The 258617-nt window shown below is 38.4% G+C and overlaps 5 protein-coding genes and 1 pseudogene across 15 annotated transcripts; 2 read left to right on the top strand and 4 right to left on the bottom strand.

Moving 5' to 3' along the window:
* Positions 1 to 47042: 47042 nt before the first annotated feature.
* Positions 47043 to 70967, bottom strand: fign (fidgetin). Of its 2 annotated transcripts, XM_026145040.1 has the most exons (3): positions 70805 to 70967; positions 69923 to 69957; positions 47043 to 49734 (listed from the first exon to the last, which is right to left on the bottom strand). In XM_026145040.1, exons 2-3 carry the CDS (start codon positions 69945 to 69947, stop codon positions 47501 to 47503), a joined length of 2259 nt encoding a protein of 752 aa, XP_026000825.1. In that variant the 5' UTR covers positions 69948 to 69957; positions 70805 to 70967; the 3' UTR covers positions 47043 to 47500. The 2 variants fall into 2 exon arrangements, with proteins under 2 accessions (XP_026000825.1, XP_026000826.1); XM_026145041.1 differs by lacking the exon at positions 69923 to 69957.
* Positions 70968 to 107132: 36165 nt separating this feature from the next.
* LOC113007819 (growth factor receptor-bound protein 14) lies at positions 107133 to 122023 on the bottom strand. 3 transcript variants are annotated; one of them, XM_026144776.1, is made up of 14 exons: positions 121848 to 122023; positions 121581 to 121668; positions 117664 to 117820; positions 116212 to 116333; positions 116011 to 116085; positions 115750 to 115887; positions 112293 to 112403; positions 112074 to 112169; positions 111649 to 111711; positions 109813 to 109929; positions 109436 to 109505; positions 109274 to 109361; positions 108933 to 109026; positions 107133 to 108383 (listed from the first exon to the last, which is right to left on the bottom strand). In XM_026144776.1, exons 2-14 carry the CDS (start codon positions 121641 to 121643, stop codon positions 108237 to 108239), a joined length of 1341 nt encoding a protein of 446 aa, XP_026000561.1. In that variant the 5' UTR covers positions 121644 to 121668; positions 121848 to 122023; the 3' UTR covers positions 107133 to 108236. The 3 variants fall into 3 exon arrangements, with proteins under 3 accessions (XP_026000561.1, XP_026000560.1, XP_026000559.1); XM_026144775.1 differs by lacking the exon at positions 121848 to 122023 and having other exon boundaries at positions 121581 to 121835; XM_026144774.1 differs by lacking the exons at positions 121581 to 121668; positions 121848 to 122023 and adding an exon at positions 118129 to 121568.
* A 9968-nt stretch (positions 122024 to 131991) lies between these two features.
* On the bottom strand, positions 131992 to 157272 carry cobll1b (cordon-bleu WH2 repeat protein-like 1b). 7 transcript variants are annotated; one of them, XM_026145857.1, is made up of 16 exons: positions 157179 to 157272; positions 155059 to 155219; positions 153470 to 154934; positions 153155 to 153235; positions 141020 to 141208; positions 138868 to 139072; positions 138557 to 138782; positions 138360 to 138404; positions 138165 to 138259; positions 137748 to 137984; positions 137489 to 137618; positions 135867 to 136077; positions 135697 to 135782; positions 134169 to 135568; positions 132555 to 132698; positions 131992 to 132473 (listed from the first exon to the last, which is right to left on the bottom strand). In XM_026145857.1, exons 3-15 carry the CDS (start codon positions 153508 to 153510, stop codon positions 132591 to 132593), a joined length of 3054 nt encoding a protein of 1017 aa, XP_026001642.1. In that variant the 5' UTR covers positions 153511 to 154934; positions 155059 to 155219; positions 157179 to 157272; the 3' UTR covers positions 131992 to 132473; positions 132555 to 132590. The 7 variants fall into 7 exon arrangements, with proteins under 7 accessions (XP_026001642.1, XP_026001640.1, XP_026001643.1 ...); XM_026145855.1 differs by having other exon boundaries at positions 153470 to 154815; XM_026145858.1 differs by lacking the exon at positions 157179 to 157272 and adding an exon at positions 156937 to 157076 and having other exon boundaries at positions 153470 to 154815.
* Positions 157273 to 157310: 38 nt separating this feature from the next.
* On the top strand, positions 157311 to 211606 carry LOC113008443 (sodium channel protein type 2 subunit alpha-like; annotated as a pseudogene).
* A 6872-nt stretch (positions 211607 to 218478) lies between these two features.
* On the bottom strand, positions 218479 to 222954 carry slc38a11 (solute carrier family 38 member 11). The gene is made up of 12 exons (XM_026144994.1): positions 222897 to 222954; positions 222670 to 222790; positions 222175 to 222249; positions 221918 to 222052; positions 221701 to 221766; positions 221501 to 221607; positions 221341 to 221420; positions 221105 to 221175; positions 220173 to 220334; positions 219969 to 220081; positions 219570 to 219701; positions 218479 to 219481 (listed from the first exon to the last, which is right to left on the bottom strand). Exons 1-12 carry the CDS (start codon positions 222906 to 222908, stop codon positions 219242 to 219244), a joined length of 1314 nt encoding a protein of 437 aa, XP_026000779.1. The 5' UTR covers positions 222909 to 222954; the 3' UTR covers positions 218479 to 219241.
* A 1243-nt stretch (positions 222955 to 224197) lies between these two features.
* On the top strand, positions 224198 to 251392 carry LOC113007619 (sodium channel protein type 2 subunit alpha-like). 2 transcript variants are annotated; one of them, XM_026144333.1, is made up of 27 exons: positions 224198 to 224343; positions 230397 to 230715; positions 231101 to 231219; positions 231380 to 231469; positions 231549 to 231677; positions 232084 to 232175; positions 232617 to 232820; positions 233086 to 233152; positions 233432 to 233573; positions 235315 to 235521; positions 236465 to 236734; positions 238220 to 238591; positions 239214 to 239346; positions 239448 to 239686; positions 239821 to 239994; positions 240793 to 241149; positions 241306 to 241761; positions 245113 to 245251; positions 245340 to 245494; positions 245672 to 245845; positions 245981 to 246103; positions 247428 to 247694; positions 247801 to 247857; positions 248365 to 248502; positions 248595 to 248699; positions 248805 to 249075; positions 249172 to 251392. In XM_026144333.1, exons 2-27 carry the CDS (start codon positions 230452 to 230454, stop codon positions 250368 to 250370), a joined length of 5943 nt encoding a protein of 1980 aa, XP_026000118.1. In that variant the 5' UTR covers positions 224198 to 224343; positions 230397 to 230451; the 3' UTR covers positions 250371 to 251392. The 2 variants fall into 2 exon arrangements, with proteins under 2 accessions (XP_026000118.1, XP_026000119.1); XM_026144334.1 differs by lacking the exon at positions 238220 to 238591.
* The last annotated feature ends 7225 nt before the right edge of the window (positions 251393 to 258617 follow it).

Genomic DNA, 258617 nt, shown 5'->3' with positions numbered 1-258617 from the left:
TACATTGCATTGCATTATAGAATGGCATTCTTAAATAAATCATAAGGTGTTTTTTAACAACATCAAATGGCATGCATTTCTAGATATTGTATGGTAATTTTGAAAATCACACGCCTTTTCATTCATTCATTCATTCAGTCGTTGCACATAATCTCTGAGATTTTAGAGCAATCTGAGCCACCAGAGCAGCATGCACTGTCCAGAGCCTAATCCAGGTCTCACGGCAGTAGTGCGCTTTCTGTCTCTCAGTCTCCCTTTATCTTTTTTTTCCCTCTCTCCTTTTCCTCTCTGTGGTACAGTGACACATACGTACACTTGCACCGATGGTGCACACTTGCAGGGCTTACTCAACGTTCATATAAACCATTACGGCCCTATCTCTGAGAATAATCCACTACTGCAAAACATCAGAGTGCTATTGCCGCACCCACTGCTGTGCCTTACCCCATAAATGGCAGCACACGTTCTGCACCATCTGCCCCCAATGAGAAAAAAAGGGCCACCCTGCACTTTTGGCTTAGTGTGTCACTTCACAATATCATTTAATCCGCCAGAGGTCAGTGCTTTGTCCCTTAGGCACTAGTGAAAATGTTAGACCTATTACATGGGCTGAAAAAAATGTGCTTTCATAAATGGTTTCTCCAAATTACATGAAAAATATACTAAGCTAAAGCTTCGGCAGCTATGCTCTCTCGCTACCACGTGCACAAAGATTGTTTTGAGCATCCTGTATCACGTTTCCATTAATTTGCAGGGTCAGAAGTACTGCAGCATCTGTTCCCAGTGTTAGGCCCTGTGTGAATACAGATGCAGTCTCTTGGCACAAGCACCATATGTTGCCACCAGCAAACAGGCAACGAAGTCATTTGATAGTGAATCCATGTGGCTTGCTTTGCCGTTTGCCTTTGTCCAAGCTGTGACTGCTGATTCAACACAAAGCCAGACATCTTGTATAGGTCAGCCATCCATTGTTGTTTATCAGAGTAGCAGTGGAAGGAGAATTAGTCGTGATGCATAAAGCTTACACAAGTCATGCCAGGGGACAAATTATATTTATGGATGGATCTCACATACTTGTAGGCTCTGTGTAAAAGAAAAGAAAAGATTTTCCTCAGATTACCAAACAAAACAACAACAACAGATCATTAAGATCATAAGTGACATTAACTTCAGTCATCACTCACGCTGCGAAGTAATTGGGATGTATGTAAAACAACCTGAAGTGACATTAAAAGCCTTTCATCCTTTCCTAATGGTAGAAGTTCCCCACTGAGGTCACCAGCTTCAGCAGAATGACACTTTTTTGTGAGAGAAAATGGCTCTCCAAGGCTACAGCAAAATATGATTATAGATCGTTTATTTGGATCACTAATGCCAGATGACATGCAAAGGCCACCATCAGTGAACCTTTTCCCACTAAGAAACAATTTACCTTTATGAATAATTAAAATGATGCCAATTAAAATCCAGTGCTGACAACCCCCCCACCACCACCACCACCACCACCATTTGGAATCACTTTGATGACCTTCAGATCTGACTGCAGATTAATCACTTAATAGGAAATAATCAGCAACTGTTTTACGACTCCTGCTACTGCTGGCGCAAAAAAAAGTGCAGAAGGGAGAGGGAAGTAACAATTGTTTCTAAAGAGCTAATTCATTAGCTGGAAACACTCTCTGATATTAAAGTGCTTGTTTTTTGCAGCTCATGATAATGACTCACAGTCAAGTTGGGAAAAGACACGTTATAAAGATGCGATTACTCCAGACATTCATGCTTTGTTTCCTGCTGTGTGAAATCACTCCAATCACATGTTAAATACTGAATATGATATCACTGACAGCATTGTATTCCTATAGGAAAGCGTGACAGTGAATCTCACTGAATCTCACAAGAAGAAACTTGTAAATGTCATCAAGGTGTGCAGAAATTTCTAGCTGTTGCAGTGCTCTTGCCAAGTTTGAGGAGGAGCAGTTCGTTCTCACTGTTGTCAAACTGCTGGCAGGATTCAATGGAGTGATTACCTCATTTCAGTTATCCCCTCTGTGATCAAAGGTTACCATGGAAACTGGTGTGTCCCAGCAGATGTGCTGCTGCCCCCTCCCCCTTTGCAATGTAGACTTCTCAGTATGAAATTATTCTATAGCGCTGTCTTTCTCATATTTTTCCTATTTTTTGTCATAGCTCACTATTGCTTGTGTATTATTTTACAATTAAAAAATAAGCTACTTATTTTAAGCAACAGGGTGTATTGGTTAACACAAACGCTGTATAGATATGATTGATGGAGAGTTAGATCTGTCAGTATTGCAAAATGTCACCAATTGAGTCTCTATCATGCTTAACAAAAATGCCATCTCTTCATGAGCTGTCTGGTTGGCACAGCACACACAAGGGACTCTTACTGCGAGTAGTCTGGCTTCACAGCTCGGTTTCTGGAGGACAGCCAATATAAGGAGTCCGTCTCCGCATCTGAACTAACTAATGCATGCGTAGACAGCCTGTGTAAACCATGCACAGGCTATCTTTGAGTAATTTTTCTCATGGATGAGCCAAAAATATTGGAAAATGATGACTCTAAAAATAAAAGCTTAGATCTTTGTCCATATGATTATGAAGATAGACAGCTACATTCATAGCTTTCCCTACAGAGATATACACCCACCAGAAGTGTGAATGCTGGTTTAACAGGTAACAGAATCATTGGGAATGAATAAGAAATTGCTCAAGGCTTCGTCTCTTCCTTATTTGCTTCAAAGAGAAAAAAATACTAACACCAACCACTAAAATAATTTTTAATTAATGCTCCCTTGTGAGGTACTGTACTTCTCTCAGATCTTCAATATTTTCCTGTGTAATATTCTTCTTCTTCTTTTGGCTACTCTCTTTAGGGATTGCCACAGGGGATCATCTGCCTCAATCTCTCTCTATCCCTACCATTCTCCTCTGTCACACCAACGCTCTGCATGTCCTCCTTCTTTACATCCAGAATACATCTTCCTCTTCTCTTCCTGCAATATATCCACTATCCCTCCTCAGCGTTGCCTCCCTAACTTTGTTTCCAAACCACTCGACCTGCCCTGCCCTGTCTGATATACTCACACTCATCCTGGCTGCTCCCCATAAAAATCTTTCAGCTTTGATGCCTCCACCTCTTGTCTTTTTGTTAGTGTTTTTGTTTTCATGTTTCCAAACCAGATATCATAGCAGTGCTGTCTCCCTCACAATAACATACAGGTATTCTGACTTTATTCAATACACTTTCATTCCTCTTCTTTTCAGTACATACCTCCACCTCTGCAGGCTCTCTTTTACCTGCCCCCTATCTTTAGTAGAGATCACAATGTCATCATTATGGTGCCTGGAGACTCCTGCCTGAATTCATTTGTCAGCCTGTCCATCAACATTGCAAACCCATCTGCCAGTTGTGATTACTACCACACACCTAAACACTGTCTTGCTGTCCTTGCAGTTCTGCACCACCCTCACATATTTCCCTGCCACTCCTAATTTTCACAGAACCACGGTTCCTCTCTTGGAACCCTGCCGTCTGCCTCTCTAGATCCAAAATGATACAGTACAGCTCCTTCTGACTTTCTGTATACTTGTCCATCAGTGCTCTCAAGACATGTTATGTGTAACTCTTTCTTGGCATAAAGTCGTACTGCTGCTTGCTAATTGTCACCTCTCTTTCTAACCTAGCTTCAAAAACTCTTTACTTTGGGACTCCCGCATGACTCATCAACCTTTTCCCTCCCCTCTGTAGTTACTACTACGCTGCATTTCACCATGGTTCTTGGTTCTGTACTAATACACTAGTCAGTTCCTCATTCATCCTTTCAGGATTAGACAAACTGGTTAAAAAGTCTGCTTTCCTCTCACCTGGACTTAGTGCTATTCCACCCTTCATAACTGTCCTCACTTACTAAACCTCTTCACTCCCTGATTTACCATCTTTCTTTCATCTGTCCTCCCCTTTCTCTTTTCCTTCATTCCTCAGCTTCCCAAAGTACTCCTTCAACCTTCTCAGTGCTTCACCCAGTATATTTCCAGTAACTCAGTATTAGTTGTTTCCTTTGCCTTTGCTAGTTCTCCCTGTACAGGCTCTTGGTAAATGCATTGAGGAAATCAATGACTGGTTGTGCCACAATTTTCTCCAGCTAAACAAAAACAAAACTGAGGTAATAGTCTTTGGCGCCAAAGAAAAACGATTACAGGTCACCAGAGAACTTCAATCTATACATCTAAAAACCACAAACCAGGCGAGAAATTTGGGTGTAGTGATGGATGCAGACCTAAACTTAGAAAAACACATTAAGACAATAACAAAGTCAGCTTACTATCACCTCAAGAATATATCAAGGATAAAAGATCTGATGTCTCAACAGGACCTGGAAAAACTAGTCCATGCATTCATCTTTAGTAGGCTTGATTACTGTAACAGCATCTTTACAGGTCTACCTAAAAAATCAGTCAGACAACTACAGCTCATTCAGAACTCTGCTGCTCGAGTCCTCACTAAGACCAAAAAAGTGGACCACATCAGTCCAGCTCTGAGGTCCTTACACTGGCTGCCTGTCCGTCAGAGGATAGACTTTAAAGTTCTGATGCTGGTCTATAAAGCTCTGAATGGTTTAGGACCAAAATACATCAATGACCTCCTGACCCAGTATGAACCATCCAGATCCCTCAGGTCATCTGGATCCGGTCTTTTATCAGTTCCCAGAGTCAGAACCAGACACGGAGAAGCTGCATTCAGCTTTTATGCTCCTTATATCTGGAACAAACTCCCAGAAAGCCTCAGATCAGCTGAAACACTCAGTTTATTTAAATCCAGGTTGAAGACTCACCTGTTCTCAGCTGCATTTGAATAAAGCACCAAATCCACACTTTAAGCTTAAATTTCAAAACTTACATTTAACTACTGATTTTATCTACTGTTCTGATTTTATCTGTTTTGATTTTATATACTGTTGTTTGTTTGTTTGTTTGTTTGTTAATTAGTTAGTTAGTTTATTTGCTTGTTTTATTCAATTTTAAATCATGCTTTTTATTTGTTCTTGTTTCTAATGTCTCTGTAAAGCACTTTGAATCACCTTGTTGTTGAATTGTGCTATACAAATAAACTTGCCTTGCCTTGCCTTGCCTTTCTTCATCTCCTAGAGATGAACATTTTTATTTGCTTTATTTTGCTATTCCAGCAACTATCACCTTGTTTTCTTTCCTCTGTCCAGAGCATAACTAAACACATTCTTGGCAGTTTCCCTCAACACTTCGGCTGTACTGTCACAGTCTGGCAGAGGCAGACTGTATGTATTATGAAGAGGACCCAAAATGCAGACACCATGAAACAAAACTTAAATGTTAACAGAAAGCGAGCCGTTTATTAAGGCTGGTGAAAACATTACAAAACAAAATGCAGAGGAGAAGCTAAATAATAACCTAAACTGGGAGAGCTAAGATAACATAGAAACCCAAAACATGAACCCTAACATGGACACAAAAATACCTAGAGCACAGAACCTGGAAATATGACACAAAGGACAACAGACGACCTGACAGTGAATGAACAGAAACACACAGACTAAATACACACAGGGGTGATTAGGGGGAAGTGGAAACACATGGGGAAACAGCTGACACTAGTCTGACATAACGAGACAAAGGAACCAACGCTGACTACACTGACATAGGACACAGACCTTCAAAATAAAACAGGAAACATGAGATGTAGACAAGACAATATAAACTTGACAACATAAGATACGCAGCATGAAACAGGGAGAGGGAAACTTAAATACAGGGGTAGAAAAACACAAAGAGAAACTAATAAACAAATGAACTTAGCTATCCTAAAGAACTTAAAACATCCAAATAAACTAAAACTCAAAACGCTGGGTCAATAGACCCAGGAATGTGACATATACTTTCTCATGACATCTGGTAACTCTTCCCAACCACCCAGAGACACTCTCAGCTCCTCCCTAAACTCTGCGTTCACTTCCTTCACTCACTTAGCTCTGGTATTTGAAGTCATGCTACTAACTATCTGTGCTGCCCAGCTGCATATGCCCCTGTTACCACCTTAGCATCTCTTTCAGATTTCATCTTCTGCATAAGATGTAGTCCACCATCTGTCCACCTTCTTCCCCTCTTATACATCACCCTGGGTTCCTCCCTCTTCTTGAAATATATGTTGAACACAGCAATTCTTTTTGCAAAATCCAATACCATGTATCCTTCTGCATTCCTCTCTGCAAGACCATACCCACCCAACCCCTGTTCACCACTTTTATTCCTTTCACCTATGTCCATAGAAGTCTGCTTCAGTTACCACTCGCTCACCCCCCAGAGATACTCTCTATTTCACACTTCATCCAGCTTACTCCAGAATTCCTCTTTTTCTTCTGACATCCAACTTGTAGGAGATATGCACTGACAACATTCAGCATCAGTTCTCAATTTCCAGCTTCAAACTTATGATCCTGTCTGTAAACATTCTTACCTCCACAACACTATTTACATTCTTTTCTTTCAAGATTATCCCTATCTTTTTCTCTTCCTGTCAGTACCATGGCAGAACCGTTTGACTCTACCTCCAATGTTCCCAGCCATGCTTGCTTTCCACCTTGTCCCCTGCACACACAATATATGTGCCTTCCCTCTTTCAATTATATCATCAACTCCCTCCTTTTACCTTTACTCCCTTCATTTAAAGTCTCTCTCATTTCCACACTCTGCCTTTTCTTCTCTCACACTGCCTTTGAGCATGCCTCCCCCCTCTCCTTTTCCTTTGTCTTTGGCCAACAATAGCACAGTTTCCACCCGCACCATGTTGGCCGACAGCACTCGAGGCGGTTGTTGTTAACCCGGACTCCAACTGATATGGAAATCTTATTCTTGATGTTTGATTTGGCAAAGCTTTTAAATTGCCCTTCATGACACTACCCTTCCCATTTATTCGCGTTTGGGATGAGTACGGTGGCTTGTGGCCCCCCTGTGGCAGGGTTATCTTACTGTGATATAAGTGGTGAAAATGCAATTCATTATATTTAGGTCCAAGGTATGAAGCACACAAGGGTGAACTCAGGCTACATGCCTTAGAAGGCAGCGGGAACAGAATATATCACTCTCAGCTTTGAATGATTATAGTTTTATAAAGTACAGTATTATAGCTTCAAATGTAATCAAAGTAACACATATTCTGAACATTTACATAACTGTGTTCTTTAATGCCCAAAATAATTGTGTAGTCTCTGCTGAATAGTTTAATGACACTTGCACAGTCTAAACGGTCTAAAGCATGTGTGTGAATGTTATTCCACTCTGTGTAATTAAAGTTGTGCACTGAAACATGACAGTAGTGCTCCAGGCAATGTTGTGCACTGAAACATGTCACTAGTGGCAACAATAAACCTTAAAACTTAAATAGTTTGAGGAAACAAATCTATGTCTGCAGAATAAAATAAATATAAGCTAAGGTTCACAAGTTTAATTATGACAATAAGTGGATTTAAATTGAGCAGGTTACTGAGTAGGGCGACTTAGAAGATGCACCTCCTGATATGTATAAAGCCACTGAGACCTGGCTGTTTGGCAACTTCTTCCAATTTCCATGGTGAATATCAATATCAATATCAATGCCACTTTTATTCTTTGTCTTACTATTAACTTTTGTTTTTGATAAAGCTTATAGTTAAGGCTGGATCAGGTGACCTTGAACCACCCAGTCTTGCTGCTTTAGGCTTATAACTTGCTGGGGAACCACTCAATTTGCTTTGAGCACTTCCACATACCCATCTTTTTACTTCCTATGTCTTTTTTTTCTGTTGCATCAACTGTAGTCTTTTGTCGATGTTTGAGAACGCTCTGTGTGCATCTGTCTTCCTGTTTTTCCTTCACCTTCATCCTTCGCCCTCCCTGACCCTTATGATGCCAGAAGTCTCTTCCTGTTAAAAGAGGGTTCTTTCTCCCCACCATTGCAAAGTGCTTGCTCACTGGGGATCATCTGATCTCTCTCTAAAACTGTAGGGTCATTACATTACAGTGTAAAGTAAATTTAGATAACGTTGTGAACTGGTGCAATATTAATAAAATAGACTTTTAGGGTAAATATATTTTCAAGGTTGCAGAATGACTGCACGTAGCACTGTGGTGTAAGTGGGAAAGAATGACTCTCTGCTGACATCATGTGGCCACCACAACAAATTACATATAAGATTTTATAAGTGACATCGCTAAACTTCATGCTGTTGCTCTATTAGAAAACCCAGGACACTTGACATAAGCATGTCACCTCACCCAGCAGATATGAATGCACATCGTGGTCCTTTTTTTAAAACAATGAAAAAAAAGTAAAAATGTATCTCTTAAATTTTTGCTCATTTGACCCTTTACTGCATATAACTCAGTGCAGTGAACATTAGTGTATTATTTGTACAATCTGTCTCCACTATGAAAATACAAAATAGATCTTGCATTAAAACCTGTTCAGACCAAAGAATGATTTTAAATGATTTTACACACAGACTCCCCTGCCAGTGGATAATTTGTAGAATTCATGATTAGTCTGTCTGCTTTTCGTCTATGTATGGCAAAGAGTTTTTAACAGGATATTATGAATCTATAAGATTTATGGTGCAATTAATATTTAAGCTTTCTACATAAACATACTGTGTTCTGGTATATCTACAAAACTTATCTACACATTTTTGCAATGTAGGCACAGACACTGCACAGTACTCCATTGACTCTTTTAAAAAGCAGCTGAAGACATTTCTCTACAAATGAACTTGTAATTAATTTTTTCCATTGTTTTATATTATTTTATTGATATTTCTGTTTCTGTTTTTTCGTGATTTTTATCTATCAAAAGCGCTATATAAATACATTTTACATACTTACTTAATTAGATTGTATTAAATTGTTGGCAAGTCACTCATTTTTAGTAAAATTCTTCTTCTTAGCTGTGCTCTGACCAAAATCTGGCTCTAAGGAAATTCAGTTGGGTATTAGTATAAAAAATGCCTGCAGAAACAGTTTGATGATCCTGCCTAAGATCCTTAAGACAAAGATGCACATAATAGTCTCATATCCACGTGCAACAGCCTATGGAGTGTTCAAGGTTTCTTCTTGTGTTATAGAAACAGCAATGTAAATGATGCTTATTCATTTTTAAACATTGACAGTGAAGCTAGTTGACAGACTGTGTTTAGTGAACTGGAATTGAAATCAGTCATAATTGTATAATAAACTACAGGTAGGCTCTGCTTATATTACCACACTTTGCATTTTAGTGTAAACTTTAACTTTTCTGCTGAATAAATTTAACAGACTTATCTGTAGTTAAAATCTGAAACATTTCTTTTCAGTTACACAATGCCTACAGAGGCAGTTTAAGTTTTTTAATTTACAGGATCTGTAAGCCCTGTTAACAGGTTGTGCTTCTTTCTTTCTTTCTTTCTTTCTTTCTTTCTTTCTTTCTGTCACGGCGGGGTGCGCCGATGTGTGTGGAAACAGGACCCAAAAGCAGATGATGACGAGTAGTTGAAAGTTTGAGCAGAAAAGTGATCCTTTATTAGATGACGGCAGGAGTAAACCAGGAAACCAAAGTAAACTGACAAAACACTAAGAAACAAAACACTAAACGGTACTGAGACCAAAACCTAAACTATGACTGTGATGGAAAATAACCAGCAAATACTATGACTAAGACTAATGATGAATAACAGATGAAAACCATAACTAAGACCGAGGTCAAAATAAACAGAACCAGGCTAGAACTAGGGCAGAATAAACAGACGACCCGACAATGGCATGAAGAAAACAAAAGGCTTAAATACAGACATGAGGTGATCAGGGGAAGTGGAAACATATGGGGAAACAGCTGACAGCCATAAACCTAATGACAGGACCAGGAGAGAAAAGCTAAATACAATTAACAGAGAACACATGACATTGTCAGAATAAAACAGGAAATACTAAAACTAAACATGACAGCACAACTTAACAGACCTAATACGTGATGAATAAATACCAAACCCCAAAACATAGAAAACCCAGGAACAATAACCAATAACTGCCTAAACTAAAGGCAAAATAGGAAATAACACAAAAACTAATAACATATCAAAAAATACAAAGAAAACTCAGAGTGCTGGGTCGGAGACCCAGCCTGTGACACTTTCTTTCTTTCTTTCTTTCTTTCTTTCTTTCTTTCTTTCTTTCTTTCTTTCTTTCTTTCTTTCTTTCTTTCTTTCTTTCTTTCTTTCTTTTTTTTTTAGCAGTTTTCCTGCCATGTAGGTGCAAATGTACATATTAATGAAAAAAAAAAACATGTTAATGAAAAGGCTCTCTTTTTTTATAGTTTGCTTTGGTGCAGTTCTCACATCAGGAACGTCATTCTCACCACTCTTAATCCAGTTCTCAAAACAGTTAAGGCATTTTTTAATAACACAGACTCATGTGTGCAAAACACTAAAACAATTTTGCTTTAAGACTCATGAGATGTTACTGATGTGAGAATTGTGACCAAAGCTGTTGACAAAAATTGTAAGTGACTCTGAATGTGGCATCATTGTTGAAGGTAGTCTAAGTATTTCAGACTGCTGATCTACTGGGATTTCTCCACACAACCAATGGCTTTACAGAGAATGGTCTAAAAAGAGAAACTTTCTAGTGAGCTGCAGTTTTCTGGAAGAAAATGCCTGGTTGATGCCAGAGGTCAGAGGAAATGGACAGACTGCTTCAAGCTAAAAAGTAGGGAACAGTAGCTCAAATAACGACTCATTATAGCCAAGGTATCCAGAAGAGCATCTCTGAAAACACAGCATGATGAACCTTGAAGCAGGTAGGCTATAGCAGCAGACTCCTTTCACTTAATAACAAACTAATTTGCGTGGGCTTACCAAAACTGGAAAATAGGAGATTGGAAAAATGCTGCCTGGTCTGTAAACCATGAATTTCAGCTTTGACATTTGAAGAATAAGGTCAAAATGTGGCATAAACAACATAAAAACATTGGTCCTTTCTACGCAGAAAGTCCCCGATGCTGTCATATCAGGATGGAGACAAAAAAGGAATTATTTTTCTGCTTTCCACAACCAGACTTAAGAAGCCTTTGGTTTAACGCCCTCACGGCCAGCATCTATTGCTTCATTTAGAGATTGTTGATTATGAGGCTTTCAGTCATGCAGCTTCTACCTCCAAGTAGAGAAGAATTCCACAATAGGGTTGAGGAATGGTGAATACAATGGCAGGAACACCATTATCACCTTTGGTGGCCTCAGAACCTCATCTCTGATTTTTGCGGATGATGTGGTTCTGTTGGCTTCATCGGGTGAGGGCCTCCAGCTCGCACTGGAATGAGGATCAGCACCTCCAAATCTGACGCCATGGTTCTCAGCCGGAAAAGGGTGGAGTGCCCACTTCGGGTCGGGGATGAGTTCCTGCCCCAAGTGGAGGAGTTCAAGTATCTCGGGGTCTTGTTCGCGAGTGATGGGAGAAGGGAGCCGGAAATCGACAGACGGATTGGGGCTGCAGCTGCAGTAATGCAGACGCTGCACCGGTCCTTCGTGGTGAAGAGGGAGCTGAGTGTAAAAGCGAAGCTCTCAATTTACCGGTCGATCTACGTCCCTACCCTCACCTATGGCCACGAGCTGTGGGTAGTGACCGAAAGAACGAGATCGCGGATACAAGCGGCAGAAATGAGCTTCCTCCGAGGGGTGGCTGGCCTCTCCCTTAGAGATCGGGTGAGAAGTTCGGCCATCCGGGAGGGGCTCAGAGTAGAGCCGCTGCTCCTCCACATCGAAAGGAGCCAGCTGAGGTGGTTCGGGCATCTGACAAGGATGCCCCCTGGGCGCCTCCTAGGTGAGGTGTTCCAGGCATGTCCCACCGGGAGGAGGCCCCGGGGCAGACCCAGGACACGCTGGAGAGATTATATCTCTCGGCTGGCCTGGGAACGCCTTGGTATTCCCCCGGATAAGCTGGAGGAGGTGGCTGGGGAGAGGGAGGTCTGGGCCTCTTTGCTTAGGCTGCTGCCCCCGCGACCCGGCCTCGGATAAAGCGGATGACGATGGATGGACCATTATCACCTGCTGGTGAAAAGTTACATAGTCCCAAATCACCACATGAAGTAGCATGTTGGCTCTCACAATCACCACTTTCATTTTCAGGAATGAGGGCATTTTAGTTCCACATGAATTACCACATGTTCAGCAATAGCAGCACGCTGGCCTGGCATATGTGGTCCTTCCATGGATGATGTTCATGTAATATCTCTCTATTTTATTCAGGTCAAATCCTTCCTCAACCATGTACACAAAATTGTGAAGCATCTCATTGGCCTCCAACTCAAGCCATCTCTTAGCTGTGAACATTAGAAATATTAGCTTAGAAAATAGAGAAAATATGTCTATTCTTACCTGTACAGAGAGGCTGAGCTCTCTCATTGTTCCTGTTTGCAGAAGGACCAGTCTACCGGAAATGGTGAGGTGGTGGTACTATTCTAACAATACAACAGTTATCAATTTATCAGTTATTATGCAAAGCTGACTTGAGAAACAATTAAAGAAACTTCAAGTAAAGTGAAAACACTAATGCAATGCTGGAAAAACAGTTCTGAGGAGTTGTCAGTCAGATGAAGAAGAAATGCTAATGTGGCTGGTGAGAACGACGTTCCTGATGAGAGAATTGCATCAGACCAGTTGAGGAGTAGAATTGTAAAATGGCCTTTGGACATCAGTGTTTCTGCTATAAATAATGGAGGTGGCATCAAAAAACCACAAACTAAGCACAAAAGTCTCCGTTGGATGCCTTCACCATTAAATACTGTTTTCCTTGATTTAAGTGATTTGGCAAAAAGTTCTCCTGCTGCATATACAGATATTTATGAAGACATGTAAAACAGAAGAGGGCAGTGTTGAACAAGAAATAAAACTAGACCAGTCAACCGGTTTTATTTATCTTACAGTTGCTTCAAATTCTTGACTGTGAGGCATTGCCCATAAATTCCCCTATGATATGAAAAACACAAACAGTTTTTTAACATTTAAAATTACAGTTGTTAACACACAACAGGACACACTTGTGATCTATAGTTCCAGAACATAGGAAACAATCGTGCTGTAATGCTAATATGTTGCTGCTCACAGTCTACTGTTTGACTGATGAAATCATATTAACTAAAAAAACAGAGAAAAAAAAGATCCAGTGAATTACTCCTTTTACTGGATTGCAAAGTATGCATTGCAAAAATTGTGTAACAATGAGCTTAATTAGTTTGTTTTAAACATACTTTTGCAACAAGTGTTAAAATGAAACTAAAATAAATCTAGAAATTCTATACAAAACATTATCTATATCTATCCTATATTCTTTTCTTATTTAATACACCTGGGGAAAATACTGTTTGCCTGCCTGAACCATCCCTTACTATATTCTGCAGATATATCTAGACACCTAGCATTTCCTGCATCCAGGAGAGACATCTGATCTTGTGGCTGGTGAAAACAATGCCTATGCGGAGTTGAGTAATGTAGAGTACGGTAGGAAAAGTAACACCATCCATGGAACAGAATGTAGACTATGGTGTAAATGAAAGGTAGCTGTGAGCAATGGAAAATTATCTGCATTTTTGGTTTGTTAACTGCATGTAGAGTTTTGAAAAATGAACTCAATGTGAAAAAGGGCCTTGTATCATGATGCATCCAAACATACATTGTGAGGTGACATGATAATTATGTCAAGCTTGAGGATCGTAATGGTAATGCTGTCAGAGCGATCTGACTGGAAGGACTAAACTGATGGCACGGTGTCTGCTGGATTGCTACACTGAAAATTAAGAGATAAGAGTTATAAATCTATCAAGGCTTGAGGCCGGCTGAGAACTACAGAGACACTAGATAGAGAGACAGATAGGTAGACAGATATCTTTCTTAGGGAACAGACTAAGTATACTTTGAAGACTCTAAAATAAAATAAAAAATACAGAAAGACGGAAGGTGTTAAAAGTCATTCTTAAGTGTGGCACTGATGATAGAAAGTTGTTCTTGTGAGGGGGGAAATGGTGCCATACCTATGTAACATTCATATCATTTGAATTATGAATCAGAGCAGGAAGAACTCTATGTTCTTAAATGATGAATATTTAAAGGATTGAGTATACACATCATCATATTGACAAAGGAAGAATACTAATGTCCTCTTCTCTGAGTCTGATTAGAGGTTAAGCAGAATGCAGACTGCATAATTCATTTTCATTCTTGCATTTTTCTGCCTTTTGATTTGGCTCTTCTTGGGTTTGATAACTTCTTTGTGCCAAAGTCCGGCCCTTTCAAAACTGAAAATGTGGAAAGGTGCGGAATGCTAATGAGGGATAATTGGTGCTATTTGTGTTTAGCGTGTCAAAGTTAAAGATGAATTTCAACTTTCATTGTGCATAATATTTAATGTGCAGGACCTGCTTGTTAATGAGTCTTTTCAAGGCCCAGTAGCAGTTGATGTACATAGACTAGCTGCCGTCCCCACTGACACAGACATTGTCCACAGTTTATTAAATTGAATGTTGTATTTAACTGGTTTGGAGCCAGGGCAAAGCTACATGCTTTTGTACCATTCAAACTCCTCTTTCTGGAGGAATGTGCTTATTTCAGGGGGAGAGAGAGAGAGGCTGAGAGAGAAAGTGGGAGTTAGAGTCCATGCAGGTGAGAGTGTCTAACAGTGAGGAAATCAATATGATGTAAATTATTAAGAGCTCAGGAATGCGTCTGACCCCTACTGTCTTGCAGCAGACTGGGCTCTGAAGGCTGGCAGGTGGACGCGAGCTTGGACTCTCCCTCTAACACTCATTAGTGGCTGGAAGCCGGGGCTCCTTGTGAGTGGGAAGGCAGGGATCACAGCGGGGAAGTGATGGCCCAGGCCTCTCACATCCCGGCTCAGCCTTCGCTCTGGCTTTGCCAGCCTCTCCCTGGAAGCTCATTAGTAAGTGCACTGATGCATAAGAGCTAGTCATTAGCTGGGCTTTTTTCCGTCTTCATCTCTCTTTCCCCCGACACCATGTCTGATCCTGAAGACCGGTGGCAGTGCTGGTTTAAAAGACAAGAGAAGTCCACATTACCGCAGGTGCTCTAGACATATGGATATGAGACAGTAGTAGCCATCTGAGTTTATACTTTTTTTTCCTCTTTTATTTCATGGAGGGTGTTGGGTGGGGGTTGCAAGGTGCGGTGGGGTGGAGAGTCAGGGTGGGGGAGGCAATTTGGAGTTTTTCAAATGGAGTCCATCCACAGCCCTTCAAACCAAAGAGTAAACATTAGCACTTGACCAAGGCTTTGGCTGGGCTCCCCTTTCTTCCTCCATGGTTGGTTTTGATCTGGGGTATTTGCTTTTGCTGCTGGCCAGATCCCCTCAGCACCTGATGGTTGCCCAGGCTTTGAGTAAATAAGATCCGGGGCCCAGGCCTCTTCGGGGCTGATGGGTAAATAAGGTCTCTGGTGTGTGTAGCGTGCCTGGCAGCAGGGTGAGCACTGGTGTGGAGGCCTCTAGAGACACACCATCCCCCCTTTCCTATATCTCGCTGTTTAATTCTGTTATCCTCTCTCTCTTTAACTTACTCCACCAGCACACACACACACACACACACACACACACACACACACACACACACACACACACACACACACACACACACACACACACACACACACACACACACACACACACACAGACTGAAGGGGGGAATGAAACCACTGAGGTTATTCAAGTGTCATATACATAAAGTTATTCACATGTTTTCTCCGTATATTCCTGTTATGCTTCAAGTTTGCAGATTGCCACTATTAGAATTTAAAGACCCTGTAATTAAAAGTGTTTGAACATCATGTAGGATCAAGCGCTTGTCTCTGAGGAGCAGTTTGGCATTTAGTACGTCTTTAAATGTCAGAAAGATAAATGATGATAATAGCACCTGAAATAATGTAATTACTTTTTCAATGGTAATCTTCCTAGCCCACAAACAAATGGGTTTCATATACTACTGAAAGATTAAGCAATTTAACACCTGTTGTCTCGGTGATTTATTAAAACAACAACTACAATGAAAAAAGGTCCAAACAGCAGGGGACCTTTCGAATACAGCAGCCTTCATATTGCTCAACCTACATATTGTTTACCTTGTTGCTTTCAGTTCCTCTAAAGCTAACGGTCGTCTTTTATAAAGACATAGCTGTTGTGTCCTAGTTTTCCCAGTGGATGTATATTACTCAGCTGCTGATATAGTTTTACACAAAGTTTTCTTTCTTTTTTGTCTTTCACTGAGCATTAGATAGGTAGTTAAATTTACATGCTATAGTATCATCCAGTCACTGTAACAAGGGATTTGCCTTTGTGGAAGTTTACTGAGTCAAATCTCACCAGCTTAATGTGATCTGGCACTAACCATGTTGGATGCCCTTATGCCAATTAATGCAGGTTGTAACTCACAGACTCCTGCTGACCAATTCACATCCATTGTTGATAGTTTTTGGCTGCAGGAGCCTCAAACCTCCTTGTTAGAGCCAAAAACCACAAGAAACCCACCACCTCTTTCAGCCCCATCATATTGTCTGTTGATTGCCAGCAATTAGTAAAGCCAGGCAGGCTGAGAAATGACAAGATGGGGCATGGCTATTGCAATGCATGGGCGTTGTTGGCTCACACGCCAGCTGAAAGCCTCAACAATGTTTGTTAACCCTAGGGGTCACAACTGATTCACTAACTCAGACAGAAAACAAGATTTACGTAGCACAAATCAATACACATTCAGACTTTTACCATTGTGCAGTGCCAATCCAGACACTTTGCTCTATCAGTTTAACATGACACTAATGTGTTTTTATTCCTGTTTAACCCAGCCAGAGATGAATCTGTTGGCAGGCCAAGAAGGAGATGGCGAGAAGCAGACTGCCCTTGATTAGCTGGGGAACACATGTCAACATGCAGAGGCTGATGCAGTGGCGTGTCATGAAGGCAATGACCTATCAGTTTTCAAGTTTCCTGCTGGGGATTGTTTATCCACTGTTTATTAATTCCGAGAGAAATCGGCAAATTTAATCGCAGTGCCTGATATTGTATCAAATGAAATAATGGCAGTGTACTTGAGTGTGTATCCCACTCATTGCTGTCTTAAGCAAATTAGAATGAATTCAGGTTTCTCCAGTTGGGCCCGTGGAGAGTGTTCACTAGCCAGCCTAAGCGGTCCGCTTTATTCTTGATGCCATCAGCTCTGATTTCATTAATGTTGCTTGTCAACCATACGCAAAAAAAGGACACACACCTGGCAGAACACTCACTGCAAACAATTCCAGAGTAAATTGTTGTACAGTAGGAATCCTCTTACAAGCTGGCAGGCCAATAATGTAAAATTTGTTTAATGTCTTCCCCGCTTTCCATGTTAAAGGGGGAAATTGGAAAGTGACATGAGTGACGGGTGGTATTCTCTGAGCATTGACCAGCAGGCACAATAGAGGAGTTGAGTCTGGTGCCAAGTTCTATTTCAGGGGCTGCATTCCAATTGATTAGGAGGCTTGTGAAACAAACGGTGGTGACAGAAACAAGAGTATGGCCTTGGCAACTGTTGGGCAGAATGCCAGGGGTGCAGTCTTTCCTTGCAGCAACTCTCTTACTCGCTCTGTCTCTCATACACACATTAACAGCACATTAACGACACCCACAATGTGACCATTGGGATAACTTAGCGGCATTATCTCTCTGCATGTCATTATGCATTGGGCCAGCTTTTGCTTATTTTCTCTCACCGGCACAAAATGCGATTGCTAGGACTCTTCAAATGAACAACCTCTATTTTAAGAGAAAAAACTATTTTGCAGGACTCATGAAATGCACAAATATTTCCAGAATTGCATAAAACTTGGTCCTTCACAGTGAGTACTGAATTATGCTTCAGTCAAGTATAGTTCTGAAGTACTTTGAGTACTTTTGCACTAAACTTCAAACTATATAAATTTTTGTATGTGTATGAGTGTGTGAATATGTGTGTGCGAGGGCAAGTGGGTGCATTTGTCCGTGCATATGCCTGGTCTTAGCGGCAGCACCCTGTAAACCCCAGCTTGTCTTTATAGTGAAGTTGATGATTGGATAAACAGTCTGAGTCTGGATTATTGTACTGGAAAATGAAAGCATATGCACAATTTGCATTTTAATGAGCAAGTAAGCATTATAAAACAAATTGTCCTGGCAACAGCAACTCTTACAATAAAGCTGTGGCTTAGTATAGCAATGAAATATTTTATTAACCCATTTATAGATAAGTTATCATCATAATTCTATTTTAAAGTGCTTTTAGAGTTTATTTAAAATTAATTTGAGTGCGCAAAAGCTTTTTTCTTTTTGATTTCTGTTTTGGCTCATCATATGCTCAACCTACACCCAGTCACGTGTTGCGTCTTGCTCTTTGTAAATCTGCTTTGATTGGGACACGTATGAGGAAGCCATGCATAAAATTTATGCATGACTGATGCAAAGTTCAGTAGGCCTGTGCCAAACAAAACACTGTTCAATTAAAAGGGAAGTAATGGCATCCTATATAATAAAGGATATCTGAGCATACACAAACTGACAGAAAAGCATGATGGCTTATTCATGTCATGCTATGTAATTTAGTTAATGCATTTCCCCTTGCTCTTTAAAACACTTGCACATTCAAATTTGCCATCATAATCTCTATGACAGAGGACATTAATTATGTTCGTCGGCTGATCTCTGTTTCTTCACAACATCTCTGATTAAAATTTCACACATTGTAATGATGTGCTTCAGAGCTAGAAGCTGTGAAATTTACAAAGCAGTCAGTGGGCTCGCGTTCCTATTCTTGGGAGGTTCATTCAGCGCACAAAATTTACACATGTACACACACATTCACACAAAGTATTTAAAAAAAAAGAAGCAGTGCAAAAAACAATGCATATAATCCAAATCAAAGCTGTTAAGTGCTTGAGGAAAAGCTTTATTTACATGCAAATGGCAATATATCTTAGCAACTTGTTCATTAAAATATTGTGCAAATGAGGGAACAACAAAGCAGTAACTTCTCTCCAGATATGTGGGTTCAAATTTCATATTTGGGAAGTTTAATTAAGCAATAGATTATATTTTGAAAGGAGTGTTCACTTTAATGAATCCCTAGGGGCTGTAGATAAACACTGCAATGGTATCAAAGCATCCATCTATTTAATGGATGTGAAAATTAGGAATGTAAATGGCTTTGAGCCTTTATTCTCATTGCTCGTGGGAATATTTACCAGGTAAAGACGACAGTTATATAACCCACATTATACATATACTTTCATTTTTGGAAACCATATGAATACTGCTGAACCATTTTCAAGGACAAGCAGCAAACACTTATTTAAAGCATTCTTTTAACAGCCGCACCTGACAAAAAAAATGAAGCTGGCAGTTATTTTTTTTCTTTTACCATTAAAAACAAAACAAAACCCAGTTCCATGTAGATTATATTACGCATACTTATCTTTAACATCACGGTACAACAACACTACTGCTACAGTATCTGATTTTCACTCTTCTGTTTGGGTGAACTCTTGTCTGAGCGAAGAGCATATCTTCACAGAACCACTGGTCATTTCAGCTTTCTCAATAAGATGTTTGCCTGAGTGTGGCTCTCTATTCTGCAATCCCGAAACAGTGCAGAGTCAGTGAACCCTGGTACATTGTGTGATGGAGGAGTGCTACGTGCCCAACATTCACCTCTGTGAGGCCGGCTGTTGTTTATCCCTGTAATGTCCATTTTATTGGGAATCTCAGCGAGCCTTCACACTACCTGCTGTGCTCAGCAGTGTGGAGAAGCCAGGGCCAGTAGAGTGGTGGTCAGTGTCTGTCAATCACAATCACAAGGATCAGTTAGCAGCCATCATTCTGAGAAGCCGTACCCAGATGTTGCCTGTCTTCCATCTCCTCATGCTCTACCTCCACATACTATCCATTTTCCATTATTTGCAGTTTGAGTTTTCTGCCTTTACAGATCATAAACTAATGTGGTCTGACACTTTTGATCATTTTATTATGTGTTTGCGTTGGGTTATTTATTATTTAGAAATATAGAATGAAAGATATACCTGCTCCTAAAACGGCTGCAGACAATGTGTTATTTTCGACCTCATGGGAGGCTGTTTGTTTCTATATTTGTGTTGGAGTCTATAAAAGGGAGGGCTGATGTTGGGGAAGAGAGCAGTCAGAGGTGATAAGACGGGAACACCACAATATACTCCAGCTGTTAGAAAACAAACACAAAACATTGATTTTATCATCTTTACAGACACCCGAAGCTCACAGTGGTTGATGTTTACGTGACACGAAGTAAACAGCATATTGGACTGTAGACTTCTACTCTGCATTTCATTTGCTGCCTTGCCCTCAGTATATGTATGCCTTTGACCTGTTCCCGCCCCTAATTTTCCCCATCACATTCAGAACAGACCTGCCAACGGTCAGCTTCATTACAGCCAATATCTTAAATCACCTCTCATGTGTTACCCACCAGTTTGGAGCTTGGTCTCCTCTGAATCGCAGTCATTTAAATGTTCCTGTGCTGATTGTGGGTGCAGGTGGTAATACATTAAGGGACTGAGACAGCCAGCGGCACAGTGCTGAAAGACCTTTATCCATTTGCACTAAGTTTTCCCTCACATTCGGAGGCATGTCGGTCTAATTAGGCCAATGGTTTTGACTGTGGCCATATTCATATGGGACAGCTCACTTTAAGTTGTACAACAAGGTGATTCTACATCATATATACTCCACCAGGCCAATAGATTATGCCATAGTCTTGGGAATTTTAAGAAGAAATTGAACATTAATGAAAGCAGAGAATGGCTGTGGAGAAGCATTGTGACAGAGTTATTGCTCTTTTCCTCAACATCCTTTTAGTAGACGAGTCTCAGATCTCACGAGAGGTGAAGATGTCTGTGGTACAAAACATTAGTTTTCTATTTGTGTAGATGAAAAAATGAAAATTGCTTCAAACTACTTCAGCAGAAGGTCAATTTAAAGTATATAAAATTAAATTTCTGCACCTTAATAAAAAGAGAGATGAATGTTTTACAGTGCTGAGTGTCAAGCCAATGGCGCTGGTTCAGTTTTATAAAAACAACTTGTCTCTGTGTTTGAAGCACATTGAGTTCTCAGTATGTCTCTGTCTCTCAATGATGAGCTCTTCAAGCAGGTAAAAGCTTCAGAAAGCCCTCGGTCCATTTCCATTCTTGCTTCCAGCAGTGTGAGTGGTGTGACAGCCTCTTGGGGCAAAGGGATTATTGAGATCAGGCTTCCCCCAGCTCTATGCCTCTGGCCCAGCCAGCCAAGCCAACCCAGTCAGTTCCTTGAGCCCCCCGGTGCCTTACGGAGCAGCCCACCAGGCGCACAGAGAGCAAAGAGGCACCAGGGACCCCTCTAATTGTCCATGCTTTGGGCAGCTCTCCGGCAAGCCAGCATGAAGAAGGCCCCCAGTCCCAAGGCTGTTCCACTGCTCCCCACTCAACCCTCACTCAGAGATTCTGTGGACGATATAGCGTCTGCTTTGAGGCTTTACGTTTCTGTGGCTGTCTTATAGTACAGCTGGCAATTTAAAATGTCTTTGAAAGTCTGCTTTCAACATGACCAGTGCTAGTATTACTATATAGCCCCATATAAACATATATATATTGTAGCTAAGAGGAACACTAAACCTGGTACTTAACTGATTATTAATTTTGTAAATTGATACTTGTTTACCCAACTTATTTTTTAATAAGAAGCACAAATATATTGTGGAACACTACCAGCAGAAAAAGCAGAACCCTAATAATTGAGAAATCAGTAGAAGTTGTCTCGTGGTATAGTTATGTATTTCTTTTTTTCATCAGTCTTTGAATATTGCATATAAATTTGTGCTTTATGTAAGTGGAGCGCTAAAGCCTTGAGAAGCTCATATAATTAAACCACATATCCATACTCTATAAGGAAAAAAATGTTTATTTAATATATCTCTTTGTATTGTATCTTGGAAAACACGTTTTCAAGAGAAGCGGCTGTTAACCTACTGGAGGAATAGTAGAGGCCATGGCTGCTGGAAACTGGATGACAAGGCCACCCAGACAAAGAAAGGGGCAGCGTGTAGTCAGTCGGTGGGGGGATGGGCTGGAAAATGAACGTGTACAGAACACAGTAAACAGAAAATTACTTTGATACCCACTGAGTGGTTCATTTATGACTGTGGTTCTTTATCAGTCTCAATGGGTGTGAAACTATTGTCTTTATTTAATAGCATCAGAATATTAGAAAATTATGTTTCTAATAACTTCTGTTAACAGTTTAGAGGTTATAATTATTTAATAATTTTCTGTATTCAGGAAGTACTGGACAGTACTCTAAAAAGAGATTGGTGAAATATATATACATATATATATATATATATATATTTTATAGGTGCAGATTAAAAATATCGAGTCATATGCTAACAGTGACACAAAATACACAAACACAGTGATAAACACTTAAGCACTTTGTTATGCTTAAGAAATTATTGTGTATGCTCTAGCAGCTCATTAGCAACACAACACCAGTCAGTTAAAATTATTGCAGCATTTACACTGTTGAATTTATAAATAGAAAAACCTTGCACCTGACACGACACGCAGCATGTTTCAGATGTTGTTTCACTTCTGTCATTTCCTTTCCAAACCCTTCATTGGGTATTGCACACACACAGTATTAAAAGGTGTTTGGGCAGGGCTTTTTTTTTTTTTTGCCTTTATCTTTCGTTCTTTCTCTACATAATGTCTACATAATAGCAAATGCGCCTGTGCTTTGAATATTGTGCAACTATTGAAAAAGTTATGAGCTCACTAAATAGGTAGTTAAGCATGCTGGTCATGCCAGTAAGAGCTACGCAAAGGATAGCTAGACAATAGCCCCTAACTGGACTGTGACAGGGTAATTACCGAGCTCACATAATAAAATTCTCTTTACATAGGTCACTCGGAAAGTGTAATTTAAAAAGCGTTATAGATTATTTTTATTGAAGCAATTAAATCAAAAAGCAAAAAAAGTAATTAAGTGTGGAGGTAATAATAGTGTTGGTCAACAGCATTTGTTTTGAAAGAGGGATTTGTCAGCCTCACCTCTCTAATGCAGTACAGACATCCTTTAATTTGCAATCTAGCATTTTATTATATTAAACCCTTTTTTTTTATTGCAATTACAAGTATGTTATAATGCCAAAAACTAAGCAGGATTTAATGAAATCATTATCATGGGTGATAATTGTGAGTAAATGCTAGATATGAATTTTCTTCCTCTAAATTAATGAATCGTTACTATTCATACTACTGGTTTATAATTATGTTAAATTGGCTGTCTTATCAGCAGTCAAAGACTTAGGATTATCAGCGTCTTGACTATGTGGACTGTGCCAAATTCCTTGTGGATATACGCCTGTTCCCTGCACAAAGAAAAAAGGAGAGATAATATTGGGAGGTTAAACTCCACAATTTTCTTTTAAAAGATGTAAGGAGAGCTATTGCACAAATGCTCTCCTGCGTTATGAGGGAAATCAGACTGACGGGTCTGTGGGGCATTAACATCCACTTGACTTTCAGTGCAGCCTATTTTACGTACCAACACATACATGTAGCTGACACATCAACAGTGTTGATCTCTGCAATTGTGTCAGGTAACCGAATTCAGATTATATGTTAATGTGAAGGGGAAATATTTTGCCCTCGTTAGCATATGGGCCACTTGCATTTCAGGAACATATTATCATTCAGCCTGCACATTTGTGAAATAACAGTAATAATCTAGTTGTCATAGAAAAAAATATTTAATGGACTAGGGGCAAAGATAAATTGGTAGAAAAAAAAAGTCTTTGTTAATCAAACTCAAAGAATTTTTGCTTGGTGGAATATTATTTTACATGTTTCATTTCTGTTATAAAGGACATAGCTTTTCTGAAATGCATTAAAAATGTGACTGTTTAACACTGGGAAGCTCTATATGTATACAACACTAATATCAGATCTTCTGATGCTTGAAAATAGCAGGAAAGCTTTACCAGCTGTGTAGTTTCCACTTTATGCTTATATTACCCACCTCTTCAACCTCAGTGTTGCCAATCACATGAAGAAAAACAGGTGTAAAGTGTCACGTGCCTTTTGATTGCTCTACATTCAAGTAACTGTGACACACAGTAATAGGAGCTTAACATAGCTCAATGCAATATTTTTTAAAAATTGTGAATCAAGCTAAGGAACAGGAAAGAAAGCTGAAGACTGCTAAATATTTCACATGTCAGACTTTGGACATAATAGTTGTGATTTCATGCAAAACTTTGTGATATCCCTTTGTTCCATCTGCTGTCATTGGTAATGCGAACAGCAGAGGGCAGCTTGAATACATAAATACAAACTAGAAGGGCGCATCTCCCAGTTATCAAAGGCATGCTCTCTTTTACATCGCTGGTTTCCCAGCACACAGATCAGCTCCTGTCTGACAGCTGGCTGGTCCGCAGAGAGCCAGGGACTCTGATCAGCATCAGCCCTATCACAATACCACACTGGGGACACAGTGGAGGAAGTGGAGAATAAAAGAATTGAGAAATGTCAGGTAATTGACCAACACCGTCCAAGTAGCAGGTAATATTTTGAAAGCCCCGTGTCAATTTGGAAGGCATATCAAATCTCGAGCTCTCTCTGTTGTGTTCGCGCTCTCTCTCTCTTCCTCTCACTCCACCTCACTCTTTCCTGCAGGTTGCAGAGAGTTACAGCACCTGCTGCTGAAGAACAAACCTCAAAGACAACACTCTATGCTGCTTTTTTTGTTAAACCTGTGTTCAGCCATTGTCTACTCCCCTCCTCCCCCTTCCTGAGCTTCAGCTCTCCTCCTCCTCCCTCTCTCTCAGTCCCTCTCTTTCTCTCAAACACACACACCACCTCTCTCTAACCCTCTCTCCCTCTCTCACTGTGGCTCAAGATGAATCTGCCAGCATGTGCCCATGCTCTTCATCACTGTCAGGTGCCCCATGGTGGTCCTCCTCCTCTTTCTCAAACTGGGCACCAACCGCTGGCTAGAATTATTCCTCACCTCCAAAACTCTCCCCACTGTTTCTAAATAAATGTGGCTGTAGTAACCGAGGAGTGTTGCTCATCCATCTTTACCATGTTGTGTGTGGAGTGTGCAGTGTTTACTGAACTAGACAGAGACCCTAATAAGCCACACAGTAAGTGTAAAGACCTAAAGTAAAGAACGCAGCACAAAGTATCAGATTTTTGGCATTGGCTTAGAGTACTCATTTGTTCCACATGACAATTTCAAGAAATTAGATTTATTTATTAGTGCCAGCAGCCGAATTTGCATTGCGATCCTTTAAAAAAAATGATACAGAGACATCCACAGTGGCTATCAGGTTCGTAGCAGCTCATTAGCAGATATTTGACCAGTTATATTAGACTCATCGAAAGGGTTTATTGATAGATAAGAGACTGTTTTTGTTACATTTGACACGAGAATAACTGCTAATGTTAAATTTGTAATTAAGGCACAAAACATAGCTGCACCTGCATCTGTTGTCAGAATTTGTAAGTGTCAGAATGCCCGATAAAGATGCAACACTGTGCCCCAGCTTAATGTTTAAGTAGAAGACACCTACACATGATGTATCATGGTGCATGCAGCTGTTGAACAAGGTGTGCAGCGATTCCTTTCTTCTGTGCCGATGATCAGCAGACAATTAAAGCGGAAGCATTAATTTGTTTTTCTTTGAGGTAATTAAGCTCTTCCACTTGAGTGGTATTGTCTTTATTGTCTCCAGCTTCATGCAAATGTGCTTTCCTTTCAATCTTTTGTTGCATTTACTGTAACGTCTTTCATGCAGCCAACATTAAATAATGAGGGAATGCAGACAACACAAACGATTTTGTATTTTGCCGAAAAAATAAAAAGAACAGGGGTTCCGAGTCGCTTAAATGAGCAAAGCACCTGGAATGCAACTTAACTTGCAGTTAAGTCAAATGACCTGCAGTACCAGACCTTTAGTTGATCTCTGGTGGAGCACATTAGCTGGGATTCTTTCCTTTTCAGAGTGAATCTCATTCCTCAACACAAATGCACATACTAAGTTCCTAAAGTTCAATTTTAAATGGCTTCGTAATTAACAAGTAAGCCAAGCTTTAAAATGTCACATTTATTGTATTTTCATATCTCTGAAATTCAGTCCTGAAACAGAATGATGTGTGTTTTATAGTGGTTATGATAAGAGGCTTACACAGTCAAAATCTCAATATAGATCATTTTGACAAACGTCTTTGGTGGCCACTCGTTAAATTGGTTTCACCCGCATATTTGGGCCTTATTTAAAAGATATCTTTGAATAATGGTAAGCAGTTTAGCTCCTCTGAAAAGAGGAGGGTGAAGCAAATGAACTCCATTTCACTCTGTTTTGTTTAATCTATAATGTTGTAGGTTTTCTGCAGTCTTTTCTCACTGAGTTTATAGCTTCCATATTCTAGTACAGATTAATACGGCTTAGGCATACCTATCTCGAATTTAAGGCAGTCAAATACTCCTTGTTGCATATCAAGGACGCAAGAACATATTATCTGATCACTCCTTGCATTCATTATATTAATGAATCAAACATGAATAAGTGTTGCTCTTCAAAAAAAAAAAAAAAAAGCGCATTACCATAAACATTAATATTAATGCCATTATGTGGTGATGCTGAGCTAAAATATCTAATGACATGTTTCAATATGCCAGTGTTTGCAAAAATAGAAAGAAATTCAAATAAATGTAATTGCTTCTTCAGTATTTATGACAATGATGTCTTTTTGTGAACGCAAACATGTTTTACTCGTCTTTAAAAAGATGCTACAATGTGTTGTTTGTCAGGCAGGTAAGATCTACAATATATTCTCCACCTTCAGTGTTTTTGCTTCTCACAGGCATAGCTGTTTAGAATAACAATGTACATCTGCTAGAACTTAACAGATTTTAAAATGCTGCATTTTGGTTGTACACGGGAGCAAAAAAAAAAAAAGGACCAAACAAAAAAAAACTCCATTAAATATTCTGTGAAAATATATCATGACATTTCTAGAGGGCGAATAAAAAAGTATATCATATATTTCAGCAACATGGAGCCACACGTTGATATCGACACACAGTGACTGCGTTATATATCTTTAGCTTTTCCTCTGGAGAGAACAAGAAAGACTCTGTGCAGTTAATCATAAAGAAAACAACAAACTGTGGCATACATCTGAAGAATGTGTCCCAAATATTTTGAAAAGCTGTTGCATGGTCACTTTTTTGGTACCAACAGGCTGGTTGTATTTTACTCCTGCTGCAACGTTGGCTGTCAACAGAGCTCCCATCAAAAGCAGCAGTACCATCCAGCGCCTAGAGCGTCTGGCTCTGTCCTCTTTTTCAGCCAGACCGGTCTCTGGCAGCTGCACGCATGCACACTGGCCGAGGTCAAAGCTGTCACTTCAGAGGGCACTGTCAAATCTCAGCCAACGCTGGATGATGTGGGAGTGCTCCCTACAATCACCCAGATGTTTCCAATCAGCTGGACTTCTCCAATACTCCTCCACCACTTTCTGTACTGAGTGTGGAGTGTCACCCTCTACCACTGGAAACATTTTATGAAAGTGTGTGAATGAGAAAATCAGATTAATTGAAAGCTCTGGTGACATTTCAAATAATAATTTACATTTTCCCCCCAACTCATCACCTGATCTCTTGGCACATTCCACTCCTTTAAAAGAATCAAAAGCCACAGTTAATACAAAGAGTTTTATGAGCAAGTTTTCACTGTAATGTTTCAGTGTAAGATTTTTAACCAATAACAGTGATGGGAATGTAATAACTCACTGACAGGTGCCTTATATTGCTTTAACTCTTCTTAACCCTATTATTTAACTGAACTATATTTGTTTTCTGTCCATTTTAATAAATGGTAAGACAAAATATGTTACATCCTTCAAGGCTATTTTCAGAAGGGCTGATAATTAATTGGCTTAATTAATATAACTGTTGTGCTGCAGTATGTATGGCTGCACAGTAAAAAAAAAAGCCACATGTTTTTACAGCTTGTAATATCTAAAACATAAAATATGATAACAGAAAATCTGTTAGTTTACAACTTCGCAGTTAAGTAGGAAAACTGACATATTCTGCTTTGTCACCTTGTCTCCATGTCAGACAAAAATAGCACATGTACTTATAAATTATAATAGCAGGATAAAAGGAACCAGGACAGATGTAGAGGACTTTGGTGTTAACCAGTTTTCACAATAAACTGGAAGAGACAAATTGTAGCTATATAGGCAAATGAGTGTTGGATTGTAAAGTGTTTAGAGAACTGTAAGGTCCTTTGTGTCCAAAAGTAATAAAAAATAATGAGCACTGAGAAGAAAAGACACAAAGTAAATCTTTGATTAGGCACAAATTGGGAAACTTTTAGGATTAAAAAGAAGAAGAAGAATTTTTGTAATTAAAAGCCCATTTTTTTATGTCAAAAATTGACTGGTCTTAATTTTAGTTGCACTGTATTGCATTACCTTTAAAGGCATTGCATTTAGTCTAACTCATGCCAAACCAAAGTTACATAAAAAAAAAACGTATTTTAATATAAACCCCAGACCATTATTTGGCATAGGTAAAGTTTAAAATGTAAAGTAAGTCAGTAGCTCAGATATATAGTGCGCTCTGTCCAGTGTGCTTCAGAGTGGACCAAGTGAGGGGATTTAGGATGTGAGAAGCAGGTTTCCCCCTACGGGCTTTAACAGGGTATTCTAGTTATTCAAAAAAAAACAAACAAACCCCAAAACAAAACAAAAAACACACAAGCTTGCCTATTACAGTTTGTCAGTGTCTCTGAAACTCAAAATGAATCTACAAGTCTTTTATTTATTTCAACTGTAGGAATTACACCCCCTGCAAAAGCAAATGTGTTAAACGTGCCGAATGGCATTATTTAATTCTAGATGTTTGTACCTCGAGGAGCAAAAATGAATGATCCTTGACTTCGCAACAGCACAACAGCGAGACAAGGCGTGCCTCAACCATCCAATGCAAATTACCGCAATTTAGAGTGTTATATTCAGCGGGAGACCATTGCTAAATGGTCAGACAAGCTAGTCACAGATATTAAAATAAATTATGTCTAATTTGAATTTTAGTCACGCTACATTAACTAATAGAAAGTTATTAACATTTCAAAAGACAGAAAAAAAGCTTTTGCCTGCAAAATTAACAGTGGCTGGGCTGACCTGTAAGCCATGCTGTCTGATCACTGTAATGACAGTGTAATGGCATATTTACATTAAAATCTGGTCTGCTAATATGGGATTCAAAATGGGAGGCTCAGTCAAGGATTATTTAGTCTGCCCTGTTGGCCTCTCGCTGAATGTTTCTTCCTTAACTTCAATACAAAGCAAAAAGTTCTCATTTCATGACTATTTATGTGGCTGGTCTCTGTGCTTTGCCTTCCCTCTCACCGCCCTAATGTTCTCTTTAGTTCCAACCTTTTATCTTTCATCTCCTCTCTCTTTCCTCTCCTTGGTCTTTAAAGGCAATAATTATTTCACTTCAGAAATGTCAAAATACTATACTTCAGTTGTATCTTAAGGAGCCTTGTTGGGATGAATGGAATTCTTCACCGACACAGATGAGTAGCCCTCTCCCACCATCCCTGAACCGTCTGATATTGCAGTCTTTGAAACAAGAGAATTTCTTTGCATTTTAAATATTCCCAATTCATTTCCCTCTACTTTGATATTCTCCAAGAAACCGCTGCGCTATTTCAAGATAGAGGATGTGAGCAAAGCAGTGATAGGATCACAGTGGCGGAGAGGCTTTAGGTTTAAGGTTTAATTGGTGTGAAAGCAGTGATGGAACGAATTTCTTGTAATGTTGACTATATTTTAGCTTTGAATTAGCCCGGCTCTGCACGAGTGCAAGGCTGAATATGAACGGAAACAACTTGGGCTGCAATTAATGATTAACCTGCAGATTTCTTTTGTTAATTGATCAAATCTTTAGATGAAAAAGAGTCAGAAAAAGCTGTGAAAAATACTGAAGACAGGTTCGAACAACACACCATGACCTTTTCAGATGTTTAACGCTCATGATTTAACAATAAGAAAGAGACTGAAAATGACATTTATGGAGGAGTTCCAGGGCAAAAACTGCTGCTCACCAATAAGAACACAAAGCTCATTTTACATTTTTTTTACATTTTATGCTAAAAATTGTAACTCTATTGCCATCTACGTATACAGAAATTCATATTAGACAGACACACTGCTTACAATCAGAAATTATGAAGTTTTTCCATGAATAGTCCCACAAATAGTTGCTGCAGGATATTTAAGAGCAAAACCATGCACTTGGCAATCCTGCTTTTATATGGGAATAGAACCAGAATAAAACCAGATGCCAACCAGCTGACATGAGTCTCTTATTGCAAAGAGACAGATGGGTTGAGCTCATCAGTGCAGACTGAGTCAGACTGATTGCAATGTGTTGCCAATCTGTTTTTGTTTATTAGTATGATGACAGTTATTTGCAGATCTTTGCCAGTCTATCTGAGAGCGATTGTTTGGGGATAGGTTTCCCACCAGGTGACGTGTGTGATCACTTTGTAATTGAGAGTTGGAACGCAGAGTTTGAGGGTGTTACACGCTTAACTTCTGAGCAACCGGTTGCTCTACTACTTACAGTCGGTTATTTCTAGTTGCAAGGAGGTTGCTGACTTATTTTTAATCCAGAACCATTGAGTATTAAAATACTGCAGTAAGATATGATTACAGCATGAAAAATAATCAAATAAAAAGCTACTCAAGTCAAGTTTACTTTGTAACAGTAAGGAAAATATAAACGAATTACTAGCCCATACAACAGAGTATTGGAGACTGAAAACAAATGCAGAATACATTCATTTAAAAGCATCCATCAAAGCCAGAATCAATGGTATTTAACACTCCACAAGTAAAAAAAATCGATATGTCAATCAAAATAGCAACGTTAAGTAAATTTAACTAAAAGCATTAAATAGATCTTAAATCTTATAATCATTTGAATTCCTATTAGAGGCAAAAAAATTGCCTTTGTTTTATTTGTGCAAGAGGTTTTACATTCAATAAATGCTTTATAAAAACCTTCATCTACATCATATCATATTCTTGTGTACATAATTTCCACAGCTTTGTTATGTGTACTTAACTACAAATAGGTAAGCTTGGGTTCTTTTTAAAAAAATCTTTGTTATTTTATTAACTTTTTAGGATTTAGAATTTATTTTCTGCTTTATTTATACTGGATACTTCAACTGAACACTAGCAGGAGGTGTTAAAATAAAATGTTACTCAAAAGACTTTAATGGTGCTTTGACTTTGCTGTCCTTGCTTTACTTTGTTGCCTTTTAGAAACAAATCCATTATTGCCACATGGACTCCACATGACTGTTGGCTGTGAATGTTGGACTCTTCCTTCCTGCAGGTGGGAGGAGGTGATATGTATTTAAAAAAGCAAAATGACATCTAATATTTAGCATTAGTGCTTGTTTCCCAGACCCAGAGTGGACCTGACCATCTGCTCCCCTGGTCAGATGGAGCTATGATTTTTGGCAGTACTCAGAGCTATTCCATTGGCCTCCATCTCAAAGGACACCAAGTATTATCAGATTTCTCTTTCCTAGAAAAACTGAGACAGTGGCACTATAAGAATAACAATATGCTTAGAGGAGGAAGGGGTGGAGGATAAAATGGGTAGAACGGAGGGAGTGGGACAACAATAACAACAAGTTGTCTTGGTAGCAGCCAGATACAGTCACATTACGGATGGATTCACTTCAGAAACGTGGAGAATTAATATCCTAATGAAGCTTCGAGTGGCTATTAGGTGTGTGTAATGTGGCTCCAGGGGGCTGGGATAGATGTCCAGCAGCTTTAGGCCCTTATTTGCGCGCGGTCACCTCAGCGGTTGCTTTTATTAGGGTAACATTAGAGGAAAAGGGAGAATGCCACAGAAAGATAACGTTTTATTACTCTGGTTCCCAGGGAGCCATGCTCTACCTGTCAGAGGCACACAAAGCATGCTGTTTTAGTTCATTTTTACAGCTAAATATCTCTGTTACAAATGTTTCTGTCTGTGGAACAACATTTGGGCTATTATCACCAAAGTGGTCCAGCGTTGCAGAAATGAGTTATTTGGTGTAATGTTTCAAACTGTGCGAAAGGATTTCGGTGCCGACAGCTGTGAATAAAAATTTCATTCACATTTTTCATTCGCATTAATATACTCACTTTCTCTCTTTTCTCCACCTCTCTCTCCCTCTCTTTCTCCTTCTTTTGACAGGCCAATTGCATGCCTCTGCTTTTTATCTCTTTACATTTTCGGGGAACGAATTGCTCTCCACTGTCACTGGGCTCTGGCCAAGAATTCATTTTTAGCGGGTCAAATGTTTCAGAATGTCATTTTTGACAGGAACCAACCAGCACAATGAATACAAGGGAAGACACGGCCTGCTGAGTTTTTTTTTCTTTCTCGATCACTGCATACACTTACAGCATGGCAACCATGTACTACACAAAGCACAGGCACAAATTGTCTATGTAGAAATCAATATTGAATTAAAACACTCCCCACTCATGAATAAAAAAATGAATAATGGTAAGTGGCTATTGGAACAGCAGGACTCTACAGTCAGCTAATGAAGGTTATGTTGCATGGCAGAATTCAGTAATTGCGAAGCACAAGTGAGGTATTAGACAGGATGTAGCTAATGGAAAACAATCACATTTAACATGGCTCCTTGGTTCTAGCTGTTCAATAAGTGAGCAGCAGGCTGGCTCACAGCAAACAGTAGGCAGGGGGAGGGTGTGTGTGTGGGGGGGTGTTCTCAGACAGCACAGGGTTTTAATGTGATCGGACTATAACAGACAATCTATTTACAGTGTGCTCTGGGGAGCTAATAAACAAATGTTGAGTAATTTCAGCCAGCAGTAATTACCCTTGCAGCTGACAAGGAGAGTGTGATACTCTCTCCTTCACCTCCGGCTCAGTCCACGAGGTGTGGGCTCTTTGGAGCGGTCCTCCTCACCTCATAGATGTGGCTGCTGGCCAACAGTTAAACATACAGGATCATTTACAGTACACTTCTCTCTGAGCAGTGGAGTGTCACATCTTACGCCTCAGTTCTTGGTAATTGCAATGCAGAAAGGAACAGTATGTACAGCAAGGTAGAGATTCACAAATTACAGAAAATTTACGAGCATGTGTTTCCATATAATCCAAATAGCCACAGAGTTGCGGAGAAGGTTGCGAGATAATTAATACTGGTCCGTGTTTTCATTGAGACTCCTCAGTTTAGCCACATGCTAATGCACTCTAACCTCATTTATAAATCAGCCATGGAAGAAAACAAATATTAAGTTTAGAAAGCAAATAAATTACTTTGCAGGTTAGAATGGAGCGAAGGCCAAAGGCATCTTTATCCAGAGAGCACGGACTTGACACTAACAGTTAGGTGAAATAGATTTTTATGCAAATATGTCTATTGATCTCTCTGCCTATCTTTGACAGAAAGGGATGGAGAGACTGCTTGTAGTTGGATCGAGACAATCATTATGGAATAAACATTAATGTGCCATGTTTACATCGCCATATAAAGGTAGCTGTGTTTCATATAGATTCCCAAAAGTTTGAACACTCTTGACAATTATTACCCGTTTGAGCACATTTGAACACAGATTAAACATACAACAAATTTCCTCTTCAGTTATATACTGTGTGTGTTGTGAGCAACTTGTATCAAACACTGATGTTTCCTGTTGCAGATACTGCCTACAGTGCATTAGCCTTAGCCCCCTCTGTCTTTCTGACCAGACTGCCACAAACAATGCCGCATATCAGATCCCTGCGTTCTCTCCAGAATAACAAGGAGGGAGTGGAGCAGTGACGTGAGGGGTCCAGTCTGAGGGGCTGACAGACGGATAGTGAGCCAGCCTGTCCCTTATCCTCAGACAGGCAGATGTCCCCTCTCCCCGCGTGGCCGGCTGCTGACCAGGGGAGAGCCAGGCGGCTGCTGAAATGAAGAAACTTGAGAGCTCCTCAGGGGGTGAGCTGGTCATTTGATGTCCAGCACAAGGGCAGAGTGTGATGCTGAATGAGCTGAGAGAGAGAGACGCAGCCTCTGCAGTCTGTTACAAAGGCCGGTCTGATAGGTTGGGAAGGAGGGAAAAAATACTGTGCACAGACAGACCATTACTACATTTCATCCATTTTGTCAGAGAAAATGGTCACAGAGAACTTGTGAGAATTTGGTGTGAGGAAAACATAGATAAACATTACAAAAAATGATTTCACAAAATCAATTAAGAAACATTTCTAACTCTGTATGTTTCACAACTGTTTTATCTATTAGCCTTTGTAAAACTTTACCAATTATCAGCTTTGTTATGGCTCATGATAACTCACTGGGCAGGGGGGAGTGATACTAACACAATCTACAACTGAAGTCCCATTGAAATATGTGAAGTACAGTCACTGAGGAACCATGGCATCTTTCTTACCTGGCCTAGGTTCAGTCTTGCAGGCAGTAGAGAGTCCTTTGAAAGCTACAGAGGGGAGATGAGAGGAAGCCCTGCCTGTAGAGGGATCAGCTCTGCCTAAGTGCCAGCACCACAGTGCTGTAATTAATCGCCAGCAATGGTAGTCTCAGTCTTGCAGCCTCGCTCAACTTTTCCCTCACGACAAAACCTGCGGTCAGGAGATGTTAGGCAACATTAACTGCCTGTACCATTTCCATTTTCTGAGACAGGGCGGGGGTATGTAGCGGGGGCGTCTGGTGTTGTGGGGTAGGTCTGTAGATATAGGACTACTGTGGGGGCTCAGGTGAGAAGAGCGACGGTGCATAAGCCATGGCTATGTACCTTTCATCTTGGAGGAGATTTGGAGAGGTTTCAGACCACAGAGACTTCTTAATTCTCACTAATTCATTTGCGTTCCAGATTCACTGGGCCTGGGATAACCTGAGAATGATAATGAACTCGCAAGGGGAGTGCATGGTCCCTTGCCTTTGAATGTGCTCAGAATAGATTCAGATAATCTTTCCTTTTGAATCTTTCTCGAGGAGAAGAATCCTATTAAGAGTGATTGCTTGTCATGAGATGTTCTCTTAAGTTGGGGAGGTTTGGCCACAGATACACCCTGCTCTCTGAAGATATAACCTTAACTTTGTGCTTCTTTTAAATCACAGAAATACAATATATCTGTGCTAAGTTTTCGATTTCAAAATCATACTTTATAATGAATATTTACTTGCAAGCTGCACAATCCTCAATCAATACATTCTACCCACCAGCTCATAGAAAAAGTCTGGCTGTTTTTTTCCTCCCTGGAAATCAAGCCTCAACCAAACACTATATTATCATTACAAATGAGGTAGCTATCTATTTACAATTATGGATTAAAAATGCCACATTTTCAATACTGTACACAAACAACTAGGCTTGTCTGTTTAATGGCAAGAAAAGTTTGCTCTTCAGAAATTACTTGCGCCATTTCTTCCCTGCGTTTCTGCTGCATTTACCATTGAAATACAGAATGTTTACAGTTACAGTTTGTTCAATAGAAAAAAAAATCCTTTACAAATAAAACTCTTTTTTTTTTTTTGCAACTGCACTCCTGACATTCACAAGCAAACAGTGTTTGTCCTTTGCTGTCAGATCATGACTGATATTTGGATTGAAAGAATTTTTTATATGCTTCTTTATAGCAGGCTGACAATGAATAGAGAGATTTTCAAGAGATTTATAGGTCTGTGGAGTTCTGAGGGATAGATCGCAAACTCTTGTGAAAAAAGGGAGGGAAAGCTGCCTTACTTCAGGGCTGGTCTCATCTTTGGTCAAACAGAAGTGAGCTTAATTTGTGGGTCTGCCTGGGGAATTTCAAAGGAAAAAGGCTTTGAGTGACGCCAAGCTTGAGCTCCCTGATGTTAGTGAGATGAATGAAAGCAGGGTCTAGAGGCTACGGGCCTTCTCACACTCTCACATTAACAAAGGTCTTTTAAATTCTCATCAGGGTAATTGTATAGGATGCAGTAATATGCAAACCAATGCTTTTGAGGAGACAGGGAGCACTTGTCTTATGTGTGATAATACTGACACATTAGAAAGTAACCAGCGACAACACACAGTATATTGTAATAGATTACTGGTTTAAAATAACTAGTGGTTATAAACAGCCAAAACATGTCACCGCACCAGTCGCACATAAACTCACATTGTGTCACATAACTTTTGAAGCTATGCACATTAACTATAAATTAAAATGCAGTTTAACTGGATATCTGATCATGCACAACACAACAGTCTTCCTAATTTTGTCCTTTATGCACATTTGGCCGAGAAATGACCTGATCTAAAATATAGCAGACTTTTATGATTTACTCACAATAAAGCTATAATATCTAGTTGTCAAAATAAAACAACTCTTATTTCCTAGCTGGTTCGTATTGCTGAAAATACAAAAAATTCATTCTTTGGCTCTTGGTGTTTTTCAACAGAAGACTTACTGTGCTATTGTATAGAACTGACTGGCCTTGATAGAATGACCTAACATTTTGACAGGACAAAATATAAAGCTGCTCTTTATTCTGTGGACAATTCACCAGATGCAGGCATGTGAATAGTTTTAATCAATAGAAATGTGGGTGTACTCTATGATTTATTCCAGGCTTTGCTTTATGTACAAAGAAACCGCGGACATTGCTAAGAGTGCAAGCTGTAATGGGACCCACTCAATTTTCCCTGAAAGCTCGTGTTGTGATGGTTGTTGCCGTGAAGTATTTACAAGTGCTATCTGATCAGCCTCAGAAGGTTGCCAACGTGACAGATGATTAGGTATGGCAAACGAGCCTCATCACCAGCTAAATTGATGACTCAATGCTCGATGACAGACAACTCTATTTGTATCTAGATAAGGCCCTGGCAGCCCTGTACCAATCAAAATGGAGTTATTATTGAGCATAAAGAAAAGCATTTGTAATATCATTAAATCCAGATATGCCTCTCTTCACATCTGGCAGGCAGCCATGCATGTGAAGAAAGGATGGAGGGAGAGGGGGGTTTAAGGGACAGAAAGAGAAAAGCAAGGCAAGAAAAAAACACTCGGGGCAATCATTCCTGGCAGTGTGCTGGCAGCTGCAGTGTTTTTTTGTAATTTCAATATGTTTCTCTGCACCTCAAGCGTGGGTGCAATAACTGCTTACAGATTGCTTATGTCATCAAATTTTGACAAACTTCTCAATTGCTTTTGGCCTTCGTCTGTAGCCATCTGCTTTCTCCTCTTCCTCCTTAGCTCCCCCTGACCTCCATAGTCTATTTCACCTGAAAGCAACTATACTTGAAATGGGAAATGGTTGAAAACAAGCCATTTTTGAAAGCAACAATTAGTTGTTATTTATCTTAGACTTGCAATGACTGGTGCAGGCGCAACAGAGAAAAGCTAACACAACAACTGACAACTGATCCATGTGCTCAACCTTTAAGCACAGTTGAATTAGACTTGATTTGACACAACACCCTTGCAGTCGTTTTGTGATCAAAATAAATTATAGTTGAGCATAAAAATGGGTGAACTCATCAAATCCAATTAAACCAAAATCAAATCCTAGGTTACTGTTTTACAGATATACAGAAAGCATTGATATGGAGAAAATTTGGTTTTGGGAAATTGTCTTATGCACCAAACAGCTGAAAAATGCGGTTTGCTTAATCTTCAGCATCGTCTGTGGGCAACAAGTTAAATTGTAGCCAATTCCAGGTAGCTGCTTGTTACCTCCAGTAATGAAATATGAACTATAAAAGCAGCAAGGCTAAAGTTGTGGGTTAAAATCCAAAAAAATAAGCTTTAATACCCTAAAAATCCCTGTAGGGTTGAGTGGAATTGCAGGTCAGTTGATTGCTGGCTCGCGCAAATTATTATGGCTGCTTTAGTATGATTATATATATGTAAGAGCCCTTTACCTTACTCGTCTATATTCCTGTTAATCAAGTCAGTCAGTTTATTCCAATGTCGGAGATTTCCTCTACTTGCACAGACTCAAAGCATAATAGAGACCTCTTAAATTGTAAACTCACCATGCGGCATTAAGATGTATCTTGTTCCATGAGCCGGTGATCAGAGTAAACAACACGCTCCGTATAATATAGTCAATCCACAGTTTGACATTTCTCTCTGCTTTTCATATCTTTGCTTGAAATGACAGTCTGTGTAACATGTGGAGGCTTTAAAAATGCCATGGCTGATATGAAATCAATTTGCATTTCCCCAGTGCCTGGATAACATGGCCCTGTCAGAGGACCCTGCAGATCTGCTGGAGATAATGACGTTATAGAGGGCAGCTTGCACTGTGAAGAGGATGAAATTGAAAGAGTGACGCTCTGTGTTTCCCATGATTGCCTTGACAGGGGGATGTGTGGCTATTGGACATGTACTCTTCTGTCTTTGCTCCCCATTAGGTCCACTTGTTCCCAGTCAGGGGTTAAGACAGACTAAAGAGATCCACCAATCTGACCAGTCAAAGGCTCTGTGTGTCAGTGATGGTATTTCAACAACATGAACTTTTATCCAAAGGAATGGTAAAAAACTGTCAACCTTATTAATGTTACAGTGCTGATTGTCGCTCAACAAATATCACAAATAATTCTTTAAAATCAGAATTTAGACAGCTTTCAGCATTATATACTATGGATGTAACTTAATACACTGACTAGTGAGCACTGAAAAAGAAAAGATCTCAGGAGCTAAGGCCAGTTTAAAGGTATTACTGTTTAATGGTTAAAAGAGAAGAGAAAAATAAAAAGGGTCTCTCCCTTCTGCTCACTGTTATCCCACTGATTTTAGACAGCTTTATAGCTAGCCTGGTATTCCAGGAGTAATTTGTGAGCCCATCATTATATTTTTCAAAAGAACTCCTCTAATGGCAATACCAGTTTGGCTACTTTATGAAAATGTGTAAAGAAATTATCCACATACAGAGGTATACAACAGTATGCAACCTAGAATTTGTTTTGGAAACTGGAAGCAGAGAGCTGATGATGCTGACCTGAGGACATGTAAACTTGATGACACCTGTGGAGGGGGTCTGCTTGTTATCGAGCCCAGTGTATGGTAAAACAGAGGGACATCTCTCCCACTGTTGCAACACTAATTTAAGTTGATATAAACTATAGGTAATTCCAGCTGAGTTTTTCCTCACTTTGCCCATTTCAGGCCACCGAATCTGAAAAACTCTGACCTCAACTGTGGAGTCAGTCTCGCTCTCTCTCTGCTGAAAAAGAAAATGTTATGATCGCTTCAGCTGCTATCTAATAATTTATTGTCGGCATCGATTAATGCGCTTTAGCAAAGGCTCAAATTCTATTACCACCGTTAATAATCATAACCATCATCAACAAGTAAATTCATGAAAATCACAAATGTTTGACCAACTGGTAAATGCAGAGCCTTCAAAATCATCCAATGGGATGATGTTACAGCGTTTATTTATTCTTATTTTTTTCTTTATTTATATTGCTTCCTCGGTTCCACTAAAGTCACGACTGTCCTTTGCAATCAGTTTTTTTTTCCAAATGCAAAACATGAGAGAACTGATAAACCAAAGCAAAACAGTTAAAAGTCATTTCTTGATAATTAGAACTGACAGTCTGAAAAGCTTCTAAAGTAAATATTAGGAGTTCAAAATGTTTGGAAAAAAAAAAGAAGAAGAAATCACATGGAAGACATACACATGCTAATTATATTTGTGCATTGCAGACCAACTTATTTTCTGGGTTTCCATATGCCCAATTATTATTGCTATTATTTTTTTTTTTCAAATCGAGACAGAGATGCTTTGAATGCCTGGGGATTAAAAGGGTCATAGTATAAGTATCTAAGAGTGTATGGTGGGTGTGATGCAGCAGTGGGATCAGTGAAGTAGAAAATGTGATGCGCTATTACAATAAATACAAAAAGTCGACAATGTATGCACAAGTGGTCCGCTGGGCCTTATGTCTACCTTTGGCAAGCTGTCATCTATATTTAAAATACACTGCAGTACACTGGGATGCCAGCGTATAATAAGGAGTATACTTACAATATATGAGGGAGACAGGCTTATAATGAGACATCCTGGCTCTAATCAACCTTATAAAAGTCTGAAGAGGAACAGAGCTGCATCTGCCACACCAACAGTTTTCACACCCAGTTTTCAATTAATGAAAACATAATTTTGTTCAGTCCTCCAGGACGGGGATAACTTGAGGGCCTTCTATGTGGTGTGAACAAACCTTTGCGCTCTGTAGCTCTGTTGGTGTGTGCGAGACACATACACAGTCCAATTGTACTCAAAGACACACACATGCGCGTACACACAAAGCAAGAATTTATACTTGTCTGTATGGTTTGTTAGCACTCAAGAGATAAAACTTTACATGTTGCTCCCAATTAGCACAGCAGTGACCGTGCACTGTCTCCTGTGCTCAGCTTCCCTTCTGAAGAGGGTCTATTTATGTGAAGACTCATGAGAATGTGAGAATTGAGGCGAGAGAGAGGAGATATGGACTGTGTGAGATAGAGGGTGTGTGTGTGTGTGTGTGCGTGTTATGAAGGAAACAGGGTGAGAGAGAGGGAGTGAAAGAACGAGATAGAGAGAAAGGGAGAATTGAAATGGCTTAAGCATTCATTTTGAGTGGAGAGACAGGTCCTATTAACATTTAACAGCATTTGTGCAACTTGGTGCCGAGGTTATGATGCAAATGAGGAGGAATTAAAACTGGCCAGAGGTTTGTCATTGATGGATTGCAGTCTGGCAGTGTTCACACTTCCTCGTGTCCATCAGAAGCGATTACTGTGTAATTAAACCTTATTTCTGGACTTTCTAGTGCATAATTACTTTGTGAATGTAACCATCATCTAAAAGCTACAAAAATGCTTTACCATTTACTCTAGCAGTCAGTTTCATGGGCTTGTGTCAGATATAGCCATCAGACAGAGCAAAAGAACTGTCACTTTTAATAAGAGGAAAAAAATTAAATGAAACAGTATGCTTATTACAGAAAAATTAGGCTTTCAAGAGTCCTTTCTGTTATTTGCATAATTTATCCCCCACCCCACCTACCACACATACACACACTGCAAGCTTTAGGCAATTTCCCTCACATTTAAATAGATTGCACATTTAAGGCTACTTAAGGAAAATTATCACTTTGCATATTTTAATTGTTATGAAGGAAGTGATTTGAGAGAGGTCTGTGGCTCATCCTCTTGAGCCATGCGGTTGTGAAGCTGTCTGATTCGGCTGCTCAGCGCTGCAGCTCCACAGATAACCTCCGAGTTCACACACATCCACTCCAGTTTCATCAGAATGCAAATGAAGCACAGAACACTGGGACAAGTGGATCTTTGATATTTACAAAATAGCCACTAATAACTTGAGTGTAATTTGTTTGACTCAACTTTATTTTTCTCTTATCTGTCCTGCTTTTTTTTTTCCTGGTCAAATGCCTCTTGTTTAAAAATTCAGAGGGAAGAAACAAAGGGCATGTTTGGTGCTAGAATTTCAGAGCTCACAACACTCTATCTATCTATCTATCTATCTATCTATCTATCTATCTATCTATCTATCTATCTATCTATCTATCTATCTATCTATCTATCTATCTATCTATCTATCCATCCATCTATCTATCCATCTATCCATCCATCCATCCATCCATCCATCCATCCATCCATCCATCCATTCAATTAAACAAAGAGGGCACAATAAATGAGGCAAAGGAAATAAATCTGAAGAGTATTTTTGTCATTCAGCCATAAATTAGATAAAATTATCTTGACTAAATTACTAAAGAATTATTTCCAGGTAATGTGCTAAAGCATAAGACCCATGCTAATTAATGCCTGAAAACAATTCCGTCCTCCAAGGACAGTTCTCCATGGGAGACTGCAGTGTTTTAAGTGTTAGTATTCTTGCCTTGACAAGCTTATCAGTCCTTATGAAGTCAGATAGTGACAGGCACTGATAATACGAAATTCAATTTTTAAAAAAAAAAACCCCATCTTTTTGTTGGGTAATTTTACTAATTTAAATAATGCAAATCTCAAATCTTCATTTAGAACAGCTATATGGAAATTTACAAAATGTATGTTTCTCCAAATAATAAGGAATGAAGGACATAATACAAGCAGAATGTTTTTCATCCTGTCAAACCAGTGTCACTATCTTTATGTTTATAGTAATGAGAAAGACACATGTTAGATTTCATGATAAACTCACACACAAATAATATTAACATGCATACACAATTTTAAAAAAAGAGAAAATAACCAGTACTAATAAAGTGTCTTTCCTCATTCATGTTAATTGCACAGAACCTTCCCACACATGTACCACCTACATCTTAATGACACCATAAAGTGGAACTTTAGCATACCTGTTTGCTTTCTACTAAAAAAACATCCATCCATCCATCCATCCTCATCCGCTTTTTCCGGGGCCGGGTCGCGGGGGCAGCAGCCTAAGCAAAGAGGCCCAGACCTCCCTCTCCCCAGCCACCTCCTCCAGCTTATCCGGGGGAATATCAAGGCGTTCCCAGGCCAGCCGAGAGATATAATCTCTCCAGCGTGTACTAAAAAAACATCAATTATGAATTTATAAATGTTCATGGATCACGAAAGGTGTCATTGATGGGCGGTGCGTAGTAAAAAAGTATGTTTCGAACTGCTGCTAACTGATTTATTTTACTCTAAAACACCAGTTAACTTAAAAAAAAAAATTATCACGCTGTAATTGATTTAACATTGTCTTTCAAAATGAATAACTCGAAAAAGAAATAGCACAGTCTATCACACCGTTGCAAATTTAATCAAGTAAGTTTAAGTACAAAATGCATTCAGAGTTCAGGAAAAAAAGAAAACACCTTTATTCAGTATTCAATAACCTTTATGTACCTTGAAATTAAAATACATTTAAATCGACTGTACTGTAAGTATGGCAATACATACACACATATAAACATGTATGTGGTGCACTTCCGTATGTACGCTGTATATCATTAGCAAATGTACAATACATACAGCTATGTGCAAGTTTGTTTTCTGTACAGGTATATGAAAAGTAAAAATTCAGAACTTTCATATTTTAATGTTATCCCTCACACTTGCATGTAGAATTGCAAGTGCACAGATATACACAATAACATGCGCACTACAACAATTCACAAAAGATTAAAGCAAGTCGTTATTTTTTAGGAAAAGAATTTGCATTGGGGACCTTGCAAGAGACAAGGTTAATGGAAACATGATATTGTGAATATACTGAACGTCAGTACTGTATGTGCAGGTTAACGTCATCTTTGTTTTCAAGGTGCCTTTTTTTTTTCTGTGACTAGTTCTTGACAGCGTAAAGACAGTCTCTGTGAGGTAGACTGCTCAAATTCAAGGGCAAGCTTTTATTTTATGCATTTTTTTGTTTGTTTTAAATTTTTATCCACAAATGCATGACATTCAAAATGACAGGACATGAGTACTACATGTAAAATATGTAGCAATGAGGTAGAAAAGGTTATAAAGAATGCCAGACTGAAAAAACTCATGATGGAAACACCATTTTAAGCAGTTCGGCAAAATCAAATCACAGAAAAACTGAAAGATATTGAAAAAGATGATACAAGTGACTGAGAGTCAATGTGCTTATCAAAGGTTCTGCTGACATGTTGTGACTGTATACCCACATCACCTTCAATACTGAATGATTTATAATAACATCTACAACATCTGAACTTTACAATGTATTTTGATAAATGTGTCTAAGTTTTCCTCATATCAGATATTTGTCAAAAAAAATGTTTACCGTTTAGCTGTCATGACAAATAAAATCATAGAAATGTAACATTTTATGTGCCTTGTGTTACATTGTGCTCTATTACACATTGTTTGGGAGACAGCTTTCTCTAAAATGCACGAAAGATTACTTACATACAACTTAATTTGAGTGGACTATTCCCCCTTTCAATGTACATCTCTGCTGCTTGTGAACAGTTGATCTTTTGTACTTGTGAAATCTGTGCTTGTAAATCGTGCTCAAGGCTTCTTAGTACCTACTTGTTAAAAAAACACAAAAACAACAACAACAACAAGAAAAAAACTTCTATATTCAGTCTCATATTCCAGTGTGTCATTTTCTACCAAACTCTGTAATAAACAAGTTAACCATATGTGTATTTGTCTTCCATGCAGATATGCTATGTCCATTCACTTTGATGGGGTGAGACTTGAAACTTATTATTTCACAAGCTCATGTATCTCTTAAACATTTAACATACTTTGATTCTGTAACTTAACAATGCCCAGTGAGATGGCAAGAGATTTTCCAATTATACATAAATACATCCGGCAATAAAGGTAAATTCGCAGCTTCCTTAAAACTGTTTTCATCTTATATAGGAGAGAAAATAAAAAATAAAAAACCCAAAACAAACAGACGCATAAAAGGCAGTAAATACTTGATGTGTAAGGGCTTTTACAAGTAGCATCAACTTTTTCCAATTTCATGTGTTTGCCCTGAGCAGTGGCCAAATTTCATGTAACAATGTTACAATGTTTTAGGATAATTTCATTTGAGAAAAATTGCATGTGACTGGTGAGTATGACTGTTACAATTGACATAATGCGACAATTATTACTACTAATGAACTTACAATGAATGTATGTTTATTTTTTTTATAACTTCCCGGTAATTCCAGTCCCTTCAAAGAACTGGTGTTGGAAATTACCATTGGTATTACATGTACAGAACATGATCGATCCTGACTGTAGTCGTGCGTTACAAACAAACTACTGAATATAATAAATAAGTGAAGAGGGCATGAATATTCTTCATTACTGTTTCTCCAAATATGTGTAGGTCTACAATTTTCAAACTTAACAAATACAATGATTCTGTCCCTAAGCTGATCAAAATGTGTCGGGTTTAGTTACCGTTTTACCAGTTACAATTACTTGTATGGATTTAATTAAACTGCTTAGATTACTCTTCTGTAAAGTGTTACATAGATTATATGAAACTAGAAACAGACTTTTGGTGCAGCTGGTAGATTTCTTGCTCTGTAATTGTTCTAAATGCTTTGAAAACATCCTGATGTGGATCTTCGAAAATTAATGATATCATACCAGGTAGCAGTGATCATTGTGAATGTTGTCTAATAAAAGATAAAAGATAAAATATGTGCAATAGACAACAACAAAAAAAATACGGTCCTTAAGTGCCTCTACCCATCTACATCTGCATCTACTTCAGTGGCATTTTTCAATGTGCGAGTGCTTTGCTTTCCTTACTACTATGAGTACATAATACATTCAATACTTTTACTTGCCAATTCAGCTATCAGATAGGCTCTTTTATTGTTGGAAATGTTGCATGGGCATGTACTGATAAATGGCAGCAAATAGTGATTGAAAACATTGTACGAGTTTAAGTGTGAAAATTATAATAAAATAAAATTTACCAGACAATGCAAGACTAGCCTTTGGAAATGTCCCTAAAAGGGAATGCCACTCAATTCATGGATGTTACACTTATAGCCTAAGAAGGAAAAGTAAACTTCAACATAATGGAATCATTTTTAAGACAAAACATGTGCAGGCTTACACACGTCTATGTTAGACAAAGATTCAGGGGTCTAGCAAGGTACAGCAACAAGATCACTGGTGAATCTTGGCTAACACAGAGCAAATTATCCTTAAGGCAAAGGCATAGTGTATCACAAACCTGACATTCAGTGGCATTCCCCTTTACGTATATCATATGGTGAGTAACAAGGTTCTTGGCAGTTATCAAAATGTAAAGCTAATAGATTTTTTTTTCCAGAAATTGTTTTGTTCGTTTTCAAAGGATTTTCTAATCGAACAAGCAGAAGAGATGCTGACATTTTGCTGTCCCTATGAATTTGTCTTTCAGAGATAACAAAGAAACTGAGGTAGAAAGAAACTTGGGCTATACATAATCCTTAGGTTTCATTAATGATAAAACAGCAGCAAGATGGAATGAAATCGCTTGGGGCAGTCGTCATTCTCAACCCCAAGATGTTTGTCTACACCCTTTGTATTTCTTTCAGTTCTGCATAACCACAAGCTAGGAATTTATGTCTGCAAACTGGGAACTAAACAACAGGATCATTTTATTTGATGTAAATGAAGATTTTTTTTTCTTTTGACAGCCAAAAGGGGAAAAAATGCTCCAAACAGAAATTTCTTTAAGGCTATAAGTCAAGATACACAATGATTCCATTATTTTTAAAGGCAATTGTCTGATCATAGAACAAGTTTCCATTTCAAACTAATTTCAAAGTTAAAGAATCCTAGACAAATAAATGAGAATTACTCTCAAACATTCATTGCAGGAAACTTCTCATTTTGAGGTATTAAATAGCCTTTCATGGTTAGATGATGCGATTTTAAATGCAAGTCAGATGCTTGTGTATTGTGTAGTGCTTTGATACAAGCTCATGAGGTACTAGACATATCATCAACATCATCATCACTTTCCTGAGTTGTCAAATAGAGAACATCAAAAGAAAAAATGGTAGAATTTTACATTGTGACTATTCTGATATTTTAACAAGAATTACATAGTAATTTAATGTTGAAATTGAATTCACTGTGTCAGCTTTTTTTCAAAAAATGTAACTGTCACTTTTATTTATAGCACATCAACCAAATTTAAGTTGAGTGAAAAACAAACAAACATATTTTCATATTCTCCACCTAAAAATAATGGATATACCAAAGTTATGGTAAGTAAATGACTTACACATGCATAAAATCTGTGTAAGGTAATGAACCCCAACTAAAATTATGCCAGTAAATTTAATTCAGCTCAAATTAACCACGGGTGTTCACAGAGAGCACAAAACAGACACAGCTGAAGAACACTGTTCAATAATAAAGAGAAAGCAAGGTTTTGTCACATTGTAAAGCTTTTTTTTTTGTATTAGCACATTTCACCAATGAAGATTGTGAGGCAAAAAAATACAACAAAAAACTTAAACAGCACCACCTCAGGCACTTGATAGCAACTAAATCTCAAGATCAGCAGAATAGTATATATATATTTAAATATATATATATATGTATATACAAAAATGTGGGGCATCTTCTCCAAGCTGTTTGAGTTGTAGTTAACACATGGATTTAGCCATATAAAGTTTCTTTTCTGATTTTAACCAAAGTCTGACGTCCAGACTGATAACTTCTGTCAGAAGCCAAAAAAGGAAATTTCCTTTACTCTATATAGCATGTTCATGTCATCACTGTTTGTTTTTTTTTCTTCCTCACTGAAGGCTAAACACTTATTTGTACTTAACAACTGGTTTTAAAGAAACTGTGTTTGATAGGTCCCATTTCATTGACTACAACCAAACATTTTATTCCACTCAGTGTACACATCAAGTTCTTTTTGTGATATGCTGGGCTGGAATTTGCAAAACACATTGTCAAAGTCTTGGTAAGAGATTGGCCTCATCTGACTGGGGTGGATGTTTGACAGGTCAGTACCAGGCATGCCATGGAGCGGACCTACGACAGCCTCTTGACAGAGTTGGACCACATCCAGTCCTGAAAAGCCTTCTGTCCTCTGAACAAGTAGTGACATCTCTTTGTCACTAAGACAGTAGTTATGCTGTGAGAGCAACTGACTGATTATCTGATGGCGTGCAGTCCCATCAGGCAAGGGAATTAACAATCTCTTGGTAAAGTACCTCCGCAGGGACTCTGGGATCTCTTCAGGCTTACTTGTGGAGCAGACCACAAGAACATGGTCCTCAGTAGAGGTCAAAATACTGTCAAGCTGTATGAGAAGCTCAGCCTTCAGGTGATTCACAGGACTCTCCTCACTGAGCTGGGCTGACAGCAGTAGGTCCACCTCACTGATGAAGACTACTGCTGGTTGGCGACAACGTGCCATGAGGAAAGAAGCCTGGATGATCTTGTCCCCTTCTCCCAACCACTTGGTCACCAGTGCTGAACTGCTTAATCGCAAGAAGGCAGCCCCCAGTTGGTTGGCCATGCAGCGTGCCAGAAGTGTCCTACCAGTTCCCTGAGGTCCAAATAAAAGGAGGCTCCGAGGTAACGTGGCCAGTCCGCTGAACATATCTGGCCTTAAAATGGGCCATAGTATCTCCTCTTTTATGGCTGCTTTGGCCATATCCAGACCTGCAATGTCACTCCAGTCCACTGGGGAGCCTTGCTGAAGGATTTCTGTGGTTACCAGCTCTACAAGGTTGGAATCACTATTCTTCAGCTGTTCCTCTGCAGCATGGATGGAGGAGGTAGCTGTACCTATATCAGACCCCGTTAGGGAGTGAGAGAGGTGCTGTCTGTGCTCTTCGGTTTGCTCGCTCATCATGGGAGATTCAAACTTGCTGTAGGGCTCAGTAGTTCTAAGATCACCTGCAGAGCTTTTTGTTGAGCCGTATGATGGAGGAGTTAGTGCTCTGCCAGAGTGCAAGTTAAATTTTCTTTGCTGATCAGAAGATATTGGCTGCTTCGTTGGTTTAAAAGCTAAAGATGTCGCTTCAGCATTTCTTTCAAAGCCACTGCCCCTGTTTGAGTCTGAGATGCTGCCATCTACTATTCTGTACATGGGGCTCTGTGCAGAGCGCTGTTGGTTGTAGCTGAAATTACCATAGCTTGAGTCCATATCTCCATGTCCACTCATGTAGAAAGCTTTTCGTTTTAATGAGTTGGATGTGCTGCCATTCAAAGGTGTTGGTGCAATTGGGGTATGATTATTGGACTGGTAGGTGTAGCCAGGCAATGTGGAGGGAGGGATTGGTGTAGGAGCTGCAATACCAGACGGCAGATAAGCAGAAGGAGGGGGTGCTCCCCCAGGGCTATAACCAGGGCCAACTGCAGCCTGCGAAGCATACCCTGTTGGAGGATAATTGTAGTTGGGAAGGTTTGGAGACCCAGTGTTGTAGCTCGGCACTAAACTAGGAGGAGGCGGGGGAGGGGGTTGTAATAGCCCAGCGCTGTGCAAAGGAGAAGGATGTGGGGATGGGAGGGCGGGGGTACTCTGGCCGCTGTAGCTAGAATGCAGGTAGGAACCGTTGTAGCTGGCAGTATATTCCTGAGAGGGGAGGCCCGAGTGGAGAGTAGTGGCTGTGTGACTTCCACAGTTACTACTGGAATAGCTAGGCTCAGACAAACTGCTGGCCACCCCTGGAGAGCTGCCTATGCTAGCTGACACATCTGTAGGGGGTAGGGCAGCTGCCATTCCAGCTTTGCTCACAGATATAACATCTGGAGCACAGTTCATTGGGTAAATCCCCTCCTGCCAGGACTCATTCTCTGACTTTCGTCCATTCATGAGTCCAGTAGTGCTATCAGAGTAGGAGCACAGCAGGGTTCTTTCATTTGGGCCTTCTAGGATCCCAGAGTACTTCTCTGCATATTTCTTAAGCAGATTGGAGGCAGTCAGCGCAGAGATGTCATCATTTGCCCACGCATACTGGTATGTTCGCTGTAAGTGCCCCCGGTAGGCCTCTACTTTGTGTGCTGGCGAGCGAGTAGTGGATGAGATGTCAAAGTGTTGCTCTGCCCATTGTGTGTGCTCTGGGGTCCACTGCATCTTTAGACCTGGATATTTCACATAGGGAAGAAATATATCAATGTAAGCATTGAATTGTGGTTTACCATCATTTAAATGCAATAATATTCTACAGTCAAATTATAAAAATTCAAACACACTGAAGTCCATAGGTGTTTTTATGACCGTTTTGTAAGAGGAGTAAAAAAAACATACAAAGTAAAAAAAAGAAGAAGATATATTTGTTTAACCTATGTACTAAGTACATTTTATACAATATCAGAAATATAATGTTTAATACTATTTGCTTCATAATCTCTACATGTCTCTTATGACAGAAAACACTATCTGAATACACATCACAGACACGATGAGGATGTGGGACCCATCACTTGGTAACGGTGGTATAATCCACCCAACACAGAGCAGAGTGACACAGACATTGCAGGTCAGTCTATAATCCAACTCTCATCTGAGGCATTCTGAGACAGTTTCAAATCTGCTTGGAGGACAGCAGCAAAGCAATCTTCCTTGGCAGCGCTCTGTTGCTTTCATCACACAAACCCCTCAGCCCAGCATGAATTACATCCACATCGAGTCTGCCTACTGCTCCCTCATCGGCAGAGTGAGGATGAGGGAAAAAAAACAAAAAAAACCCCCCATGCTTCACTTGTCTTTTTCTCCCCAGCCTCTCTATGTAGCTTTAAAGGTTTGAATGACAGAAATAATCAAGTTAAATACTAAAATAAATCTGCAAATAAAACTTTTTACTCACGCTGTCATCTATTACTCTGAGATTATCAGAGGGTGTACTATATCCCCAAAGAATTTAGATTACTAGAGATTACAGCTCAAGGCAATCTGATTGTGTACACAGTCTCACATCTCTCATGAACACTAATCTGACCAAATGCCACAAGAAGATATGAGAGAGGATGCATTCAACTCAACTGTTTCTGCCCATTAGAATGTCTGTCTTTGTTAAAGAGGCAGTGTAGTGTTATACTGTATATTTCAGTAGGTTAAGTCCATACCACAGCAACAATCAGCTAATGTCCAGATTACAAATGCTGTCGATTCCCTTCTGACTCCCTCCCAGCTATTTGCCCACCAGCAATTCTAGACACCAGCAGCTAATTAGCGGGATGATGCTGCACTAATTGTGTTAATTTACAAGGTTTTAGTCAAAGAGATCCATGCTATAGCTCACATGGTTGTCAACCATCCAAGCTAATCATAAAGGAAAGAAAACCTGAGGCAAAAAGCCAATACATAAAAATAGCATAGCTATACTGTAGTTGAATAGAAATGTTTACCAATATGTAGAAAATGACATGTAAAAACAAATCCTGTTACTATGGAGAACAGTGATAAACTTTAAAATCTGAAACAATAAAATAAAAAAAGTCATACATGTCATACCACAAAATCTTGCAAAAAGTGTATTTAATCTAATATTTCTAATATTAATGAACTTAAAATGAAGCGTCTACACGCTTGAGAATTCCAAAAGTAGTTACTGACTAACATTACTGTGTTAGTCACTCATTATATTCCAGATCAACTGTTTTACTAGGTATGTAGGTGGGTCAAATGCAAATTAAAGAGTCTGCAGAGGAAAAAATATTTTTCCATTACAGTCTGACACCCCCTTTCTTTATTCCTCTCTGCTAATGTGTTTTCTACTGTATATATATATATATATATCTGTAAAATCTCTGTAAAATCATTCAATAGACTTCTTTAACACTCAAGGCACATTTTGTCAATAACAAAATTGCACGCAGCTTATTGAGTAAGCTTTTTCTATTACAGCTAATCCTCTCTGAACAATGTGCCACTTTGGACAAGCAAAGAAGTGCTTCTAGCGAAGCATACTTGAGATCACTGAACATCAAGTATTTTATAAAAAGGAGACCATTCAAGATGATCAAAATTCAACGCACTGCTAAAATAAAGTACATTTGCACTTACAAAAAAAAAAAGAAAAAGAAAAACTTACACCTAAACCTGGCCTAAATAAATGGGTATTACATACACCAGCAATAACACAACACATTCCAGTCTTAATTGGTATCACTGGGTGTTGAAATTGTTTGAATGCATCAACCAGTTTAATTATACTGAAACATTTATAAACAGTAGTATTTTAACGAAAATCAGAGAATGGCTTGATAAAGAACAAATGTTATAGAATGGATGATCAATGCATACCAAAAGAAAGCATATGAATAAATACTATACATAAATAAAAGGCAAATAATTACACATATAGACACTAATCCATCAAGAGACATAAATTCATGTGTACACACACATAGCAAATTAATATAATAAGCACCTACTTTGGTTTTACATGACAACGTTGTTCTTTATTGTACCCTCAGAGAAATTCAAATACAACATCCACAAGATCCTTTGTCCTTCTTTGAAATGGTATAATTACAGAGAACTCTATTAGAGGAATGTTTTCAGATAGCCTCAGGGCTTGAGCTCAAATTCCACTCATCAGCGACTCACAAATAAGGCCTTTGTTAGACTTTTCTCTGTTTGTTAATTCATTGGTCTCAATAATCCTCTATGGCATATTTAAGATGATCATTGTAAGTAAACATTTGTATTGAAAATGTGTCCAATTCTAGAGTTATTTAGTTCATAAGACATCTGACTGACCCCATGATAAAGGCAAGAATTATCTGATAAAACACATAATTGTCCTGCACAGAATAATATAGAACAATTTCAGTTATACATTATAAATAAAATATCATCAGAGAAGATCAGAAAATACATTCGGCATGTTATGCCATGCTGTGTTATGGTGTTTAATTTCAAGTTGAGTGATCATCATCGATGAAACAGAGATGCTGACCTTTTTGGGAACTATTAATCTGGTAGCCTAGGCCGTTTTTAAGCAAACAAGAGTGGGCCTCCACTCTGTCCATCCAATTTCCTAGTGCGTAAATTGGACCACCGCTTGCACAATTCTCTATTCATTACTGTGCTGCTGAAAGGAAGCACAGAGGTGGCAGAGTGGTTTTCTTTTCCTTTTTCTGTCTATGTGTGTGAGTGTGAGCGAGAGAGAGAAAGCAAAATGCCTTCCAGGAGGGTTCCCAAGCATAAAGAGCTGGACTTTCCTTCCTCTTTTTGGTTTTGGGGGAGGGGAAATCAGGGGGTTGGGGAGGTGGGGGGTGAAAGCTGTCGTAATTGAAACGCAGCCTAATCAGACTCATTACCATTTTTACCAATTTGCACCACCAAAGATGCTTATTAGGTAACTGTGTTTAATAAGCCGCTCTTTAGAAAACTAACTGTAATGAGCTCTTTAAAGTCAAACTTGAGTGTGATTATGCACTGGAAGTGTTTTGCAGAGCTAAAGCAGACTGGTACATTTAGTCATGTACAATGTCATAATTAAGCTGCACAAACTCTGCACTTCACACCACACAATAGTCCCAGCTGAGGCAGTAGACATGCTGAAAAGTATTTATAATTACTGATCATTACAACCCTGGGGTTTTCATCGCTGGACGTAAACATAATTATGGGAGCTTTTGCTTTTATTCTGCACACAGAGCTCTCTACTTGACAAGCGTGAAAATATTGCAGACAGACAGTAATTATGTTTATAAATAAAAACAAGCTGATATTCATATTCAAATTCACTGGAGATATTCTAAGTAGGGGTGGGGCAAAACATTCTAATACAATGTGAAATGGTAATCGGTATAGCTACAGTCATTCATCTCACATATCAAGTTAAGACTATTTAAACTCAATTTAGAGCTCCATGTAGCAGTAGCTCCAATCTTTGGATGGCAGAGTGCCATTTAACCCCTCATTTAGAAACGATATGCCTTCCTCAGTTACGGTCTTTTCCGCAGCTACTGCCTATACATTTCAGTCTGTCTATCCATAGTAGCAAATTCCTACAGGTCTCCAGACTATCAAAGTCAAATGATGCCATATGATTCTATTCTACTCCAAACTTAAAAGGAGGAAATGACTGTACAATGTGCTTATAGTATGTTTATGGCATCTTTTGAAAGTGTTTTTATAATGCCAATAATACAGGAAGATATGAGCTTGAAACCCATTGGAACAGAGGAAGCACCATTTCAAAGTAGCAAACAGGAAAACGTGTCTGACTTTAGCCTGAGCACATGTATTAACATTATCTATCTAAAACTACCCAATGCTGAGCCATTTGCACAGTTCAGATAACTAGAAACAATGTAATTTATCAATGAACCCGCTGATTTGATAGATTAACAATGAATGAGATAATTTATGTATATTACAATATTACATATTATATCTCCTGTCAAAATAAAATAAATAATGGAAAAAAACAGGTTTAAAGGAGGATTTTTAAAATTCACATTTTATTATTTATTATACTACTTTTTATCCATTTATTATTGTACTTAACTGGGTTGTTTCTGGAATATCAAAAAAAGACATTGACACCAAAAATTTAAAGAAAATGTACTGAATCGTGTTAAGAATCAAATTTTAAAAGGCAATAAAAATGTAGAAACATCTTCCACACAAAAAGTTTTGCAAATTAAGTTTATTATTAAGTACTGAAATTAATTTGATATTTATTAAAAAATGTTGTAATTGAAATTACTTGGGCTAGTTGTCAGTAATTCAAACAGCTACCCTAACTTCACATGAAATAGTCTTTATTAACAAGAATTAAGAATTAATGTAATGTGGATAACACACACACACACACACACACACACACACACACACACACACACAAAACAAGTTGCCATAATTGCAAGTTTCTTTAAATAGGAGTAGTAGCATTTAAGAAATTTAAACTTGTGTGATTTAATTTCAGTCACGTATTATTCAGATAAATTAAGTACAAAGATATAAAACACTTCAGTTTGCTTAGAGAAAAACATTTAATGCATCCAGGACATTTAACTTGAAATACTTTATAAAGGCCGGCAATGAGAACTCAAAGAAATTAAAACTTTAATATAATCCCACTAATCAGGATCCAGTTGGTGAAGTAATATATAAATATGGCATCAAGAATACATTTCATATATAAATTAATTATGCCATTGTTATAACTTATGGGACAACAAGTTACAATTCTACAATTCTTTCTCGTATGTGTCCATAGACATCTAATATCAAATTTAGAGGTACAAGATTAGTTAACATTTTCTTAGTTTCGAAATTGCACAAAGACTTCTCTAGGCTTTTTTTTTTTCATAATTTAGTTTTCTATTGACCTTGTCACTGCTAGTTCCTCCTGGGAAGGGCAGCAAACAGACAGCTTACCTCCTTCACACATAACTACAAAGTCATCTTTTTCTTTGCACCGGCAAAAAGGGCACTTCACCAAAGGCTTAACACACACACAAAATTCATTTTACTCCGTAAGATCTCAGTCCACTCTGTTCAGGCATCCTCACCTACCACAAAGAGTTTGTTGCGCATCATCATCATCATCCCTCACTGGTGTCCCACATGTAATCACTGCCTATCGTGAAAACACATAACCAAACTGCATGTACTATTCCCCCCACCGAGTGACATTGTCTGTGGTGGGCAAAATAACATGTGGCCTTGAATAGGAATTCACCCAAAACAATAAAATCCATCCATTTTCTTGATCGCTTATACAGCTTAGGTTTGTGGGAAGCCTGGAGCCTGTCCTTGCTGTCACAGGCGGGGTACACCCTAGACAGGTCATCGGTCCATTAGAGGCCTAACATAGAGAGACAGACAGCCACACATCTACACACCAACTCACTTGTATTAGCTAGTGTAGAGATGGCTGTCTGCTAAGATTACTTGGAATTAAGACTGTCATTACCAGTAGATTTGAATTAATAAAACTTTCAAATCTAGAATTTTTGTAACTTATCAAAACTATTTTATGTCGGACAATTTCTAAATTGCAAAGTCATGTGGTGCACCAAAGCAAACCCTCTTTCGGACTATTGCTAGGTCCAAGTCTGCATGTTTTGCACCCCTAATCTAATGCACTGGTTGCTTATTAGGTTTTTACATAAGATTATAGGATTACCATTATGAGCCAGGCATGTTAGCTAAATTATCTCAAAAACTGGTGTGGTCTATTTTGCAGAGATATAAACTAGCTGAACAAATGTGAGGCAAACTACTTGTCTTTAAAGTCATACATAATATTTTATTTAAAAAACGGTATTAATGCCAGGCATAAAATTACCATTACAATACTAGTAGACCACCTATTAATAGTCATCACTACAGTAATAGCTTAACCAAAGTGGCCCTAGTAGTTGCAATCACCATTACTGAGGTAGCACTCATTGTATGTTACTAACACTAAAGCAGACATTTAAAAACTACATCTTTCTCTATTGCTGTTATAATTGACAGTAAATTTATCGCTTACAACCAGAGATGGGTAATCTGATTACTTTTTTCAAGTAATGAGTAAAGTAAGGGATTACTATTGCAAAAACGGTAATTAGATTACAGTTACTTTCCCGTAGGAATGCTGCGTTACTGCGTTACTAAAACCGTGATTTTTTGCGAGAATGTCTCACGACAGCTGTGTTGGTGACAACAGCTGTGTGCAGATTAACAATGGATCACATATCGATTGTGGGAGAGAGTATGAGCGTGCAGCGTTTAAAGCGTGGAAGTACTGACCTTACTTTGAGTTTGATTCCATAAAAAGTGACAAAAACATTAGCGTCCATCGTGCGTGGGAAAAAAATTCTTTTTACAGCGAAAAAAAAAAACCGCTAAACTTCCAAGCAAGCACCGAGTGCGCAACAACATAATGGGAAATTCACAGAGAAACTCGCGGATTCTTCAACTGACTGCGGCACACCTGCACCAGGGTAAACCTCCGCCTACCCTAGTCCTGCTTTACAGGTGAAAATAGAGCAACAGGACCGCTGAGTCTTTGACTTTATTTATTTCCTGCTGTGTTTTACTTGCATCTATTTGAAAGAGTGAGTGTAAACACAAAAAATATTTTATTTTATGTGCTGGAATGTGTAGAAAATAGGTTTAAATGTTAAACTAATTTATTCAAGTCAGAGAATGTTGCATATAATAAATTTTTTTCTTGATGCATAAAGTTAAAAGATTAAAACTGATAAAACAAGTTAAAAAAAGAGACTTTTCCATTTGATTACATTTTGTATGATGGATTATGTAGAAAAAGTAGAATTGGGCTGAAAGATCTATCGCTTTATCACCTCTTCAGGTTGTAAATCGTGTTTTTAAAAAGTAACTAACTAACTAAGTAACTAAGTAATTAATTACTTCTGAAAATAAGTAATCAGTAAAGTAACGGGATTACTTTTTTGCGGAAGTAATCAGTAATTAGTTACTGATTACTTTTTTTAAGTAACTTGACCAACACTGCTTACAACAAAATCACCGGTGTTGTGATTTGGCACTATATAAATAAAACTGAACTGAACTGAACCGAGCTAAGTCTAGACCTTCAAATTTGTCCATTCCATTACTCATTTGGGATCATAACATGGAACAGCGGTTTCTTAATCATGTAACTAGTGGTCTTGTGAGGGCTTTTAACATGAAGCCAGTCAGGATTGTCAAATATTTTGTCTTTACAGCTACATTTCAAACAATCAGTGGTCACTTGATTTCTGCATTACTAAGGCATGTAGAAGAACAAATGGAAGAACACCTTGTACCATCTTTACTTCCATGAAATATTGAAAATCCCAGCAAAACCAGGATTTCAAATTACAGAACCATTTTATATAAGTGCATATGTATCACTTTAACAGCATCAGACAAAGCAACTATTAAAAGGAGCAGGAGTTTGTACTTGATGAGATCTGAGTAAATGGATGGATCAACAAAACGATTAAAGTAGACTGTTGGTTTTTTTCTGCTTTGAACCAGAATTCGAAGCTCCTTTTGAATACATGTTTATTAACGTAACCATAGAAAAGGTCAATAATGTCATCTGATCTGTATTCCCTGCTTACATGGCATGATGACATAATCGTCACATGTTTATCTTTATTCAGTGTAAATCTCTATAATTTTGAAATTCAAATCTAAAAGCGTAATGCATTTTTACTATGTACTCCAAATATTCACTCTAGGGTAACATGTATTCCACATATTTCTTTGCAATTCAGTAAATCATAGGTTGAGAAAATCTCTGAGCTATCATTTTTTCGTCTAAATGATGCTCATTAAACCATAAGTCTTCAGGCCAAGAAGCCCCTGAGGCTACATCTTCCATTACTACCCTAAGTATAGCTAAATCCACACATATGCTAAACTAACAGCCCTCCATGCACAAGTAAAACTTGTACAGTGAATATAACTAAGACAATTACAGGAGAGAGCCTTCATAGTGTTCTGTAGTGCATAATACTGATGAATACTCAAATGGCTTGTTAGTCAAAAGAACACAGTCATTGAACTCAAGCACTGGGTGAAGCTTGTTTAACCATAGAGCACACATACAGTAGAAGCAGTGATCTTGCAAGCCTATATGAACTTTGCTACTCCACTCCTCAAGGGATCACTTACACACTTCAAAAGAGAAGAGAGGCAGATTGTGACCTTGATACACGAAGGCTCATTGACCAAAAGCTATTCAGTAACATTTTCATTCCCAAACGTCCTGTTACCCCAAGGAACTCCCCAGTCCAAGAGGAACAAGAGTATGGAAAAAAGCAAACAGTAAGGTGTAAATTTGGGTTATTTATTTATTAGCTTGTTTTCTTGTTTCTGTGATTTTTATCACTTGTACTTTAATGTAAGGTATTGAACTGGTCTCGCCGAAAACCTGCTACTTGAATTAGAAAACAACAAGCTAAGCCCCTTTGGAAATTAACAGATTATCTTGTTCACTGGTCCAGTCACAACTGTGATTGCTTTCCACTTCCAAATATTAGGCTTTTAGCCATATTAACCTGGTTAAGACATCAATGCAATGACATTATTAAAAAAAGGTAATTGTTCCCAATGCTGAGGCACAAATCAGAATTGTTTTTTATTTTCCTTTTGATCAAATTCCAAATGACACAATCAGTTGGGGTATTTGAACCATTCATTGGATGGCCGCTGTTTTAAATCGCTAGACTGCCAATGGGGAGCCATCCATTGTTATATATTACTGGTCAAAAAAACCCAAAAAACAAACTAAAAATCAAAACCCTAAAACAAATCAAAAAAGTAGCGACAAAACGTATTTAAATTTGCCCCAAGTCATTCCCTACAGAATTCAGTCTAAAAGCACTTATGGAAAAGGAAATGGCCGTTATTTTTGCATACACTAGAAATCCAAGGCCATCTGTTGTTCTATTTACTATTTCTTACACATTGAAGTGATTAAAAGTTCAAATTGAACTCTAATTGAAAATAGCCAAGTGAACAGAAAAAGGATGTTTGCCTGTAACTGCTGTCAGCCTTTCGCTGAAGCATTCTGAAGCATTCTGTGATATCGACTGCAAGTCTCAAAGAAGGTCACTTCTCCAACACAGGCCAGACAAAAGGTGAAATGAGACAACTGAAGCAATCTTAGGTCAATATGAAATAGAAATCTCTCAGCTATACTGTAATAAAGTTACTGAAGTGAAGTAGTGAAGGGGAACTTTTACAAGGAAAGAGCTGTCCAGGAGATTGGTTCGCCCACTGGCAAACAATGGCTTCTACTGTAAGAGGTGGCATGGTGAGCACAATACCCTGGAAATGCAATAGGACATTTGTTTTTAAAAGTGTGTTTAAATTCAAATGTAATTTGGAAGTTTTATGCAAGTGATGAAAGCAATGCTCTGGAAAAAAAAGGGTGTAAATCTTTTAATATTCCACTGTAGTGGTTTTAAAGTGACAAACCAAGAATACCTGCTTAGATCAGTTCTTATTGCAGCTGGACCGTAAAAACAAATCCAATGACAGTATAGGAGACGTTTTGTTCAGTGTTTTATACAAATAACTTTAATATGACTGTTATATTTAAATATTAGTAATATTTACAGTGATGTGAGGGAGGATACCAACATCTTTCACTTAACAGCAAACAAATATTGGAACAAGTAAAACATAAAGACACTGACAACTTTATGAAGTATCCATTCCTCCTTATAGAGTTCAGAACTTGAATTGTGAAAAATAAAAGACAGCACAACTATTTTTATCTTCAAGCATATTCAGTTTAGATTATATACACAAACACCTGTTGAGTAAAATGCAGAGACACTGAGTGAACGTGATTTTCAACCTGCCCTTTGATGCACAGTGTTCTCCAACATACTTCCAGAATAAAATTCTATGGCTTGTTCATAACCAGAGTTTTGTAATTTTTCAAGCTGGCCTTGACACGACCTCTTTAAGTAATCCAATGTGAAACAAATGAAAAAGGAAGAACTTTTTTAAAAAAGCAAGTGAAAAAAATAGTTATTTTTTAAAAATCTGATAATAATTTAGAAAACACCTAAAATCCTTTTGCTGCCAGATCTCTGGATTGTTTCTTATGTGTTAGGGTTTCTCCATAAAGCAGGATCATATTTTGTCAAATCACAATTTTAAATCTTCTTGCTTTATTATAAAAATCAATTTAGAAAAAAAACATTTTGATATAAATTTTGCATGTGACAATAGCAGGATAATATAACCTTTCAACATAAGGTAACGTTATGGAAAACGCATTATGGATTATTGAAAAAGTCCATATTAGCATTCATTTTGTATCTCTGTACAGTACATATCATCATTTAAAATTCCCATTACAATGGTTCTACGGAAATTTCATGACATCAAATGAAGTTCAGCCCTGTAAAACTCAAAATCATGAAATTATTTTATAGGGCTTAGACGTTTGTAATAGGGTTTAAATTCCAGATATCTGTGGTTGGAATAAATGCTTATCTTCTGTATAGATGACTGTTGCAACTATATCCATGCTTAAGAAGGGTAATAGTGTAGTGTACTTTAGTGTAATTCTAATACTTTAATTTTTCCAAAAGCAGAAATGAGTGAGGCAGTATAGTGCAATTGTAAACCAGTGTGAGGAAAGTGGGAGATGGGGAGCCTTCAGAGTGTTTTGACATAAATGAGACATGAATGCAGAAAGGGATGTGAAATGAGAATTATTCCAGAGCATTCCTTAATAGATTATGAAATGAAGGAAAGAAAAAAGGTCAATCTGTGTCACAAAGCAACTGTGAAAAATAAATGAGGTAATTAATAGAAATTGAGAGGTGCGCATTAAAACTATTTCTACATTTTCTTTGTTCGACTAACACTTTTCAAGGGTTATAAATCCATTCCTTGAGAAAGTTCAGAGATGTGAATTATACACTACAATGCGTTAAGTATCACAAACAGGATAAACAGGCACAAAGATCTCCAGCATTTCATTATGTCGACTTAATACGCGGTTCTTTATACCGTTTAAAATAATGATTGTTCCGCATTGTGCTGTATTCGCATGTTCAGAGTTCAAGCAATTTAAAGCTAATTAATTAGACACAATTCTATTAAGAAACAAATCCCACTCATCAATATACACAACCTAGGGTCACCCATTGCCCAAATGTGAATTGGGTCTTGGACCACATGGACTAGAGAATAGCACAATAGCACTATTAGACCTCACAATAAACAGTTTGGCATGGATATATTCGATGGAGCACGAACTCATCAGTGCTGATGGATTTTACTTCCCTTGACAGAAAGCAGGACCGTTGCTTGGAAATATAGCTTTCTCTTCAATGGTCACTGTAAGAAAATTGGTGAGGAGTTTGATATCCAAGCTAACAAATGGTCGTGTCTTACTATATACATAACACAGCAGCACTGTGCTTTATGTTATTCATCATCAAATATTGAAAGACAACTGTTCGTCCCTCTGCGATTGTAAACATGTGCTAAGATTCTTCCTGCAATGTGCCAAACTACACAAAGCGTATTAAATTTAAAAAGAAAGAAATGAATTAATTCATTGAATTAATGTTAATTAATGTTAATTAATTTACACATATTGTTATAATGTGTCTGAATTTAGTAAAGATGGGTGACTAAAAGGCTTTTCAAAAAATACTGAGGATATATTCAATAATCTGCGTGATGTTGTGTCTTACATGGGGCGATCGTGGCTCAAAGAGTTCCCGGTTCGTCTTGTAACCGGAAGGTTGCCGGTTCGAGCCCTGGCTCGGACAGTCTCGGTCGTTGTGTCCTTGGGTAAGACACTTCACCTACCGCCTACTGGTGATGGCCAGAGGAGCCGATGGCGCGATATGGCAGCCTCGCTTCTGTCAGTCTGCCCCAGGGCAGCTGTGGCTACAACTGTAGTTTGCCTCCACCAGTGTGTGAATGTGAGAGTGAATGAATAGTGGAATTGTACAGCGCTTTGAGGGCCCCGAAAAGTGCTATATAAAATGCAATCCATTATTATTACGTCTTCTGTTCTTAAGTTTTTCTTAACAACTATTGTGCCCTAAATTTTAATTAATCTGATTTATGTTGATACAGCCAAAAAAAAAACCCTGAACAAACAAGCAAACACCAAAAAAACAGCTTTGATTGTTAAATGTTCTCTGCTTTTGCCCATCGCCCATGTGCTGCTTGTTCTATTACAATGAATGTTTGAAAGAGGAAAGTAGGCACAAGTCCTTCTGGCAGAAATGTGCAATAAAAAAACATTTACTCCTCTGTTTATTTGTTTTATTTTTGTTTTATTTTTTTTCCTTTTTTCCAGGTTTATGTGTGGATAGTTAAATAAATCTGCCTCTGGCTAGTATGAGCTCCCATGATGAATGGTGCACAGAGTGAACATACAGTAAAGTATACCGGTCCACTTTGTAGAAGGCAGATTGTACAGCCGTGCTCATTTGGGTATGCATGAAATAACAATACTCTACTGGGAGCATTCTAACTTTCAAACACTTGGGGTCAACTACACGAGCAGATTCCACATGTGCAGCCTGTGGCCACTGAGGTCTGGAATCTACCTCCCTCCTGGCTGGGTGACGTTGCATGTTCTATTTCAAGACCGAGGGTTGAAGTGAGGCTGCAGGGAGTGTAACACTGACCCATATGACCTGTGGCCTAGAAAAGCTGCCTGAAGCTCTGCACACTAAAAACTCCTCACTCCTTTGCTACAGCTTTTCAAAGGCAAACAAAACCTTTGCACATAGCATGTGTCTTTTCATGCCAAATGATTTGCATCCTTTTTATTCACATCTTTGAACTGTTGTCACTGTATTCCGCGCTGTTGTGGAGCCTGATGCTCACTCTCTGAGGTCTCAAGTGGGAAGAAAGAAAGGAAGCCAAAGCAAAACTGCTTTACTTTCAGGCTCAGTGTCTACAGGCCACATGTCTCCAGTCATCTGTCACTAGTTTACATACATACTATGACACTTCCTCTCTCTGTGGGAACCCGTTGTCACCACTTGGCCGCCAGCAGAGGCTGACTGGGTGCTAGATGGGTCTCCCCCAGGTACCTCTAGGGAGCCACATTAGACCTAACTGACAGACTGACAGGCGCGTGCGCACACATACACACACACATGCACACACACACACGCATACACACACACACAGTCCATCCCTTGCCCAAAACACTCCCTCCTCCTACAGTACACCAGCTCGCATGCTCCCAAGGCATGGCACACTTTGCATGAAGCAGTGACTTTGCTTTACATCAATTTTTTCAGACATAAAATTATTTTTTCACCCCTCTAGCCTCTCCATGCTACATGGAAGTTTTGAAATGAATAATGGAAACAACAGAGCTGAAGACTCATGGGATCCATTTAAAGATGTGGGAGAGGCGATGCAGTCAGGGGCTTGTGCTGCAGAAACATCACGCTCCAAGTAAATGAATTTACTATTGTTCCGTACCATATAGAAATGCTGCGTGCAGGTCGAATAAAGCCAACAATGATATAATAATATATTTTCCTTCCAAAGGACAACATTAGAGTAAATATATATCAATAAAAACACTTCAAACTTATATTTCAACCAAGTAAAAAGATAATCTGTGACTTGGATACAGTGCAGCAAACGTCGTCTAAAAGTATGAAACCATTCTGCTGTCTACAGTTACAAGACTATACTACAAGCAGGTATCACAAACAGAACACAAGGTTTTCTTTACTGACAGCAACATCCTAGACAGACAAATGGACAAATGGCTTGATTTCCGTTGCGAAAGTGGGAGTTTCAACTATGTTTAGCTATTCTCAGCGAAACCTTCGTTTGCCATTTCCACCTTGCCTCCCCAGATACTTGCGGTGGATGTGAGCAAGCGAGTGTGGGGCAGTCCACTATAACAGCTATTTTAGAGCATGCAAAGTCAACACGACTCCCTGAGGTGATTTCCTGATAATGAACACAAAAGAGGTGTCAGCCCTCATAAAGCTCAGTGATGATGCTGAACTCTCGAACGTTCATTTCTTGCGCTCCTTCGTCTCCTGATTTAAATTAATCTAATACCAGGCGGACTCTAAGAGGGACTGTCAAATAGGCCATATGCAAGACAACAAGGCTTTCCGGGACTATTCACTTAAGAGTTAGAAACAGCTTTATGAATTTAACTTATCTACATTTATTATTAAACAATAGTCACACAACGAGTATTTTTTTTTCTTTCTTTCCCCACGTATCCAGTCTTCCCGATTTACTTCTGCGCAGACTGCTGTGGTCACACTACAGTGTCACTGCAGACACCTGCTGCCTTTGCCGCAGCCTGACACCTTAAACCTTCATGGCAGCATATACTCAACCTTCTATCCCCCCTTCCCCTTCCCTCCACTCATCCTCATCTCCCTCCTCTCCACATCATCAGGCAAACTTCAACGCACGCTCTCGACCCTGGCACTCAAGGCTCCCTCTGCTAGCTCCTGGCACAATGCCAGCCCGGCAGTCACCGGACTCCACGGAGGATGAATGAGTCGCTAAGAACTTTAAGGAAACCACTGATAGCTCACATCTCATCTGATCATCGTTTTAGCTAAATGCCTCAAATTGATATCTGAGACAATTAGCCTCAGGTGTGATGAAAAGGGGATGAAAAAAAAACCAGTAAAAAAGATGAACTCTTATATTCAGAGCTAATGTGTGCATGCTCTTGAATATAATTTTTGAAGTTTATACAAGGATGTGTTCCAGTCTATGAATTATAACACTATTATATTGTCATTATGACGATTGCAAAGTAAAATGGTTTTGACACATTGTTAGTCTGTGAGAGAAATTTATTTAAAATGACTTAAAAAAAAAAGAAATCCAAATTAAATTTAGAGCAAGCTACATTTAGAATCACAGTAGCAGGATCAAAGCCAGTCAGCTGTTATCACAATTAAATATTGATTAGGACAAGCCAACACCAAGACAAATGTGACAATTTACATAAAAGAAGTAGGGTATTTACCACTAGGAATAACCTATAATGAGTCTGACAAACGTGGTGAAATGAAATAGTATTTAAGGTTGTCTAGTTGCATGGGCTTTCAGTGAAATCAGTAGAATGATGGCCTCGATTACCAGTTTAATCAGACACTGGTTTGTGAGAACACAAGTGGAATTTCAATACAGCAAAAATATTGAGTTTTTTTCTTATCCTCTAGTGAAAGGCTTGCTCCTCTTTCACAATAAAAAAACCTCCCCAAAAGCAAGCACAAAAAAGAAAACACCTTGGAAGAAGGACAGGAACAAACACCACTCTTCACCAAGGTTATTCAGTGATAAGCAACAGTACTCAGGCATACAATGACAGCTCAGAGTGCCAGCTATTTTCAAAAGTCATAGAATTGTAGATTTTGTTAATCATACTCCTTAAGTGTTGGGTATTCACTGCCTCTGAGTAGCAGTAAATTATCTGGCTAAAGAAATAAATTAAAGTTATGGAAGCAGATTCAGTCATAAGGACATAATGTTGTTATTTCTCAGAGAGGAATAACATCCTCGAACTGTCATCTAGAGTTGTCTGCTGCCTCTTCATTCAGACCTTGCTCATAAAGCACCTGAATGACATTCTCAGTCAATCAATTATATTTTGTATTATAAATGTAATTATAAAACGCTTGAGAGATGTAAAGAAAGCTACATTAACAGATGAAAAACACGGGAAAGCAACAGTTCTCTTTGCAAGACGCAGACACTATTCAGAAAGAGCCACAAAACAGTCTGGGCAGAAACCAAATCTTTTTGGTCGGTTAGAAATAAAGAATTTTGCATGACTAATTAAAATGTAAACAGTGTAATGAGGACATCAGTGATTTAGGCAAACGTCTCTGTGGCTGCCACTGGGGGTATGATAATTACAGAGGCAAATCTATGAATGCACATGAATCTCCTACAAGTCCAGATTAAAAGCCTTAGTGCTAAACCTAGTTTAGTACACCTGGGAATTGTCTATTCTAGCCAATCCCCAACAGGCGCTGAACTGCCTTCTCTTCTTATGAGTGTAGAGACACCTCATGTGAAGGAGATGAAACAAAGCCCTTGTTTCAGTGTGCTGGAAATGAGAAGAACAAGGACTTTAAGGCAACAAATGCTATACTGTGTAAATAAGATGCCTGGCAATGAGGGCCTAGACAAACCTGCCCCTGCAACGTACCCTATGAAAGTGTTGCCATTATAATTAGCCATTTGCTGAATCCTAAGCTCTGTAATCATATTATGCTTTATGGTATGGATCGTAATGATATTATAGCATGTTTATGCAAGGACCAGTGTCTTTAAAGATAGAACAGGGCACCGTGTCCATCCTCAAACTGGTCCTCAACATACACAAAGAAAAACAGGCTGGCTGACCTGCAAGCACACAGACACACAAAAGCGCCACTGCACATTTTTTTTTGACTGAAAAAATAAAACAAACTGCAATAAACAAAGGAACTCTAAAGGGCCGTTTAAATTACAGACAGTAGTAAAGCAGACTCTGAATATCTGTTCGCTTCTTTAATATAAAGCCAGCATTGTTTTATCAATTACTACCTGTTAAACTAAATTAATGTCAGAGTATTTTGTTAGAATTAGAAAAAAATGTGACAGGCCCGCAGCTAAGAGACATATGAAGGGTAAGTACAAGCAGCCAATAGTAGGCACATGCATTTTAGAAAATGTCTATGCCATATGCTGTCACTCAGAGGGAAAAAAAACAAGTCTGAGCAGACAGTCACTGTGTCTAAATGAGATGGTAGGAGGAGGAGGAGGGAAGAGAGAGGGAGGATGTCAAGGATTCACGGTCCTTCATCTTTGCAGTAGAGCAAACACGTCCCTCAGTATAGCAACAGACAGCTGCCTCCACCTTCTAATGCAGTCCAACTTAAATCACTGCAAGAATTGTCAGTGCAGAGTGAAACACACACAGATAACATAGCAAGCTGCCATAAGGGAAACGACAGAGATGTGGATACAAGTGAGGAGACGAACAGAGAAAGAAACAAAGAGAGAGGAGGGGGAACATGTTAAAGATTGGAGGGTTTTTTTTCTGTCCCTTTGGCTTGAGTCTTACTCCGTTGGGGGACTCCCTTGCTTTTTATATGAAAAACAGGAAAGACACCACTTAACATATTTTCTGAAAGATGACAATCCTGCACTGATCTGGTACAACACACTGTAGTCAAGGGGCTGAATGGGATTTCATCTAGTTACCGACAAATAGATCAGTCTGTAAAGATGAGCATTTCATCTATTTACAAAAGCCCTGCAGACATCCCACGGGGTGTTTACAGAGAGTCAGCTCAAGGTATTCAGGGGCTGGCTTTAATTGTTGTGATTAGTACATATATAAAGTGTCAGTTCCACCACACACCACTTCCCTAAGGTAATAGTTTAAACCGTGCTGTCAATTTTAGTGATCACTAGTAATGTTACACACTTTAGATTATAGACAGAACATTTAGAGATTTAGAGAAGCTAAATTGATTCACAAGGACAAGATGCATTCACAAGATGCACAGTCATAATTATTTTTTGCTTCATGTTTGTGTACTTATATTACTTAATTATAGATGTACTCAACAAGAAATCAAGAAATCACCTGTTGTTTTAATTTGTTTACACTGTGTTTCAGGAAACCTGTTTAGATTTATGTGACGCTATTAGCACATATAAAGAAGCAGCAGTAAAATAAGCAAGAAAAAAAAGTGAAATATCCAAATTGTTTTTAAAGTATGATTAAAAAACCCAAACATTTTATTACATTGCACTGCAGTGTGGAAAAGAAATGGATTTCTTTGACCACCATTAGCAAGGAATCCCTTTGTCAATATTTCTATATCCTTCTGCCATAAAGTACATGCAGTTTTTTTTAGTTTACTTCATGCAACTTCTTGTTATTCTTTGCACTCACTCTTAAAAGTGTGAACATGTGTGACATAAGGCAAAGTAGGTGATGAAAACAGGAGTCAAAACTGAGACTTGTGTCAAATAGCAGCTTAGGTTGTTATCATAAGTGCTATCCTATCAGAAATAAACAGAGCTGTCAGCTTCTTTTCCATGCACAACAGAGGTGTCTGGGGTTAAGTAAGGATCTGCAAGAATCGGCTAACACGCTGCAGGAGCTCATACATGGAACCCTTCCAGGGTTTGAATCCTGATAAGTATGCTCAGGGTGAGTAAGAAGGCTATTTAGTGTGTACAAATACTGTAAATTTATCAAGATAAAACCATAAACCCACCTCTGAAGTCATAATAGCCACAAAAATTATACTGTAGGTGTAAACCTCCAGGAAAATGCATGCGTTGCGATATATATATATATATATATATATATATATATATATATATATTTAAATTGTCAGTTAAATTACACAAGTCTATCATTTGAAATCATACATTTAAAGATCGTATACACTGTACATGACATTTAGATTACAAGCTCTGGCTACAGATTAAATAAAATATATTTTTTAATGTTTAAAACTAAGTGTAGTCTCAGCCAGTGTGCATGTCAGAGAAGCTCAGACCAAAAGTCTGCAATAAAAATACCTACTACACATGGGGTATAAATATGAAAAACATTTTTTTTTTAAAATCAAACCGACAAAATTAATACCCACTTAAAAAAAAAAAACACATTACAACCAAACACTCAAACATAATGAACGTGGCGGTAATGTACATTTTTTCCACTGAGTGACGGATGCTGGAATGCTGTTATTTTTGAAGAGGAATGAAAACATACTTCAGCTCACTGCTGATGATGTTAATTTCCTCTCAAAGCAAAACATGCAAATGAAATGTGCGAACACAATTAAGTAAATTGTTCTATGGAGGTGGAAAAGGTTCACTTAGGACAAAGTGTTTGCAAAAGAGAGAAAGCACACAACTTGTTACTTCACTGACTTTGCGTTCATTTACTGGCTTTTCACGAATCATTTCCACTTTATCATAAATGACAGCATTTTTTTATACGTTGCTTGTGAACTAATTTGTGAGGAAATACGATATTGTTTCACCTGTAGGTCTTTCTGGATTGTGACAGCTAAAGATAAAAGCAGTGTGTGTTTTCCTTAAACTTGGGTTACTTGGGTTATCTCATCAGGTATTTTGTAATGTTGAAACAAGACAGCAAGCTTGTATTACCAGTAGTTTTGTTGTATAAATTATTTTAGATCATGCTTCATAACTATAGTATATTTGTGATGCAACCTGATTACTGTGGAACCATGACAATATATTTATGTTCTAACAACTCTGAAGACACCCATTAATTCAAAGCCATGTCATAAATCTGAAAATAAACTATGTTTAAAAAAATGCAATTTTCTAGATGGGCAAATATTTCTATTTATGGTTAAACTATACTATAAAATCAGACTCCATATAAGAATTGCTGGTAGGTTTGAAATGAGAGCTCTTAATACTAATTTGTAACCCTAACAAAAGAAGTCATATTGTTAGAGTTATGCATGCAAGGAAATGAAAGCAGGGAAAGGACAAAGAAAAATGAAAACTGGACATCAAGTATGTCAATTACAGAAACCAAACCAATTAAAATGGGGGCAAATTTCTTAACCTACACAAGGCACTTTGAACTTAATTGATAATGCCACTTGTACAAAATTAATATCACGATGTACCCTCGTCTATGATCTACAATCATTAAATTATTTAACCTAAATCAAGTAAACTTCTGTAGATGAACCAGGCATGCACAAAGAAAAAAACACACACACACACACATTTACTGCAATGGAAGCCTTTTTTCAAATATGACAATTAAAAATAATAATATTAAAGATAATTACAAATTGAACATACCATATATACTGGTGCTAGTGATCATGTCTTCAAGCCTAAAAACAAGAGGAGAGGGAAAACAGCAGAAACGGAATTTTCACGAGGAGGAATTCCAAAGGTTGCTTCTCATTACAGCCACTTTTTGCTCAGCTATCGGATTTCACAACTTTCAAAACGCACGGTCCCCTTTTCTTCCTGTAGGTATTCATTTAGAGCGTATAATTAAGAATAATAAAAACGAAGAAGAACGCATCGTGCGACTCATATTTTTCGAAGCAAAAAAAAAAGAAAAGAAAAAAAGAAAAAGCCCTGGAAGGAGACGCAAAAGCCACACAGGCGCGGCTGGAGGCTGTCACTTCTTGCGCGAGTTGAAACAAGAGAATAGGAAGCATGTGAGAGACTGTGGATGACACAAAACACACATTCTTCATGCCGCCCATTAGAGGAAGAGGCTAAACCAGCGTGATGCCCCCTCCCTTTACTTTTAAAATAGATTACTTGCCAGCAGTTGTCCCACTAAGCGCGCAATGACAACCCATCTATTAACCACCCGCCTGCGGTTATCGCGGCAAGTTTTATTCAGGCTGACATGCAAAAACTTCTCGTTGCAGGGAAGTTATTTTGGAGACTGGATTCAGCCGTGCGTGTAACCTTCGCTTCACACAACGGAGTGTTGCACGTTAATTGTAAAGTCCCTTTCCAACTTCATAATCTTCTTTTGGTATTTTCTAAAGCAGCGGCCGGTAATTTTGATTCGAAGAACGCAGAATGATTGGCCACAGACTGCGCTGCAGCTCTGTGACGCGCGACACCGTCTCTCTCGCTGCGAGCATTTGTGCGTGCAGAGCTGCTCCGTTTCTCTTTTTAATTGTTCGCATCACTGAGAGACATAACAGGACTTACCTGTGTAGGTGACAGGGCAGCGTCAGGGTTTATAGTACCATCGATCCAGTGAGTGTGCAGATGAATGGCTCGCTGGGGTTAAGCGTGGCTGCTCACGATTTGAAACCATTCCAAGTTAGTGAGGTGAAGACTGACCACAGCCTCTGCCATGTTGGAATTCCAAACCCTGGACAGCTGCTCCACTGACTGAAGGCAGTACGCTGCACACTGCGCATGTTCTGTCCGGCGAGAGCCAAATTCAAAGAGAATGAGCCTTAATGAGCAGCAGTTCACTTGTAGCCTATCATGGCAAAAATTTTGCTCTGGGGCAATTTGACGTATTAACTATCTAATTATACTTCTGCAAGCGCTGCTGAGAACTCGTTGGCACTGTGTATGTGTGCTGCTGTAAACACTCTTCTGAGCCACATGTGTATTTGCACATTTATTCAACTGTAGGTATGATGCGTAATTCGTTTGGCTTTGCATACATTTTACATATACAGAGTCAACAATGAGAATGAAAAGCATCTGTTGTTTTCCAGGTCATACACCAAGCGTATCAGCTGCTTTTTCTGCCATTGTTGATCCAAATGATGGCATGAATAATGTGAATAACCACATGCAGTGCATCAACAGTGCACTGGTTTAGGGTAAGAAAATATTAAGCAATACGTAGACATATGCATGTTTGCTGGGAGTACGAATTTACAGCGAGCAGCAGGTAGTTAGACACTGTAGTCTATGCAAAGTGCCTTGCAACCTCACACTGAAAAGAAGACTGGAAACCAGTGCATCAAGCCTAGAAGAAATCACATCTTTACCCTTCACATAACCCCCCATAAAACTGAAATTCATTTACACTATTAGGTATATATATAGATCTATATATTGTATATAGATATATAGATCGATACAAATCAATGAGCTATCAGTGCTGGTGCTGGTAAATCTTTTTAATTTCAAACAGAACTAACATAGTTGTTTCCCATTGTTTCCTAAAATGAACTAAAAGCCATCTTATTGTAATTTGTATCAAACTGGCAACTACCAAGGCATGTTTTTGTGTGGCGTAAACTGTTATCTTCCTTTCATTGTCATGATGTATATTTTAGCAGGTTACTCTCAAACTATTCACTATGATCTGTATTATCTGTGGCCTTGAAAAAAGAAGGTGATCTCTTTCCATTGGGGTAGTGCTGCAGAAAGACCCTGGTTAGACACATGATATGAGGTTTGGCACCAGAAGTCGCATTATGCCCTCTCATCTCCATACTCAAGGCCCTGGGAGTGATGCATTGATTTAGCCTTCAGTACTCCCTTGACTGCACCATGCTAATTCCAACTGCATAAACTCTTTGGAGAAATCCTACCCATAAGGCAGGACATGGAGCAGCCACTGAAACTCTCTGGGAAATGGCAGTTTAAGCTCATACACTCCAGAATCGTTTGCTACTGCTGCATGGAAGTCTATTCTGTTAGAGATGATATGAAGAAAAATGCCTTGATGACAGAAGTCAATTCAAATACATTCTGCTGCTGATTATTGACAGAGGGGGCTCAGATAATTTTCTAATAATAGGAGAACAATGTCTCAGATTACCAAAACTGAGTGTCCATGCTTGTAGGAGCGGCCAGTGAAAATCTCTCTGTGTTGTGGAGGTCACGGTGAAAACAACAGCAGTGCATATCCATGTGTAGCTTTGTCCGGTGTCTCCTTCCTCATATGGGCATGTTCAGTATGTGCCTTTGTCCTTGTGTCAGCAGGCAGGACATTCTAAATTATTTTGCTCAGCTGCCTCCCTGAACTCTTGCTACAGCACGTCAATACACACATCATGCAGACACCTGCACATACAGCTACATGGAGCACAGTTCATGTCCATCACACACTTGAATCCTTGACACATATCAAACCCTCAGAAAAAATAAGGTTAGCCAGATATGATTTTATCTATCTATCTATCTATCTATCTATCTATCTATCTATCTATCTATCTATCTATCTATCTATCTATCTATCTATCTATCTATCTATCTATCTATCTATCTATCTATCTATCTATCTATCTATCTATCTATCTATCTATCTATAAAATTTATGTATTTGAGTTTCTAAAAAGGATATATTCAGTATATTCATTTATCTCACAGAATAACATCAGTTTAAAAATTATAATGCTCATGCTTGAACACTTTTGAAGTATAAAAAGTTTATAAATTTAACATGCTCACACAGACACACAAAATGCACACACACACATAAGTGCGCACACGCACCCACGCACGCACACTCGCGTGCACACACACACACACACACACACACACACACACACACACACACACACACACACACACACACACACACACACGCAAGCTGAAATTGTTCATTTCCCCAGGAATGAGGTTAGGGGTTTACATGGCATGTGACTGGCTGTTTTTTAACCTTCTGCCTACAGACTCTCATGTCATGTGTGATCACTTCAGCAATGTTGCTGGGCATTTATTTTTCTCTGCCATGAAACACTGACTCTGGAGAAACCAGCTGCATGCACCGGGGCATACAACTTGATGTAACAGTTTAAATTCCCCAGATCAGTGGTTTGGAGAGTTATTGACTGAGCTTTACTGCGATTGTTGTTTCACAATAACCATAGAACAGGTAGTGTCACATCTTCTAACAAATGTAACAATATATTGAGTTTTTCCACCAGCTCTCAAACAAAATATTTTCCTTGCTTCACACTGTGTTTATGTTCTCTATCATTACACAAATTAACCAAATTTGATTTGGGGCTCTTCATAGTGTAAACAACATAATTTGCAGAGCTACTGTACAATATCTCTGGGCTATCAGAGTCAGTGATTCTCATCTTCAATAGAGATTTTACACACACTTAAGATGCTGCGGCATTGAAACATTTGGCTATTATAGCGAGAAAGATGTGTAAATAGTGAAAAATTACAGACTTGATTTCCCACAATATTTCAAGATGTGTATCCAAGCCCCTTTATAGACTTAGGCTAAAATCCTAATAGCGACAAGCTTGAAGTGAATAGAGCCCACAAGAGGATAAGCTACTAAATCTTGCAATAAAAGCAATGTGATTTACAGTAAATTCCGCAAGGCTGACAGTGCCAAAGCTGAGGGCATAAACACTCTTTTCAATGCTGCGCCTCAGTTCTGTCTGCTGTGAACTACAATCACACAGGCATGCTGCTCAGCAGCAGTGACTTTGATAAATCACCAGGAAGTCCCACTGTTGGCTTAAAACTAGAACTTGTTCAGTTGCAATTCTGCATTTGTCCTTCTTTAATGTGTATGGAAGTGGCTTTAGCAGTAATCTGTCAGTGATTGATTAGGTGTGGCCAAATCCCCTTTCCGTTCTCCTCTGTTGACTAACTGTTCAGCTACTGCAGTGTATTTACAGAAAGATGGCAATATTAAGGAAGAGACTGCCTTATTTACCTGCAGCATAAACAGAGTTACTTCCACTTGGGGGACTATACACTCAAGATGCCTACAAGTTAAAGAAGAAACAAAGAGTGACATGTGTTGTTGTTGCTAAATTTATGCACCAATAGATAAAGAAATAGGCTTATAGACCTATGACTCAGTTCCTTTGGGAAGCAATAGAGTCTGAAGCTGTCATTCATGCTTGTAACAGCAGAAAAAGTTCAAATTATATCTCAGTGCATCACAACCACGGTTTACCCTGTGTTATAAAAACAGAAGTGGAACATGTATGCAAAGACTGAAATATATTTATTTTGTATGTGACTCGAGAGGTTGAAAAAGCAATTTAGACAGGGTGCTGGATATTGATCACACTTACCAGCAGATCCATTTTAATTAAATATTAAGAGAGTGTGAGGCATTGATAGCAACTGAGCAGCAACTGTTTCTCGCTTTTCTTTTGTCATCACTTAAAAAAAATAAAAAACATACAAACTAAAAAAGAATGCATTCTAATAGCATCCATGTAATTATTTTTGAAGTGTGAAAGCAAGGCTGTGTTATATCTGATGCATTTTGTATTCAATGAATACTCAATATTCAATGTCAATGAATAATCTGCATTAAACCTGCAGACACTTTACACAATGATCCTGCAGCCATTATTGATCTCCATGGAGATAAGCAATTGTCACTTTTCAACATTGTGCCTGAATGTTAAATACAGCTCATTTTGTTTTTCCTGCAAACTATTTCAGCCAACACTAAATTTTCATTTAATTTACTTCACTACTTGAAATCTGTGGTCTAGTTTCACATGATTGTAATTTGGGTTCATTGTCACTGCTGCCTCTCCAGTTCTCACTATTTTTTTCCCCTCCAATTCAAGGCTTACATGAAAAGAACATCACACCTGTATGTGGCTGTAGTCATATTTCATGATCTACTCTTGTGTGTTCACGAAATCCTAGTATGTTATATGCGATGCAATGCTGCTTTCACAAAATCAATGCACACATAGAAAATGCTGTAGCTCCCTCCTACTCACTGCTGAATTATGTTTTGCTAAGTAAAAGTGAAGACAAAATGCCAAATGGTTAAACCAGCAATCATTAGCGCTAAAATTGGGAGTTAAAAAAATGAAGTGAGAGCACATTTCCAGCATTTTATGTTTGCTTTTTTAATGTATACCCCCCCCCCCCCCCCCAAAAAAAAAAAACAACCAGTGCATAAAACACAATTAGTTGTAAGTAACTCATTATTAGTTGAAGATTGTAACAGTTGCTTACACATATTGTACAGTAGACAGCATGTATTGAGTCTTAGCCAAAACGGCCACTTGGTTGAATAATTAAATAAGAACTCCAATCAAATGATCCATGATTTGCATGCCTTCTGTTGCCAACTAGCTCCATCTGTTTGGTTTTCAGAGCTCTGACACAGTGGCTCGTGTGAGTGAAACAGCAATAATGTAATTGTGGATGTGACAGATACACCAGATGATGCAGGGACTGTTTGGAAGTCTGGTCCAAGGCATACTGTACAGCATGGTGTCATATGGTCTGCAAGAAAGCATGACAAAAACAGTTTCATGAAGACTCTCTACTGTCTACTGATCCTGATTAACTTTAGTGACTGGCTCATTCATTCAAATGTACAGTCCTAATATTGGAACTGCGCTTAAAGGCTCTCTTGAAGCATGCATTACAAAGTTACTGTATCTTAATTGAATAGCAGGCTTCAGAGCTTGGAGGGTGAAGGACAATAGGAGCAGGGCCAGTCTGGCTGGCTGGGTGCCAGTGGACAATGCAGAGCCGGCCTCAGCTCTCAGCAGCAGGCAGAACCCACGCTGAAGTCCACATCAGGAGAGACAGCCTCTGCTGCTTTGATGGATCTGTCATAGCAGCCGGTGTCTGCCCTCAGCTGGAGTTCAGGTATTCACCACCAATAACATGTTACTATAGTATGATAGGCTCTTATTCAGTATTCAGCATTTTTTTTATTTATTTTTTTGCACATATCATGATGTGTTTGGAGGACAGCGTGGCATCTCTGATTATATTATTATTAAGACATCCTGTTAGCGATCTTATTAGCAGTCCATTAAAACTGGTGTTCACTCAGTTTTAACCCAGTTTCATCTGAACATTAAGACGCTCTCGTGTCATAAATTACTGAAATCTACACTAGCATTTCTATAATTTTTCCGATAACACAACAATTAAACAAAGCTTTCACCGACAATAAACAACATTCAAGACTCTGTCAAAGACCTCAGTGATAAGATAGCCAATGAGGCAGAACTTTCTCCAGTTTTATTCTTTTTCCATTGAAGTGCATTTGCTTAATAAACCAGTAATGCCAAGGTCATTCAATTAATGTCTCTCCCTTTTTATCAGCTTCAGAGTAACTGAGTGCCACTTTGCCCATCACACTTAAGTGCTTTTGTGTCCAAGTAGAATGATCATACAGTGCAATTTTTCTTTATTCTGGCTGATGGAAATGGAGTGAAATAATTAAGATATCTGAATTGAAATTATGCTATTTTTCTCCTTTTGTACAAACTGGGTGTTATTTTCACAGCTATCATTTGTATTTGCCATGAAAACATTTGAATCAGGAGATACACAAAAATGAGATACAATGCCATGTTTTTTTAATATCTTATTTCATATATATATATATATATTTTAGAAAATCATAGATGATATTAAAAATATGACAATAATTTCTCAGTCCACATGTTCAACCCTGTATGCTGACAATAGCTTTTGTAGATGTTTGTCATCCACTTTGCAGATTATGCTAGAAACATATGACATAACTAATTTGCAAGCTAAAGGTCACATAAGCAAATAAGCATTAGTTAAATATGGAATGGAAACCCAGATAATATTTTGAGGATGGTCTTTTTTATCTAGTAGTTATATACAAGTAGTTAGACAAATGTGTAAGGAGTGGTAGTTTTTAAAACTTTACACTCATACATTAGATCATACTCCATGCACTACAAATGATTATGCCATTTTTGAAAAAGCTCACAATATTCCAATTTATTTATTTATTTTTAAAAGCACTTTCTGTGACCCTGACACAATGAATAAAGACAATTTCTTTAACAGCACATTGTCACAAGAATAATATGCCAGGTTCACTGCAGAGTTGCACTTTTTTTCCCATTTTTGGATGCCTCTGTTAACTCTGAAAATGAAGATAAGGCTGAAGCACGTGATAATGAGGATTATACTCTTTGTGAAAAGTAATCAGTCAAATATTTCAGACATACTTGGTGTTTGAGAATGAGTAGTTTAATACTAGCTCAAAGGTCAAGAGTTTAAAACTGTCAAAAACTGCAACCCACATATGCACAACAAGTAATGTGACAATAAGTGTGATTTGTCATTATGCAGACAAAATTTAATTGGATCTATCTATCTATCTATCTATCTATCTATCTATCTATCTATCTATCTATCTATCTATCTATCTATCTATCTATCTATCTATCTATCTATCTATCTATCTATCTATCTATCTATCTATCTATCTATCTATCTATCTATCTATCTATCTATCTATCTATCTATCTATCTATCTATCTATCTATCTGCCTGCCAGACCATATTCACAGCTGCCTACTATAGTGAAGACAAATGTAAGAGAAGCACATATTAGTGAAACACAGTGACCAGAGTTGGATTCATTTTGCAAGGCAATGCTTTTCCAAACAGCTCCAAGACTTCCTGATCAGCTGTAATCCCCAGCTTTCACACATAAGTCATTGAGAGCGATGGAGTCCCCTCTGTTTACTCACTCCAAACCAAATGATCTTTCACAAGTAGACCACTTCAGATGTGAAATGGAATTTGCCAGGGTGTTCTATCCCAGGTCCATTTCTCTGTACGCTTTACCAATTCCCAAATAGGGTTCGGTCGCTCACAGATAATGTCTGTGAGGATTGAGCCTGGCTCCTCTGTTGTTTTAATGGCCCACGGGGAAAGGTATTTGACGGAAGTAAAGAAGTTCTTTTAAGCACATACACTCCGTTGAATTTCATTTTGTTTTAGTTGCTGAAATGCTTTTGTTCATGGGACAGTAGGGAATGTCTATGATAGTGAGTGAGCTTATTATAATATAGCACTATTGTTCACACTGAGTAACTATATATATATATATATATATATATATATATATACTTGCATATACTTGCATGTTAGAGTTTAGAGCGATTAGAACTGATGGCTTTATCTTCGCAGTCATTGACAGTGTTATTGCTGTGGTACATAGTTATGATAAATGGTTGTTTTAGGAGGGCTGCATTTACTTTGTGGAGTCATTATGAGAATATTATGTATGAGAAAACAGTCATTAATATTCATTATAATTGCAAACTACTGAGCTGAATGCTGATGGAGTCTGCTCAGTTGCCAACACGGTCCTGCTTTTTCACTCATTGCATTTGTACGGCATTCAGTGTAGGTGTCTGTAACATAATATGACTTCCCCCCCCCCCGTAAGCTCATGACACCCTTGTGGGAAGTAGAAATTAATACAGTTATCATACCATTCTCTTGCAGTACACTGCAGTTCAGAAAGATGACATGAGATTATCAGAAAAAGATCAGTTTTTCTTTTTTTCGTAACTTGTTTTGTGATATATTTGACTGACTTTTGTGGAAATCAGTGCATTAGCTGCTTCATATTCTCCAAAGGATTCAGTGTTCCTATTCCAGTTGATAAGGGCTCCAATTTTGTTTGTGTCTGGTAATTGGAGCAATGTTGAAGCGAGGAGCACTGATACATTTCCCAGTCTATGTGTGAATGAGGCTGGCTATGGAAGGGAAAGGTCAGGCCCTGGACTTGCCTTCCTCCCTCAGGGCCCTGAGCAGTAGGGGCCGGAGAACACCACAAACAATTAAACATGTTGCTTCTCAGGGTAGAGCAGCCCGACTCCTGTTGGTTAGAGAAGTTTTTACCTCAGTGGGTTGTTGTTGGTCACTCTTCAGAGCAATAATCTGCAGGTCTGAGCAATCAATACAGCTACGACAGCTTCAGCCTCCATTAGTGCAGGCATCTCTTGAGTGCCTGTGCATGAGCAGAAGAGCACAGAATAGACATCAACAAGCACTTCCGTGCACGAAAACACATATACACATACAAACATATATTCAAGCTCATGCTCTGAATTGCTCTTCACACATGTACGCACACTCACACACAGACACTGATACAGGGATGCAAAGACCCTTCACAAATTCACATTACATTTATATTCAACTGCAGCATTTAATTCAATTTCCACAACATTTTGATGCAACGCATCAAACACATGCATGAGATGGGAGATTATTTAGATTTATATTTGTTTAGATTAGGTTTAGTTTAACATCATAAGATTTTCTCCATCATAATTCCTCTTCACTGCACTAGCTGAACTCGACCGTAACAATATGTTATCCTGAGCACAGAATGAAATTACTGATGCTGTCGTTTTCTTGGAGGGGCAGCCTTTTTTTCCTCTGGTGGAAGGAAAGACTGCGGTCGTCATTAATAGCTATATGAGTCAAACAACATGAGATTACATTATCACCCTTATTTAAACAAAAGCACCATCATTCTGTAACCAAGCCCTTATCAAATGGCTTTTGTTTGTTCTGCCCCACCCCTCACTCTGAAAAGATTTTCTGTAGTATCTAACTCAACACATTCCTATGATTTCCTGTGCACATTTACTACAAGACTCTTTATTTCATCAGTACTTTAAAAACTGAATAGAAAATCTAAGCGCATAAAAAGTACAAAATTAACCAAATCTAAAGACTGAAATAATAATAATGATGATAATAATTAAAGGGCCAATACAAAACCTTAAGCACTGGACCCAAGACCATGACAATTTTTGAAAACCATTATCTGTTCTCCTATTCCTGCTCTTGGCTGCTTTTTAGGTAGAACAATTATAGACTCAACAAGTGGAATGCCACTAGAATATCTCCAGCAAAATCTAGTACAACAGTAACTTTACATTTATGCAAACACAGACATACCTTGCTAAATGCTTCCTAGTTGAAAATCACAAAAAAAAAAGACATTTTTTCTTTAGTCCTTGAGGTGAGAGAAAATACAGGTTTCTTTGCCTTTAATTCTTGCTACTTGTAAGGTCCAAAGGTTAACTATTACAATAACATTATTACTGCAACAACAACAAAGAGTAAGAATAGGATGCACCACATGTTTCAATGGCAGACCTTGCTGATCACGTAAATAATATAAGCACAACGAAAAAATAATTAAAAAAAATATGTTTCCTTTATTTTGGGGGTCTTTCGTTTTCCTTTCATTAACAACACAGCATGCTAACGAACAGAAGAACACATTTTGGGCAAAATTCATTGCAGTTGATTGTTGGAGACAAATCCTGTATGTGGAAAAGTCTCAAGGTTGGTTTAAAAGAGAGATTTTTTTTTTCATTTGCATTCTTCTTTATACTTGGTGATGAAAAAAGCCCTTTAGTAAAGCGATCAACGATCTGGGTATATGCATCAGAATGACATGTTTACATAATGCAGAACAGATAATGATTAACAAGTGATTAATAGAGTCAATAGATCCAAACACACCTTACAAATCTATTTTGAGAGGACAGGTGTGACCGCAGATTTTAAGGAAGCCAGCTCTCTTTTTTGTCATTATATACTCATTGTCCAAGAATTAGCTTAAGGAAACTGTAGCTTTAAATGTCAAAAGACACATGGGGTAAAACCAATGTGATTGCTTTAAAAATTATTTGTGATTTGTGTCACTGTAGTTGTCTCTTTTTTGATTTCATTTAATTCTTAAGATACTGCAGTTTTTATTTTTCTCGCTTAAGACGAGTCAGCCTTTGTCTTTTGACTTTTTTCCCTTATCAGCTGTGTGTAGTCACAGTTCCCTGCAGGTTCAATTTCCCTTAATTGTTCAGTGACCTTTCTATATACCCTTAGCAATTAGCTGATGAGTTTGTCTGTACAGTGGGTCAGCATCACCGAGTTGTAATCAACACAAACGCAAGGAGGTTGGTCAGAAGAGAGATGAGCTTGGCATTCAATGGCTCGTACCTCACTATACTTTATTAATTACAAAACAATAATCAAATGGTTTTTGATGAAAGGGAGGTACATAACAAATGCTGACCAAAATGGCGGATAGAAAAAATACAAGCAGAATAATCAGAATTAACCCTACATGTCCCTGTAATTATTTGCCACTCCAAATGTGTGTATGATCAAGAATGCTTCAACTCATAATCATACACACTGATATCCATTACCATCAAGATTCTTGTAGCGAAAATACTTCAAAATGTTTTACATCTCTGGCCTCATGTTTAAAATCTCGACATAAGGAATCGTGCATTTACTTTCAGGTAAATAGTTGTGAAATGACACACAACCAAACTTTAAAAAAAAGAAAGAAAGAAAAAAAGAACATCAGTTTTATAACTCAATTTCATCCAGTTTTTATTTATAAACCACCAAATCACAACAACATCGTCTCAAGGTGCTTTATAATGTAAGGTAAAGACCCTACATGATTCCCTGTATCACTTCTCGTGGCAGCACAGCTGAATGAGTGAAAGGGTGCTCCGCTGCCTGTCCAGTCAGTTGTGCAGAGGATGGTCACTTTATCTATGATAAATAACAATATTTTCAGCGACTTTCTCTCCACCACAGCTTCAAAAGTGTCCAGTTTGCAATCAAAGAGCTGCCTCACTCATTAGTTTATTCAGTCTGTTGGTGTCACCAGGTCAGATGCTACTCCCCCAACAGACCCCAGCACACGCCGCTCGCCACAACTGAGTGATGGAAAATCAACATTTTGCTGCACACACTGAATGATCTCTTTAGGAAATAGAACCTGCTCGTCCCCTTTATCTACACAGCTTCTTGATGTGAACGCCCAGTCGTCTCAGCATCCAGATCAACAAAAGGCTGAAGTGGCAACTGGGAGATATTTCTTCCCAGACCACTCCATTGTATAGTAAATAATAATACTAAAAACCATTTTACAGACAATTTTACTTTCTTGTACGGTAGTTGTAATTTATTGTTGTGTTCGATTTGTAGAGTTTCATCATAAATTTTCTTGTTGGTAGTTTGCTATGTCCTGAGGCCAACACACTGATCCCTGACAAAAACATACTACGAATAAGAAACACGTGCTCTGGAGTGATACTAGTACCAGTTTGGAGTTGAACCGGCTCATTCTCCATTTACTAGAGAGCCACCATGAAAGCACATCATTATTTCACCCTATATGTGTATTTGAAAGCTCGTTAGGTTATTGAAGCCCACTTTAGTTTATTTTATTTTCCCTTCTGTTAAATGTTTTAATATCACCAGTTGGCATTTATAAACGCTGTTGCAAAGGGTGCCTTCCATTTGCATAAACACCGACTGGTGATATTTAAACAAGACAATCCCGCTCCCAGTCCCTGACATAAGTGGTTCTTGGTTCTAGACCAACAAAGTGTTTGTGCCGCTCTCGAAATAGTTTTCCTGGCCCAGAGCCATCAAAATGTGAAGGACTGGTTCAAGAACAGGCTGTACTCATTATTGACTAATTCAGCATTTACCATTTTGTACAGTGATAGAATTGATTATTCAAATCAAGCCTTTGGCAGCAGAAGGAGAGTGGTCATGGTTTCCAGATTTCCTCTTTGGGGCTCTGGAATCTGGCACGTAGTGTCACCACATAGTACCTTACTCCTACTTGAAGGGCACCAAACACACACTGTTCTGGTTCTGGTGAGAGAGCGAGATACTCATTTATGTTTAACCATTGAAAATGGATTTTAAATGGATTTAACAAGGATGTACAGCTGTAGAAACTATTAACTGAGCTACTGTAACCAAGCCAAACTGCAGTACTGCAGCCAACATATAATTGTCTACATTCCATAAAATATCACTTACTAAATATATAATATAAAACTTTTGGTTATTAGACATGGGGAGATGTTTGTCAACGTGACACACTGTGATCAAGTACACCGATAGTTTTCCCACCACCTGAGTTGTGATATTCCTTTAAAGCTGCAATTATCAGAAGATTAACAAGTTCATGCTGCTACAACAGAATGCTGTGGGAATGGATTTTGGTTCCAAGAGAACTTGGCTGTTTGCCATCGCTGAAGGTGACAGAAATCTTGCCGATCTTGCACGACTCTGAAGGGGGATGGACAGAGCTGGCTGGGTGGAGCTTATGAATTTGAAAGTCATTACTGTTTGGGCTTCCACTCTGCCCTGACTGCCCCAGTCCACCAGATCAGCTTTACTCAGCAGATTCTTTTCCTGTGGGAAACAGAGGAGAGGCAGCAGACAGCTCAAAGCGCTCTAACCTAACACGTGGCTAAAGCTCCTACTGTCCTAACGCTAATTATTGATCAGATGATTAAGGCAGATGAAGAGATATTTTTTTTTGAAAGCGAGAGCTGTGATTGTGCATCTCACAGTTGTCTAGAGCTGCAAAACATCAATACTTTCAATCAAACCAGAGACCTCTTCTGTCAGTCACACTGAGTGAGATGATTACAACTGAGTCTTAAGACAATGAAGAACTTTATGGGGCTTCCTTAGGCACACTTTGACTCCTTGCAGGGATTCTAATGAACTCAGACCTGCTAAAGAGGTCTTCAAACCACTTCAAAGATCCTGAGATACTGGCCCAGCAGCACTACTTCCAAATTCACAAGCTCTCCTTTGAGGATATGCATTGCACACACACACTGAGCACGCACAAAGAGAAGAAGCAGCTAAACTGCATCCTTTCATGATTAAAAAAGAGAAATAGCACCAGTGTGTATTGAAACATAATGTGCTGACAACATTTGAAATACTAAGAAACAGAAATAAAAAAAATAAAATAGACAGAATGACTGAAATTGCACATTTGTAGAACGGTTAAAGCAACTACTATTGTTTTTCTATTTGCTAAAGTAATAAGTAGACAAACAGAGTATTGGGATTTCTTTTTCTATTCAACCCCATGGCTGCTGTGCGTTCACTTGTTTTGACCTGAAATGGAATGTATCCAGGCAGTGGACAATTTAAAATAAGGTAAAAAATAAAACAAACAAACAAACAAAAACAATAAGGGTTAGGGGGGGAAATTGTTACATTTTTCCCTCTGGAAAGATATTAAATGATTATGCGTCACTGGAATCTCAAGTATTATAGGTTTGCTTTTCACTTTTTTTCTTTCTGGGAAGGAAAAATGCTTTTCCACTTCTCGGCGCAGAAACAAAGTCTATGCAATGATTTAAGAAATTTAAAACAGCATTCCTTTGTTGCACACATTTTTAATTTACCATCATGCTGAGTAAAGACACCTGCAAGTTTTGTGTTGGGAATCTTTCTGTCTTTAACAGGCCACATGTAACAGCATTCATCCCTCTGTGGCTGACACCAGCCTTTCAGGGAGCAGGTGACTTGTTAGTACTCTAAGCAACAACGGGAACAGATGTGTCCCTGACAGTGGATGGATGGTCAGGGTCCATCTGGTCAGTGCAGCCCTGGACAGGAATGATGAATACAGCTTCATCAGTGAATAGCTGTCATCAATCGCATAGCGTAGCGATGGCCGGTGACAGCCACACGCCGGCCCTGGGCCCCAGGTGTGGTGAGGAGAGAGCTGGCTGGCTCTGGAATGCAGGTCAATCAGGCAAGTCTGAGCCAATGATACATATTGCAATGTAAAGTGCATGCATTACAAAGCGGATAAGTGCATTGCTTAGTTGGAGTGCAACGAATCTGCTAGTTCTTTGATGCATATAGGCAGACTGGGTCACAGATTTATTTCACCACAGGGCTGTTACTGAGCCATCGAGCTAAGGACGAGTACCAGGCGTCTAGACAAGTCATGGCTCTACATTGTCTTCCCTGGCGGTCCCAGATGAAATGTGCTGCATCCTTGTCTGCTTCAGCGCATAGACATGGAGAGGTACTAAAGCACTGACCTTGCTCCAGACCATTCTGAATATGTTATGGCTTTCGGTTCCCTTGAACTGTCACAACTTTAAATCGACCACTTCTAATGGTTTCATACACTGTATGGTAATATCCGAACAGAACTCGTACTGTACCTCCTTGCAGTGGTTTTAAAAAATAATTATGTAATAAATGATAGTTGTAAAAAAAATGTATCGAAAAATTGCAAACATACAGAGTGGATAATGTTTCCTACTTAAAGCACAAGGAAGTAAAGAATGAACACTGAACATAAAGAAAAGACCTGAAACAAATCCCTCTACACAGAAACTTGAATGCTCATTCATTTATTTATTTTTTTCAGTCACAGATTGATAGTTATCTTTACACAGCTGTCACTGATGTTAGATCTCAGTGTGAGGATATAAATAGCCTGGCCATGTGGCACACTGTCGAGGAGAGGGCCTAAACACAAGTGCACATATGAATGGCCTATTAGAGAGCAGAAGAGTAATACATATTTATTGGCACATTTCACCTTTACTCTTGCTGAACACAAGGCTCAGCTACTTCTAATGCCTTCACATGTGCTGAAAGGCTCAATCATTTTATCATAACCCAATTGACAGTTATACAGTTAAATCAATACAGACTTTAAAAAGCCTTTTTTCATATGTTGTTTGTTAATATTGAAACGTAAGCCTCTCTTGATCTTATGTATATGTGTATATGTATAAGGGCCTGGTTTGTTGATAATTGGGTTTTCTCAATTATCTAAGTATTTATTCATTTACCTAATGAGATTTGTGTTTAACACATGCACTGTCCGTTTTATTCCCAATGAAAATACTCAAAAACCACTTAACAGTAAAGCAATTGTCCGAAGCAACAGCACACTCTCTATTACAAATATAAGAATTTTACAATTAGAAACCAACAAAGCTGATATTAGCAGCAGTGACATAATTCATAGGATTTTCACCCAGGAGAACAGGGTTTGACTCCTATGGTGGTGGTTTTCCCACTTTTCAGCTACTTTAATGTTATTATAACATATACCAAATGAGGTCAGGTAACTGTTGCCCAATCCTGCTTTGAAATGCATGTTTTTTTTTTTATCTTAACTGAATGATGTCAATATATAATACAGATGGCAAAATGCCTTAATAAATTACTGTTGTGTGATTACTAAATTATATAATGAAGACATTTGATTACAGTATAAAATACATTGCTTTGTAATGTTTTATGTCCATTGATAGATAGATAGATAGATAGATAGATAGATAGATAGATAGATAGATAGATAGATAGATAGATAGATAGATAGATAGATAGATAGATAGATAGATAGATAGATAGATAGATAGATAGATAGATAAATGACAGGGGGTTGCCCATCCTTTTTTATTCCCGTGGTTTGATTCTCTTTGAGCAAAGAAAGGTGGCGTAAGCCGGCAGAGAGCCTGTTTTGTACGTTTTAGCTGCCCTGTCCTTTCCTCAGCAGGGTGTCTCTTGGGAAAATCAAGGGGAGGAGAAGGCCATGGGGGAGGGAGAAAACATACACACAGGCATTACATCTCCAAAGCACATTGAGGTGTCGGTTGTCTGATGCCGCTTACATTTAATTAAACCCCTTCTCTTAACATGCTAGTTTGGTTATTATGCGGCTGATGTGTTGTATTGTCTTCCTCTGTTTTTCCCTTCCCTCTTACAGATGCTGCAGATGACCATCTCAACAAGAATCACTCTCATGTTTAAAGCTACACTTTGCTTTGTGAGGCTCCTTGGAACTGACATTAATCCACTTTTTCTTCTATAGACTGACAAGAGCATGGAATGGAGGTGTCACACTTGCAGACAGTGGAGGGGGCAGTTCAGCTTTGACGGCCCTGCTAAAGTACTGCAGCTGCCTGTAACAGTCAGAGCGCTGCAAATTGGAAATCCAGAGGAGATCATCTGTAAAGAACACGTCTACCAGTGGTGTAGGATACAGCCATATCAGAGAGGGAAGATGAGAAAAAGGCACAGCAAAGCAAGCAGGCTGTTATAAAACAAATAAAAGCATTCCGCTCATTCTTGCAGAATAGAAAAATAATTTTGCACATAAGTGACATTGTGTCAAGACCAGCCATTCTTGCGCTCATCAAGAATGTGCGGTTCACATCTTGCTGATCTTGACAAAGACATTTCTTACGTTCGCTGGAGTCTATAGTTTTGCCAGGATCCTCAAGTATTTATTGGAGCAAATAGAACATGTGGAGCAAATTGCATTACTTAAAGCAATTTGACCAGGTCAGATGCAAAGATTGACTACACGTATTAAAGTAATTCTTTTCTTTGGAAGGAACATATTGGCTTCTTAGCAGGAATGCTCGTTATGAGTTCATTCAATCACTGACCAGTACCTTGGGATTTCTGAGGCTTCACTTTTCTCTTACAGTATGTTATACAGCGTGTTGGCTTGATAACAGGGTCAAAAGTGTTGCTTATTCATACCTTACATCAGTAAAACACACTGCATGTTAGACTTGTTGAAAACAAAAGTGTAAAATTTTAAAAATTAAAAAAACATTTTTTTTCATTCACTGATTTATAAAAATATTTAACAAACAACAATGACAGTTTCCAACAATTTCCATTAAATATTTACTTTAAAAACAATTTTAAAAAGTTTTCAATAGAGGAAATCCTTTGTTTCTAGCAAATCTATTCTGTGGTTTGATTCCCTGTGTCTTGTGGACCACCAGCTACAGTGACAGCTTTCGTCTGTGATCTAGGTCGAGATCTTTGCTGTTGGGTAGAATCAGTTGAATCATTTGGATGCCTTGCTTATCTAATGGTTTGGTGATGGCAGAAGCCTTCAGCTTGCATTAAAGTAGACATCAGCCTACAAGAGAGACTGGCCCGGGAGAGAGAACTACAGTACAAACTAACAATGGCAGCTCCAGTTTTTTTATATTTATAGCGCCCAGCAGGTGTCAGCCACAGCAGTCTCTCTGCCCCCTTTGACACCCCATGGCTGCTGTGTTCCACCATATGAAAGAAAAGCGAGGGGGAGGGTGGGCAGCTGCCGCCTGGGATTAGGTACCTGAATCCAATCTTGAGGAGCATTGGGCTCCAGTGGCGTTAAAGTGTTTTCTGGAGAATTTCTCATGTTCCCCACTAGCTGATTATTTCCAGATTTTAGTTCTGCCTCAACGGAGATGAGCTCCACACAGTTTTGCCAGTTGTGGTTAAGATGTAGCTTGACACTCACAGGGCACAATCAGATGAGTTGTGTAATCCCACTTAAGGAAGAACGTCCCACATGCAAAAAAAAGAAAACAAATCCTAATATTAGTATTTGTCAACACACCTGAGTACATTAAATGTTAATATTACATTTGAGGTATATATGAAATAAGTTAGCTTTTTTTTTTACCATTCATTTCTTCTCCAACCAAAACAAAAAACAAAAAACAAAGGCTTTCCTCTTCACCCCTCTTTGCCTTCGTCTTTCAGTGTCAGCACAGCTCTGTCTACTCTTGCTCATTAACCTTGCTTGTTCTTCCACTTCATAGCCCAGCTAATATGACCCCCCTCTCCCACCCCCTAACTCTTAGAAGACCCTCAAACCCTTTGAATAACCAAAGGAAAGGGGGTAGTTTTGCAGTATTTTGAAGCAACTTCTTTCTATGTTTTGTTTTAGTTTGATTTCATCCTGAAGTGTAATTACACAGGACCATTTCTGGGAATGTGTTTACATAGATTTGTTTAGCTAAAACTTGAATCATAAGACTGCATGTGCTGCGTGAACTGTATTTTGGCATTTCAATTACTGACATTATGGCAGATTGCATCCATTTGAAGAGGTATCTTTACATAGTATTTTTCAATACAACTGCAGACGTTTTCACGTGTTAAAGGATGAAAACCACAGCTATTAGCAATGTTAAGTGTCAAAGTGTTTGGAGTGTTAAAATTAGCTAGCAGAACTAGATTACCAAAATAGAAATACACAAATATCGATTAGAAGACATTTGCATTTTTGAAACCTTTTTGAAGCTTTTCAACTACATGATAACAAAATGTCTTATTTGAAGAGAGCTGAGCACATGTTGATGACAGTGCAGCCTTTTGTCATTTATCATTTTATCACTTACCATGTGGATTGACTTTATTATTTTACCGGTCTCATTTGATAATCAATCTTTCTAAAAATAGAAAGAAAGTAACAAATAATTTTAAGCAGAGGTTTATGGCCCTACATCTATCAGTTTACCTCCGAATATATTTTGATATATGACAAATAATTACATTTGACCTTGGTAACTTGCCGCATTGATCAAAAGTTCGCGACCATTCGAGTGAACTGTGACTATCATTATCATTTTCTAATTTCCCCAATAACAAAATGTCTGTTTTTTGCTTGTCTGTTTTTCTAATTTTTATGTCTTTTTGTTTGTTTTATTTTGCATGAGCAAAATGTCCAACTAGGGTGAGCAGACAAAGAGTATAATGACACCTATAGGCAGTTAAACAGTTCTGTGTAATTGCCAAGCCAAGTGATTGTAAAGGAAACTCTAAGTAGGTGTAAAACGTCATTGCTCATGTGTTGGGTAGCATGGCAACTGCATAACCTAGACCTGGGAGCTGTCATTACAATTAACCTCTTTCAGCTTTTTACATTTAGAAAATTTCTTATTGTGTAATAAGATATAGCCCTTTCACCTTTTGAATTCATTAGCATGTCTTTCATTTTTACATTTGGTTTGTTAGATTTACATACATGCTGTTGAAAGATCAGACACCTGGAATAGAAAATGTGACATACTCATGACACAATTAAACCTTGTTAGACATTGTAGCTTTAAATTATTTCCATTACCTGAGTGTGACTGAAAGCAGAATAACAAAAACATTTTTTATACACAATTAATTTGGCAAAAAACATTGGTGATGATTGCTATAAATCCTAATTATTAGTAATACAATTATTTTTCATGACATCCTGGAATCTTCCTGTCCTCACTTTAGTGTCAGCTTCAGCTACCTGCAATTTCAGTCAAACAGAGAAAGTAAAACAGGCAAAATACCTTACTGGCACTCAAATTAAATATAATTATTGTAGCAGTGGGAAAACATTATATTAGCCCTGTTTAGCCAAGGCCAATTTTGTCTTGTACTACATTTACAATTCCTCTAGTTGCCAGTGTATTTTTGTATTTTTAATAAGTTTAATAATTTGTGATTTTAACATAAAACACAATCAGAAACCTTTAAACGCCTACAATTACTTTGGTCCAAGCCACAAACTAGAGAATGTGTTACAACACATCTATGGAATGAGCCATCGTTCTTGATGAGTGGTCACATTAATAAAATAGTTAGCCCCACTTGTACATTTCAAGTTGTACAATACATATTGCTGTAGTGTCTTACTTCTAATGAAATGAATTGAAGAAATTCTCAGTGATCTGTCCAAGTGCTAGACAGACCACCTTCGCATTCAACTGCCCAGTAAGGATAAGTTTAGCTCTAGCTTACTGGTTTTGTTTAGAAAATAGTTTTAAATCTACATCATTTGTATTCACATGCATTACTTCGCACTTACAGTTCATCATTCAAACATTGTATAAAATAACACTTAAAGAGCTCCCTGTCATTCTTTTAGAAATAGGAAAGCCTCGAGGAACATTTGTGTTATTAAAGGAGCTTTTCTCACTTTGGGGTTTCCCTGAGGAACGTTTAAGTCTCAACTTAGAAGAAAATATTACTGCGGAGCCTTTTTAAAAGGGGACTCTTAATAATTGCCAAAGTACACTTGTGTTTCATGGGTTTTTTTAAATTAAATTTTTGCTTTAGGCATTGAAGTATAAATAAATACCACAGTAATAACTATAGTGTTGAACCTATATGCATAACTGCTGTTTTTGACCGACAGGTGCAATCAGTAAAAAATTTCAAAAAGGTGTGCAGTGGGCGCATCATCCACTGTAGACGTACACAATAAGCAACAAGTGAACACAGTAAAGGGCTGAGATTCATCAAGTGGACAGAAATATGACTTTTATCTGCAAAAAAGCAACTATTTGCAAACTATTTCAGCACACCAGCTTAAAAGGTGCTAAAATACTGATCGCTTACTTCACATACTTGCAAGAATTTATAGTCTCATCTCATAAAAAAAAACCCACTTTGAAGAAACATTAACAATACTATTTTCTTCACACAGCTGGCTGACACAGTCAGTTATTTTACATATTTGCTGTAGAGCTGAACACTAATTTGATATCGCAGCTTTAGCGTTAACCATTTGATTTCCATGTCATATGTTCTTTTCCATGAGCCGTTGACTCCCACACATTGCTTCATTTTCTGTTGGTAAGTGTGCAGAAGATTTAATTGTTTGTTTGTTTTTAGTTTTTTCTGTCACCCATTAAGGCATGTATATATTGCATCAGATGTTTGTAAGACAAGTGGTGGAGAAAATGGATGGATGAATGCTTGGTTTTAGTGCAATTTAATGTAATATAACTTCAATGGTTCATTAGATTGAATATGTGGTGTATACAAGAATAATATTGACCTCGAACAGTGAACACCTAATAAATTCCAACAAGCTAACATTTATTTCAGTGTCAAAAAGGATAAAATGGAAATTTAAAGCCTGTGATTGCATTTTCATAACACATATATTTTGTGAACTCTATGTCTTTTGGGATTTTTTTTACTCACTGTGAGTGTAAATCTAGTTTATATTAATTCAGATTGAGTGCTAAACCTCATCAGCACGATTGAAAGTTTCCGTAACGAACATGTTAACATGTAACTGTTGTCTTATAAAAGAAGTTCTCCTCTTTGAGGTGTCTAGTTAAATGACTTGTCTGAACAATGACAAAAGAATGTAATTAGTAGGTACTGATTTGTGAAAGTCATATTGATACAGATGACTGAGTCAGAAATAAGATTAAGGAGGCCAAGACATCTATACAGAGCTTTAATTCTTGGCTTTCATGAGCATTAACAATATGAATGCCAAGAATTTAAGCTCTTTGATGTCACTCTTCATTGCAAGGTGGTGGCACATTCAACACAGTGAAGCATCAGTGTTCTTGCTAATGATGACAGAGGAGGCCAGGATGCCAACAAGATCCAGGGGAATTCAACAAAAATCCCCATTAAAAGGTCTAATAATTAAAATATTGATTAATTAGTCTTACATTGATTTACAGTCACACTATATCAAACCTTGAGTCTCTAATTACCGTGCCATTATGCCACAGGCTGACCTTCTCATTTTTTGTCACATGTAATGAAAAAGAACATTTTTTTAACTGCCTTTTAAATTTTTGACCTGTAAAATTTTAATGGGGAGTACAGTGGGTGTCGAATCTGGATTGGCAGTAAAGTCATGGGTGGCTAATGTCTGTGAGTCTGGTTAAGTGGCTGTACACACCGGGAGCTGAAACACCTCTCTAGAGGGATTGGTCAGGGTTACTCTGTTTAAACAAAATTGCATCCACCAGTCTCTGCAAAGGCACAATGAATAATTACACCAAACTTGACTTTTCTAGTGTTTCAGTGCACTTTTTTCCCAAAGCATTAAAACATCTGTGAAATATTCCCCGAAATGTTTTTAAGAAGCATGGAAATGAAGTTATCAAAGTTCTTTGATACAAGCACTTTTTGTGGTTGGCATTTGGTGGTTAGTTAATGAAGAGGTGTTGAACAGGAATTGAATCCTATTTTCCACTCCATAAAGTCAGAAAATGGTACTTCAGACACTTAGGAATCCTAATTTTCCTCCTGAAATTGGAAATGTGTAGACATGAGAGTGAGGTGCAAATCATCAACAAAGTTTTGGTTGACCAGTGGAAGGGTGCAGTGCTGGATTCAACTATCCTCAGTTCCATCTATCTATCGGTATGGGACAAGTAATGCTACGCAAAGTAATTTTCCCCAATCGGTATAAAATATCAGTGAAATTTTCCTTGTTTCAGAGTGTACTCCACAGATTTAGCATTGCACTCCCATAACATTTGTGGACTCGGGGTGGATTTTATATTTAATTAATGTAGGAGAAGTGGAGTCATTTTTTATTCCTCATATTGTTCCATTTTATCAAAACTCTGCCGCTGGACCACCAACAGTTTGAGGTGAGATGCATCACAGTTGTGTATTCCTAGTAGTTACTGATGGAGCCATAATGCTTTTATACACTGCGTTGAAGTGTTTTACAGTAGAAATGAGGTCCAGCTACAAAGGTCTGCTAAACTTCTAGCTAAATTTTTTTAAAGCCAAACTTTGACTTAAATCATTTACACAACATCCAATAATATTCAGAGTATTCAACATGAATATATTTGTCAAATGGGTGTTGTTGTTTAATACACCTTATTTCCTTTGACTTATGTTGGAGTTTCTCTGAAAAACTGCATTAAACTTCACAATGATTGTATTTTAAAAGTATATTTGGCATTTTTAGATTTTTACAGAGCAAAGCCATTTGAGAAAGAAGTAAAAAGGAATTACTTCAAGCGCCTCATGGTGGTAAGTGTTTGACACGTGAGTTCAAGACTAGAAGATCTTTTCAAAAAGCAAAAGGCTATAGCAACAATTGAACCACCATCAAAGCAGACAGCAAACCAAACATAGCGCAGAAGATAATCCTCACTCCAGTGAGCCATACAGGATTGCAAGACTTAAACGGAATCAAGGGGTGGTTGTTTATTTACCTTAATGTGACTTATCCACATGTTGTCAACTGTAAAAAAACAAAAAACAAAAACATAAATAAAAATTCTAGTCGTAACAGATTTTCATAACCACCCATTATGCTAATACATCAGGTCTCCCACCAACCTCCCATCCAACTTAAAATGCTTCAGAGCAGCCTGTTTATAAGAACCGCCAAAATACAGTTAGCTGTAACCTCAGATAAACAAAGCAAGAAAGGAAGATGGAAACATCTTTTTAATGTGACACACAAAATGTTCTCCTCTTTATAAAGGTTGATTTAAACAAACAACCAAAAAAAGTCAAATGACAAAACCCCTAAATCACATCAACTCCATAAAAAAAGACCGGGGTAACATAAATGATATTTTTTAAATATTTTAATGAGATGTGAACAGTCAGTAATACACCTCTATGATTTTGCTGAATCAGAACATATATCCTCCCTACCTTTGTTTGCACCCTGTATTTGCATTTCAAAGGGAGCCCCTGGGAAGCTGCTTTGCATATTTACATCTGATTAACAACTTTAAATTAACATGTCAAAATCTAAAGAAAAAAAATGTTCATCACTGACAGAAGACTGCACAGTTTTTGTACAAAATAATGGAACATAAGAATGAACACAAACTGTGATTATAGGCTGTATGGAATTAGTGTAAATGAAAACTAGAACTCCTAGCATTATATTAATTTTATATTTTTCTAGTAGAGTGTATATTTGAAAAAAAAGAAAAAGAAAAGAAAATCAGACAAGAGTATTGTGGATGTTGAAATTTTGAACACTGCATGAAAGCAAGTAAGCAAAATGAAGTATGAATAGAAGGATAATATTGCTTTCTTGTGCAGTTGTTTATAAACTACAAATTTAAAACTGTAACTGAACTATTAACTATTGGAAACTACAAATCATGTGGAAAGGACTTAACTGCTCCAAAGATGGCTCTAAAGCAATGCTTTAATTATTTAGCTATATGTTTTATTTCATGACGTATTCCTCCAACACTCATTCAGATTTCATGACCATTCCTTAGTGGTCCCATTATTATGTATTTTTTACACATCTGCCCATAATGGTGAATTAAAAGGAGGGTGAAAGAATGGTCAAGCCACCACATCATTAAAAAAAAAACCTTCAAAATCTAGCATTCAGAGGAAAGAAAAACACAAAGTTCACAGTGTTAAGGTAAAGCTTGGTTGTGGTTAGGAAAAAACAGGTTTTAAATTTCTTTGTTCTACTGAGCTCTCTATAAGATATAAAATATGAACTAACTATGTGATTATTAATTGGACCCATTGTAATTTGAGGATTCTGGACTGCATATTGTTGGCAGCTCTCCATGGGGTCTATCTGTGCAGGAACGTGTCGAGGGGGTACCAGCCAGGATGCCTCAGCCATTTAGAGAGCAGCTTGCCACTTGCGCATCAGCATACAAATGAGTGGGGTTAAAAAGGCACGGCTCCTCTCAGAGACAGCCCTCCTTCTCCAGCTCAGCTCCAAAGGGTCTCCATGGACTAATTTCCAAAACCATCTCTTAATGTGGGCTTGTGTCAATCACCTGAACAGACAGCTTTATCCCCTGATATGGAGTAGTCACGGAGTAGAGCCTAGCAGACCAAAGAAATACAGTATTGCTTTACAGTAGCAGTCAAATAAAAAATAAAGAAAAATATTTAATGCCAAATAGATTATTATTAAAAAACTATGTAAAAAAATTGTAAGAATATGAGCTCTTACTGCATAGTGCATACTATCATGTTTACAACAACATTTGTATCATAACTGTCTTCTGTACTAATATACATTTAGTCATTTTTGTCATAACTGGCTGTGTGATAACATGGACACGCAGTGCATCACAGTACAAAAGAGCTATACATAGAAGTCGACAGCAGTAGGCTGAATAGAGATACAGTTATCTTCCCTGATTCACAAACAGCAACACATGCCACTTAACTCCTAAATACAACTTATCTCACACTTCATCTGAAACCCTTTCACGCTCTGGCTTCAGTGAACATTGAATAGCCGAGAAACCGTCCCTCATACCGAGTTTTGCTTTTTGTGTTACAATCCAAGATGACATACGACACGAGAAATGATGAGAAAACTGTGGGGAGGCTTACTGTAGATTGATTCTCCCATTGCTTCATTCTTTTCTAGTTAGTCTTTTATTGGCTACAAAGGTAGAGTCGTTGTGAAGCTGAGTGAGAGAGGAGTGAACCAGCCTGCCCTGCTTAATCCATGGGGCATTGAAGGAGGGTGATCACTTCTTAAGAGCACAAAGGCCTACAAGGAAATCAGTGCAGTCTATGAGATCCCAAAGCTGATTTAAAGGGGAGATGTCCCAGCTTGGGCTCCAGGCCTTTAGCAAGAATAAGGCCATCCGGTACAATAACAATCCAGGGCTCCAGAGGGTAGCACTATTCATGGTCAAATAAGAAGATTTCAGGTATGGATGGAAACCCTGTGTCCCTTATAGAAATAAAGATGTTTGCTTCTTAAGAAAAGAAAAGTAGATCTGAATGATTCACTTGCAGCATCACACACAGCATTTCCAGATTTGCTTAAATCTGCTGAAGTAATGTAGTTAGATTATATGGATTTGGGGTGTATACTGCATAATACAAATTCAATTACATGTACAGTATGTTCAGGCAAGAGGCAAATTATGTGTAGTCATTTCTCTCTTTCTTATAAGGCGGATCAGGTCTATCTTTATCCAAGCATCAAAATGAAAACTTACATCTTCCATTTAGCAACAGAAGATAAGGTTTTTCTTTGTCTGACTGTATGATTAAGTGAAATACATGGCCTTCAGATGTAAAAAGATTAGTGACACAACTGTTAGCTTTACTGCCAGCGGCAGTTTTAGGAGATAATCATTACTCTGGGTTTTCCTGAGGCATTCCTGTTTTTATTTCAAAGGCACTGATTGCACTTCGGAACGTTTATCTACCTGATGATGTGTATTCATTCACACAAAGTTAACATTATCCCTGGTTTGTCATCTATGTAATTTATTGAAACTAACCCATGTGGACAAAACCAGCTTTAAGGCAAACACACAACGAAGAGGACAAATTTAGTCCATTCTTTCACAGTTCTAAAGACCAAATTCAAAATTAATGAAGCAGATCTCTGATTTTTAGTCATTGTAAAAATGTCATTAATGTTATTATTCAGTCACCTCTGTGGTTCTGAATTTATATTATCGTCCCTTCATCTGTTGAATCTTGATAGTATGCATTTCCATTTTCGCCACACATCGTGGGACACTGAGAGCTGAGAGAGGGACACCCGGGATGCTCTGTATGGGAAAGGCATTAGTGAGATCAGTGCACTGCACAGGGTTTTCTTTTCTGTCTTTTATTCTACCCATGTAATCCAGAAATTTCTCTTTAACATGCTTTTGTTTGAATTCAATTTTGTTTGTCACAGTATTTGAAGTGGAAGCATTCACACTCCTTTACTTGTTGCATGCTTTCCCTTTCACACTTTTAGCACATAGTGGTAAATTGTAGAATGCACAATCTATATGATTAATGAAACTAGCATTTGGTGCTGTAAGAAAAATTTAGGAAAAGTATTTTTAAAAGCTATATAATCTCTTAAAACACTATTTAGTCACACATGTATTAAGACAGTAGCTTACACAAAAGTAATTTTTGAAAACATTTTCTGTATGAGAAGTGTTATGTGCTTAACATAACAATCCAAAAGCTGAAACCTTTAGAAACTCCAAGTACAGCTGTTCAACACAACCTACTGCATCACCTTTAAACATCATTACTCGTCTGGCTCTCTACATGTCTCTTTATTACTTTACAGCTCACCATAGTTACCATCGGGACACTGTGTGGAGAACATCTAGTCCAAATGGCCTTATAAATTTGAATGAGGTAAATACTTATAGGTCAGGTGTTTGTTAAATGTTTCTCTTTTTGTTGAGTATGCATTTTTATCTTCTTTTTTTTTTATGTTTTCCAGGTTCTCCATCCTTTGTAAGTAGCGAGGTCACATTAATTTTAACTGTGAAGTGATGCACATTAGAAGAACTGAAAAGATTTTTTTCTTACAAATAAAGTATTTTTTAATATAAAAGGAAAAAAAATTATATCATCGGTGGAACTTCTTTGTAAGACACTTCACGGTGTCAAATGGACAATATTAGAAATGGATTATAGACTTTGTGCTAACAAAATTCTGGAATATACTCGGATATGCTGTAGGTACTTTAGCTTTACTAAATAGCCCAAATCATTTTGTGACTCTGTAAGATGACCCCTTGAGCCAGTTTTTCACACTTTCAGGGTAAATCTCATTAAATCTTCTAAATATTAATTAATAAATTCTGCTCAGACAGGTGCAAAATTATTTGGAAGTTTGGTTGTTTTACTTCATTTGAAACATACATCGTCACCTTTTGAACAAATGAAAAAAAAAAAGTTGTGTTTGTAACCTCAGAGAACAAGCATACAAGAAGATCTGCATTTGCAAAGTATGACTGATACTAACTGAAATTTGACATTTGGCACAATTTGCAATTTACATGTAAGTAGTGCTTACACTTTATCTTTGTCAAAAAGGGCCCTGTGCAGCCAAAAACAGACCTGCATTAACTATCATTCTGAGTTCTCACGAGAAGCATTTGGGGTTTTAAGCTGTACGTTAAATGTAATAAATGAAATATCTTTGTAATACGTAGGCGTGCAGATGTGCAATACATGCATTTATTCTGATTTGTTCTGACTCAAACATAACAAAATATCAGCAATGGGTAAAACACGAATATGTTCACATACCATTATAATTTAAGGGATCATTTAGAAGTCCCTGCACTATCCAGTTTCCAATGAGTGGTATTTAACTTTGACAATGATTAAAATATTCAGGAGTGCCAGAAATCTACATTAAACACTTTAAATTTGAGGACTAATTCCTTTGGCAGTGCTAAAACGGCGCTATCCTAACCTCAGCTTGCTTATTTCAACTCAACAACTGCTTCATACAGCAGATGTGAGCATGAGAAACAACCTGCTGTGGAAAAAAACACAAACAAAAAGCATTAAATTATTAATTTTGTGGCTCTCCAACACCTATAGAAAAGGTAAAGAGTACCCATAGATACTTGATTGGATAGAAAAACCCACATTTTGTTTGTTACAATCTCATAATCTGCACATCTCAGAAGGTAAATTTAACAGCATAAAGTCATGAATTTGTCATCTGCCATAAAAATGCTGACCAGGCGTACAATTTTCAAAGTTCTGTATCAAGTTATTTTTGGTGTGTACAATACAGAGCTGGAAGGGAACAGCGCCCTATACATGAAACAGCTTTGTAGCCATACATAACTCTTGATATAGCAGCACCAAGAACACAGTACGTTGTACATTAATTGACGTGAACATCTCTATTTCCATGTTTTAAATAACACACAGTAGCCAAAAATTTCAAAAGCAGAAAGTCATTCCCATTTATTGTCATAGTTAACATTCACAATACGTTGTATTTCTCATCATGTTCTTTGCTCAAACCTGCAGCCTTTGGGTCCATTTAACTTTCAGGTAAATAGTACTTTGAGAAACTAAAAACAAACTATTATAGACTAGACCTCCGTCAGTTACACTGAGGGACACACAAACATGTATTGGCAAAGATTATAGCCAGTAAATTTTTATTGCCATATTTCAGCCGTTGCAGAAATATGAGAGCAATTACTCCACCACCATGTGAATTGACCACCTCTGCAATCCATTACACATAAATGTGTTGTGATCCCTGTGTTCAACAGCCTGTTATGGACAGAGATGCATTCCTTTCCTTCTAGTGTGCAGACATGTCTGAGGTCATGGCCATTTTGTCCATATCCCATTTCTTGGTGTATCTTTAGCAAGCAAAGCAAACCATGTGCTGTAGCTCAGATTGAAGCCTTTCTCTGTTCTTGGTATATATGGGTCAAAGAGGAATCTTTTGAAAAACAGGAAGATAGGAAAACTGCCCAGCACTAAATGAAAGGGGTTTACAAAGCGGGAACTATTCTCTTAAATGTCTGACCAGAGCGAACTGATAGTCAGAAGAAATACTCTAAGTGCAAATATTGCTACACCTGCTACATCACTTTTGTACCTTCATACACACAGAAGCATCTGGAAGGCAATACTGGACTGAGATTCAATTAACTTGTGTTATAATAAGGGGCAAAGACTGGGAGTTAGCAGTACACAACTAAGGTCCAGAGGTATGATTGACGTTCGCCTTCATTCAACCTCAGCGTGAAAGGAAGCGCTAAGTAAACAAATAGCATGCAATCAAAACATTTTCTGTGTATCAAATTGCCCAAAAAAACCCAAAGATTTTTTGGAAACATGAAATGATGTTTGCACAGGATTATAAGGTACCGTTGCTGTCTGCAAGATCAGAGCTGGAATGTGTATGCATTGTGGTTTGTTGATGAATTGAATAAGTCTGCGAGCTGTGCTGTAAATCTTTGAGTTGAAGGACGAACAGTATCTCATAAGAGTACTGGCCGCTATCTGAGGGAAGAGAAAGCCTCTAGGCGATGATAGAGAGGTAGAGGGGGCAGTCGAGGGGACAACTGGTAATTTCAACAGTATCTTATTTTGAATATATTTCTTTATGGGGAAAAAACATTGCCCCTGTTGTCTTCTCTTATGGCTTATTATTTGCTTTTAAAATCAAAATCTGGTGAGGTATAGTGAGAAATTATGATGGCCTGTCATAGAATATAACCCAGTGAATTGCTGCTGATTTACTGTATTGTTGATCATTTTTGTTACAATAAATAGTGTAATTTACTCAGGCAACAGTAAATGCTTACTTATCCAACTAATTACATCAAATAACAATTTTCATAGTTGCAGATGAAAACAAGCTTTTAGTTCCGGGCTTTCCGAGGGTCGTGCTAAGACCCCGACTACTTAGTTGCAACCCTTGCTAAATGACTGACAGTGTCAAATCCTGTCTTGAAGTTTTTATGTTTCACTTCACTGCACATATGTCAGAGAATATTTTGATCTTAACACCACTGCTAAGAGGAAACACTTTGCACACAGCATAATGAAAACTTTTAACAAAGCATCACTTGAACAGTAATTCCAGTGAAATTTCAGTCAATAATATTATGACAGCATTGCTTTCACTACTAAAAGGGTAGTAAAAAGTAAAAGGCAGCCACTAAGTGTGTAAAATAGATTCAAACACTATACCTCCATGACTTTAGCTTTAACAATAAAGCTGTCAGTCAGGTAGTGCAGGTATGCAGTGTAGGTCATAGCTAATCAGTGGGTCTGTGTTACATATATCAGTGCTACTTTAATTGTCCCAAATTGCTGTAGAGCTTATGGGAGAGCACCTACCCCAGGAAGTATTGATCAGCTTTAAAGTGGTGATTAGTCAGCAAAGTCTCAGCGCTGCAGACTAAAGGAATGGCATCACCAATTTAAATAGCATGACTCCTATTTAAGGTTTTATTGGAATTTATTTAATCTATAGTCAGTTACATCTTCATTTTATTTGTTTGTCCCTGTACAGCTTTTTCCCATATTTTAGCTTGAATTCCAAGAATTAAATATGATATATCTACTGAATCAATTCTCCAATACCATCTGGCCACTGTTGCTAATTTTAATCAGAAGTCACATTTATATTTACATGTATCATTTTAATGCCACTGACATTTTACAGATTGTTTTCATTTTGTTTCCAGTTAGACTTTGATCTTGTGAAAATATTTTTATTTTTGTCTGCTTTATTTGCCTGTTCTTTAATAAATATTATTTGAAATTAATACAGACACTAAATGAGTGTACTTGCATCTCATTATTATGATAGTAAACATTGATGGCATTATCATAAGTGTCTGCCTGTACTGATTAATAACATTTTCTTCACAGTACTACTATTGTACTCTCTGGAAAATAAGTAAATGTATAGAATAAATTATTTGGGAGTTTATCTAATAAATTTGAAATTTATTAGATTATGTACTTGGACACTTTCTGCCCTCTTGTGGTGGTATTTTGTAGAAAAAGGACTCAAATCTTCATCAGTTAGAAGATCTGAGCTACTAAAAATTAAATAACTAGCAGTATTTCTACACATGAGTATGAATGTATATATATATATATTAGATGTATGAAAAATATAAAGAATTGAATAATTTTTTATCATGGAGTTTATATTTGTAAAAGGGGAATAAATACTGATGCATTACATAAAATCCATTTATAAATCCTATAGGCAGCTCTCTGTTTTATAGCACATGCACTGTTGTCCATTTAGTGTCAGTTTAATTTTTAGGTTCTTGTTTTGTCAAATTTGTGGTACACAACCCTGACTGTAAAACAAAAGATTTTAATAAAGACATCAAAGAAAAAGTATGAGCAGAATAGATTACCATAATTTAAAATCAACAACATGATATAGTAACACCAATCTTCCCTGACTCTGAGCCAGATTAAACAGAGAGTGAATCTGCTCACAAATGCCCAGCAAAAGGTCAGCACGGTATTGAATTTTTCAAAATACCTCCTGGCATTGCAAATATTTTTGACCACTGCGTAATACTTTGGGGAAGGATGAATCCCCACTCCTCCATGCCCCCATCTCTCCCTCTCTCTTACACACTCACACACTCACGCACATACACACGGATACCGCTACACAACGGCTGCCAGTCTGCACAGAAAAACACCGCTCTGGGTTATTCATCGATTGACCATTCAAATCCCAACATATGCTGCTCTGCCTCTATTCCACTGTGTTCTCAGAAATGGACGATTTCCTAATTCTTCCACAAGGCTTCCTACTCTGTTCAGGAGTCTCTCACACACCATGTAAATGAGAAAATGTAGGAAGGAATTTAAATTGATCCAGTACGTGTGCAAATGCGCTGGTGAATGTGTAAATGTGTATCTGTGTGTAGCACGGTGAACATTTTGGCCTATTTTGCAGAAAAAAATACTAGTACAATATATCATCCTAATTTGTGCCCTTGGAGTAAATTGTCCCGTGATATATATCACATGAATGGAATGAATGGAATGATAGCTAAAATAAGAAAGGGAACCTGAGAGTTTCGGTGTACTTTTTCAGTGTACAAAAATATTCACCCCAAGTGCTGCACGGTCAAGCATATCAGCTGTACTTTGCTTTTCATGTCTTTCTAGCTTTAGTCCAAAATGTTTTCCTCTCCAAGACCCCCTCCTGGTTTTACCCCTGTCGTTTTCCTTTTCTTACCCATCCTTTTGATCACCTAAAACATCAGCCCATCACCACCAGAAGCTGTGGTTTATGTCTCCCTGCTGTCCAAAGCTTGCTGTCTGCCTTCCAGTGAGAGCTCCTCCCTGCTGAGCAGCTGCCCGTTTGCCAAACTCAAGAGTTTGTGGGAAAAGTGAGCAGGTTTTACATGGAGGACTGCCTTAATGTTGTTCAGTTGGTGGGAAGCCACACAGGGCGCTGCACTTCAGATTCTCTGTTTGTTCAACTGTGCAGGGCCAAACTCAGTCCCGCTCTCCCTCCTGCTCTCCACCTCACTCCCTGTTCACGAGCACTTTGTTCTGTCCCGTTGTACGTTAATCACAAAGAGATTAATGTAGATTAATGAGATCTGGATAAAACAGCCAGAATGAAATGTTTCATGTCGTGATATATGATGGGATGTGTAGAGACACGAAACATTTTCATCTAAGTAAATGTTTCACATTTGGTGTACTTGGATAAGAAATACTTTTCATGTAAATACTTGACTTGCTGCATTGTTTCTGTTTTCTCTGAGCAGTAGAGGTATGCCTTTCAACTGGGGATTAGGAGGGGATGTGGCCTCTATAGGACTCCCTCAGAGCAAAGCCAGTCCTCCCATGTTAATTTCTCAAGGTCAAGAAGAACCTCTGCAATGTTTCAGCTTTGAAGGTGAACTGCATATACAATAACAGGAACCCTGCTGTATAGGAAAACAACAACAACAAAAAATGATTCAATACCACTATGTTCTTGTTTTTAAAGATCAAAAAGGCCACATTCAGAGGCGTTTCAGGCCTAAAAAGAAAGAAAAAAAAGATTTGTCTGCTGAATGCGAGTTCATATAGGACTTGGTGCTAAATGAAACTTCTGGCTTTGACATAATAAAAGTGGTAACTTTACTGTGCCGCAACATCTCTGTTCCGTTATGAAGAAGCATTAATATGACAATTTACCACACTGTTATTTTTCAGGAACAGAGCAATACACTGTCTATGTATAACTGGGCTACTTTACATTGTAATAAGGCAACAAAATTCAACACATTAAAGCACACTGTGTTCCCTTATGTATTTAAAAATAGGGCTTAGGAAAAAGCTACATAGTATGTGTCCCGCCTTTTGAGATTTAATGACTATCCTGTGACTCCACAGAGAATTACTGCCAGTAATTGATTATTAAAACTTGAAATTGCCAACCACATCCATTATTTGACAAGTGCATTTGTTATCCTTGTAATTAACAAAGCTTGGCACTTACCGTTTGCCAGTTCCAAGACCCCCAGAAAAATATATCAGAGGTTAGAAAGGCTACTTATAGAGCAAGCACTGTCTGAGCAATTATCTGAGACATAATACATTACCAAAGATGCTCAATACACCAAGAAATTGCGCCTCACACCACGGCACAAACCACACTGTCAAATCTCACAGTCTGTAAGTATAGAAGATGCAAACTGGTATAGCAGCTACTGATTAACAACAAATTTATTCCCATTGTTGTTGCTGTGTTAATGTATACATTTAACAACCCACAAATTATAACTTATAAGTCTTATTAGTCTTAATTACTTGTTTGTTCGTTTTTTAATTAATTATCCAATGTTTGAGTCCAATGTTTGTTTTGTGAAATCATAATTCTAAACAAGAAATAAACAAAATACTGAATGACCTTTCAGACATACAAAGAACAAATACCATCTTAACAACTAATAATAAGTTAATAGAATTTAATCTAAAGCTGGTTACTATTTAAAACCATCTACATGAGCCAGTCTGCATACTCTCTAATAAACATATATAGCTTTATAGTTACCAGTCCTATCTTTTTGCATGACCCCAACAGCTTCTGATTTTATTTAAAATGACAATTATTTTATTTATTTTTACTAAGAATAATTTTCCTCTTCACAACATTAACATACAGAAAGAGCAAAAACACTAGAGACCAAATAACACTCAGTCTAAATATTGTAAATTATTCAATATAAGTAAAACAAGGAGTCCAACATATTTTAATATGTATTTTACCCTGTATCTGTAATAATGCCATATATTTCATAGTTTTTCTTTCAAACTGACCCATAATTATTGCTGCTTAAGTCCACTGTAGCCACCATAGTGCTTCTGGATTTGCTTCTAGCTTTAGATATTTATGATGGGAATTCCTTTTGCAAAAGAACAGTTAAAGCCTCTAACTGTTACGCATCCCTGAAACAAAACTATTTTCATTTCGTTATAGACTCTGCCTGGACTCAAAACCAAGCTGAGATAATGCCCTTTTGTTGATCAAGAGCAAAGCAAACAGCAAGGTCTTCATTTCATTGGAGATAATCAGTAACTGGCTGAAATCAGATAATTGAATCCAGACTTGGGGAATGCAACATGAGGGTCATTTAAGAACAGAGCAAAGTTGACAGTTCTCAAGTACAAAACCTGAAGTCATAAGAGTAAAAGTGCACGCAGGAGTAAATTCAGTGCAGTAGCATGAAGTGTTAGGAACACTGGTGGTTGTCCATGAGGGCCAAGACATGGCAGAGAGGTTTTCTTTACTGGGAGAGATGGTGTATCCACAGGCCGTTTGGGCAGGATAGAGGAGGATGAATTCATTAAAGGAAGCGCAGTCTCTCCCAGCTGCCATCTCTCCCCCTCCAGCCAGACTCCGATCAATGGCAGGAATACATCCAAAACAACATTTAGCACAAGACCTCGGAAGCAGGGGTGCATTTAAGACTTCTCTGTGTGCACTCATCTCCCTTGGATGTGCGCACTGTTTCAAAATGTGCTACTGAAGTAGAACAGGGGAGGTATGGGGGCAATGTGTTTGTATCACAACAGAGAAGATTGTTTAACACAGATGCTTCGAGACAATTTTGTTCTGTTTCATTTACTGCACAGCCGTCGCGATCCCTTATCCTTTGCTAAATTTTTCTAATTCTATTAATCCTTTAAAGTCAATTGTAGGTGACATAATTACCTCAAATACATTACTTGAAACTGATATTAATTCACTAACCACTGGTGTATAAAGGCAGTCAGTGGCATCCAGTCAGTGTAAAATTCATTGAATTATTGCAATATATATCAACATTTCGATATTTCTTCATGCATTTTAGCATTATTAGCAGATTAATGCAATAACAGTTAATGATATTCAATAATTAAAGTGTCTTACTTCTATGTCTTAAGCAACTTTAATTTTACACAACCCCAAATAGCATCTTTATCACAAACTGTATATGTATTATGTAACTAGGATTGCACCTGACCTATTATTTCAAACATAAACTTCCACAAGCAAAAGTAAAATGCTTCTAGTACCATCTAGTGGTTGTAAAAATCAGCCAGTGCTGTTGAGAGAAAATAAATTACATATATATATATATATATATATATATTGCCCCAAAAGTTCAATAATTAATTCCAGACAGTATTAGCCTGATGAGAGCCATATGCAGACTATATAGTGTGGCTAAATTTAACTCTGAGCTGGATTCCATTAGAAAATCACGATGTACGTTGGCACAATAAAAATCTTTCTGACCAGAGCAGCACCCCTCTGTGTGCTGATGAGTCGGCTCAGGAGGAATCTTATACTTTGCTCAAGTTTAACTGCATTTATATGATAACCCTGTATGCCCTATATTACTCAAAAAGACAATAATATATTGTTCCAGTGTACTGTCATATGTTACTGCTATTTAAAGAAAGGGTGAGTTTGTTAGCATAGTGGTTCCTGCACACAATACCAGATCTTATCTTTACAGGTATATGCATAGCCAGCAATAAAAATTATGTACAGACCATGTATAAACATTAAGTGAATTTCTAAGCATCAATTCGACCTACTTTATGGTGGTTTAACAAGCCATGTGTTTGCCTTGCAGCCTGTTGTTAAAACAACCAAAACAATCATACAAAAATCACACCTTACAACAGACAGGTTTATATGAGTTTATTTACAAAACTGCATTTCAATGCACTGTTGTCCAGCCACTGTGATTTAAAATACCTTGTTCTTACATTGTTGCTGTTACAAAAAAAAAAGATTGTATGAAGCTGAATGTCAATGTTAGAAGGACTAACATCATTTAAAAAAAAAAAAGTATCTGACACCGTATATCCACAGATGTGGCTATAACGTCAAAAAATACAATCAGCCCAGGTGTTGCAAATTGTCTGCCTGAATCTCGGGAAATTACAAAACCTAAATTTCAATTTACAGTGAATTCAAATATCAGTCATTTCTGATTACATGTAAAGAAAAAAAATCTTTAGCATTTATTTCATTGCTCTTACTTCAGGGGAACTTTTTCACTTATTCCATGGATACAAACGGTTCACTTAATCATAACTGTATCTATATAGTTTATGCAGTGCACAATGCAAAGTCAGTGAGGTTGGAACCTCTTCACCGGGGCATTACAGCTCTTTGCCAATCCCTTGTAAGGCATGCGCAGTGAAACTTGCTCAGAGGTAATTTTATCACTTCAAATTAAAAAAAGAAACAAACAAAAAAAATGAGTAACTTTCTTAAAAAATACGAATACCTAGCAAAAAAAATAGCTTAGTATAATAATAGCTTAGTTGTTCCCAGACTTGACAGTGTAGAGCCATACTACAGGTTTCCACAAGCATGTCCTTGTAGGGATTCAGTCATCATTTACTTTTAACAGACCGTAAATGTCACATATTTACAGCACTTTTGCTCTATACATACTGCAGCACACGTTCTGCTGGATTATTTTCAATGAACACTCAAATTCCTGCTGCTGTATCTCAACTACTACCACCACATACTTACACCAATACATTAACGGGCCAAAATGTAATCCACATGATCTTCAGCACCAGTAGTTATTTATTTTATTGTGAAATTCACCTTTTTCTGAATAAGAAAAAATAAGGTTGAGTCATGTACCACATTATGAAAACAACTATTTATCTTTTTTTTTTCCAAGGCACAAAAACACCATTGTGTTTCTCCAGAAGAACCAGGAATTAAGGTGCATGTGGGACCTCAGCTGTCTTTTGGGTCCCTTGTTCACAGGGTTATCCGAGCACAGTGATGTCTGAGCTTGCATGGAAGCACCCCACGGTTTAGCTGGTAAAAATCCACCAACTGGATCAAGTCAGTGAACCGTGTTTGACCATCATCAAGACTGTAAAACAACTCTCCTTCATCGTCCACCTACAATGAAGCATACACACAGACATATACAAATCCATGTAGAAATGAATGACACACAAAAAACAGGTCACTTGGTGCAAATGAGTTTAAATATTTCAGATAATTTTTCAGAGATTAATGAAAAACGTGCAAAAATACTATGTACTATGCAAAAGTTATAGGTAATTCAGTTGTTCCAGGTATAATCAGGTATCTTATCTGATTAGTCCAAAATTTATTCTGCTGTGCTATTCTACAGAGGATGCTAGTTGTTAATGTCCAGGAAAACACCGAGACAGCCTGACTCATCAGAAGAACTGTGGCAAGTTTTTGAGGATGCTTAAAATAACCCACGTGCCGAGTACTTTGAAACGGCTGTAAGTTTACCAAGGTACACTGCGTTTCGAATGCAAATATATTCAATACAGTTATCTCCTTTCTGTTGTATGAAGGTCATGAATGAATAAAGGGAAAAATATTTTAGGGGTTCTTTTTTTGTAATCAAGAACCACTTTATTTTTGAACCTAAAACCTTTGCACAGTAATTTTCAAATGGTTAATTATACTCACTGGTAATATTTGAAAATGTTTAATTTTTTGCATATAGCACAGTGAAAGTACAAATGTCTTAGGGTTGCTCTGGCTGTCCCTCAGAAGAAACACTCTGAAACAAAGAGAATAAAACGTATAGCAGTCATTATAAAGACTTACCAACATTAAACGGACGGAGTGAACTGCCTCATATGGTAAATTACATCACATTAGAGAATATTGTGTTGCTTTGCTTTAGTGCAAACATGCTCATGTTGATGAAAAAATTATATATATATATATATATATATATATATCTGCAAATCAAGTTTAATGTCTTAAATGAGCCAAAGCACAAATAGAAGTGTATAACTGTTTACCCATCAATAAGACCCTGTTGAGCAATTAGACGGTGAGACTCTTCACGAGACAGTTTGCCATGAAACCACGGCTGAGCCACGTGGATAGCTGAAGCAGAGATGCTACGTCAGAAAATATCTTTCAGTTGTACATTAAAAAAGTGAAATTGATGTTTCACACACCTATGTTTAGCACAGAGCTCTGGGCTGTGGAAGGGCTCCCATGACCACTCAAGCGGTGGCAGCTTTTCCTCTGTGGGCGAAGAGAATTACAACTAATGAGTGAAAATAATGTTAATACGTAGTTAATTTATGATGTTTCATTTTGCATAACATTCTAGCTCATTTGCAAGTTGCTTGAGGCATTAAGATTTTCTCACGCTTGACAGTCGCATTTACTTTTGGGAAATATTATTAAATTTAACATATTATTTGAATATATTCAATGAATAAAACAACAGAAAGATGTTTAAACTAAAGTGAAGCATTATTAGTTATTAGCCTAAATTTTATGCTTTCTTTCTGTTAATAGAACCAGATTAAGAGACATTAAGACTTACCCTCCACGACAAGCCTTCCTCTACAGCTACTGAGAGCACCTCGGATGGGTTCTCGATCACCCGACTCTTTTGGCCAGAAAAGTCCATAGCCACCAGAGAGTTCTCTGATATGCTTCTCTGAAATGGCACAGTTTGCACTGATGTGTATTTTAAAATATTAATACATTTTTTCAGGACTTTTCACACACCTGTATATGTGGTCATATAAAACTAAATTCAAGTCACGTGATGTGTAATTCAAAATACCCCAAATTCTTGCTATTATTTTGGTTCACTCTCTATTTTGTACTATGAAAAGGGAGTAGATTTACTTCTGCTGCCTTGTGGTATTGCATTGCCATCTAGTGTTTGAGTAACATGACTCCATCTTCATGTTTTCTAGATGATTCCACACACACACACACACACACACACACACACACACACACACACACACACACACACACACACACACACACACACACACACACACACACACACACAAAACTCAACTGAAAAGGGATTAGAGAGGTTTTGAAAGGAATTACACTTGGGCACAAGTTAGACATTAAGCTGCAATATAGTGAGTGTCTCTAAATAAAACTGCAAACACACCTAAGAAAATTCTTCTTCAGGATTACAAAGAAATACTAGATTCATTCCCATGCTGGCCAGTAAGTTTGCAATTTAAGCAAGTAGCTAAAACAAAATTATTACTTTTAAAGCCCCTCCTATTAACAGTGCGGCACTTGAAATGATATAAAGATAAATCCTATTACTTATAAATGTGCTAATCAGCATAAGAGCAGGGCTTTGTTTTTAACTCAGTGCAATGAAGCAGTAATCTAGTATTCTAGTTTGTCTAAATAGCCTGACATTGCATTTAAGATATTCATTTATTCTCCTGTCTTTCTAGCAAATCCTCTCAGTAAAGTTATTGGCAACACATGACACTCCAACACTAGAGAAGAGGTGACAAGTTGTTAAATCTGTGGACAGCTGATCACTATGTATTTTTAGAAAGCGAGTAGTTCATGAACATGTTCATTACCCATAAATAGACTGTGTCTGCTGTTGCAAAAATACTCTCAGCACAGTCTAAGGCTATTCTGGGACACCGCAGATTCCTCATTTGCTCCATACAATTATATTGCTACACCACTATTTCCTGGCTCATGTTACTTTTGTTTCTTTCAAGCTACACCAGACAGAGGGGCATCATTTTGAAGATTTATATTTCACCAAATGAATGTATGTCCAGTGCACTTTATTTTTTAGCTTTCGTAGAATCTGATAACTTTTTACCTGCTAAATATAATACTGTACTTCCTAACTGTTTGCTAATGTTATCTGTTTGTTTGAATTTTGTAGGCTGTAGATTCTGCGCTATCAGGATTGTGGGCTAGAGCAACAAAAGCATGAGCTTAACTTGGGCAAATAAAGCTTTTTAAAAGGTTCCTTATTATTGAAGAAAACTGAAAGTTTGTCAGTTATAGAAATACTTCACAGGAGTCACACTAAGAAAAGCAAAAGGTGTATAGGTGATGGCTAGATTCTACTTAAGTCTTGCTTTTGTGGATGGCGTTTTACTGTCAAGGGTTACTGGGACACAAAATTGAAGTGAACCATTATTATTTCACCCGCTGTTTGCTTACTGTGACAAGTCAAAATGTCTGCAGTGAAAAGGTCCATGTAGGGTTGCCACACTAACCTGCTGGTTCACACAATCATTCAAGTTGTTGCTAACCAAAATTGTGTTTAAAGTAGCTTTAAAAACAGGTAAGTTGCCACATATGAGAAAAAATAATAAAATATAAAGCTAGTATAATTACTAAAACAAGAAAAACATTAACTAACCATTGGTGAGGCTTTTTGCTTCTGGTGTGGCTGAATGAAATTTTGGTAAAGTTGCATCCCAAACTAAAACACAGGAAAAAAGAAGTGATTAAAATTGTGCAATTTAATCCAAACATTTGTTGTGTGTTAACCCATAATCCTTCCAGACCAATGGTGTAGTGATTACAAATGGCAGGTACAAGTAAATATGTTGCAATGCACTGTGTATATAATTTGTGGACTAGCAGGGGTGAGTAATGCTCTAAATTGTATCCAGATTATATCCAGACAATGAACACATGCTGCTTCTATCAAGAGTGGGAGTGATCTTCCAGCATCACTCAAAAGCTTCCCTTGACCTCCTCCCAAAGCTAAATCTGATTCAAACACTGACTCAGCATTCCTACTCTTAGATATCACCCAGAGTTATTTATCAGCAAGCCAACCTTTAACAAGCGCATGGCTGTAATCCAGCAGGTCCTGGTCTGCTCGTCATCTGCACAAAGCAGCTTCAAGTCCCGGGCAGAACTGCATTTTGTGGACTGAGGTGAGAAGTTGGAAGAAAACAAAACAGCCCTGTGAATCAGCGTGCATCTGCTCCTTCTATACAGTTTTGGCATGTCTCTGTTTTATAGTAACAACATCAGTTACAGTACTGCTCTTACCTTCACACAGAAGCCAAATTCTGTAGGTGCCCCGTGTAGTTTTTTGGCTGCCAAAACAGTGTAGACATCACTGTCACTGAAGTCAGCAAAGAACTGGAGATGTCTTGGTTCCTGTTAAACACAGAGAGGTCATAATAAGACAAAGGTACAGAACAGGTATGGACTGGAGGTGTGAAGTATAAAACAGCACATGAAACAATCTTAAGCCTTCATGTCTATACCTGGAACACAGGAACATCTCAGGTGAGTGCTGAGTGTATCTGTATTTGAACATTTCTGTGGTTTTTTTGATGTGATCACAAATGCAAAAAAAAATGAAATACTAAAATAATTGAAAATTACAAAATAATTAAAAGTCTTAAAAAGGAAAAACTTGTATATATTTAAAAATATTCACATTTTAAATTCCATGTCAGCAACACGAGTTTGGAAACTGAGATCATATTTGAAAAGCAAAATGTTTTTTCCACTCTGTCTTAATACAGAAAGTCAGCTACTCAAAAGCTTGCATCTGTGCCATATTTTCAGTATCATAATGCACCAAATGCTTTTAGTGGGTGGCAAGTCTGGATTGCAAGAAGGCCAGTCTAGCCTCTGGATGCTTCATGGTCCACTCTTACTTAACCCTTGGATACACAACCTACCAATACCTACACTCTTCCACGAGTGGGGTCAAAAATGACCCCAAATAGAAACAATGCATTTTGCTATAAACTCGGTTGTGATTTGTTTTCAGTCAGTAGGCTCTGGTCCTCTTGTCATCAAAGTGCAAGAAACGGCGAATATCTTTAAATCTTTGAATTGACATAGTGGCCTTGTACAATGGGTTATGCAGAGGACTCCCAAAACCACACTGACTGGTACATCCCAGTTCTTCTCACTTCCTGCAAGAATGGTCAATCAAATGAAGGCCAGGAGCTTTTGTTTGATTACATTTTTCCACTCTTTTCCCCTGTCGGTTGCTACTCTTCGTGCCTCCGTGTTTGTGCATGTCAGCACCTCTTCTATTATATTATCAGACATGAACATCTTCCACGCATCTATTGGGGAGACAGTACTAGACCCAGATGCAAGCCCTGGCCTACTAATTCAGAATATTGTGGCTAGTTAAAGCAGTAAGAGGGGCTCATTCTGTTAGACTCAATATCCATTTCCTCTTCAGAGGACTCATCAGAGGACTCCTCTGTATCTGACTGGCCTTGTTCAGAGGGGGGGACAATAGTCTGGGTCCTCTATATCTGAGATGTCAGATTCTGAGTCAATGCCACAGATGGGCTCTTCATCCCATCTGTCCTGGATCATTTGTAGGGCGAGGTCCACAGGGATCCTAGCTGGCCTCATAGCAGCCATGTTACTTTAAATATAAAAAATAAAAAAAACATCAGAAAGGACAATGTTTGAAATGCACAGGAAACTATAAACAGAGCTGCACATAAATGGTCCTCAGGTGCGCATTTGCTGTCAAAATAAAAGACGCGTACCAGATAAGAAGTTGGAACACTCGTTTGCGTACATTAGATGTTCTGGAGGAGGACGGACATTTGTTCAGAACTCTTAAAGATGTCGAAGAAGCAAGCTCGTAAGCAATTACTATCTCCACCACAAAAGAGGCACATATTCTCTGAATTTCCGGGAATACTTTTATTTTGACAGTGAATGCGCACCTGCGGACCACTTATGTGCAGCCCTGACTATAAATCATGTATGTTACTGTGTAAAAATTAATTCTTGATCCATCCATGTAAGTGGGACGGTTGGAGTTGCTAAGAATGAAAGTTTCATAAAAGATTCCATAGGAACTGCTTGGGGTCATTTTTGACCCCACTTGTGGAAGAGTGGGGTAGTGATACAAAAACTGCATTTTTTTTTTTAATTAATGAAAAAATAAATAAAAATGCAAATGGCCTCATGTTACAAACATATTTTATGAGGAATACCTGGAATATGAATATATTACAACTTTGCATTTTAAAGATTTTGAAGAAAAACAACCCATGGGGTCATTTTTGTTTTTTATTCCTAGAGTTTCCAAGAGTAAACGTTCTTTGGGAGGTAGGGCCTTTAGTTATCAGACTCCACTCCTGAATCAGGTGACCCTGAATGACCTATTACTATGCTGTCATAGAATCCACATGCTGGGAACACTTCTTCTCATTTACCAAACAGATATTAACTTATTACATTGTTCTCCAGTAGTTTGAATTGTATGTTGTATCTATGATCTTCTTTGCAGTTGAGTTACATGGTTACCCATCCCTGAGCCTGCTTAGTTGTAGATTTTTTTCCAGTTAAACAGTAAAACAGAGTTCTTCCTCTTCACTGTTGCCAAGTGCTTGGTCATAGTGGATTTTGAGGAGTTCTCCTACAACATTGTAGGGTCTTTAATTTACAATATAAAGCTTCTCTGCAATATTGTTGTGGTGAACTGTCGTGTTGCTAGGGTTGATTTCAAAATGAGCTATTTTCCAAAGACAGGATTTAAGCAATTCATGTTATCTTTGGATTGCAATGTAATTAAAAGACCATAACATATTTGTTTTACAAGAGTAAACGATAAATGATATCTACATTTATGTCAAAGCATGCTTTGGATGATTGTATATGATGGGTAAACAGTACATTTTCATCTAATAATAACACATTATCAACCATTCTGGGTGTGGTTACTCTCTTAATGTAACCAAAAGATAAGGATAAATTTAGATATGTTGATAGCGGCTGTATTGAGATGGTATCAATAGCTATTTTGTTTCAAGGATAACTTTACAAAAAAAAAAAAACCCTCACAGACTTTCATTGTCCTGCTTTCATGTGACTCACTATTCCTATGTCTTTTTTTAATGTTACGCCACAGTCATTAGTGTCTGTGGTAACTGACTAGCAAACATCTGACCAAAACCAAAGAAGAAGAGTAAACACGATAGACTAAAAGTGGGCGCCTTGCCAAGGTCAACCTGCACTTAACAACAAAAGGTCTACTGTTGTAGAAAATGAAAGGAGTTGAAAAGTGGATGTGTTGGCGTGCCTGGTGGCTAGGTATAAGCTTCAATTGTCAGCAGCATTGTGAGTACAGTTTCTGCATGGCTGCTGTGCCAGCTGACCTAATGAAAATCCAGCTCAACCTGTTTCAGTCTCCTCTCGCAACATGAGTGAGATGTAGCCAGAACATGAAGAGGTGGCCCAAAATGCACAAACAGAGGTCGTGTATCAATCCCTAGAAATTTAAACAACAGTATAGTTGTCCATTTGGAACAATGCATTTTTCATCCTATATCTTTCTTCTGTAAAGTACCCCTCGTCCAATGTACAGATGTGGATTTTTAGAAAATGAACTGGTGTAATGCAATAAGATTGGTTGTATGGAATAGCCCACTTAATAATATGTTTTTTTAAACAACCTGTGATTTTCCCATAATTCATAACACATTCTGTGGACAAGTTATTTTGTTCTACAAACCTTGGAAGTCCCCTTATTGGAGAAATAAAGCCCTGACCGCCGCAAAACAAAATAAGACTTCTTCCAAGACTTCCTGCTTTGCTCTTTGGCGTGAAGGTATCCATGGATCTCAGGACAAGTGCTGGAATTCAGAAAGGTCTGCGTTGGGTAGAGGAATATTTGTTCTTAGTTGGGTGTGTGCATTAAATAATCACAGTAACAATCTCCACTACAGGGCAGAGAGAGTGCAGTGCAAACATAAAGAACCTAAGAACCTGATACCTGTATAAGGTCACAGTGATCCACCATCCCATTGGTTTCACTCGATATGGAAACCATGTGATCTGGGAAAAAGTCCTATGAATATGAAAGAGACATCAGTTATTAACTTCTTCCACCCACATAATTTTGGGCTAGTACAAAGAGACTTGCTGTGTATGACTATAGATATATATACATAGAATTGTATAATTACTAACTCACCAGTGGTTTCCTAAAGAATTCATATTTAGCATAATTCTTCCTAAAATACAACCGGCTGTCTGTGTCCATCGCCCAGCTTGAAAGTACTTCCATAACGTACTCATGGTCTTCCAGAGCTCTTTCTAGTGAGAGCAAGAACAAAGAAATGACATGTTAACCTGTTTTGCTGTTGCTGTTTTTCCTGTTCTTTGTTTTCCCTCTTATTAAAATATACTATCTAGAATCAGGTCAAAGCAAGGTTGAGGACATGGAATTAAATGTTCTTGAAAAATAGAGTAATCTCTGAAAATGATTCCCCAGCAAAAGTTGCATTGAGGAAAAGAGTTTGATTATTAACCTTACATTAATGTGTAACCTCCAGCTATGGGCATGGCAAGAGGTACAAGAGGTACAACATAAACAGTTATTTCCTAGAACTTAATTATTTCCTAGAATTTTAACTGATTGTTGAATAACTGGAAGACATATTGCATTCAGCCAGCAGTGTAAGTTGAATAAATATCAGTGCAAGAAGGTTATCAGATGAATATACTTGTTACTGACAACAATCTTGATTTAATTCAGGTTAAAAAAATGCTTAATAAACAAAACCCACACTCACTGACAACATCTACAGAACAGATTACCAAATGATGAAACAAATGATGAAACTAGTTTGTCTAAAAATGGCTAAATATGTGTTCTCATCTACAGCAAATTAGGTGTATCCCTGGCAAATTCACATGTACACGCACACATAGATGGATAATTGTATATTGTATACAAATACAGTATCTAACAGTAAATAATAAAGTACCGTGTTATATAAATAATTACAGTTACAGTCATAGTCCATGGTTACATAACATTATTTATTCTGTGTCCTTCTTTCTGACAGCTTATCATAACTAGTGTTGAGACATTCAGGAATTTGTTGTTGTTTGTTTGTTGTAGCTCTTCTTTTTGACATCATAAGCATCATTTAACCTTGGCCTCATTCCCCAGTCACCAGTTTCCCACTTGTCCTTCCTTAGACCACTCTGGGTAGTTATTGCACACTGCAAAGTGTAAAAACAAAGACCTCCTGCTTTGGATATGTCCGGGTCTAGTTACCTAGACATGGCAATTTAGCCTTTATAAAAAGGTCCACTTACAACAAAACATATCAACAGGTTCCAATGTTAGTGGTTTTAGTGGTACGGCTTATTGGTGTATTTTTTCATCCTTCATTGTTAGAACTAAAGTGCTGAGATCAAGCTGATATTTGTGAGTTTTAACTGCATTGAAAAGCACAACTGATTTTTTCAAAACCTTGAAACGGAGTGTTAAAAAGAAAAAGAATCATTTTGATAGGATTATTGCAAGACTTATGGGTAAACTTGACTGAAAATGCTGCAAATAATTTTTTGCCATCATTGTTTTTAAATTTAGTATGATGTAAATAACTGGGTAGCTGTTACAGCATCATCTTACCTATTCCTAGATGGGAGAGGTGTTCAAAAAGTGTCCAGGCGTGATCATCAATGCAGTGATTCTTCAAGACAAACAGCTGACATACATCCTGGGCAGTTACATCAGAAGGAACTTCTACAGCTTTGCTGGTATTATCTTCACTATAAACTTTAATTACCTGAAGCAGAAACATTAAATTAACAACCATTTCAGGCAAGCAGTGAGAGACGTTAGTGACTTTTAAAGATACATAAGTTATGTTTTCAGATTGGACATACTGTAAAGGATTGTGTTATAAGTACCATACAACCCAATCAGTTTCACCTTCGTATAGTAAACAGGTAGCTCATTTGCCTATTTGAACAACATAATAGGTAAGAAAAAAAAGACACAACACAAATGTCCTACAAGGCAGAAAACAGAATATAAAGACTCAAGCCTGCAGAGAAACACAAAGAACACAAGACACATTAAACAGGAACTTACCCGCTTGTTTGGAGCCAAGCATAGTATTGAGTTTGGGCTAGTTCTGTAGCCAAAACATGGCTGAGTACAAAGCATCGCAAATGAGAGCTTTTGTGAGAAATATAAACACTCTCATCAGACAGCGCAGCAAGTGTCAGCTGTCACAAGCAGCCTTTCTCTCGCTCTCTCCTTATCTTGCTCTGTGCCACAGTGAAGCTGAAATTAGGCAATTAGATAAAACTCCCTCTCAGCAGATTTCTTTTCTGAATCCACATATGTGTATCACTGGTGCTCGATACCAAATCACCTGCCTCCTTTTCTCACCACTAAGAGTCAGGAAGCCAGAGATCAATCTGCTTATTTACTAGAGGGTGGAGAGAGAGAGTCACATGGCTCCAACCCCCTTAGAATTGACATGCACACACCCAAGGCAAGCAGATCTCCTACATAATGCCCTGTGTGAGCCCAAGAGCAATTACAAAGGTGCTGGTTCAAGTCAGTCTAAAGCTGTCAGAGGCAGGTATGGAAAGTGTAGGAGCAAAGACCAAATGGCTGTCTCTTTTCTCTGAGTGAGGTCAATTGGTAGCTTAAACCTGGACAGGAAAAGCCTGACACCTTTTCTGTAGAGATAGGTCAGAGCTTTTCAACAGGGCTGAGTGAGGTTCAGCAAATGGGCCCTCCACCTATGACATCACCTCTTAGTGTAAACCACTTTGTAATCAATCAGGTCACGAAGTGAGTATAAGAGAACTATCTTTTAAGAATGGTTTATTTCATCACTCATTGTTTAATGTAGTCATTGCTGCATATTAGCACTACAGGTTTGCTTTCTAAAATGGTTTTTACCTGAATAAAAGGAAAAGAGAAGAATTGATAATAAAGTGCAAAATCATACGCAACAAATTGATTTGTTCATTGTAGTTCATATATATATATAGTTCACTGATTTTAATAAGATGTGCATTTACTGCACTGCTGGAGGTGACTGTATCAGGGGCTTTAGCTGAGTTGCTTCAAGGATGTGGCTTTCTGAAAATTGGCCAAATCAAATCATCTGGGTATCAGATTTCACCGAGAACAGGGTAGGGTCTGTCAGAGGCGAAGGAGTCTTTGTGGGCCATTAGCATTGCAGATGTGCTTTATGTTTGCATTACTCAGCAGAAAGTTGCTTTCATGAACAGTTTAGGTTGGACGACAAGATGCAGTATATACAATGAGTAAATATACCCTTCAAAAGGGTAATTTTATCTGAACCATGAGACACAAAAAACAGTGGTTTTTTTTTAAATTTAAAACAGAAAATAATTCATTAAATAATAACTCGTGCATTTAGTTTGACTACTATAAACTAATTATGTTGCATGATTTGCCAGTACCGTTAATCATTAGTAAAGTGTTTCCAATAAAAGACAAGGCCACACACCCTGCTGCAGGAGCCATTGATGCCTTTATCAGTAAACACAGAGTTGCAGCCATGAGCAGGTAACCTTGATGCAAAAGCCCACATGTTTTCATCTGGAAAACATTTATGTTTTCCTTCATGTCTGTCATGCCAATCAAGTACAACTTATGTGTTACAGTGTGCAAAAACAGAGAAAATTACCTGGAGAATATTTTTCTCCTATGGAAAATAAGAAAGTGCCACGACTGCCTAACTAAAAGTATCAATTTACTCAGTATAGCAAAAGTTATGGGTACAGTTATAAGGAGAGGAGATGCCAGTTAAAGTGATGCTATGAAAAGTGCAGCGATCAAAATATTTTCAGAAGTGCATTTACATGTGTGAAGACTTTGAGTTTGATCTTATATTTATCTGAATGAATTAAAGCTAAAAAAAAAAACTGATGCTGCCACACAAAAACTGCTATCATGGTTTCCCTATATATAGTTCTGATTTATAAAAGTTAAATCCACATAAATGTGAATAACGGTAATAATGGTCATTGCTACTAACTTCAACTGCCAGTAGTCTGTCTGATCAGTGCATGTGGTGCACTGAGACAGCTATTTTCTTTTCAAGTTGGAATAGTAAAATTTTCAATTCACTTAAAAAATCTGCATAGTAAGTCCAAATTAAGGCAACCTTACTATTTATACACGTATATGTATACTTACTTACACATATGAATAGGTGGTGAGCCACTACTGATCCACCAAATTACTGTTGAGGATACACTGGCACAATTTCCCAATATAAGCTGCATTTATCAAACTATGATGGCAACAAGGCTGTTGATTTCAAGAGTTGTATCACAAGGGTGAGAACACATCGTGCTGTGTCATAAAGGTCTGTGATGAAAAGTAAAAAAGAAAAAAAAAGAGTCTGGAACAGGAAGACTAAGTCCAGATACTGGGTATGCAGCACTAAATATAGTCTTATTGAACATAAACTTCTCTATTAGACCTTCTTATCTCAAGGACAGGACAGAGTGATCCATTTTACCAATTAGCCTTCTCTGGTTAAACCTTGAAGTGCACTCCCACAGCTGCAGCTATATCACTGAGTGGTAGTAAAAAGTTGGCCTCCAGCCTCGTCTATATAAGAAAACGACAGAGAATAGTTCTCTTAGCTATCCACTAAAATAAAACTTGAAAATAAAGAGTTTTAAATTATTATAAAACCTCCTTTCTGGTAGGTAAACCTGTTTACAACTGGATCATCACTTATAAGATTACATATCCAAAACGTTACTATTGTCCCGAGACCTAGAAGGAATTAGATCATTTGGAAAGTATTTTTTAGACCGGTGGAGTCAGTGTGCAACAATAAGGAGATGAATTAGAACACTAGCCAAATGTTATCAGCCAACACTGATAAGCCTGCTGGGAAGCTGTAGTTGCTACTTTGTAAATTACAGTGGCTGATAGAGGACTGGGCTCAGGTATTTCACATTAAACTTAAAAATATGTAATTGTGGTTTTGCTTGTGAACAGTCTACATTTTAATTAGATACATCCTATAAGATACTGAAACACTTTGTACTGATGTCTAAATTAAAGTATGAACATCCCTGCTTTCCCTTGTTCAGCACTGATATTCCATATTAAAGAAAAGTGACACTTCACCAGATTCCATTTGTGATATGAAAGTGCAGGCTACTTTCTGCTTTTAATACATCTTAACATCTTCAAAAGGCTACTGTAGTATTGATGTATAATTAATAGCAAGAATGTGTTTTATGGTACAATTATTTTTTTTAACAAAGTACTGCAAATATCTCAATTTAAATAAGTAACAATAGCACAGCCGAAGCACTGTGAACACCATATGTGAGCAGAACATTTATGAAGATTAAATCTTTGAGAAGTTTTAAACATTGTAAGCCTTTACATAGTGGTCACGGGAGACCAGATCTAATCCAGCACCATCTGGAAAAACAGCTTAAATTTAGAACACTAAACAGAAACAAAAAGCAGCCCTTCGCTAACAGGGAGGGAGACAATACAAAAACAAATCCATATAAGATTCCTACCCGCTTCTGCAGACAAAGAGGTGTGATGGCAGGCAACGTGACTCTTCTTGCATGGAAATTCATGCTTCTGCCTTACCTGCACAATTAACTATGAAAAGAAATATCCATGCATAGTAATTGAAAGTAAGGCTAATGTATAAATTATAGTTGGATATAATATGATAGTATTAAAAATAGTTTATATATATTTCTTTTCTGAGCCGTTCCAGTGCTAACAGTGTGATTCATCAAATTGCAAGTGTTAGAAATCAAATGTTGTTTCCTCACCACAGCACAAACTCCTCCTCTGTCCTTGGGGATGTAAAATCTCTTTCCTTTTCTTTCCTTTTAGAAAGGGAGTTTCTCAAAGTAAAAAGTTTCTCATGGTGAACACAGTTAAAATATACAGCCCAAGGCCAAAGAAACGTTAAATATTTATTTTTAAAAAGAGCAATTTTAGCCTAGCGATAATGTAAAACCAAAACAAGAAGCTGAAGAATTTCCCAGAAAGCACATGTATCATATTTTTTCATTCTTACTTTGTAGCCAGACACTACACTGCTATTTTTAGTCTCTGATCCACTTTTTTTTTTATAGAGAACATTCACAAGCATGAATATATTCTTGCTAATTATCAATGTTCAGTTTCCTTCTGAGACAAGGAATTTGGAAATGAGTAGCTATCAAAACCACAAAACTACAAAAACAAGCTCATAAAAACTAGGTTAATGTAGATCCATAAAAGTACATCAGATCTCAAATTAGTTGTTTTCTCATTTTAAAATGTTGAAAACTGTTAAAATCTGTGAATAACATTTATAACCTGCCTGGTGACTTTAAATGACTCTGAATGTCACATTGTTATTGGTGTGAGACTGGCTGCTATAAGTAGTTAAGAAACTGCTGATCTACTGGGCTTTTACAAAAAAACCACAGCTAAAGTCTAGAGAGAGTGGTCCGATACGAAAATACCCAGTGGGCAGAAGTTCTCCAGGAGAAAGTGCCTTGATGATATCAAAGATTAGAGGAGAGTGGCAGACTGCTTCAAGCAGACAGGAAAGCAAAGAATCACTGGTTATAAAACAAGTATGCAGAACAGCATCTCTGAATGCACAACAATGTTAAACCATAAGGCAGAGGGGCGCCAGCAGCAGAAGAGCACATCAAATGGCAAAGTGTCAGTAGTTCAGACTGCTGTAATGGCATGGGATACATTTCTTAACTTTGGGCAAGATAAGGATCATTGAAACTCATTTCATCAAACCCAACTGAGTATTTTGCTGACCGTGTCCATCCCTTTATGACCACAGTGATCACAATTCTTGAACGTGATAAATTCACTGTACTCAAATGTGACAAGATCTCAATCTAAAAGGCTAGATGTGAAGTCGACTAATCTGCAGCTTTCTAATGCTATTAAGTCAAAATATTACATTTTGAGGAATGTTTCTGGCATCTGTGCCATGAGTAATTCAGGCAGTTTTGAAGGCCAAAGCCTCCAACCCACTACAAGCAAGGTGTGCCTAAAAAAAAGTGGCCAGTGAGTACATAACTAGACTCTATTAGACTTTTCATTTCACAAATTACACCCACTATGATTTGTGCATTCATCTGAAAGGAGGAAACAGTTGCAAACTTCCAGGATGCTGGAATTCATTATCTGATAAAAGTCACACACATACTGATGTGTTATTGTTGGATATCTGGTCAACTTCAAGGTAATGTGTGGATTCATGATTAAATACAGTTTATGTTTCATTAAAAAAAAACCTCTGACCTTGAGACCCTGCCTGCCTACCTGGAGGGGCGATGACATTATGCCATCAGCCTTTTACAGCTAAGGGGTAAAACTGATAAAATACTTTTTTAAAATGGTAGTTTTAGATATAGTTCTCTGCGTGACACAACCTGGGAGCTTCTCCTACACTGAGATAAAGCTGTGACTTCTTAAATCCTTGAAAAAGAATTTAATTTTCTGCATCTACAATAAATTTCTTGTATCTCTTCTCATCGCTATATTTCATCACATTTACCCTCATAGCATGAAACATGGCGGTTTGGCTAAAGTTACTGTACTCTCACGCTCTCACGAGAACACACAGGAAAAGAAGAACCGGCAACAACAGACTTCATGTTTATCTGGAAACACAGTACATTGACTTGTGAGAGCACAGACAAGCAGACGCTGCTAGTTATCACGCTGCTAAAATGAATTGGAATTAATGGACCCAGAATGATAACAGAGTCGCCACAACTCCCATAACAAAGCTAGCGCCAGACACATTGTCCTTGACCATAGCTGTTTCAGACAAGACCCCTTGCAGGCTCTGTCAGAGTAAGACAACAGCCAGCGATGCAGCAGGCCAGTGGTGCATATATGAAGGTATATAGTGCATGCTAACCTCTGGGAAGGGAGATTTTTAGTGCAAAGCAAGGACCCCGCTGTCCATGTTTCATCGCTATGTTACTTTGTTACTTGTTAGGTTGCAAGGAAAAAGGAACAGCTTCTGCTTTTTTACATTTTATTTTATTTTTTGGATCCATCCATCCATTCATTACCTTCTGTTTATCCAGTTCAGAGTTCTGGTGGGGCTGGAGCACATTGCAGCTGTCAGAGCGAGGGACAGGCAACACCCTCAACATGCTGCAAATCTATCACACATTCATGCTATGAACTATATGTCAGAAACTGCTGAGGCAGCATAGGAAATTTGTTCACCATTATAAACATTAGTCCAAGAAATCACAAGGTAAACAATATTTTCGTATTACCTGTCACGGTTCTGGGTCAGTTTGACCCAGTATTTTGAGTTGTTATGTTTTTGGTGTGTTTTTGCATTTTGGATTCTTTTCTTATTATGATGATAATGATGATTATGACTCTATGTTTCGGTTATTCTTGTTTAGGGATTAGTTCGTAGGTTTTTGTGTTCTCACGTTTATTGCAGGTTTAGTTCAGTGTCTAGTCTGTCTCTCTGTCGTGTCTGCGTGTTTGTTTAGTGGTGTCTTGTTTCCTGTTTTACTCTGAAGGTTCATGTTCCCGTCTTATGTCAGTGTTTCTAGCTTTGTTCCCCCTGTCTCATTAGGTCTTATTCCTCCCAGCTGTGTTCCCCTTCTGTCTCTAATTCCTTGATGACTTCCTCAGTGTATTTAAGCCCAGTGTGTCTTTGTGTCAGTGTCAGATCGTCTGTTATCCTCACCTTGTATTTTCGTAGTTTCCCTTATTGTGACACTGTGTTTCATAGCCTGCTTAGTTACTCTGTGTTTATAGTTTTTTCCATAGTTCCTTCACAGAGTGTCTTAGCCTTTTTAGTTTACACAGTGTTCTCTGTCTTCTTAGTTTTCCCAGTTTCAGTGTTCCCTAGTGTTTTTGTCATGCCTTCAGCCACAATAAAGGCTTGCCTTATTTTGGAAACCTAGTTCTGTCTCCACCGTGTCTGCTCTTGGGTCTACCTCATTCTTCACACCGGCGCACCCCGCCATGACATTACCTCTGTAATTCATTCATTTACAACTCTATTTCTTTCTTGTGGAGTCATAATCAATTTTTTGCTTGTTTTTTAAAATACAATGAAAGCACAACAGCAGTGCTAAACAAAGCGATGTCAAGCATTGGGTCTTGCCACAATTCTGCAAAACCATTCAATTAAGAGAAAATGTGGTAAGTTAGAGAAGTACCACAATGGCGAGACTCAGTATCAGTTTCCTTGGCTGCCTGTTTTATAATCGAATGCCATCTCTAGAGGAATATTATTATCTTTAGATAATTATGATTGATGATAAAAATTACTACCCAGAAAGGCTCACTGGGAAGCCAAATGGACAATTTTGCGGGTGAATGGTGGATGAGGGGACAAGTGCAGCACAGTTGGAACAATGATGTCATTGGCTTTTTGAGTGCCTCTAAAAGGAGGTCACCATGCTGTGCCATTAGGACAGTGACATAAAAACAGCTGTTCAGCCTAACATACTGTCTTTATCTTCCCAAGGATCCTGGTGAGACTAAGAATAAGCACATGGATATACTGCTGGTGTTACACTATTAGCCAAGTTTTAAATAATGAGGCCAGTGTAAGCAAAACCTAAGAACTGACACTTCTTTAAACATTTGGTTTCCAACAATTTCTCTCTACTCTTGAATCTATTTAATGCCAATGCGAGGATGTCCTTATAGCTTTGATGGAAAAATAAAAGAATGAAAATATGGTCTTGAAAATGACTACAACAGGTTCCCTTTAACTTGATTTGCAGAGAGCGAACTGTTTCTCTCTCTCGCTCTGATAAAATAATTTTATTTTCAGTCTAATAATGGCATCCTTCACTTTCATTAACATGTCTTTGAAACTCATATTGAGAACACCAGTGAACAGCTATCAAATTTAAATTCCTTATTTTTGAGTCAACTCCTGATCTTTTATCTGTTTAATGTGTCACATAATAATGAGGAAACAGGTTTCACCTGTCCATGAAACTGCTTAACTCAGTTGCCCAATTAATCTGAAAATAGGGAACTATGTAGAAAAAAATGGACTGAAACAGTTGACCCAGTAAAGCCTGAACTATGAAATAATTCCCAGAAACAAGTGTTTATTTGACCTTCGGACAATTTTGTAATAAATAAATAAATTAGTAATTTGAATATATGAGCTTGAATTTGTATCACATTTAATATGCTGATGACGTAGTCTCAAAAACTCATGCATCATTTACAATACTCTAGGCATTAAGTGCTTAATGCAGTGCAATGCCTGCACTTCAATCATATATTCACAGTTTTTTTTAAACAATTCACTTGCAGCACCATTGTCCCAATATTAACTCTAGACACTTAGCTTAAAAGACTAAACCATGCATTTCTGTGCATATATTTCATCAACGGCAACAGACACATAAACACATAGATAAAGGGCTCACACTTACCAGCAGCTATGCTGCTGATAGCTGCTGGTGAGTGCACAGTGCTATAATTTTTATGTTTTCCGATGAGTCATTGCTGTGAGGCGACCCCCGCTGCTACACACACACACACACACACACACACACACACACACACACACACACACACACACACACACACACACACACACACACACCACAATGATAATGAGAAACAGTCAACTCCAGCTTAGAGTATAGGGGCTTTTGGTTGGCAAACCAAACTAATTTAACAGCCCTGGAAAATATATAGGCAAACTCACTTCACATTTGAGGCAGACCAATGATTGCTAGCTTCCCAAAGCAATGAATGTGCTCTTGTTTCTGAATGTGCCAGTGAGTTTTAAAAATGCATAGTCAACAACAAATCAATTTTTGCTTTGCTTGATAAAAAAAAAGTTTTCTGCTGAGTTGTATGAACTGACTAAAAAAGAGGAGAAAAGAAAGTCTTCATAAGCTATCAATTCCTTGCATCTGTACAATTTGTTGTAGCTTGTTTGTAGTGTTAACAAGGCAAAAATACTTTAATTATGGGGAAAAAATGGTCATTGTCTATACGTAGTCTCAGTAGTCATCCAAATAGCCTGTGAGACTAAAGTGGGGGAAAATCTGAGAGGAATAAACGTTAAAATTGCAGAAAAATACTTTAAGGATTTTTACTGACAGAAAAAAAAGTCCTGCCAGCATAATTCTGCTGTCCTACAATAAGCTGCAAATAAACTATGTACATCTATCTTGCTCACTATATAAAACAACTTAAATCCACAACTTAATGCACTATATTATAATGCAGCACTTCACATTACATTATTTTAGGCCATGGTTCTTTGCATAAGACTAACAACATTTTCAAACTAGTCAAGAATTCTATGCTACCAACACACAAGTTTTAACTACTGAGTTTTTCAGCATCAGTAGGTACTTCCTGATTTTCAGTGCAAAGTAATCACACACCCTGTGCTAAAACAAACAATAGCGCTGTTAGGCTCCAGACCTGATAATTGTAAACCATAAAAGTTCTTCTGAAAAATCTAAAGGTGATGTAAAACACCCATTGTCCATTTTGTGGTGGCTGCTGCTTTCAAATACTACGGTATAAAAACCTGAGATTGAAAACATAAAATCACAGACTTTGTGGCTTATCTAAGCATGCTGACACAGCATTTTTAACTCCTGACAGCAACTAATTTCCTTACTCACATAACCGGTTGGACCATTCATATGGTGCTAAGGTCAGATGACTTCAGCAAGCTAAATATTGCATTTTTTCAATTATTCAACTTTAACAAAATGTTGTGCAATTTTGTTTTCTGACATTTGATCCACTTAAAAATCAGCATTAAGTGAGTACGTGAAATAAAACATCTAAGTGGACATGACACAGGTCTTGTATCATGATAATCATGGACCAAAAACTGTCAATATGACACTAACCTGAGATGTACAGCTTTTGGTCCATGGTAATAAACATTCAGAAACAAGAGGGTTCAGGGTTGAGGTGAGAAGCTCAGGAAGAGGGGAAGAGAATGATGCCTCGCTCTCTTTAGTGCTCCTGAAGGACAAAAACAAAGAAACAAGAGACAGAAACAAACTTCAATGAAGCAAAACTGTGTAAATTTTCAGGCAACAAGCATATTTTGATGACTCAGCCATAATATAAAACAGCTTCACAGAAGAGTTGTATGAAGCACATGTTATCTGTCATATAACAGATGCTTCAACATTGTAATGAGTCATTTCTTGGGTGAAGGCATAGGGAGATCTGACCAAAACAAAAGGCATGGCTCCATTCTCCTCTAACAAACGTAATTCACATTTTTTACTACCGGGTGCCTGCTTTCACCACATCACCAAAACTCACATTCAAAGGTTTATTTCTAAGCCTTATGTGTACTGTTGACATCATTTTGAGGTCATAAAGGAGTGAAATATCCCCCACAAGAGGAAGAAACCCCCATAAAGAGACCACCCTTAGGACATATAACTCCACCCCACCTGTTTGAAGTAGTTCAGATTAAAGGATGTGACAAGACATGCATACAAAGAGTTCTTTTTTAATGACTAAATGCTATGATAAAGTAAGAATAAATTAGATTTCAGTATGGTTGCATGGTATGAGGTGTATTTTAACATACATTTCTTTAGTACAAAATAGTTAACAATTATTATGTTATCATCTTATCTCTCTTAAAGTTAATATTAAATGTTGCACTGCACTACACATTGCAGCTTTTAAACAGAGATCTACCTCTTCTGCAAATAAGACTGTGCTATTCTTGTGCAAGGCAGCTTACACTGTAAAGTGTAGAGTAGAATACACTTCTTGTGGTTTAGTGCAAATTAAACCAGCCTGATTAAATTTTATAAACAAACTTCTTGTCAAGCATAAAGGAAAATGAGACCTACCTGTTCCCCCTGCAGAGTTTAATGCTGATCTTCTGTTTATTTGGTGTTATTAAAGGCTCTTGCAACGGGAAGAGTTCTGCGCTGGGAAAGCCACTCACATTACCCTTGTCACTCTGAAAAATCTCTGCTTTCTGTCCGAGGCTTTGAGAAGTGTGTATCTCGTCCAGTGCCTTATTCATATCACTCATGTGGGCCAGCTAAATCCAAGGCATCATCTGGAGCAAATAGAAGAGACAAGCTTTTAGACTGGAGTATGTGCAGACCACAGTTGGAGCAAGCTGCCTGGCGGGGCTCATCTGCTCACAGCTCAGCAGAGCACACACATACATACACACAAGTCTCATCTGCTGCCCACAGGGCTGGCCCAGTGGAGCAAAACGATCCCTCCTACCCAAACATGATCCACCACATAAAGATATTTTTAACACAATGACTCCCGAAACAATCATCCTCGCTCTGATGCAGTCAAGTATTATAAATCATTAAAATTTGCTCTGCCACCTGTTTTTTGTTTTTTTCTTTTTATTGCTTGCCTTTGATAATGTTTATATGCACATTGGAAAGCAATAAATTACCACACAAAGCAGACTCTCACAAAAAGAGGTTGGTATTGAGTACAGGTGGGTTATGACTAGAGATGGCACGATACCACTTTTTTATGTCCGATACCGATATCATATATTTGGATATCTGCCGATACTGATATGAATCCGATATAGTGTGTTTTTAATCAATAAAACTGTTTTTTTAATATCTTGCTGCATTTTGTATAAGTTCAGACAAGTCTCGCACGCCACGGCCGCTCTATCACGCGACGCATACTGCTCCAACGTGCTGAGTTACGCCATGTCGCAAGTTTTGTGAGGTGCTTTCGTGATATTTAATGGATCGGATTACATTTTTTATTTATCTCCAATATCTGATCCAGTAATTTAGGTCAGTATCGGACCGATACCGATACGCGATATCGGATCGGTCCATCTCTAGTTATGACTACTATAAAATGAACTGCTCTTTTGTTATGGACTTTGCACAAAGATTGCATAACATAGTACACTGCGGAATGCCTGTGGTTGTAAAGAGTAGCCAGCCCAACAGAATGGCTGTGTGGTTGGAAGTGTCATTCAGAGACTGGCTCTGTGTGGGGGATGGTGGGGATGATAACATCATTCTCAAAGGTAATGTGTAACAGAGTTTGACCAAGGGAGGACAGGCTACTGAAGGAACTTACTAACAGGCAGCATGGGGAAAGCAATAACTCACCACCCAAGGCTTACTTAATAATGTCAGAACCTAGTTTTGTTTTTTTAAAGGAAGAAATACAGAAAATGTAGAATATAGTATAATGCTCCACCTCAAAATGATAAGGGACCAAGGGGAAAGTTTTTACTAGACTGATTGTTTTACCTGTCTGGCTCCAATCTTACAATCTACCTCAGCATCCGTTACAATAACCCACTATACATGCTTGTTTTTTATATTATGCCAGTAGGCTATCACCATGGTGTCCTGTAGATACCCATTAATCGACTGCACTTATCTGAATGTTTGTATACCAATTTATTACAAGTGGCAACTTTATGAAAACATATAACATAAATGAACTTTATATGAACCCGCCCCCCACCCCGGCCTCACTGTGGTCATAAAGTGATGCCCAACAGATTCTTCTTCTGTTGGTGAGCTTGTGTGAATTAAAGTTGGTGCCATTCCCTTTAGCTGAAAGGAGTGGCACCAACTGAATTTGTGGTCTTGTTCAGGTGCTGTAGCCCATCGGCTTCACAGTTAATGTGTTGTGCACATTCAGAGATTCTCTTCTGCATACTGTGGTTGCAGCCAGTGGCTCTTTGAGTTACTGTTGCCTTCCTATCAGCTCAATGCAGTCTGGCCATTCTCCTCTGTCATCTCGTATCAACAGGGTGTTTTCTCCCAGAAAATGCTGCTCACTGGATATTTTTTCTTCTTCTAGCTATCACTAAACGCCTAGTAGCAGCAACCCCAGTTTGAAGTTTGCTCAGTTTGAACTGCACCAGGTCATCTTAACCATGTCTACACACCCAAATCTTGGAAGCTGTTGCCATATGATAGGCTGATTCTTCAGCCACTCCTACATTTGAGAGTGCTGCAGCCTACTTAAAATACAGAAAATCCTAATTTTAAATTTTACTATGATTAAAATATGTTTTCCTTAATAATATAATTAAAAAAACAAATGACACAGTCCGTTAGCTATAAATTGCTAATGCTACCAAGTCATATGTAGAGAGTTAAAACCAACATGTGACCCACCTACCACTGGGACACAAAAAAAATCAATACAATAGCAGTGAATTTAGCTCAAAGTGGTGAGCAATACCACAAAAAAAAAAATCCACCCCTATTACAAGTTTTAATTTGCTTTTTATATTAATAAACATGTTTCAATAAACACTTAACTGTACATACTTAGGAGTAATTTCAAACGGAGTTTCTGCTATTACTGCTGCCCACCAGGGGGCCCCAGCCCACACTTTGGAAGTCATTGAGATATTTGTATTACGCTGAACAGGTGTGCCTAACAAAGTGGCCGTTAGGCATATGTTCACATGGATTCTAGTAGTAAAATGCTTTTTTCTTAAATATTTGCTCTGATAGCGCTGGAGAAAATCATTAGCCACATAGTCCAAGGTTTAATTTCTAAAGAAATCGTATTTGTTAATTCTGAAGATCTTCTTCTTTTAAGTAAATAAGTATAATTGCTTTGTCCACAAAGCAACACTTCAAACTTATGGAGCAGGGTGATTCTTTCTGCTTTTCCTGCACCCTGTACACTAGTATGAAGAGACATAAGTTTAGAAGGGTTACCTTTATACCTCCTTAAATGGGGCTGATAATGCAAGCATTCAAGCAGGTCCCAGTATCCCAGCAAGGAATGAAACTCACTGGACTCACATGTAAGAGAAGCTACAGGTAAAGTACAAGCTGCTTTAAGTCATGAAGTGGGATCCGGTTTTACCTGTTGTGAGCGAGTGACTGTTTTCAGTCGGATCCAATTTCGCTCTGCATCATGTGTGCAGAAATCAAAGCAATGATTATAATAATAAAGGCAACCGGCTTGATAAAAGCTTTATTCATAACACTGCTTGCCAATGACAATAAGTGTACTGTACACATCAGTGTCTTTCTGCATATAGATTAAACAAAACTCTGTAATACTTAAATATAGACAGGTCTGGTCTAAACATCCAGTATTATTTAGATAATACATTTTCTTAATACACCCAATAATATTACAACTCAGGAAATCACTAATAATTTATCGAATTGTTCTTATTTATCATCTCTGAGCACTCGAGTGAAAACAAAATAAAAATAGAATCATTAAAATGTGCAGCCGGGGTTATATCGCTTAATGATGTGAGAAAATAAACCAAAATTTAGCAATTGTTAATTAACAAAATATATGATTTTATGTATGCTGTTGGAAACTACTAAAGAAAAAAAAAAAAAAAGGGGGGGGGGGGGGGGCTTTCTTCTTCTTTGTCCTGGGATAAAGGGCTCCAGAGAAGTCAAAGCAGGCAGGTCAAGTTTCTCCTGAAAGAGAAAAATATGTTTCATTCAAGTGTTGTGGAAACATTCAAGAACTTCTATTGTCAAGTGTTGGTTTCTGCTTACTGTAAATGATATGCAGTCAGAAGAATTAAGGCACTGCTATGGACCGGACTCTCCCGTTTGAACATTGTCACTATTAGATGGCGGTTCACCCTCTTCGCTCTGTAAAGTAGAGCCATTGCTATCCACCTCGCTATGTTCACAGTCCTGTAATGCACAGAAAAGAAACAAACTGCAATCACTGGATTTCACTGCTATTTCAGACAATATAAAAGAGGTAAAAGACTGCAATATCTTTTAAGGTATTTCCTTAAGATGTGGGCTACAAGTGGGATTTGTTGTAGAGAGGGGAAAAGGATCATCCCTACACAGTATAATACAAAAAAAGTCATACCAGCCATTATGTCTTTTAAGTATAGCTATATACATCGTTGAAGAAAGAAAGCACACAACACTGCACCATTAAAATGTGGACTATTTCCTGAGGGTTTGAAATTGTTACATGCTTCACTGAGTTAATTAGAATTAACCTTGATTTTTCATCTACGCACAATAGTCCTTTTTATTTACTGCCTATTGAGAAAAGTTAAAGATTAAAAAGGAATTCACAACTTAACTCTGTTCAGGATGCATAATCTGATTTGTGAATTACCAGCAATATATCCAAACATTTCTATCATGTGGCATGCAAAAAAACAAATAAATGTATTAAATTTATTTACTTTGTTATTTGCCTAATAAATCTTTTTTTTTTTTTTCAATTTTAAACTAAACTTGAAAGTTTTTGACAGATTTCTAGGATGTTTTCCTATTTTTATGAAAGGCAGAAAAATAAATTTGTTAGTTACATACTGGTTAGTATTAACTGATTATGTGTGCTTTTAATGTACTGGGAGTGACAAACAAACCAAATTCTATATTTGTTGCTCAGTTATTAGAAAATTGTTGTCTTAGGCCACAGTTACAAATCACACTGATCAAAACTCAGACAGCATGCGGTTATGAAACATGCAGTCTCATCATGTCCACAACATCCCGCACAAATAATTAAGAAACCGTAAAGTGGCTTGAATTGTTTAGTTATTCATTGCCAGTGGATTGCGCCACTCACTCATCCTCGTCTCGCTCACAGCTTCTCTTATCATTTCCTGAAATTAACTATTAACATACAAAATGCTACACCACAACCTTACTGATCTTTAATTTCAACAGGACAAGATAAACATTCAGTCAGGTAAAAACACGCAAATCCCTATGCTTTGCCTTTAAAGGCTTTGGGAATATAGCAGGTAATCTATATTAAAACCAAAATTGAGTTTTAAAAATGGGTCACATGAACTATATAACAGTATTCCATTATTCATCAGAGGTTATAATATTTCTGAGACTCCCCACGGGCCAAAGCGTAACAGCCTTGCACAATACCAAACCAAAAAGCCCAACAGCATTTGGAAAACAATATTGTTATAAGACGAATGTCTTGACACTCTTGTCTACATCTGTAAACCTCTTAATGGAAAACCAAGTGGATGTGTTAACCATCATAAAGGAGGCTATATGTAGTATAAACAAGCTACAAATAATAACTGTAGTCACATAAGTAGATGATAAATTTATTTTACTTTAACTTTTTACTTACATATTTTAATGTCAGTGTGAAGCACTATGAACACTAACCTTGAGTTTAGATAACTGCTTTGACTCTGTGACAGATGAGAGACTTGGAGTTGGAGAGACAGGTGGTAACACGGGTGAGAGAGGTGGCTTTGGCCGATAGGTAACAGAATGACTCCTTTTCACAGCCGAGGACACTGCCTGAGCAAAGCGGGATGGGGTGGCAGGAGAATAAGGCCTGGGTGCTGCAAAGCTTCGAAATTTTTCCAAGCTTAGCCCAGTGCTTGGCTCTCTAGCTGGCAGACTACTTTGCCTTGTCATTCTCATGAGGGGCACATTCCTGTTGACCTGTTTAGGGGTCAGCTGAATATTAGCGGCCCCTGTTGTCTCCTCGTCACACTGCGCAGGAGGAGGAAGAGGAGGGGGTGGTAAGTTTGCTCTTTCTGCACTTCCTTGAACTTCCCTCAGGCCAGAGCTAGAGTTGGCGCCAAGACTCTTCTCTGCTGCTGAAGTTACATAATACCCAGGTGTTTTTTTGTGCTGTGACAAGCAGAAAGAGGCAGGCTTAGGTTTCGTTGCAGGTGGAATTTTCATTTCCTTGACCTCTGCTGGGGACCCAGCTGGAGATGCCCCAACTGAGGATGACACCTTGTCTGTGTTACATAAACTTGTCGGTGATGACAACTGAGTAGATTCAGGTATACCTCCATTAACAGTGTGTTGATTAGTAGCAGTGTTAGCTAGTCCATCTTCCCTGTGTAAAGTAGAATGCAGCTCACTTTTTTCCTTTGAGACTTCCTGTTCCATCTGTCTTGTGCTCTCATCTGAATGAGCAGAACCAGTATTGAGTACCTGTTGTGAGGCTTCAGTAGGCGTCTCCAGTGTCAATGCAACTTCAAAATATCTCAGTTTCTCCTGAGATTTCGGAGGCACAATAGTATACGTCGTCATCCCCACCTTGGGGATGTAGTCCCTTGTAAGTTCGTTGGAAGGCTTAGGCTTTGGCTCAGAGTCTGTGGCATACATAGGTGGCACTTTTGCTGTGACAGGGGCACTTGGTGTTGAATCTTGGCGTAATGAGGTCTCCGAGGTGGGGGGTAATGCTTGCTCAAGCTCAGGAGGTCCCAGATCCTCCGTCAAAGTGGCCATATCTTTTTTCCCGGGTGATTCACAGACGGGGGCAATTGCTGGTGAGGAATCTTCGTCCGCGTGTTCCGGCAGGGGCACGGGGAGCTGTGTGAAATTTGATTGCACTTGAGCATCTTCTCCAGTGGAGCATGATGTGCTGGTGGCCACCGAATTCTCCCTGAGGCTTTCAGCGTTTGCTTGAACAGAGGCCTGTGTCTCCGCATTCAGCATTACAGGCGGTGGGAGGCTGCTAGTTGTAGTACTGCATTCGGTTTCAACACTGTGAGTTGCAGACTCCTGACAGATGGAATTTTCAACTTGAAGTGGGACACAATCTGTAGAAAAGGGAGAATTTTTCATGTGAAACAGGCATTTTGACCTTCTTTAAGAGCAGACTTGCTTAATTAAGGCAAAATGTAGAAGAAAAAAAAAAGTAGAAAACAATATTGCAGTGCAAACCCACTAGTATCTGCCAGTTCAGATGAGTCTGCGCCATCAGTTTTCCTCACAGTCTGAGTTACAGAATCATTCACTGTGCTCTGCTGTTGACTGGGAAAATAAAACAAAGAATTAAAGGTATTGCTAATGCAAACATGTCAGACTTGAGTTTCATTACTAGAGTTCATTTCGTACTTGCCATCTGAAGACCGATCAGGGGACTGATCTTCCACTGACATCATGCTCTGTATCTCAACATCTGGGGACGGGGAATGTGGCGAAACATCAGATGACGTGTTGAGGCTGTCGTCTACTCCTTGCATTTTACTAGCAGTTGCAGACATTACAGATGCAGTCATCTCCTCTTGCTCCCTTATTTCTTCCAGTCTGTGAGCAGCATCACCTGCTGGAAAGCATGATAAAATAAAAAGCAAGGTCAGTCAAAGGCCTATTCTAATACAGAAAGGACTCTAGTAGCGTATCCAACATCATATATTTATAAAACAATATTTGGCCAAAGGGATGTGTTGGCTGTAAATTACACACAATTTTTAATACAACTAATGCTATTATAAACTAAATCTGCCACAAGGAAGGTGCCAAGTTTCTAATTTAAATGGTTCTGATAAATAAACTCCACTGAACGATCCTTTACACTTCATTCTCCCTTCTCCAGTTCTTAATTTAGCGCTACGGGAAGCACTCGCACAGGGGCGCTGAGCTAAAGGAATTTCAAGGCCATTTAAACAAAGCTTACTGTTCTCACCCTCTGATCTCAGCAGCCACTGAGCCACACTAAGCTACGGAGCAGACGACCTCTCTCTGTGAAGTTAGCGCTGGGAAAGATCAAGAGCAACCAGTGGATGAAATGATAAAATGTTTAGAAGGAGAAAGCAGTGACTGTGCATTCTGTAGCTGTGAGTTATGACTGGGGGATAAGTGACGAGTGAAGGGATTTTGGATAATAATAAAAAAAGGAGTTCTGAGACTTTTTAACGTCAAAGTAAAAGTAAAGAAAACAAAAAGAATCACAAAACTTACTTTAATAAAAGCACACCACTAGATATCACCAAAATATGGAAGCTAGAAAACAAGCTGTGATCTTCGTTCTGTCTTTAACTGAAGAATATAAGCCAACCTTTTTTTCCCTCAACGTCAAATAACAATATTTTTAGGTTTTGCTTTAAATTGATCTATATACAGGACGGGCGGAGTTTCCCCTCACAGGACAAATACAGCAAAGGTTCACTGTGTCTACACAATCGCAGGAAAGTATTTCTCAACCAAGAGAAAAAATGTTAAAGAATTCAAAACCTGCAGAGATTTGGAAAATAAGAAAAAAGCTTCCTTGTGTATTTTCAAAATATACATGCTTTGATATTTTCAAAAAGGAATTTACAGGTGTTTGAGGACAAAATACTAAATATAGTCAGGAAAACAGGGAGAATAAGCTCAAGAGCAAAAACACTAAACCACAGTAGAAGGGCAGAGATTGTGCAAGCAACACCATACTGGCACAAACTCTTGTTCACAAATGAAAAATAAGACATGCCAAAAGAGCCACTTTTAGTGTGTAATTGTGCATGCTCTGAGCAGTGTATACAGAGGTTCTCGGGATGTAAAATGAAGCACTTTGCAATTAACACCACTAGGAGGCACACAAACCAAATGAACAAAAAACAAGCTTTAGCAAAATTCACTGTTGAGCCCTTCGCACACATGCCAAAATGTCACACATTTAATCCAAATCTACACTACAAAGTCACTTTTATTTATTTTTCATTATCACTCAATGTAATGTAAATAAAAGACCAAACCTTGCACATTTTCATCTGGAAAAACAGGTTCTTGAGCAACTGCACTTGGAGATGCAGGAGGAGGCGGCGCCTTGCGTTTGGTTCTCTTCAGTGAAGACTCTGCTGACGACCCACGACTCAGGCCACACACCTACATAAAAAACATTTTTATTTTAATCAGCGCTCAAAAATAAAAGACGTCGCCTTTTATCTTGTCAGTTTCGAATTTTGTCAGAGGTTTGCTCAGATATCAGACACACCATGTTAACAGTGGCCTCACCTGATCGCCGTGCAGTCGAACATTCGGTTCAGAGTAGAGCCTCTGGCGAGTCCTAGGGTCAGAGGTGCAGCTCTGAGATACGAGGATCGGAGGCTGGGGTGCACGCCTCTTCTTTGGCGCATCAGTCGAGATTGTCGGAGAGCCGAGCGGAGACGAGTTGGAGCTGGGCAAAGCCATACTGAGTGGTCGAGGCTTGCTCACGAGAACAGGAGAAGCTGGGGCACTGGCTGTCGTTGGCTTTAAAGAACAAACATCCAATCAGAACATGATAAGAAACCTGTTTCCAAACAACACAGTGAACATTAACTAATAGCAAACCAAAGTAAACAAACCTCCCTCTAAAGATTTCAATGTACTTTGTGATACAGCAACATCCCAATTAGTAAAATTAAGATACTTTTTCTAAGTCACATTTACCTGGTCAGATTTTTTCTTGCTTTTTCTGAACACGCCAAAGAGGCCTTTATTTTCCTTTTCTTTTTGAGTTTTATCTTTGCCCGGTGTGACTGTTCCTGAGAAACAAAGAACAACCCCCAAAAAACATGCTGTTATAAAAACAGAGAGACATGTGATGACTCTGTTGGTGGCGATCGTGTGGTGAAACTGAAATACCTGCATAACTCGGTGAGTCTGGACACACAGGCGTAGCAGGTTGTGCTGTCGAGTCAAAAAGCATGAGGTTTAGTGCAGAACGTGAAACACACAACAATGACACACAACAAGCAAGCTGGAGAGGTAGAGCAAGAAACACATGGGATAGCCAATATGCAAAACCAGTGAGTTTGGCCTTTTACTATAGTAGCACTCACCTTGTGTGTCTCTTGCATAAACCTCCCGTATTGCATAATCATTAAGAGAATTGGACAAGTTTAAAGGGGTCCTTGATTGGACATCTTTCAACAGGATTGTTGTCTCTACGTCAAATTCGCATTTCTCACAGATTGCTGGTAATAGTTCAGCAAGGGGGACTCGAGGATTTACTCGCAATATAGTTTTCTGGGTCTTTTTGTAGTTTATCACCATCCGAACAGTTGCCTGGAGAACACAGAAGGAGACAGGTTGATAATCTGTTGTGGTGTTTACTGTGTGTGAGACTATAACGTTCAATGTATTCATGTACCTCGGGCATCTGAGGACCTGTCTTCTTATTTTTATCCTCCCCTTTAGGTTTAAGTATGATCTTCTCTGCATCTAAAGTTCCTATGAGAGCACTGGGTTTGAGCTTGATGTTGTTCTTGTTGGAAGTAATCAGCTCTAAAGTGTGACTTGAGGGGTTCAAGCGATACTTTGCACAGAGTGTCACCAGAAGATCCATTAGGGGTTCGCTGAAAGATACACAGAAATAAATATGTATGATTAGTTCAACATAAGGAAAAGGAGACATATCATAAAGAAGCAAATGAAAGTTCATTTGAAAAAATGTGACATAAAGTCTCAAAAAAAAGTAATGAAAACTATTTTTAAATCAATTTTTTTTCCACTGTAAGTCCTTTAAATTGCTTTAAAAAAAATATCAGAAAAAACATTTAAATCCCTTATTGAAAAGGTTACTAAAATTTGAAGATGATCATCTAATAATCTGTTTACCACGGCAGATTCAAATCATCCATGTAAAAAAATAAACAAACAAACAACAAAACTTATGTCACGCAGTGACAGAACTGATTAAAAAGCTGCAAGAAACAGTGCAATGGAGAAATACAGGGATTTAAGTCAGCAACAGCCATGCAACATTGTAGCTTTACTGACACTGTCAATATTGTCACAATCTAACAATGTACCTTGAAAATAACCTCTGTTGTGTAGCAACTCTAAAGAGGCTTAGACACAGGAAAAAAAGGTCAATTTAATCTGATCACACTGGATTAGTTTCGGTCATTTCTCAACACACAGTGCGAAGTGCAAAAGATAACTCTGAAAGAATATTTATAAACTGTGTGCATTGTGAGAAAGATAGTGATAGCTTAAGTAAACGCTTGACTAAAAGTTTGACACACATGTGATTACAATCATGCAAGTCAGACTTAAGAGTCTGAATTTAGGTGTATTTAAATGCTGCATGGTGCTATTCAATACCAACTCATCCAGGACCACAAAACTACGCTTTTGAGGGAAAAAATATTACATTAAAGCAAAAAATTAATGAGGAAACACTGCATCTTAATTTAACTGGACAAAACCGGATCCTTTATATTTACATGAAGATTGTGTTTCTTTCTCGCAACCAAACTTTCAGTCACAGAGCTCACTTTTTAAAATAGTCAATGACGATTTGAATTTCCAATTTTTAGGAAAGGGTTAACACTCACTGAAGGATGTAAAAACCTTAAAAATATCATCATTTAATAATTTTACAAAATAGCCTTTTTTTGGTAAGTGGATTTGTATATTGCTTTTCTACTCTGACTGAGTACTTTTGTAATGTAGTACTTCTATTAACCGATTCAAAACATACAAAAAAACCACATTGTACAGTGTAATATTTTATGTCACATTTAACCATCACACACACACACACACACACACACACACACACACACACACACACACACTGAGCTATTTAAGGGTCAGTCTCTTGCACAAGGACACTTTATAAACTGAAGGTGCCTGGGATCAAACCACCAGCCTTCAGTTTAGAAAACCTCACATACTTCCTGAGCTACAGCCTCACCAGAGAGTGCATTTCACTCTCTGTAATATGTATTCCTTTGATTTCTATTTGGTAGGCATTTGCACTCTTTTGACTTCATGGGTTTGGATCTCAAGGCAATACCTATTGAGTCAGTTTTTTATTGGGTTCTAGAAATTTGCAAGTTACAGCTTGCAATGCTGCCGTTTGTTTCTAATTAGATGATGTCATCTTGTTCCATGTATCTGCACAAAATCTCATCTCATTTTATTAGCTCAGCACGCATACGGCACATCATTTCGCAATTTTAATTGAATCTTTTTTACGAATTTCTCACATAATTGCCTACAGGCATTAGTAAACCACGCAGTATGCAAAAAAACAACACTCCAGTATATTGAGTTAATCCAGACTGATGTCTGAATAAAAATAAAGAGACACAAACATGCCGTCTAAAACCACAACCTGCAGCTATCCCACCTGTTTGACTCATAGACTTCATGCACTGACTTAGTTTACATCAGTGTCACGATTTAGTGCTTAATGTTTTGAGTATTAACACACACCACGTGGAAGCAAATAACAAAAATCATCCTTTACACGCACACTAAGTATATACAGATATAGATAAAGTGATCTGTACCTTCCATGAACTATGGCCGTTGTTTCCACTCCACCAGGCAGAACCACGGTCAGAGAGAGTTCTTTATCAATAAGGTTCTCCTTCTGGTCCATCTTTAAATAAGGGTTTCCTGGGTACCGCTGGGAGAAACCTGGGGACTCCAGCCTCTTTAATCCAGGCGGGGATGGTGCTTTGCTTTTGGTCGACACCCTGAAGTTGGACAAGAAACAGTAAATTATTTTCAGGATGGCTTCATTATTCATAAAAAGTCTGGCTTCTGCTCTGACAAAGCCAGACAAATGAACATTTTAGAGTTTACTGGGGTTGCTTTCCCTACTTGTGTGTGCATTATAAGAAATGTCATTAAATGGTTTCTGGGACTTCAGACAATATTCTGATTGAAAATCAAAATGCACTAGACAGAATGAAAGAAATCTTTCTTCCTCAGGTTTTCACTAAGCAATGAGGGTAATACATGAAAGAGATCAAGTTCACTTTGCAAACAAGTCACAAGACAACCAAGTGAACAGATTTACTCATTGAGCCTGAAGAAATGGCTCTGAATGGACAGACATGTGAGAGACTGATAAAAAGATCCAAGCTACAGAGCTCAATTTCAGTCACAGAAACCGTGCAAGGGAAAATGTAGTTTTATAGTGAAGTGCTGTTCCGTGTGTACAAGACTGTGCATTAGTGTACAGCACTTGGTACAGTTAGAAAATTTCTCTCCAATGTGTGCAAATATGACAAACACAATTTGAGTGTTTGTCAAGGCTCAACATTCCTGAAAACTATGTAAATAAAGTATGGTAGAGAGCAGTAGCAGTTATCTGAGCTTTACAGGCTGATCTGGCTGCCACACATGCACACACCCACACACACCTTTTATTCAAAGACTTTCTGTCAGCTGGCCATCTGTTAGACATATTTAAAACATCTGTGACAAGTAGAATTTCAAATAATGACACCGTTTCCACAAAGCTTTTGACTATAAATTAAAATGTTTTGATTTGTCATTATAAGGTTTAAAGATTAACTGTTACACATTTTGTTTTGTATTGCCTTTTGTCTGAAGAGAAAAAAAACAAACAAACAGCGGATGCTGTCATAAGAAAGTCGAATAAACGGCACATCTAATCAGTGAGTCAGCCAAGATTCGCCCACTTTAGAAACTTCCAGGTGTCATTTTTTTTATTCAGTTGGCGTAAGCGTAGATTAACACAAAGTTCTGCAGACCAAGCGCTGTGACTTACAGCCTGCAAAGTCTTACGTGGGGGCACGTCTTATTCAAACAAAGGAATCCAAGCAATGCAAGGTCACTTGCTCCACTCAGCCGAGTCTACCAAAGGACTATTAGTATCGCTCTGGGGGTGGATGTCCTTAAACACTATGACATTTATATACACCACAAACACACACATTTATTTAAAAAAAAAAAAAAAAGTACAAGAGTAATGATACTCTTCAGACACTATAAATCATAAAGTAACATATAGGACTTTACTTATACTAAGTTGTATATTATGAAGTGCAGAATCTTTAGAATGAAATTTTAAAAAGAATACATTGAAAATGAAACATGCTAGTAAACAGCGCTGCAAACATATGCTACATGACTATGATTATGAGCCTACTGTTCTAAGACTGGGAAGCTGGAAAAATGCATCTGCAGCCAGGGGCTAAGAAAACTAATTTTTAATATAGTAGATACCAAGACCTCCAGGACTGATGACTGAAAATATTCAAAGTTTACAGAATCCTGCGTATGCCTGCTATGTAGTGTTGCTCAAATTCTCCAGTTATCAAAATTGCCACAATGCACTGTAAAAAGAAATCAGAAAGTGATGGTTACTGACAACATGGCTGATAGGATTTGCTTGCCTTCAAGCCTTCCAGGCAGGAAGATTCCTTTTCTTTTATATTATTCTTGGTTTTCAGCTGCAGTTGTGTTAGGTTTAGGAAAAGATCATGATTTGGGTTGAAACACACCCTTTAAACAATGTTTATCACCCCCCAGAGAGCCTGCCTGGCATGAAAGCCTTCAAGGCAAACTTCTCCCATGTGCAAAAACCCTACCATCACAGTGAGTGCTTTTGAAAACTGACAACACATTGCATGCTTTACTAGTGAATACTGCGCAGCATTTACAGCATTATTGTTTAATAGTTCCAAAAGCATACACTTGACAGGATGTATTACCTTTAAAACTGAAAGGAACAAATAAATTCTGAGTGAACAAAACAAGAAGGTCAACTGCAAACCTCACTCAAACCAACATCCATAATGTAATCCATTAGTTTGTGTGCAAAGTCCTTTTCTGACCTCTTGGAATTGCTAACCAGTTTCAAACTTGTAATTTACATCAAATACATTATTAAAATATAACCTTGAGATAATGCCAATCAAAGTCGTTATTTAGTCTTAGCATTGCTGTCAATGTACAGCGTGTATTATGAGGGAAAAAAAAAAAAAAAAAAAAAAGCTCCCTTGTGCATCATCACTAAACAGCTATTTTATGTCCTGTTAGATATCTCCACCACCGCTTTGCCTCTTAAATCTTCAGCTGATTCAGTTACTGTAACAGTTTGTACCTATATCAGACTCATTAAAACTTTGTCCATTAAAAAGTTGTGCACATATAGACTTTACATTAAGGCCAAACTTGTACTTAAGAGAATAACATAACAGTAAATCCTCTCAAATATAGTTTTAGAGCAGGGGTGGGCAACTCCAGGCCTCGAGGGCCGGTGTACTACAGGTTTTAGATGTGTCCTTGAACCAACACAGCTGATTTAAATGGCTAAATGACCTCCTCAACATTTCCTGAAGTTCTTCAGAGGACTGGTAATGAACTAATCATGTGATTCAGGTGTGCTGACCAAGCGTGATATCTAAAACCTGCAGGACACCGGCCCTCGAGGACTGGAGTTGCCCACCAGTGTTTTAGAGTCTTGAAATAAATATGTGATCTGCACTTCAACCAGACTTGAATACCATCGTCTAACTTGCTTTCACAATACACATCTGAAAATGTTAACATCTAAGTAGGCGAAGGGCCTTTTTAACAACACAGTGAAAGAGTTTGGCGATGCTGTGACATGAAGTTCTCTTGCTGTCCTGACTTTGCCTGTATTTCCACAACACACATTTAACTGCACTGAATTACATTGATGTCATAATGTTCACCAAATAAAATCTGGAACAACCTGTTCCAGTGACTATGCAGCCTTTTAAAATCCATAGACCAGAGCACAGAAAGAAATCTTAAGTAAGAACCAAATTAGATTTACTTTTTTACACTTTTAGACCTCTTCTACTTTGAGAAAAGAAAAAGAAGGGTTTACTAAATTAAGTGTTTGACCTTTGACCAAAATTCCTATTAGAAAACAACAATGCATCAGTCTTATATTAGAATGAGTCAATTAAAAGCTACAATGTCTTCAAATGTTTTAATCACTGACTGTTTGGATTTTAACCAGACAAATCAATACAGTTCAAAGTTCAGAGGTGTAGTCTGCTGATTTCAAAGCTTTGTGTCAACACCATTTTTCTAAACACGCTTATCCTCCCCATCTTTGTGTGTTTGGTCACATTAGAATTGTGATTTTGTTGTGAGTAAATCTCCGATAATTGTACAAATTTGCCACGCACACCAGTTCCTCTGCATGTTTCTAAACTGACAGGTACATGCGTCGCAGTGGAGGCAAGCTGTCGCTTCTGCAGCACCTGGAGCAAAAGCATTTGTCACACTCCTTTTGCATGAATATTGCCATCTTTACTTTGGGTTTTGCAGGACGAAGAGCAGTAATGAACAGTGTTAGATGAAAAATAATAAGCAGGCTACAAAGATGGTCCCGGATCACCACGTATAACTCAGGAAATCCCTACAAATGACAATAGAAATTCTAGACAGACATTCACGCTGTTCTCTGCTCTGTGTACAAAGTGCTGATTCCATTAGTTGGGGTTACTCATTTGGCAAAACATTTGGAGGATAATCTAAACCTTTTTTAGATACCCTGTAAATGAACCCAATAGCAAGATAACTAGTTTTACTCATATGCTTTGTTCAGTGGAAAAAATGCATCATGTGATATTTGACTGAATGCGCCAAACAGAAGCAATTAATAAACCCCTATGGAAAAATACACAACAGCTTTGCATCGGTTCCAGAGTCAGCTCGGTTTATACAGCTGTGTCATCAGTGATCTTTATCATCACATATTAGGTAGGTGACAAACCCAAGACACACAAGCTGGTTGGTTTGTGCCATCCCAGCCTGTGTTGATGAGTGGCTGAATGAGACGGAGACATGTTGAAGCTTGACTGTGCTGTTTCATTTACAGGTTTCTCTGGGAGGTCCAGCACTCAAAAACAAGCCCATTTAGCATCTGAGAACAAGCCTAATGGACATGATCACAGACTACCAGGAAATAATAGAAACCTGTTGCTGCTGTGCCATGTCTTCTACTTTATCATAAGATAGTCTTGTAAACTTTAACAGCAAAAGCAAATGAACTGGAACATTCACTATGATGCCTTGCCTTCTTTCTCGATATAATGGCAACAAATTTGCAAACTGGAATGTGTGCAACATTAAAACAGATAAAGACAGACACGTGGCAAATTAAAATAAATAACAACACAAACTATCTTAATGAGGTGTAGGCCACCATCTGCCACTAATAACACAAACTAATTCTTCCTTGGCTTTGACTCTGAGTTTCTTGATCTCCACTGACAGGATATTCTGTCATTTGGTGTTGTGATGACGGTGTTGGTGAAGAAGAAGTTGAAAATCTCCCTATTGTTCAACTAGGTTTTTATCTGGGGATTTGGAGAGTCATAGCACATGATTCACTCATTCATACTCATCAAATTATTCAGTGCCTGCCCGAGGGATGGACACGCACTCATCTTAGAAGAAATCACTCCCATTTGGCAGTCTTTCAATTATAATACAAAAAGGTAATCACTCAAAACTCCTTTTTTACTGACTTACAGTACAATACAGTCTTCAAGCATGATAAAGTCATCAAAACCCCTCAAAGGTTTCCAGTTCTATATGTCAATAACAGACATAAAAAGTTACGGTTAGAGGTCTTTTCGCCATGTTTCACACAAGATATCTGGTGCTAGATCACAGGAAAGATGCATAAATTTATATCTCCTTGATCAGATTTGGGAAAACAATAAAGAGAGATGTAGGCATAGAATAAAATCTTAATTAAATCTGTCATGCAAGTGCTTCTACAAATTGTTCTGCATGTCATATATGGAAAATATTTTTTAAAAGACAGACATCAGATAAGAAAGATCGTGTATATAGACACTTAGCTGTGCTTTACAATAAACAGCCAAACATGAAAAACATAATCTGACCATCAGCAGGAGCAAACCAAAGGATACCCAGATTCTCCACATAACATACATGCTAGGCCACACTTTTACCAGGAAAAAAAAAAATGTAATTGCATATGTATATTTGTTTTCTACTAAAGTCAGTTAAATGGAAGAAGGATCAAATAGGACTAACTCTGAAGAAACTAAACCAAGAATAATCTAAAACACAAACACAAAAACATATAATGATAATGAAAATAATAATAAAAGACTACTGTGCTGTACTAGCAGCTGCTGGGTAGCTGGATGGCCCCTTAGGGAATGATGGGTTCATGCACGAGGAAGCAAACAGTTTCTCTTTTTTTTTTTTTTTCCTTCTTTTTCATAGAAGCCCTTTGGTCACACTATCAGACAACACCCTGATTATTTTAAGAAGCAAGAGCAACAATTCAATGCTCCAATGACCAAAACACCCCAGATCTCAACCAGCAGTAGCTTACTAGCAGTCAAAAGTACAGGCTCAAACATGCCACAATGCAGGAAGTCCCACACACCCTCAACTTCAAGTCAGAACACACATACTGCTAATAGTCTGAATGCAAAAACAGTGAGTACACAAAAGCCTTTCAGGGTCCTCTCCAACGCCCTAAGAACACTTAAGTAGCAGCAGTGTTACGGTGTACAGATAATCACACAGACGGAGCAATGAGAAGCAGAAATTAGAAGAGCAGGTGAGAGACCTGCTTTTCCTCTCAGTGTGCCAGCAGTTCATTCCAGGCTCTTACCTCTTCACCTAAAGTTGTTCCCGCTCAAATAACTTCCATTCTGCTGTGTGTCTCCCATGAGTAGTCAGACAGACTAAAATCTAACAGTATAGCTTTAAAGGGCCCACCTTAAAGCCACGCCCAAAGCTGTGACATCAGAAATCTGCCTCCTGTACCCAAATCCTATCAGCCCTCTTGCTGTGCCTCTGAGAGTTTTAGCACTCTCCCAGTGGCCATGAGCAGAAAGGTAAGCAGCTTTGCCTCCCTGGGCAGAATCCGTGGGCGGAGCCAATGGACAGTCTACTGGCACACGCTACAGCATGTGTGCTCACAGTGCACTTGGTAAATATGCTGAATTGTCATGTGTTTTAATCATGAATGATCTACTCATGATGGCAATGATGCAATTATGGCAGTAAACAAACGAGAGAAGTCAAAGGGATTGCATGCTAATTTATTTTATCTTCTCACTGGGGCTTAAACCCATCCTGGAAATTTTCCTGCTCACTAACTTCCTCAGGTGGTGCTGCTGTGTTTACTTTTCATTAAGACATTGCCAACTCTTCAAAACCACACCTTACTTCTGCAGAACTGACTCACTCCCAAACCATGTTAGACGAGTTGACAGTTACGCAAAACAATAATGATAGTGCTACTTGATAATCAAAGGTATGAAAATAACATGTACTTTGTAACAGCATGTAGTTCCTCTTCATAAAACCGAGAAGCCTGGGATTTGGATTGCGTTGAAGCATTAAGTTCTGAAGTTTCACCTAATTTTCCTCACTTCAAGAAGAAAACTCTGAACACACACTAAGTATACAACACTAGAATTAACAATATTCTAAAATAAATAGAGATTTCCTGTGTTAATTTGCTCCAAACACTGTGACCGACTTGAAACTCTTTATTTTTAATTTTTTTTGCTTTATTTAGGAAACTGTACACTGTCTGGTACGGAATACATTTGATTTTCTATTGTGAAATGAGTGCTTATTGCCAGTGCTTTATCAGCAGGTCTACACTTTCACTTTAGAATGTGCAATCCACTCTACAAACACCACCACCAAATACCATCGAATGATAAGGAGGATAAAAGATGAATGGAGATGTTGGTATGTAGCAGACTGGAAGGACAGAGTTAGGGAGTTAGCAAAAAGATTAGTTGCTGCATCTGAGAATCTCAATCTAATTACATCATCAATCCATCAATACTCCTACACTTACATAACCCATATACAGTCACACAAGTGATTCTCTTTAAACCCTAACCTATTATGACAAACTTGTCCCATTTTCAAGATTTCCCACCCTCATTTCTGCCTTCTTTACTCTATGTTTTGTCTCCCAGTCACTCAAGGACAGCCTAATAGATGTTGGGGCTCCCCCACAGTCAAGCTGTCTGTTGACTGCCACTAAAATATTTCATTACTAGAGAAGGCAAACACAGTGGGCCACCTCTGCAGATGGCGGCTAGGTGACCTAGCCACCACATTCAGTGTCCTCGCCGTGAAGGAAAAATCCCTCCTTAGTGGGGTGGCAGCTCCCCCATGCTGGATTTTCAGCCAATTTGTTAAAGACGGTCTGATTTATTCCTGAGCACTGCAATCCTAATATAGCCAACCCCCATCTGTTACCTGCAATTTGTGACTTTGAGCTTCACCTTCCTGCACCACCCCATTTTTCAGCCCACATTAAACAGAATCCCTTATCTTCATCCGCTTCATCTCCCCTATTCCCCCTTCACAGAGAAATCATGACAACTGCATTCACCCATTCAAAAGACCACACCTACACTTACCTCCTTGCTCAAAATATATTTTTATCACTTGTATAACAATTTTTTTATCGCAAAAAAAGTTATAGAGGCGCATATCTGGAGAGACGGCGGTTCCCGAAGAAAGACAAAACACAGGGCCAGAGCCGCAGCTGGTAATTTGGTAAGAGGTCACTCACTGTAAACACAAGCTTTTTAAGGAGGGTCTGGAAAGGCCATTACTTCCTAAGCAACGTGGGATGGAAAGAAATTAGGAGGAAAAAGAGCACATGGACCCTATGAGAACTCGCCACCTCCTATGTGTATCGTTTATTACTGCAAGCAAAACAAAAACTTGTTCCCACAGCGCTTTTTTATATCACCTGATCTAACTCAAATTCTCCAGTGTCATTAACATAAATTTGCAAACTTCTAAAAATATCTAAAGACCGATCTTGTGACATTATTAGCATTTTGCTGTAGTGTATAATATCCGCTTGTCACAATCTGCCTTAGGCAGTTTGCATGTTCACCCTGTGCCTAATGCTACTGCAGAGCCAGAGTAAGCTTGCGGGTCAGTTAGATAATGACATCTGGGTCCATTCAGTGCGATTTCTCGACATAATTCCAGCGGTGAACTGGACCTGCTATGGTACATTACCCTCACTTTATCACTAAGCAGCTCAAATATTTTCACACCAAACATTGCACCATAACAAAGCCACGGCTATGTAAAGAAAAATATGTGTGCCAACCATAAAAGAAAGAACGCAGAGCTTTTTTTTCAGGCTGTCTGTGTTTAAATGAATATATTTCAATTTAATAAATCTGTCAGAAAGGTGAACATGAAAGAAGTCGACTGGGCTGCCAGGAATTCTTTTCAAGATACACATAATAGCCCCACTCTGGAAACTGCACAGAAAAGATAAGGCCCAGTAATTATTACTTCAGTCTCTGTAGATTTCACTAAACACAGATTTATTATTTTTGTTTTTTAAAGGGACACTTTAAATAAAGTTACTTAGCGAGAGAGCAAACATCCCCCTCGAGTCATAATTTCAGCTATCACACGGTGTCCTCTTTTCTGAAACAATGCAGCGTTGTTTTCAGTGGGGGGATCTTTCAAAAGCACGGCATGCATTTAATTTTTTGCTGATCACATGAACTGAGACTCTTTACAGCATGGAGTAATACACTATGTCTAACTGCAGTTTTTACAAAACCATGCCACAAAAAGCACCACAGCTGGAACAGCCACACTGCCTGGATCCACACTCCAAAGTATTTCAACTTCCTGCTCAGTTTCAGTGTGAATGCCCTCGCTGAAACTGCTTACGTGCCTGTTTGTGTCACCCTGCGGTTCATTAAGTTGCTACACTGTATGTTAGCAGATGATAAGGCTCACAAGAATATCAATTCATTAGCAGTCTGACAACTAGTAAAATTCAACATAGGAACTGTGTAGTGCTTCAACGCGCATATGCATGACAAACATACTGTATGCACAGTGATAGTGCCCTCTAGAGAAATATATCATGGTGTACAACTTCATATTACACCTGCCTTTTATTGTCCTGATGCCAGTTTAAGCTTGTCACTGGGAGAATGTCTTGTTAAACAGATCTGCAGTAAACTTAACTCACGCCTGTTGTGATTTGCTGGCCTTTTTCTATATCTCATCTAAACAACACAAACACTGATAATGAAGGTCATGCAAATGAAGGGAAATTGTTCTTTGTGACATAAAATGTCTGAATGTTGTTGGAGATATATAAAAGTTTCTATTGAGGCCACACAAAGGCCTGATTCATGCGAGGTCACCCTGAATGTTACACAGGCTGAGAGTGGGAGGCATCCAACTGTTATGCCCTGGAAAAGTGCATAACAGAAACAAAGAGGGGCTACATGCAGGCAAGATCTGTGCACTAAACTCACTTAAACAGGTTGGTGTGAACCTCAGCGTTTTAAAACTAGAAAAATATTTGGGGTTTTTTTTTTTTTTTAAAGAGAAGAAGAAAAAATTTGAACTAATATTCTTGTCTGTTTATTAAGAAGTTTTGCTGGTATTTACGGTCAGTGCGTTGGATTCAGTCTGGTAACAAAGACGAGCCATTCTTCCCCATTTTCTGGATGATAGCCATTTTGACTGGTTTAGCCTCTTCAGTCTGAAAGCATCCATGAGATAAAACACCCAGTATTCAAACACACACTAACTCATTACCCGTAACAGCTTGTCGTTTTCTCATTTTCCTCTTGCTTCATTGCATCTAGTGGGTGGACATCTTTAAATCACACCCTTTGCCTTGCCGTTTGAGCACACAGAATCTGAGTGGGACTTCTGATGGCACCATGCTGTAGGCCAAATTATAGATTTTTCTAAAAGACGACAGACTTGTTGTCTCTAGGTATAATTTCAACAAAGAAAGGGGAAAGACTCTAGCCTATTTGAGGCCCTGTGTTTTCTGTACCTTTACTTTGGTCACTGTGTTTCAAATTCCACATGCCTGCATTCTTCAAGGGTCTCAGTTTGATCTGTCAGTCTTGTCATAGTTTTCATCTGTAACTCGTGTGAGCAGCTGTGCCCTATGACTGCCTGCACGTCAGGGAAACAGCTGTGGCGATTCCCAATACCTTAACTAATTCCACATTTTACCCCCGAGGGAAGCCAGCCATGTGAGATCATGGTTTAAGGTGTGTCCAATTAGTGGGGCCAGCTCCAAGCAGTCCACTGCTGGAGTAGGTAGGAATTAAAAAGCCTTCTTACTGGACATAATAGTGATGATTACAGTTAGAAATGGTTTTCAAAACTGTGTTACTGAAATGCTAAAAGAAGACACTAAGAACTGAAGGAGGAAAGAAACACTACCTATTGTCAAAATAACATATGTGTATGTGCTAGCAACATCTCTGCTTGAAAACAAATGACACATAGGTTTTGAGGTCAGTGCAGTCACACATAAATCTTCATGTATGACTGCGTTTCAAAAAGCAAGAAGCAGTGGGTTAAGTCACCCCAATTCTAATAAGCCAGAAATAAGACAGGGAACACATGTCTTCATCTACACCCCAGCAGCTTATGGAGGAGTGTGGTTTACTTTTCCAAATAATACTCAAACCACAGAGAGATTTAGGTAGTCTGCTACTCCCCGTTGCCAGGGAGTGTGGCTGTGCTCTCAGATGACACAATACTTATGAAATATGAATAAAAGTCAGACTGAAAGAGCTGTGTTTTTTTTGCTTTTTTTCAGTGAACTATAATGTGCCGGAATGCTATTTTAACAAATGAGGAAATCACAGTATGCAGGGCAGGACTGGAAACTTTGTATAGCTATCGTGGAAGACTGAATTGGAAACTGTCATATGCTCAAATTCTCCATCTCACCTCTAATTTCAATCTGAAAATCTCGGCAGATCGCCTCTGAATGCCAAAAGAGTGAGGAGCGGCTATAAAAAAAAGCTCTGGAAACTCACTCTACCCTTTTAATGATTCCAACCACTGGAATACAAGCAGCTGACATCATCTCCAAGGCTATGAACCAAAAGCTGATGGGAAATTCCATCCTGTCATATATGCACAGCATTTTTTAACTGCAATTCAAACGTAACAAATCAGTGTTTGCATTACAGAATATCAGTTTCAACCCCAACACACACACACACACACAGGAAAAAAAAAAAAAAAACCCACAAAAAAAAAATGCCACCAGGCTCATCACAGAGACAGGGGGCAGAATGTTTTGCCTGCAAAATAGTTCCCATGACCTCTGCATATGGTCAAGGCAATTTCTCAGTAAAACTCAGAGAGCAGGAAATGAAGAGAGTTCAAAGGTTGAAACATCTACAACAACTGACTCTGCTAAGATGTACTGAGTGATAGGAATGTTAGCTGAAAGTTTCTTATGCAGATGCATTAATTTACTGGTTGTTAAAAAACAGCTGGCCATGAGCAGCCAGTTGTTGTCAGAACCCCATTTGCTAGCGTTAGGTGGAAGGGTATCACTGTGATATTATATTTCTCCACAATGGGAAAACTGATACACAATTCCATGTCATTATTTCAGTCTTTCCTACTTCTGTTTTCTTTATTCATTATTTTTATTATTATTATTATTAGTTTTTTTTTGCAGATCAGCACCACGGAGATTGTTCAGTTAAAAAAAAAACAAAAAAACAATAAAACATGATTAATGGGCATAACACTTCTGCTGGAACACGTTAGATCCTAATGATTTCTGTGTTGGCTGACAGATAAAAGTTATTACAGCTGGCAATCCAAATGACTGCTCTACATACCTCAAATCAGAGCTCCGTGGATGAGACTGGGATCCATGATCATCCATTACTAAATTCATTGGTTTGACAAACTCTCCCGGACTAGTCAAACACAAACAAAAAGCACAATTCATTTTTAGTGGGAGCAAGCATACTAAACGTTGTACCAGTTTGTCAAACCTGCTGCTTTCAAGTGATGCAATCGGGCAAATACTGAAATATGGGCGAATCCCACATGAGGTCATCAAATTATCATTCGCATCCAGTCGTTTTCCTCCTTTCTTTGTATACAGAAAATGGCATTATGATTTAAACTGATTACTAATCACGCCTTACCATGAATGCAGCTGGTTTTCTAAGCAGCTTCCAACTTCCATCGGTGTTCGAAAAAAAAAAAAAAAAAAAAAAGTTAACCTTAGTTGTGGAGTCCTACTGTCTCGATAAGAGATCCATGACCCCGTTTTGCAGTGCGGTCGTTCATTTTTCTGCGGACCATCCTAGAGTAGTTTATCCTCCTCCGTCCCTCCCTATGAACCACATGCAGTCATATATGTGTGTCTATTGACACACTGCACAACTCTGCCAACTTTTCTGTGTACATGACGCTGCATCGCAACACTGAAGCGCAAAAACGGGGCGTTTCTCTCATTTGCTCCCTAGTACTAATGTGGCTTTCAGAATATAACGGCAGCGCATTCAACTTACAACTTGGCATGAACACGTGAAAAAACAACCCAGCACGACCATCCCGTAATAAAATCCACAAGCGTAGCCCGTCAAAAGACTCAAGAAGCCTAGTTGTTTTTTTACTTCCTTTTAATAAACGCTTTATTTGTCTGCAGCGACATCATGAGGGTAAATGTGGAAGCCAACAATCCCCCATCCATGCATATAATAAAGTTAAAAGTTCCAGTCTGTTAAGTCTTAAAAATAAATAAATACATAAACACTGTAAAGCGTATCTTGGAAAATATATGGCGTGTTCAGTTTCTGAAAGATCTTGACTGCAAATAACATTAAATCACACCTGAAAAATAAATGAGAGTATTGTATTTAAATCTATGCATTTTCCAGGGCTCCTAAAAACAAACAAACAAAACAAAACAATATTTCATAGACGTTGCTTGTCTTCCTTTCTCCAGTCTTCCTGGAGCATTTGGGTGCAAAGTGTCTAAAACCTTTAGAATATCACTCCCCAGCATATGTAATCATTTAAATATTATTTTTTTCTGACTGATGAAGCATGGAGCTTCATCTGGAGCTTCATCAGTAGAAGCTCCATGCACACAAACTCAACAAAAAACATTACACATAATGCAAATGTCCATCAAGAATCAAGAATCCAGGATTCTTGATATACACTTAGAAAAGAGATCACAGGGCACTGCATCCATTAAACACACGAATAACAAACAACAGCACTAAAAAAGCCCATGTTGTTAGGAATGAAAGCAACAAGAGAAATAACAAAATAGAAAAAGATATACCACGCATTAATTATTTATGTCTTACTGATCGACCTACTTGATACCCACAGTAATTCCCACCATGATAATTTCTAGCATCTCTGTCCTTATTAGCTACTTGAGAAGATTCCCGTAACCACTTCAGTACAGTACTCCCTCCGGCACGCTGGGGCAGACACAGTCTCTTTCTCTCTCTCAGGATTTTCCAACAGGAATCTGTGCCAGAAGAAGCGTGAAGCATCATAATCGGACAGAAAGGCTTATTTTAAATCATTTTTAAAAGAAAAAGAAAAAAGTTCTGCTTTTTCAAGTAATTTTCGAAGTGAAGTCTGCACCTGTTGAGGATGGAAAACTAATGGTGAGTTGAAATCACAGTGACTTTTTGTCCAAAAAAACAAAAAAACAAAAAAAACAACTTTCCAAGCGGTCTCCTGTAGTTAGACTCATAGAAGAACTCACCTGCTTCTTCAGATATTAGTGGGGCTGGCTCAGTGTCAGGAGTGCATGGGGAGATGAGAGTGGGACAGCTAAGCCTGAGCCAGTCTGTTTGGCCTGACAGCAGGTCAAGTGATTTATTTTACAGCTGTACAAAGGGTCTGCTTGCACCAATTACATCATGGCTAAAATAAAACAAACACATTATTTTTGTTAGAAATGAAGTAAGTTTCTTTTTGCTCTCTCTCCTTTTGCTGTCTTCCTAAAAGTCTTTCTCCTTCTGTAGTTTAAACCAAAAGATTACATAATCTGTCTGTACAGTAAACATTCCTTATATCAGCTTTTATGACAGTAACAGCTTTGGAAGGCCTGGGGGATGGAGGGGAGATGCTGAGAAGTCAGTGTTACATTTAAGAGACCCTTTCTTGGTATTTTAATCTAAATTTATTGTTCATATGTGCACATGATTTTTCAACCTTGGCAGTGCAGCAGTCTTCATAGCTACATACACATTATCGATATCAGTTTTTATGACAGTAAACGCATCGGAAGCTCTGTATAGAAAAACACGATGGGCAACAACTAGAGTGCAGATTGTGGTTCACAATATATTACAAAAGCAAATGGGCATGGCAGCATTTACTCATTTCATCTTAGATGACTTCCTGTTTGCCTCACTGTTCATGCCATTATTAGATTGTTGTCAGTTAGAGATGGGAGTGTCCTATTTGGTCTTATCCACACTGTATTGCAGTCTGGCAGTTTTTTCGTGAAAGCATTTAACATTTAAGCTGGAAGAATATATTATTTGAATGTAATGAAATTATATGAATCACTAACCTCATTGTAGTCATCTCCAGGTGTGCAGTATAATAGGTGAGGGTTGACCAAAACTAAATATTTAGAAGTTAAATTCTCATTCTGTGTGACAGTTTGTACAGTGTGAACTCTCATCCCCCAAACCACTGCCCTGTTGCACAAATATTTGCATATTTTATTTCTTTGCTTTGATGCATTGTTTAGCAAATGTGTTAAACGATGTAAACGTGAGCCAACAGATCTGCAATACAAACATCTTTAGGGGAAGTGTCTGAATCAGGGGCGTAATTTCCAGGGAGGTTATGATCTCCCCAATAAAATTATGAATTATCTTGTATAAATAGGCTGTTAATTTTCTTTACTCATTTCAGTTATTACCAGCAAAATAGTTGCATGTTTAAGCATCTGGGAATTTACCCAGATTTATTTAGACAGAGATTTTGACCCCCTGCCCCCCCAAATGTTCAGCACAAAGTTACGCCGATGGTTTGAAAAGTTTAACCCACACAGCCCCCAATTTTAAACCAAATCACTGATAACAAATCGATATTAGCAATATAGGACTAATACTTTATCCTACAAGTTTAGTATGTAGCCCAACTAAATAAAAATTTTAAGAAAAAGAGTAGATATTCTTCAAACATGCACTATGAAAAAAAACCCGAATCAATATCTTAACTGGGGCAGCACGGTGGTTAGCACTGTTGCCGCACAGCAAGAAGGTGCTGAGTCAAGTTAGGTCTCCCCTGCATAATTGGTTTTCCCTGTGTCAGTTGCACGTACCGGGCTGTTGAAATCATGGACAAAGAGTATCCCACATTCTTGATTTTTAGTTCACAAACACTTGTTGTAATGACTAACTACTCCTGACATTTTCCTGACAATAGACTGAATGCAAAAACATTGGATAAACCTATTTTTCTGAATAGAAATTTATAATAAACTCTGAGTCAAATGGGTAATATTACATTCACAATACTTTCATTTTAATTTTCACTTATTGTCATTCATAATATATTTTAAAGATGTCTACAATATTTGTAATATAGAAGATATAAAATGATTCCATGAAAAGTACAATACCTTACAGTGTATACAAGTATGACTAGGTCATTGAATCAGTGTCTGTTGTGAGTCTCAAGTAAGTTGCCTGCAATGATATTTAAGGTCCAGCAGGTGTCAGTATGGAGCAAAACTGTGTCGACACAGTTTGGGGAATGTGCTGAAACGCTTCACGAGGCCTCATCTACCCATCACTAGGAAACAGTTGTCATGGTCCACCCTACTATATGCCACATTATGATAAACGCAAGAGTCCTACTTACCACTCTCTAAAGGGCTAAACTGAGAAGCTTTCCTGAAGAGATCTACAGTGCTTAGCTTCCTAATGCTCTCAGCCACCTTAGATGCCTCCTTCTGGTAGTGAAGCGCAGCTGTTTCTTATAAGCCCGCTAATTGTCAACTGGGAAGGTGTGGATGTTAGTGGTGCATTCCTGGACATCAGGTGAGATCCTACCCCAGAATCTACTTCACTACAAATTCATCTCATGTAAACAATAACGTGGCGCACAGCTTGACGTGAAAGGCACATACCTTTGACATTGCCTGACACACACACACACATAAATGCAAAAAAGGAGTTTTGAAAAAATCTCCGTTTTCGGTGATTCGAAACGCCATTTAGGTGTGGACGAAACAGCTGCGTTTTCAAAAATACTCGTGTAGGTGTGAACATAGTGTAAAAGAGTTAGTCGTTTATTTTCTTACTACCTGTCATTTATTGCAGATTACTTTTATTAGCTTAATTGTTTACTAAATGTTTGAGGTGTGAAATAAACCACTATGGAGAAAAATATGGATGTGTGTGGTTGGAGGATGTGTGTGTGCGTGCGTGCGTGCGCGCGGGGGGTGGGCTCGATCATTTTTCTTGTAAAACAAAGGGGGGCCTAGCAAAAAAAGTTTGGGAACCTCTGGGTTAATTGGTTAATCCAAATTGCCCATAGGTGTGAATGGTTGTATGTCCCTGTGTGTTGGCCCTGCGACAGACTGGCGACCTGTCCAGAGTGTACCCTGCCTCTCGCCCTATGACAGCTGGGATAGGCTCCAGCATCCCCCGCGACCGTGAAAAGGATAAGCGGAAGTGAATGGATGGAATATCTGAACTGTCACGTCTATTTTATTTACAGCCCATAGCCTATGGAATCATGGAAACCTTGAAACGAAACTGAAAAAAAATATTGTAACTGAAATAAATGTATTGAAAAATCTTGTATCGAAACCAAAAAAAATTGATAGTGAAAAACAATTAATTGAAACTGTTTTCGCTTACAATTTTTTTTTCGGTTTCAATCCATTTTTCAGTGTCACTCTGCTGGCACTGGTTTGGCGTCCGGGTGCGCGCTGGGGGGGATTCCGGCCCGCATGTATTTGCATACATTATAGAGGCCACTAGTGCTGACCAAGCTGCCATCTTTCTCTCTTCAAGTCTTTCAATGCCTGCTTCAATTTCAGCTTGACCCTCCAAACCGCAAGTAAGTAATAATTTTTTTGTCATCTTTCCTTGCTGTCCCACTGGACTGGACATTAGTTTAGTTTTTTTTAGCTAGGTATGGTGAAGTTGTGGTAAAATGCTGGTATTAGCCTATTCATCGTAGCAAGCTACCCTGAAGCTAATATTTGCTAAATTTAGGGACACCCGTGTCTCTTTAGGAGTTGGAGGCCGGTGTTGAATGGCCCAAGATCTCATCAACAGGCAGTGTTGGATGCACGTATTTAAAATACAAAATATGAGTAAATGTATCCGTTACAGTTACTGTTCAATAGGTGATATTGAGAATACAGTTAGTTTGTTGAAATAAATGGATTACATGGCGGTATTTTCCTGTTTCATATGTTAGGCTATGGTCTCTCTATTTTTGGTAATTCCACGCTGGTGGAAACCCAAACAAAACTCGCAATAAGAGCCTCTAAAAATTATTATACACAATGATTTAATATGAAGGCAATAGCAGAGTGTTACAGGCATCGCCCTAAACAATGTAGCCTCATGGGCAGTGTAGTCCGTGCTGCAGGGAGAATGGACTGCCATACCCGTTATGTGTCTGTGAGCGAGGGAGGGAGAAAAAGGAAAAGTACGAGCTGTTACGGAGCAGAAACGGGAGCTGGAAGCATGTAAATATAATAATAACCACTGCAGCCAAAAAGAGTGTCTGACGAGCCCAGCTGTAAGTAAGCTGTTAAGACTCGACTGTACATCGTGTTCGTGTTTTGGTCCGAAACAATAAGCAGCCTTTCAACGCCTCTCTCTGTCTCTCGCTAGCAAACTTGACCCAGACAACAAAGTAAAGCTAGTTTTCAGCTAGGAGCCCGACACGGACCTGACATATTAGCCAGAGGTCCCTTTACTACGGTTCGGAGCCGCGGACCTGTTTTATATATGCGCTGAATAGTTTTCTACACGAGATCGCTGCAAAAAGTGCAGCCTTACCTAATGTCCACCCTACTGTTACTCATTTATATTAAGATTTTAACATCTAGTTGGTATTGGTATGGCGAGTAGCCTTCAGTAATAGTAATAAATCACACAGCAATAGTACATTCATGTAGTTGTAAAGTATTCAGAATACATTACTTCTATAATCTTTGGCTGAATACATTTTAAAATTAACCTTCCCAACACTGTCAACAGGTTAGCACCTCATACCACAGTGCATCAAAGCAGTCTCATGAGTGCTGGGAAGGACAAGCCCAGAGCCCAAAACAGACAGTGCAGGAGATGACAAGGTTAGTAATTGTATGGTGAAAATTATACTTCTAGTTATCTTGATTGGCAAAAGAAAAGTAAATACAAAATCTGCTTCTCACATATACGGCATATAGGGCATTTCCAAGATTTTTTTTTTTTTTTCCAAAACTTCTTCAATTTCTTTCATTACAGCTGTCCTGTGCCAGATGTTCTGTTGACCCACAGTGAGAGGAATCATTTCAGAAACACCAGGAAGACTGAAACTCGTCGCCAGGATCAAGCAGGGCTCGTGATCTTCACCAGCAGCTCCCTCACAAGAAGGATAAACCCAGCATTTCATGAACACTGATGGAGACCTTTGCTTTGTGTAATGTTAGAAGTACTCCGATAATCCTCAGAGGGTCTGGACTTTGACATAATATCATATCTTTAAGTCCTGTAGAAAGTTAAATATATGTTGTGCTCTCTGGTTACTCTGGTATGAATGACTCTGAATTACTTTATGATAAATAACACACTATTGTCAAAAAACAGGGAAAAAATTCCAGATCAAGTTTTTAGTTCAAATACAAGTAATAACCTTTGACTTTAATCAGGTTTTATTTAATTATGTCAGAGAAAACATCATGTGCTCTTCATGTAGCTGAGTACATTCAGTGTTTAAAACAGAAGTTGTGCAGGTCTGAGATCAGCAGTTTTCTGAAACACCAAACTGAGGTACTGTTAATGCTGATGTATAGTGACACAGTTACAGGGGTGATTAATCCTTTTGACTTTTTGTCTTTAAATTTATCAATAAAACAGCTGCAGCTTTCACTGACAGCACATGTGGTACTTTAACCTTTGTACTGTTTTCTTCAGTTAATTTTGGAGTTACTACAAAGATTGAAGACATAGGATGATCTGTCTGCTGTCACTGGGTGGTGCTGAGGTCTGAATCTGAGGATGGCTCCTGTAATCACAAACAGAACAGAATCATCACAAACTGAATGTTACGGTTCGGCGTTGGCAGTGTATTGTTTTAGGCTTTTTGTTTTGGCGTGACTGTTATGTGTTTCCTGTTTTACTTTGAAATTCTGTGTTATCTTAGTGTTCAGTTTACGTTTCCTTGTCTCGTCAGGTCTTATTTGCCCCAGCCGTGTATCCCTCCTGTGGTCCATTCCCTAATTGCTCCTTCTATGTATTTAAGCCCTGTGTATGTCATGGTCGCGATCCCCCCGTTGTAAATAGTTTGGCGCCTTGTGTTTGGTGATGTAAATAAATGTCGTATCTTGCTTTAAATCTCGTCTTGGGATTATTTTTGTGGAAGTTGCACGCCGGTTGCCTAGGCCGGGGTGTAACACTGAAATATAAAGTTTATCTCAAATCTGAAATAGAGCTGATCCTTCTCTGTCCTCACACACTCGGGATCTGAAGTTGTTCAGTCCTACAGTTCTGCCGACAGCTGTTTATTTTTAATTTGTTTTAAAGGCCTTATATACTAACACATTTTCTAATATCATGTTTACCTTTGAGTTGTTGATGCTTTATAAATGGACATCTGCAAAGATGAGATGATGGAGCAGGTTTCAGTCGAGGTTCAGTCTGCTGCTGCATCCTGGTCACAACATACGGAGGTGTTATCAGCTCAGTATTGAACAAGAAATATTAATGTTTCAAGTTATTTGTCCTAAAGCAGCGGTCTCCAACCTTTTTTGCGCCACGGACCAGTTTATGCCCGACAATATTTTCACGGACCGACCTTTTAAGGTGTCGCGGATAAATACAACAAAATAAAACCAATACCGGTACCGAAAAAAAGATTTATTCATAACACACAAAAGACCCAGGAAAACCAAGTTAACGATAAAAACGATAACAAAATAACGCTGAAAACCCATAAAAACCCTGAAAACCATACATTTCACACCTGAGCCTCAACTCTCGCGGCCCGGTACCAAACGGCTCACGGACCGGTACCGGTCCGAGGCCCGGGGGTTGGGGACCGCTGTCCTAAAGGATGCAAGCTGTACAGAGTACTGCACATGTGACTTTGTGAACATAACTCATTAAAAATAATTCGGACAGTTTAACCTGAATATTTGTATCAAACTCAGTAAAAAAAATGCTATAAAAAAAAATCAGCGTGTGATTCTTACTCTGAATCTGAATAAGTACGCGGGACCACTGCGTGCAGTAAGACCATCTCTTTTACTTCCTGTATTACCATTCCCCCGGCATGCATTGCCAGTGCGTAACACGTAATTACACAATCAAACAATGAACACATACTGCCCATACAACAAATGTACCAGAGACAATTATGAATACACCACAATCAGATGAAAAATGTAACATTTTAACTTAAGCTGACAAGCGGAAGTAGTTGGTTTCAGTACATAAGTATCGGGCTTTGCTATTTAATCCATAGCTATTGACTAATGAGGGGTTACTGAAGGTTTTTAAAAGTTGGCGTTAATGTCCTTCCACATGTGGAAAGCGACAGAAAACATGCTGCTGTTTGCACATATTTAATAATCAGCTCTGCACAGGAGCAGAAGCAGAGTCCAGCCTGTTGCTCTTACAGTATAATACTCATAATAAAAGTACCAGAGACAATTATGAATACACCACATCTCGCCTTTTAAACAAAAACAGAATATTACTTTTCTCAGGACAGAACTTCCAACCAGACTACCTCTTGATTCTTTTTTTTTTCTCTTTTTCAAAGCCATACAAGAACATCTGGCAAACAATCTGCATTACATTTTTAACCTTTTCTTTTTCTTTTCTTTTTTTGACAACTCTCTTTAGATTTATTTTACTGTGCTCTACAAAACCATTATAACACAGTTATATAACAACAACCTTTTTTTTTTTTTTTTTTTCTCTTACAGATCTAACTTTTTAGGTTTGACTATTGGCCTCCCTGACTTGGTTCTGACCACATCAGTGTTAACAGGTGTAGCAGGGATCACACTGGGTGTTTGAGGCTTCTGCAACACAGGCACATTAGCAGGTTCATGCACAGGTGAACTTAAAGGAATCAAATACACACGATTACGCCTCACAGTCCCTTGTGGTAACTCCACTGTTTATGATCGGGGTGTAGAGTGATTTTGGATAAGAGTGCCTGTAGTTTTGACATCAGTCGCCCAAACTTGCTCTCCTGGGGACAGGCTGCATAAAGGTTTTGCGCGGTGGCGCCTGTTGAAGTTTGCCATCTCCATCATCCTCTTCTCCCTTTCCTTTTGAGTGAGCAGTGCGTTGTCCGGCAGTGTAGGCTCCAGCTGCGATGGAAGCATCGGCAGTGTGGTTCGCAGACGTCTGCCCATTAAAAGCTCTGCAGGGCTGTATCCGGACTGCAGTGGTGTAGCTCTATAGGCAAGAAGAGCTAGATAAGGATCAGCTGCTTTTTTCAGAAGATTTTTTACAGTCTGCACAGCACGTTCTGCTTCTCCATTACTTTGCGGAAACTTGGGACTGCTTGTGATGTGTTTAAAGCCGTATGCTGCTGCAAAGTCTGTAAAGATTTGACCTGAATACTGTGGCCCATTATCAGACATGAGGACCTCTGGGATGCCATGACGGGCAAAGAAAGATTTCAGGTGAGTAATGACGTCGTTTGATTTTGTCCTGTTTAACAAAGCAATCTCAACAAATCTAGAGTGATAGTCAACAGCGATAAGGTAAGTTTTCCCTCCCAGCTCGAAAAGATCTGTGCCCACTCTCTGCCATGGGTGGGCAGGGTATTCTGTTGGCATGAGTGGCTCACTGTTATTGTGTCTTTCTTGAATACACGTTTTGCCCTTGAGCACAATCTCAGAGATTTGTTGACTCAGCCCGGGCCACCACACTGTTTGGTGTGCACGAGCTTTACATTTTACAACACCTTGGTGTCCTTCGTGTAGTTTTTCCAGCACCTCGTTTCTCATTGCTGAAGGAATGATAAGCCGTGTGTCTTTTAACAAAAGGCTGTCTTCAACAGTGAGCGTGGCTCGGTCAGGCCAGTAATTTCGCAGTAAAGGCTCTTGTTTTGCATGTTCTGGCCAGCCTTCGGTGCACATGTCCATGACGCGAGCACACACACTGTCGCTTTTCAGTTGTTCCTTCAGTGTTTGCATATATGATGAACTGACAGGCATGTTTGCTACAATACTGTCCACATATATGTCTGTGCTTTCCATTAGCTCTTTGTCTGACAGGTTCATTGGTTTTTTTCTGAGGTGAGCGGGACAAAGTATCTGCTGTCCAGAGCGATTTCCCTGGGGCGTACTGCACAGTGTACGAGTAACGCATGAGTCTCATTCTGAATCGCTGGATCCTGGGTGGCAAGAGATCCAGAGCTTGTCCTCCCAGTAAGGAAACGAGAGGTTTGTGGTCCGTTTCAAGACAAAAATGTTTACCAATCAGGAAATCACGAAAACACTCACACGCCCATGTTGATGCCAGTGCCTCTTTTTCCACTTGTGCGTATCGTGGTTCAGTAGGAGAAAGGGACCTCGATGCATACGCTACTGGTCGCCATCCTTCTTCCCACAGCTGCAAAAGAACACCTCCGAGACCATAGGATGAAGCATCTGCTGATACTTTATTGTCTCTGTTGGGGTCATACATTGCGAGCACTGGGGGTGAGGTCAGGGCATCTCGTAATGTTTTGAAAGCTCTCGCTTGGTCAGTTCCCCAATACCATGCGTTCTTTTTGGAAAGAAGATCTCGCAGGGCTTTGTCTTTTTCAGCTAAATGGGGGATGAACTTGCCCACTTGATTCACCATGCCCAGAAAACTGTGCAACTCTGACACATTAGTTGGCTCTGTCATTTCTGTAATTGCCTCCGTTTTCTTCGGGTCAGGACTGATACCTGTATCCGCTATGATGTGACCCAAGAAAGCAACCTTGCTCTGGGAGAGCTCGCATTTTTCAACATTCAGCGTTATGCCTGCTTTTTCCAGTCTTTGCAGTGTAGCATGGCGACGGGAATCATGCTCCTGATGGTTACGTCCCCACACCAACACATCGTTAATGTGACACACCACTCCTTCGAGACCCTCGATGACCTCCGCCATCATGCGCTGAAAGTGTTCGGGCGCTGAGTTGATCCCAAACGGTAGGCGGTTAAAGTGGAACCGCCCAAAGGGTGTGATGAAGGTGGTGAGTTTGGCAGACTCATCGGACAGGGGAATCTGCCAGAAGCCCATGTTGGCATCCAGTTTGCTAAACACTTTGGCTCCTGCGAGCATTCCTAGACTTTGTTCAACCGATGGCAGCACATATTTTTCACTGCACACATACTCATTTAGTCCGGTAAAGTCTACGCAAAGTCTTAGCCTAGGGCTGTTTTTCTTTGGAACAACAACCATGCCGGCACACCAATCCGTTGGTTCCTCAACTCGGGTAATGACACCAAGCTCTTCCATTCATTGGAGTTCCTCCTTTACCCTTCCCATTAGAGGCAGAGGAATCCTTCGCGGAGTTTTGAGTGAGTACGGCACAGCATTCGGTTTGAGTTTAATGTGATAGGCCCGCTGCACTTTCCCTAGACCATTGCAAAGTTTAGGGTAAGTAGTCTTCAGAGTGTGCATTGAAACCGCGTCAACTCACACCAGCAGGCCAAGAGCTGTAATGGCGGGCAGGCCTAGCAGTGGAGTGCTCAGGTTTCTTATAACATAGACCTTCTCTGTTGTCTGTTTCGCTCCATAGTTGAGCTGTAGCTTTGTAAAACCTGCAACGTCCAGTGGTGTTTTTCCAGGGCCTAACAAAGGTTTTTCTGGCTGCTGGAGAACTGGTCTGTGTTCGTTAGCAAAAATCTTTGATAAGTCCGAGTCAGCAATTACAGTCACATCTGCTCCAGTATCCAATTTGAAAGTGATTTTTGCATCTTTCACTTGTATGATGGCTGTCCACGCCTGGCCGTCACTTGAAACTGAGCCTAGGAAGAAACCTTGCTCCTCTTCCTCCTCAATACTTTGCACTGTCTTGCTTTGTCTGCAGAGTCGCTGGTAGTGACCTTTTTTTTCCACATAAATGACATTTTGCATCATTTTCTGGGCACTCAGGTTTCGGATGTGGAGAGCCTCCGCACTTGTAGCATTTATTACTTTGTCTCTTGCTATATTGCTGTTGTGTTTTGACAGTTTTATTTTTGAACATGTTGAACTTTGTTTTGTCGTGCTTTTGTATCACTCTGTCAACTGTTTTTGCATTTACATGCATTACATTTGTTTCACTTCTCAAAGCTGACGGTTGCTTTTTGATTTCTTCTGACTGCCTGGCCATTTTTATAGCTTTATCCAAGTCCAAGTCTTTTTCCATCTGCATGCGCTCAGACAGCCTCGTGTCGGCCAAGCCCACTACTATTCTGTCTCTTATCAGTTCATCATGGAGCGGTCCGTAGTTACAGTGCTCTGCTAATGCATGCAAAGCAGTCACGAATGCATCAACAGTCTCATTCGGCTCTTGTTTGCGCATATTAAAACATGCGCGCTCATAAACAACATTTTTCCTGACAATGAAAAAGTTGTGGAAGCTATCTCTCACTTTAGCATAGTCCCGTTGGTCTACATCACTTAACTTTAGTCCTCTCAGGACGTCATCCGCTTCGTCTCCCATACAATATATGAGAGTGTTCACTTGGTTTTCCTCCGAGCTCGCAGACAGATTACTTGCCTGACGGAATCTCTCGAAGCGACGGACCCATCTTGTCCATTCGTGTGGTTTGGAAAAATCAAAGGGCTCCGGTGGTTGGATGCTAAACGTAGCATTGGGAGTGCTAGCCGCGGTGCTAACTCCTGCCCTCGGACGATCGTCTACGTCGTCATTCGGCATTTTGTTTCCACCTTCCCCTTCTCCTCACACTCAGCAGATGTATGGAGTCTTACAAGTCACACAGCACTTCTGACACCATGTGTGATTCTTACTCTGAATCTGAATAAGTACGCGGGACCACTGTGTGTGGTAAGACCATCTCTTTTACTTCCTGTATTACCATTCCCCCGGCATGCATTGCCAGTGCGTAACACGTAATTACACAATCAAACAATGAACACATACTGCCCATACAACAAATGTACCAGAGACAATTATGAATACACCACAATCAGATGAAAAATGTAACATTTTAACTTAAGCTGACAAGCGGAAGTAGTTGGTTTCAGTACATAAGTATCGGGCTTTGCTATTTAATCCATAGCTATTGACTAATGAGGGGTTACTGAAGGTTTTTAAAAGTTGGCGTTAATGTCCTTCCACATGTGGAAAGCGACAGAAAACATGCTGCTGTTTGCACATATTTAATAATCAGCTCTGCACAGGAGCAGAAGCAGAGTCCAGCCTGTTGCTCTTACAGTATAATACTCATAATAAAAGTACAGTAACCGTGGTTAGTCACTAAGCAGCCCGGTGCGTTTCTCTTGATTTCTTTAGTCATGGTAAATTCATTCACCTGCAGGGGTTAGCTAAACAAACTTTACAAAACAAGTTTCTCCGAAAGCCGAGTGCTCATTTTAGCTAGCTAAGGACCTAAATTATGGATTATCTTAAAAAACACATTTAATTTACCAAAAATATTGCGGTGGGGCCTCAGGTCCTCCTGTCCGGTAGTCCAATTTACTGAAGAACACCTCAGGCTGTCACTTTGAAATAGTCGGTAATGTAAACGCTGGACCTCTCAGCATCTGCCATTCCCGAACAGACACGTGCAAGTTTGTCCGTGACCGCAGCCGCGTCGTCAGTGTTTTCTCCAGTCATTGGTCAGCATTATAATATATGCAAATACATGCGGGTCGGAATCCCCGCCCTCCCAGCGCGCCCCCGGACGCCAAAACAGTGCCAGCAGAGTGAAACTGAAAAATGGTTTGAAACCGAAAAATGGATTGAAACCGGAAAAAAAAAATTGTAAGCGAAAACAAAAAAAATTACAGTTTCAATTAATTGTTTTTCACTATCAATTTTTTTTCCCGGTTTCAATACAACATTTTTCAGTACATTTATTTCAGTTACAATATTTTTTTTCAGTTTCAATATTTTTTTCGGTTTCGTTTCAAGTTGGCATCGTTCTGATTCCATAGAAGAGCAAAGACGTGGAGCCGTTACCGACATGGTGAGCTGAGCTCAGAGTGAATGAAAACATGATCCATAACAGCTGCGCTGTTCCTGTAATCACCACTAAAACCTTTACTGGGAAAATGTTAGCGGGAGTTATTCATCAAAGCACCTCATCAAGAAACGCTGAGACGAAGAAAAGCAAATTTTGTTGATGCTCCATCCACTGCCCTTTGTTTTTTACACAGCGAAAAATCTCCAGTAAGCCTCAAGATGTCGTATTAAAATATGCAGATGAACAAACAGGGGGGAGTCTAAAGGCATATTAATTTCAAAGCTTTCTTAACATTTTTCAGATTGAAAGTGAAATATATAATATATTTTTTAATGTATGAAATTTTATTAAATGGCATTAATATTTTAAAATATAAAAAAGAGATTTATTAGGCTGGACACTGAATTATCATTAATATTAATTAATGTGTAAAACATCATAATGTCTGTTTTCAGCAACACAAAAAAAATTGCCTCCTATTAAGAGACAACAGAGAAAAGGTCACTTGTTTATGCCTTAGTTTAGATTATTTTCTTTGACTTTGACCTTTGACTGTACTTGATATTATTTATAGATTTTTGCCTTTTCTGTTTTCTTTAAAAAATGTGATATGGGATGGGATGTACATTCAATCAAAGGGTTTAGTTTTTGCTTTTATTGTTGTTTTTTGACATATGTTGCATGCAGTTGAAATCTATCACAAACCACCTCTTATCTCATCTAAGTACAAAAACACACTTTGAGGTCATACAAAATTAAATATTAAAGATTGGTTACTGATAAACTAAAGAAGTGATACTGAAGCTTTGAAGTGGCTCATATCTTAAGCTGTGCATAATGAGCTGTACGCTGACAGAATGATGCATTCCTGTTTAGAGGTTACTCACTGCAGGCTGAGCTACAGGAAATCAAAGTTTATTTTATGTTTGCAGAAAATCATGTTTCTGCTTTTTAATTCCCTTTATACAGTATTGGTTTATTTATATAATACAGCAGCTGGATCTTTAGCTAGCAACTCACCATGCGACAAAATGCAACCAAACAGTTTGTCTACTTACTGATGTTTGTTAAGCTGAGAAATGCTGAATTACCTGCCAGTTAAAAAGAAACATCACTCACTTCATGCTTCCACCTCTTCTGTAGAGTTAGCTAGATGCTGAAGTAGTGTAAACACAACTTACAGTCACCTGCACTTTCTTAAACGCTATAAATGATGCTCTTGAACCTAAAGTAACAAGTCCATTTTGAAAATGTAGTAGAAAGTACAGATATTTGTTTATAAAGGTAGGGAGTAAAATTAAAGAGTTATCAGAAAAATGAATACTCCAGTAATGTACAGATAAAAAAAAGTGTTTCTACTTCGTTATTTCTGCCCTCTGACAACAAAACACCACTTTCTACAGTACAATATTATTTATTCAAATACTGTTCGTGAGCGTATTGGATTACGGTGTGGTCAAACACTACCTGTTTATGCCCTGTCCTTATCTTCAACATCATGCTGCTCTGTTGTATCATAATTGCTCCTTGGGGATAAATAAAGTCTTTCTGATTCTGACTACTTTTACAACATCAACAACATCAACAAAAAAAACCCTGTAGAATGAAGGAGGGCATCACATAAAAGCTTCCAGTTCATCAAATCTGACTGAGCAGTCCTTACCTTTAAAAACAATCACTTTTCTTCCTTGGTAAATGGCCTGCATTTGTATAGCGCTTTTCTAGTCCCTAAGGACCCCAAAGCGCTTCACACTACATTCAGTCATTCACCCATTCACACACACTGGCGATGGCAAGCTACATTGTAGCCACAGCTGCCCTGGGGCACACTGACAGAGGGGAGGCTGCCGGACACTGGCGCCACCGGGCCCTCTGACCACCACCAGTAGGCAAACATGGGGTTAGTATCTTGCCCAAGGATATTTGGCATGCAGCCAGGAGGCAGCCTGGGATCGAACCACCGACCTTCTGATTAGTGGCTGACCTGCTCTGCCACCTGAGCTACAGCCACCCATCCTTGCCTGTTCTGTATTATATGTTTCTTAATCTCTGGTGAAGTTATAGCACATTTTCTAAAAAAGTAACTTTTAGCTGCCCCCTTATTAATAGGGGGTCATCCCCTATATATGATGTGTTAGATTTTTACACCAGATGTAAACTGCTACACAATAGAGCTACTATCTGACTTTCTCCCAAGGAAATAAAGCAGCTGTACCTTTAGCTTACAGACAGATTGTGCAACACACTGAACAGAAACAGTGTGTGCGTTTTTTGATATTTGTTGAGCTGTTTGAAATTTGCTTCCGTGTTTAATTGCCACTTAAAAAAACATTACTCCCTTTTATCCTCTTGTGTGACCCTAGAGAGATGCGTAAGTGCAATGACCACAAGCTACTCAGATCAGTACTAAAACGCTGTTCTGGATCATTCCAGCCCACTTTAACCCCTGAATGTACTTCTATAAATGATGCATAAATTATGTGTGTGTGTGTGTGTGGGGGGGGGGGTTGTTTGTTGGTTTTTTTCCCTTTTTCTTTTCTTCATTGAGATAACAACTGGTGATGGATACACTAGAGGCTGTCTTTTATACGTTGTGGCTTCCTCCATTTAGGTTCAAATTAGTGTGATGCTTGAAAGTGTCCAGTGAAGCGCAATTACTCCCAGCAAATGTCTTAAACCTAAAGTACAAAGTAACAAAGTATTTGTATTTCATTATTACCCATTTCTGCTCTTGGAGAAAGAGAGTACATTCAAACTCGAAGCTTTTTTTTTGTTGCCTTTCGTTTCACACACACATTAAACCACAAAGGTAAAACTGAGTAACGAGGACAATTGATAGACCATTGAGTTTGTGACAATTGCGATTGCATTTGTATCATGCTAAAGCCAGAGAGAGGAACCCAGACAGATAGTAAGCAATCTGTGGGGCTTTTTAGTTCAGCTCAATTGAACCTCAACTTCAGTTCAATTACATTTTATTTATATAGCACCAAATCACAACCCCAGCATTCATATTTAATAGTGCATAGGTATTTCTAACACATCGTACCAGTCAGACCTATTAGTAGATCTAATTTTACCACAGCTGAAAGGAACTTGACAGGTGCATGACAGCTCATAATACCCCCAGTTTTCCTCCAATCAAAGAAGAGAAACAAACCTACCTTCCTCTATTCTACATTAAAACAATTGGTCAGTAAAAATCTGTTGAATTGCAAGTGATTAGTGAGAGGCAAGCCATAACATAACAAGTTTTCATTTGCATCTTTTAGCCAAATAATGGATGTAAAGACAATATAACTCTGCTGTTTATGCTGTTCTGTTTATCATATATTTTCTAACCCTACAGACTTTTTTCTTGTTGGAAGCTAGCTGTTCATTCTGAAGGTGTAGCAAGATGCAAAATGTGGCACAGTTGTTTATGCCACCAAGTCCAGACAGCTTCCGTCCCTTTAGTCGCGAGTCCCTTAAAGCCATCGAAAAACGGATTGCTGAAGAGAATGCCAAGAAACCCAAACAAAAGAAGGAAGAATGCAAAAATAAAATTAAGCTTACACCCAGCCGTGACCTAAAGGAAGGCAAATCACTCCCCCTTGTATATGGGGACATTCCAGATGGCCTGGTGTCGATACCACTGGAGGACCTGGATCCCTACTACAATAATCAGAAGGTAGGTTTGTTTGAATTTAACCTTGAGCACTAAGCTCAAAGTTTAGATCACTGCTCTGAACACAAGAGAATCAGGATTGGATTGTGCCTCATAAGGAAGAAGGCTATTGTGACAAAGAAAACATTTTTCCATTTAGATTAAGTCATCATTTGTGACACTGCATGCAGGTATTATTATGGTACTTTTGGCTTTAAAATGTAAAAATGATTTTAATGACATTTGTCATCAATATATAAAGGTGCTTATTAATTATTGCTGACATTTAGTAAGCAAGATATAACTACTCTTATATCTTAGTCAGCTGGCAGTAGTGTGCAAAAGTCTTGAACCACACTTGATTACCACTGCAAAGGAGGTAATGTTTTTGATATGTGCATGTGTCATTCTGTCTGTAAACACTTTTGATCTGACTCTGTTTTAATATTGATCTGAAGGTTAAAATAAAAATACTGCTTTAAAGAGCTATTTAAAATTCAAAACTACATTTCTTGCTGGCACTGATTGTATTGACAAAATATAGGTATACAGGGAATGATACTGTCATGGTCCTGGGTCATTTTGACCCAGTGTTCTTAGTTTTCCTGTGGTATTGTATTTTGTTCCTTATGTTCATTGGATTGTTTGGTTTGGTATTTGGATTCCCCCTGTGTCCATGCTTTTATTGTGGTGTTTGTTATGGTACCGTGTTCCCGTCCTTTGTGTTCTGTGTTCTCCTCATCCCCTTGTGTATTCATCCTTGTTCTCTGCCTCTCTCTCTCTCGGCCTCTTTCTCTGTGTACTGTGTTGTGTTTAAGGTCCACATCTTGGTGTCAGTATTTTCAGTTTCGTGTCCTCCCTGCTCGGTCATGAGTAATTGTCCTCAGCTGTGTTCCCCGTGTGTTCCCACTTCCCTCATTACCTTCTGTGTATTTATGTCAGAGTATCCCTTTGTTCTGTGTTGCGTTGTCCCTCTAGGTCAGGGGTGTCAAATTCAAATACACAGTGGGCCAAAATTCAAAACTGGAACAAAGTCGCGGGCTAACATTAATATTTATTGGAAAAAAAAAAATCTTCCTCTAGATATAAGAATGAATCTTTTCTTATGGACTCAAACACGTTTTGCTGAAAAACTGAATATGGAACAAGCAAAGCTTAATACTAAACAATATATATATTAACTGTATAATACCAGTAGGCCAGCTCTAATAGTAATTTGGTATGGCTTCGCGGGCCAAATGTAATTAGGGACAGAGTTTGACACCTATGCTCTAGGTTGTGTGCGTTCCCCTGTGACTTCCCAGCGCCTCAGCTTTAGTTTCTCCCAGTATAGTTTTGTATCACTTCTTATGTTCCTATTAATAAAGACCTGCCTTTTGAGTTTATCCCGCGTGTCTTGAGCCGTGCATTTGGGTCCTCTCTTGCCTTCACATAGCCGCCGCATGACAGATACATGGTAATATCACATTACTTTGACCTTATTTGACCTCTAATTAGAGGTCAGATGTTTGAACTTTCATAAAATGTTTGTATTAGCAAAATTTAGGAAAGGACACTAGTATATGGGGATTCTAAATTTCACATTACTCCATACTTTATGTGACCTCTGATCTCACTTTTATGTTTTCATCATTTTACATCATGTGATATAGAATGTATTATATTTATAAAGAAAGTATTGTCAGCGAAAGAAAATTAGTCTACATAGATTAAAAAAGAATAGAAAATAAGTATGCTTTACATTATGCCAAGTATATTAAAATGTGTTTCAACAGGGCAAATAACAAATGGCTGCACTATGTACTTGCTTTTACCACACTAAAAACATCTTAAAATACATTTAAAAAGAAGAAAGAAAATAAAATGAAGATGTACAAACATAATGCGGTTTCCTTAATAGTAAATAACTGCACAGAGCTGCCTTAGTGGAGGTTTGGACTTTTTGCTTTCAAGGAATCAGACTTTCTTGTCACTTGTAATTCTTGCAAGTGGTGTTGAGCAATAGTTCTCAAGGCTTCCTGAAAATTTTTCTTTGGTCATTGGCTGGTTTTACACTCATTTTCAAAAAAATCCAAACCTATATGGCCATGTATGAAAAACAGATTGCCCCCTAAACTTAATAACTGATGACAAAATTACCCCAAGAGCGCATCGATCATTCATGAAAGAGGTCACAAAAGACCCCAGAATACATCCAAAGAACCGCAAGTCTTATTTTCCCCACTTAAGGTCAGTGTTTATGACTCCACCATAAGAATAGAAAAAGAATAAAACAGAATAGCTCTTTATTGTCATTGTACATGTACAATGAATTTATGGGTGTTCCAAGCAAACTGTGCAAAAATTCAATATAAATAGTAAGGTGAGGAATAAATAACAAACAGGAGAGATACACACAATCAAGAGGAAAATATACAAACTAGAGGAATATATGCAGGGGTGTCTTCAAAATGCCTTGGAAATAGTGACAAGGTTTGAGTATAAAGTCCATGTGTAGGTGCCTTGAGTGATGGAGAGTTACTCAGACCGTGGCTCAGATTGCTTTCTTTTCATCATCACCCTTCATCTCCGTTTGTCACGTCACATCTGCCCTTAACAAATAGGAAAAAATCCAGCCAGAATAAATCCTGACACAGGACCTGAGCAAAGCATCTGGTTGTTGACTTCATAAACAGCCATCTGTAAAACATGGTGAAGTCTCTGTCAGAGCTACATTTCAGCCAGTGGTGGTGGAGATCTTGTCAAATTTAATGTAATTATGAACACAGAAATGTGCTGACAGATTTTCTTATACCTTCCTATACCATCTGGAAAGCGCATGACTAGTAATCATTCACATTTTTCTGCATGACAATGATCCCAAACACACTAACAATGAAGTAAAAGCATACCCAGATTGGAAAACACACAGTGAAATACTATCAGGTCTCCTAGGAGCCCAAAGCTTAAGATTACTGAAGCAGTTTGGGATCATCTTGACAGAACAGGAAAAAAAGCAGCCAACATCCAAAGAAGAGCATTGGAAGCTCCCTCAAGAACTATGTCTGAAGACTACTTAAAGCAATTCCAATGAAAGCTTGCCTAAGACATTTCAAGCTGTAAAATAAAGGTGGTCATACCAAATATTGACAAACTCTGCACAAACTCTGTTTTTGCCTTATATATTGTATTTCTATATATGTTTGCAGATGTCTCAATAAATCTCTCAATATTTAAAAATTTTAAATATAAAAAGTGGCTCAACACTTTTGCAAGTATTATATGTTATATAGATGTAAATTATAATGATACAATGCAAGACAGCAAAAGAGTATCCATATGTATAAGAGTATAAAGATGTATAAATGTCTGTCTTTTCTCTCCCAGACTTTCATTGTATTAAACAAAGGAAAGGTCATTTTTCGCTTCAATGCCAGTCCAGCCTTGTACCTCCTGAGTGCCTTCAACCCTCTACGAAGGCTATCAATTCAGATTCTAGTACACTCATATCCTTTTATTGGGATATGAATCTGATACGCATGAATAATGTTGATGCTGAGCTGTCTGCTGATGTAAGCCCAGGGTTTTGATGCATTCTCAATCATCCAGGAAAGTAAATCTCCAAAAGTTGATTCATGGCCATTGATCAGTGGTCTTTGATCAGTGGGTTTTGGTCAGCGGTTGATGATCAATGGTCATGAGAATTTGCATAATTAAGATTACTGACCTCCAAGCCCATTGTTCCTTCAGTCATTATGCAAATGTGCTGTTTATAAGATTGGGGAAAACTGTAGTCAGCTTGGATGAGTGACGAAATGTTTCTCCCACAAAACGCTACGTCCAGATGAACAGAATCAACTTTTGGAGATAAGCCCAGGGTTACATGTTCACGTTGTTACTTTATTTATACGGGAAAAAAAATACTTTCACAACAAAATCTGTTACTTCCTTGACAACAGCCTGTAAATTGTTCAGCGTGGTGATCATGTGCACTATTCTCACTAACTGTGCATTTATGACACTGAGCGATCCCCCTGAGTGGGCAAAGAACGTGGAGTAAGTGCTCTACAAACATACATAACATACACACAGTGTAGATACTGTGAAGAGTAACTGGTGTTCCTTTTTCTAACAGGTACACATTTACAGCGATTTACACCTTTGAATCCCTCGTTAAAATTTTAGCTCGGGGGTTCTGTATAGGAAAGTTCACATTTCTAAGAGATCCCTGGAATTGGCTGGATTTCTCTGTCGTTGTCATGGCGTAAGTACAGGGCTTTTTCATTATTTTTGTAGTTTTTGTCACACATCTGGAATTGACTCGCCAAAGAAAAAAATAATCAGGCTTTTATAAACAGAGACATTGCTTGTTGGTGTTATTTTTTGGTACTGACTGTAGCTTCATTATTACTGTTTTTGCATGGTTCTATGTTACACCTACTGTCATCTCTGTAAATTTTCTAAAATAATTATAATTGTTCTTGCAGGTATGTACCCCTGGGCAATGTTTCAGTCCTTCGGACATTCAGAGTACTAAGAGCTTTCAAAGCAGTTTCTGTCATTCCAGGTAAGCAGTTACCATTTTTGTTTTGTTCTTTTATGTTTTAATAATTATATATAATAATTAATTGGATCCCTTTTGGTGCGTGGATATTTTCCTCTCGCTTAACTGTGGACCTTTCTGTGAGCTACACAAGAAGAGCTAATTTTGTTTGCACAGTTATTCTGTGAACTGTGCAATTTTGTTTGTCCATGGAGCAAAATGCAAAACCATGTACTGCTCTACCACTTGGATCTCTAACTAGTTTATAGTATAATTTAGCCTCCACCCACTTTTCATATGGTTAAAGAAGCCATACTATTCCATAAAGGGTGGTCTTATTAGTGTCTTATTGGTGAAGGCATGTCTTCCATTTTACTGTTTTCTGGCTTATAGACACATTCAGATTTCTTAGATAAATCAATCTCGAGTTAGAAAATACATGTTAATAAATGATAAGTTGGCTTACATGACTTAGGATGCATGTCATCTTATGACTGGTTCTATAGATGGCAATAAAAAAGACAAAGAGTGCTCTCATTCTAAGTCCATGAATGCTCAAATGAAATCAAAGGAGCTTGCAAAGAAAAGCGTCTGGACTTCTTTAAGTTGCTTGAAGACGTTTCACCTCTCATCCGAGAAGCTTCTTCAGTTCTAAGGTCAAATGGTGGAGAGTCCCAGATATAAACCTAGTGGGAGTTTCCCCCCACAGAGGGACAAAAGGACCCCCTGATGATCCTCTAATCGCCTGAGCCAAGGTGTGAAACTGGGTGTGGGTCCCAATCAGCCAGAGTTTCGGGTGAGCTCATTGTGAAACCTGGCCCCACCTTATCATGTGAATTCCTGAGGTCAGATGTCCCAGTGGGCATTAAGGCATCTGGGAAGGGATCTCAAAACTGGATTATAGATGGCAGAGAGTTGGTGTCTTAACAATGTGGTGTATGCTGTACAGTGCAGCGAGGAATGCCCAGACCTCTACATTGGAGAGACCAAACAGCCACTTCACAAGCGCATGGCACAACACAGAAGAGCCACCTCCACAGGACAAGACTCAGCAGTCCATCTGCATCTTAAGGATAAAGGACACTCTTTCGAGGATGCCAATGTTCACATTTTGGACAGAGAGGACAGATGGTTTGAAAGAGGAGTGAAAGAAGCCATCTATGTCCACTGTGAGCGACCATCTTTGAATAGAGGCGGGGGTTTACGACACCAACTCTCTGCCATCTATAATCCAGTTTTGAGATCCCTTCCCAGACGCCTTAACGCCCACTCACATCCTGGGCCATCTGACCTCAGGAATTCGCATGATAAGTTGGGGCCAGGTTTCACAATGAGCTCACCCGAAACTCTGGCTGATTGGGACCCACGCCCAGTTTCACACCTTGGCTCAGGCGATTAGAGGATCATCAGGGGGTCCTTTTGTCCCTCTGTGGGGGGTTACTCCCACTAGGTTTATATCTGGGACTCTCCACCATTTGACCTTAGAACTGAAGAAGCTTCTCGGATGAGAGGTGAAACGTCTTCAAGCAACTTAAAGAAGTCCAGACGCTTTTCTTTGCAAGCTCCTTTGACTACGATGACCTGGATGACTGAGAACCTTCACAGACCTATAGCTCAAATGAAATATGCTATAAATACAGCTACAAAGCCTTCTAAAATTTCCAAAAATGGATTGAATAATGGCGGCACCATTGAACAAGGAAAAAGAATATATTGAATAAAGACGCCATTGTTGACAGTAAGTGTTTCTAAAGATAAAATCCACTGGCATCACTTTGTATTGTTTGCTTATACATGCTAATAATATTTACTGTTTCTTAACTGACTGTAATCAATTTTGTGTTTGACAGGCATAAAAGCCATCATTAGTGCATTGTTCCAGTCTGTGAAGAAACTCACTGATGTGATGAGTCTCACCGTTTTCTGCTTGAGCGTCTTTGCCCTAATAGGGTTACAACTGTTTATGGGCAATCTGAAAAATAAGTGCATACGAGAAGATTTTTCAAAAGGTTATTGGAATAACACAAATGCGACTGTGGACTTTGAAAACATGAGTGAGTATTTGATTTTCCTCTTTAATGCTTTTTTTAACACTGTCACAGTACACACACACAAATATATATATATATATATATATATATATATATATATATATATATATATATATATTAGGGGTGCGACGATACACAAAATTCACGGTTCGGTTCGGTTCGATACTTTGGTGTCACGGTTCGATATTTTTTCGATACAAAAAAATGTTCATGCCTCTTTAATTTGTCATTTATTAAAATTATAAATATATATTTTAACTCAAAAGTACAGTTTTTAAATTTAACCCTAACCCTTGTGCGCGTTTTTTATTTTGACAGCGAATGCGCACCTGCGGACCACTTATGTGCAGCCCTGGTTATTTAGCTCGTCATATTGCAGCCACAGAAATTCTTTTGTCCATGAAACCATAAAGCTGCACTTTCTTTTTGCCTTATAGTCTCATTTGTCATAACTTCTCCGTTTTGTGGTAAGCTTTTCTTTGGCTGTCACTTCTTCACCCCGACCTGTCTTATTTGGCTCAGCAGAACTGAAATATATATCCTGCTGCTTTTACACACGCACTCACACACATAACGCTCAGCGATTCTCTGCGCGATCAACCTCTCACATGTTTAAGCTTGCTGCGGGAGATTTCACTTGTCATGTTTGCATAGTAAGCTAACGATTAATAAGACGATGTCAGAGGAATTGGTGCACAAATTATCATCACTCACAGATCAGTGCTGTCATTGCAAAGTGAAAGCAAAAAAACAAGCGCAAATTCAAACGCGATTTCAATATGTCACATATTGACAGTGGCTCACCGATGCCAATGACATAATTACCCAGCTACATTTCTGAAAGAATGCAAAAGCATTGACATATATTTTTCCTACAATAGCCCGACGGGCAGGGAAGAGATAGATTTTTGTAGCCCGACTGGAAAGATCGCTAGCTCCAGGACGTCAGGCTAGCGATTTTGCAAGCCCTGTATCTGATTGAGGAATCACTCATCTTTGGAAAAGAGAGTTTATTACAGAGAAATGTCTCTTTCCAAAATAAAAGCTATACTATCCGCTTCTTCTGGGCTATATTCTCAGCAGCATAAGGAGAATCACGTGCTAACAGCTGTCTAAATGACTCGGCTAAAGTTAGTAGCATGCTTGTTGTTTTTGTCTTTGCACTAGGATGATGTCGGCGTAAATGTGCAGTCATATTCGTTGTGTTCCCACTAGTGCTTTCAGGTTAATCTCGTTGAAATGACCTTAACGCCACAACACGGCAAATCTCCGTTAACGAGCTACCGCCGATCGCCCCGTGCATGGGGCTAGACGGCCAACACGTTAACGAGCTAACTGCGCTAACACACTAGTTCACACCAATGTAATTAAGCATTGCATGGCACATCCAACATACTGTTTTACTTTAGTCCATGACTCGCTTACCTTCAGGGTCATACGTCACATGAAAACCAAAATAATTCCAAACGCCAGATCTGAATGAGAGTGGGGGAGGTCCATCTTGCAAGGAGAGCTTAACTTCTGTCTTGCTAGCTTGCCCTGCGCTCTTCCTCCTGACTATGCTGTCTGTGTTGAGCGCTCAGTGGATCTGCGCTCGACAGTGCAGCCTAGGCGGAGTAGTCGAACGCAGATTCACTGAGCGCTCAACACAGACAGCATCGTCAGAAGGAAAGTTGATAAAATAAATTACAAATGTTGTATTGTTCGATACATATGCGTACCGAACCGAAAGCACTGTATCGAACGGTTCAATATCGATACGAATATCGTTGCACCCCTAATATATATGTATATGTGTATATATATATATATATATATATATATATATATATATATATATATATATATGTATATATGTGTATATATATATATATATATATATATATATATATATATATGTGTATATATATATATATATATATATATATATATATATATGTATATATATATATGTGTATATATATATATATATATATATATATATAAAAACACCCAGCACGCCCCTGCGGGCGGTTCATCCTTCAAGCTCGGGTCCTCTACCAGAGGCCTGGGAGCTTGAGGGTCCTGCGCAGTATCTTAGCTGTTCCCAGGACTGCGCTCTTCTGGACAGAGATCTCCGATGTTGTTCCCGGGATCTGCTGGAGCCACTCGCCTAGCTTGGGAGTCACCGCACCTAGTGCTCCGATTACCACGGGGACCACCGTTACCTTCACCCTCCACATCCTCTCGAGCTCTTCTCTGAGCCCTTGGTATTTCTCCAGCTTCTCGTGTTCCTTCTTCCTGATATTGCTGTCATTCGGAACCGCTACATCAATCACTACGGCCGTCTTCTTCTGTTTGTCTACCACCACTATGTCTGGTTGGGTAGCCACCACCATTTTGTCTGTCTGTATCTGGAAGTCCCACAGGATCTTAGCTCGGTCATTCTCCACCACCCTTGGGGGCATCTCCCATTTTGACCTCGGGACTTTCAGGTTATACTCGGCACAGATGTTCCTGTGTGTGTGTATATATATATATATATATATATATATATATATATATATATATATATATAAAAGAGAGAGAGAGTCAGTTTTAACAGGAGAAGGTGGCATGCTCCCCCCTGCCTGTTTATGTAAGAGACCATTCCACCATATGTGGGGGTATTTGTAGCTGATCAAGCGCTACGACAAAACTGGCTTACATAAGGACCGCTCCAGGAAAGAAAGACCAAGAGCTACCTCTGCTGCTGAGAGAAAATTCATCTGAGTCAAGCCTCAGAGTTGTGCTTATTTGTAGTATGCTTTCATTTCAGAGTGGAAAGAAACAATAATCTGCATATTTTTCAATAAAAAAATTGGGGTGTTCTAAAACTTTTGAGTGGTAGTGTAGTAGTGGTGGGCAAGCAGAGGAAGATAGCTGTAGTGATAAATGTAGCTATACCGAGTGAGAGCAAAATCAGGAAGAAGAAAGCTTGAGGGTCCTGATCAGTATCTTTGCTGCTTCTAGGACTGCACTCTTCCCAGCAGAGACCTTGGATGTTGTTCCTGGGATCTGCTGGAGCCACTCACCTAGCTTGGTGGTCACTGTACCAAAATAGTTTGATAGTAATAGTGATAGATGTCTTCTTAATTCAAATAAATCGTGGGCCATAGAGTAAGAATGTCAAGGTCCTGGGTCTGCAACCCGGTATTTGTGTTCAGGCTCTGAATGAATATTCTTTGATTTAGTGTTATTCATGTTTTCCTTATTTGTCTCCATGTGTTATATACTTTTCTGTAGCCTTTAGTTTCCCTTTGTGCCACATTTAGTTACTCTCATCTCCGTGTTTCATGTTCCCTCTGTTCCCCTCATCAGTCATGTCTCTATGTCCCAGTGTCAAGTCTGGGTCTTTATGAATGTCTCATGTTTCCTGTTTTATTTTGATAGTTCCTTGTCCTGTGTGCAGTGTGTTCAGTTTTGCTTCCTTCCTGTGTCTTTATGTGTGATTCCCAGCTGTGCTCTCCTCCTGTGTTAGATTCCCTTGTTACTCCCGTATGTATTTAAGCCCAGTGTTTTCCTCAGTCTGTTGTCGTGTCATACCCTCTTTGCTGTGTGTTTTCTTCGTGCTCCTGGTTTTTTCATCCTTCTTCTCCAGTTTCCAGCTTCCTAGTTTTATAGCCTCCCAGTGTTTAGTTCTTAGTTTCCGTGTTCAAGTATTGGTTTGTTTTTTGTGAGTTTATTTCATGGATTATTTTTCCCAGTAAATAAAGGTGCCATTTCGAGGTTACTTTTCCATGTACGAGTCCTGCATTTGGGACGTTCATCCTGCTTGCCACACAGCTTACCATGACAAAGAAGCCAAAACGTCCCAATAGCTTGTTGTTGGGCTGTGTATGTTAAGCTCTTAATATGTATTTCACTCTTCTCTGATTCAATAAAACATTTGCAATACAAGAATGATGCACTCTTGTTGTCTTCTACATTGCATAATTGTAACCTAATTCTACTTCTGCTGTTTTATGTATTGTTTTGGACTTCTAACAAACCATTCTTGTCATAGTCTCCCCATGAATTGCATACAATAATAAATAACTGCTATTTTCCTTCTTTCCCCATCAGGTCTTTACTATTACCTGCCTGACAACAAAAATCATCCATTACTTTGTGGCAGCAGCATTGGAGCTGGGTAAGCAAGTTGGCTCTCCAGTTATAAGAGAACTGAATAAAATACAAAATGAACACAATCCTGGTACAGCCCCAGTTTTACAAAAATGTCAGTATTGTGTATGTGTAAAAAACAGACTGCAGTAAATTTCTAATGTAATGAAAATACATTTTATCTACAACAGAAAATAGAAAAAGTATCACTGTGTAACATCCCCTCATCTCTAACAATAATCAATAAATGTCTGGAAACTGAGAAGGCCAGCTGCTGAAATTCTGGAGAGGAATATTGTTTATAGTCTTTTTTTGTTTTGTTTTGTTTGTTTGTTTTTTCATTTTAGGATGCACAGAATGTTTTCAATAGGTGAAAGGTCTAGACTGCAAGTAGGCTGTTTCAGCTGAAATATGCAAGGCCTTCCCTGAACATCATGCCATGTGGATGGGGGCATACACTGCTCATTTTCAAATCGTAAAACATTTTCTGGATCATGTTCACAGACAGCTTCTTCTTTTTTTTATTTGTGGATGACAATGATGTCTGGGAGTGTTTGCAGTGATTTCCATGGCAGAATCATGAATGCTTTTTTTTTTTTTTTTTTTTTTGCAATGCCTGAAGATCATGAGTTCTAATTTACGTTGTTTTATACCTTAAACACTTTAGATTGTCTGAATCTTTTGAGGGTTACGTAATGTGGATGATAAGATATTCAAAGTCTTTCAAGTCAATTTTAAGTAGAGGAACATTTTTCTGGCCAGGCAATGGCCAGAACAATGAATGTAATTAAATCATTGTTTTGTTTTTATTTACATTTTGCACATTTTTTAAAATTATTTATTTATTTTTATTTTATTATTGTCTATTTATTGTTATGTTTTGTATTTGTTGTAACTTCTGCTATCTACTAGGTAGCAGGAGGGAAATAAATCTCATCCGGGACATCACCAAATGAAAAATACAACAACAAAGATGTAGGATTGCTAGAATGCTAAATCAGCCAAAAATGGGACAACTTTCCTTTCCCAGAAATCCAGCAACTGGTCTGTTCAGCACCCAACTTTTATGGAATTAGTGTTGTTTCATGCATTCTTTCATAGTATTGCATTGACAATTCTTTCAGATCTTAACTGATCTTTTCTTGCAGGAAGTGTCCAGAGGGGTATATGTGCAAAAATGAGGGAAATAACCCAGACAATGGTTATACCAGCTTTGACACATTTGGCTGGGCCTTCCTTTCTCTTTTCAGACTGATGACACAGGATTGTTGGGAAAAGCTGTATCAGCAGGTAGGCTAAAAAGGGAAACTAAAAGACAATAAAAATGTAAAATGATTGTGTACAATTTTAGTAATGCTCATTTTGGTAAATTTTCAGTGTGTTTAACTTTTGCATTATTCAGGCTATTGGTCAGTTTTCTAATAAAATCCCTTGTTGTAATATAAAATTTTACATTTAACATTCAATTTATTTTATTTCTTTTGCTGATCACTTACCCCGTGAGAACATGTTTGGTTGGTTTTGATAAGACATTTAACCTGTAGGTTCAGATTACTTCTTCTCTAGCCATATAAAGAGGCGGGGCTTGCTGTGTTTGCAGGAAAAGCATTCATCCACCACCATATTTTCTTTAAAGATAATATTTAGAGGTTTCTGTATGACACTCTCACTTTTAGCACTTCTTACAATTAAGTAGCAAAATTGAGACTATTAACAAGCTCTCTAATGACAGTATTTCTCAGTCATGATATGAAACATAGGTTGACACAAAAGCTTTATACTAGCATGGTGGATGGATTTTATGAGAATGGCCTAGTGTGTCACTGTAAATAATTGTAATTGTCACTATAACTAACTGTATTTATTTAATAAGTTTTATATTTTGCTAAATTTCTTGTAGGTTTGTTACTCTTGAATATACTTCAGGTTAATATGGTTAATATAATTTTGGTAAATCGCAGCAAAAATTTCTGGCACAACTTCACCTACTTCCAAGGTGCATGGAGAGGATGAAAGAATTCACAATGCAGGAACTCCAGCAACACTTGAGGGAAGATGAACAACTTTAATAATTGACCAACGCGTTTCAGCTTGTGGCCTTCATCAGGGTCATAGTAAAACAAAAACAGAAAAAATTTCAAATTAACCAGTCAAAACTTCATAGATAGATCAGCTGACGTATTGGTTATTTGGTTAATTCGCACCCAAGTAAATACTGGACTAGATCATTAATGATGAGGAGGGGGGGAAGTGACAAAACCCCCACCTGTCTGAAAATAACACATGCATGAAATGCATAAGAAGGATACTATAAATATACACAAAAAAGGGGGGGGGGGGCAGTATTTAATTATAAAAGCACATTTGAATTAAAAAACAAGATTACATCATCACATGGGAACACATTTGTTAAAAGGTCCTCATTTATGTCTCTAAAATGCTAAAATCTCTAAAATGTAGGCTTAAAATATAGACTTAAGATGAGATGTCTAGAACACTACTCCTTCTACTCCAGCCAAAGAAGGCTTGGAACCAAGCTCAACTGGGTTTTTTATTCATTGTTATTTGTTCTAGGAAATTAAGCTCAAACATTATCTTGATCCATGCCCCATAAGTCAGGTAAGGAGATCCCAAAAGTGTTGCTTCTGTTCATCAGGATGTAGTGTTTTTAGTGGGAGAAACGTTTCACCAGTCATCATCAGTTTTGGTCAAGTTACTTGACAACAGTAATTAGTTACTAATTACTTATCCAAGAAAGTAATGTTGTTACTTTATTGATTACTTATTTTCAAAAGTAATTACTTACTTTAATACTTAGTTACTTAAAAAAAACATGATACACAACCTGATCACGTATTAATGCAATAGACCTTTCAGGCCAATTCAATTTTTTCTGCATAATCCATCATATAAAATTGAAAAAAAAAGTATTTTTTTAAAAGTTGTTTAATTAGTTTTAATCTTTTAATTTTATGCACATTGCATCAAGCAAAAGTTAAATTATATGCAACAGTCTTTGACTTGAAGAAATTTCTTTAACATTTAAACCTATTTTGTGCATATTCCAGAATATAAAATACATTAATTCTTTGTGTTTATACTCACTCTTTCAAATAGATGCAAGTAAAGCACAGCAAAAAATAAATGAAATCAAAGATTCCACAGCACAAAGTCCTGTCATTCTGAAATTTATTTTCACCTGTTTACCTGAGGTGGGGCCGGTGGAAGTTTGCCCGGTGCCGCAGCGGTCATGTCACTGGGGGGATCCCACATTCCCATGGCAGCATGCGAGGTGTTTGCTGAGATTTGAAGAATCAGAGTAACTTTTTTGGGAGCTCAAAAATTTGTGTCATCTTCTTTTGTATAATTAGATTTTTGGCCTTTTCGGGCTTTATTGACAGATACAGTGAAGAAATGACAGGAGAGCAGAGGGAGAGAGATGAAGACATATGTGGCAAAGACCTGCGGGTCAGATTCGAACCCAAGCTGGCCCAAGCCGCTCTCAGCCATATGGTCACCTGCTGAAAGCACTGAGCTAGCTAGCTAGCTTTTTCTGGTCTTGCCTCTGTCTTGTCATCAGCGTCTCCTTTTGTAGTCTGTCTAGTCTCCATGTTTTTGTTATCCTTTGCTATGTTCCTGTGTCTGTCTGGTCTCTCTGTGTTCTATTTGGTCTCATTCTATTTGCATTCATTCATTCATTTCCTGATTTATTTAGTGTCCTTCTTCAAGTATATTATGTTCAATTTCGCTTCCCCTCTGTCTCGTCAGTTAGATTCTGTTCAGCCTAGTTCCTTGTTATTTCCCATCTCTCTGATTACCTGCTGTGTGCAGACTCCCCTTTGAGGGACAGTGTAACAATAACCAAACTGTGTGCATCCCTCTTCCATTTCAGTTTCTGCTGGTCAGATTATGTGCTCTGAATTTAAGTTCTTATTGTAATAAGACTTTGGCAACGAAGCTGTTCGAGGTTTACACATTGTTTTCAGAGTCTTGCATTTTGGGTCTAATTCCTGCCTGCCACACATCTGAGACTTGATGATTACTTTATAAAAAATGAAAGTGACAAATTTACAGGCACCTCAAATTTGAGAGCTTCTAAAATAGAAAGTATTCACTGTGAAAGGGTAGAATTTTATAGCCACATATGCCAAGTATCAATACTGTATTTTAAGTAACTGTAAAAACACCAAATTCTTGTTTGTTTTTCCAGACTTTGCGGACATCTGGGAAGCCATATGTGATCTTTTTTATGCTTGTAATATTCCTTGGTTCCTTCTACTTGATCAACCTGATCCTGGGTGTTGTAGCTATGGCCTATGACGAGGAGAACCAGATTGTCAAAAAGGAAGCTCAGGAGAAGGAGGAGGAGTTTCAGGCCATGCTTGAACAGCTGAGAGAGCAATATAAGGAAGCTCAGGTACACTGACTAACTCCTTTATTTTTCCCAAGATATAATTTGGCAAGTAGCCTTCAGTAATAGTAATAAATCATACAGCAATAGTACATTCATGTAGTTGTAGAAAGCATGAAAGTATATTAAGTAATCGAAAGTATTCAGAATATGCTACTCTCATTTAGAAACATAACGGAATACGTTACAAAATTCGTTTTGGGGCATGTATTCTGTAATCTGTAGTGGAATAAAAGTAACCTTCCCAACACCGTTTAACACAAAGCCCGGGCTGACCCAGGACCATTGCTCACGCTGCACAGCATAAAGGCCCTTTCGTTTGGATGCAACATGCGCTGCACTCACCGCTAACTAAGAGCAAAGGATCCAAATTTGTTGCGCTGGCTGCTACGCTCTGCTTGCATGTCGTTTTCTTACAGCCACTCCACATGTACTAGCCTGGTCCTGGTCGTTTCAAAAAATGTATCTCTCTGACTTTATATCCTCTACGAGAGTTTGTGTTGTATTATGTTCAAATGTTTAATAAAAGCATAGATCGCTCGGAGGTAAACAATCCCGTTACGAGAGAGACAGAGAGGGAGAGAGGGGGAGGGAGCAATACACACACGCACACACAATAACACACATGGAGGCAGCCTGGCGAGGGCTGTCGGATCATGACAGTACCCCTCCTTTAACGGGAGCCTCCCGGCGACTGACCAAACTTGTCCGGGTGCTGCCTGCGGAATTCATATCGTCATCGAGAATAGCGGATTGCGGCACCCAGCAACGCTGTTCCAGACCATACCCCTCCCAGTCCATCAAATATTGGAAGCCCCTACCGCGCCGCCTAGCGTCCATAATCCGGGCAGGTGGTGGGGAACCAGCAGGTGGGCACAACGGGCTGGTCTGGACTGGTTTCACCTGAGAAACATGAAACACATTATGAATCCGCATATTGTGGGGCAGAGACAACTTCAACGTCACAAGATTGAGGACCGAATGAACGGGGAAAGGCCCAATGAAGCGGGGACCAAGCTTTTTGGACTCAGTCCGAAGGGGAATGTACCTGGTTGAGAGCCATACCTTCTGGCCAACCTGGTAAGCGGGTGCCGGGGTGCGGCGACGGTCTGCCAAGCTCTTGTTCCGTTCCGCCATCCTCCAAGGGTGGAGAGCTAGGAACTTTGTTCTGAGCACAGATGGTACATGCAGCGACATACTCCTGGACGTCTTTCGCCAGAGCAGACCACCAGAACAAGAGTCTTAAGAACTTGATGGTACGTTTCTTACCCGGGTGGCAGGAGAACTTAGCTGTGTGTGCCCAATGAATGACCTTGCCACGGACAGCCGTGGGAACATACTGTCAGCCCACTGGGGTGAACTGGGATCAGGTTCCAGTTGCAGAGCCTCCCTGATCAACTTCTCAATCTCCCACGTCACCGCACCCACCACACAGCTGGCCGGGATGATAGTCCTCTCCTCCTCCTCCCCACTGGGAGCAAACTGGCGCGAGAGGGCATCTGGCTTTGTGTTACGTGACCCTGGCTTGTAAGTGATGACAAGATCAAAGTGAGTAAAAAACAAGGCCCACCTGGCTTGCCGGGCATTGAGGCGTTTGGCTGTCTGCAGGTACGACAGATTCTTGTCGTCCATCCAGACCAGCACCAGATGCACACTCCCCTCCAGCCAGTGGTGCCATTCTTCCAAGGCCAACTTGATCGCCAGCAGCTCCCTATCCCCGACATCATAATTACGCTCTGCCTGGGAAAGACGACGGGAGAAGAAGGCACAGGGATGAAGTTTACCTTCTGCTCGTTGGGAAAGGACTGCTCCCACAACAGAATCCGACGCGTCCACTTCCACAGTGAAGGGTCAAGATAAATCTGCTTGAATGAGAATGGGGGTTAACGAGAATAACAGTTTCAGTTGCACAAAAGTCTGTTGGGCCTGGGGTGACCACACAAACTGCTGTTTAGGAGACGTGAGAGTAGTCAACGGCAACACCACAGTACTCAAGTTACAAATGAACTTACGGTAGAAGTTAGCAAAGCCCAAGAATTTCTGGAGTGCCTTCCGGGTCTTAGGCTCCAGCCACTCCACCACTGCCTTGACCTTAGCAGGATCTGCTCTCAACTGTCCCCGGTCAATCACAAACCCCAGAAAAGACACTGTTGGGACTTGAAATTCACATTTCTCACCTTTGACGAACAGGTGATTCTCCAAAAGCCGTTGAAGAAGCAGTCGGACGTGTTCAACATGCTCCTTACAAGTCTTGGAAAAAATGAGAATATAATCCAAGTACACAAAAGCAAAGTGGTTAATGAAATCCCAAAGCACGTCATTCACCATAGCCTGAAACACTGCTGGAGCATTGATTAGACCAAAAAGCATGACCAAATATTCGAAATGGCCCAAGTGCGTGTTGAATGCGGTCTTCCACTCGTCCCCTTCTCGAATACGAACCAAATAATAGGCATTGCGAAGGTCCAGCTTAGTAAAAATGGTGCCTCCCTGGAGCAACTCGAATGCGGATGCTAGCAGAGGGAGAGGATATTTGTTCTTGATGGTTATTTTGTTGAGACCACGGAAGTCAATGCAGGGGCAAAGGGATTTGTCTTTCTTTTCGACGAAAAAGAATCCTGCCCCAAGCGGGGAAGTGGACGGTCGAATTATGCCTGCCGAGAGTGAGTCCGTAATATAGCGCTCCATGGAGTGGCGCTAAGGCTTGGACAGGCTGTACCGGCAGCTGGTGGGCAGTGTAGCTCCTGGAAGCAAATCAATGCCACAATCATAAGGTCGGTGAGGCGGAAGCGACAAGGCCAAACTCTTGCTGAACACTTTAGCTAGACCATGATACTCAGCCAGAACAACAGAGAGATGAGGAGCACAGACAGAGTCCTTCGCCGTTGTCGGCGTCAGATTGGGAACAGCTGACCGTAAGCACTGCTTGAGACACCACTCACTTCATCCCCCCACACTACCCTGGGCCCAATCTATCTGAGGGTTATGACGTTGAAGTCACGGGTAACCTAACACCAATGGAGTATCAGGCGCCTTAAACAGAAACAAACTTATCTTTTCAACAAGATTACCAGAAAGAACCAGCGTGATTTCATGAGTGCGATGCATGACTTTGGCCAGCACTTCCCCATTGAGGGCAGACACATGTAAAGGAACATGCAGGGAAACAAGCGGGACCCCCAATTTCCTGGCTAAAGTTTCATCCATAAAGCTTTGTTCCGCACCTGAATCCACTAGTGCATTACAGGAATGAGTTATGGACCGAAAGATAAGTTTGGCGGGGCAGCTGAGGTGGGGTAACACATCTCCGGTCGCACCCATTAGTAACCCCGCCGCTACTGACGGGCCGAATCTTTCAGCCGGGATGGGCAAGAGTCTGCAAAGTGCCCCTTCTTTCCGCATGCAAAGCACTCACCCATCTGGCGTTTCTTCCTCCACCCCGGCTTGCTGAATCTAGCTCGCCCTAGCTGCATTGGCTCCTCCTCCGTCTCCTCAAGCTCATGCTACCCTTCTCCTCCCCCATCGGAAGAAGCGCTCAGCCAACCACCTGGGCTTCCTATTGCCCTGCGGGCTTCCTCAGACCGCCCTCCGTATTCTCGCATGTGGTCATCAAGGCTGACACACATATTAATCAAAGCATCCAAAGATTTGGGTAATTCTTTGGTGGCCAACTCAAGTCTGAGTCCTTCATTGAGGCTATTGAGAAATGCCCCCGAAGTGCTTTTTCTTCCCAGCCAGTCTCCACAGCCAAGATCCAAAAATCCACAGAGAAATCCGCCACACTCTTTTTGCCCTGTTTTAATTAGAGATGGACCGATCCGATATTACGTATCGGTATCGGTCCGATACTGACCTAAATTACTGGATCGGATATCGGAGAAAAATAAAAAATTTAATCCGATCCATTAAATATCACGAAAGCACCTCACAAAACTTGCAACACGCCGTAACTCACCTCAGAACGTTAGCACGTCGGAGCAGTATGCATCACGTGATAGAGCGGCTGTGGCATGCGGGACCTGTCGGTGGTCTGGATAGCATGTGGAGCTTCGCTAGCAACCCGGCATTTCATCTCCGACAAAGTTATCCCCGAGAGAAGTAAAGCAAGTGTGTAAGTCCATCTCTGAATGTTTGTAAAGCATTCCTGCGTTAAGCTTACCAAACGATATATGGAGCGACTGCTTCTTCTGGCTGCTATCTGGCTGCTATCATGAAACTGCTTAACGATCAGCTGATCGGCTTTTCTGTCGCGAGTCCGTCTCTCTGGTTTGTTTTTGGCCCACTTTGCACCAGAAAGAGGAAACCATCGGCTGAACAACAGCAGCACGTTTAAGCTTGATAAGCTGTTGTTAGAATTTATTTATTATTACTTTCTACTCGAGGATCTTTTTCTACGTAGCTGACGGCTGGTAACTGTGCAGGGGCGGATCTAGCAAAGTTTAGCCAGGGGGGCCGATAGGGCATGAACAGGGAAAAGGGGGCACAAAAACATACTTTTCTTTCTTATTCTCATTTAAAATGTCTAGCTTTTAATAAATAATTATCCGAATCTTACACCCAAAGTTTTAATTTGATGTAAAATGAATAGAAGTCCATTACTGTATATAGTGACTATTAAGTCTAATATATATACCCTAGTAAGCTATAGTACTTTTTCCTTTGGGAAGGTACCATCTGTGCAGTCTGCAATTTTGTTGAAGAAAGATGTTGAATCTATTTAATATTTCTTGAAAAAGAATTGATTTCTGTGCATTTTTTTTCACACTGCATCAAATTAAGGTTGATTACGTTGATTAAGCATCATGAGGTGGAGCGTGAGGGGTGGTTCCCTATTTTTTATTTATTTATTTTTGTTGTTGCTGGGAGTTGGAACCCTATTAGTTAGGTTGCTTAATATTTACGCTAAGTACTCTTTAAAATACCAGAATAGGGAGGATGGTGTAGGTTTAAGTTTATTAGATTGATCAGTATTGCTGAACTATGAAATATTTTTTTTTTGCATATAGGTATAACAGAATAGCTTTAGTGTAGTTGTTGTTTTAAACTTGAGTATGAACTTATACAAAATGCAGCAAGATATTTAAAAAAAAACAGTTTTGTTGATTAAAAAACATTATATCGGATTCATATCGGTATCGGCAGATATCCAAATTTATGATATCGGTATCGGTATCGGACATAAAAAAGTGGTATCGTGCCATCTCTAGTTTTAATGAAAACAAATGGTGAGCAGCTGCATCCGGATTAGAACCTTTATCAAAAACACAGCGGAATTTGGTCCGAAAGTCAGGATAAGAAACATTGGGGTTGGAACACAGCACTGCCTGAGCCCACTTCAGTGCTCTCCCAGTCATGAGTTGTACCATAAGAGCAATTTTGGCACCGTCGGTAGCATAGGCTTGAGTCTGTTGGCGAAAACTCAAGTCGCACTGGGTTAAGAAGCCTCTGCACTTATCTAAATCCCCTGAAAATTTTTCAGGCACAGGTAAGGTGTGGTCACGCATGGGTGGAGGTGGAGAAGGAGGAGGGCAGGTGGCTGCCACGATTAAGGGGGGTAACTGAGGTACTGAGATACCAAAGCAGTTTAAAACTAGCTACTGGTAGATAGCAAATACCTTTCTGTGCCTTGCTCATGTTTTGAGCCATGTGCCTGTTCATCTTAGCCACTATGATGAACAGGAGCCTGACAGGAGCTTCCATACAGTACTAAGGCAGGTTACTGGCTGGTAGTTGATGGGACTGTTCCCATCTGGGGGTCCATGGGGGTCAGAACTGTCCAGCCTTCAGTTATCCATTCTGGGTGTCTGCCTGTGACTAGTAGCTGGTTCATTTGTGTTGGAAGATGTTCATGGTGTGCAGTCAGATTCTTCAGCCAGTAGGTGTGAATCATGTCAGGGCCTGGTGCTATCCAATTCTTCATACTAAAGAATCTTTCTTGTCTGCAACTGTGACGCTTAGTGACTAGCGGCTCTCAGAGCAGACCACTTCGAGCTGTATGTTTGACACGACGTGTGGCAGCAAGAAAGCCATTGCTAAGACATCAGAATAAGACAAAGAGGCTTGCCTGGGCCATGACATTGGACTACTGAAGGATGGAAAAAGGTATTATGGACTGAGGAATCACAATTTGAAATCTCAGATTCATCACACAGAATCATTGTATGCCATCGAGTAGGCGAAAGGATGATTCCACAGTATGTGGCATCAACTGTCAAAAATGGAGGAATAACTGCGAAGGTCTGGGCTGTTTTCCTGAATCCAGGGCCAGTGACTTGTACAGAGTGAGAGGCACCCTGAACCAAAACGGCTACCACAGCACTCTGCAGCGCCATTCAATACCCTCTGATATGCGCCTAAGTGTGAATTATACAATTATGCAAATCCAAGTTATGCCAGAAATACCGAACAAAACGATAAGCTTGAAAACATGCAGTGGCCACCACAGTCTCCAGCCTTGAAACCCATCGAGCTGGTTTGGGAAGAACTAGACACAAGAGTGAAAGCAAAGCAACCTACAAGTGCTGAATATTTATATATTATGTAATATATATGTTATATGTATATATATATATTAGGGGTGCAACAATACACAAAATTCACGGTTCGGTTCGATACTTTGGTGTCACGGTTCTATATTTTTTCGATACAAAAAAATGTTCATGCCTTTTTAATTTGTCATTTATTAAAATTATAAATATATATTTTAACTCAAACGTACAGTTTTTACATTTAATGTTGCTGAAACAACAAAGTAATAAAAAAAATAAATCTATCTGATCGAGAAATCACTCATCTTTGGAAAAGAGTTTATTACAGAGAAATGTCTCTTTCCAAAATAAAAGCTATACTATAAGCTTCTTCTGGGCTATATTCTCAGCAGCATATTAAACATATCAGGTCCCCATAAGGAGAATCATGTGCTAACGGCTGTCTAAATGACTCGGGTAAAGTTTGTAGCATGCGTGCTTGTTGTTTTTGTCTGCTTCCACTTGTCTTTGCACTAGGATGCTGTCGGAGTAAATGTGCAGTCATATTCGTTGTGTTCCCACTATTGCTGTCAGCGTTAATCTCGTTGAAATGACGTTAAAGCCACAACACTGCAAATCTCCGTTAACGAGCTACCGCGGATCGCCCCGTGCATGGGGCTGGACGGCGTCAACACGTTAATGAGCTAACTGCGCTAACACACTAGTTCCCACCCATGTAACTGAGCATTGTGTGGCACATCCAACATACTGTTTTACTTTAGTCCATGACACACTTACCTTCAGGGTCATATGTCACATGAACACCAAAATAGTTCCAAACGCCACATCTGAATGAGGGTGGGGGAGGTTCAATTTGCCATGTTGCAAGGAGAGCTTAACTTCTGTCTCACTAGCTTGCCCTGCGCTCAGTGAATCTGCGTTCGACTACTCCGCCTAGGCTGCACTGTCGAACGCAGATCCACTGAGCGCTCAACACAGACAGCATCGTCAGAAGGAAAGTTTAAAGAAAGATAAAATAAATTAAAAATTTTGTATTGTTCGATACATATGCGTACCGAATCGAAAGCACTGTATCGAACGGTTCAATATCGATACGAGTATCGTTGCGCCCCCCCCCCCCCCTGTGTACTATCATTGTCTTATCTTCCCACTTCTAGGCAGCAATGGCTGCTGCTGAAGAAGGAGCTACTGAGACCAGTGATAAAGTTGGTGGCAAAGAGAGTTTCTCTAAGACCTTCAAGATGAGCTCCAAAAGGGCAAAGGAGAGACGCAGCAGGCGAAAACAAAGAAAGGAAGAAGAGAAAGTGGCTGAGAGTAAGCCTCCTAAATCTGAGTCAAAAGACAATATACAGACGGCTTGCAGGAGGTCATCTACACATCAGGTAATTTCCTATGTGGTATGATGTGATATGAAAGTGTTATATAAGTGATCTTTTCAGTTCTAAAGTCCCTTTCACTTCTTCATTGGTTACTTTATTGCACTTTGTTACTGGTATTCATTACTGCATCTTCACTACATGCATTGTAAATTACAATATGACCTAATACCAAAAAGTTTGGACACCATTTAAAATGTAAATAAAAATAGAATTCAATGAATGTAAATCTCATGAACCAATATTTTTAGTCACAAAAGAAAACAGAAAACATACCAGATGGTTAAACAGAGATATTTTACAATGACTTTGACACTTTAATGTTGAAAATTAGGAATTTCCTGTTTCATCTACTGTCAGGTTTATTGTCTGGAAGCATTGTTACAACAAAAAAGTAAATTACCAAACACAAATTCCCTTACTCTGTGATGAGTTTTTAATCAGAAAGCCTTTATAACCCTTGTCAACAAGAAGATTCTCTGGCTTTTGTCACCTCTTGCTGGGCTCCTGACAGGCAGGAAAAGCAATTGGATTGATAATCTGACTATCCAGTTCTGAATTATGTGTAGCCATTTGAGATAACTTTTAAATTTTTTTCTCATTGCCCTTATCATCTTCTTTGTTTATGAAAATTTTTAAGTTTTTTATAATTGTATATGCCATCATCAGCATGTTCATCCAATAATTCATCACAATGATCATCATCACCACCTGCAGCATATTAATAATTTCCATGGTAAAGCCTAGGATGTGGGCTAATAATAGCAGCAGTTTTGAGGACAAACTGAGTCGGAGGGGCTAGTCACCAAAATGAAGAAAATGATATTTTCAATCAACTTTCATAGTGGACTGAGCAAATACAAGTTGTACGAGAAAAATAAGTAGTCAGTCTAATTGAAGTAGAATATAATTCTTGAGTTGCCTGATGGTACTCTAATTATAAGTTAATAATAAATAAATAAATTATTATAAATAATGAATAAATAATTTTCTTTAAATATCTAAATATTTTTCATTACAGCAACCTGGGTGATTCCATCTAATATTTTAAAACACTCTTTCTTAACCCTTTAAGACCTACCATAGGACGAACTCCGCCAGAGCTTATATTATATTTTACATGCTGTAGTGCAATTTTTGGGAGCATTTCAAGTTGCTATACATCAATACAATCATTATAGTCCAAATTCTTATAATATGTATGCATTAAGTGCATAGTAATTACATAAATTGCAAAAAAGTGCAATAAACTACAAAAAAATTGAAAATCATTTTTGTTTTTTTTAACATATATTTCTAGTTAGAGAAATTTAAGAGGTTTATCCCTCAAAACTGTAAATACAAAAAAGTTGCACAAACTAGTTTCCCACCAAAGGAAATTTATTTTGAGTGTTTTCATAGTTTTATTTTTGAGATACACCAATTTTCATATACTACAGGAAAAAACGGAAAAATATATTATAGTGCAAATTTGCAAAATAACAGCATATGCATCAAAATAAACTATTTCCAGCAGTGAAATATGAGTCCTAAGCATCCCAGAAACGACACAGAAAGTCATGAAGTCAAACATAACTTTTAAAAACACAAGTATAAGCTCATGAGGCCACGATGGTAAAAAAAAAAACTACATTTCCGCAAAATGACGTCACTTCCGGTTTCGGGCAGGTCATGGCGGTCATGTGATAGTTCGCGCTGATGGACGTAGGAAGTGTTACAAACAGCTGATCGGATCGGCAAAGCGTGTTTCTGGAATATTATGTTTTTGTTGCTACAAGCGCTTTTTATGCAGTTTTTGCAAAGCTATATGTGGAAGGAAACTGTGACCGAGGACAAGCTGATGGCATAAGATGTAAGTACAATTACTCCGGTTTCATATGCAAAAAAAATTATAGCGCTAGCTCACGTGGTTGCAGTGCTACCGGGATTTAAAAATAGTTACGCAAAATGGAGCGTGTCCGCTCCTACCGGTTCTAAAGGGTTAAAAACCACAACAACAAAAAAACTACCCCAGGCTAACAATAATAACAAATGAGAACCACCTCCAACACACAAATCAAAGACGGGTGCAAAATGTGTGTGGCCACAGGGTTAACCAATAAATAAAAATACCACCGACCCTCTCCCCAGACCTGCCTACTAAAATCTTAGCCTACTTAGCTTCTGGAGTGCACCAGGCGCACAAAGCACCGACAAGCCTACCCCCGACAGGGAACTAATCCCCACCCGGGATTACTCCAAAAATAAAAAAGGCAAAATAAAAAAATGAGTGCCTGAAGGAGTAGGTTACACTCAGCTAGACACTCCCCTGTGCTAACTGGAGAGAGAACGTAGTAGATATGATACAACTAAACAAGTGACCGGCAAACAACACACCAAAACTTAGTCGCTGTTCCTTCCATTCATTTCCCAGACAAGCCCCCACATTGTTACATCCCCACAAAGAGGTCTAGGGATGTGAGTGTGGGGACCAGTAACAAATGGGTCCGGAAATAGAATAAAAAGGAAAACAGACAGAGTTGCTCTATAATAATATAGTTTTATTACAAATAATATAGTTTTATTACAAATAACCTTAACTTAAAGAGCCAGCAACGCCATTCTACCAATAATGCCAAAGAAACAAAGGAAACAATCACAGCAACAAAAGAAAAAACTACCTAACAAATAAGGGACGCACTTTCCACACTTCCTACTTTACTCCTCGCCGCGGGGAGACACTCTCAGGGCCCACAAGCCTGTCTACTCACTAGTCGAAGGAGGCTGTCTGTACAAAACCTAGCAGAAAAAAGTGTAGAGCCACAGAGGGGAAAAACCACCTCACTCACAGTTCATCCCCTGCTTATATAGCCTCAGAGGTGATTGCTGACTGGGCCCAAGTGGCAAACGAGGCTAATCAAAAGCAGCTGTGTCCTGGGGAGAGAGGAGAGTGAGAGAGACAGAGGGGGTAGGAGTGGCAAGAGAGGAGGAGGTGGAGAGAGCGGGCAAACACCCAACCCCCACACTCCCATAGCCTCACAGGATGTAACACAGAGTTACCCCTACTAAATGTTACAGCAAATTGCCTATTGGTTAAATAACTCTTAATCCACTGAACAGCAGACCTTTCAAAACCAAAACAATTTAATTTATCCAATAAGATTTCATGATCAACTGCATCAAACGCTGCGCTCAGATCTAGCAACACTGTTCCAACAATCGTTTTATCTTCAATATCGCTTCTCCAAAAAGTCGATTCTGTTCATCTGGACGTAGCGTTTTCAGTGGGAGAAACATTTTGTCACTCAGCCAAGTGACCTCTTCAGTCTCAGCTGACTGCAGGTTTCCCCAATCTTATAAACAGTACATTTGCATAATGACTGAAACCAGCCCACTGAAGGAACAATGGGCTAGGAGGTCATTTCCTTCATCATAATTAATTCCTTCAATATCACTTATTAAGTCATCAGTTATGTGAGCCAAAGGTGTAGTTGTAGAATGTTCTTTTTTTATATGCATGATAAGCAGAATTTCATTCATTAGTCCCAAAAGGTTGATTCTGTTCATCTGGACGTAGCATTTTCAGTGGGAGAAATGAAAGTGACTTCTTGCCACAGCGCGAGCCATCAGACATAGATTGGACCCAAAAGACAGATTCAACAGAGATGCTCAAGATACGTGACATGACTTTTACTCACAAGACTTGAACAGCGGCAGTGCTTGTGAACATAAACAGCGACTATAAGGTTAAGTGACACTATTATGGTATTAAATATGTAGGTCAACACTAGTGCAGGGGCAGGTACTATATACAGGGGCAAGAGCAAAATACTACTAAGAACAGTGACAAACCCTGAGCTGTGACGATCATAAAATGCTATAACTATGAAGACTATACACAGGAACATGAGCTAGAGCCAGAGCTATGACATGGGCAAAAATACTACAACTATGCCATATACAGAAACGATGCTATCTACAAGAACAGGAACTAGACACTGATAACCGAGATGCAAGATAAATACTGTGAGTAACTGGGGTGGACATGAGCAAGTCAGCGGGGTCCTAGAGTTAGATGAGATGTCAAAGGGAATATAGGGTCAGGAATGTGAGTGGGAGGACCAGTGATCAGTCACTGCAACAACAGGAGAGGTGAGTTAGAAAAGAGTAAGGAAAAGACTGAAGAGGTAGATCCATTTGAGGATATTTCATGGCTTACATTGTCTGCAGATGGAGGTCTGTGAGAGGGGGAGGCAAGGTCATAAAAGTCTTGGTGAGTATGTGAATGATCCACTCCAGAAAGGTTCCAGTGGTGAGACAGGGAGGCAGGCCGATGAGAGTGGGCTATTTTCATTTATTGTGCAAATGTACTGTTTATACGGTTGGGGAAACCTGCAGTCAGCTGAGACTGAAGTAGTCACTTGAATGAGTGGGACACTGACAGTGATTTATGTTAGTGCTGTTGTTTATCAATGGCAAAATACAACACATTTTTTGTATGGTTACATTTCATATATAACAATCTATCCCCAGGCTGACACTACTGACACAGACTACAGGCAAAGTAATGGAGGAATAAGCCAGGAATATATGGACTTTCTTAAGAGCCGAGAGGCCAGACAGAGACCTCAAAGTCTCACTAGTGTAATTACGGACACAATAGAGGGTAGGTGTTTTTTTACAATTGCATGAATTGCCATTCTTGTCTTGACTACATCTACAATGTCATTGTAGCTTCACACAAAAAATTTTCATCACTTTGCCATCAGAACTTGAAGAGTCAAGGCAGAAATGTCCTACTTGGTGGTACGATTTTGCCTACACTTTCCTCATCTGGGAGTGGTGCCCAGGGTGGCTGAAATTCAAGAAAATCATTCATCTAATTGTGATGGACCCATTTATGGACCTATTCATTACTATTTGCATTGCACTCAACACATTGTTTATGGCCATGGAGCATTATCCAATGAGTGATGGGTTCCAAAGCATGCTTAATATCGGTAATAAGGTAAGTCAAATTAAGAGCTGATTATTTTTAATCAAATATAAATCAAATATAAATTTTATCAGTGTTCATTATTTGTGTGTGTGTGTGTGTGTGTGTGTGTGTGTGTGTGTGTGTGTGTGTGTGTGTGTGTGTGTGTGTGTGTGTGTGCATAAAGATATTCACCGGCATCTTCACAGCTGAAATGGTCTTCAAGGTTATTGCACTGGACCCATTCTATTACTTTCAGAAGAAATGGAATATCTTTGATGCGATCATTGTTAGTTTAAGCTTGATAGAGCTTTGTTTGGAAAAAATGAAGAATATGACTATCTTGAGATCATTCCGATTGGTAAGTCTATAAATGCACATCTACGATAACAAGCAGTAGTAAGTGAAACCTTTGGAATTGTTAGCATCTATGTATAAATTTTTCATAAATCAGCACAACTGGGAGCACCTGGCCAGCCTCCCTGGATCCTGTGACAGTTTTTGATTGGTTTTCATCCACTCAGCAACATGTCAATTATGTAGTTGGCTTTGGTCATGTTACCTAATGCTACAGTTAGACTACGGAAAATAGTCGTTGGAGACATGAACAAAATTATTGCAACTGGGTGTAATGAATTTGTAATCTCATGGCGATCAAATTCAGAACGAGAATACTCTACTAATCCCAAAGAAAATTATGTGGTCACAACTGATCCAAGACACTAAGAGAAGTAACCAAACAAAATTAAATAATACAATGTATTACAAAGTTGCAAAATATAACAAAATAGATTTTAATACAAATACCTCTAATTATAAATATCCCAGTATATTGCCTAAAATTAAATATATATAGTTGAGATTGAGGTTCCCTTCTAATCATATTGACTTTGTAATTTTTCTTTGTTGAGGATGTGATATTGAGGGTGTTCACCTATTGCAGTGTGTACTTGATTAAAATTATTTCTGCCTGTGGCTGTGGCATTCTGTGGTGCATTTGGGCAAGCTAAATCTCTCAAGCTAGGCATACACTGTACGATTTTTTTTCAGTCACGTTATTCAGCTCCTGCTCAAACTGTACGATTGACTCGCAGGGGTTAAAAGTTCGTAGGTCACGATGCAGGGTCTCACACTATACGGGCCAATGCTCTGATGCGACCTGAGTGCTCACACTGTGCGTCCCTAACATGAAGGTTATAACACAAAATCTGTCACTCGCTCTCTCTCTCTCCCTGTCTTTCACTCATCCAACTAATTTTGTCAGGCCAAATCAAAACGGCTTAGATGAGCTTGCCAAAGTTCTACAAGTTGTGCTTTCATTGCTTGTGTCCAGATCACACGCTGCACTGCCGTGCTGCTCCGTCTTTTCACTTTCATTTCTGTGTTTGCGCGTGTGCAGTGTGAGAGGATGCGTTGACCACCTCAAGACAGCTGATAGGATTTCAAACAGGTTTGATTTTCTTACGACCAAACGATTGATGATCGGGATCTGGTCGTGGGGTGTTAATCGCTTCTCGTTACACCATGTATACTACATGATGCACGACACACGATGAAGCCGAAACTCAGGCCGATCACCAAAACAGTCGCACGACTGAAAAATTGGCTCAAAATGGGCCAAAAATCACACAGTGTATGCCCAGCATTACTGAATGTGCTCCTGTGAGTGGCAAGCAGGACATGGAGAGGGCGGGAGGCATTATCCAGTATTTCCTTTATCTTGGACAACATTTACCTCAGTGACACCACCTTTAGAGAGTCCACCCAGAAAGAGTGGCCTGATGGTGTTGAATGCACTGGTAAAGTTTAAAAAATAATATGACCCCAGGAATCCACACAGATACAAAGCTTCTCAAGAACACTAAACAGGTCACCTATTTCCAGCAAGCTTCTCTGTAACAGAATCTGCACACAGATTCTGCAGAAATGATAGAAAAGCTTTTCTATATAAAGGCAAGTAGCACAATCACAAAGGTAGGAGCCAAGCTATGTTAATTGTTTATCACAACTCAATTTCGCTGTGGGATGAATACAGTCTCTCTGATTCTGCCACTGAGCCACTCCCTTAAGTAGTGACTCCATCGAGTTCATCAAAGACAGCTTACCAGCGGATGTCCAGAAGGCAGGAACCTGAGCTGAGTCCCTCCACTACACAAAAACCAAGACACCAATACACACACAAACAGGGATAGAGGAGAGGTAGAAAGCATAAGAGGGAGAGACAGATGAAAACGTAAGGACAGAGGGACCATGAAACTGCAATTGTTGGGGTAAAGGTTGTTTCCCAACTTTTTAAACATAGTTCCAAAGGACTCACCTGCTTCTTCTTGCCACTATACATCATGGCCTGTATGTTCTGGTGTTTTGTGAGTTAGGTAATGACTTTTTTTGTTTTTGTTTACAGCTTAGAGTATTCAAGTTGGCGAAATCCTGGCCCACTCTAAATAAATTGATCAAAATAATTGGTAATTCAGTGGGGGCTTTGGGCAACTTGACACTGGTCTTGGCCATTATCGTCTTCATCTTTGCTGTGGTGGGCATGCAGCTATTTGGAAAAAAATACAAGGACTGTGTGTGTAAAATTTCTGAGGACTGCACTCTTCCTCGTTGGCACATGAATGACTTCTTCCATTCATTCCTCATTGTTTTCCGGGTGCTTTGTGGAGAGTGGATAGAAACCATGTGGGACTGTATGACAGTGGTTAATGAACACATGTGCATCACTTTCTACATGATGATCCTGATTATAGGAAACCTTGTGGTAAAACTTTCAATGGTCAATTCATTAATTTAAACTCATTAAACTGATTAAAAATGTAATTCTTATTTAAGTAATTGTACATAGTGCAGTTTTACAGTAATATGTGTTTTGTTGTAATCAGTTTATAATAGTTTCAATATAAATTTTACCTGTCCATGTCATTACCTGGCAGGTCCTGAACCTCTTCTTGGCCCTGCTGCTGAGTTCATTCAGTACTGACAATCTAGCATGGGCAATGGATGACAAAGAAACAAACAATTTGCAAATTGCCATTACACGTATATACAAAAGCATTTCCTTCAGCACTAGCTGCAGCAGCGCCTGCCTTAGAGAGAAGAAACAAAAGAAGGATGAGGAAAAATCTCTGGATGAACTCCACAAACCTTTAGGGCCGAACAGTATCCTAAACCATGGCAATGGGGAGGTGATCGGCGTAGAAAAAACTGGGGACAAATACATGGTCAGCACCAAAAGCAATGATTCCCTAACATCTTTCATCAACAACCCTAGTGTGACTGTCACCATCTCTATGATTATGAAAGAACCCGATACTGAGGACTTCAACAGTGCTTCATCAGATGTAGCAGGATGTCCTGCGGTAAGGATGTTCTTGGTCTCAAAAATCTCTACAGATGCCTGATTTTTGTTTTAAACCAAGCCTTACAAAAGTTATTTATGACACGCAATGCAACCACATAGTGTAAGAGAACACTGTTGTTGGCGTAAGTTAGGTATTTCATTAGTAAAGGTGAAGGGATCAGCCTAAAATCTAGTCATGGCAATGACATGTATCATACACACTTGATTCAAAATCAACCAAAAAACATAAAATCCAATTAGGAAAAAAAAATTTTTTACTGTAAAAACCACTAACATGTTTATCAAACCACTTTCATAATTTGAAATGCAAATATAAATTGTAAATTTTAAACACTTATTCACAAATTGTGAAAATAGCAAAGTCATATACAAATAATTACCTAAAAATGCAGCCAGTGCCTCAGGTGTTTTTTGTACAACTATTTAAAATTACTACTAAAATGACAGAACAATCTGTCATTTTGTGAAACTAGTCTTACTCAATGGCTTTGTTATATCAGCTCATCCAAGATTTTCATCTACACTATTGATTTCATCCACAGATTATCATTGATGATGGACAGTTCAGCTGCTCAGATGCAAGCACAGTGGATGATGTACCAGCTGGAAAGAGAGGAAATTCTGCAGACTTTGAATTAGAAGATGATATAGATCCTAATGCTTGTTTCTCTGCTGGTGAAACTAACACCTGCTATAACTTTAGTTTTAATTTGAATCTGCATTTTCCATGTCTAAAACACCATTCTAACCATTTCTAACCATCCTAACCATTGTCTCTTTTCAGTCTGTGTGCAGGCGTTCCATTGCTGTCAAGTAAATGTAGATGTGGGCTGGGGTAAAATATGGTGGGCACTACGAAAAACCTGTTATCAGATAGTGGAGCACAACTGGTTTGAGAGCTTTATCATCTTCATGATCCTGCTTAGCAGTGGGGCCCTTGTAAGTATTTACATAAAAACATCTGGCATCTAATCAGGATCAGGCAGTTCTTAACTGTTCATTTTTAAAACGTTTTTCATTTAATATTACTAAATCAGTCTCTTTCGGTGATCTGTTCTCACGTCTGTTTTGGAGCAAATCCTAAGATATTGTCTGCAAAGTACTATTGATATTTTTAATGGAAATTTCATTATGTGCATGTTTGGCATTAATACACTTTCCATTTGTATTTACACTTACCTGTCTTTTTCCTCACATTTAGGCATTTGAAGATATCTACAATGAGCAGAGGAAGACTATTAAAACAGTTTTGGAGTTTGCAGACAAAATTTTCACTTGCATTTTTATTCTGGAGATGTTAGTGAAGTGGATGGCATATGGATTTGCTAAATATTTCTCAAATGCCTGGTGCTGGTTGGACTTCCTAATTGCTAATGTACATCGAAATGCTGCTTAGACAGAAACACACAGTTTAATATATCTTTGCTGCTTATAACGTATTTGTAATTGTATTTTTTCCAGATCTCACTTGCCGATCTAGTAGCCAACACATTAGATGCTAATAATTTCGGTCCCATGAAGTCTTTGAGAACCCTACGAGCTCTAAGGCCACTAAGAGCCCTGTCACGCTTTGAGGGCATAAGGGTAAGAGCTGTTGGAACCACCTATCCATTCAGAGTCACGTTGAACTATCTACCACTAATCCAGTACACTAGACTACAACCTAAATCTCTTAGGTACACTTTGTTAGTTCTGGGTGGGCCTTCTTTAGCCTTCAGAACTGCCTTTATTCACTTTGTCATAGATTAAACAAGGTGCTGAGACTTTGGGTCCATACTGATACGATAAAATCACACGGTTGCTGCAGATTTATTAGCTGCGTATCCAGAATACAAATCTATGGTTCAAACACATCCAAAACTTGCTCTGTTGGATTTAGATATGGTGACTGTGTAGATCAGTCTGAGATTATTTGAGGTTTGTGGGACATTATCTTGTTGGAAGCAGCCACAAGAAGATGAATACAGTGTGGACATAAAGGAATGGTCATGGTTGCTTATAATACTCAAGTGTGCTGCGGCATTTAGGCAATACTTAATTGGATGGATCGATTAATCAGTACTGAGAAGCCTAAAGTCTGTCGAGAAAATATAATAATAATAATAATAAATTTATTTATGAGCGCCTTTCAAGTCACCCAAGGACACTTTACAATAGGATAAAACAATTAGTAAAACAATGGCAGAATAAGAACAATAAAATAAAGCACAAGATAAAATGAACAAACAGTGTATTCACAGTGAATATGCAGATTTGAACAGATGAGTTTTGAGTTGGGATTTAAACTGGGGGAGAGAACCAATATTTCTTATTTCAGGGGGCAGAGAATTCCACAGCCTGGGAGCAGAGCAGCTGAAAGCTCTGCTTCCCATGGTGGTGAGGCGGAAGGAAGGTACAGTAAGCTGGACAGAAGAAGAAGAACGAAGTGAACGGGCAGAACAAGTGGTGGTTAACAGGTCAGAAAGGTAAGAAGGAGCGAGGTTATGAAGGGCCTTGAAGGTGAGCAGAAGAAGTTTGAAAATTATCCGGAATTTCACAGGGAGCCAGTGAAGTTCCTGAAGAACAGGGGTGATGTGCTGGTAGGAGGGGGTTCTGGTGATAATGCGAGCAGCAGAGTTCTGAACCAGTTGAAGCTTATGGAGGGATTTTTGGGGGAGACCATGCAGAAGAGAATTGCAGTAGTCAATACGGGAGGTAACAAGACTATGTACAAGAATGGACGTAGACTGGGTGGAAAGAGAAGGAAGCAATCTGTTAATGTTACGTAGATGGAAGTAGGCAGAACGGGTGAGGTTATTGATGTGTGATTTATAAGAAAGTGTGCTGTCTAGGATGACACCAAGGCTCTTAACCTGAGGAGAAGGGAGAACTGTGGAGTTATCGATGGTGAGTGAGAAATGGTTTGCCTTCAAAAGGTTGGATTTGGTGCCAATAAGGAGGATCTCAGTTTTATCCTCATTGAGCTTTAGAAAATTAGAGGTAAACCAGGATTTTAACTCGGATAGACATTCTGTAAGGGAAGAAGGTGGGAAGGAGGAATCAGGTTTGCAAGAGAGATATAACTGGATGTCATCAGCAAAACAGTGAAACTGAAGATCAAATTTGCGGAAGATGGTACCTAGAGGGAGGATGTATATTATAAAGAGAAGAGGGCCTAAAACTGAGCCTTGGGGTACACCAGAGGTGACGGGAAATAGACGAGAGCGGAATGATCTATGCACCACACCCTTGCACTACGACCACCAGACTGAACTACTGGTATAAGGAAGAATGAATCTAGGCTTTCAACTTCTTGTCCTATCATCCAAATGTCACAACAAAAATCAGAATAATCGCAGCAGCTTTATCCAGTCTTCTTTAGTCCAATTTTGGTAAACCAATTTGAATTCTTGCTCAGTTTTCTTTGTTTAACTGAAGTAGTGGCATCTGATATAATCTTCAGCTTCTATAGCCCATCTGCTTCAAGGTTGGATGTGTTGTGTGTTAAAATATGCTCTTCTGTTCACCTTGTTTACAAAAACTGGTCATTTGAGTTACTATTGCTAACCTGTAAACTAAGCAGTCTCTGACCTTTAGCATCAAAAAGGCATCATTATCCAGAGAACTTCGGCTCACTGGATATTTTCTCTTTTTCAAAACATTATCTCTATTTTTTCTCTTATGAATCCTAGCAATGGCTGTAAGGTCATCAATTTCTGAATTTTTTTCTCAGCTAATCTCATCAAACAAGAGAAATCCCAAGATACTGTTCGAAACCATAAACTCTGTTGTTTCCCCCATGGTCCCCCCAGTAGCCATGTCTTCTGTATCTGACAGTAATGACTTTCTAAATTTGTTTGTGGATAAAGTTAATAATGTCCAAATGAGCGTTTGTCCTTCAATACCATCTGTTTGTGTCTCTGGTCCACCTCCCCCTCATTCACTGTCGGTGTTTAACCCAATGACCATACATGATCTTTCACTTCTGCTGGATAAAATGAAAATCACCACTTGTCCATATGACATTCTACCTGCTGGACTGTTTTCAAAATGTTCTCTCTGCCATTGGCCCCTCTGTTGTAGAGATATGCAACACCTCTCTTTTAACAGGTGTGGTGCCTAGGTTCTGTAAGTATGCTGTTGTTGAGCCAATATTAAAAAAACAGCAGTTCAAATCTAACACAGCTTAAGAATTACAGGCTTATCTCTAAGCTAAAATTGTGGCTCTGGAGTGGTTTCAGTCATACCTCTCCAATAGATCTTTTAACTTTTGTGCAAATCAGTTTATGTCACATCTGACGTGTGGAGTACCGCAGGGTTCAGTTCTGGGACCTATTCTTTTGCTCCTGTGCATGTTACCTCTAGGACTTATAATTAGGCAGTTCCCTGATGTGTCTTATCACTTCTAGACTGATGACATTCAGCTCTGCTGCTCTTTTAAGCCAATGGAAGTCCAAAAGTTGTTCTCTTTAATAAAATGTTTAGCTTCCATTGAACAATGGCTTTGTGACAACTACTTGCGGCTGCACTCAGAGAAGTCAGAAACGGTAATTATTGCTCCCGACAGCCAAATATCTGTAATCAAGCAGCATCTTGGTTCTCTTGGCTCCTCTGTTCAGCCAAGCCTCAGGTACCTCGATGTTATTTTTGATTCTGCGATGTTGCTAGAGCAACACTCTCAAGCAGCTAATTAGTAACTGCCTTTTTCAACTAAGGATTACAAGGACTACATTGATGTCTAAATCTGAATTGGAAATACTGATTCATGCTTTTATTTCATCTCACTTAGATTATTGTAACAGCCTTTTGTCTTTGTTTGAGCAAAAAGAATCCTAACCGTCTCCAATCAGTCCAGAATTCCGCTGCAAAGCTCTTAACAAAGACACAAAAATAGAGAGCACATTACACCGGTTTTATTCCCATTACACTGGCTTCCAATATATTTTAGAATTCACCTCAAAATTTTAGTACTGACTTTTAAAGCTCTCAGTCAATCCTGCCTACATCTTGGATCTTATAGAACCCCATGCTCTCCCTTGCAGCCTGAGATCATCAAAGGCTGTTAGTAGTTTTAAGACCAGAGGAGATTGATCTTTTAGAACACCAGCCCCCAGGTTGTGGATTGCTTTGCCTCCATCTTAAAGTTGCCTTGATTTTATTTATTCTTTCAAACAGCAGCTAAAAGCTCAAAACCTCAGACTGGCTTTCTACTAGAGTTGTGCTGCAGACTCGATTGTGTTGTTTTATGTACATGTGTTTTATATTATTGTGAAGCACTTTGTGGTTCTTATTATATGAAGATGAGTAATCACAAATCTCCCTTATCGAGTTACCGCGGATTGCCCCGTGCATGGGACTGCACGGCATCAATGCATTAACTAGCTAACCGCACTAACCCATTGATGCCGTGCAGCCCCACGTCATCAATGATGTCGACAATAAAATTCATCTACATGGAATTTTATTGTTGACTTGTCATATACCAATACCACATAAATGGACAAGACAGCAGGGTAATATTCACAGGTTGTCAGACGTGAGCAGGTGAGGTACTGGAGCCTACAACAAGAGGTTAGCTCACAGAAAGTGGAGACAGGAGTTATTAAAGTAATCGTTAACTATTCGACCAATCTAAGAAAAATTGGCAGATTTGTCAACTACCAAAATAAACTTTAGTTGCAACCCAACGCAATGGCACTTAAAAATGTGTTTTTTCTTCCTTTTTTATTTATTAATTTATTTTTAACCATTACCACAGTGTACAATATCATGCATCAGTTTAGATTTCTGTGATCTCTGTCTGCTGTACAGATATGTTATGTGATTTGTGTATTGATGTGCAGGTGGTTGTCAATTCCCTAATGGCAGCCATTCCCTCCATCTTCAATGTGCTGCTGGTATGCCTCATCTTCTGGCTGATCTTCAGTATCATTGGAGTCAACTTATTTGCGGGAAAGTTCTACTATTGTGTCAACACAACCACAAATAAAAATTTCCTGGTATCAGAAGTGAAAAATATGACAGACTGTCGGCAAATGGAAAATGGAAGCGCTCGAGTGATGAATCTTAAGGTCAACTTTGATAATGTTGGCATGGGTTACCTTGCACTGTTGCAAGTAGTAAGTATTTTGTTGCAAATTTTGTAATAGAAGAACATGTTTTTCTACCGTTGTCACTTGCTGTATTTTTTTCTATAGGCTACATTTAAGGGTTGGATGGACATCATGTATGCCGCTGTTGATTCTCAAACCAAGGTGGTTATTTTTATATCTCACCATATAAATGCTTTAACCCCTGTAAAATGTCAATGTTTTATTAAAATCATATTACACTTTCTTTTGCTGAGGCAGTGACACATTTCTGATGAAAAATTTGTAACAATGTAAAATATATTTTTTGAAGTGAAGGGTTGGTCTAACATGAGCAAGAGTTAGCTTTATCTTAAAGATCTGGATGACCTCTACTGTAATTTCCTACTTCTAAATTCAGATAAAACAGGTTATTCTACGGCCCTAATAATCTTAGAAATATGGTGTCTAACCAAATGTTAACTCTGGATGGCATTACGGTGGCCTCCAATAACATTGTGAGGAATCTTGAAGTCATTTTTGGCCAGGTAATGCACATAATTAAACAAATATGTAGGACTGCTTTCTTTCATTTGCGCAATATCTCTAAAAATTAGAAACATCCAAAACCAGTTTATGCAGTCATTACCTCTAGGATGTACCACTGTAATTTATTATCATTAGGATGTTCTAAAAACTCCCTGAAAAGCCTTTAGTTGATTCAAAATGCTGCAGCTCAAGTTTTTGACAGATACTGACAGGGACTAGGAAGACAGAATATTTTATGCACTGTACACACAGTGCTAAGTAAACAAATACCACCAAGGCAGAGTTTTCTGTAAAATTAAATCACTTAAGGCACACATCCGCTTGGCCAGAACAGTAATCTAAAGGATGTCTCTTTTTTAATGTCTTGTTTTTTTGTTATCATTGTAGCCAGAAGAACAACCAGACTATGAGATCAACCTATATATGTACTGTTATTTTGTTGTTTTCATCATATTTGGAGCATTTTTCACACTCAATCTTTTCACTGGTGTTGTTATTGACAACTTCAATCAGCAAAGGAAAAAGATAAGTATCAAACCTCTTTGTAAAAAGAAGAATTGGTATTTTCTCTTTTTTGATTTAAGTGATTTAATGTGCCTATCATGTTTTCTTTACTTAGGAGGTCAAGACATCTTTATGACTGAAGAACAAAAGAAATACTACAATGCCATGAAGAAACTGGCATCAAAGAAACCACAAAAACCGATCCCTAGACCATCAGTATGCGAGTCAAACTTTGACTGGATTCAATATGAATTTAAAATTTTATTGTTTTTCTTCTAAAATATATTCTTGTTTATTTTACCCATGTCTATCTGTTTCAGAACAAGATTCTAGGATATATTTTTGATTTTACAACCAAGAAATCTTTTGACATTGTGATTATGGTTCTAATATCACTTAATATGATTGCTATGATGATGGAAACTGCTGAACAATCAGACTACAAGAAAAACGTCCTCTACTATATAAATGTGGTATTCATTGTCGTCTTCACTGGAGAGTGCTTATTGAAGATGGTCTCGCTCCGGCACTACTTTTTCATGAATGGCTGGAATATATTTGATTTCATCGTTGTTATTCTGTCAATCATCGGTATGACTCACCTTCATTTACAGTTTCTCTCTGACAAGTTTTTAATATTGCAGTAATCTGTCATCCAGTGTTTAATCATTTCATTTCTTTCTTTAGGTTTGTTTCTTACTGAGATAATAGAAAAATACTTTCTTTCACCAACCTTGTTCAGAGTCATCCGACTGGCACGGATTGGCCGCATCCTCCGCCTTGTTAAAAAAGCCAAAAGAATCCGCACACTCTTGTTTGCCTTGATGATGTCACTTCCTGCCTTGTTCAACATTGGTCTCTTGCTGTTCTTGGTGATGTTCATCTATGCCATCATTGGCATGTCAAACTTTGCATATGTCAAGAAGGAAAGAGGTATTGATGATCTTTTCAATTTTGAGACTTTTGCAAACAGCATGATCTGTCTGTTCCAAATCACCACCTCAGCTGGATGGGATACCCTACTATATCCCATTCTCAACAAAAATGGAGATGACTGTGACCCTGAGATGGAGAATCCTGGTAGTACTTTTAAAGGAAACTGTGGAAATCCTACAGTGGGAATTATTTTCTTTGTGAGCTATATCATCATCTCTTTCCTTATTGTGGTGAATATGTACATTGCAGTCATCCTGGAAAACTTTGGTGTAGCTACTGAAGAGAGCGCTGACCCACTGAGTGAGGATGATTTTGAAATGTTTTATGAGGTCTGGGAAAGGTTTGATCCTCATGCAACACAGTTCATTGAGTATAAAATGCTTTCAGAATTTGCAGATAATCTGGAACCACCATTGCGCATAGCCAAGCCTAACAAGTTTGACCTGATCTCTATGGACTTACCCATTGTGAGTGGTGACCGCATTCACTGCCTAGACATCCTGTTTGCATTCACAAAGCGTGTTCTAGGTGAGGGTGGAGAAATGGACATTCTAAAGGAGCAAATGGAAGAGCGTTTCATGGCTTCGAATCTTTCAAAGGTGTCCTACGAACCCATCAGTACCACCATCCGGCGCAAACAGGAGGCTGTTTCAGTTGTTGTGATCCAGAGAGCATTTCGGAAGTATGTACGGGAAAGTCTAAGAAAAGACACAAGACTCCATGAGACATCAAGTAATAACAATCAAAAGGATGAAAAGCTCATTAACATGGAAAAGGATGACACAGACAAACTTTAAGAAAAACTTCCAGTGCCGATACAAGCAAACTGACACTTTCTGCGGCCTCTCAGCATTCATGTAGAAATAAAAATAGAAAATAGAAATAACAAATAGAAAAAACAAATAGGAAAAAGACAAAAGTGAAAAAGAATTTGTGAACAAAGATGTCAAAGAACAAGATATATAAAAGGAAATCTGTGCTACACCAAAGACACTGTAGTGAATGCAAAATGTTTACAACCTTTCACAGTGATCATGATATCCACTGGAGTCTCTTTTTTAATATGGATATCTGCTATTTCAAACTGACTGTAATTTTTTTTATCTTAGAGAATAGACAAGTGTCATTTAGGCTATAGTATGACTCACTTGGAAGGATTAAGGAGCAAGGACCCCTTACGTCTGCTAAAGATGGGCATCATTACTTAAAGTGTTATGAAACGCATATAAGTTAATCCTTTAACTTGTATTGAAGCTAATTTTGCTACCTGGTGTCTTTAATTCACTAGCTGTGACCTGACTAACCTAAATGGATCCTGACTTAGGTCTGACAGCATTCCCAATAGATAATTGCAGATGGCAGAGCAACAGTTAAGGCTAAGGTTTGGGGAAGGCTTCAGAGAAGAATGGTGGCTTTCCAGCCAGGCATTTCCCAATGTAATAATGAGAGACGAATGATGATGATGCACTACAAACAGCTTGTAGTGCAGGGCATATATAGTCGTATACAGAGAACTAGAAGGGGAGTGTTTGTCCCCACTTCAAAATGCAGATAAATTATCTCCAATTCACTAGCTGGGACTGCATCCTCATTTAGATATGACAGCATTTCTAGTGGAAATCAATTGAGGCTGCTGCTTGGGGAAGGCCCCAGAAGAGACTGGCTGCAGCTCCTGGGCTAGGCAGATCCCCAAAGAAGGAATTTCCAGGAAGCAGTGATGAAAATGTGTGTTGCAAATGTCAAAGATGGTTGCAAATATATGATTGGTAGATTGACCTCATGACCTCAAACTGGTGATTTGTGATTTCACTGACTGAAGTGGATCTAATGGCAGAAATGCAGAAAGAATAACTGGAGAAGAGATCCGAAGTATTCCCGATGATGAGAGAACTTAAAGTTGAAAGTAATGGATCAAAGGCTAGTAAATCCTTAGGGGTGAGTCTATCTTGAAATAGAATATGAAATCGGGATTACCTGGCTGGGTAGTTTACTTCATTTTGCATTAGGCACTGATGACTACTGTGTAGATTTCGTAAAATAATCAAGGTGACAATAAGCAGTTTTGTAAACACTGGTTGAATTTGGAAGAACAATTACTGGAGAACCACCTTCCATGACAACCCCATGATAACATCTATGATAACCCAGAGAAGTAGGAGAAGGGGTAGAGCTAAATGTCGTCAAGTGGGAAAGCTGATAATCATATAAGAAAATGATGCCAATTGATATGGCTAGCAGATATTGGTGTCCTAAAAAAAAAAAAGGGGGGGGGGGGGGGTAGCTATTTGTTTACAAGAGGAGCAAGAAAATGCTCAAACCACTCAAGGAGGAAATTAATGCCACTGGGTTTTCCCATGGCCAGAGAAACCTGGAACCAGACGATGTTGAGGGTCAGTGGGGTTGTGTGGGCATGCTGGGCAGGAATGACGGTGTCTGTAGAATGAGCAGGAGTCCAGGTAGCGGCACAGACATAGAACTTGTGAAGTCATTGAAATAATTGCAAACTGTGCAGTCTCCTAGTTGAATGACGAGTCTACCCTTACTATCTATGCCAGGTGGCAAATGAATGCTCGCAAGAGATTGTGTGGGTTTGAATTTTTGGAGGAGCGGCTGGAGCTAAGGAGCTAAGGTGTGACCAGATGTGCAGCTTATGAGCTGTGAGCTATTTTGGACTGGGATGATATAAGGTAAAGCAGGATGTGAAGGTGCTCCACATATCAAACAAAAATGAGAATAAACAGCTTGTAGTACAGGAGGGTCATATATAGCCAAAGAACCAGAAAGGGCGTATTTCAGGTGTGACTCTGCTCCTGAAATTCTAAATAATTTTCTCCAATTGTTGTTATACCACTGACTGTTATATTACTCAAGCAGGGGAAAAAGGTTGTATGTTATCACTAAATAAAAATCATGATTTGGTTAATTTTCTTTCTATATTTATTTTTCTTTTTTTTACTCTTTCAAAATGGTTCTATCTTCAGGTATAGGCTTTCCACCAAAAATCACTACTTTAAAAGAAAACTAATGGCACAGTATGATTATGCATGGCAGAGTGCGTGCCATGATTTGTCCCAGTCCATCAGGTGCAAAAATGTCATGAGGAGGCTGTTTTTTTTACACGTTACAGATACTTTCCTTGTAGTAAAAAAACAAATCCAAGCCGAATTTGTTGATTATCTTTGATTATCAGTGTCAGAGCAGAAACCCTAGAAAAATACTTTGCAAATTGTTAGATCATTTTTTAAATTGTTGACATTCCTGTGTTCCAGCTATCTAAAATTTAGACTATTGCTAAACATGTATACATTTTACCATTAAAGGTTCCATACAATATGAAGTAAATGTGTTTAACTGCAGTTTTTACAAAAGCATTCACTGCAGCTGGAAGAACCACATAAAATGTCAACATTCTGGCCAGTGTGAATGCCCTCACTGAAACTGTTTACATGCTTGTTTGTGTCATGTTGTGGTTCAGTAAGTTGGTACAATGTATGTTAGAAGATGATAAGCTTTACTACAATATTAGTTCACTCTAGCAATCTGACATTAGACAAAATTAAACACAGGAACCGGTGCTTCAATAGGAGTACGCATGGGTACATGACAAACATATGCATAGTAATAGTGCACTTTAGAGTAATTTGACAAGGTATGCAACTTTCCCATTTTATACCTGCTTTTTGTTGTCCTAGTACCAGTTTAAGTCTGTCACTGGCAAATAACTGTGTAAGCAGCTTATTAAACTAAACTCATGCTTGTTGGGATTTGTTGGGATTTTCTGTATCTCATAAAACAAGACTGATAATGCAGGAAACATAAATCAAGGCAGTCCATTTTTCTGTTACATAAAATGTCTGAATGTTGATGGAAAACTTGTAAAAGTTTCTATTAAGAATGCACAAAGGCCTAATTCATACAAGTTCATTTTTAATGTTACACAGGCTGAGAGTGGGAGTGGTCTAACTGTAGTATAACAGACACAAAGAAGCGCTATCCGGTAGTTAGGTGATGACGTGACGAATACTACTTCCGGGCCTAAAGTAGTCTGCGTTTAATATGGCTTTTGTGTTGTTAACATGTTTAATGTTATGTATTTTCTTCTATTTAATCTCAAAAAGCTCCTAAAACAGTCAGTGATCACTGTTGACCTCCCTCGGCTTTTATTACCGCTAATCATTTATTTAAGCTCAGTTTTTAAAACCTTAGGATGTAACTACAGCCCAGCCCATGCAATGACTAACCTCGTATTGTGGATGGATTATCTCAGTTGTTCTCCTGGCTGAAGTTTGGTCCTTTTACAGCATCCTGCCATGTAATTACATTTGTTCCTGACCACCGAGAACACTCACGTTAACTTTTATCGAGTGGAAAAAAAGTTAGCTTGTTTATATTATGCTAACATAGCTGTTTTCGCTCACGTAGCACATCATTATATACCAGCTAGCCAAACTTCAGTAACCCTACAAACGTCACTGCTGTTTAGTTTTCTGTCTTCATTTATGTTGGAAGTGATAACAGAGCTGTACGTTTTAATATTGTTTCCAAAACCCCGCAGTCAGGACATGCTATATTGTATTTAGATAGAAGCTAGCGAGCTAACTTCCTGCTAACTTCTAACTCCGTTAAATGTCATAAACTCCGTTTTCATGGATGCCTGGATGTTAAACTCAATTGTTACACCTGGTAGAGCAGAACACTGATCATTTTATTAAAGATGAAAGACTTTAGACAGTTTTTCAACTCTCAGTAATGCAATAGTGATTGTTTGATATATGGACCTGCAGCGTAGTTTAGGCCCAGACACGGCTAGTGACGTCAGACTTAACGACAGGATAGCCAATATACAGGCAGGATCTACACACTACTGTAAAAGTTAAACAGGCTAGTTTGAACTTCAGTGTTGTATAAATAGACGATCATGAGGTGTTTAAGGACAAAAAAAAAACATACATGAATATTTACTGAAAGGTTTCACTGGTACATACAGTTATTGCATTGGAATCAGTCTGGTAACAAAGACAAGTCATTCTTCTGTTTCCTGGATGAACCAGAGATGCCTCTCTTCAGCTTTTCTCTTCCTGTTATCCCTCTGCTCCCAGACCACCAAAAAAACAAACCAAAAATAAGCAAAAAAACAATTTAAACATATCAAAAAATATTCAAGAAAATACAAATCACAAAAACACAATGTAAATATACAATATAGCATCCTCAGGTTTCCCAAAGAATAAAATAACTAAATGTGTATTATTAAAAATGAGGTCTCTCTCCTCTAAGTCCCTGTTAATCCATTATTTATTATTCGGCTAAATGATTTATTCTGCTTCATAGAATAAATCAATTATTAGAATAAATAGAATAAATCAATTTATTCTTCATAGAATAAATCAATAAGTCAACACCCCCAAGTCATGCAAATTACCAGAATCCTTGAAGCACAGGCGGAGGAGTAACGCACACGAGATATGGGACTATTAAAATAAAACAGAAAGTAACTAATAGATATAAATTTGACACAAATAACAGGGAAACCAGATAGCGACACTAACAGCAACACCAACAGGACACACAGACACCAGACCGATATTGGGACATGACAGGAGACAGAAATGGTGGAGATAGTGGAGGGAAGACAAGGAAAAACTGATACTCCAGAAAAAAAATTGAGCAATTACTACAACCTCTGAGCTCAAAGGTCTTGATGCACGCTCAATCATCCAGGTAAGGAAATCCCAAAAAATTGATTCTGTTCATCTTGGATGTAACGTGGACACTCTTTCAATGATGAGGATGAAGACCCACAACCTCAACAATTAATCAACCATAGACTCAAACAGAGTTTTAATTGATTTGAAAGACTAACTCTTAGTCTTGTCCACCCTAATTGGAAAACTCAAAATCCATCTGATTTCTGATTTCAGATAAAATAATAATTGAAGATGATTTTAACCCATATAGATGCTGAAAGTAACATCCTCATAGCAGCATTTAATCTATTATTGGACTCAATTAACTTTTCTAAAAAAAAAACTCCACCTAAACTTTAATCACACTCTGGATCTTCTTCTGTTATATAGTACAGAAACTGAACATTTAATAGTGTTCCCTAAAAACCATCTGATCATGTCTTAATAACATTTACATTTACAATAATGGATTACAGCAGTGGGGGGATACATTTCAGTAAACTAGATGCCTTTATGAAAGTCCATCCTTGTCAGGGTTGTGGGGGCTAGGCTAGGTGGTGGGATCAACCACAAATTTGATATAGCTGCCTTCTTGCTGTGAGGCAACAGTGCTAATCACCACACAACCATGCTTTCTCAAAATTTTCTTAATGAAAGTGCTTTACATGAATAAAACTGAATTTAGTTGAATTGAAGACCATTTTCTCTAGTTTAGCTTCTTCAGTCTCAAAACATACAGCCCAGTATTAAAACACACCATAGCTCACTATCAGTAACAGCTTGCTAGGCCTTAATGCTCATTTTTCTTATCCTGTATTGCATCTGCTTGGTGGATATTGTTAAATAATACCCAAAATTTTGCCTTTTGAGCACAGAGAATCTGTGTGGGATTTCTGATAGCAGCATGACATTTCTGGACAGTTAGCAGTATCATTCAATGACAGAATAGTGATGGTTACAGTTAGAAATACTTTTTTTCCTTAAATGCGTTATTTAATTGCTTATAGAAGACTGAAGCAAGAAAAAAATTATGCCTATCGTTAAATAGTATACGTGTATGTGTTAGCAACAACTGTGCTTGAAAACAGTCAGCCTGATCATTCTGGCATAGTTAGGATTTCGATAACAAATAACACAGTTCTCAGGGTTACATAAATCTTCACATATGACTGAGTTTGAAAAAGTGAGAGGCAGTCGCTTAAGTCTCCCCAAATATAAAAAGCCAGAAAAAAGAAACACGTCTTCATCCACACCCCAGCAGGTTATAAAGTAATTTAATTTATTTTTCCAAATAATACTCAAACCACAGAAAGATATAGGTAGTCTGCTACTCTCTATTGTCAAGGAGTGTGGCTGTGATCTCAGATGACACAATACTTATGGAATATGAATAAAATTCAGACTGAGAGAGCTGTGTTTTGTTTTGGTGTATTTTGTCTTGTTTGTTTTTTTGTTTTTTGTTTTTTTGAGAATTATAATGTGCCTGAATGCTATTTTAACAAATGGAGAAATCACAGTGGGACTTGAAGTCAGGACTTGAAACTTTGTACAGCTATTGTGGAAGACTGAATTGGAAACTGTCATATACTCAAATTCTCCATCTCACTTCGAATTTCAATCTGAAAATCTCATGAGATGGCCTCTGAATGCCAAGAATATAAAGACCAACTATAAAAAGCTAATTTTTATGATTCCAACCACTGGATTACAAGCAGCTGACGCCATCTCCAAGGCTATAAACCAAAAGCTGATATGAAATTTTGTCCTATAATGTCTTAACAGCATCTTTAACTGCAATTTGGACAGAAAAAAAAACATTTGTATTACAGAATATCAAATCAACAAACTTAATCCATGCACCATTTGCAAAAACAGCAACAAAGAGATGCACTGTAATTAAACGTTTTACTGATCACGCCTTGCTGGTTTTCTAAGCAGCTTCAAACTTCCATCAGTATTAAAAAAAAAAGTTAACCTTGGTTGTGGAGTCCTACTGTCTCGATAAATGATCCATAACCCCGTTTTGCAGTCCATCCTAGAGTAGTTTATCCTCCCCCCTCCCTCCCTATGAACTACATGCAGTCATATATGTGTGTCTATTGATACAGTGCACAACTCCGCCAACTTTTCTGCGTACATCTCTGACGCTGCATCGCAACACTGAAGCGCAAAAACGGGGCGTTTCTCTCATTTGCTCCCTAGTACTAATGTGGCTTTCAGAATATAACGCTAGCGTATTCGAGTAAACTGACAACTTGACATTACCACGTAAAGTAACAACTTAGCTCAACCACTTATAAATAAAATCCACAAGCGACTGTGTCCATTTAGTGAAATAAAGCGCAGTCCGCCAAAAGACACAAGAAGCCTTGTTGTTGTTGTTTTTTTACTTCCTTTGAATAAACGCTTTATTTGTCTACAGCGACATCATGCGGGAATATGCGGAAGCCAACAATTTCCCTTCCATGTATATAATAAACACAAGTACCAAGAAAAGTCTGTAGTCTAAAAGAATCACAATAATAATGATAACTTAAATTAATTTATTAGAATAAAGTAAAACTAAAAGGATTTGAATACCTTAATATCACACTCATCCATGATGAGTATTCCCAAGAACAACAGTCGGCCACCTAGGTTGTGGCCACCATTAAAAATTCTCCCTTAAAGTTTTTTTTTCTTTTTATGACAAAAGTTTGAAAAAACTATATAACCTGATTTTTCACTAAAATGTAAATTCATGTTAATGGAGGGCCCTTCCTCTTCCACCCTACAGTCTGAAATATAAGGCAAAGCACCAATAACCTAGCAGCCAATAAACATATAACAGAAGTGAGGAAAGTGTGTCCGTATACATTAGGAAAACAAAAAAGTTGGGTTTTTTTAAGACATCTAAATATTTGACACATTATTTTCATACAGGTGGTACAGTGCTAGAGGCATTGGCATCTGCACAGTAGAACATCTCCACTCCATGTGAACAGCCTTGTGGGTAGATGCCAGACATGATCAAACCAGTGATCATGATGAACAAGCCGATTATTATTAACACCGCGGGTATCACGTTTTCACCATCGAACCAGCGGCCAGAGGAAAGCTTAAGGAAGCAGGCAGATGGGATGATGAAGATCAGAGGTGTGGCACTCAGAGCACCCTGGATGGAAGAAGATAATATCAGTAAGATAAAGAGAAGAATGAATTAGCATACCTAAATAAATAATTTTATGTCAGTGCAGACTTACATTCAGTTCCAAAACAACTCCTAGACAGTCATAGGCCAAAGATACTGATGTGCAGACTGCAACTATGAGCATGGTTATGGCTGCATGTTTAGTTTTTGAAAGATCTCGGCTGCAAATGACATTAGATACTACCTGAAAAAGACATTTGTGAGAAAATGAATATATTTAAATATATATGCATTTTCTACAGCTGTTAAAAGATTTTTAAAAACTAAAACAAAATTACACTCAGGAAGCTGCTGAAGTATTTAAAAGACGTTGCTGTAGTCTTTTTATTTGAGAAGTTTTGCTGGAGCATTTGAGTGCAAAGTCTAAAACCGTTAGAATATCACTCCCCCACATATGTAATCATTTAACAGTTATTTTTTTCTGATTGGCCTGTCAAATAGTATTACTTACTTCTCGTGTCACAAAGCACTCCAGTGGGAATGTTGTTATTATACTGATGCCAAAACAGAAGCGACCAAATGTTGCCAGGTTATCATTTCTACAGTAGTTCTCAAATATGTCTCCTAAAAAGCATAAATTCTGATATAATTAAACATGTTTTTGTGGCATTTAAATTGCACAGACACCTGCTATACATTATGTACTACATGGTACCTTGTGTGTAGCCAGTGAAAGTTGTGTAGCCAGCAACGGCAAATCCAGCACTGATTATTAGTGCTGAGCCTACGGAGATGTGAGTGACTTGAGACCAGTTAGCAAGAGTGGGCTGCTCCAGTGAGCCATAGATAAGAAAGCTGTTGTGGTGGCATATGAAGGCTAAGGACAAAAACAGAGCAGAATATTGAAGTTCAGCTGACAAAAAACCACGCTGAAGAACAGTTTGAGGTGTTTCACACATGTGGTATTAATGGTAAACTGAGCATATTATTTATGTTACACTTTTACTTGTCCTAGCTTTCCAGCATATTAAAAAAAAAACATCAAAAGAGGCTGACAAGAATGCAGCTTTCCAGTAACAGCATTTTTTTTTCTTTTGTGGCTGAGTGTCTCAAAATAATAGGCTTGATCTTCTTACAGTAAAGCTGGGTTGCAGGTCAGAGCTATGATGGATTTTGAAATTCTGAGCCTTAGCACTTGGATACTGATGAATAATGGCTTAGTTAATACATTTTGGTCCCTTTTGATCAGGAAAACATGGACATACATGAGGATCACTTAGTGTTATTGCCATGTAATGTAATGGTCTAATGACCAACAATTTTACAAAAGGAAAAAAAAATGTTGCAAGAAGATAGTCAGCAATAAGCCATCATGTTTCCGGTTTCATAATTAGTCCATTATCTATAAGCCTTAACTTGTTTGGTCTCTAACACTTCCTGAAAAAAGTCTCAACCACCAATCAAACTCATGTTGGTGTTAAGCAAATGACACACTCTTTCATGAAATTCCTGATGTCATAAGGCTGGTGTGCATGCTGTGCTTTTATTGTACTATTTTCTTTTCTTGTCTTGTGGTAACATACAGTACTACTAAAAGTGTTCTAGAGATGTACAATATCAGTAGAAGCTCAATGCACACAAACTCACCAAAAGACATTACACCTACTGCCTGAATCGCATTCCACTTTGCAAATGCCCATGCATCATCTGTGGGGAGGCTAGAGGGTACATTTATATATTCAGTCATCAAAGAACACAAACATACATCAGTTTGTCTGTAAAATTGATAAATAGGTGATTTTAAAAAGAACCCCATGTTTCACACACAAGTGCAATAAAGCAAAAATCTACGTGGATTAGCAAACTAGAGTATTCATTCATACATTTGGGGTCCAAAGGTAGCTGCTCTGATGATTACAATGATGAGGATGATAACTGTCAGCACCATTGACAGGAAGGACACCTGGTAACACATGTGAATATTTTATAAGCTGCTTTAACATCACCACAATGCGCTGGATGCTATAGAAAAACCAGACTTACCTTCCCAAGTCGCTCTATGTTTCGATAAAGCGAGAGGGGGAACGTGAAAACAACAGTTGATAATATGATCACAAAGTGACGCTCCGCGAGTATGTGATCTGGGCCAACTGTAACATAATAAATGTGAATACAATAAATGTCAGTGTTTATTTATTGCACGTTTTCTTATTTATAGGCAGAGATTTCACGTTTCACTACACCTCCAGGAATTCTTTGAAAGACTTTGGTCAGTGTGTCACCGATTGTGATGTTGTAGCTGATCATCGCTGAAGGAGAAAAGTTCATTTTATTATTGCAATTCATTTTTGTTAACCAAAAGTCAATAGATGAACAGTAACAGGAATACTGCACTAAACAAATACTTTTCAGAGCATTAGCCAGAACATGCTAAAAGGCTTGATTTAATACTGAACTTACCAATGAAAGGATAAAGAAACTGCAGTCCAGATAAAATTACAAATCCAGGGAAACCAAATGTGCTGTGTACAAGTGACTGATAACTGTTTGTCCCTGACAGGTTTCCTCCTTTTATAAGTAGAATGATTGAGTAATCTTCCATGAAAGACAAAGTAAAAAAATATGTTATTTGTATTGGTTGCTTTTGTTTTGACTCATGTTTCGTGTGTTTTTCCCCCATAAAGATAAAAAATAAAATACATCTTTAGTAGGCTTACCTGTGATGAATCCAACAACTATCAAAAGAAGAAGGCCAAAGGGAAGCCCTGCCTGGTTCAATGCGTATGGTAAACCTGGTTAAATAAATAAATAAATAGGAAAATGTACTGCTGCAGCTGATAATGTGTATAATTTAAATTTACAATCTCCAGAAAGCAAAAACTGCAGAGTACAGAAGCAGCACAACATCTGCACTAGTTCTTAACAAACACATTTCAGTCTTTTTATTACTTATTTTAATGGGGTAAGCATAACAAAGAGTTAAATTTATGAAAGAGGGCAACAGGCGCTTGTCATATGATACAGCTGTGGGGCTTGAACAGTATGAAAGCTTCTCCTTGTTACACTGAAATGAGCAAAACTAACTGATTATTCAACAATATTTTTACAGAAATAACAGTTTGAAGTCTTTCAAAGGTTATCATCCAAGTAACTGTTTGCATATAATTTAGTTAGTGTGATAAAAGCTAAAGGCAACCCAATTAAATATTTACCTATTATTCCAGATCCTATAATAGAATTGATAAAATTAAAAGATGCAGATATCATTGAACTTCGCGACTTTCTGGCATCTTTTTGTAGAGGAATTAATGTGGTCCCTTCTTCAGAGTTTAACTGAAATGAATTTTTAAATGAAGAAAAAGAAGAAGAAGAGAAAATCAGTTAATAAGAAAGACTTTAGTCTGCTATTAAAATCCTGCAAGCATCATTTTAGACATACCTGCTGAGCCATTTTTGAACACCTGTTGTTGTCAGTCGTCTCATTCTCGCTTCTGTCTGTTTAGATGTTAACTCTCACATATTTGTGGGTGAAGTTTGTAAAAACGCCCCTCTGTTTCAGTTACTCGATTCAAAGCAAAAACGAAAATAACTCAACAGCGCCCTGGGTCGGTCGTTGGAATACGCTGCAAATTAAGCGTAAATGCAGTGATGCAGAATAGGGGGGGATTCAGTTATATTAATTTTGTCAATGAGCCAAACCTACGGTAACTCAGTTCTTAGGGGAGGAGTAGTTTGCACTTTGACACTTGTGCCGAAATATGTTTGGACGCATGCAAGGAAATTGCGAATTAAAGGATTTATTAAAGGATTAAAGGCTCTGTTAAAGCTCCCGTTGTTGAGAAAAAAAAAAGATATACTGTACAGTACGTGTTTGTCTCACGTTGTGGGTTGTAAATATGAGATCAGGCGCTTTATTTCTCTTATATGCTAAACTACCCCCCCCCCCCTCCCCCAAACGATACTGAGGCTACCACAGCAGAATCAGACGTAAAGGAAAATGTGCTAGTAACGATAACTGGTACCCGTATTTATTTATTTATTTATTTAATTACTTATTTCCAAGATTAAACAGGAATAACGAGTTTAATATTGTTGAAAGTCTGATGAAAAAAGCAGGTGTCAAATTTCGAGTAACAATTTTTTGTATTTAAACATTTATTTCTCCTTTGTTTTGTGTAGGTCCACGTTTTAACCACAATTCAGCCATTAGAAACACCCCATACTATACCACTATATGTATCCAGCAGAGGGTATCAGACTGACATACTGACTCTTAAAACTCCTGACTCACTCATCCACCCAACTTTATACAATAGATTCTTACAAGGAAAACGACGATGGTGCATATATAGTCTCCTGCTGTGCTACCATGAAGCGATAAAAACAGCTTTTTTGTGTGTTTTTTCAGCGATTACAGCATTTCGGACAGAACAAACCTGCCACCAATGACATCACGCCTCTTGGGCACAAAGAGAGTTGTAGAACACAATCAGATCTATTACTGTGGCTTAAGTTGTTACTTTCTGACTGAACTCCAGAATCTTATTCTGGACAATTACACGCAGTGATTTTCACCATAATAATATCTGGTGGTCTGCCCTTACTCGGTATTATGGAAGCTCCCCGGAATCGCTTTACTACAGTACTCCCTCCTGCGCGGAGGGGCGGACACGGTCTCGCTCTCTCTCTCTCTCTCTCTCTCTCTCTCTCTCTCTCTCTCTCAGGGTTTTCCTATCGGAATCGTGGAAATGACCAGGTCTGCGTCGGGAGAAGCGTCAAACACCATAATCGGATTGACAGCCGTATTTTAAATCATTCTAAAAAGTTTCATTTTTTCAAAATATTCTCCAGAGAAATCTCCACCTGGCAAGGATGGAAAACTAATGGTGAGTGGTAAACACAGCAACTTTTTATCCTAAATTTCCTAAAAAAAAAAAAAAAAGAAGAAGAAGAAGAAAAAGTGTTTGTTTTTTTTTTTTGTTATTGTTTTTCTTTAAGTGGTCCTAATTATGAGAATTGTTTTAAAAGTTATTTTATTTTGGTTAATCATATAGAGATGGTGGTGATTGAGAAGTCTTACAGTGTTACATTTAAGAGACTATCTATCTATCTATCTATCTATCTATCTATCTATCTATCTATCTATCTATCTATCTATCTATCTATCTATCTATCTATCTATCTATCTATCTATCTATCTATCTATCTATCTATCTATCTATCTATCTATCTATCTTGTTGCCTTTATCTAAATTGAAGGTTATCCATATATCTGCACAATATTTTTCAACCTTGGAAGTATGGCATAGTCTTTGTAGCTACATAAATGTTACTGATATCAGTTTTTATGGAAGCCCTGTGTAGGAAAAACATGATTGAGCTCTCAAGACAAGACAAGACAAGACAACAGATTGCGGTTTACAATATATTACAAACGTTAATGGCCATGGCAGCAATTATTAACCCACACTCCATTTTAGATGACTTCCTGTTTCCCCTACTGTAAACATCTTTATTAGATTGTTGTCAATTAGAGATGAGAGTGTTCTGTTCAGTCCTATCCGCACCGTATGGTAGTCTGACAGGTTGTTCATAAAAGCCTTTATTTCAGAGGTTGTTAACAGCTATTCTGCCAACGCCCTGGATATGCCAGACTGAATCTTGACTCCGTACCCCGTTGGAGACAGCAGCAGGCATTAGTTGTGAGCTAGAAATGTGAGTGTGTCACAAACCACCTCTTATCTCATCTAAGTACTAAGATGCACTTTGAGGTCATACAAATTAAGTTGCAGTAATGTACATAAAATATTAAAGCTTCTGTTTGACACTGTGTTTAATAGGCTAGGTCAGTCATCTATTGAAACTTATTACCACGAGTCAGTCTAATGTTTGGCGACTAATCAACTCCAAATACATTTTTTTGGCATTCTGTTCTGTTAGGGGAACAAATTTCTCTGTCTTAGGTCAGTACGCAAACGCCTGTAATGCAGACTGGTTACTGATAAACTTAAGTGGGCACACTGAAGCTTTGAAGTGGTAGTGGCTCATATCTCAAGTTATGTATAATGAGTTGGGAACAGACTGACACAATGATGCATGCCTCTTTAGAGGTTACTCACTGCAGGCTGAGGTACAGGAAATCAAGGTTTATTTTGTGTTTGCAGATAATCATGAGACTTTTGGAAAGTTTGTCTTACTGTTGCAGCTGTTTTTTAGTTTGTGTCAAATAACTAAAAAATGTATGGTACTGGTACTGAGTGATTTACTTTTATATTGTGAAAGAACATGTCTCAATGCTATAGTCTATGAGCTGTCAAAGGCTTAATAGCTTAATAATAACTTAGGGAGCTAGAATATGGTAGGGCTACATGGATACAATAAACAAAAAAATATCTTTATTTTCATCCCTTTCTTATGTATCTTACTAGTACAGGTTTGAAATCCACTTTGCATTCAGAACTGCCTTAATTTTACATGGCATATATATATATATGCCATGTAAAATTATGAGTTATCTTTCTCGAAATTTGACTTAGTTTTTTTAAATTTCGGCTTATTAACTTGAAATTTTGATTTATTAACTCGAAATTTTGAGAGAAGTAACTCGAAATTTCGATTTAGCTCTGCCAATCCGTAATCTACGTGGAATGCACACTCAAAACCAGATCACAAATTGGTGCTTTTGAGAGTACGTTTGCTGATAGTAACGCCATGTGATTCAGCTAATACCACAAGGATTTCATCATTCGTGAAGCCACGCTGAAAATAATCAGCAATTTGTGCATTCATGAGTGGCTGTAATACCAGTAGCTTAGCTGTAGCATTTGTAGCTGTGGGCTTCAGCTTCTGGGTAACAAGGAAATTATGTCATTCACGAAAGAAAGATGGAAACTTTTTTTCTGTTGTTTTTTAGTGGCGGAAATGGGCTTCCATAGTTTTGACATCATAGTGTCACACAGTTGTTGCAGATTTGTCAGCTGCTCATCCAGGATGCAAATCTCCCATTTCGCCACATCCTAAAGGTTCTCTGTTGGATTGAGAGGTGGTGACTGTGGAGGTCATTTGAGTGCAGTGAACTGATTGTCTTGTTCAAGTGACTAGTTTGAGGTTATTTGAGCTTTCTGACACTGCATTACCCTGCTGAAAGTAGGCAACAGAAGATGGGTCTACTGTGGTCACAAATGGATGGACATGGGTCATCATCAATGGTCAGGTAGCCCGTAGCCTATAAAACCATGCACATTTGGCCCAATATTAAGAAATACCATTGCATCACCATCTGCAGCCATAAACGTTAATACGAAGCAGGATGGATCAATGATTTTGTGTTGTTTATGCCAAAATCAAATGAGTGTCTAATGACTGTAGTTATTTAAGGAATAGTGAGGTTGTTGTTAGATTTCAGCATCACCTATACAGTATTTATAAATATTAGGAAGGTTTAGCTTAGTGTGATGGCCAGAACATAAGAGAAGTGCTCTTTGGGTCTTGTTTTGTGCTAAACATTTCCTCTTCAAGAAGGAACTTATCTTCACCATATAAAAGACAGTAGCAGAGAGTTGCCACTGGCCTGATGGTTTTATTTTGGAAACTCTGGCCTAAATTTCTTTTATGTTGAATTTGGATTTTGAGCTGACAGATGAAAACCACAGATGAACTTTAGTTCAACCTGAATTCTAATTCTGATGAACATCTGTTATTTAGTACAAGAGTAGAGAAAAACACATTTAAAATGTTGTATCTACTCTTGCCCACATACTGTATAGGCAGATGTTACATGAGTTATCTTCTACTCTATGACCTGTCTAGCTGATTTCCTTGAAAGTATAAAGCCAAGGTGGAATTCAGTGAGTGAATCTGATTAGCATCATCATCTTAAATTTAATTTGATGTCTGGTACCCTTGATGTGACCTAACACTGACCATGAACACTACAGCTGCTCTACACCAGTTCAACATAATGCATTACTGTAAAATTAACAACAGAGATGCAAACTAACCAGCATAGCCTGCATTAAATCCCATAGTATATTTTATTCAACCTTTGAATAACAGAAAGTTAATATACACTCAACAAAAATATAAACGCAACACCTTTGTTACTGCTCCCATTCCCCATGGGATGGACGTAGAGACCTAAAATTCAGTCCAGATACACAATATAACCATCCCTCCCAAACAGTGGTCACAAATCAGTCCAAATGTGTGGTAGTGGGCACATCTGCCATATTGAGATAATCCATCCCACCTCACAGGTGTGCCACATCAGGATGCTGATCTGACATCATGAGTAGTGCACAGGTGTACCTCAGACTGCCCACAACAAAAGGCCACCCTGGAATGTGCAGTTTTGTCTCACAGCAAAATGCCACAGATGCCACAAGCAATGAGGGAGCGTGCAATTGGCATGCTGACAGCAGGAATGTCAACCAGATCTGTCGCCCGTGCATTGAATGTTCATTTCTCAACCATAAGCCGTCTCCACAGGCGTTTCAGAGAATATGGCAGCACATCCAACCGGCCTCACAACCGCAGACCTCGTGTAACCACACCAGCCCAGGACCTCCACATCCAGCAGGTTCACCTCCAAGATCGTCTGAGACCAGCCACCCAGACAGCTGCTGGAACAATTGGTTTGCACAACCAAACAATTTCTGCAAAAACTGTCAGAAACCGTCTCAGGGACGCTCAACTGCATGCCCGTCGTCCTCATCGGGGTCTTGACCTGACTCCAGCTTGTCGCCGTAACAGATTTGTGTGGGCAAATGCTCACATTCGATGGCGTCTGGCACGTTGGAGAGGTGTGCGCTTCACGGATGAATCATGGTTCACATTGTTCAGGGCAGATGGCAGCTGAGAATGTCCCAGTTCTTGCATGGCCAGCATACTCACCGGACATGTCACCCATTGAGCATGTTCGGGATGTGCTTGACCGGCGTATACGACAGCGTGTACCAGTTCCCACGAATATCCAACAACCTCGCACAGCCATTGAAGTGGAGTGGACCAACATTCCACAGGCCACAATTGACAATCTGATAGACTCCATGCGACGATGTGTTGCACTGCATGAGGCAAATGGTGGTCACACCAGATACTGACCGGTTCTGGGTCCCCAGACCCCCAATAGCGCAAAAAACTGCACATTCCAGGGTGGCCTTTTGTTGTGGGCAGTCTGAGGTACACCTGTGCACTACTCATGATGTCAGATCAGCATCCTGATGTGGCACACCTGTGAGGTGGGATGGATTATCTCAATATGGCAGATGTGCCCACTACCACACATTTGGACTGATTTGTGACCACTGTTTGGGAGGGATGGTTATATTGTGTATCTGGACTGAATTTTAGGTCTCTACGTCCATCCCATGGGGAATGGGAGCAGTAACAAAGGTGTTGCGTTTATATTTTTGTTGAGTGTACTTTAGTTTCCTTTGCAGGAAGTTTCCCAATGTGGAGAAAACATACTGAAACTTCAGCAACACACTGTGTACAGATCGAGTATTTAAAATGATTGAGGAAATTACAAGCTTTACATTTCCAATTCATCAAATGTCACTGAGCAGTCCTTACCTTTAAAAATAATCACATTTCTTCCTCTCCTGGTCTAGTCATTTTTACAACTTCATTATATCAGACAAGCTACTGCCCCTTGTTCACAAGGGGTTTGCTTGTATGTTTGATTTAGAAGATTTTTACACCAACTTTCCTGTGTCTCCTTCCAGTAATGAAGCAGGAGTCTTTTGCTTGTTTCACAAAGATTTCCTGAGAAATAAAGCAGTGTATCTTTAGCTAGCAGACACACTCTATGACATGCTGCACAGAAACAGCTTGTGTGTTTGTTGATGTTTGCTGCGCTGTTTGAATGTTTCATTTGAAATTTCCTGCCACTTAAAGAAACATTACTCGGTTTTATCTTCTACTGTGACACTAGAGAGATGCTTAAGTAACATGACTGCAACTTATTGGCATTGGCCCCAAAACACTGTTCTGGATCATTCCAGCCAACTTTAACCCTGAACATACTGCAATTGTGATACATTAATTTTTTAACCTTTTTCTTTATGTGCAATAAGCACCAGGAATGGATATACTAATAGGGTTTTCATGTATAATTTACTTTTTCCTCCATTTAGGTTCAAATCAGTTTAATGTTTGAAAGTGTGCAGTGAAGGGAAATAATAATGTTCCTCAAATTTCTCATTTGATTATTTTACGAAGTAGAGACAAGAGACATTTAAAATGTAGGGAGTAAAAGTAAAAAGTTCTCTCTTGATTATTATAATTACATCACACATGTATAACTCGATGATAGGAACAGCTGATTGACCACTGATTTAGGGATTGATTTCTTGCATGTGTTTGATCACTGCACAACATGTCGAAGTTGTCTTTGACACTGTTGCATTTGGATCATTCTGAAACTCTCTGGCAGGGAACCCAGAGAGAGATATGGCACAGTCTATGAGGCATTCATATTTAATAGTGCATAGGTCTTTGTAACACATCACATTAGTCAGGCCTATTAGTAAGATGGATCTTTTCCTCTCACTGCTCTGTCTCAGTGAGGGAAAAGCAGACTTTTTCCATTTTGAGGGATGGAAGAGGAGTTGAGTCTCACCTGGAATTGATCATTGTCATGTAAAATCTTAATTTTATCTACTGACGAGCAGGTAATTAGATCTAATTTTACCATAGCTGAAAGGAATTTATATGTATGACAGCCAACTCTAGGCTCATTATAGCTTCCTTTTTCCTCTGACCTAAGAGCAGAAACAAACACACTGTTCTTTCTTCTCGATTAAAAGTTATTAATGAGAGGCAGGTCATAACAAAATGAATTTTAAGTTGCATTTTTTTAGCCAAATAATGTTGGATGTAAGAAAAATATAACTCTGCTATTTAAACTGCTCCCTATATTGTGTCTTTCTAATGCCAGAGGCCTTTCTGTTGCTCGAGGCTAGCTGCTCACTCTGAAGGTGCAGCATGAAAAGATGGAACAGCTGCTTGTACCACCAGGTCCAGACAGCTTCCGTCCCTTTACCCATGAGTCACTTAAAGCCATCGAAAAACGGATTACTGAAGAGAATGCCAAGAAACCCAAGGGAGAGAAGAAAAAGCGCAAAAATGAAATTAAGCTCAGACCAAACCGTGACCTGGAGGCAGGCAAACCACTCCCCCTTGTATATGGAGACATTCCTCAAGGACTGGTGTCGATACCACTGGAGGACCTGGATCCCACCTACAGTAATCAGAAGGTAGGTTTGCTTAAATTTAAACTTGAACACTAAGCTCCAAGTTTAGATCTTTTCTCTGTAGTGTTCGAGTTTACATTAATTCATTATTTATGAAATTGCACGCAGCTATTAAAATTCCACTGTTGGTTTTAAATCTTAAATGAGAAGTCAATAAAAATGATTCATATGAAATTTGTCAGCAGTATATAAAGTTGTTAGCAAAATTCTCGAACCACCCTTAATTTCTTTATGTTTAAAATGCTTTAAAAATAAAGAAATGAGGAGTTTTGCACAGTGTTGTATGATGTTGTATACTTTTGTAAACTATAATGCAAGACAGTCAAAGAGTATCCACATAAGAGTATAAAGATGTATAAATGTCTGTCTGTCTGTTTCTCTCCCCCAGACTTTCATTGTATTAAACAAAGGAAAGGTCATTTTTCGCTTCAATGCCAGTCCAGCCTTGTACCTCCTGAGTGCCTTCAACCCTCTACGAAGGCTATCAATTCAGATTCTGGTACACTCATATCCTTTCATTAAGATATGAATCTGATATGCATGAATAATGTTGATGTTGAGCTGACCTAAGCCCAGGATTACATGTTCACTTTGTTCCTTTATTTACATGAAAAAATTATTTTACTTTCACAACAAAATCTGTTACTTCCTTGACAACTGTGTGTAAATTGTTCAACGTGGTGATCATGTGCACTATTCTCACTAACTGTGCATTTATGACACTGAACCAACCACCTGACTGGGCAAAGAACGTGGAGTAAGTGTTCTACAAACATACATAACATACACACAGTGTAGATACTGTGAAGAGTAACTGGTGTTCCTTTTTCTAACAGGTACACATTTACAGCGATTTACACCTTTGAATCCCTCGTTAAAATTTTAGCTCGGGGGTTCTGTATAGGAAAGTTCACATTTCTAAGAGATCCCTGGAATTGGCTGGATTTCTCTGTCATTGTCATGGCGTAAGTACAGGGCTTTTTCATTATTTTTGTAGTTTTTGTCACACATTTGGAAAAGACTCACCAAAGAAAAAAATAATCAGGCTTTCATAAACAGAGACGTTGCTTGTTGGCGTTAATTTTTTGGTACTGACTGTAGCTTCATTATTGCTGTTTTGCATGACTCTATGTTACACCTATTGTCATCTCTGTAAATAATAATAATAATGGATTGCATTTATATAGCGCTTTTCAAGACCCTCAAAGCGCTTTACAATTCCACTATTCATTCACTCTCACATTCACACACTGGTGGAGGCAAACTACAGTTGTAGCCACAGCTGCCCTGGGGCAGACTGACAGAGGCGAGGCTGCCATATCGTGCCGTCAGCCCCTCTGAATTCTAAAATAATTATAATTTTTCTTGCAGGTATGTAACAGAGTTTGTATCCCTGGGCAATGTTTCAGTCCTTCGGACATTCAGAGTATTAAGAGCTTTCAAAGCAATTTCTGTCATTCCAGGTAAGCAGTTACCATATTTGTTTTGTTCTTTTATAGTTTAACAGTACGCTCATCCAATTGCCCACCCTTGAGCAGCTATGGACCCACCAGTGCCAAATTTATATTATCACACCTATTTCACAGAGTTGTTTCACCAGTATGAAAATGAACAATTCTTAACAATCCCAACCTATAAAATGTATGTCATCTTATAGGTGGTTCTGTAGATGGTAATGAAAAAAGAGAGAGAGAATCTGCTCTTATTCTAACTTATTTCCAAAAGATCAACAAGATGGATTAAATAGTGGTGGCACTGGGTTTAGACAAACAAACAAACAAAAAAATATACTAAAAAAAACATGGATGCGTTCTAAGTGGATTACCACTAAAGGAAAAGCTCACTGGTATCCCTTTGTATATTTACTGTCTCTCGACTGACTGCAAGTGATTTTGTGTTTACAGGCCTAAAGACCATTGTTGCTGCATTGTTCCAGTCAGTGAAGAAGCTTGCTGATGTGATGATTCTCACAGTTTTCTGCCTGAGTGTCTTTGCCCTAATAGGTTTACAACTGTTTATGGGCAATCTGAAAAATAAGTGCATACTAGAAGAATTTGTACAAAGCTATTGGAATAACACAAATGTGACTGTGGACTTTGAAAATAAAAGTAAGTATTTGATCCCAGAAAAAAAAAAGAAATTTAAAAAGTTAACACTCAAATCTCAAATTAACACATAACAATTAAAAATTTAAATGAAAAGTGTATATTGCAACACAGAAGTCACAGCTAGTCGAGATAATTTACTCAATCACTGCTGTACATTGCAGAGCTGTACCCCATTTCTACTGTTGATACTTACATCAGTATTTGTGATTGACCTCCAACAAACCACTGCTATTAAATACTACTATTTTCTCTCTGTTCCAAACAGGTCTTTATTATTACCTTCCTTCGAATAGCAAAGATCCACTGCTTTGTGGAAACAGCAGTGGAGCTGGGTAAGCAAGCTTCCTCTCCAGTTACCAGAGTACTGAATAAAGTCCATATTAAACACAACCCCAATGCCAAAAAAGTTGAGACCATGTGTAAAATATAACTAATAACAGAATGTAACAATTTCCTCATATAACCAAATTTTATCAACATGGTTAACAGAAAACACATCTCAGCTTTAAAATGAGAAAATGTGCCATTTTAAGAAAAATTCTGGCTCATTTTGAATATAATGCGTTGTGGTGCCAGTTCCTTTAGAGCTTAACAGAGTCGATTTCTTGCAGGCATTGTCCAGAGGGGTACATATGCTACAAAGCGGGAAAGAACCCAGACTATGGTTACACCAGTTTTGACTCATTTGGTTGGGCCTTCCTGTCACTGTTCAGACTGATGACCCAGGATTATTGGGAAAACCTTTACCAGCAGGTACATTAAAAATGTTATTGTTGTCGGTGATCCTTGTTCTTCTTCACTGGCCAACTAGTCTGATAGCATTTGTTGTAGACAGACTGTTCATACATCAAAAGACAAGCTTGATTGTGCTCTCGGTGCTTCTATTAAGATTTTTGAAATTTTAGACTATTTCAGAAATATTCCAACCTCTTTACTTTCAATTTTTTGGCTGCACCAGAAGCAAACTACAATCAACAATGCCACTGCAGTTTCTCCAGAAATTGCGTTTAGTTAACTTTGTTTCTATGAAAACATCTTTGGTTGTTTTTAAAAACACTTTTAACCTCACGTGGTTCAGATTGTTCCATATTTTCTTCTCTGAGGACATGAAATGGCAGTGCCTGCTGTTTATGGGAAAAGCATTCTCCTACCACAGTATTATAGAGAGTATTCAGAGCTTTCTGTTTAAACAAACATCTAAATGCCGTGCAGGTGCATCTTGGTCAAAGGAAAACAAGAGTCCTACTGAGGCAAACATAGGCAAACATAGTTTCAATGGCTGCAAAAAAACATGTGGGTCTACTGCAAATAGGCTACTGCCTACATTGTACTATCAAGAAAAGCAAACAGTAATACAATAAGACTCCCATAAGCAGGTCTTTTAAGCACTCTGCACTAACTTTGACTAATAATAAGCCATCAAATGATCGCATTTCTTGAATGTGAAATGGAACAGAAACGGTTTTCTTTGTTTGATAGTTATATGTAAAGTCATATTAACATTTATCCATATACACATACAGATTTGACAATCCATCAAATAAAAAAGTACTTAATATATATTACTGAAGAAAAAAAATGTAGGTAATATGCAACTCTATTAAACTTTTGTCATATTCCCCTTCTCTCCATGAGACATGTGACAATAGCATCATGGATGATTTATAACACTAAACACTAGAGTCCAGTGTGTCACTGTAACTAATTTTGCAGTGTATTTATGTCATAACTTTTGTATTTTATTTTTTTTTTTTACATGTACTACCAGATAATTTGGCTGATATAGTTTTGGTCTCAGGCAAATGAATATAAGAGCAATTATGTTTTGTTGCTACAGCATAATTACATAGATGGTAGAGTGGCTATTTCAGTTTTAGAGCAAGAAATAACATAAATGCAAAATGTGGAATTCAAAGTTTAAGGTTTTTACACACGCTGAATATGAAAACATGGAGTTTAGAGGAGTTAAATGGACAGGCGGGATTTGTAGTAAATTAGCTGACAAGTTATTAATCTTCGTTTTGTTGTTACTATTACTCTATAACAATGATGAATGAAAGAAAATCAATGTGAAGATCAATGAAAGACATCGACTTTAGATTTTGAAATTTGAAACGGTAATGAAAGTGATTTGTTTGAGGTTTTACCAAGCTCTACTGTGATTTTCTTTCATACCTAGAAAATTCAATTTTATCATCTTTACTTCTGAGTTGAGAAATTCTAGAAATATAAGTTAACATGTGCAATCTTTAGATACACCTCTATTTGAAGGCCCTCTAACTTTTAAAATATCCACTGTATTAGGGTGGATTTTTGCATGTCTCCACACTTTAGCACAGTGTAGTCATGTCAGCCAAAGGCAGGTATATAAAAATATTGTGAAAAATTGTAAAAAGTTAGAATAAAAAAAGAAATACGGGAACCTAGTGTTTTATGTTAAGTATAAATACTTTATTTGAAAAAGTGCAAAATCTTGTTTGTTTTTTCGTTGCAGACTTTGCGTGTATCTGGGAAGCCCTACATGATTTTTTTTTTGCTCATCATATTCCTTGGTTCCTTCTACCTGATCAACCTGATTTTGGCGGTTGTAGCCATGGCCTATGAGGAGCAGAACCAGGCCGCTGCAAAGGAAGCTCAGGAGAAGGAAGAGGAGTTTAAGGCCATGGTTGAGCAGCTGAGACAACAACAAGAGGAAGCTCAGGTACATTGATTGAGTCCTTAAATTTCTCTCAAGATATAATTTTAGTTAAGTCAAAATGCATCTTCTTTGAAGTACTGTAAATTCAATCAGAATAGAATAGAATAGAATAGAATAGAATAGAATAGAATGGAATAATCATTTAACTGTCACACAAGGGGAAAGAAACATACACAATTTTTTTCATACATATTTATATCCAGGACAAATGTTACTATAAACAGAGTACTGTACAGTTATTAAATAAAATAAAATTAACTACAGATAAGAGGCAAAGCCAGGTTGTAGTGCAAATCGGTTGATTAAATTATTGCAGTTACAGAGCAGATGTAAACATCTATGATTGTTGGGAGCATTTTTGATTGTACAGTCTGACAGCTGCAGGGAGGAAGGACCTGCGGAAACGCTCCTTCTTGCATCTAGGATGTAGCAGTAGCAATCAGTTTTGCAATTTTGTATTTTATATAACTGTATATTGGTTGTGTAGTAATTTTATATAATATCTACACGTTTAAGTGGTAAGTGTGATTTATTACCTATATAGTCATTCGAGGGCTTTTCCCTTTTTTATTTAGGACACTTTTTTTCCTTTCTATGTTTATATTTTACCAGTAGAGAAATCCATCCACACATTCTCATGATCATTTATTCAGCTAAGGTCTCTGGATTTGGGCTCCTGTTTTATTTAAGACTTGCCTCTCTCTTGGGAGGTCTATGGGGGTTGCAAATCTATCACTATCAACAACACAACTATTTACACCTACAGCACATTTTAAATCTCAACCAATAACATTTGGAGGCAATTGGATTACCTGGAGGAAGCTTGCACAGGCAGACTGGCAGAATGCACACATGCAGAATGGGCCTAACTCTCCAGGAGGTTCACATCAAGAATCAGACATTTATCAGCCTGTTTACCATCAGTGTCTTATCTTCCCTCTTCTAGGCAGCACTAGCTGCTGCAGCAGCAGTGGGTGGGGAGGCCGGTGATAAAGTTGGTGGCACAGAGAGTTCCTCTGATGCCTCTAAGCTGAGCTCCAAAAGTGCAAAGGAGAGACGCAACAGGCGAAAGAAAAAAAAGGAGGAAGAAGGAAAAGAGACCGAGGGAAAACTTCCCAAATCTGAGTCACAGGACAGTATACAGAGGGCTCGCAGTCGCTTCTCTGTGGATGCAAACCTGCTCAAATATGACATGAAATGCTCATCTGCACATCAGGTATTTTTCTATGCCATGAAAGCGATATTATCTTTTCGGTTCTAAAGCTCCTTTCACATCTTCATGGTGTATTATATTTTATTACTATACGGTACTTTATTACTGTAGCTTTACTACACTTATTGTAAATTACTCTAGAATGAAACAATCCTAAACAGTTGGGACCCTATACAAAATGCAAATAAATACAGAATGCAATTTTTACAAATCTCACATTTTATTCACAATAGAACACAGGAAACATATCATCTGTTTAAACTGAGGCATTTTACTATTTAATGAAAATTACTGTCTCATTTTGATGGCAGCAACATGTTTCAAAACTGGAGGCAACAAAAACTTAAACCTGAACCTGTCCTACTTGTTTTTTGATATATTGCTGGCATTGAATTTCCGATTTAGCCATTATATTTCTTAAATGGCGCTTTTCCAGATCAGACTTTTGTTATGTTTTCGATCTTCTACTGTGAATACAATTTGGGTTTATGTGCTTTGCAAATTAGTGTATTCTATTATAAGTTACATTTGTTCCAACTCGGCTTGTACAAATCCATTTTTTTCATAATTTAAATTAATCTTTTTTTATTTATTTAAATTGCCAAATTATAGTGGCATTTAATGCAGTGTTCAATATGGTGAAATATTCATTTTTCATTATTCTTTATTTCAAAATCATGTAAAAAGTACTGACAGTACCAGTTTTAAATTCACTCCAGTTTCAGTAATTTATTAAAAGACGACTCAAAATGACAGTCTGTGATCACTCTCTTTAATTTGAATGGCAGATATATATTCAGAAAGCTCTTTGTAAGCCTTGTCAGCGAGAAGATTGACTGACTTTTGTCAAACTCTTGCAGGGCTCAAAATGACTGAAAGGCAGGAGAAGCAAATGGACTGACAATGTGGCTACCAAATTTAAACTTACACATTGCAGCCATTTGATTTTTTAGGTTGTATGTGTATGTATTATAATTTTTTAGGATATTTAATATGGATTTACTAACTTTTCTAAACATTCATGAGCTGCTAACAAATTGTTTTGATTTCTTTTATCTCATGTCATTAATCTAAATGCAACCTTTTCTTTACTGCCATCACACTTTTATTGCCATCGGTTTCATCACTTTCATCATCATCTTCTGTCTTCATCAAATTCTTTAGTTCCTATCATATGCCATCATCAGGATATATTTTTTATGAGCAATTTCCTTCTTGCAACAATTCATCATGATCATCGTCATCATCCCCATAATCATCATGCTTTCCTTCTCCACTATCATGATCATTATCATGATCTTTACTGTTCTCATTAACAGTTTTAATTTTGCATTTTTATTGAAATCATCATCATCGTGAAGTTTTTCTCACCAAAGAAATCGTTCCTTTTTTTCTTCATTTGTACATATGAAGATCGTTGTCTCTCTCTTCTGTCCTCTTTTTGATTGTCATATATCACATCCATCGGAGACTATCTTTCTCTCCTAGTCTTTTCTGAGTTTTCATGGACCCCTCTTCTCACCCAGAAGGAATAGCAAGACCAGCCTTTTCAGTTTCCAAAGTCAAGCCCAGGATGTGGGCTCAGAAAATGAATTTGCTGATGATGAGAACAGCATTTTTGAGGACACCCTGAGTCGGAGGGGCTCTTTTTTTCTTCCCCAAAGGTGTGATCGACGCAGCAGCAGTATGAGCCAGTGCAGCTTCTTTTCACATCGCAGATTTCAGCCCCGTGAGATCAGGCACAGCTCTGTAGACTGCAATGGCGTTGTGTCTCTGGTGGGTAGGAATGCACTCCCTTCATCACCCGGGGGGCTCCTTCCACCTAAAGTGACGTTAGATATGGCCTCCACTGGAGACAATGTAAGAAAGGGTTCTGTAGCCCAGACAGCCCAATAACTTGCTTACTGTATTGCTCTGTTTTTGTTTGTTTATTTTGGCCTTTTCATCTTTCTGGCTCTTATACACACACATTTATTACACACATATGTCACAAACTATGCTTGTCAGTTTTTTGTTTTGTTTATTTCTCAGTTATTTTAGCAAGCTATGCAGCTTAGCATGTCAGAAAATATAAGTCACAACTTTTCTAAACTCAAATGAACCTTGGAATTTTAACTTAAACTTAAACTCTTCCTGAGTCTATCAATGATACAATAATGGACTCTTGGTTATTGAAATGGCTCAAGTGCTTTTGATTTATACTGCTGCTTTGTGCTTTTGGACAATGATAGGCAGAGCTGTAGCTTCTAACTATATGATCAATGTACCAATACTATGTCAGTTATTCCAGAGCTTTACTGTAAGATATTCTTTTTGGATAGTTTAAAGATATGCAGCTTTCAGTGGAACAGTTTCCTCTGCTTTTTTTTTTTCATTTATTTAGTAAATGTTATGCGATGATAAATATTTATGCTTGTACTGTAAAATGCAACATATTTTTGTATGGTTACATTTTATGTGTAAAAATTGTTTCTATCCCTAGGCTGACACCACTGACACAGAATATAGACAGAGCATTGGAGGAATAAACCAGGGATATATGGACTACCTTCAGAGCCCAGAGGCCAGACAGAGAGCTCATAGTATTGCTAGTGTCATAACCACCACAATGGAGGGTAGGTGTTTTTCACCATGGCATGAATAGCCAATCCTGACTATATCTGTGGTGTTAAAAAAGTTAAATTGTACTTTCACACAAAATATGTTTTGCAATCAGAACTTGAAGAGTCACGGCAGAAGTGTCCTCCTTGCTGGTATGATTTTGCCCACACCTTCCTAATCTGGGAGTGTTGTCCAGGATGGCTGAAATTAAAAAAAATTGTCAAACTAATCGTGATGGACCCATTTATGGATCTATTCATCACCATCTGCATTGCACTAAACACATTGTTTATGGCCATGGAACATTATCCAATGAGTGATGGGTTCCAAAGCATGCTTGCTGTTGGCAATAAGGTTAGTTCAATTTAGAGAATATTTTTTAAATATAAATATCTATTGATTTTATTAATCTTCACTGGGGTTTTTCTTTGTATGCGTCTGTGTGTGTGTGTGTGTGTGTGTGTGTGTGTGTGTGTGTGTGTGTATAGATATTCACCGGCATCTTCACGGCTGAAATGGTCTTCAAGGTGATTGCACTGGATCCATACTATTACTTTCAGGAGAGATGGAATATCTTTGATGGGATCATTGTCAGTTTAAGCTTGATAGAGCTTTGTTTGGAAAGTTTGAAGAACATGTCTGTTTTGAGATCATTCCGATTGGTAAGTCTAAATATAATTTAAACTTGCATCAAGAAGCAAGCGAAACCTTTGGAATTATCTGTATCTTTGTATACATTTATTACAGTGTTTGCCTGTGTTCAGTATATTCAAACTTGCAGTCACTTAGCAAATAATACCAAAAGATCTGAGTTGGTTAGGAAATACCAAACCTGAAGAGCAGGTTTACTCTGCTATAATTAAATAAATAATCAAACAATATGTTACAAGATCCACTCATCCACTCAGCACCCTGCTGTTTATTTGGTTAGCTTTGGCTTTGTTACCTAATGCAATAATCAGACTATGAAAATAGTGGTCGGAGACTGTGGCATGATCGAAATTATTGCAAATAAGTGCAATGAACTTACTCATTGCCTTTGAAATGGTTAGTTCTATGCAATTACTGGGCAACCACAGATTTTTTTTCCCACTCTCAGCCAGAGGTTGTCATCCTATTTTTACTCTAGTGTGACTCAGCCATTAGATTTCACACCCCTGACATGCTGACAGAAAGAACATGCAGCACAGCATACAATGTAAAAATCCCAATGTATACCACTATAAAAATATTTGATAATAAAAATAATTTTAGCTGTGAGGGAGCATTATAATTTGAGGCTGGTTTACTGTCACTATCTCTGGTTAAGCACTTAAAAAAAAAAAAAAAAGGAAAGACAAAACTTGGATCTACATAGTTCCTAAGGATTTATATGCTTCTATTTGTAACAAATGCAATAGCATGTATGTTGTGTTGTATTTTGAGTTAGGAAATAACTTCTGTTTCCTCTTTTTTTACAGCTTAGAGTATTCAAGTTGGCTAAATCCTGGCCCACTCTAAATAAACTGATCAAAATAATTGGTAATTCAGTGGGGGCTTTGGGCAACCTGACACTGGTCTTGGCCATTATCGTCTTCATCTTTGCTGTGGTGGGCATGCAGCTATTTGGAAAAAAATACAAGGACTGTGTGTGTAAAATTTCTGAGGACTGCACACTTCCTCGTTGGCACATGAATGACTTCTTCCATTCATTCCTCATTGTTTTCCGGGTGCTTTGTGGAGAGTGGATAGAAACCATGTGGGACTGTATGGAAGTGGCTGGGATTCCCAAGTGTCTCACTCTCTACATGATGGTCATGTTTATAGGAAACCTTGTGGTACATTACATTTTATGGTCAATTCATTAATTCATTAATCTGTTTAAAAATGTAATTCCCAATTTAGTAACCTGTTCATTATTCAGTTTTACAGTAATATGTGCTCTTTTGTTATTATCAGTTACAAATCTTATCTTGTATATCATTACCTTATAGGTATTGAACCTCTTCTTGGCTCTTTTGCTGAGTTCATTCAGTGCTGACAACCTGGCAAAGCAAGAAGATGACCCTGAGTCAAACAATTTGCAAATTGCCATGGCACGCATACACAAAGGCATTGCCTTCACAAAGTCGGTGCTTCGAAGCACCTGCAGCAGCGCCTGCCTCAGAGATAAGAAACAAAAGAAGGATGAGGAAAAATCTCTGGATGAACTCCACAAACCTTTAGGGTCAAACGGAATCTCCAATCATGGCAATGGAGAGGTGATTGGCGTGGACAAAACTGGGGACAAATACATAGTCAGCAGCAGGAGTGATGATTCCATAATGTCGTTCATCAACAACCCTAGTGTGACTGTCACTGTTCCTATTGCTATCGGAGAGTCTGACTTTGAAAATCTTAACACTGAGGACTTCAGCAGTGCATCATCAGATGCAGTAGGATGCCCTGCGGTAAGGATCCTGTTGGTCAAACTGCTCTCTCTAGATTCCTGATTTCTGTTTTAAAGCACATTTTTTAAATGACATTGCAAGTTAAATGTTTATGACATGTAATGCAATCACATAGGACTTTGGTTTAAAAGAACACTGTTGGTGAGGTAAATTAGATATTCATTACCATACAGCAAAGGACAGAATTGTTAGTCGTCTATAACTTTTCACAAATTTTTCCAAGTCCTGTTTAACAGAGAAAGGAATTTTAACACATCCTAGTGTTCATTTCCAAACATCCTAGTTTTTTTTTTATTCTTACATTATTTTACTTTGCACACAGAAACAAAATTATTTCACAAAAACTTAAAAATACCAGGTTCAAAATTCCAGAGTATTTGAAATTCTTCTCTTGCTACACCTGCCAAGCTTGTTCTGTACTGTGTGGCTCTCTTTGAATTTCTTGATGAAATTTCTTCCCTTCCTGACACTTGGAAATGCAGTGATCACTTTGTATATCCATCTCCTGAGCATGAACAATTGCTTTTCTCTAAACTCTTTTGTCTAAACTCATTTATTTTGTTTTTGGTAAGATGCTGTCTCAAGTGATGGCTCAAGCCCTACCTGAGGTTTTCATACTGTGTGTAAATTGGAAGATAACTTTCAGGTTTAATTGAATTTTACAAGCTTTGAACATGAAAAAAGCTCAAGCACCTTATTGCACAGCAGAGGTTTATTAAGTATGGCTCAATAAAAAAAGGTCAGTTTTTCAGGGCACTCATTATAGTGACACTGGTCATTTGGGGGTTTTTCCATTCTTGTATTGTATGCAAATAGAAGAAGTGAAGTGAAGTGAAGTGAAGGACTTAGCCTACAATCTACAGTCATGGCAATGACATGTATCATGATACTTTCCCTAACTGCACATATACCATAGCCTTCTAACAAGAAGAGACCATATAGACGGGAAAATACCAGTGTGCACATTACATTATGAGCCATTTAAGTCTGAGTGCTAGGGAGCTTAATCCTCCTACTAAGAGGACGGTGTTTTGTGTTGTAGGAAAGGAATATATTGAGTCTCTATAATATTACTGTTGCATTGTTATTGCTGCTGTCCGTGAATGTATTTATTATTTGGATGGGTAACAGAAAAAAATAATATTTCTTGGCAGTATTTTAAAGGAAGGGTTGTATTGTTTCTGCTTACTTGTTGTTGCTTGATACAGATGCTGTAAGAACTCCTTACAATACATCAGACTCATCAAAGAGTGCCCTGCTTATGAGAAGAATCAAATAACCCTTTAACAGAGATTAAAGGGTTATAATTCTTTGATGACTTTAATTCACTCACTTGATTTGTTTTTTCTAATATGTTTCCCCCTCCCTCGTGTATGTTAATGATTAAACAATTATTTATTTAACAAAAAGTAAGTCAAAATATATATATAGAATTAGCATGTGACATGTACACCCCATGATTCAGTAACTTACTGAACCACTTTTAGCAGCAATAACTTGAAGTAACTGTTTTCTGTATGACTTGAGAAATTTTAGCCCACGTGTTTACAACATTGCTTTGAAGGCCTTCATTTATGAACACATTTTTATAGCCATTATGTTGTAGATCTGTTGATGTGGTTGGGACAATTTTCCTATTTGGGCCACGTTTTAGCTTTTGGACAGATGCACTCACATTTGACTGCAGAATACTTATAAAAAGTAGTTTATGTTGGACTCTATGACTCTTTGGCAGTTGGTATGATGTGTTTGCTTTTCACCAAACGTGGCACTGTGAATTATGAGCAAACATGTAGTTTGTTAAAATTCAGTTTTTCACGAGATTTTCAAGCCATGCTGGCACGTTATTTTTAAAGACCAGAGGCTTTCTCATGGCAATCCTTCCAAACACGTCATAATTGTTTAGTCTTTATTTAATTGTACTTTAGTACTGTCAAACCTCTTGAGTTTTTTGTAGTTTCCCTGAGCATTGCATGGCCTGACTTTGGGGTGAATTTGCTGAGATGTCCACTCCTGGCAAGCTCAGCCAGGAGTGGATGGTTTAAAATGATTTCCACTTGTGGTTAAACTTTCTGACTGTAGAATGATGGACTTCATACTTGTTCAAAATGCTCTTATAATCCTTCCCAGATGTATGGGAAGTAAAGAATGCTTCTCTAACTTCACTGCTGATGCCTTTCCTCCTTGGCATTGTGTTAACACATACCTGAGTGCTCAGACCAGCAAACTGCCAAAACGTCTGCTTTTATAGATGTGCTCACACCCGGAAGTGTGTAATATATAACGTTTTGTAGTTCATCTGAGGTTGTATTAATTAATGTGTTATTATGTCCTGATACACATCACCTAAAAGGAGTACTTTCTTTTTACAGTGACTGTACTGATAGACTATAGCCCAGTGTACCACTAAACATAAAGGATATTTTTAATGATAAATATCCTGTAAGGTGTTAATATGGTGCCTATGATTTTTCAGGGTTAGTAAAACACAGTGGTAATTAGCCATTATTTCTGGATTTCAGCACACAATGAGTTAGCTTTGCTATAATACTGTTGATTATTCAAAATAGTTTGTATTTTAAAATCAGCCATATTGTGTTGATTTGTGACTCTTTGTTTTCCATAAATGTAACATTAAGCTCCCCTTTTCAGATTTACAGTTGTAGAATGGATGTACAAAGCATCATTATATTAACAGTAGGGCATACAATGTATCAGAGTAACATGCTTACATTATTCCCTGTTCTGCATTAGCTGGTCCCAGGGCAGCCAAGTGCTTCTGCATTCTCCAGGAAGACATTCAAGCTGTTTTCATACTAGCTATTAGGAGACACGCCCTGTAGATAGCTATACAACAACAGGCTAAAGGAGTGAACTTATGGCTACTGCAAAGCATTGCCAGGCTTTAAATTTACCAGTCTCTCTCACTATCTATCTATCTATCTATCTGTCTATCTGTCTATCTATCTATCTATCTATCTGTCTGTCTGTCTGTCTGTCTGTCTGTCTGTCTGTCTGTCTGTCTATCTATCTATCTATCTATCTATCTATCTATCTATCTATCTATCTATCTATCTGTGCTCTTCCTCCAGTAATATGGAACTGAGCAGGAAATGCAGACTTCTTGGTGCCTTTGCTCTTGAGAACCACTCAACTGTTCTTTGGAGTCAACGCACTAATAGTTTGTTGTTTTGGCTAAAGTTTTGCATGTGTTTGTGTGTGATCATATATCTGCTTTAATTTAACGATCATATGTTATAACTATTTCTGTGTGAAAATAGTGCTGCTCAATAGCTCTGTTGTATTTGTTCACCCAACACTTCTTTTTCATCCACATTCTCTCATAAACAGATCGTTGAAGATGATGATGATGGACAGTTCAGCTCTTCAGAGGGAAGCACAGTGGATGGTCTTCCAGCTGGAGAGGGAGCAATTTCCGTAGACTTTGAATTAGAAGACACTATGGAGCCCGATCCCTGTTTCCCTGCTGGTGAATTCACCACCTACCTAACCTTAAATGTAATTTGAATCTGCATTTTCTATGACTAAAACCCCATCTGCCCATTGTCTTTTTTCAGCCTGTGTGCAGACATTCCGTTGTTGTCAAGTAAATGTAGATGTGGGCTGGTGGAAGACATGGTGGACACTACGAAAAACCTGTTATCGGATAGTGGAGCACAACTGGTTTGAGAGCTTTATTATCTTCATGATCCTGCTTAGCAGTGGGGCCCTTGTAAGTATTTACATGAAGAAAGCAAATGTTGCATTTGGATGACTAATTTGGTTTCTTTTGTGGATTTATGTGAGATATTTTATCTAGGATCTCTCATCAAGCAATAGATTCTCAAACGGAAATTTCATTATGTGCACGTTTGGCATTACTAAAGGTTGTCTTTTTCCACACATTTAGGCATTTGAGGATATCTACATTGAGCAAAGGAAGACTATTAAAACAGTTTTGGAGTATGCAGACAAAATTTTCACTTACATCTTTATTCTGGAGATGTTACTGAAGTGGGTGGCATATGGATTTGCCAAGTATTTTACAAATGCCTGGTGCTGGTTGGACTTCCTAATTGTTGATGTAGGTTGAAACTCTGCTTACACAGTGCTGAATCTGTTCTTTGTTGTGTTGAGACGTAGAATGAAACTGCACTGTCTTTGATTAATGTGTGTAATATTTCTTCTTTGCTCATGACATGTGTTGCATGTGTTCTAGGTCTCACTGGTCAGTCTGGTAGCCAACGCATTAGGTGCTAATGAACTTGGTGCCATCAAGTCTCTGAGAACTCTAAGAGCTCTGAGGCCACTGAGAGCCCTGTCACGCTTTGAGGGCATGAGGGTAAGAGTTGTTGAAAGTACTTATCCATTCAGAGTCATGCTGTCTAGCACTAGCTCAATATACTAGTGCAGAACACTTCCACTTCATTAGGTACAGCTTGTTAGCTCTAGATGGGCCACCTTTTTGCCATCAGAAATTGCTTAATTATTGTAGCACAGATTCAACAATAAAAAATACAATTTGTTGCATGCAACCATTCCTGTCTTCTCCCAATTCCCTTTCTCCTGCCTTCATTTGTCATCCTGGTAAGCTTAAGTATTTTGTTCTACAAGTTGAAAAAAAATCACTTTTTTCCTCAAATATACACCAGTGATGCAGAATTTTGACAAAAGGAATAGTTTGACATTGCGGGAATTTCTTGCTGAGAATACAACCCCATTATATAGTGCTTTTCATAAGTAAAAAAAAAATGCTGTTTTTAATATTGTAAATTTGTTTTCATTGACTCAAGAAATGTGTTTGTTTTTTACAGAGCTAATACACAACATCTAATAATGAAAATAAATCAATTCAAAATCAAAAATAATACAACACAAAAAATAAAATCCTGTAACTCGAAGGTACAAAGAACTTAAATAAATAAAAACAACAGCTGTGAAATAAATAAAGTCAAATAAAGTGCTACTCTAACTCTTAAGAAACAAAAAATAAATAAATACCAAAATATCAAATTATTCTTATATCACTTTTCTCTTGTGATATCTAACGGCATTAGAGTTTTTTGCCGTGCTATGCAAGCATGGTCTTATCAGGTTGATAACTTATGTAACTGAAGAGACAGCTTTGTTGGCTGCTGAAATCAATAAGGCAGGTATTGATTAGTTGCCTTCATATTGTGGTGGTCTAGATTTACAGCACTGCTACAGTGATCATCTTTCCTCACGTGGTAGCCAGAGTATTCCCTGATTTGCATGCACAAATTCTCATGTGCGTCAGTAGTGCCATAATAGCTTCCATGCCAGTATCGCTGTTTTGATATTGTTTGTTGCGTATGTAACATGATTTTCTTTATGTTTTATGTATTTTTCTTTTTACAGTAATCAAATTTTGCGGCATCCTCCTTTCTCTACCAGGTGTTCATTTCAATGTTTATCTAAAATTTAAAACTCATCTGCTGACTCCTCTCCTGATTCTGTTTCCACCTTTACCATGTAGTTGTGTTGGATCTTTGGCGTTAGTCATAGCTGTGATGAGGTGTGATGTCAATATGCATGTTGGCACACATTTGTTTTTCCCCATTGCCAGAGTATACAGTGTGGTACATCACTTTAAGATTCTGTGATCCCTGTCAGCTTTACAGATATGTCATGATTTGTGTGTGCAGGTGGTTGTCAATGCCCTATTGGGAGCCATTCCCTCTATCTTCAATGTGCTGCTGGTATGCCTCATCTTCTGGCTCATTTTCAGCATCATGGGGGTCAACTTATTTGCGGGAAAGTTCTACTATTGTGTCAACACAACCACAAATGAGCCGTTTACTGCATCAGAAGTGAAACATATGAAAGACTGTAATTTCACGGATTCTAAGGTGAAGAACGTCAAGGTCAACTTTGATAATGTTGGCATGGGTTACCTTGCACTGTTGCAAGTGGTAAGTAACTCAGTATTGTGTTTCATAATTAGTGTCACATTTTGTGCCAGTTTTGTAATACAACAATATGTGTTTTTAATGCCACTTGCTGTATTCTTTTCTACAGGCTACATTTAAGGGTTGGATGGACATCATGTATGCTGCTGTTGATTCTCAAAGCAAGGTGGTGATTTTTTTAGTATTTCAGTGTTGAAATGCTTGAACTCCTATAAAATATCAATGTTTAATTAAATCATATTACACCTTCTTTTTTGTGGAGATGACACGTTGTTCACGAAAAACATATAACACTGTTAAATTAATTTTAGATTATCCTATTTTGTTTGGCCACGTTAAAGCTGTGGAACACTACACCTGATGCATACCAAACATTTCCTGCTGTTGCTGCTTAATCATGATCAAAATGCTTAAAATGTATTTACAGATCAGAATCTTGGTAAAGATAAAATAGTCCAGTTAGCTGTTAGTTCAAAGTTTGAAGGTGACAAACTGCATCAGGCTTTGAAGTCCTTTTTATTTGAACAAAATTATTTTGGGGGGCGGGCTTTACGGTAATCTAAATGCCACACAAGTAGGGCCACTCCTCATGAGGCACACATGAACTCAACCAGTACAGAAATTCAAAGGATGACTCTGTTTTAATGTCTCGTTTTTTCTGTCATCTATGTAGCCAGAAGAACAACCAGACTATGAGATCAACCTATATATGTACTGTTATTTTGTTGTTTTCATCATATTTGGAGCATTTTTCACACTCAATCTCTTCATTGGTGTCATTATAGACAACTTCAATCAGCAAAAGAAAAAGATAAGTATCAAATCTGCTTTTTAAACAAATTTGTGGTATTTTGGCTTCCAACATGTTGTTGTGATTCAACATGCCTATCATGCTTTCTTTACTTCGGAGGTCAAGACATCTTTATGACTGAAGAACAAAAGAAATACTACAATGCCATGAAAAAACTGGGGTCAAAAAAACCACAAAAACCGATCCCTAGACCATCGGTATGTAACTCAAGCCTTGACTGCATTCAGTATGAATTAAAACCCTCACTTTTATTTAATCCAAAATTTATTGTTGTTTATTTTTCCTATGCATGTCTGTTTTAGAACAAGATTCAAGGATACATCTTCGATTTTACCACCAAGCAATCATTTGATATTGTGATCATGGTTCTAATATCGCTTAATATGATCACTATGATGGTGGAAACTGATGAACAATCAGACTACAAGAAAAACGTCCTCTACTATGTAAATGTGGTATTCATTGTCGTCTTCACTGGAGAGTGCATATTAAAGATGCTCTCACTCCGGCACTACTTTTTCATGAATGGCTGGAATATATTTGATTTCATCGTTGTTATTCTGTCAATCATCGGTATGACTCACCTCCATTTACAGTTTCTCTCTGATACATTTTTAATATTGCAGTAATCTGTCATCCAGTGTTTAATCTTTTCATTTCTTTCTTTAGGTTTGTTTCTCTCCGAAATAATAGAAAAATACTTTCTTTCACCAACCTTGTTCAGAGTCATCCGACTGGCACGGATTGGCCGCGTCCTCCGCCTTATTAAAAGTGCCAAAGGAATACGCACACTCTTGTTTGCCTTGATGATGTCACTTCCCGCCTTGTTCAACATTGGTCTCTTGCTGTTCTTGGTGATGTTCATCTATGCGATCTTTGCCATGTCAAACTTTGCATATGTCAAGAAGGAAAGAGGTATTGACGATCTTTTCAATTTTGAGACTTTTGCAAACAGCATGATCTGTCTGTTCCAAATCACCACCTCGGGTGGATGGGATACCCTACTATATCCCATTCTCAACAAAAATGAAGATGACTGTGACCCTGAGATGGAGAATCCTGGTAGTAATTTTAAAGGAAACTGTGGAAATCCTACACTGGGAATTACTTTCTTTGTGAGCTACATCATCATCTGTTTCCTTATTGTGGTGAATATGTACATTGCAGTCATCCTGGAAAACTTTGGTGTAGCTACTGAAGAGAGCGCTGACCCACTGAGTGAGGATGATTTTGAAACGTTTTATGAGGTCTGGGAAAGGTTTGATCCTCATGCAACACAGTTCATTGAGTATAAAATGCTTTCAGAATTTGCAGATAATCTGGAACCACCATTGCGCATAGCCAAGCCTAACAAGTTTGACCTGATCTCTATGGACTTACCGATGGTGAGTGGTGACCGCATTCACTGCCTAGACATCCTGTTTGCATTCACAAAGCGTGTTCTAGGTGAGGGTGGAGAAATGGACATTCTAAAGGAGCAAATGGAAGAGCGTTTCATGGCCTCAAATCCTTCCAAGTTGTCCTACGAACCCATCACTACCACCCTCCGTCGCAAACAGGAGGAGGTTTCAGCTGCTGTCATCCAGAGAGCATTCAGGCATTATACAAGGAAGTGTCCAGGAAAAGACAGAAGGTCCCATGACACATCCAATATTAACAATCAAAAGGATAAAAAGCTCATTAACAAGGGAAAGCATGACACAGACAAACTTAAAAACACGTCTAGTGCCAATAAAAGCAAACTGACACCTTCTGCTGCCTCTCAACCTTCATGTAACAGTGTGACAACAAATGGAAAAAACAAATATGAAAAAGACAAAAGTGAAAAGGAGGTTGTGAGCAAAGATGTCAAAGAACAAGATATGTAAAGGAAATCTGTGCTACACCAAAGACAATGTAGTGAATGCAAAATGTTTACAACCTTCCACAGTGACTAAGACATCCAGTGGATTCTCTTCTGTAGTATGGATATCTACTATGCCAAACTGACTGTGCTTGCTTGAGTCTAGAGGAGAGTTTCTAAAATAGAAAAGAGCCATTCAGGCTACAGTATGACAGTATGACTGTATGACTCACTTGGATGAATTGAAGAGCAAAGATCCATTATGTCTGCTTGTGAGGTGAGACGACATTACTTAGTGTTCTGAAAGGCATATTAGTTACTGCTTTACTTGTATTGCAGCTAGTTCTGCTACCCAGTGTCTTGAATTGTTGTTATATCACTGATTGGTGTATTACTCAACTTAATTTTTCAAGCAGGAAAAAAGGAGAGTTATATGCTATTGCTGAAAAAAAAAATCATAGTTTGGTTAATTGTCTTTTTATACATTTTTTTACTCTTCAGAAAGGGTTGTATCTTCAGGTATAGACTTTACACAGAAATGCACTGCTTTAAGGTTATTTTTGCTTGTCACTAATAGTACTTCAAATCCTAGAGACATTGTCAGTGATTATACATGCTAGAGTGTGCGCCATGATTTGTCCACCAGATGCAAAGAAGCCTTGATAAGGCTGCTTTTTTATTACAATACAGAAACTTACCCTTCAATCGAAACAAATCACAAAGAAGTTTGCTGATTATATTTGATTATCAGTGTCAGATCAGTAACCCTTGAAAAATACTTTGTACACTGTTAAATCATTTTTCAAATCATTCTCCATATGTTGTTGTATTTGGCCAACAGGGGTTTGATGCATCCAATAGGAGCTATAAGGTGAAAATTGCAATTGTTTATAAAAAACTTAAATATGGTTGGAAATTCTTATTTCTGAGACACATGGATACTGTTGTCATTATATGTCCCTTCTGTTAAGCTGTTTTTACATAATCTTCAATGGACATTTTGTAAATTATAACTGTAAAAGGGGTGGGGTGTTGTTTTATTTTATGTAAAAAGTTTTCTCAGAGTGCACCATTAAATCTTTTTATGTTTTTTGTCTAAGCCAAGTGAAATATGGCTCACAATATTCTGAATGACCTCAAGGATATGGCTTTTCACATCTCACATGTCCTAAGCTATTTCCTACTTCTGTTTACATTTTATATTGTGTTCATTTTTTCAGTTATTCACACATCCAATCACATCCATCCTAAACTGTTTCATAAACTTTTCTCATTCTGTGTTATAAAAGTATAAATCCATTCATGTAATTACATTCTGCATGTAATTAAAACGTTCAACATAAAGGTATACTGTATGCATAATGCAAGAATGTTTTGATTACAAAGACTTTAACAACTCCCATCATTTATATGCATAATGCTTGTAGTGTATAAATTACCTGCATGCAAGACAATGCTATAACCTATTTCACTGAAAAGCTAAAGGAATAAAGATTACATTTAAGTCAAGTATGCCTACAACATTCATTTATTTTATCACGGAAAGTAAAGTATGAGCGGCATTATTTAATTCATGACTGCTTAAGTGGAGTGTGAGGGTGGAACTGGAAGGGGATTATGGGAAAAGCTATTCAGTGAGACGATTTGATTGCATTAGATTATAACATTTGTCTTCTTATCATTCACAGTATTTCCTGGAATAGCAGTGTACTACTTTCTGCCTTTTGTCCATTCAAATGTGTTTGTTAAGAACTACTTCCATCTTTATTTATTTTTGTTATGTGTAATATGCTTTGTTTACCCATCTACAGCCCTTATATTTTTGAGATTCTAGAATGACTTTTTCGTTGTACTCTAAAATTGGAGGGGGGGGGACAATATGGCTGAGCCATATATAGCAATTCCTAAATAAAATGACCAGTAAGAACAGCAATGACCACAACAAGATGCATGTTTATCTTATGAGCAGAGAACATACACTTTGTTTGTTTTATGGGGGAATAAAACTGTCAGAATGAAAAAAAAATAAATGACTTAAAAAATATATTAAATTCCTTGTATTATGTAGCAAAAGTAATATTAAAACTATTTGTATGTAATAATTATTTTATATAATGTGATATAAATTGATATTTATCATTTATTTTGGTTCTGTATCCATTTGTGTTCATTCCTCTATTTATTTATTCACTATTCCCCCCAAAAATTTCTGTGTTCTTATTTTTTGCATCCAGCTATATTTACATTTGTATTATTTTCTGTCTTTATTTTCTTTCTTTGTAATTTAATAGTGCATGTTTCCACAACTCAAAAAACAAAACAAAACAAAAGTTCAGCTTAAAACGCTGACTTTAACTAATTTAATTGCATGTCAATTTTCCATAAATTGACTGGTATACATTAAGTTTATACATTCAGTTTATTTTAGGCACATTTTCTTTCATTATTAATTTCCATGATTAATTATTTGAATAAATAAAATGTCGATTTTGTATATTTCTGTTGCATTTTACTCAGAATTATTGCTTCGTGTTTATTGAGGGTGAGGAATCATTTTTGATTGCATTTATTTATGTACTTCTGTATTCATTTCTTGTCCTTCAATATGCAAATAAGGAGGGGGGCATGCAAGGTTGGTCATGGATTAAACCTTTTACTTGTTGACTGATCGACACATTAATGCATATTAACATGTCTTGTTCAAACGTAACCAGTTCACCAATCTCATGACACAAATGGTTTCCTCTCATAATGAGAGGAAACCATTTGTGCTAGTGAACTGAGGCACTTAAATAATCTAGCTGAAAACAATACTGTCTGTGAGAGGCTTTTTTTTTCATGTCTGGTGGTACAAGGCAGATTAATCATACTATATCTCAAAGAGATCTTGTTTAAATAAGTTTTAAATTTGTATTGTTGGGCTATATTTTATGTAAACATCTGAAAGTTGCAAAGTGAGAAAGTCAAACCACACCTACAGTGAGTGCTTACCTATCAAAATTGAGTTAACAAAATCTTTAATGTTGAAATTTATGAAAGCCAGTTGCCTATTTTGGTTTAATTTTATTTGTATTTATTTACTGTTGTCACTGTCATCAGGCTTGCCAGTTGAATGAAGCTGATGAGTACTTTTCAGTTGCATGAGAGTATTTCATCTTGAAAAACTGCTCTAAAGTGCAATGATGATTCAAAGGCATTAAGCATCAGCTTTTACAGTAACAGGCTGTAGAACATTAACAGTGCTGACAATTACTGAACCACGATCAACATCTATGTTACTTGAGGACCGGTAAAATGGTGAAGCTATCATGATCTCTCGCAAATGCAAGATGTAATAAGAACTCTAACTGTAAATTGGACATCTTAATGTTTTGTATTTATTGGAATATTGAAAGCAATTGTGGATTTATGAATATCAGAAAACAATCTTGAGCGATCGAGTGGCTTGCAAAGCTTTTTTTTTAAAAAGTTTTTTAGCCCGTTGTTGCCAAGAAGTAAGCTTCACAACTTAAAATATGTACACTACAAGTTGATGATATTTTCATTTAAATGCAGTTTCAGAAAACATCAATGAAAGAAACTATAATCTGCTTTTTGAGAGTGCTTTGTGGCTTCTGCCGGAAACTATTAGCATCTTAAGTGTGTGGAACATTTTATTAATTATTAATGACAGTCCAAATATTCATTATAGTCCAACATTGATTTTGCCTACTGTGGCTGCCTAACCCTGTGGGAAGTAAACAAGAGGCTGATGGCAAAGTGCTGATTATTCCTGCCATTCTGTCTAATAATGATTATGTGATTATTACTTTGGGCCACACCCAGTAACTACACTATGGTAAAGATTTGGTTCCTTTTACACTCAAAATAATTGTTTAGTTCTTAATAGCTGTTTATAAATAAATTATTCCTAACGTTGCTCTCAGAACATCACAATTTTTTTAACTGTAAATGGCAAATGTCAAGATTCCTTTTCTTTAAAAAACAAACAAACATTTAACTTAATATGAAATGTATTTTATTAGAAAATGCCAGCTTAATATGAAATGTAGCCAAAGGTTGAAATTGGCATCTTCACTCACAGCAACAAGTGGAGTTAGGCCTTCAGTTTGCCTGTTTTAATGACCAGTAAATCAAGAGTGATTCTGCAGATTCTCCTTGCTGGTTGCCAAGCAACATGACATCAGCCTCCTTTGTTAAACCATATTATGGTGGAAGGTCGGAAGTCGATCTGGTGCCCCCACCCCTGGAGTCTCACAAGATGGGCTATAACACATGGGCATGTTTTACGTGAAAGGATGTATTGGGCTTAATATTTCGCCACTGGTATGCACAGAGGAGAGTAGTAAAAGAAAAAAAATCATTTGCGAGAGAAATTTGAGAATGCTACCCATTACAGCTTTGTAATTGTATTTTCTGTGGATAGATGGGAAGAAAATCCTATTAGATTATATAGTGGTGAGTTCCCCTTCCCCTCCCTCCACCTTCCCACTGCACTAATAGAACGACACACAGACAGGCAACCACACACGGACACTCACTGTTTATCTCAACCTCTAAATCGCACACACCTATATGCACACACAGACACACACTTTGTTTCCAGTGAATCACTCCCAACTCAGAATAACAACTATCACAGTTTACAGACAAAGTGTGCACCATTTCCTCCTTCATTTCCTTTTTAATTATTACAAGAACAAAATTACTGCAAATGTTGACTCACTGGACACTTTATTGGGAAGATGTTGCTAGCACTGGGTTGGACCTCTTTTTGGCTCTAGAACAGCCTTAATTCTTTATGGTGTCGATTCAACAAGGTGATGGCAACACCCCTCTGAGATTTTGGTACATTTATAAGATATTTATAAGATATTTACATTAATTAGTAGTAGAACAGATATACCTAATGTACTGTTTGGTTAATATAGGCCTATATACACACACATGTAAAATAAATGTAAGGCTCCATTTCTATTTATCACCTGTTTCGCCAGTCAGCACTCTACCTGAAGGTGTATACAGGGAGTGCAGAATTATTAGGCAAGTTGTATTTTTGAGGAATAATTTTATTATTGAACAACAACCATGTTCTCAATGAACCCAAAAAACTCATTAATATCAAAGCTGAATGTTTTTGGAAGTAGTTTTTAGTTTGTTTTTAGTTTTAGCTATTTTAGGGGGATATCTGTGTGGGCAGGTGACTATTACTGTGCATAATTATTAGGCAACTTAACAAAAAACAAATATATACCCATTTCAATTATTTATTTTTACCAGTGAAACCAATATAACATCTCCACATTCGCAAATATACATTTCTGACATTCAAAAACAAATCAGCGACCAATATAGCCACCTTTCTTTGCAAGGACACTCAAAAGCCTGCCATCCATGGATTCTGTCAGTGTTTGATCTGTTCACCATCAACATTGCGTGCAGCAGCAACCACAGCCTCCCAGACACTGTTCAGAGAGGTGTACTGTTTTCCCTCCTTGTAAATCTCACATTTGATGATGGACCACAGGTTCTCAATGGGGTTCAGATCAGGTGAACAAGGTGGCCATGTCATTAGTTTTTCTTCTTTTATACCCTTTCTTGCCAGCCACGCTGTGGAGTACTTGGACGCGTGTGATGGAGCATTGTCCTGCATGAAAATCATATTTTTCTTGAAGGATGCAGACTTCTTCCTGTACCACTGCTTGAAGAAGGTGTTGTCCAGAAACTGGCAGTAGGACTGGGAGTTGAGCTTGACTCCATCCTCAACCCGAAAAGGCCCCACAAGCTCATCTTTGATGATACCAGCCCAAACCAGTACTCCACCTCCACCTTGCTGGCGTCTGAGTCGGACTGGAGCTCTCTGCCCTTTACCAATCCAGCCACGGGCCCATCCATCTGGCCCATCAAGACTCACTCTCATTTCATCAGTCCATAAAACCTTAGAAAAACCAGTCTTGAGATATTTCTTGGCCCAGTCTTGACGTTTCAGCTTGTGTGTCTTGTTCAGTGGTGGTCGTCTTTCAGCCTTTCTTACCTTGGCCATGTCTCTGAGTATTGCACACCTTGTGCTTTTGGGCACTCCAGTGATGTTGCAGCTCTGAAATATGGCCAAACTGGTGGCAAGTGGCATCTTGGCAGCTGCTTGACTTTTCTCAGTTCATGGGCAGTTATTTTGCGCCTTGGTTTTTCCACACGCTTCTTGCGACCCTGTTGACTATTTTGAATGAAACGCTTGATTGTTCGATGATCACGCTTCAGAAGCTTTGCAATTTTGAGACTGCTGCATCCCTCTGCAAGATATCTCACTATTTTTGACTTTTCTGTGCCTGTCAAGTCCTTCTTTTGACCCATTTTGCCAAAGGAAAGGACGTTGCCTAATAATTATGCACACCTGATATAGGGTGTTGATGTCATTAGACCACACCCCTTCTCATTACAGAGATGCACATCACCTAATAGAATAGAATAGAATAGAATAGAATAGAATAGAATAGAATTCAACTTTATTGTCATTGCACATGCACAGGTACAGGGCAACGAAATGCAGTTTGCATCCATCCAGAAATGCTTTAGTGATATAGATATATTACAATATATATTAGCAATAATATAGATATGTGAGTATATTACAGAAATGGGTCTATTATGGTATGTTATAATGTACACGGTATGAAGTATGTTGTGAATATTCTATAACTATAAGTATGTACAGGCTGCAGTGAGTACAAGCTATGTACAGGCTATGAACAGGATATAAATATGAAAAACTATACAGAATATGAAATAAATAACTTTACAGAATCTGAGATACACAGCTATACAGAAATGGGAACTGTGCAAGTTGTAAACAGTTGTAGGATTAAAGATTATCGAATGTACAGAATGATTATTTACACAGAGCTATACAGTAGTGCAGTTAAGATAAGTGAGGGTGTAGATAGTTTCTACAGAGGCTATATAAAGTGCTAGTGGTTGTGAGTGGTGGTTCAGTCCATGTTATTATTGTGTGTTTGAGGGTACAGTTGTCCATTGTGGGTGTGTGTATGTTCAGTCCATGAGTTTAACGTGGGTCAGATGTCAGGAGGCAGAGTTCAGGAGTCTGACAGCTGTGGGGAAGAAGCTGTTCCGGTACCTGGAGGTCTTAGTACGGAGGCTCCTCAGAGGATGCGGGGGAGGGTTTGGTGGTCCTGTAGTCTGTAATGGTCTGGAGTCCTTGCCACATGCGTCGGGGGTTGGAGTTGGAGAAGTGTTCTTCTACCTTCTTTTTGTAATGGTGTTTGGCTTTTTTGATGCCCTTCTTTAATATGCTTAATTGGTAGTAGGCTTTCGAGCCTATACAGCTTGGAGTAAGACAACATGCATGAAGAGGATGATGTGGACAAAATACTCATTTGCCTAATAATTCTGCACTCCCTGTATGTGGTTACATAAACACAGAAATTGGTACAGTTATCCATCCATCCATCCATCCATTCGCTACCGCTTTTCCTTTTCAGGGTCGCGGGGGGCGCTGGAGCCAATCCCAGCTGTCGTAGGGCGAGAGGCGGGGTATACCCTGGACAGGTCGCCAGTCTGTCACAGGGCTAACACAAAAGGACAGACAACCATTCATACTCACATTCACTCGCACATTCACACCTAGTGACAATTTGGATTTTCCAATTAACCTATCCCCACAAACTGCATGTCTTTGGACGGTGGGAGGAAGCCGGAGTACCCGGAGGGAACCCACGCAAACACGGGGAGAACATGCAAACTCCACACAGAAAGACCCCGGCCTGATGGTGGAATTGAACTCAGGACCTTCTTGCTGTGCGGCAACAGTGCTAACCACCGTGCCACCGTGCTGCCTACTGGTACAGTTATCAAGCTACTATTAAATATTGAAACACAGTGGTTAATGCAACATTTTCTAAGAACCTCAGCTCACTAATGTCCATGAGAGTCCATGAGATAAGCACAAAACTTGTACGCTTATCTCAAAGGCACCTCACATAATCTTTGCGCTACTGCTATAAGGTATGATCAGCTCTAAGAGATTGTACCAAAGCACCATTTGCTCTACATCCTATGGTCAATGGAAAAGTAAAAGATCAACCCAAATGTTTATTCAGAACTTTCCAACTGGTCCTGTGCAAGCTATTCAGCAGTCTAAAAGTAACCTTCAGGAAATGTTCATTACTCACCCAAGGAACTAGTCCAACTGAAGACAGGAAGACTCTTAGTTTGTCCACCAAGCATCTCACCTTTGCAGGAGTTGGCAGATTTTAAA

Source organism: Astatotilapia calliptera, chromosome 16 (genome assembly GCF_900246225.1).
Source record: "Astatotilapia calliptera chromosome 16, fAstCal1.2, whole genome shotgun sequence".
NCBI classification, from domain to species: Eukaryota; Metazoa; Chordata; class Actinopteri; order Cichliformes; family Cichlidae; genus Astatotilapia; species Astatotilapia calliptera.
Note: the sequence above shows the minus strand (reverse complement) of the source record. Positions and strands in the feature narration are given on the sequence as shown.

Coding starts and splice junctions, on each gene's coding strand:
- fign (XM_026145040.1), bottom strand. CDS start 69,947: ATGATCACTAGCACCAGTATATATG. Junction 49,735..69,922: donor CACTAGCACCAGTATATATG/GTATGTTCAATT, acceptor TGAAATATCCAG/GTCTAAAGATGCAGTGGACC.
- LOC113007819 (XM_026144774.1), bottom strand. CDS start 118,203: ATGCTTTGTACTCAGCCATGTTTTGGCTACAGAACTAGCCCAAACTCA. Junction 117,821..118,128: donor GCTTGGCTCCAAACAAGCGG/GTAAGTTCCTGT, acceptor TTTCTGCTTCAG/GTAATTAAAGTTTATAGTGA. Junction 112,170..112,292: donor AATTTGGCTTCTGTGTGAAG/GTAAGAGCAGTA, acceptor TTCTCACCTCAG/TCCACAAAATGCAGTTCTGC.
- cobll1b (XM_026145853.1), bottom strand. CDS start 153,378: ATGACCTCATGTGGGATTCGCCCATATTTCAGTATTTGCCCGATTGCA. Junction 138,783..138,867: donor CAGGTCCTCAGATGCCCGAG/GTACATGAATAC, acceptor TGTGTTCTCCAG/GCAACTGTTCGGATGGTGAT. Junction 132,699..134,168: donor AGCAGTTATCTAAACTCAAG/GTTAGTGTTCAT, acceptor TGTGCATTACAG/GACTGTGAACATAGCGAGGT.
- slc38a11 (XM_026144994.1), bottom strand. Junction 220,082..220,172: donor TTTCACTGGCTACACACAAG/GTACCATGTAGT, acceptor TATGCTTTTTAG/GAGACATATTTGAGAACTAC. Junction 219,482..219,569: donor GAGTTGTTTTGGAACTGAAT/GTAAGTCTGCAC, acceptor TCTTCCATCCAG/GGTGCTCTGAGTGCCACACC.
- LOC113007619 (XM_026144333.1), top strand. CDS start 230,452: ATGGAACAGCTGCTTGTACCACCAGGTCCAGACAGCTTCCGTCCCTTT. Junction 239,995..240,792: donor TTTTGAGATCATTCCGATTG/GTAAGTCTAAAT, acceptor CTTTTTTTACAG/CTTAGAGTATTCAAGTTGGC. Junction 248,503..248,594: donor TCAATCAGCAAAAGAAAAAG/ATAAGTATCAAA, acceptor TGCTTTCTTTAC/TTCGGAGGTCAAGACATCTT.